The sequence below is a fragment of the Ambystoma mexicanum genome, chromosome 11 (genome assembly GCF_040938575.1).
Source record: "Ambystoma mexicanum isolate Mex_15411 chromosome 11, UKY_AmexF1_1, whole genome shotgun sequence".
Classification (NCBI taxonomy): Eukaryota; Metazoa; Chordata; class Amphibia; order Caudata; family Ambystomatidae; genus Ambystoma; species Ambystoma mexicanum.
In genome coordinates this window covers 1,196,361,483-1,196,633,320 of record NC_090934.1, presented here as the reverse complement: position 1 = coordinate 1,196,633,320, position 271,838 = coordinate 1,196,361,483, and the positions used below count along the sequence as shown (strand labels likewise).

The 271,838-nt window shown below is 46.0% G+C and overlaps 1 protein-coding gene across 1 annotated transcript; it reads right to left on the bottom strand.

Annotated features, from left to right (window-relative positions):
• Window positions 1-47,593: 47,593 nt before the first annotated feature.
• NEIL1 (nei like DNA glycosylase 1) lies at window positions 47,594-200,165 on the bottom strand. Its single transcript, XM_069624548.1, has 11 exons — window positions 199,926-200,165; window positions 197,879-197,934; window positions 173,283-173,763; window positions 135,039-135,158; window positions 134,202-134,265; window positions 131,050-131,146; window positions 130,700-130,824; window positions 87,550-87,577; window positions 87,314-87,378; window positions 81,628-82,456; window positions 47,594-48,125 (listed from the first exon to the last, which is right to left on the bottom strand). The coding sequence occupies exons 1-11, from the start codon at window positions 200,030-200,032 to the stop codon at window positions 48,070-48,072; spliced, it is 2,028 nt and encodes a 675-aa protein (XP_069480649.1). The 5' UTR covers window positions 200,033-200,165; the 3' UTR covers window positions 47,594-48,069.
• Window positions 200,166-271,838: the final 71,673 nt, after the last annotated feature.

The following is a 271,838-nucleotide window of genomic DNA, read 5'->3' as shown; positions in this document are numbered from 1 at the left end:
CTTGCTTGCTCACCTGGCCCACTGTGTAGCCCACACTGGTAAAACAGGTACACATGCACTTTTAATCACAATTTGTTCATGCTTTATTTTACCGCTGTAGCTCCTCATTCTTGCAATACCTGTTCTATTAGTTTAACACACAACATGGGTCAATCTTTTAAAACTTGCAAATCCAGCTCTAGAAGGGCCTTTTCTAAATATACAGGCCAATCTTGTTCAGCTTCTAAAGAGTCTGTCAAATAAATATCTTGTTCTAGTTTATGTGGCTTGAAGCTATCCCTGTAGGAAGGCAGAAGCCGTTACAGTAGCAAAGTTGTCAACAGCTTTTTCTCCCTGCTTTGGCCTCCCTGCTACCATGACTACCGAGGCACACACTTCACTAGTCAAGTGATTAGCGATATCTGCAATGTTTTGAATATTAACCAGCACCTACAGTGTGGCGTTAAGCCCCGGTTCCAAAGGCTGGAACAGGGGTAATGGCCTGAGCAAAGTGAGGGCCATTAATGAGGGCTCTGGCCCGTTACCCACGTTTCAGCCCTTGGAACAGGGGCTTAATGCCATTAGCACCCCAGATTACCAAAATGGTAATCTGGTGTGCAAAAAAAAATTTGCATTTTCAGTCATTGAACAGGATGCCTTGCACAATGACTGAAAACACTGTGCTAAAATGGCCGCCATATGGAGCCCCGCTTTCCTTTCCATGCGCCGGAGAAGCTGAAAGGCTGCTGCGGTGGCTTGCACCTCTGCGACACACAGGTTAAGTGGGGTTGGGGCGGTGGCCGATGGAAGTGATAAAAAAATAAAAAGGGGACAGACATTGATATAGATACTCTTTCCAATCCTTTAAACATTAAGAAGAAACTAGAGTCTATGGATTGGATAAAAACAATTGAAAAAGTGAGAATGCGCCCTACTAATAACCCCTATTTACGGGGAGAGAAAAAACTAGGTTGCCTTTCAAGCTACCTTATGAAATTTCCAGATAGCTTGCTACGCAACAACCTTTTAAGGATAAGGCTAAACCTGATACATTGTGGCGAGGTACTGGAAAGGCGTAAGCAGAGAGATAGAGTGAAACAGCTATGCAAAGTTTGTATTAACCCAGCAAAACAAACGCTCAGACACCTGCTTATGGATTGTGAAGGGACATGGAACCTACGCCTAGTACATTTTAGGAGTTTTGTGCGACAGGAAGAAAATCTTATCTCGGAGTTCTTTTGGGATAGAATAATCTCGGGCCGTAGTGCCACATTAACATCTGCGGTGATACGTGTGTTAAAAGTCTGTGAAATTATTACTTTGAAGTTAATGTAGCCGCAAAAACAGCAAGGGTGGAGAACCAAAAAGACAGGCTTTGGCAAGTGCAATACTGGTAATTCTTATTGGTAATTCTTAGTGAAATAAAATATCCACTATGCTAATGCTATTTTTGTTTGTTTTAATAAATTTGTAGACTTGCGAGTCCTAAACAAATATATATTTTTAAAAAAACTGCACCAGAAGAAGTTGGTCCTCCTGGTTGGATTTAACTAACCCTTACAGATTTTGCTGAGTACTAACAGTGAGATCAATGATATTAGTCTTGTGTCCATGCTTCTGCATGTAAGAAAGTGTTGCCTCCACCTGAGGTTCAGTGCCCACGATGTCATTTCCAGACTCACAGCTTCTGGTACCTGCTGCAATGGCTACACCTCACCAGCTGCCTGAACCCGGAACAGTTGTACTACCGACGCCTGCTACAGAAACCATATCTAATCAGCGGGTTGCTGTACAGCTCTGAGCATCAACTCCAACACCGACTTCAGCTATAGTTTCAACGTCATCGCCACTAACTTTATGTTCAGCTGAAGAGTTTGAATACCAGAACACCCATGCTCGAGACGCAGACAACAGCCTTGCACAGGTCCACCTTGTCTCAAGAGGTAATTGATTGCAGTGCTGCTGTGAATTTAAACAATTTGCCTATTGTTCCAGACAGACCACAGCACCTGCTTGCATCATGCTCCTGTGGCTATAGATGGGAATGCTGCAGAAAGTTGAATGAGCTGCAAAGAACTACTGTGCTCATGTTATTTCTACATACATCTCTACGACATAATTGGAACATTGTTTCTTCCGACTATTGGAATTCTCCTTCTGGCGTGTATGTACAATATTCTATAATGCAATACTGACACCAATTCTCCTGCATTGTGCCGATGCACAATGACCACTAGCTCAGTATGTGGGTAGCTTTGTTATTCTTCATATTGTTGAGAGTATATTATGGCTGCATGATCTTTGTGGAGCTGCTACTAATACAACCAAACATTGACAATGTGGAACTGACTGCACAACATGACTTTTCTTCCATCTCATTGTTATGTTTTAAGTAATGACTGTTGTTCCTTTTGAGACTACTTGTCCTAAACCCACAGACAATGATGTTCATCCATGGTGTGATGGTACAAATAGTTATCTGCTTTCAATCTGGCTGTACACTTGCATATAGAACATATCGGATATTTGGGTCTGTGCACATCTGCCCCACAATGTGAACTCTAGATTTCTGATGACACTGTCCCCTTTGATGGGGGTGGGAAGACGTCTGTGAGGACTTCAGACTTTTCTCATTGAGTCTCAAGGACCTGGGCCTGTGATGGACATGGTTCTCAATCCGTTTCTGGGCCACAAAATCTGTCCCTACCCTCTAAATTGGCTAATAAAATCTTGCTCCTATTTGTTTGGCTTCTTCTGTCAAAGGTCTCATTTGTTACAATAACAATGGCAGCCTCTTGCTAGGCATTAGCAAATGGAATTCTATCTTATCAACCTCAACAAACATTACTGTCAATTATGTCCCTTCCTTCTTTGATCCTGGGTTCTCTTTTGCAGAATATGGTTTTATGATTTATGGTGCATATCTGTGAAACATATACCTATAGTTAGCCTCCAGTCCATTGGTCAGGTTCCGGTTATATTGGTTAGATAATTCAACATTATACCACACTACCTACACCCCCAACAGAAAAGTATCTTGTTCACACAGGTTTGCCGAAAGCATGGGTCATTGTAACCCTGGTTAGGTATTAAACTCAGACAAAATTTGTGGGCCGTAACAACTGTTACATAAAGTTACTTGTGATGGTCCGGCACCTGACCCTGTTGAGGGGGGATGGGGACTGCTTTCAATCTGGGGCAGGAAGCTTAGTAGGGTGTTTGCCACAGCTAGTCCTGCCCCAGTGACATAGTGAGGTAATTGGGAGGGCCCTAGTCTGTTCCCTCTGCAAGTGCCAGGCTACAATTGGCGAGTACCAATTATCGCCCTATACCTGCTGCGCCCTGTTCTGGCCAGTGTTTGCCTTCCTCCATTTCCGGGCTGTAGAGCAAACAAGTTCTTGTGACAAAGCAGGGAGCTCACAACACACTCTTGAGAGAGGCAGCAATGAACCGCAAGTCAAGGGAGCGAAATGAACTGCATACTGGAGAACAGAACACTCAAGACCACTGAAATAAGAACTCGCCATTACAAAACTCCAGGGAGCCCTTGCTTGAGTAGGGGGCAGGGCTTAAGAGGCGGTTCAAAGCATTGCGCCTGCATGACCTGACGCCAGGGAAAGAGCAATTCTGAGATTGGCTGGGGAACGAGGTAGGTTCCAGGACCAATGGGAGGGTAAAGAGAATAAAAGGGGACCCAGTGAACACAGAAGTGTGGGTTGTGCAGGCAAGATCAAAGGATGAGAAAGTGGACTGAGAGACCAGGCGGAGGAAGGATGCTACAGCGTAGCATGACAAATTACATACTTGGGTGTGAGAGAGTGTATGGTTAGTGACTAAGGTTAAGTACAAGAGAAGGGTTCTTAAGTTGACAGTGAAAGCACCAGGTGAATGAGAGTGAAAGAAGCATGTCATTGAGAGAGGGGTGGAGAGAAGTAGAGTGTAAAGTGAGGGGAGCGTAGTAGAGGGGGAAGAAGAGTGAAGAGAACATTAGAGAATAGTGGGAGAGGAGAGTAGTGGAGAGTAGATCTGAGAATAAAAGGTAGTAGAGAATATTTGAGGGACATGTGACGGAAAATGGGAGAGTGGGGAGGACAAGAAGGGAGGAGAGGAAAGGAAAGGAAGGAAAAATCATGGCACAGATCTTAAGAGCATAAGAGGTACAGATAGAGTGAGAGCTGGGTGACTGGAAGGCACCACTTCTTTAGAGTATTTTTCTTGTGGCATCCCAAGTTAGGATCCACCTAGAAGATCTTGGAGGCACCAAGAGAGATAAAGCGGTTGCCTTTAGGCCCTTACCACTAGCCAGCCAGATCTTAGACAGTAGGGGTTACGTATCTCTAGTGACCAATTTGGGATTTAGGGATGTCTGGCCAGGGTGGATGTAGATCAGGGGAAGTCACGACCGGGACGGCACTTAGTGAGACCCTACCCAAGTATCTAATAAACACCCTTGAACCGTCTCAGACCGTTGGTGTGTTCTCAAGCCATCTGTGGCACACGCCCAATACCTTAGCTCTGAAGAACGGGTAGCTAGTGTTCTATGATTCTACAGAATTGTATGACTTTGGATATCATTCCATCACTCCAGGGAGATGTATCCACCCTAATTAGATGCAAGTGTTGCACATTCATTCCTGATCAATCTAGCACCATTTCTGATACTATATCTCACATGCATAATTCAGCTCCTGCTCTGTCCAGAGAAAACACAAACGCAGTTTGGTCTTTTTAGAATTGGCTTAATGGATCATTAGGGTCCTTGGAATCCTCCATATCACATTGATCTAGCAACTCTGGTTGGAATTTGTGAGATTCTTCTAATAAACTGTGTTCTCAACTGCACATGCAAACTTTCTCCAAATGCTATGAAGGTATACAAAACGTTGTTGGTAATGAGAAGGACTGTCAAGAGGAACTGAGGATGGTTATCTATAAATATCAATGGTTTCTGTTTAAAGGATTGAGAGGACTTTTTATAAATGCCTCAGGGGAGGGAAACTGTCAAGTAAAAACAGAATTTGAGTGTCATACAATATATGCATAGGCTCCTCATAAAAGCACAATACCTGCCCGTTAGGCAGAAAAGCATGGGGTGCGTTCCTGTCAATCCACCAACTGTACCTTAAGTGTACAGGTACCCATGATTGTTCACACAGACTCCCTCAGATTGTTTTTCTGACATTTCAATTATGTGCACATACTGTATATGAGTATAGCTGCATTTTGTACTAAGCCTTTGCTACCTTGTGGGGAGGTTCAGCAGGCGCAAGTGATTCTAAGCAGGTACAAATCGCAGAAAGACTACTATTGGATGAGTACAATTTGTCTTCTGAGGCACATGCTTTGCATAGATTAGCAAGCAGTAGCTTGATGGGAGAGCTGAAAGAACAGTTGAAAACACATGCTTTAAACCTAGCTGTTTCACTTGAGAATCTGAGTGTTCAAACATTAATGTTGAGTAAATGTATGTACAGAGCTCCAGGTTGTTGCCTTACAAATGGCATCAAATGGTACGTTTTCAATGTAGTCCAGCAAACCATGTGTGGAGCTCCTTTTCTCCCCTATTTTGTGGTTTGATGATGCAGCTGTCAACCACATTGATTGGTTTACATGACATTTGCAAATGCATTTTGATGAAAAATGGGAATGTATTCTTAAAACCACTATATGTTTCTGCATGGCAACGAAGGGTACAGAGAATGATAATGCCTGCAGCTTGCTTAACATTTTGGTTGAGGTAACTACAATGTGGAAAGCAACTGTTAAGGCAAGTTATTTTAAAGGGGCTTTATGTATTGGCTTACCTGGCAGTCCCATTCATTTTTCAGTGACAGTGTTTAGTCCGACCCAGGTGAGGGGTCCGACTGGCGAGTTAATGCATTTCATGCCTTCTATGAATGCCTTGACTACAAGTATTCTCCAACAAATTACACCTTGTGTTGGGAGGTAGTGTATGCTGCCACTGCTGCAAAGTGCACTTAGAGGAAGTTGTAAACTAAGCCTGAGTAAGAAAAAGCAGGTAGGCAACAATATCTGCTGGTTAGCAACTTATGGAATTCAACTACTTTTTTTGTACACCAAATGACAAAAGGTTTCCATTGTTGAAGTACCAGTGTCTAGTATTGGGTTTTCATGGCTCCCGTAAGATGTCCATGTATTGTGGGGGCCAATTGTAAATGACCGAAATCTATGACTTTAGGGTCCAGGCAGCACAAGTTAGTTGTTTGCGGGCAGGTTATTGGCTGTCTCTGCTGATTAAGGTCACGCACCTGGCGGAGTTTGATCAGTGGCAGTACTGACCTCTTGGGGCCACGCTGCTTTGACCACATTGGCGCAATGAGGATCATGGTCCAGTGTTCCTGAATTAGTTTGTGAAGTAAGGGAGTCTGGGGTAGCTTGCAGCTTATGTATATATCCCAGACCAGTTCATCCACAGTGCATTGCTCGTTTAGGGACACCTGTTGCAGATACCTGGATGGAAAGTGTGTGCATTTGGCATTCCCTACTGTTGCAAAGAGAACTGTCAGCTTGACACCATACTGCAAAATCGGTTTGCTTGTGCTGTGTGCTTCCACAAGTTCTCTGCAAGACAGTTGTGTTCCCCTGCTACATGTTGAGCATGGATGAATGTTTTTATTGACACACCAGAATCATACATTTAGTCCAAGATGTAACAGTGTCTTTGAATGTGTGCCGCTTTATTTGTTGATGTAAAACATGGCTATGGTATCGATAAGCACTTTTGTTTGGAAGACGTAATTTCAAAGAGTGTGGACCATTTTGACCCCCAGGCACTCCAGCACTTTTATGCAACCTATTGCTCTGTCCACTTACCCTGTGTGGTGAGCTCTCAACAGCGCATTCCCCTGCCCTAATAGGTCAGTGAGGTATCTGTATTAATGGTGTCTAGATGTGGCTGGGGCTCTCTAGCAGTCACCCCACTTATCAGCAGGGAACACTTGGGACATCAAAGACTCCCTGCCACAAGAATGGAAGACTCAGCCATGGGTTAAAGTTACTGTCTTTTATTAGCAAACAAAATGACAAGGGTCGCACCAGAAAAACAAGTATCCTCTGGAGCTCTCTGATTCTAAGAATGTGTTACCTGGTTTTATCCCGGTGGGACATCATAAATCCAGGTTCCATCCCGGAAACCTAGCAGACATTCACATTGGTCAGTTTGGGTGAGCACATATAGGAGCTATACGGATTAGTTCCACAACTGGATGCCCATATCTGGTGGCTCCTCCTGGGACCACCTCTACTTGCTACAATGTTGCAGGGTTGCAGAGAGACCACCGGCCCTTGAAATAAATTATATCCCCCACGTGAAAGGTGACTCTGGATTGGGCAGAATGTGTCCTCCCAGCCCTGGGACCCTGGATGGTTACCAGACTGTGTGTACCTTTTCAAGGCGATGAGAATGAACATGGATGTGCGATGTGTTCTCTAATGTTGCCATCCCTGATCACCTAAGCCCGGGAGAGTGCATTCAGTTGGCAGTTTGTGGGCAACACTTGTACGTTTTCCTGTCTGGTTCGATGGACACAGTCCTCTTAGTATACCTCAGTTTGTCAAACTATATTTGCATAATACCGTCTGATTATGAACATTGGCCTCTTTGCATTTGTACTGGAAACCGTGCTTAAACGGACCTGAATAGAGTTGACTTTGCTGCCATCTTAGAACCATCTGCCATTTCGATTATAACTCCTGCTTTCTGTCCTAAAATGTTAAACTATGTTTTTGGCTGCAGCAGAGCAAAATGAACTTTGAACTATGTCAACATTGAGGCTGCTGAGAGCAGAATGTTTGTCTTGTGCTAAGAAATCTTGGAGCCAAAGTGAACCTCAATTCAAGTGTTGTCTGTACCAATAGCTTCATCCTTATACAAACACTGGAACTGAATGTTGGACAACTAAAACTATGTGCCTTTGCAGAAACCCATTGAATTCATTTCTTGAAACTGGACTTACTTTAAGCTGGAGAACCAACAAGACAAGACAGAAAAAAGTTGTAACCATTATATTTTGTAGACTGGAAAACATCTGAAGTATTTAAAGACAACATTGTTGTATTTGTCATGTGAACTGGGCACGAACCCTTGTAAGATATTAACTTGGAGAAGGGATGGATGATGTGGCCGGGACTGTGTATAAATAATGCAAGCTTCGTGATGTCCAACACGCTCTTCCCTCACAGTGTCTGCTGGTACACACTGCGAGGTGCTTGAGAGCCAGATAGCTATCTGTACTTTGATTAAAAAGTATACTTATAACGCTGAACTTGTGATTGGCGTATTTCATTTTGGTGGTACTAAGCCTCGATATTTCCTTTGGTCTTTCAGGTTGAATGGGCATTATCCTGTTCGGCTGGGTCACATGTGTTCAGACCACAAAATAAAGCTGTCTTGCTTGCAATTATGAGGATTTTAGCCTGATTTTCTGCAGATGGCTCATTGTCTTGGTAACAGGAACTTTCCAGTCTCCACTTGTCCTTGGCTGGGTGCCTTATTCCTGCTTGCCTTTAGCTGCAGCGATCATGTTAGCCCTTCCATGTACCCAAAGCCTCCTTCTTTGTTTGCTTCATAGGTTTATACCTTCCATATTGTACCCTATGGCTTCTCCATGTTAGTGGCAGTCAAGCATGTGCAAGCAAAATATATCAATACTTTGCATCTTGCGGTTTCAGCTTTGGCAAAAGACATGAATATATAGAAATATGTATTTGTGTTCATCCTCTACCTCCATGGGTCAGAAGCATGTGCTTCATGCCTATATGCAATAAACTAGTGCATGTTCGTGTAACTTGATGAATATGTACTTCATGTATAAGTGCGGTTATGTTGTAATGTCAGTGATGATGTCATTGATTTCTGGATTTGCAGTTAGTCGACTTGCTCGATCAATGTAATTTCCTTATCATCCAAATCATCGATTGGGTATGGTCTGAATGGCTGTCTGAGAGAGTAACGTTTCTCACACTGTCGATACATAGAGGATTGTGGTGATGGGCCTAAGAGTGTGGCACATCTGTCGTTTCTCTGCCTTCGCGTGGGGGTCATGAGAGTCATATTTGGTCCACTGTCTACAATCCCTGCTCTGGTCGACCACACTACCTACACCTCTGTTTATCTGCAATTTCGGGAGCCAAACCTTTATCCCTCTGAGATGTCCATAGTATTTTGCATGATCATCCAGGCTCCATGTTACATAACTTAAGTCTCCATCAAGGTTGCACCAAACCCATTTTCCCCAATAGTTATCCTGATGACACAAAATGCTAACAACCATAGTATCCGGGCTGCTGCCAGTACTTTCAGTCTGTTGCCTATCCATGTTGGTGTCCATGAGAAGATATAAGACAAACAGTCAGCCTTTGTCCTTTACTACAGTGTTAGTTTCTGCCTCCTACTTCGCATGCAGTTCAGAAAGCCAGGTGATGGCTTCTGTCAGAGTCCTAATGTCTTCATCATAGGCAGGAATGAATATACAGCAAGAAGACCTGATCTTGGCGCAAACCCCTCCCTCCATGGCTGTAAGGAGATCTAGAAGTATATATTCTGTAGGGCCATCAGCCTAACTGCTTTCAGCTCTCACTTGGTGTTGAGCCCGTTGAAGGTTGAGTCTATCTTCTGCATCAGCTCCCAGCGCGTGATCTGGAGCAATTTAGCATTTGTGCAGGCTTGGATTGCTGGAACGATAGATGAAAAGAACATCTACGTTCTGCTGAACAGCTTGTGCTCTTGCGGTATCGCATCCAATGCCTTTTCCATATATGATGAGGCATATTTCCCTCTTTTCACGTTGGTCAATCCTACAGATCTCTTCTTTCTTTGGCAAACATCCATTTTAGGGAACCCTTCTATTTGTATGTCTTTCCTAAGCACTAACAAGGCTTGCGTGTTCTACTGCACCAGCAAGCATATCCCTCCCAGGTTGGGTGGCAGCTGCAGGTATGCCTTCGACCCGCAGGCCCAATAGTGGTCCATGAGTACTGCTGTTCCGACCTTCATGCCTAGTATCTTCGAAATCTGCTTACACCCTTTGTTTTCTTCAACTTTTACTGTGCCATCATTCTGGAAACATAAAACAGCTCCCTTGAGCGGTATGATGGGCCTGGGCCCTGCTTTATTTTCTACCATTGTGAGCAGTTTGGCACTTGCGTCCCATTCCTTGAGGATTATGTCATTTTCTTGCTGTACTACTACCACTGGAACCATTGGGAGAGCATGTGCTTTACTCCCAACCACTCATTCCTTCCATCTGTCTGTTGTGTATACTTGTCCATACACCAGCATCTGCGGTCTTTGCCAGCATCCTGGCATTCCTCCCATTTCTCTGGGTCCTGTCTTGGGACACTAACTCCTTCTGTGTTACTGTCTGTACTTCCCCCTTACGCAGCCCCTCTATGATATATTCTATACTTTTATCTTTATTGCAGTAATCGTCAACATTTCCTGAGTCTTTATGTAGTTATCTTCATACAGGAATGTTTTCTTGGATATCCACCTTAGTCTTGCTCGTCTCCCTTGAAATCATCCTCTTGTGTTGCAGAGTGATAATTGAATGAGGGATTGTGTGCTTGCCGCTGGAATTTCACTTGCCACAAACGTTCTGGATGCACTCATGGCATAGGGGATGAGAGAGCAGACATAACAGCTCTTTTGTCATTTCTTTCCCCACTTTGGCCATGTGGCTATATCAAATGTTATTTGATATACAGCCGAATCAGGTATATAGGAATTTACCTGGCTAAAATCTACTTCTTTACTACGCATAATTCTCTTTACTTCTTTAGTATTGCTTATGGCCTGCCCAGATATGGCTACCCTAACAGCATGGATCAGGGTTATGTCATTAAGGGTCAAAGCCTGTGCTTGGGAAAACAATCTTCGTAGAACAAGGAGTGTAAAGATGTAGAGACAACAGAAAGCACAGAACATTATCACGATATTACGAATTACATTTCCCATGTTGTTATTCTTGAGTGTTTCCTTGCGTCGCTTGAAAGGTCTGTAAAGCTAACCTGAAAAGCATTGAAAATGCGTTATCGGTTTAGTGTGTGTTAGCTTAAGCTCTATTCCTATAGTATTGGGTGAGTGCTGTGAAACAATCACTCTTACACTATACAGATTTCACCAAGCAGGGTGATAATAAATAGGTTTCCACAGGTCAATTGTGGGTATGTCTGGGCTACATAAAGCAGATAAGCATGAAAAAAAGTAATGGAGGAATAATTCGTACAGTTTCTGTCTGTATCACGAATCTAATAAAACATTCTTGAAAGGAATTGCATCTATTGAAAATCATATGGCTCGGGCAGTCCTATTGTAAGGAAAATATAATGTGCCTAATCTATATGTTCATATTGTTTTCCCCTAACTCTCTGGTTCTGGTTTGTTAGCCGCAATTGTTGGTGTTTTTTCTTTTTCTTCTTCTTACATCAAATCGCCTTCTTTTGGGCGGAAGAGGTCTCACATTGGCAGGGCTTAACGTCTCTAATGTAATTCCACACTTTTTTTCCCCACTCAATTTCACGGCACAATCAGTGGTTTGTTCTACAACATAGGGTCCCTCGAACCTGGGTTTGCACCAGGGCCTCTCAAAATTCTGAAGTAACACAGTGTCCCCAGGATACAATAACGGTTGTTTCAGATGTCCTTCACTCATGTCTGGGATGTTATCTTCCTAACTGTTCTGCAACCTCTCCCCCCGTGCCTGCAGTTGGGGATAAATAAAAGACACACTGGCCATCAAATAAACCACATACTGGTACATTTAATTTCCAAGAACATCAGAGGTTGCATTTGAGTCTGTCAATGCACTAGTGGGAGGAGCCAGGGGAAGTTGCATGCACTGACCAGTTACCACCACATTGGGCTTTAAGTGATGGTCAGATCCGGGCTGATTGCGCATTGCAAACAGTGCTAAGGGCAAACTGTGCAGCCATCCCTTTTTAAAGTGGCTTTTATTTTTGCAATCTTCTCTTTGAGCAGGTCGTTTAGGTGCTCACAAATCCTGTTCGCTTGCGGATGATAGGCACAGGAGAATGTGTGCTGTATCCCCCATAGGGATGTGATATACTCAAAAGTCTAATTTATGATATGAGGTCCATTGTCAGATCGCAGGACCTCACACACACCCCATCGTGGGAACGAGGAATTTTGCTGCTATGAAGGTATCAGGGTATGAACAGGGACCAGCTTCGATCCATCGGGAAAATAGGCACACAACCTCTATCATGGAGCGGTAGCCCTGGCACACCTGGATCATGTTGACATTGAGATGTTGGAAAGGCCCAATTGGGCAGGGTATGGCTCCTCTCTTTACACGCAAGGTATGTCCTGCTATGAACTTTTTACAGGTAGCACAGTTTTCTATAAATGCGGCTATATACTCCACCATATTTGGACAGAACCTATCTTCTCCAATGCTCACCGCAAGTACATCTTTACCCATGTGGGTAGGATAGTGCAGTTACGTGAGGGCAATCTGCAGTAATGCTGTTGAATTACTAGCTCACCTGTGCTCTCCTGTCACCACAAAGCATCTGTGGGGGATATAGAACATCCCCTTCTCACCCATAATTCTTTCTCCTTTGCCGGAGCCCTTCCCTGAAACTGCATTATCTGCATGGCTGGTAATGTATTGTAGCCTTCCTTTAGAATCATATTGTGCACATGGATACGTGAGTTTGATGGGGTATCAAAGTCTGTTATTCCAGAAAAATATGCTGTGTGCTTTGCTTCCGCTGCTTTGTTGCCCTGGGAGACTGCATCCTCCGACCCTCCCCCTCGTTTGGGCCTGGCACTTTACAACCACTATTGCTGCTGGGAGTTGAAGCGCGTCTATGAGCCTACTGTTACGCTCACCTGGTTCCCACAGGAGCGTCGATCAGACCCAGACAGCTGCGGTCTCCACCAACGTGATGCGTAGTGAAGAGATGACAGTCTGGACTGGCCCGCCTAATCTTGTCTGCTGGACTCGTAGAAGTATTCTCCTTATGTTTTTAAATGATGAGCTCTCCATCCTGCATGGCATGCAGGGGCGCATAGATACCAGTTACTTCACTGGGTTGAAGGTACTGGAGGAGTTCCGGAGGAATATTGACTCCAGTGTCTATAAAGTTCGAAGAGTTCAATATGTCCTATGTTCACTCTTGTTCCATTCCCTCGTTAGGTTGCAGCTGGATCCAAAAGAATTTTGCCAGGAGGCAGCTGATGGCGTTCAGGTAAAAGTCTGTATTACCAACACTGTCCGGTAAAAGTTGCATGAGTTTAACTTGCTGTTTTCTCTCCCTTTATAGGTGCGGCATAGGAAGATGTGGCGAATTAAAGAATAGTACCTCCGGTGGTAAAGCAGGTAAGCCTATGGTGGCAAAGAGATTGTCCTTGTTGGTTTTCTCGGCTCACCTTGTTATTCCTTTTGTTTTCCCCCCAGGTGCTGGGTTTCGACGAAGAAAATGATGGAGGCAGCGCCGAGTCAAAAGATGCGGTGGACTGGTGAGTATACCGTGGCGCTGCTGCTGGCGAAGCGACGCGTGCTGAAATAATGTCCTTTCCAGGCTCGGAGATGTGCTGGGTCCGGAATCAGGTAAGGAATCAAATAATGTCTGTGATCTAACCTCTTCTCCTTTCTTTGCCCTTTGTCTAGGAGCTCTGGATTTGAGGCGGGCGTGGCAGAAGACTGGATGCTGACTTGCAGACACGGTGAGCGTCACGCTGCTGGATGCAGAATAACGCAAAGCATGGGCTGCTGTTCAGGCGTGGTTTAAATAGCCTGCAAAGTAGTCCCAGGTAAGAAGTTCCCCAGAACCACACCCGAGTGAAAAATAGTCCCTGTAATAAAATAGTTCCATCCAGGCCTCACGTTGGCTTGGACTCATTTGCAGCATAGTCTGCATAAGGTAAGTAAACTCTATGAGCCTGGTGCCTATGGCGCCAGGACTGATTTCTATGATGAGCCTGGCGCCTAAGGCCCCAGGACTGAATCCAAACAGCCCCCAGCCGGGGCTGTTGGGGTTTTAAGGAGTATCTGGATGCCTGCTCCCGGGGCTGATGGACTCGATCCGGATGCCCGGGGGTAGGCATCATGACAGCACTCCCCCCCCCCCCCCAAGGCCCCTCGTAAAGTTGTTCTTCCCCTTGGCCCTGGCTTGTCTGGGAAGTCCCGATGGAATTTTTTCACCAATCGAGGAGCATGAACGTGGTCACTAGGTTCCCATGACCTTTCTTATGGTCCGTAACCCTTCCATTCGATTAAATAAAAAAGTCTTGATTTAACCATTTTAGAGTCCAGGATGTTTTTTTACCTCGAATTCAGGTTCTCCATCTATTAGGATGGGGTCAGGTGATTTGGTTAATCTTGTCCCGGGTTGAACTGGTTTTAGAAGTGAAACATGAAAGACAGGATGAATCCGCATATTAGAGGGTAATTCTAATTTGACGGCCACCGGGTTGATAATGGCCTTAATGGTGTAAGGTCCCAAATATCTAGGATTAAAAGTCCGAGTTCCTTTCAGAGGAATATGTCTTGTAGCCAGCCAAACTTGGTCTCCGATTCGATATGGTGGGGTCTCACTTCTATGTTGATCAGCATTTTTCTTGTATTTCTCTTTTGCTTGTTTCAAATGTTTTGTTGCCTCTTTAAAGGCTTGTGTAATAGTAGAATGCAGATGAGTTACTGCCGACATTTCTAAATGCTGGGGCGAATCGAGTTCTGAGGTTCGAGAATGATGTCCATATATGGTATAAAAGGGGCTTTGTCCGGTTCCTGAATGTACAGAGTTATTGTATGCGTATTCAGAAATCCATAAAATGTCCTTCCAATCACCTTCGGTTTGGTGGAGCATACAACGTAGGTATTGTTCAAGAGTCTGGTTGGTTCTCTCCGTCTGACCATCGGTTTGGGGATGGTGACTGGTTGATAACCTTACGTCGATTTGTGCCAATTGACAACACTTCTGCCAAAATTGTGAAATGAACTGACTACCTCGGTCAGAGATCAATACGGAAGGAAATCCATGTATTCGAACAATATTTTTCGAGAAATTCCTTGGCCAAGATTGAAGCAGAAGGTAATCCTTTTAAAGGAATAAAGTGGGCCATCTTGGAAAAAAGATCCACAATAACTAGAATGGTGTTGAATCCATTACATGGCGGTAGATCTGTAATAAAGTCTAAAGACAAAGTGTGCCATGGTGTGGGTGGAATATCTAAAGGTTGTAAAAGACCAGCTGGTTTCTTCTTTTGGCTTTTGTTCTGGGCGCAGATGCCACAAGACAGTACAAATGACTTTACCTCTTTTCGCCAGGTGGGCCACCAGAATTGTCTTTTAATTTTAGCTTCAGTTTTTGCAATACCTGGGTGCCCTTCCATCAGAGCTTCATGGTAATTGGAGATGACTTGTTCTTGTAGTTCCTTGTGTGGTAGAAATAGACGCCCTTGATAGTAAGGTAGGTCATTGACAACTGAATAATCTTGGCCCTTTTTAACCCAGTCCTGCAGGGCTGCTGAATCGAAAAGTTGTTGGATCTTTAAATGAATATCTTCTAAGGTCTGTAGAGTAGTTATCCCAAAAATTCTTTGTTCAGGAATTATAGGCACCGGTTCTGGGTTTGAATATGCTTCTCCCATCCCGATTCGGGATAAAGCGTCTGCCTTACCATTCTTACAAACTTGTCGGTAAGTGATCACGAAATTGAATTCGGCAAGGAATAAGGCCCATCGAAGTTGACGCGATGATTGGGCCTTGACTGTTTTTAAATACTGCAAGTTCCTGTGATCGGTGATTACAGTAATGGTATGCCTGGCACCGAGAAGATAATGCCGCCAAGCCTTGAAGGCAGATTTGATGGCTAACAACTCTTTATCGGTAACCGCATAGTTTAATTCGGGGGCCGAGAATTTTCTGGACCAAAATGCTACTGGATGAATTTGACCGGTTTCTGGATCCTTCTGGGACAGGACAGCCCCCATGGCTAAACTGGATGCATCGGTTTCAACTATGTATGGGAGCTCGGGCGTGTATGCTTTAAGACAGGTGCCGACGTGAATTTCAATTTCAGTTCTTGGAAGGCTTTTTCAGCCTCTTCGGTCCACAAGAAGCATTTGTTTTTTCGCAAAAGTGCTGTGATGGGGTGTACAACATATTTATTTTATTATTTTATTTTTATTTATTTAACATTTATAAAGCGCTCACACAGCCCGCAGGCATCGAGGCGCTGTTTCAGGAATTGTTTTTTTTTTTAGTTGCGTAATTGTGTTTTTTTGTTGTCTTAGTTATGTATTTATGACGCGCTTAAACACCCAGAGGTTCTAAGCGCGGACCCGGGGATCGAACCTGTTGTTGCTTCATGTCGTCTTGCTTCCAAGACGCGCATGCTGCCACTGAGCTATCCTCCCGGGACATATGAGAAGTCAGGAATAAATCTGCGGTAGAAATTAGCAAATCCAAGCATGCTTTGCACCCCTTTAACTGAACTGGGTGATGGCCACTTGAGAATTGCATCCACCTTTCGAGAGTCCATTCGGACTCCTTTTGGAGTCAGGATATTTCCAAGGAATTCAACTTCTGTAGCATGAAAAACACATTTTTCCAATTTTGTATATAACTTGTACTGGCGTAGTTTCTCAAGGACTGTACGAACGTGCTTAACATGGTCTGATTCTGAGGAGGAGTACACTAGAATATCATCTATGTATACGACAACACAGACGTCATGAGTTCACGAAGGACATTGTTCATAAAATACTGGAAGGCTGCTGGTGCATTGCACAACCCGAAGGGCATCACCTGATATTCGAATAATCCATACTTGGTGCGAAAATCGGTCTTCCATTCGTCGCCCTTCTTTACACGTACCAGATGATATGCCCCTCGGAGATCTAATTTAGTGTAGATGAAAGCATCCTTTACTTGGTCTAGTAGTTCGGGGATCAGAGGCAATGGATATCGGTTCTTCACTGTGATCTGGTTTAATGTGCGGTAGTCTATGCACGTTCTGAGGTCACCTTCCTTTTTGGGCACGAAGAATAAAGCTGAAGATGCAGGGGACTTAGATGGACGAATGAAGCCATTAGAAAGGTATTGGTCCAAGCATTGTCGTAGGTGACGGTTTTCGGGTTCCGTAAGGGCGTAGATTCTACTGCATGGAGGTTGTGCACGGGGTATGAGGTCGATTTGACAATCGTATGATCTATGAGGTGGTAAGGTGTTTGCCTGTTCTTTTTGGAAAACATCCTGGAATTCTTGATATTCCTGAGGTAACTGCATGACTGGATTAGCGACTGTGGCCAGGCTTTTGGTCAAGGTTTTTTCTGGGTAACAGGTGTGTGCACACTCCGGGAAGGTTACTCTCTTCTCTCGCCAATCAATACAAGGATTATGTGTTTCCAACCAAGGTATCCCCAGTATTATTTGGAACTGCGGGGCTTTGATTAAGTCAACACAATAGTCTCTCGATGCCCATCTTGACCCAACAGTGTCATCTCTGTGGTGGAATGAGTTACAGGCCCAGAGGCAATTTCAGTTCCATCGACTGTGGTGATAACATCCAAAGTGGTCTTTTTGCAGAGAGGTAGATTCATCTTAGAAGCCAATTCGTGGTCCACACAGTTTCCTACGGCCCCGCTATCAATGTATGCCCTAACTGCGTGCATACGTGATGGCTGCCTTGGATCAATAAGGACCATTGGCATGATTAGATGCGAGGTCTGAGTGTCCTTCTTTAAGCTTGGCAAGCAGACCTCTACGCTTGTTGGGCGTGGTCGTTTCCCGAATCAGGCTCTGTTTGATTTCTATCAGCAAATCCCACTAATTTCTTGGATGGTTTTATAGGGCAATCCCGTAGAAAATGTCCTGAGGCCCCACAGTACAGACACAACTGCATTTGTCATCTCCTTTCTCTTTCTTTTTGAGTTAAGGGTCCCTTAACCACCCCCCCCCGATCTGCATTCGTTCTGATGCATCTGTTCCTTTGGGAGTAACATTGGGTTTAACCAATACCCGATTCTCGAACTTAGCTCGATCAGCTTTTCTATTCTGAAGTCGGTGGTCTAGCTGGACCACTAAGTCTATATATTCTGCGCAATCCTGAGGTGGGTTCACAACTTGGGCCAGAACATCTTTGAGTTCACCCTGAAGTCCACGATCAAATAATGTAATTCGCTTTACCTCTGGCCATCCGGTTTCAACCACCAACCTATTGAAGGTTGCGATATAAGTTAGCAGGTCCTGGTTTCCTTGTCCTAGGGATAGAAGTTCGTTATCCAGGGCCTGTCCCTGTGAATGTCTGGCGAATAATCTTTCCATGCTCAATTGAAAACCCTGAAAATCCCGAAGAAGAGGGTCATCCTGGTTGACTAAAGGAATTGACCAATCGGCTGCGCTGCCACTAAGGTATGACAGTACAAAGGCTACTTTGGCTTGGTCGTTTGGAAAAGCTCCTGGTCTGCATAAAAAGTGCAAGCGGCATTGGTTCATGAACACGGGAACCTTTTCGGGTCCCCAGCAAAGCGTTCGGGTGGAGCTAAAGGAATGCTCCCTGGTAGAACCACTTGCACAGGGCTGCTCGATGAAACAGGGGTTGAATTCCCCCCCAAGTCCAGGTAGTGGTGTTTGCCTGGCTTGGTTTTGCAGCAGTTGTCTGGCAAGATCATCAGTGTGCTCCTTTGACACAATCAGTTCTCTTCTGAGGGCATTAGTTTCTTGGCACGCGGCGTGCACTTCTGCCTTAAATTCTCCTAACAATTGGGCTAGTTGGTCGGTTTCTGAGGTCTCCATTACGCCCGGGTGGGGGTTTGTAGATAGGCTTTGCATTCTGATACGCTCACCTGGTTCCCACAGGGGCGTCGATCGGACCCGGACAGCTGCGGTCTCCACCAACGTGATGCGTAGTGAAGAGATGACAGTCTGGACTGGCTCGCCTAATCTTGTCTGCTGGACTCGTAGAAGTATTCTCCTTATGTTTTTAAATGAGGAGCTCTACATCCTGCATGGCATGCAGGGGTGTGTAGATACCAGTTACTTCACTGGGTTGAAGGTACTGGAGGAGTTCCGGAGGAATATTGACTCCAGTGTCTATAAAGTTCAAAGAGTTCAATATGTCCGATGTTCACTCTTGTTCCATTCCATCGTTAGGTTGCAGCTGGGTCCAAAAGAATTTTGCCAGGAGGCAACTGATGGCGTTCAGGTAAGAGTCTGTATTACCAACACTGTCCGGTAAAAGTTGCATGAGTTTAACTTGCTGTTTTCTCTCCCTTTATAAGTGCGACATAGGAAGATGCGGCGAATTAAAGAATAATACCTCCGGTGGTAAAGCAGGTAAGCCTATGATGGCAAAGAGATTGTCCTTGTTGGTTTTCTCGGCTCACCTTGTTATTCCTTTTGTTTTCCCCCCAGGTGCTGGGTTTCGACGAAGAAAATGATGGAGGCAGCGCCGAGTCGAAAGATGCGGTGGACTGGTAAGTATAACGCGGCGGGGGCGTGGCTTGGACGGCCATGTAAGAGGTCGCACTCTGGAGGAGCTCCGCTGATCCTGTTTTGATCCTGACGGAGGGGTACGTCCACGGGGGCCGGCCGACTTTGGAAATCGATGTCCAGGTGTGTGAATGCCACCACTACATCCTGTGAAAGTTTGGGACGCCCAGAAAGCTTAGAAACCGAAATAATTGTGATTGACTGGGACGAGCCCTGAGCAGGCGGACAAGACAAAATGGCGGCGACACGCTGCGAACACCGAGGATCATGAAGTCAGTGTCGCGATCACGAGTGCTGGACCTTTGCGTCCCTTTGCTCGGAGACTAAAACACATGAGCGCCGCCTAGGACGCACGGTGGCCCAGCGAGCGGGGGTGCCGAACGGAAGTGGCCGTAACGACAGGACCGTGGGCCTGGTGGTCGGAGTGCTCTGGGTGTGGTGGGTCAGGCTTCGGACATTGGGTGGCGTGACTCCCCCTTGGTGACTGGCGGGACGGGCCCTCGCCCTACAACATTATGACCACGAGAGGTGTGAAACCCAAGGCCAAACAGCCCACGATGGAGGCTTACGCCAAGTCCCCCCCAGGGGCGGAAGGAGGCAAGATCAAAGAGACCCCCGTGACGACCGCGGAGTCACCTGGCACGATACAGGAGGTGCTGGCGGCGATTGCGGACTTAAAAGTGTCATGGGAGACCAAGCTGGGCCTCGCCATGAAAGAGCTACAGGAAGGCTTAAACCTCAAGATTGGTGCCGTCCAGGAGGAGGTGAATCTGCTTAGGCTGGATGTGAGGGCGGTCTCGGAGCGCGCGGGGGCCATCGAGAAGGAGACGGCCACGAACACGGCAGATTGCGCTGCTCATAAAAAGGAGCTACACGCCCTTGTGCAACGGGTGGGCAACCTGGAGGACAGAGCGGAGCAGGCGGAGGGACGTGCCAGACGCAACAATATCCGAATCGTGGGCCTACCTGAAGGAACTGAAGGGCCAGACCCTACGGAATTTGTGGAATCCATGCTTTTGCAGGAGATTACCGGCGGGGTACTGACCCAGGGGTTTGCAGTTGAGAGAGCTCATAGGGCCCTAACCAGGAGGCCGCCTCCCGGGGCCCCCCCGCGGCCGGTGATCGCGAAAATTCTAAACTACCGTGACCGCGAAAAGATTCTTGAGTTCTTTCGAAAAGGGGGAACGATTGACAGAGGATCGGCTAAGATTACGGCCTACCCTGACTACACGCTACAAGTACAGCGGAGTCGGATGCACTTTGGAGCAGTGAAAAGGAGACTTCGTGAAGCTGGCCATCGCTATATGCTACTCTACCCGGCCAAATTGAAAGTCTTCTACAGAAGCAGATCCTTGTTTTTCGAAACACCAACTGAGGCGATGGACTGGCTAGACGCGCTGGGCAATCCTCAAGAATCAGGCATCCAGGCAGAGACTACGGAAGATAAGTAGCTTGTGGCTGGGCCGCCTGGGGCAACGGGGCCGAGACATTGGGACTTGAATATAGTCATTTGAACGATATGTGATGCGTATGATGTGGTACTGACTGGCTGGCCCGTGGGGCGTGCCTACCCGTGGTCACTTGATTGGGAGCTCCAAGAGGCTTCCTTTGTCCCCAATAGTAATATATCTAGTTAGTTAGGTCGCTGTTAGATCGGCGACGCCCCGCGGGGTCCTATTCCTTGTAAACGGGATAAGACCAGACGCGGGTGGGCCTGAGATCCAGGGATGGAGCTGGGCTTTTGTTGGGATGGGAGGGGTTGTTTGCTGTGGTGTGTAGTTGGGAAACAGGGAGGGGGGAGGGGGATCAAGGGCGGAAGAGCCGGCGGAGTGTTAGACCAAGGGGATATTGTGGGGAGGGCGGGGCTGAATACAGACCAAACAGATGGCATCGGGTAGTCTTCGCATAGTTACCTGGAATGTCCGAGGCCTTAATAGTTACCTCAAGCGGAACAAAGTCATGCTATACCTGAAGAGGATGCGTATAGACATAGCCCTGCTACAAGAGACCCACCTCACCAGGGAGAAATTGGAGGTGGTTACGAGGAAGTGGAAGGGCAAGGTAGTGGGTGCCACGTACTCGGCGTATGCTAGAGGGGTCATCACCTGGGTGGCGCCGCACGTGCCGTTCCGGGTGCTCGACTCGATAGTGGACCCGGAGGGTAGAATGGTGGCGATAACAGGACTCCTGGAGAACAGGGAAGTACACATCCTCAACCTGTATGCCCCCAATCATGATACTGCAGCCTACTTTAGATCCCTCTATGGCAAACCTAGCCCCTTGGTAGGGGGCGCAATGGTGTGGGGTGGGGACTTCAATTGTGTCTTAGACCCCAAAACTGACCGGTCCGCAGACACCAAAGGGAAAATGTCGCCGGCGGCCAAGGCGCTCGGGACATTGCTAGGAGACTTGAGACTGGTAGATGTGTGGAGGAGACTCCACCCCACGGAGAGGCAGTATTCGCATTATGCAGCACCATACGACTCATATACGAGATTAGATTATGTGTTTGGAACTGCCGAGATAGCGGGCGAAATAGTGGAGGCGGAATACAAAGCTCGAGTACTGTCGGACCATTCGCCCCTGGTGGTAGAGTGGCGGCACCAACCCCCTAGGCCTCGGGTCCCCACATGGAGACTCCGGGCGGAAGCACTGCAGGATGAAGGTTTCCGGGAAGACCTGAGGGTTGCCATCGGGGAATATTTCGAGATAAACACGGGTAGTGTGCGTTCCACGGGAACTCTGTGGGAGGCCTTTAAGGTAGTGGTGCGTGGAGTGGCGATCTCTGAATCCAAGGGACTTCAAGGGGGTATCGAGAGGGAGCTTCAGGACACCGAAAGGGAACTGGAGAGCCTGGCTCGTCTTGAGAATGCCACTCAGGTAGACAAGACTAGGATGAGAGACCTTCAGGTGGCGTGCAGCGCTCTTTGGGACCGACTATGTAGACTGAACCACAGGAAATACACTGAGAGGCTGCACGCGGGGGGCGACAAGCCAGGCAGACTGTTGGCCTGGCTGTACAAGAGTGAGTCCCCCCGAGTGGTTATCCATGAGATCCGTGATGAGGACGGTGGCCTTCGCAACACTCAGGATGGGGTGAACGAGGAATTCCTCAGGTTCTACAAACGTTTGTATGAGAACACTGGGGAGGACAGGAGCCAGGACATCCTGAACACACTGGAAGACATTGGTCTGCCCACCCTAGACGACCTGGAGCGGGAGGAACTGGACGCCCCTATCACTTCTGATGAGCTGGAGGTGGTGATCCGGGGCCTCCCCACGTGCAAGGCACCTGGGGCGGATGGCCTGCCTGGTGAGTTTTACAAGGTGTACGTGCAGGAGCTGCTGCAGCCTCTGCTGGCCTTGTTTAACGAGGGATACGAACAGGGAGAACTCCCGTTGTCCCTCCGTGAGGCCATGATTGTTCCATTACTGAAACCAGGCAAGCCGGCTGTTGAGTGTGGATCTTATAGACCTCTGTACTTGCTAAACCAGGACAGCAAAATACTCACGGCGGTGCTGGCCAACAGGTTGAAGAAAGTGATTGGCAAGCTGATCCACTCGGATCAAACGGGATATGTCCCAGGCAGGAATATCAGTGATAACCATAGGAGGCTGCACCATGTTATCGACCATACTAAGGATGACACGGGCGAGATGGCGATAGTGTCGCTGGATGCGGTCAAGGCCTTTGATTCAGTGAGATGGCCTTGGCTGAAAGCGGCCCTGCAGGGATACGGCGTGGGCGCTGGTTATATCAGATGGGTCCAGTTGTTATATAGCAGCCCGGTGGCTAGGGTCAAGACTGGGGCCACAGTCTCGGATGCCTGGCAGCTTAGCAGGGGGACCAGGCAGGGATGCCCTTGGTCACCCATGTTATACATACTTGCGCTGGAACCGCTGGCGATATGCCTGCGGCAACAATACGGTGAGGTGGGCATTAACACTGCCAGCGGCAGTCACTTAATATCTCTCTATGCGGACGATATGCTGTTGTACCTCCGCTCCCCGGAGGAGAACCTGCAGTACGTTCTGGAGGTACTGGATCATTACGCTGTCCTCTCGGGCATATCAGTGAACCCCGGGAAGTCTAGCCTGTTCCCTTTGGGCGGGTACAGGGACGTCCCGTTGGAGAGGCTGCCTGTGTTGCCAATACCATGGCGGACCGACACGTTTAGGTACCTGGGGGTAAATATTTACCACCGGACTGAGGCGGTGCACAAGCATAACACAGAGAAAGCCATAGAGGGGGTCAAGAACAGCATGACATTCTGGTCCAGATTGCCCCTGTCCATGATGGGGAGGGCGGCTTTGGGAAGGACCACCATTTTCAGCAGACTCCTGCACTTCTTCGTGAACGTCCCGTATTTGATCCCTAAAAACCTATTTGTACGACTTCATAGTATGTGTAGGGGCTTCGTGTGGGGTAACTCCAGGAATAGGGTGGCCCTGTGGAAGCTTCAGAACCCGTACGAGAAGGGGGGTATAGGCTTGCCTAACTTCGAACTATATTATCTGGCGTGACAACTGTTGTATGTGGCCAGGTGGTTGTCTGATGAGGATTCGGCGGAATCTAGGTTGCTGCGTGAGGATGCGGCCCCATATTTCCTGAGAGAGGTGGTGTGGCTACAAAGGAATAAACTGACGGGTAGAGGGTGGCTATTGAGGTTGGGATGGGAGGTCTGGCACAGAACATGGAAATTGATGGGGGAGTCAGAACCACTATCTTGGCAGGTCCCGCTGGTGGCCCTGTGCGAAAATGACACCCAACTGTTTCACTCTGTCCGCAGGCATTGGGAGCCGGTGGGCCTGGCCACGCTTGGGGACATATGGAGAGAGGGGGAGGCGCTGGACTTTCAAAAGTTGCAAGATGAGACGGGGGTTCACAGAGGCCAGTACATCACCCATGCTAGGCTAGTAAAACGTGTAAGAAAGAGATGGCCGGAGACGGCACTGGCAGATGATCCTGATGCCACCCTTGAAACTATGTTTGACGTCTCAGAAGGTGGGCACGAAATATCACGAATATACGAACTCCTCAGAACGAAGGCTGGGAAAGAGTTGCCCCAACTGAGGCATGAATGGGAAGAGGAGATGGGTGAACCCATGACGGAGGGTCAGTGGAAGGGGGTCCTGGGATATCATAAAAAGATGTCCAGAAATGCACGGCTCCAACAACTCCAGTTCTACATTACTCATAGGGCCTACCTGACTCCCCAGAGGATCGCACGGTTCGGAGGCTCGACTACCCAAAAATGCCCCAGGTGTGAGGAGGTGGAAGCTGGGTTGCTACATATGTTTTGGGCCTGCCCGGAAGTGTATAGATTTTGGGAGGAGGTCAAGATGAAGCTCGCAAGTGGGGGAGTGGTGTTAGACGTGGGATCTGCCTGGTCATGTATGCTTGGGATCTTCCCCAGGCCCAGACACTTTAGGCACCTGAGCAAGATGAGGGACCTGGCATATGTTCTGGCCAAACGCAGGATTGCCATGAACTGGAAATCGGCTAGCAGGCCGAGAGTGGAACTGTGGTGGGCGGACATTATGAGGTGGGCGGAGGCTGAATCCGTGGTCTGGTTTGAAGCGGTCACTAGAGGGGGCGAGGAGGAGATAGGGCCCTTGCTGGCCTGGCGACAATTGGTGGCCTCTATGACCAACCCACAACAGGGCTTGGACGACTCTGAGAATTCTGAAGATGTGCCTACGGAAAATGTCTCTCCTGACGGTGCCCCGACTGAGGACACAAGGGAGCCGGCTCTGGCTTGATGGGGGGTGGGGGGAGTTTCCTCTTTTTTTTTTTTTTTTTTCGTTTTCCTTTCTCGTATGTTCTTTTGTGGTTTCTGTAAATAATTAACAGTTGTATTGTGTTGTGTGTTTTTTGTTTTTCTAAAATATAAAATATTTAAAAAAAAAAAAAAAAAAAAGTATAACGCGGCGCTGCTGCTGGCAAAGCGACTCGTGCTGAAATAATGTCTTTTCCAGGCTCGGAGATGTGATGGGTCCGGAATCAGGTAAAGAATCAAATAATGTCTGTGATCTAACCTCTTCTCCTTTCTTTGCCCTTTGTCTAGGAGCTCTGGATTCGAGGCAGGCGTGGCAGAAGACTGGATGCTGACTTGCAGACACGGTGAGCGTCACGCTGCTGGATGCAGAATAACGCAAAGCATGGGCTGCTCTTCAGGCGTGGTTTAAATAGCCTGCAAAGTAGTCCCAGGTAAGAAGTTCCCCAGAACCACACCCGAGTGAAAAATAGTCCCTGTAATAAAATAGTTCCATCCAGGTCTCACGTTGGCTTGGACTCATTTGCAGCATGGTCTGCATAAGGTAAGTAAAGTCTATGAGCCTGGCGCCTATGGTCCCAGGACTGATTTCTATGATGAGCCTGGCGCCTAAGGCGCCAGGACTGAATCCAAACAGCCCCCAGCCGGGACTGTTGGGGTTTTAATGAGTATCTGGATGCCTGCTCCCGGGGCTGATGTACTCGATCCGGATGCCCGGGGGTAGGCATCATGACACCTACCCAATAGGGGGGCGTGCTGCAATGGTGTGCCATCTGCACGTCAGAAGCCCCTCCTCTGCCATCGTGACAGCCCAGAGTGTACTGTTGATGTCACGTAGGCTGAATCTGAATAAACTGTAATTTCCTGGTCCCTGCATGCTTCTAATGCCATTTTGAGAACCACTAATTCTGCTGCTTGCACTGAAAAATGTGAAGGCAATTTCACACTTGCTATTACTTCCGCTGTACCATCTGCTTTTAGTCTTTCCCCTGTTGTCTGGTCTATTGTCGATGACCCATCAATATAAAGCACTTCTCCCCCACTTTGGGAAGATCGTCCTACTGTTCCATGCATGTAGTACAGTTGTGTACATAGTCTTCCTCCTCTACTGGTTCAGCTAGAAACGTCGCCGGGTTGATAGTCCTGCAGCTCACTACCTTGATTGCTGGATTCAAGATAATTACCTCGTATCCTGAAGCTCTCTGTGTAGTCAACGTACTCTTGGGTCTTTCAAGAATTGCAAAGAGGGCGTGCGCCACGTAAAGTGCAGTACTACACCTCATAGTAATACTCGTTGACTTCTCTACCGTGAATGCAGCAGCCGGCAGAGCTTGTTCGCAAGGGTAATGTCCTCTTATTACTGGGACTAAACGTCCACTATAATAAGCCAATGGCTTGTGCCCTAAGGTAGTCTTCTGTGGGAGTACCGCAGTCATCACTACTCCATTGGAGTGTGAGAACAAATAGAATTTCTCATTATAGTCTGGGATCCCCAACACTGGGGCCGTTCATATTGCTTTCTTCAGCTCCTCGAATATTTCAGTCATTCCATGTGTCCATGGCAACTTGCCCTTCCCTCTATGTGCTTTCCTTGGCCCCTCAACAAGGGTCTTGTAAATGTGCAATATTGTCTAACACCAAGGCTCTGCAATTATTGCAAAGGCCCAAGAACTGCAACCTTTCTCTCACTGTCTTTGGCATTGATGTTCTGCGGATCATCTCCACCCTTTCTGGGGTCACCTGTTACCCTTCTTGTGATATCAGCTGCCCTATATATATATATATCTATTCCTTTTGGCAATATTGTAATTTTGCCTTGTCCATCTTGTAACCTTTTTCTGCCAAGGCTGTCAGCAAGTATACTGAGTCATTTCAGCACTGTTCCTCTGACTTTCTACAAATCAAAATGTCATCCACATACTGTATGGCGGTCCTCTCCCTCTGTATGTTGCCAAGATCCATCTGGAGGACCCCATTAAAGATAGAACGTGACTCACAGTATCATTGTGGTAATCATTGGTGTTTCCACTTCTGGTTTCTATATAGAAAGGAGGTTAAGTCATGTGACTCTTCATGGAGTGGTATAGAAAAGAATGCGTTCTTCAAGTCTATTACCTTACTTCCGTCGGGGTGCTGCACAGAATTGTTGCTGGATTCAAAACAAATGAAAATTCTGCTTCTACTATTTGGTTCAAAAGATGCAAATCCTGAATAAAATGCCACAATCCCCCAGTCACCTTTTTCACAGGATACTCTGCAGTGTTACACTGCGATTCTGAAGGTACCAAAACACCTTGCTTCACTAATGCAGTGATAGTTTCATAAATGCCCTGGTCTACTACCCTCGATAGGGGATACCGTCTTGCCCTTGGTACAATAGCTCTTAGTTTAACCTTCATCTTAACCGCCCCCATCCCTTTCAGCAGACCCACATCATAGGGAATGTTGGTCGATAAGGCGCTGGGTTCTCACCTCAAATCTTGCTCGAGAAATGGTGGAGGTGCCTTTTGCAACACAGCCATTCTCTTCGGCACTTCCCTGAAATGTATTTCCACCCAGTATGCAATGCTTCTGTCAAACACAACCTCGCTATCTGATCGATCGCCTTGGAATAACTGCTCATCTATCAAGTCAGTCAACCTGTATCCTTGCCCCACTGCAATAACAGTCCGCCATGATCGTCCTGTGTCGTCAGTCCCATGCAATACTATTTTCTCATCTCTCACTATAACTGCCTTGAGTTCTGTTTGGATCACCTTTACTTTCTTTTCATCTAAGGCAATCTCTTGTCTAAATAGGAACTCATTGGGCATGCGTAACAGCCTACCCTGTATCCCTGGGAGCCATGCTATCAATACCTCCACCCCATATGAAAAAAGTTCAATGTCTACTGGCACCACCACTCTGTAGCGTTTGGCCATGATAAGCTTGGATGAGTTCTCTCACATTCATGTAATGAATCCCTGATGTTGAGCACACTATCTCTTTGTCTGTGAATGAAATGGTCATGTTAAGTCGACTCATCATGTCTCTACTCATTATATTCACTGGTGTCTGTCGGGAATATAAGAGTGGTATGGCCAAGTCATGTTCTCCCACAGAAATTGGTAATTCATCAGTAAAAGAAACCAAATCCGTGGCCCCAGAGAATCCTGACGCATTTATGGCAATGCCTGACATTGGATATCTCCCCTCCCTAATACAGGACCTAGTCGCCCTCGAATCCACGAGAAAGGAAAATGACTTGTCAACTATAGTCCCCCCTATGCGTGGTTCCTCAGCTGGATTGGGTGTAACGAACACATCAGGTCTGTCTGTGGGCTTTCCTATTGCGGATATAATGACATTACCGTCCCAGTGAATGGATTGCCCCCTACATCAGTGCCCCCCACCCTAGTCTTCGCACGGGAGCCGGCATTGTGGAGTCTGCATGCGTCATGGTTATGATGTTGTGTTGGACCAATGCATGCTGTGCTGGCTGCATGTATCCCTGCATCTGTAATGTATGTGTCATGGGTTGATATTGCTGCATTTGCATGTCTTGGGTTTGTGTCTGTTGTGGCGCGTACATCTGCGCTTGCGTGCAATCTTGAGCATAATAGCCAGACTGCTCCATCTGGTATGTGGGCTGTTGCTGCATTCCCCCATTTTGATGCATCCTGCCTCTGTCTCTGCACACTCAAGCTATGTGTCCTAGTCTCCCGAACACCCAACATACTATGGGAATTGCCCATCTGTGTCTGCTGTCCCCCATGAAACCCTCCTGCATTATGCTGCATTGGGTGTCCGAACCCTCTTCCCAAAAGGAATCCCTCCTCATCCCCTTGGCCACTGATTCATGTCCCTTCATCCTGCAAAACCTCCCTCTGCTATCTATGGTCTGTTCTGCGCATGCTGAGTAACTACTCCTTCTCTTCTCGTTAACATTGCCCCTTCTATTGTATACTTAGATAATTTCTCCTGCACTAACTTTGCTTCTTGTTTCCTCTCCTCATGCTTTTTTCTCACATTCTCTTGCATTAGCCTGCAATAGTGCACTATGGTTAGCTGAATTTTTGACCACGGCTTTGGCTCCATCTCCACTAACTTCTTAAGTTGCTTTTGCACTTGCTTGGGCAACCCTTGACATAATCGGTTCTCTCGTCTCAAGGCACCATATTTCTTGAATTTGTTGAAGTGGGTCTTCATCCTCGTGATGATCATGCTTATGTCTGAAGTGTCTGGGTATTGCACCCTTAGAGCTTGCCATACGGCCGCAGGGCAGTTATTGAACGGCACGCCAGGATAACCTGCTCTCTTCCATACATCATCTTCTAACCCCCAAGAATAGCTGAAAGTAAACTTTTCATGTCACCCACCGCTAATGTCGTCCCTGCTGTCAGCCTTTTGATCTCATAAATCCACTTCCCAGCCCCAGCAGTCAATGAATGTTGCTTGCATCTTAAATTGTCTTTGTCCATTTGTTGCCATGGAATGTACTGAGGTCGCCCACCACCCTTTTCCAATAATGGGAACTGTCAGCCTCGTTCCTCCGCTCTGTCTCGCCATGTCTTTAGTGGTGGTGAATGCCCTTGCCATCTCTGTCCTTTTCTGTCCTAGCAGGGCCTTGAGCCTCTGCGCATACGGAGTCATATCATCCGTGGTCTGTGATCCACCCATAAGGCACAGCAGTCGCCCTTTGATGTCCTCATCTTCACTGCCCATGCCTTCCTCGCCTCCCCATATTGTGTCTCTATCTGGGCTTGCTTCCCTGGATTGGTGAGACTGTCTTCCATCCTCACTCCCCTGTGAATCCTCATCTGACCCCATGGTCCCGATACTACTGTCATATTCCCCTTCTCTGTCGTCAGCTAAGCTAAGTCTCCTTAATGTTGTGTCTTCCCGCTACTTTCCCTTTGTTTGGTCTGTATCTATGCACAACCCCTCCCCCATCTCACTGAGGGTTCTCCAGCACTCCTGTCTGTCTGTGGGGCAGCCGTGCTGCTTCTCCTATACAGTTCCCCTATCCTTCTTCATATACTTCTTCATATACTCATATATACTCATATATTCATATGGAGACATCATCATTATCATCATCTATATGTGGCAAGTCCATCTTAATTCCTACCACTTTTGAAGAGCACCTTTTGTCTGCTCTTGTTCGCATCTGTGCTCCGCTTTTCCCCTGCATCAGCGTTCTTTAACCTCCTTTTCTCTTTCCTTATTTGCAGTTGTTTTTCCTGCTCTTTTTCTGCATTTCTCCTTGCTGTATTCTAGCTCCCTTTGTTTTCTTCTCTTGTGCTTCCGCTAGCACCGTTTATTTTCGTAATCTTTCACTTTCCTCCTTTTCCTCCCTTTCCCTTCTATGCACTTCCTCCATTATCCCTGCCTGTTCGTTCTCCTGCACATCTTTACTGCTCAATAATTCCTTCCCCACGTGCCCTGTCTCACTGGCTGTTTTTCTGTCCAGTTTAAGCAATATATGTCTGCTTATCCTTTCCTTGGGTACTATTGATTATTGGCCTTCAACAAGCCCCGTCTTCCCCAAGTCATTCTATTGTAGCTTCACTTGCATCTTGCTGCACTCCCCACGTTTGCTGCTAATGTCTTGCATTGCTTTACTCACTTGCTTTGCACCATCAAGTGTATCTCTGTCACTATATGCTGGAGGTGCGAAAGTGGGATTGATGTATCCCGCCGCTGCTTTTAACTCCTTTATGGGGTAAAATTGCTTGCTTTTTGTTGCTGTATCTGCGTCCGCTGTTTTTGGGGAGGAGTGGGAGCGGAGGACTGTTCATTCTCCATGTCCCATTGGTTCAGCATCCAATGCCGCCGAACAGAGTCACCTTCCTTGTCCTGAAACATTTTACATAACTCTAATATGGCCAATTGTTTGCTTAGCTTAGTCCTGTTATAAGCTGCCTGTAAATAAGTGGTCATTTGTTGCTGCATACATTTGTAAAAGCTTCCATCTTTGGGCCATGGCTTCGCCAATTTGCCCTCTGTATTGCAAGTCCATTCTGCGCTATACTTGTGGATTTTATCTTGATTCGGCGAGAGGGACATACGTAGGTGTTGAAGAGGTGTATCGCACATTAGGTCACCTTATAGAACACTTTATTGTTACTTATTTGACCTCAAATTGGGATTTCGACACATCCAATTTTAATCACACAATTTAACAAATCGCTTCCTTAGTCTCTCTGGCTCACCACCATAAACGCAGGCGTGGTCCACACACTGCCCCTCTGTGGCTCTCCGCCCTGAAGGCTCAAATCACAACTCCACTCGCATGCTTATCAAGCTCTGCCCAAATGGCACAACAGTGGTTCTTAAACACAATCGGCAAACTCACCACTAAGTTCCACTGCATTCTGTACACTTCAAGTCCTGTTAAACAACTTCACAGGTGATGGCATCAATACTGTAGAAGAATTGTCGATACTCAGCCCTGCAACAGATGAACAAGTTACTTACCCCTGGAAATGTTCTTTCGGTTGGATGTTCCTCCCACATATTCCTCATCTTTTGATATCTCCAATATCCAGCGGAAAACATTTTCGGCAGAGGGTGCTGTGCATCGATGCAGTCGACTTGATGTCCATCGAGGGCCTACGTCTCGAGGATGTCATCAAAGGCATATATAGCTGGCGCAGCGCACGTTGGCTTGAATTATGTTTTTTTCGTTTTTCAATTTTAAGTAGAACTACCTGCATTAGGGCGGGTTTGACCATACTAGACTCTGAAGGAGCGCAAGCTGCAATAACATGGAAATTCTACTGCAGGGTAGGCTTGGAGGAGCGAAGAGGAATACGTGGGAGGAACAGCCAGTCAAAAGAACGTTACCAAAGGAGGGGGGGGGGGGGTAAGTAAGTTCTTCAAATGGATTGTGTCCTCCCCGTATTCCTCATCTTTTGACAGACTCCCAAAGCAGTGTTTGTTTTGGAGGCAGGAGTACGGATTTTGCAATCATGGATTGTCCTGAACGGAATAAAGGACTGCTTTCCCAAAGCTCCATCCTGACTTGAGGTGGAATCAAGGCAGTAATGCTTAGTAAAAGTGTGAATTGTAGACCAAGTGGCTGCCTCGCAAATGTTTTTGTATAGGAACACCTCTTTGCAGTGCAGAAGTAGTAGCCATGCCCCTAGTGGAATGGGTTCTCAAGCCTTCTAGGGGATCTTTCCTGGCCAGTCTATAGCATTGAGAAATGGCTAAAATAATTAATCTGGATAAGGTCCTTTTGATTACAGCACATACCATCTTATAACCTGTGTATCCTATAAACAGTTGGTCATCCAGATGCAATTTTGACATCCTTGAAATGTAGAAACTCGGAGCCCTTTGTGGGTCGAGTCTGTGTAGTCATGGATGAGGTGGAGGGTAGAAACTAGGTAACACTATCTTTTGTCCCAAATGAAAATCTGATATGACCTTAGGTAGGAATGAAGGTTTGACCCGAAGGACGAACTTGTCCTCATGAAACACTGTAAAGGGTGTTTTAGAAGATATTGCCTGCAACTCATTCACTCTATGGGCTGATGTTAGCGCTACCAAGAAGATGGTTGTACATTTTAGTAGTCTGAATGGACATTAATGGAGCGGTTCAAATGGAGCACACATGAGAAACTTTAAAACAAGATCCAGGTCCCAAACGGGAACCTGAAAAGGAGATGGAGGGGAAAACATTAGTGAGTCCCTTTAGGAATTCTATCACCAAAGGTATTTTAAAATATGTTGTTTCCTCAGACTTCTGCTTGAAGATGTAAAGTGCCACCAAATAACCTTGAATGGTGCCAACCTGAAGCCCCAGATTGGCCAAGTACAGCAGAAAGGATAACACCTCTGGTGTTTTGCATAGCAAAGGGCCTGCATTGTTGTCTCTGCACCAGCTGCAGAATTTGTTCCAATGGCAGCGACACAAAGACTCTACATTACATCATCTGGGAAGTCCCAATCCTTATACCACAGCCTCTCAGAAACCATGCATGAAGGCTGAGTGTCTTGACCTCTGGATGGAGAACCCGACCTTCCTCTCGCGAGAGAAGGTCCTGTCTTTGTGGAAGACGTATTTGAGGGCAGATGGACATGTCCAGAAGGTCCTGGTATCACGTCCTCCTGGCCCAATCTGGGGCAATTAGGATAACTTTCTCAAACTCCTAAATCACATGAGGAAGGACAGGGACTGGAGGAAACACATACAAATGGAAACTCCCAGTCCACTACGAACTCGTCCCCTAGAGCTCCTCTTGGGGTAAATTCCCTGGAGTAGTACAGTTCACAATTCGGTTGACACTGGTTGCAAATAGATCAACTTGAAGGCTTCCCTGAAGGGCAAAGATCTCTTGAAGGACTTCCTCAGCTAGTTCCCACTCATGGGAGACTGGCTCTGCCTGCTCAGAGCGTCCGCCGCCATGTTCTCCTCTCCGGCTATGAACTGCTGATCGAGCGATTCCTTCTTGTATTTCCCAGAACAAGAGCTGCATTGCCCCTATACCTCCTCTCTTGTTGAGATAGTACATGGCATCTGTGTTGTCCGTCATTATCAGGGCATTCTTTCCCCGTACAGAGGGCAGAAAAGCCTTCAGCGCAAGTCTGATTTCTCTAAGCTACAAAATATTGATGTGTAGTTTGGACTCAGGAGACCAAAGGCTGCTGATTGTCAGATCATTGGCGTGGGCTCCCCTCCCCGTGAGTGAGGTGTCCATCACTATTGTTATCTCTGTCCATGGTTGCCAAAAAGGTTCTTCCTTCAGTATAATTGTCCTTGCAGGCCCACCACAGTAGTTCCTGTGCGACACTGCTTGGAACCTGAAGTAGGTCCGACATGTTGCTCGAGATTTGAGACCATTTGTGCGACAGCCGGCCCACCAGCCAAAGGCCCTCACCTAAGGCCCCGTCTGTGCCCTCTATGCCTTCTCTGTCTACATCACAAGCATCACAGGTTGTGCTCCTCGTCTGCTGGCCTGCTTAGAGCCTCCACAACAACATGAGGCTCCGGTGAATCACCCGTGACCCCCATCATCTTTATTGCATCAGGTAGGCCTCACAAGTGCAGCGATCTCCGTAAGGCGTTTTACTTCTTCAATTGAATGCTCCTGCACACCATCAAGATGAGATTTGTTTGTATCCCACCATCTATGTGAGCACACTGTTGTGTGCCTTATTTCTTAAATTTTGGCCTTTGTCCGCTATGTGGGGCTTCTTCAACATGGCCGCCACGTTTTGCCATTTCACTCTGCCCTACCTTGTTGCAGCCTGAGGCTGCAGTGATTGGCCTGCCCTGCCTGTTACTCCAGCCAACCACAAAGCCGGCAGGCGAATGCTGGCTCACCAGCCAAAGGCCCTCACCTAAGGCCCTGTCAGGGCTATGCTAGGCATTGTGGCACCACTCTTTGTTACTGCTGGCAAAGTAATGGTTCATGTTATGCATTGCACCCTAGCGCCCCTGGACTGTGGCATCCCTCCTGCCATCACGTGAGTACTGACTGTTACTCAGTGGTCTGCTGCATCTCTTTCTTGGCTTTTTACCCTCTCCTTCCAGGCATTTTTAAGGCCCTCTCTCTGTTGACTTATTTACCCTTATACAGATGATCTACCTCTTAAATTGACTCATTCCTTTCTGGAGCTTCCACTACACTGCCCGCACTCTGTACTGCTACGCTGTAATACCTATATCACATTTGTTTTAGGTGTGCTTTTCTCATGCCATGCATCGATTGCGACCGCTGGTTTAAAACCAAATTTTGCTTTGATTGTGCCACCTGCATGGACTGACTGCTTGTTTAAAATCAAATGTATTTGTGTTTGCGCCCTGTATGGATTGCAATTGTTAGTTTGAAAAAACAAAATTATATGTGCTTTCTTCATGCATTGATTGAGACTGCTAGCTTAAAGATTGCATTTAGGTATGCTCCCAACCAGCATTCGTTTTGTTCTGCTAGTTAAAATCCTACTTACTCCCTTGCTCTCGGTTTTGTCCCTTGCACCCCGCCCCCCACCTTTTAGCTGCCCACTGTTTCCTCCCATTCCTATTGTGCCTCCTTGTGAGCGTGCACCCTCCTGTCAACTCCCTTTAGTATACCTCAGCTACTCAGCCTGGTTAAGTGCAGTACGCTCCGTGCCCCCTCAGAATGGCGCTCTCTAGCCCTCCAACTGTTGCTCTATCTCCTACCCTTCACCACTCACCAAGTCTGGCAGGAAGAAACTTAAGAAGGACACGCTTGGCTCCAACCCTGGTCTTCCTATCGCCGACACCTACGTTAGTGCTTCCGCCAGAGAGACTCTCACTGATATCCTCTTAGTCGATCCTTCCCCTGACCTATGGACTCTTCATATAGTTGCTCTGCTCTCTCCCTACTCTTCCTCACACATCAATGGTGCCACCCGCTGGAAGGTCTGTCTTACCTCCTCCTCCTCCAGGTCATCATAAATGTATTGAAATGGTGACCATCTTGGCACAAGTGTCTCAACCCAACCTCCTTCTGTTTAATAGGCTCCTCCCTCTCCTTATCAACTTTCCACCTTCCTCCTCACTGGCTCCCTTGCCAACTGCATCTTGGGCCTACCTGGTTCCCTTGCCTGCTAGTCACACCGCCTGTCCTACTATGGCTCCTTTGACATCCTCCACTATCCTGGCTCCCTTGCCAACATGCACAGCACTGACATGCTTGTCAGCCTCTCCTACGCTGGTGGCCATTGCCACCCACTGTTAACCCATCTGGGGCCCCCTGGTCCTCTGCAGTCCCTCCTTCAATGGCGCCCTTGCCATTTACTACTGTCATGGCTCCCTTGCCTGCACTCCCTTCGCCTCCTTTTCCTTCTCCTGCCCCCATTTATTTGGCACCCTCACTGCTTACGAGTGGGGACTCCTGTAACCACCCGTAAGTCCTTCATAAATGGCAATCGTTGCCACCCTTATCTCTCGCTCCGCAGTCAAGCACTCCTCTGACATCTGCCACCTCCTTGAACACCTGGATGTTCTTGCTCTCACTGAGACCTAGTTTAAGGACAGCTCTGTCACAAGTTTTGACACACTTCTCCCGGAAGACTACAAGATCCTCTCTGAGCGCAGGCCCAACAGGCCAGGAGGGGGAGCTTCCCTGATCTTTCCAGAGTGGATCCCTGTCTCTACCATTCCCATTCAGGTCTATTCCTCTTTCGAATGCCTGTCTGCAGTCAGTTTCTCTCTCTCTCTCTCTCACACACTCCCTTCTATCGACCGCCTGGCCAATCCACCCTTTTCCTTTTTGAATGGGCTGACCTGGCATCTTCTCTCCTGTCTCTCAACTGCTCCTGCTGGGGGATATCAACATCCATCTGGACTCTCCTGACTATTCAGGAGCTTCCTGCAACCTATGCGACTCGTGCTCTCTTTCCATTCTACCCTCTGGTCTGACATACACTGCTAGCATCACCACAGACATCCCTCTCATGGACTGATCACTTTCTTCTCACTTGAAGCTTTCGTCTCCTTTAGCATTGGCACATCCTGCACTGCTTCCCACCTATGTGGTCTCCGACCCATGTAAAAAGTGTCAGTGGCTGCCTTTGCCGCTACCTACTCCCTGCCACCTTTTCTTGTGGCTGACTCCCAGCCTGACACAGCCCTCTCTAACTTTCACCTTCCCATCTCCAATACTCTCGACCCCCTTGCCCTGTCATGAGGGTCCGACTGGAGCCTCACAAAAAGTGCAACTCTTGGAACGACTCTGATTTGACTGACCTTAAACACAAGTGCGGGGCAGTGGAACAGAAATGGGGATCTTCATGTGCACCCTCTGACAAGCTGGACTGCCGCCTTCTGCAAAGGCAATACATAGTCTGCATCTGGTCCAAGAAAAGAATCCATATTCAAGCCTGCCTCTCCGCAGCATCCAACAAAACGGCCAAACTTTTCAAAGTCTGTAAGGAGCTGGCCTACCCTACTGCAGCCTCATCCTCTACTGCACCAGCACACTTCACTGCCATCCTGTCCTCTCCTGCCGCAGCCAGCCACCCACCCACTCACTCATGCACCATCATCTCCTTGGCCGCCCCCTCTCCTCTCTCTCACAACTGAGGAGGTTTCTAGACAAGTCCGGTTTATGAAAGCCTCTTCCAAACAGGTGGACCCTTGCTCCTCCAAAACCATCAAGGACAATATTGATTCTCTAGCCTTGGCAGACCTCTGCACCCTCTCCTTCGCCAGTGCAGTTTTCCCCACGTATCTCATGCACCTTTGTGCACACTCTTCTCAAAAAACCATCAGCCAACCCCTCTATTCCGGCAAACTATTGCCTGATCTCCATCACTCCTTTCCTGAGCAAACTCCTGGAGAAGTTGGCCATCTCTCAGCTTACCCTCCACACTGAATCTGTTAGTTGTCTCCATGACCATCTGTCTGGCTTTAGAGCATCTAGAGGCAGAAACTGCTCTTCTGAACAACCATGAAGACATGCTCTCAAACCTTAACTCTAACTCTCCCTCTGTCCTCATTCTCCTTGACTTATCCTCTGCTTTTTTTTTAAATTTGGTTTTATTAGTTTTGACAAAAGAAAATTTCACATTACATATCACACCATTGTTCGCATATGGTTGTATAACAAAAAGCAGAACACGTTATATAATTTTGCTTTCACAGCTGTACATACATTCCATATTTCTGGGTGTATCTTATTAACAAAAGAACGGTACCCACATCCACCCTATCCCCTCCCTGGTTTAGCATACATCATATGAAAATTGTGTCAACGTGGGAACTGCAACGACATAGTGAACATAATATTGTCACTGCTTAATATGAGTTTTTCCCCCATGATATTCTATTGAGTCTCGCATCTAGCTTCGGGTCCGTGTGGGCTCTCCAGATTGGGAATCAGAGGTTGTTGCAAGATACTTATTTTTGAAGTCCATCCATAAGGTTTCGAATTGTGCAGCTTTATCGTGTAGAGAGGCGGTCATTGTTTCCATTGAGTAAATGTTTGTGGCTAAGTTGATCCATTCATTCTTTCTCGGAACAGTTGTGGATTTCCATTTGATCACCAATAGGGCTCGGGCCGCCAATAATAGTTGGGGGAATCAGTCCTTTCACTCTGATCCAATCATCTTTGTCCCTTTCAAGGCTAAATAGTATTAGATAGGGGTCGGCGTCTCTGTGAATTCCGTCTATTTCTTTAATCCACCCCAGGACCTCATCCCAAAACAATTTGATGCGGAGGCAAGTGCACCACATATGCCAGTAGTCGGCTATTTCTCCACATTTTCTCCAGCATCTTGGGCTCATTGTTTGGGACATTTTGGAGAGTCTGAGGGGGTCGTATTGCCACCTATGTAACAGTTTAATGGCATGAAGTTTGTATTGGCTTGATATGGATGTTTTAGATGCTGCTGTACACATTAATTCCCACTGGTCGGGGTGTATCTCTTCTCCAATGTCTTTTTCCCACCTTTCTCTCAGGGGTTCTGTGGATCCATCTCCTGCCGCTATTAGCTCTTTGTACATTGCAGATATGAGGCCTTTCATTTCGGATTTAGAGTCTAGAAGTTTCTCAAATGGGGTGAGGTCTCTTTTGAGTTTGTCTTTCCATTCAGGTTTCGTTTGCACACCTTTTAGTTGGATATAATGGAATGTGGATAGAGTACCTATACCTAATGCTTCGGCCAGATCTGGTAGGGTGATAAACAAGTCTTTCTTCTGCAACTGACCCACCCTTTCCAGGCCCGCCTCGTACCACGATTGGAACCTTTCCACGTTGGGAATATGATTGTTTATGCCAGGGGACCATAAGTGGCTGAGCGGGGACGGCCAGGTAGTGACTCTACGCATTTCTTTGCCCGATCGCCATATACCCCATATGGTGCTCAATATGGGGTGGCCTTTGATTCTCCGTTGTACCCTTTTATGTGATGTCCATACCCATTCTGATACTGTGGCTGGGGACAGATAGTGGTTGTCCATTTGTATCCATTGGAGGTTTTTATGATCTCTGAGGTGTGGGATTAGAATGCGTAGCTGGGCGGCTTTGTAGTAAGTTTTCAGATCGGGGAGCCCCACTCCTCCCTTGTCCTTGGGAAGTGTTAGCGTGTTATATGGGATTCTCGCTTTCTTCCCCTGCCAGATGAATCTAACCAAGATCTTTTTAGCCTCAATAAAGAACCCTTTTGGTATCTCGACGGTAACATTTGGAAGGGGTACAGGAATCGGGGGAGGCATACTATTTTGACAGCATTAATTCGCCCTAGCCAGGAAATCGTGAGTTTATTCAATTTTTTAAGATCGGCTGCGAATCGCTGGAGGAGTGGGGGGAAGTTGGCTTCATTTAGGTCATTCAAGGTTTTGGTGATCTGTATGCCCAGGTATTGCAATGTGGTGTGTTCTAGCTTAAGGCCTAGTGGGAGGAACTTGGCGTCATTTCCTTCTGCGGATCCCTGGAGGGGGGAACAGTATGGACTTGGTCTTATTCACTTTGAACCCGGAGAATTGACCATATTCGTCTATTAGCTTAAAGGCGTGGGGGACGGATTCTGATGGGTTAGTTATGTGTAGGAGAATGTCATCTGCATATAGTGCTAACTTATATTCCGTTGTCCCTAATCGCATCCCCTCTATTTTAGGGTCAGATCTCATTTTTTGTGCTAGTGGTTCTAAGGAGAGAGCAAATAGAATTGCAGAGAGGGGGCATCCCTGCCTAGTCCCGTGTGTTAGTTCGAACCATCTGGAAGATTCTCTGTTTACAAATATCGACGCCTTGAAGGATGTATATATCGCCTGTATTCTATTTCTAATTCTCTGGCCTATTCCGACCTTCTGCAAGACTGCTCATAGAAATTCCCACTCTACCCTATCAAAGGCTTTCTCTGCGTATATTGATAAAAGGGCGGGATCCCTGGGAAGGCCATGGGCTGCATGGATGAGGTGTAGAGTTTTACGCCTGGTATCAGCCCCTTGTCTCCCCAGTATAAACCAGACTTGGTCAGGGTGAATTAGGCGGGGCATTAGTGTTTCCAATCTTGCAGCTAACACCCTAGCGTAGATTTTGGCGTCAAGATTAAGAAGGGAAATAGGACGTTATGATCCACAGTGTTTAGGGTCTCTCCCATCCTTCGGGATCACCGTTATCAGTGCTCTCTTGAAGGAATGTCGGGCCGCCCCTGTCTCTAGTCTCTATTATCTCATGAATAGTTCCGTTAGGAAACGGGTCAGTTGCTTATTAAATGTTTTATAGAAGCCAGCTGTGTAGCCGTCTTCCCCCGGAGATTTGACCAGGGTTAACCTTCTGATTGCATCTTGGATTTCTTGTTCAACGATTGGGGAATCAAGGAGCTCGGCTTCTGCGTACGTTATTGTGGGCATGAAAATTGGGGATAGATGGGAGTTTGTATCTAATTGGCCAGGAATTATTTCAGAGGTTTATAGATTCTCATAGAATTTAGCAAAGCACTCTGGGATGGTGCGGGGAGCATGAGTTCAGGGGCGCAGTCATCCTTTACCTTGCGCTCTGCTCTTTGCTCTCTGAGTCTTCCGCCCAATAGTTCGTCAGCCTGGTCTCCTTTTTCATAAAATTTCTGTTCGAGAAATCGTAGTTTGCGTACTACTTGGTCATGTTCCAACAACCATAGTTCCTCCCTTTTTCATTGGGCTGCTTTCTTTCCATCAGGGTCTACCTCAGGGTCTTTCTTAGCTCACCCTCTAATTGGTGTATTTCAATTCGTAGTCTATGTTCTATGATCCTTCGCTCCCTTTTCTTAGAGGACCCTTCTCATATTAAAATGCCTCTCCATGTGGCCTTCCCGGCCTCCCAGATCATTTGTTTGGAAAATTCCCCATTATTATTCATTTTAAAATATTCAGCAATTTCAGTCTCCATTTCAGTTTTGAAAATTGCATTCTTCCAGAGGCTCTCATTACATTGCCATTTTCCTCCCGCAACAGGTAAGTCTGCCCAGTTAATGTCTACTAATACCATGTCATGGTCTGACCATGTTATAGGGATAATGTCTAAGTATTGTGCATGCTCGTGATTTCGCTTGTGAGAAATATGTAGTCAATGCGTGTGAATGTATTGGTGGGGTTTGAATAGAAGGTGTATCCGCTTTCGCTGGGGTGCAAAACTCTCCACACATCTCTCATTTCATACAGTTCCATTATTTCAGACAGTACAGAGCGATCTCCCTTATATTGGCTTCTCGTTTCGGGTTTCCTTGATCGGGTCTGTCTATTGGTTAAAGTCACCTCCCAGGATGTGACCTGTGGCCTCCAACATTATTTTAGGGATCGTTTTCTGGAGGAATGCGGGCTATCCCTTATTGGGCGAGTATACAGTAGCAACTGTTAGCTTTACTTTCGCTATTTCCCCCGTTATCAGGAGAACCCGGCCTCCCACATCGGACCATGTCTTAACCACTTCAAATTTAATTCCTTTCTTGAGTAAGATGACGACACCTCCCTTCCTGAGTGGACCTGAACCCCAGAACTCAGCCCTCCCCGCTTTCCCAGAATGGTTCGCTCCTCACCCGTGGCAAACTTTGTCTCTTGTAGGAGAAGGATATCTAGATTGGATATACGAAATTCTCTGGACACCAGTGACCTCTTAGTTGGCGAGTTCAAACCTTTCACATTTAAGGTCCCTACTCTGAGCGCGTCCCTCACTTTGAGTTCGTCAGATGATGCCATCGTAGGTTATTCTTGGGAAATTGCTCACTTTCAGCGGCCAAACACTTATTTGATCACCCAGACCCATGTTCTCTTTGGTAATTCGGATTAGTTCAGATGATGCTGTAACCTTTTCCACGCTTCTATTCCCCCTTCCCTCCCCCTCCCATCCCTTCCCGAGTTGATGGCGTTCGAGTGAACCTGGGTGGTAATATTGGTCCAACATCGAACCACCTATGGGGACCGTTAGATCATGTCCCCATGCGTAATATATCATCAAAACTTGAATTGAGCCCCCTGCGCTTCCCCCCCCCCCCCAATGTTCATATCCTGGGTATGTTAGCAGGCAATAAGTGAGTTGTCTTTAGTCTTTTCCCTTTCTTCCTTTGTTTTCCCCCTCCCCTCCTTTTCGCCCCTTCCTCCTTATTTTTGTCTACTTCATGTCTCTATCAACAACATGGAAACAGAAGTCATCTTACCAAGGTTTCGTGGGTGGTTAGGAGGGTGCCTCCGGGGAGGCGTTACCTCTTTGGAATTTCCTCGATCCCTTCTCATGTTTTGTCCTGGGGCCTTGGAGACGCCATCCTCGCTCCTCCCGCTGCGGGCCTTCTTTGTTATCGTCTTCTATGCGGGGCCTGAGCAGCTCAGATATGCACATCTTGATTTCCCTTTCCGAGTTCACCTTTATTTTGTTTCCGTCATATTCGAAGGAGAGGGAAAAGGGGTACCCCCATCTGTACCTGATATTCCTTTCTTTCAAGTGCTTCATTAGGGGGCCGCACATTCTCCGGAGTGTGAGGGTCAATGATGATAGATCCTGATATATTGAAATCCGAACACCACTGAGCGTAATTTCGTCACCGTTTCTCGCTCTCTCAAGGACTCTAGCCTTATCTTGGAAGCGGTGGAATCGTGCTAGCACTGATCTCGGTCCGCCTGGGGGGCCACCAGCCCTGTGAATTCTTTCAGTTTTGGGTTCGTCAATGGCGTCATCAGCGACCAGGAGTTTGATGATATCGTGCAGAGTGTTTCTCAGGTCGCCTTCCGTCTCTCCTTCACATTATGGGATCCCAAAAATGCGTAAATTGTTTCGTCTTTCACGATTTTCCAAATCGTCGAGTTTTAGTTTAAAGTCCTCTTCCCGCCTTTCCAGTTCCGTCATTCTCTGGTCAAGTTGTGCCTCAAGTGCATCTATCGACGCTTGGTTGTTTTCAACCCCTTCTAGCCTTTCTTCCATGCTGTCCAGGCGGTTTGTGATTTAGTCTATTTTACATCCGATGTTGGCCCCCAGGCTCTTTATTTCTCCCAGCAAGGCCGCGATGTACCCCTTGGTAGCAGCTAGTTCCATATTGGGTTTGATGGTTTCAAGGGGTGAGGATGCGTAGGCAAATGAGGCCAATTTCTCTTTCGCGCTCATGTATTCCAGGAGGCCTCGGCGGTAGTAACAGTTCAAAGCCGGGGCGATAGCGGTTCTGGTATGAGAGGCGTTTTGCCGGGGGGCTTTCGGAAGGTAGTCCTATGTGGTCTGCGGAACCGGATTGAAGGGAGCACAGTTAGTTACTTGGGTTCGTTTTTCACCTTTCGTCGTTCCCGATTGAGAGAGTCCGGGGACTGTGCTTCTGGTGAGCTGGATTGTGGCACCGGGGGGATTTGTCTCCTTTCTTTTGGGACTGCAGCTCCAGGGGGTACTTTATCGTGTACCACACACTTCGTGGCCTCTAGCTGGGGTGCGTGTTCAGAGCTTCGGGAGTCCGTGGTCTGCCACTCAGCCCTCTTGTGTCTGCACCTCTTCTCTGATGTTGCCTTTTATAGTTTAGTGTTAGCGGGCGCGCACCCGGATCCGCTCGGGATATTTAGGAGTTAGTCCTCCCTCTTATTTGTGGGTAAACGTTCCCGGTCTTTCAAGGTTTCTCCTGTTTGGTGGATGTTGGGTGACCAGAAGGTCAGAGCTTTGTCACCGCCGAGGCGTGCTTGGCAACCCGTTTATATGTTGCAGGCGCTAGGCAACCCTTTTCAGGGATTCCGTGTGGGCGCTCTGTGCCGCGGGATGGAGGGGGGGCAATGCCCATAGGAGTTCATCAGGAGGATGGAGCCTCCTCTCTGTGTCCCTTCCGAGGAGGGGCCGATCGACCGTTGCAGCTGTGGGGGGCCTGGGATAACGTTGCGGGTAGTATGTCCGCTGATTTGCAGAGGCCCTTTTTTTATTTTTATGTGTGGGGGTGAGAGCCTGCAGTCCGGTCCCTGTATCGATCGGAGATCCGGCGCAAGCCTCCTGCGAGTGAAGGAGTACGCCACAAGTGCCCGAAGCGGCGGGCAGCGGGAGGGTATGCGGCCACCTACACCCACCTCTTTTGGCTGCCAGGCGGTCGGTCGCAAATTGCTCTCTGCGGACGTGGGCCGCAATTCGCTGCTCCCGAGGAGCGCGTATGAAAGGTTCCTCGGTGGGGCTGGATGGCACACCGCAGCAGGTGTGTGTCACGGCGGTTTCGCTTTCCGTTTCGGCAAGGCCGTTCAGCTCCTCTTCGTGTATTTCAGGATCCCTCAGCCGATTGCGAACGGGATTTCACCCAGTGGAGGGGGGATGTTCCGCCAGCTAGCGTTCCTTTTTCACCCGTGGGGGGTCCCAGTAAGTGGGGGCTCAAGTCACTTTTCGGGGCTCGAGGCACAGAGCTTACGCAAGGAGCATGTATGACTCTGCGCCCCCTCGTGGCCGATTCCTATCCTCTGCTTTTGATACAGTAAACCACAACATCCCGATCGCCCATCTCCGTGATACCATGGGCATCACAGATCAGGCCCTGGCGTGGCTTGCATCCTTTCTCTCTGACCGTCCTTCCCAGGTTGAGCTTGGGTCCTTTCTCTCTGCTATCACTCTCTCTACTTGTGGTGTCCCCCAGGGATCTAATCTATCTCCCTGTTTTTCAATGTCTACATGGCCCCTTTGATCTCTGCCTTCACCAATCAGTGTTATGCGGATGACACACAGCTCTCTTTCAGGATACCCTCGGCCTCTTCTTCCTCTTTGCTCATTCCTGACTGCCTGTCTGCAATTCAGTCCTGGTAACAATCTCTGCCTTAATGCCAGCAAGACAGATTGTCCTCATTGGGACCCCTGCTCCCACTTTCCCACTCTCTCTGGCCTGCCTCCCTTGGTCCTGCACCTCCACCCACCTGTGAGGCAAAAAATCTGGGGGTCATCTTCAACTCTACTCTCTCCTTCTCCTCTCACATCTCACGCATGTCCAAAAAGTCTCACTACCAGCTTCACTCCCTCAGAGGTATTTTACCTTTTCTCAGCTTCCCCCAGAAGCTCACTGTCTCTAGAGCCCTGGTTCTCTCCAGACTGGACTAATGCAACATTCTCTTTCTCATCTTCCTACTTCTCTCTGACCTCTTCAACTTATCCAGAACAGAACCGTAAGACTTATCCTTGGCTTCAAGCCGAGGAACTGTATCTCTCTGGTGCTGAAATCACTCCAATGGCTCCCTGTGGCTGCAAGGATCAAGTTCTAGTCCCTCTGCATAGTCCACAAGGCTTTTTGGGGCCAGGGACCCTATTATCTACAACGCTCTATTCCCAAATACTCTCCTTCTAGAGCCCTCCTCCAACTCTCTGCAGGTGAGTAGTACTTCCAAACAGAGATATGGGGGTAGATCCTTATCCTCTTCAGGTGCCTCCCTCTGGAACAGCTTCCCTGCCTCTCTCTGTCTTGAGCCGGACCGCCTTAAGTTCCGGAAACTCCTCAAGATCTTCCTCTTCATCTTTATCTATCCCCTGCTAACTTCCTGTCTCTTCGTTTCTTTCCCTTCCCCCAACCTGCTCAGTTCGCTGACTGGTTGCCTGGTGCACCCAGAGCCTTACGAGTCGCAAACTACCCTGCCAGTCCTGCACTTGCCTCCGGGCCTCTACACACTGCTTGGCACTACTGCAATATGCTCCATGAGAGGGCAAACCACTCTGCACTTAACTCATGCCCCTGCTGGACTGGGCGCTCTTTGGCCCCCTGCCTCACACTTCCTGTTCTGCGCACTTACATGAACTTGAATGCACTGGGCCTATCAAGTCTGTCTCTGTATGGTCCTCCCTCTGTCTCCCCTCCCTTGCTTGGTCGTGCCTGAAATACTCATGCGTAGGCGCATTGGATAACCAATCTGAAATGTCAACAGGCCTAGTACTGTAGTTTATTTTTCTGTATGTTCCTCTCCCCCTCTCCACCCCTCCCTCCCCACTCTTTGTCATGCACTTACACTAGCAGATATGCCTCTGGCCTAGTAAGCAATTGACTGTTTTGATCATTCACGATCAAATATGCTTATTCCATATCTCTGATCTGCCGCCAACTGCCACAAGTACATTTGTACGGTTATGCCTCCTCTTGGCCAAACAGATCTTGCTGCGCTGGACAAGCGCACAAGTTCCCAACAAAGATTGGTTAAAAGATGCGGCTTGGGCCCAAGATATGGAAGATCAGTGGGCACATATGCAACCACCTCAGTCTTGCCCGAGAGATATATGGTCCCCCTTCAAATGTTACCACCTTCAAACAATGTCAGATGGATCCACGCAATCCAAGTGAACTATACCGCCTCAATGCTGAATCCTCTTGACTTGTATTGGACAATCCACCCAGCTTCTTATGCATATCTCTGTACTTATTATATGAACCTGTCCATGTAATTGTCTGACTGCCTTGCCCTTTCTAACACCATCACCATTTTCTTTTTCTGTAGTAATGTGACATGTCTTACCAAGTGTGCCAATAAAGAAGTTTTAAAAAAAAAAGAAATATGTATGTGTGTTAGTCCTCTACCTCCACAGGTCATACGCATGTGCTTCATGCCTGTATGCAATAAACTAGTGCATGTTCGTGCAACTTAATGAATGGATGAATATGTACTTCATGTATAAGTGCGGCTACTCTGTGATGTCAGCGATGACGTCATTGATTTCTGGTTTTGCAGTTCACTTGATCGATGTAATTTCCATATCGTCCAAATCATAGATTGGGCACAGTCTGAATGGCTGTCTGACAGAGTAAGGTTCCTCACACCTGCGATACATGGAGGGATTACGGTGATAGGCCGAAGAGTTTGGCACACCGGTCGTTTCTCTGCCTTCATGTTAAGTCGTGTGGGGGCATGAGGGTCATATTTGGCCCCCTGTCTACAATGGTTATATGCACTAGCCAATTGATGAAAGGTCTGCCTTTTAGCATATTTGTCTCTGTCCACCATTGAAGCGAGTTTACCTCTAGAGACACAACCACTAGATCGTCCTACTGGCCTGACACTTGTGACCAATTTCCTGCGAGCCATTGTTGTATGGGCACATGTTGAGACATGCAGAGGGAATGATGAAACTGCAGAACCTCATTATGCATAGTTTAACAACATTTCTGACCTATCTGCTGTCTGGCTTAGTAACAAGGCAGCTGGGTTAGCAATGTGGGAGCCCTTTATTGAGAGGGTTAGGCTACTGCCTGGTTCATATTTAATGAAGCCAGAGAAACTGTTTTCTTTGACTGAGTACGAGGGTCGATTTCTGTAAGATGGAAAAGTTTAATCAGTGCACATCTATGGTTCCCTCGGGTATTTGTGGCTAATTTCAGCACTCTCTCCTGTTATTAGCCAGTTAACAAGATATGGGAATACTAGTGTGTTCTAGATGTGCCACAACTAATGCTTTGGTGAAGGGCAGTCATTGTTCCATTAAGCCCCAGTAGTTTAGACACATGGAAACAAGGTAGTTTTAAATGACATGTATTTATTTAATAAACAAACATATTTTAGTCTTAAAACAATATCAAATATATAATGCTAAAAATCTTTATGGTTTCAGTACAATAAAAGTATATGCCCACATCTTATTTTGCTCCAGTGTGGTGAGAGTTCCAGTAGTCATAATATCCACATTCTGGGAAGGAATCCTGCAAGAGAGATCCCAACAGGGTTGAATGGCTGCTATCAGAGCTTTATTTTCTTTTACATGGCTTTCTACCAAAGCATCATCCTAAAGAAATGGCAATTTGTTCTTCACCTTATGGATGGCTGAATTTCATTTAATGAACATAATTGAAACTCCTCCCTTTTCAAAGCAGGAGTTTAGGAAACAAAAGATGCCAGCAGTCCGGGCACCCCTTGAAAGAAACACTGGTCCCAAGGACGGCAAATGGTCAGATGATACGAAGATACCTCCGGGCAGTAGGAGGGTAACCGTTTGCTAATTAGCTTTCACTTGCCTCGGTAGCCTACGGGTTCCATTGGTGGATCGGGAACCTACATTAAAAAAAAAGAAATGAGAAATTAAGCATAGAATACGATAGGCATAGATCGCTGAAAAGCTCATACTATTTAAACACAAGTGGTACCACCTGGGGTTGTACGGGTCTGTAGCTGACACGCATGAGGGGGTCTGCTATAGCCTTATGTATGGTTTATTGTGTCATAATTTCCTATTTCTGTAAAATTGCAAAATCGTCAATCTCCCGAAAATCGCCTATACTGATAGCACAGGCCCGGACCCCGCTCCACCCCTGTGCAGGGCAAATAGGTGTTGGTTGGTCAAATTTCACTATCGCCAGTACACCGCAGACTGGTATGCCGACCATGACCTAATATTTAATCCCAACAACTGTTATGGGGCTAGAGCCAACCCCGAACATATAAACCCACTTTCACAAATATAGATATAGAATACGTCTCCTCCACTACTTCATGTATTCACCAACTTTAAAAAGGGCCTTCTGGTGCCAAGCATGATCTTCCCATGAGTGTTCATTACATCCTTGCAATTGTTGCATCTACTAAGTTTACTGCAGAGAGGCCTATTTGATGAGATTCCGAGTTCGACAGAACTGTACCCCACCTTTGATAGAAGAATGGTTGTACCACCCTAAGGCCGTCTTTGAGGCAAACACACACCCCAAAAATGATTATACTTCAGGTAAAAGGAGCAAGAAATTGCAGTTTTTTTTTTAAAAGGAAGTTTGAAGTTCGCCTTAGGAGAGGACTGCTAAAAAAACAATCACCATAAGTAGTTCCAGATTATTCGTCAATCAATATTTTTAGCCCACAGTACATCTCTGTCAGATAAAACCAACCTAATACAATGAGCACAGGCCTCCAGAATGGGAGTGAAGGGACAGCTGTGAGGGAACGTGTACTGCCCTCGCCCTATTGTTTGCAACTCCTTTCAATCCTGCATCTTCCCTCCCTCTTCATGCCCCCTTTATTTTTGCTCTCCCCAACCCCTATTTTGCTTCATGTAACTCTGAAGCAGCATTAGAGGAGCTATATAATACATACGTTCATATCTAAAAAAAATATAAATTAGACAACCCCCAGTTGTGACAAAACAGGAGCAAGATCATTGAAACTATTTCATATTGCCCAACAATGATAAGTTAAGGTGCAAAAGTAGAGGGCAAGACCAGCAGAAAAAAATTGTTCTTCTCTTCTAGAGCACTGTCTCCAGCGTTGGACTGACGTGAGAGGAAAGATGGAGCGATGCTGAACAAAACACCAAAAATGACAAGTGGGTGCAATTAGGAATCAAAATTTGCACTGGCCATTAGCTAGTTGTATTTGACTCCCGGCAAGTAAGTGAAGTGCATGTGAAGCATGGAGGAGGCAAGTGACGTGTTATGCCTTGCCACTCACATGGGTGCAATATTGATCCTATGGTTGAAGCTGCAAAATCTCCAGTAGAGGAGTTTTTGGTTGGAGTGCAGGAACTCTGCCTCCCATTCCAGTTTAGTGTTTTTAATATCCGATCCTGGAGTCCGATAATGATTTGGTGCATCTATCCTGCCTGAGGTGGTCTCACGTTTACATCCATAACTCTACAAACGGTCCAATCTTTTTCCTAAAGGCCCATGCATCATCATCATCATCATCATCATCATCATCATCATCATCATGCAATAAATAAAGGAGGAGCACGTAGTTAACTGAAATTATCCGGTCAGCATGTGACATTTTAGCTTGGTGCTAATCTAAGAAGTGTTCAGCATTTGCATTTCAGATGAAAGAAAATCAAGTATGTGCCATGTTTTGCGTCTAAATACTTGGTAGAATATTGCATAGAGATTGCAGCAATCAAACATATTGGTCTCTTTTTTGGAAAGTGTAGATCACCTTACCCAATACACTCTCGAGCTCCTACACTCTCCTCTAGTGAGACAGAAAAACGACTGTTGTACAACATTCTTGAATGATTTGCACTAATGCGTATTGAACCGAAATAGCAATTTTAATAATCTAGTGCAACAACTTAAATAGGCATTAAAAAATGCCATCTAAGGTTAACGTCAAGTGAGAAACAGTTCTATACACACACAAGGCAAGAATGGAAATAAAGACATTATCGGTACCATTGTTTGAAATGAAATCAGGAAGAATTGGTAGGGAAAGTAAACTTTTCCGAATGGAATACAGAGATTGCATGCATCTCAGAAAGATTAGCAAATCCCACGACATTTGGGACTACGGCCCAGTTTTACAACCTGGAGGACAACTGGCTCACATGGTGGACATCAAGAATAGGAGTTGGGGAACAGAGTGAGATATGTGCATGAGGGCTTCATAAAGAGACAGCAGCTGAGGATGTGTTAATGTTCATAAATTGTTAATGTTGCAATGGAGCATTTACATTTAAAAGCATTACAAAGAATGTCTAGGAGGCATCTTCTTTGGAACCATAGCTATGATCTTAGATTTCCGTTTGTTTATGGATAGTGTGGTGGCATGGAATGAGGAGCCGGACCAAACGGTAGCAGAGTGATCGCTATAGACTTACTTATGTGAAAATCAAACCTACCTATCCCTAACTGGAGGTGGCTTCCCTACCTCCTCTTCAGTAAGGAAGTCTGTGTAGTTCAAATCAAAAGTTCACTAGTCCAAACTCCTTTTCTATCCCTGCCACTTAAACACAAATCCTAATCTAAGAAAAAGAGCTCTTTCTGCAACCCAGGAGAATGACTTCCTTCTCCTGGGTATGAATCTCTCTAAAGTTCAGCGTTCTCAAAACTTCAGGAAATGTTCCAAGGTTTCCAAACAAAGGAGATGTTCCAAGGTTCACAGCCAAAAAAAACAAAGTTCCTCCCTTCTAGCTTGCTCCCCGGTTTTCTGTAAGCCTCTTCCCACGCTATCTTATCTTCAACTTCTTTAACAAATCTTATAGTTCCCTCCAAGGGCTTCTTCACACTTTTGGAACTGGCCAGGGAATTGACTCACAACGCGTTACACTACATACTCCTCCTTTACTTCTTCTGCTTCTCGATTTACAGTCAATATTTCCTGGCCCCCTCCTGGACTTACTCTTATTCCAGTTACCTTCTCTCAGGGAATGTTTCACAGGTTTCGCCAGGGACCGCAGGTTTGTTCTTCTGTCTTCTACCCATTTCTCTTCGAAGGTCCGCTTGTCTTCACAGCCAGGACTCTGGCAGTCTCAGCACAAGTTCCAGGCCGGACAGCCCACTCGTTACAGGTCATGCAACCACCACCGTTTCTCGTGCTCCCCATACATTTGCCTATGTATCTCTGTGGTAGGCCAGAGTAGGCAGTCTCGTTACAGTTCTCGGACTGCACTGTTCAATGCCAACAGGTCATGCCACCACCGCTCAGTTTCTCCACTTCAAGTGTGCCAGCCCCCAGCCGACTCACAAGATGCTCCCTGGGCGTCCCTCTACTCATCTATGCTTTCCTGGAGCTACCTCACTGCAATCTCCCGAAGCAGAGCTTCAACCTCGCTGGCTTCTCGACTGTCCTCGCACGGCAGGTCCTCCTTTTGGATTTAAAACAGAAATAAATCCTTCTTTGCTGTTTGGATTAAACAGCAGGGAATGCCCCAGCGTAACGTCAGTTCGATTGACAACAGCTGGTCGAGCACTCTTCCTGATTGTAACATGCTTGGGATCTTCTTAGTCCGTGTACTCATCAGTGCGAGATGGTCTGACAGTTCACATTAACACATAGTTTCAGACCTCATCATAGGTAAAGCAGGTGTGGGTGCCATTACCCTGTGGGATCGGGTGTTAAAGTGGCAGTGTCCATGTCTTTGTCCCTAGGAGTGTAGTGCCTCCCCATGATGTCCTGCCGCGCGTTTCCACCCCTTGGTTAGCAGCTGCACCTACCTAGCATCATGGAAAGGGGCTCCTCTCAGGTGAGAAGTGACGCCATCTGCAGAATTGTCACAATAGGAACCTGTTAGGCAAGTTTGTATGTATTAATCCTGTGGGAGACTACACCAACCTTGTCCTCGTGGCAATAGGTAACCCCAACCTTTGGTATAGGCCTGTAGTACGCAAGTTGGCAGAGCGACTGAGCAGCCAGGCGTTTCTCAAGAGGGGTCAATGTAAACTGTAGAGATGTAACAGAGATTCACAGTGACAGGTATTCAAATACCACTTTTAATCAAGGTTTCTTGATTAAATAATTATTTATTAATTTAACAGTCAGTTTTAAAATAAGCCTTCTTTAGAAAGGGGCAATTGGCAACAATAAAATATACTTCAAAAATACACTCCTTCAGTTAAGTTAAGTCGATACCCTTTTGGGATGTCACACACACACTTCCTACACCCTCAGGTGACTTCAATTGCTAGTTCATCTCGGAAAGAAAATCCAGAGGAAATAATTCTCAAAAAAGGGGGGCGTATTAAGGATATTATACCCAATACATTTTTTCTTTGTGAATTTAGTCACGAATTAATCTGCATTGTAGCAATCTTTATTTTACATAGCAGGAATATTTAAAAACATCACAGTTCGATAAAATTCATCCTATTAAATCATACAAACATTTACCCGCATTCATACTACATACATCCAAAAACCTCATACACCTCATCAACAATTACAAGGTAAAAACATATAGCAAATATAACAATTCATACACAATTTCATAATTATACAATCAATTTTTGTGCAAAACAACGCATAGTGCAAGGCCACAATACATTTTTAAGTGGTCAGCAGCAATAACACTTAATGCAAGTGTAATTTTTGTGCGGAACAGAAACACTGTCATACAAGTATGGTGTAAACTTCTTTAAAGAGCAAATGATGGCAAAACACTCACGTTCAATAGTTGGCCACCTTGTCTAATAGTCCTTCGGTTTCCTACTGATGAAACAGATCGGGTGTTACCTGCCTTTCTCATCCAGTCGACTCAAAACGGCACCTATTCCTGTATTAGAAGCATCAGTTTGTAAAATAAAGGATTGGTTGTAGTCAGGAGCTCTCAAGACAGGAGCTTGACAAAGGGCTTTCTTAAGTCCTTCAAAGGCTTGAGTGCACTCCTCATTCCACCTGACCTTCTTGGGGAATTTGGGTGAGATCACCACATTCAAGGGAGAGGCTATGGTCCCATAGTTCTCAATGAAGTTCCTATAGTAACTAGTGAGACCTAGGAAGGCTCTCACCTGGGTTTGAGTAGTAGGGGTGGCTGTCACACTCACCTGGGTCTCTGCGGGAGCAATGGATTCCTCCGGTCCCTTCTTCTCGTTACCCCTGGGCTGGGAAACTGACCTGCCAAGAGAAGAACCAAATGTAACGTTCTTTCGATTGGATGTTCCTCCCACGTATTCCTCATTTTATGATAATCGTATCCCAGCTTCAGCTGCTTTGGAAAATAATTTTACCAGGGGGCACTGAGTTCGAGACCGCGAGTCGAAGGCCCTCGTGGGTCAACGTCATCTGCTGTATAAATGGTTTGAGCAGCGCCCGTTACCTCAGTTCTGTTTTTACTGTGTTCATGGTCGCATCAGTTGATCAGGCTTTAAGTCTTCAGGCTCTTAAGGAAGTCAGAGTGCAACTGGCGTAAACTGTACAGAGGGGTAGGATGGGCGGGTCGATGAATAATACGTGGGAGGAACATCCAATCGAAAGAACGTTACAGTTGGTAAGTAACTTGTTCTTCGAATGGATTGTGTCCTCCCACGTATTCCTCATCTTATGACGGACTCCCATAACAGTTGTAATTTTGGAGGTGGGAGTACTAGTAATTTCTAATTATGGACTGAATGAAGGACAGCTTTTGCAAATAGTCCTCCTTGGTATGAAGTAGAGTCCAAGCAGTAATGTTTTACAAAAGGTGTGCATTGACGACCAGGTGGCCGCAGCACAAATATCCTGCACCGGGACACCCCTCTGAAGGGCCGTGGAAGTTGCCATGCCTCTGGTTGAATGAGCTCTTAATCCATCTGGAGGCTCTTTTCCAGCTAGTTTATAGCATTCAGAGATTGCTAGAATTATCCATCTGGATAGAGTTTTAGATACTGCAAAGCCCAATTTGTGCCCAGTATACCAAACAAATAGTTGGTCACATTGTCAGAGATTTGCCAATCTGGAAATTTAGTAACAGAGCCCTTTTTGGGTCCAGTCTATGCAACCTTTCCTCTTCCTTACTAGTGTGAGGTGGAGGGTAAAAGGAAGGTAAGAATCTTTTGTGACAGATAGACACTATTTTAGGCAAGAAGGATGGTTTGACTTTTAAAATAACCTTGTCCCTATGGAAAATGGTGTGAGGAGGCTTACAAGACAGTGCCTGCAACTCACTTACCCTGCGGGCTGATGTTATAGCCACTAACAGAATTGTCTTAAGAGTGAGCATTCTTAAGGACAAGAAAGTAAAAGTTCGAAAGGAGCACACATAAGAAATGTTAAGGCTAGATTTAAATCCCAGATGAGCACCTGAAAAGGTGTCGGAGGGTATACATTTGTCAACCCTTTCAAGAATTGAATGACTAAAAGGCATTTTAAAAAATAAGACACCTCTTCCGAAGAGCGCTTAAAGACAGATAGCGTGCCAAGTAACCTTTTATCGTTCCAACTTGGAGCCCCAAATTGGCTAAGTGTAAGAGAAAAGAAAGTACTGTTGGAGTATTACAAAGAAATGGATCCACATTCTTATCCCTGCACCATTTATTGAACTTGTTCCAACGACACCGATACAGGGATTTTGTTGCTGGCCTTCTGTCCGAAAGCAAAATCTCCATTACATCATCCGGGAGGTCCCAATCCTTATATCTGAGCCTCTCAGAAACCATGCGTGAAGGCTGAGTGTCTTGACCTCTGGATGGAGAACCCGACATTCCTCTTGCGAGAGAAGATCCTCTCTTTCTGGAAGACGTATTGGAGGGCAGATGGACATGTCCAGAAGATCTGGGTACCACGTCCTCCTGGCCCAATCTGGGGCAATTAGGATCATGGTTTTCCTGAACTTTCTCAACCTCTTGATTACGTGAGGAATCACGGGGACTGGAGGTAACGCGTAAAGGAGTGGAAATATCCAGTCCACTACGAACGCGTCCCCTAGAGCTCCTCTTGGGGGAAATTCCTGTGAGCAATACAGTTCGCACTTCCAGTTGGCCCCGGTTGCGAACAGATCCACTTGAGGGGTTCCCCAAAGGGCGAATATCTCTTGAAGGACTTCCTGAGCTAGCTCCCATTTGTCGGATACTGTGCTCTACCTGCTCAGAGCATCTGCCGCCATGTTTAGCTCTCCGGCAAGGTGAACTGCCGATAGAGATTCCTTCTTGCATTGCCCAGAACCAGAGCTGTATCGCTTCTCTGCACAGTGGAAGTGATCCTACACCTCCTCTTTTGTTGAGGTAGTACATGGCCACTTTGTTGTCCGTCATTATCAGGACATTCTTTCCCTGTAAAGAGGGCAGAAAAGCCTTCAGCGCTAGTCTGATTGCTCTCAGCTCCAAAAGGTTTATGTGTAGTTTGGACTCCGATGGAGACCAATGGCCGCTGATTGTCAGATCGTTGGTGTGGGCTCCCCACCCCGTGAGTGAGGCGTCCGTCACTACCGTTATCTCCGGCCATGGTTGCCAAAAAGGTTCCCCATTGAGGATATTCTCCTTGCAAGCCCACCATATGAGATCTTGAGCCACTTTGGTCGGGACTTGTAGAAGATCTGACATCTTCCCTGAAAACTGGAACCATTGAGTCCTGAGAGCCCACTGAAGGGATCTCATCCTCAATCTGGCCTCTGGCACCAGAAAAATGCAGGATGCCATGAGGCCTAGCAACCTTAGAAAGTCGAATGCCGTGATGTTGGTCATTTTGAAACTTCATTACCATCTGCAGAATGTGGTGAGCTCTCTCCTCGGGAGGAGAGGCTTTCCCTGAGGAAGTGTCCAGGATCGCTCCGATGAATCTGAGTCTTTGGCTTGGAATCATTTGTGACTTCTTGTAATTGAGGGAGAAGTCCAGACTGTGTAAGTGGCAGGTCAAGGCCAGATGTTCCTGGGCTCGTTCGGATGAACTCGCCCTGATTAGCCAACGTCCAGCTAGGGTAGACGTGAATCTCCCTTCTTCTGATACTGGCTGCCACCACTGCCATCAGTTTGGTGAAAACCCTCGGCGGAGGTTAGCCCAAATGGTAGAACTCTAAACTGATAATGAGAACCACCAATTGCGAACCTCAGGTACTTTCTGTGTTTGAGATGGATTGGCACATGAAAGTAAGCATCCTGAAGGTCCAATGAAACCAGCCAGTCTTGAAGTTGAAGAGCCTGAAGGATCTGAGAAAGGGTCACCATCTTGAAGTTGTCCTTCCTGAGGAACTTGTTCAAGCTTCTTGAGTCCAAGATGGGTCTCAATCCTCGGTCCTTTTTGGGGATGAGAAAATTGGGGAAGTACCAGCCCTTGTTCCTCTCCGCTACAGGTACATGTTCTATTGCACCTTTCTCTAGCAGGGTCAAAATCTCCTGCACAAGAAGCCGGTCTGGAGTCTTTACAGAGTTGGCTCTCAGTGGATGATATTGAGGTCTTTGATGAAAAGGAAGACAGTAATCATGGGTCACTATCTCTAGCGCCCAGGCATCTGACGTAATGCCCCACCATTCGTCCAGATACCGAGTGATTCTGCCTCCCACCAGGGTTTTGTGGGTTAAGACCTCAAAGTGGCTTTGCAGCGGCTGCAGCAGTGGCTGAAGAGGTAGTAGCCGCTGCTGTGACTGTTCTAGCACCTCTCCCTTTTCCACCACAAAAGGGTTTCTCGGTTGGCCTCTCTGACTGGCCTGCCCTCTCCCTTTTCCAAAAGAGGAATAGAAGCAAAAAGGGTGACTCTTCCAGAAAGATGAGCCTGCGTAAGAGTGTTGCTGAGGTTGTCTTATAGCGGCGCTGAGTGATTTCGCTGCCGCATTCAAGGTCTGCAGCTTCTCCAAGCTCTCGTCCGCCTTGCTGCCTCAAGCCGTCAAAAGGCATATTAAGTAATCTAGATTGCACATCTGCAAAGCCACATTTTCTTAGTCATGCGAATCTACGCAAGACTGTGCTAGATGCCATGGACCTGCTTATACTATCTGCAGTGTCCAATCCTGACTGAAGGCATTCCTCCATAGCCTCCTTACCATCCTTCACTATAGCCGTAAACCATCCCGTTCCTCACCTTCCGTGATGCGTTCAGCCGCTGATGACATGCAGTCCCACAGGGTATAGGTAAATCTTGCTAATATGCAAGTGACAGTCGATTTTAGGGCCATGCTGCCCGAAGTAAAGCATCAACTTTTTGATCGTCCCTGTCTGGTGGTATTGATGGGTAAGCAGATTGCCTACTGGAGGTTGCAGTTTGCACCACTAGACTTTCAGGAGATGGATGTTTGGATAAATATTCTGGATCTGACAAGGCTGGTCTATATTTTGGTACCAGTTTCTTATTTACTGCTGCAATCGAATCTGGAGTATTCCAATTTGCCATTACTCTTTTTTGTAGTGCTTTGTGGAATGGGAGAACAGGATCTTTTAAAGGACCCTCACTAGGGATGTCAGTCATGTCATCCTGGTCAAAATCCGGGGAAGCTGCTTTCCAACCCATAAAATCAATGACCCTTCCCATAAGATTTCTATAACTGGGATCAGCATGATCTGTAGGATCTGGTCTTTCAAAATCCACTTCAGGTGAATCCACTTGCATTTTGGAGACAGTCATAAAGGTCTGTTATTTTAGACTGTGCGTCCACTAGTTCTTCAGGAACTTCCCTGGCTCCAAATCTAACTCTAGCTGGAGTGACATCTTCAGAGGCAGAGGAATGTTCTTCATATATAGAAGACATGGATCTAAAAAATTCCTGTCTTGGTTGTGGGTGGAAAGTTTTTTCAGGCAAAGGAGGTGGAATTTGCCTAGGTATGGATAATGGCATCGACTTGGTATCAAAGAAGGCGTCAAAGGCGTTGATAGGGTAGACGCTGGGTACGACGGTGTCGAAGGAGACTTCGATACAGCTAAAAGGCGTCAACGTCATTTTTGCCATCGGTCTCAACGCTATGGTCGTTGACGGTGTGGAGTCGAGTTTTGGTTTCGACTTCGACATCGATTCTGTTAGCCCCGATTTATGCACCGGAGGCTTAGACTTAGTGCGAGGCATCAGGGAACTTTCCCTTGAAGACACGCTATTCTTTTAACCCTTGCGTGTTTGGATCTTGATTTTCCTCCGTCACTTTTAGAGTGAGTAGAGGCATGATCACCACGCGGCAACTTCATGGGGGTCTGGCCCGCTTTCTCGAATATTTTCAGCATCGAAGCCCTGAAGGCCTCCCATTTTTCTGGGGAATCGTTCTTTGAAGGGTAAGTTACTTTCCTCTCAGAAGAGGACGAGGAGGAAGAAGACCTACGACATCGCTTTCTTGACTTTTTCGTCGAATACAAGGATTTCTCCCCCTTACCTCTGTGTTCCCTAAGAGCCTTATTTGACATGGCCTGACAGGACCCACACTCATCAACCCGATGGTCTGGGCTGAGGCACCACAGGCAATTCCGATGGGGGTCAGTTATAGACATATTCCTGCCACACTTCAGACATTTTTTTTTTTTTAATACTGTCTTGGGTGTGGAGGGAGTTGAAGACAAAGACATTGTCAAAGAAATTCTTGATGCGCCCTTTCGTAACTTAAAGCAGTTGCGTCGGAAAAACAGAACTGAGGTAACGGGCGCTGCTTGAGCCGTTTATACAGCGGATGACGTTGACGGTCTCGAACACAGTGCCCCCTGTTGAAAAGAATTTCCGAAGCAGCTGAAGCTGGGATACGATTATCATAAAATGAATACGTGGGAGGACCCAATCCATTCAAATGGGTCTTTAGAGGGTTTTTTGTGAAGAAGGTACTCTAACCCTCCATCCACCCACCCTCCCTGTGTCCCAAGTGCAGTGTATACCCTTGCTTTGGGCGTGGCTCACCTTTTGGTTTAGTGTGGCGCGCTCTCCATCCTGCATCTGCATGGGCGCAGTAGTCTGTGGGTCTGGGGCTAGTTGCTTCACTAGGTTCTGGTAGAAGGGTGTCCTGGTGAAACACGCTCTTTGCAGCATTTGCCCAGTTACAGCACTGGGAATTGTTTGCAAGTTCTGTTCACAGACTTGATTCCTGGAGATCACGTAGCAGCAGCTGCAGGTAAGTTCAACTGTGAGCGGAAGGTAAGTTCAATGATGGCCAGTTACTTCACTGGCTATGCGTGCTGTGGAGCGAAAGGTGCGTTGCCGATTGTGAATACACTGAGCATTAATTAAAGTTCTTGGTCTTTGCAGGTATCGGAAACGGAGCAGCTAACTGGATGCGGCCGTGTTGAGTATTCCGCTCAGTTCGCACATGCAGGTTAAGTTAGAAGGGATGCACCTTTGGTCGCACGGGAGACAGAAGCATTAGTTGCATGCGCGCGCCTACTGATTCAAACTTGTTCCTTTTCTTTTGCAGGTTGGGTCCGGAGCGCTGGCGTGATGAGCAGATGAGAAGCTTGCTTCGATCGCAAAGAACAAACAGGAGTCTGGGCTGCGGTGAAGCGGAAAACAGGTAAGGATCCAATGGAAGTCCGGGCTGCGGTGAACGTGTGCTCAAGGCTACAGAATGCACACAAAGCACAGGCTAGTCCTTTCGTGTGGCTTATATAGGCAACCACGCCCAGACACTAGAGTGTGCTACACAGTTCCACACAGTTCCTGGTTGTTACACAGGCATCCATGTTGGAGGTACAGGAAATCGCTGGAAAATAAAAGCTATGTCAGAACAATGCTATGTGAATGAGGTGCACTCTATGGCTCCCTCAATTAATGTTTTGATTGCCAGGCCTTTATCCATTTAGCCCCTATTTGTGCTTTCCATCTTCCCCCATGTGTTTGTGCTAGTGAGGAGTGGGCCCCTATGTTATTTCCCATGACAGTGGCCCAGTCTTTTACAGCGTGTACTTTGCTAGGCAATGGCCTTATTTCACCTCCTCCTACCTCATGTCCAAGGTAGACCACTTTGCTCTGACCAATCTGACATTTACTAGCCTTTGTGGTCAGATGGGCCTGTTCAAGAGCCTGCTAAACATATCCAAGGTGGTCAAGATGTTCTTCCCAAGTGGGGCCAAACACTGCAATGTCATCCAAGTATGCCATGTAAAAGTCCTCCATCCCATTCAGAACTGGATTCACCATCCTCTGGAATGTAGCAGGTGCATCTTTTAGCACAAAAAGGCATAACCTTAAACTGGTAGAGGCCTCTTGGGGTAGAAAACGCGTTCTCCTTGGCATGGTCTGTCAGAGCTATTTTCCAATAGACTGATGTTAGGTTAAATGTACTGAGGAACTTGGCTGAACCAAGTTTGTCCACCAGCTCATCTGTCCTAGGTAAAGGATGGGCATCAGTCATGGTGACTGCATTAAAAGCTCTACAATCCACACAATCTCAACTCCTTGGATCCTGCCTTTGGTACTAGTACAACTGGACTAGCCCATGGACTTGTAGATGGCTCTATTACCCCAAGATCAAGCATCTTCTTGACCTCTTCCTTTATGTGGGATCCAAATGGTCTCACATTCTGTAACCCCTGCTTTTGACAGGGAGAAAGTCACCAGTGAGAATATCAGGCTGGCCCCCAGGGGTCAAGCCTGGTGCCAGTGAAAACAGGGAGGCATACTGATTTAACAGAGCTTTGCACTTCTCCTATTGTTGCAGGGCCAGATCTGAAGAGAGATTTACTCCTTCAATCTTTCCATCTAAAGGTTGTCCCCTGAGGCGGTCAGGTAGAGGTTCACTCTCCTCCTCCTTTTGATCAGAGGCTAAAAGCAAAGCTCCTAGTTCTGGTCTGGAAACATAAGCTTTTAGTCGGTTAGTGTGATAGACTATAGGGGGCCTCATTGGGATCGCCCAAGTCCACTAGATAATTGACGTCTCCAGGTTTGCCCACAACATTGAAGGGTCCAATCCATTTGTCCTGTAAGGCCCTCTGCCTTGTAGGTACCATAACTAGAACAAGCTCGTCTGGAGTGAACTCCACCACGTTGGCCTTCTGGTCATTCCAATTCTTAACCAGAGCCTGACCTACTTTCAAGTTATCAGAAGCTTCTGTCATCATTTGTGCCATTCTCCTTTGGAGATCTAGCATATAGTCAGTGACTCTCACTGGCTAGAGGGAAGAACAACTCTCCAGCCCTTTCTTGATTAGGGCCAAAGCCTCTAACCGGATGACCATAGAGCAGCTCAAAGGGGCTGAAACCAAACCCCCTTCCTGAGGGACTTCTCTATAAGCAAAGAGAAGGCATGGCAGTAGAACGTCCCACTTTCTTCTAAGGGGTTCTTTTAAAGCACCCATCATGGTCTTCATAGTTCTTTTAAACCTCTCCACCAATCCATTGGTTTGGAAATGGTAGGCTGTTGGGAACTTGTAGGTCACACCACAGTTTTTCCACATGGTTTACATGTAGTGGGACATACAATCTGACCTCATGTCAGAGATGAGATGACCTCCTTAGGAAAACCAACCCTGATAAAGATACCAAGGATGGCCTTAGCGACTGCCTGAGCAGGAACATTCCTCATAGTTATGGCTTCAGGATAACTGGTAGCATGGTCTACCACAACCAATATAAATTGGTTACCTGAAGAATTGGGAGGGTCTAAGGGACCAACAATGGCAATCCCCACCCACATTCTTGGCTCCACTCTTGCCAGAAGTCTGACAAGTGTGACAGCTTCTACAGAATGTATCTACATCATACCCCATCTTGGGCCAGTAGTAATACAGAGATATCCTCTCTTTGGTCTTCTTAAAACTTAAGTGACCAGCCAGAGGAATCTCATGGACTAACTGTAGAAACTGGGGCCTCACCACCTGGGGCACTACAAGTCTTCTGCAGTCCCCTGGGGTAGACTCAATAGGCTCACTGTAGAGGAGCCTATCCTCCCAGTACAGCCTATGCTTCCCTGGCCCTTGCCCTTTGTTAGGGAGAATTCTCAGAAATGTCATCTTAGAGACCCCCAGAAACTTTGCTGGATTTTGAGGACTTAATTTATTTACCTGGGGAGAGCGAGACCCTTTTTCCCACTCTCTCATGTATTTTAATGGGATTTTGTACACTGTTTCTTTTGGTTATGGAGTCTGACAAACTCCATGGGCATCATCGTTTATATTGTGTCACACAGCACCATCAATGCAGTGGCACAGGGAAGTCTTTCAGATTTCCCAAAGGTTTGAATACCTTCTCGGGGATAAACTACTGATTACCAGAGCAGTAAAGTGAAATTGACTTTACTTACATTTGTAACTTTCTAGACCCAGCACACACTATCCTACAATATGGTGCTGCAGGGGTTACCTAGTATCCCCTTTGTCTAGCTTGTCATGTAACATTTTATGTTATCCTTTCCTCACCGACTGGCTGCTGGCAGTGGTTTCGTTTTAACTACCATGGTGTGCATTTACCGCAGGCTGTGTTCGGAACCTGCAGTAAAGCACCCAAGGGTGCCATTTTTGTCAAAATGGCCCCAGTCTTCTTTTTTCCCCCCCATTTCTTTGTGGAAAGGTCCTTCTTGAGATTTACTCTGTGCGCCAAACCAGGTTTGGCCCCATTGTTCGCTTTGCCTTTGGTGGGATTCACAAGTGAAGCCCGCCTCTGGCTCCAGGGTGTCTGGGGTAGGCAGGAAATGAGGGAGGTGCCTGAACCTCCCTGTGCTTAGTCTCCTAGGAGACCCAAATGCACTTTGTGGTGATTGGCCGACTGACTGTCCGGCAAGGACAGCCACCCTGCTAGGTGACTGACAGCTAGGCTGGAATGAATGGGAGAGAACTGAATAAAAGGCAAGGCTTTTGGCTTGGAAGGCAGAGTCGACCACTGGACGAAGGAGCCAAAGAAGAACTTTAAGAGGACGCCTGCTGCAACTCCTGGACCATTGGTTTGACCGGTGAAGCCCTGCTGCAGTGCCAAAACGCCAATCAACAGAGAAGCCCGTGCAAGGACCACTGCTCCCCTTGAGTTGGTGGGACCAATCAACTCCAAAGTAAGCCCCCTGGACATCCATCTTGGAGCTGGTTGAATTTCCACAGAGTTGCTGCTGGAAACCGTATAGCCAGGGAGAGGAACACCAGATTGTGTGAGTTGCTTTTAAGCTGGCTTAGAGCTCCAGGAAGATCCTCCGGACTCCCAGAAAGCAGGACTGACCGAGCCGGAGCCCCCTCAACAGAGCGCGGGACCCCAGAAGCAAGGAAAGTCCATCTCGATAGCCAGGAACCACGGTGTTGCTATTTACGGTAGATGCGAGGAGCTGAAACGCTGAACAGCCACTGAAAGTGAAGTTTGCTGGTTGCGAGTTTTGACCGTCCCAATGCAGTGCAGGAGTCCCCCCGACGTCATCCCTCTTGTCCCCACAACTGAGGCCCAGGAACAGAAGTCATCTGCTGCCTCTTGTCTTCATTTTAAAGGTACTGTTACAAAGTCTAAGAGAATTTACCTCTTGCTGTAGAGTTGTTTGCATCTTCTACAACTCACATATCTAATCAGCTTGCAGGCCTACAGTTGATTCTTCTTTTCTTCAAAGACTTCGAAAACTTTGTGCAAAGACTTTTCCATTACCTACCAGAAGTGCTTCATCCTATATAAGACTTTTGCCCATTGACTTTGGCCTAGCCTATTGTACTGAAGGACTCTTCTTGGGGGGGATCCAAACTTATTTGCCTGCTTAAGAATATTTGTGTTCTCTTGTTTGTTCTAAATAATCTTTTCCTTTGACTTATTACTATATGATCCTAAATGCAACAGGGATATATTAATGTTCCCAGCATCCTAGCAATTGAAGTCACCCGAGGGTGTAGGTAGTGTATGTGGGCCATCCCAAAAGGGTAGCTACTGATTTAGAGATATTAAGAGTGAGTATTTCACGAAGTGTATTTGAATGTTACTATTATATTGCTACCTTCTGAAGAAGGCTTAGTCTAACTGACTGATAAATTAATAATTGTTTATTCAAGAAACCTTGAGTGTAAGAGTTTATTTGAATACTTGTAACTGTGAATCTCTGTGTAACCCCACTACAGCTCACATTGACCCCTCTTGAGATAGGCCTGGCTGCTCAACACACTACCAAAACTGTGTTGTACAGGTTTGTACCAAAGGTTGGGTTTCCTATACCTGTGGTCAGAGTTGTTTGCAGTGTTCACAGAGGGTACAGCATACAAGCTTTGCCTAACACCCTTCCAGCTGGGAAGCTGCCCGTTGGCGAAGCCCTTCAAGAGTAAGACACTCTTTGACCTCTGCTGAAGTCTGCCCTAGAGAATCCACCTTCTGCAAGTAAATTTTGCAGTTCAGGATGCAGTTCAGGATGGTCTTTAGGATCCAGATCTCCAACATATGGAAGGTCTTCTTCCAGCTCTGTTTCATCAGTAGCTGTTTCACCACTTTCTGGTTGGTCCTCCCACTCAGCCTCAGACGATGGAGGGGTCACTGGGGTGACCTTGGACTGTCCTCTCGGGGGATGTCCTTGTCCTTTGAACAGGTTTAGGTGTAACACCTTTCTTTCTTCCTGAGACCTTGGGGTGCCCCTTTGTCGCCTTCTTTGACCTGAATCAGAAGGGTGTCCTTCCTGTAGACTGGGGGTTATAGGTACTTCTGTAACCTCCCACTGAGAGTCATTCAAAGTTGCCTCTCTGGCCAATCTTGTTTGCTCCTGCTTCCTTTTACTGGGAGGCCTCGGGTGCTTGATACAACTCCAAGAGTTTTTAAGTCATTCCCCAATAGTACTCTCCCAGGCACCTCATTTTGTACACATACAGGTATTCTTACAGTCATATTATTGCACTGGATGAGACCTGGCAGTATTGGAACCATTTGGATTGGGCCTCCTGCAAGTTTAGTGGGACCTTTGGGTGCCTTAGCAACATCCTCAGGTTTGAATAAACTGGCAACAACTAGAATGCTAGTCACAGTGTCTCTAATGGCAGGAGTCTCCTGACCATTTACAAGTACACTGTCCTTGTAATATTAGTTTGTGTTATCTGGAATGGAGCTGTACACATCCACATTCTGCTGTTCCCACAGACCCAGTGACACTAAAGAAACACTGGCTGAGACTCCAATGGGGTCTTCAGCCAATAGTTGAAAGTTACCACTTGCCATATGAACTTCTCCTTCAGGGATGAAGGCTGAGGAGGCAGTGTGGCCCCGAAGGTTTACCCTTACCTCTGGGATCCCCTTTCACATTGTCAGTTGACCCACAAGCATAACTTTTACCAAATGTTCTTTGGAATGGGGGCTTCTGCTGACCTCCCTCTGGTTTAGCACCACAGGTGTCACTAGACTGACCAGGTTTTCCATGTGGTTTACCCTTCTTTTGCGTGTGGCCCTCTTTTGGATGGTTGGAATTAGAATTCTCTTTTCCCTCTTTCTTGTGCTGCTTCCTCTTCAACCTTTTTGTGAGTGGCCCCAGAATCCTTGTGAGTGGCCCTGTTGGCTACCCACAAGTCAGCAGCCTTTGCTAACTTTTTGGGATCAATCTCTTTGAGTCAGCTCAAGATAGCAGGCATCAAAAATAGATTCTAACAAAAACAGATTACTCATTCCTTCAAAGGCGTTTAACTCTGTAAGCCTTAACCCAATCATCTAAGTGTTTCAAACATTCACATACCCAGGTAGCCAAAGGGGTACCCATCAGTTCTTTTGAGGGTCCTAAACCTCTTAAGGTACTGGGAAGGAGTTTTCCCGAAATCTGGCTATTAAAGTCAGCTACACATTTTCATACTCTCGTCTTTCAAGTTCACCCAACTCCATTACAGCATCAGTTCCATTCTGGGGGAGCCTAGACAAAAGCCAGGGAATTAAATAATTCCATTCGAGACCCTAAATCCCATGATTATATTAAAAAAACACTCAACCAATCAAAAATATCAGGATTCACGTCATATATACTCACTGCTTCTTTGGGCAGGCAAGGCCTCTTGGGACTGGAGGGAAGCAGATTCAAGAGAATCTTTTCATATCAAGTGCATGCTGCATTCCCATTTCTCTGAGTTTGATGTCCTGATGTTTGGCTTCAGTTTGAGTTTTCAATCTTTTGAACTCCAATTCTAATCTCATTGTTTCAAGAGACACATTCTGGGCTCAATTTTGGAACTTGTGGGGTCCCTGAGGCAACATGGCAGGCTGTGGGAAAGAGGGGCTCCCATCCTGGGACTCCTCTACCTCCTCTTGTACATGAGTTAGATTCTGAACTATCATCCTCATCAACACTTTCCACATTTCTTGGTTTAGTAGGTGTTGCAGGCCTACTACCCACACTTGGTGATTCAACAACCTTGTAATCAACACATTTGTCTTTGATTTTACAGTAATATTCCTGACTTTACATTTCTTTCAGCTGATCCACTGTAAGAATGATCAGGGCTTCCTGACTGAAGTTATCCATATTTGGCATGTTGCAATTGCTTTTTCTGAGCCTTGTCGGGGTTTAGTTGAACACAAGCAAAATACTCAATGTAACAACTCTACACAAATCCTCACTGCCTGCCACCAGTGTTGGGCAACATTGTATGCAGTAACCCTGTGGGAGACTACACCAGCCTTGTACTCTTGGCACTAGGTAACCCAACCTTTGGTATAGGCCTGTACTACACAAGTTGGTAGAGTGACTGAGCAGCCAAGCTTCTCTCAAGAAGTGGTCAATGTGAGCTGTAGAGACGTAACAGAGATTCACAGTGACTGGTATTCAAATAATACTTATACTCAAGGTTTCTTGATTAAATAATGATTTATTAATTTAACAGTCAGTTTTAAAATAAGCCTTCTTTAGAAGGGGCAATTGGCAACAATAAAATAGACTTCATAAATACACTCCTTCAGTCCAGTTAAGTAAGTCGATATCCTTTTGGGATGTCACACACACACTTCTTACACCCTCAGGTGACTTCAATTGCCAGGACACTGTGGACGTTGATATAGCACTTTTTACACTTAAATGTAATACTGAAGATATGGAAAAAGGACAAGGTCAGGGAAGGAAACAACGGTTAACAAGTTTCTCCAAACTGGTAAGTACTTTACAATCCCTCAATGAAATATAGGTTAACCCTTTCCCAGCTGTACAAGGACATTATGTATGACTTTTTGTTTTTCTCTTGACTTGGTTCAACTGTATTTTTCAACAATATTTACAAGAAATGTTTTCATCTTAATTGTTGCCTTTGTTTTGATTGTTACTTTTATGTATCCTAAAATTGAGTTGCGTTTTTGGGTTGCTGAGGCATCAAACATCAATCTACCTCTGACTTGCGTGATTTGCTGAGTTTCGTCCTATGTCCCAGTCAATATTTTGAAGGAATTGTCCCACTGCGATTGCCGATTTGATGCTTTGACCGCTCATCAGGCGATTCCACCAGTATTCTTCCTCTATGCACTGTGATTTTGTGTTTACCTGTCTCTCAAAAAGTCCAGGGACTCAGAGGGTAAGAAGAGTCTGCAGGGAGCCAGGCCAGCCAATGGCAATTGAGCAAAGTCTAGGCGAGCGGAGGCACTTTTTGAAGATAGGGCAAAAGTCTTGCACAATGTTAAAGAGAGTTTTGTTGTAAAAGAAATCACTGTAGGGCCACAAGCTGAGAGGCTTGTGAAGGGCAAAGCTGCAAGCAACTCTACAAAGGGCAGCAAATGCAAGTCTCCAGTGAGAGTAAGCAAGCTACACACAACAAGAGTTCAGTACCCCTAGTTACACAGCACCTTGAGTCTGAACAAAAGGGTCCAGCTGGCTTCTGTTTCTGTTGTAGTCCTGCATATCCTGTTCCTGGGCCTCAGTCGTGGGGCCAGGAGGGAGGATGTCTGGGGACTCCTGCACTACGGTGTGAAGGTCGGTGGCAGCAATGGACTTACTCCAGATCAGCGGCACTTTGCGGTTTCAGCTACTGGCAAATAGCACCACTGCGGTTCTTGGACACCTTGTAGGCTCCCCTTGCTTCTGGGGTCCAGCACTCTGTTGAGGTGCCTCAGGCTTGGGTCGTCCTGCTTTGAGGAAGTCCAGATAATCTTCCTGGAGCTCGGGTTCTGCTTAAAAACGATACACTTGATTCTAGTGTTACTGTCCCCTGGCACCCGGTTCCAGCAGCAGAAAATAAGTACAGCCAGTGGGGAGAGGGGATCCAGTCAAATTAGTCTTGGGGTCAGTTAGTCCCACCAACCCAAGGGAAGAAGTCGTCCTTTCCGGGCTTCTCTAGTCGATTAGAAATTTTGAGCTTTATCACTGCAGCAGTGCTTCACCTGGCAAACCAACGGTTCAGGAGGGTGCAGCAACCTTCTCTTCCAGTTTCTTCTTCGGTTCCTTCGTCCAGTGCTCGACTGCCTTCTTTGCAAAAGACCTCGCCTTTTATGCAAGTTTCTCCCATTCATTCGCAGCCTAGCTGTCACTCACACAGCAGGGTGGCTCTCCTCCAAGGACAGCCAGCCAATCACCTTTGGGTGCATTCCTGTAACCAAGGAGACTAAGCACAGGGAGTTTTGGGTACCTCCCTTGCTTCCTGCCCTGCCAGACACGCTGGAGCCAGAGGAGGGCTTCACCACTGAATCCCTCCAAAGACTAAATGAACAAAGGGACCAAACCTGGTTTGGCGCGCAGAGTAAAACTCGAGGACATCACAAGAAATGGAGAAAAAAGAAGACCGGGCCATTTTGACAAAATTGCACCCAATATTGCAGCTGCGAATACAGCCTGTGGTAAAAACGCACAATGGTAGGAAGAATAAACCACTGCCACCAGCCATTAATTGTAGTGAGGGTAACAAACATGTTACGTGAGACGGTAGACAAAAGGGGATTCTAAATATCCACCCAGCACTCCACAGATGATGGTGTGTGCCTGGTCTACAAAGAGAAAAAGGTAAGTAAAGTCAATTTCACTTTACTACTCTTGGAAACAGTAGTTGATCCAAGAGAAAGAATTTACACCTTAAGAGAAATCCAAAGGACTTCTCTGTGACAGTGCACTCAGGGTGCTGTATGTGACAATACAAAAAGATGATACCTATGGAGTTTGTCAGACTCCAAAACCAAAAGAAACAGTGTTCAAATCAAAGAAAATACATGAGAGTGAGAAAAAGGTCTCACTCAAGGATAAAAATTAAAAGTCCTAAAGTCCAGCAAAAGAGCTGGGAGTCTCTAAGGTAGAAGTGAATTAACACAGAAATTAGAATTATAAGATTTTCAAAGTCTCATTATTTTGCAATCACTCTGTTCCTGCAATAATAGCATAGACATGTCGGCCATAGTGGCCTTTAACCTGGGCCATATAATCCTGGACGTCATGGCACAACCATCTAGAATTTTTCCCAATATTAGAAACCATGTAATTTGCATGACTGAGGGCCTTGCTTGGAGTTTGTCTTGCTCCTTTAAAAATGCAACTTAACACAAGAGGTTTATGGTCATTTTCATTTTGTGTCACCACCTCCATAACGATTGCACTTGCCCAAAAATAGTTGGGTACTATAGTGTAGTTTACCAAGCTACTCTTTCTTTCTAGGCTCTTGTATGTCACTATACCTGGACAATCCGATGTTGTTCTACTATTTAGTGATCTCAGCCCCAGGTCATGCAAAAGGGAAAGAAACCAGAACCTGTTAGCGCCTCTCCTATTGTGGCGAACAGTTAGGTTGATGTTCTATTATACATTAAGTCTTCCATAATGACAAAAGGATTATCTTCACGAGTGCCCATTTTCATAGTAGTACTAATATGTGCCAATCTAGATTGTTCTTAAATAACTTTCCTCTGGCTGACAGAAATGTTTCTAGCTGGGCTGAAGTAAGTAATGCAGCTTTACTCTGTTCACTACCTGATGTGCACAAGCCTGCTGTAGAGTGTGAAAGTTCAGCAGCTGCCACAGTGAGCTATATTCATGTAGGTTTCATGCAAACCACAAATGGTAGAATAGCCTGCCAGTACAGGAAGTGAGAGAACTACTGTAATTTCTCTGTTACTTTGGCTGGCCACTTTCTCTGCAAGTGTCCCAAGGTGCCATATAAAGGCCTCTTGGACTCAGATGTGGAAGCTGGGCCCTTCTCTAGTGTATGGTTAAGTAATACTTCTCTCATGTGAAGATATGTTACATATAGTGACATATTACACTCCATGTCAGCAGGAGGACATTGCATATATTGGATGATGGGTTACGTTACGATTTCAGTCCACATAACTTCTATCCATAGCAGCCAAGTTTAACACATTAAGCTGTGGGGATGCAAACATCACTTAACACTTGTTAAGCTAGCCCAAATGTGGCAATCCTCCTTTCAATAAATATAAAGAAATAACCCACACACCACACGAACAAAGCACATAGATTGAATGTCAGACAAAATGGGATATCCTTCTTAAATGGTAGAGGCTACCATTACCCTCAATGTTATGGAGGCTGCTTCCAGATATACTCTACTAATCTTTGCAGTCATTGTAGAGCCTCTAATATTCCCACATAGGCCTGATCCATGTGTTCGACTACAGGATATCCTATACCGGTGACCTATTACTATCCATCTTTATCTGCAGAGGAGCAACATGAAGCACCCACACCACTTCAGAATGCTTAGTGTTGTGCCCTTGAATATCAACCTCAAGTGCTGTAAATGCTGAGAGGCATCCTTACTTAAAAAATGTTGACTTATCTTATTGAGTTTTTTTTAATATTCACATCAGGGTTTTCCTTCAGGTGCATTTTGGGAGCCAAACATCAATTGACAGAACCATCTCCTCATAAAATCTTATAATTGTACAACGCTATTGTAAGCTAGAAACAAAATAGCTTCCACATCCTGGTTATTTTTATGGCTCTCGCAAGCATTCAGCGAAAAGGGTTGAAATTACTAGCACATTAGAGTGAAGCCCTTTCCCTGTCTCCCCAGGGCAGATTAAAGGAATGGTTCGGTCAAAGTTTTTTATGGTCCCTACGGGTCGGCCAGGTGTTTTTAAGCCTAAGTCGCACGATTTTAGAAAAATTTCCTATGGACCTTACACGAGTTTTCGTCCATTAAACGCACGCGAAAACAGGCACCATGGCGCTGCCATTTTGTGATAATCCTATCACTTGCCCCATCCCCCTGGCTGACCTGCTTTTGCAGCACTAAATCATATCCCACGCCCCGGAGCCTGTCATCAGCAGACGCGTACCGCCCATTTCACAATGCCAAAGCACGTCTCGTGTCAACAATCGCTGCGCTTGAGCCAATGACGTGTCGCCATGGAAACGGCAGGAAGCCTCTTTACTCAATAAGCATAAACAGAACGTTTCACAACACACAGCAGCAGATTTTCGATTCCATTCCTCTCTCTGTGTTACTTTGAGTATTCTGTGACTCGTTTCTGTGCTCTGGTCAGCTACCTTTGCCGCTTGTAGCCCGTGTGAACACCTGTACCATCGCTATAAATTATTTTAGTTTGTTTACCACACAATGGCTACAATAATGCCCTACATGTACGAGCCGAGTATACCGAGGAGGAACTACTGGAAAGGGAAACGCGCGAAAACGATGGGGCTTCGGACGGCAGTTGGCAGGACGAATCAACGGATGAAGACACTGGACCTAGTCGCATGGACGGTGTTTCCACCTGGTGCACATGCAATCGGTGCGAGCCAATGCCAACCGAGGAGAACTGCTGCTGCTGTGAAAACTCGGGATGCGTGGCCTACATCTCGGAAGGCGAGCCACGATCGCAATGCATGACAGAGCTGCCAGACTTCAGGGCAGCCTGCCTCACACGGTCCGTGTTGAGGATAATGATGGTGCTTATGCATGAACTTCGCTCAACTGTTCGTCCTCGTAATCCGAGTAACGAGTAAGTATACTCTGCTTGTGATGCCACTCCTATTTCATGGTCTTCTACTATATCCAAAATTACATATACATATCATGTTAACGCATGAAAGTCGTTCAATAGTGTGCAGTCTCTAGATAGCATTTGTCCAAGCAGAATGCCATTAGTTACAAGAATTGTCATTGACAACAAACTTATCTTGTTCATTTAAAAACAGTTTGTATCATTCTTTTTCACAGGTGGTACCGGCTGGTGGCCTATCGTTCCTTTACATGGTGGCTTCACAGGAGGTTTGGACATCGCGTTCGAAGAGTAATACCCGCCTGTGTCGTTCGTGCCATAAGAGAAACTTTCCCGAGTGACAGCAGTCAGTACAGGGGATTTTCCCTCGCTGTGCTGCAACCTGACCTGTACAATGTGTAAAGCCTTGTATTTTTGTGCCATCAAAATAAGATACAAAATAAAACACCACATATATTTAAACAACGGTTGTTTCGATTTTTTAAATGAATGAAGTGCGACTCCATTCAAGGATGGACATCAGACATCTGTGCTCCGAATGGGTGAAGGTCAGGCCGCTATGAAGCGGGGTGGTCACTATCTAAGCCAACATAATATATTCTCAATAATGCATGCACTAAATAACACTTGTTCAAAGTCTTTCAGTAGGTTGTCTCTATAAAAGTCACACACATATCTATACTATCAATCAACACACTTGTTGAAGTGTGGGCCTGTGCTCACAAGAATCTCCGGTATGTGTCATTTGTTATTGATAGGCAACGATATACTGTGGTAGGGGTCTAATGTTAGTTGGGGGATCTGCTAGGTGGGCATCCTGGCGTGGTCTGGCACATGAAGAGAATACCTTGCAGGGACACACGGTCAGAATGGTAGTAAGTTTCCACTGGCAAGGGTGCGTGGGCAAGGACACGTTTGTGGAGATGAACGAGCTATGTGCTTAGTTCAGGCTGGTTCACATGCAGGACAGTGATCACAGAGGAAGAATGTGTTACATTTATTAGCTGTTGTAAATACCTCCAGCGTTTTCCAGTCAGAGTGGGAACGAGGGTGGGGGCCATGTGCTCTGCGCGCTGTGAGGCCTGGTCACCAAGATGGAGTCGGAAGGGGGTACAAAAATGGATGCCCCGTGTCCTGCTCAGTGGTCCCATCTACGCGAATGTCAACCAAAGTTAACATCACATAAGGGCAAGGGGCGAACCCACTACTGGAGGCACTTGGTCCGAGTTTCTACTGAGAAGTAAAGGATGAGAGGGGCCTGATGGCCCCTTGCTCCCACACACTTGCCTGCATGCCCACCGGCCCATCCATCCGCCCCCCCCCCCCTATCAAAGGCATTTCGCACCCGTGGACGAGCGCTGCCATGGTGTGCTGTCAGGGGCGAAAACGGCCAAGGTGCCAAACACCATGTACACTTCAAAAGGTATCCCACGCCAAAGGGGCAATCGCTCACATGGCTTCCTCAGACACCGTGTCTGCAGGCAGGCCTCCCCTGAAGCAGGCCACCCCCCGGCAAACCACATAATACCACGACATACGCACGTCATTCATTCACAAACACACCCCTGTTTCTAATACTTTATAAACCACTTGATATGTCTCATGAGAACATCTTTGTGCTTTGCAAGTCAACTCCTGAACGTTCTACCTGAGAAGCACTGAGATCTATGCTAATATGCTCGTCGTCGTGCCATCTCTGACCACTTCGAGCAAACTCGTCAGTGTACTACCTGTGACAATCTACCTGTTCTCCTGCAACATACTGCTCGGCCTGCTGAATCCAACTGTTTGTTGGTCAAGGTAAGGCCATGTATCCTAGTCATATTTCGGTCATTTTTAAATTTCTATCTATTTGCGATTAGAGTACCCAATAGTGCTATGTTCATTTGGCTCATTGCTATTGACTTGAGTTTCAATTGTTATGCTATCGATAGATCTATTTATTTTCATCTGTGTCAATTGTCATCAAATTGCATCCTTCGGGGGTCCAGTCTATAATATAAGCATGTTTCCTTCTCGTGCAAGACAGAACATCCAAGGGACGAGTCACATGTTCAGAGTTTAGTCACATCATTTACAAATTTCTGCAACTTATGCAAACACTAATCCGCACATGATGAACTGGTATAGATCCGGCAAGTAAAACAAAGTTTGCATTGAATATTGCATGGTTCATTTACTTTTGTATCACATTTTTATTCATCTAGATTGTTTAATAATGTCAATATTTACTTTTCAGAATTTTCAACAATGCCTGCCTGTTCGATTAGCGGTTGCCCTTCGAAGACCCATGCTAAATCTGAAGGCACTACAATGCATGTATTCCTGAAAACTGTTGATCGAATAAGAGAATGGGTCAGACATTGCGCATATCCACTGCATGAGCTTGAAAGTAGAGTCCAACAAGTCTTTGAGGACAAGAGGGGTGATCGATAACGCATCGGCAGCCGGCACTTTCCCTCGAACATGTACGCCACATCTTGGGTAACAAAGAAGAATTAACGGCGAACGACACGAAAATTGCTCGCAAACGCTATTCCCACTCTATTCGTCCACATTCCGCCACTCGTTTTTAGCTTTAGGCCTTGCGGTAGTGTTTAGGTAGCCGAATGGATTCATTGATATTTTAGGTGTTTTTTCCAATTTGTAATACTTTCGACATTGATATGAGTGTATAGCTTTTTGAATAATGACATTTATCAATATAATATTTTTAGATTTCATAACCCACAAATGAAATCTATATATGGGCACAGGGAACTGTGCTATATTGCGCATTTTCAAATGCATTACTCAAGTATTCTGTCTCCTTACATGGCAATTTTAAATATTGGCATTTCATTATCAAACAACAATTTACCTTTACAACTGCTTGACTATACCTTGAATTTGAAGCAAGAACATTCTACTTCCGTGACGTGCTCGCAGTTATCAACCACTTCTAGCGCGAATCAGGTAATCTTATTTGGCTATTCCGCTACAGACTTGTTTTATGCATGTCAAGTAATAGTTTTTATGTATCGTGTGCTTATTTTACCAATTGTTTGGTTAGTGCTTTCCAATTGATATACACCTTAGTTGTCGTCCCCTGGTGTTTGTTTTCAGTTATAATTAGTGTTATCCATACTAATGCAAGTACTGTCTTTCAAGGAGATGCTGAAGCGTCCACCACATTGACAACAGCCCTAGATGTTCTTCAGCAGCATGAGGTATGGATACTGACAGCTCCATCGACCGTGATCATCGGGACTGGAACACTTGTCGTTTGTTGTACACCATGTTTCGTTCGTGGTTAGCCATTGATATGTACCTGTGCGGTCGACCCCAAGTGTGTGTTATGTTTTCAATATTGTAATCCTTACTAATGCAAATACTATGTTTCAGGCAGTTGTTGAAGTGTCAACCCCCACACTTGATGCGGAGCCTGACATTCAAGTAATTCCAGGGGAAGTGGAAGCGGGACCATGCGGATACGAATCGGCGCAACAGCTTTCGGAAGTGCGCACTGTATTTACAACATCCCTAGATATTCTTCAGCAGCACGAGGTATGGACACTGACAGCTCCATCGAGCGTGATCATATAACGTGATTCCATTTGCTATACTTTCTTCCCTATTAACGCAAGTACTGTGTTTCAGGGAGCCGATGGAGCTTCCACTACAATCACAACATCCCATTTAGATGATGCAGATGTAAAGAAATCGGAGAAATAAGTCGATTAAATATGATCATATTTAAATATTCCTTGATTCTTTTAGACAAAGCATCATTTGTGGTTATCTCTTTATATGTACCTGTGCCGTCGACCCCAAGTGTGTGTATGTTTACAATATTGAAAACCATACTAACGCAAGTACTGTGTTTCAGGGAGTTGCTGATGCATCCTCTCCAATACAATCATTCATGGCAGTCCATGCAGAGCCAGAGGCATGGATACTGACAGTTCCATCGAACTAGGTCATCAGAGCTCGAATACTTGTCGTTTGATTGTTCTACACAATGTTTAAATCGGGTTTTGCTATTGAGATGTACCTGTGTGTTCGTCCTCACGTGTGTTTTATGTTAACAATATTGTGATACATAGTAATGAAAGTACTGTGTTTCAGGGAGTCGATGGAGCCTCAATCCGTGCTGTCTATGCGGATACAGAAAATATAGTCGTTGCAGCGCAACAGGAAGGGAAGAGATGCGGAAACGAATCGGAGCTACAGCGTGCAGATGTTGAAGGTCAAGTCAAAAAAGTTGCAAAGAAAAGAAACAAAAATATCAGTTCATAACTTTAGACTTTTTTTGTGCTGGGGACTATTTTATATTTTTTTCCAGTCAATTCTACTATACTTTATCTTGAGTTTAAACTGAACATCCCTTTTTCAATCTGTCCTCTAGTTAACCGTGGGTGTACGAACTATACAAACACAGACAGTGAAGCGAATGAGAGATGTTGCTTGCCAGACAATTTACACTATGGAGGAACTATTAATTCAGACGCCGCGTGTTGAGACTAGAGATGCTCATGTCCAATGGCCAGAACATGAAATGAATGTGTCCGGAGAATCCAGTAAAGTTGTAATGGACCATTGCTACAGTGCGACTGCAACACCACAAGAAGAGGATACTGAATGTATTGAAGATAGCTCTGAAGTAGTCGCAGATCAATTCACACAATCTAAACCTGCCAAAAAAATGACACCCAAAAAGCTGTTGACAATGTTATGTTCTCCCATCAATGTTGAAGTAACAGATGTTGAAATGACAGAGAATGAACCAGCAGCAGCATTCACCGATGCATCACAACCCGATATCAGCGCTATTTCTTTCAATGCTGCTGATATGTCCTCAACGATGCAGTCCAAAACAAGTGTGATGCCAGATGCCAGTCTAATGAAAAAGGGCAAATACATAGTATTCGACAGTTGTTTGATGGATATTATAAGTATGCTGAAATGTGGGCATTCCGTCAGAGGGAAAGTATGTCGGAAGCCATTGATTCATGTGATTCGTCAAAAACAAGGCAGTAACGTCACAATACATGCCGCCTGTAGATTAAATCATACTTTCTCATGGTCTGCACAACCGATGCTGGGGAAACTGCCAGCAGGCAATCTATGTGTGCAGCTGCATCACTTTTTAGTGGCTCCAGTTTTAGAAAGTTAAAGTCTTTCTTTCAGTTTGTGGGACTCCATTTCATTTCGAAAACGCAGTACTACAGATACCAACGTGATTATCCATTTCCGGCCATTAGTGATGCTTGGAAAATTGAACAATTGTCTCTAGCAAGTACATTCGAAGGCAAACCATTCAGGCTAGCCGGCGATGGACAGTGCGACAGCCCTGGATTTTCTGCCAAGTACTGCACCTACCACTTTCAGGACATGGATAGTAAGAAAATTGTGAGTTCGGTGGTCGTGCAGGTGTCCCAATGTAAATCCTCAGTGGTCATGGAGAAACTAGGATTTATAAAATCAGTGGAATATCTACAATCGAGAGGAATGCACATCGACCTCGTAGCCATGGACAGACACGTTTCAATTGCCAAGACAATGAGAGCAGTTCCCACATATTAAACATCAATTTGATGTATGGCATCTTGCTAAATCAATCAATAAGAAAATCTCAGCTGCATGGAAAAAAAAAAAGGTTTGGAAAGTATTTCACAGTGGTCCCAGTCTTATCAGCAACCATATTTGTTGGAGCTCCAAAACTTGTGAAGGTTCAGTGGAAATCCTAATTGAAAAATGGCGGTCACTGATGCACCACTGTACCAACGTTCACCGCTGGACAGAAAACCTACATTTCCACCAATATGAACATGGCCCTTTGTCCCCAGAGGAGGCACGGAAGAATAAGTGGTTGATTCCATCTTCACCCACACACAAAGCCATTGAGAAGATTGTTTTCGATAAAACTCTATGAAGAGATTTGAGTGGGCTGACAGAATTCTGTCACACAGGAGGTTTGGAAGTGTTCCACAATATGTGCCTAAAGAACAGGCCAAAGCGCTTGCATTTCAGCATGCAGGGCATGGAAATATAGGACTCTACTTGCGGTCTTGGCCCATAACGAGAATGTGTGCCGTGAACAATCTAGAACTACAGGTAATGTAGGGATGCTTCTCTACACTACGGCCTTTGCAAAAAGAAGTAAGCAATGGGTGATCAAACCAGTCTATGAGGAAATGGAGTTCGATTTTGTTAAAGGCCTTATTGTTGCTGTACTCGAGAAGCACAGATATGGAATTTTGAGCGTTTCTGTGCAGAGCACTGATGCATTGCCACCAAACATTGCCACTGTGCCATGTCCACCCAAAGAAGAACTCGTTGAGAAGTACAAATCCCAGTTTAAATCATTATAATCTGATTGTCTTTTTGTAAAAAAATGTTATTGTACAGTGTACATACAAAGTATGCAAACCATAACCCCTACCTTCACCATCCTGGGTGGCGAACAACCTGGGTGTCATCCTTGACTTCTCTCTCTAGTCATCTCATATCGCTGACCTTGTCAATATGTGTATGTATATATTTTTGTTGATGTAACTAAGTTTCGCAATCTCATGTAAATGCTGCACACTGTTAACCAAGGGGAGGCTTGCGTATTGCAAATAATAAAACAAACAATAAATCTCACTTTCAACTCAACTACTCGGGTACTTTATACTTTCCCTGACCTTCCCCCAAAAAGTCAATATCCCCATAGTTATGGTTCTCTAGGGCTGCAAAGCTCGCGGACAACGAGGACAAAATTGGGGGCCTTAGAACGCGCCAAGCGAGCCGTTGCAGAAGGGAGAGAAGCCCGTTCGCATTTGCACATCGAGGCCCAGTACATAGATGGATTTGAAAATTCAAGTTCTCACAGATGGCTTTACTACGGGATGTTGCAAAGTAAGAATATATGCTCATTTCGAGTGAAGGTCAGCGGCTTTGATTTTCAGCTCGCGGCCTAAAGAGGCCCACAACTCGCACTGGCAGTATAAGGTTCTATTGTTTTTTGACCTCGAGAGACAGGGGCCATGCCAAAAGGACTTCATTTGAAGGAGGTGGGCAATAACGTAAGAGACGATAAGGCAGAAAATTCGGAAACTAGACTGAGTTTCACGTTAGTTCAGTATACGAAAAATGGTTGCCACGAGCACAGTGGGATTTACGGACTGCATTACGCAGAGACACAATGGAAATTGCAAATATAATGTAAGTAACTCTTTAGACGCTATTATACCGGAATGAAGAATTAATGAATGGATGAATGAATCAACGAAGAGCAAGTAAAACGTTTGTGGGATCGTCTTTGTACCGGGCACATTGGCATGCAGGTCCACATTCCACACGCATGTAGACAAACAGTCGTTTCTCATTGTGTGTTAACCTCGATTGATTTTGTTAGTTTTCGCATTGATTTTAGAGCCGAACATTCCCCATTGCACTATCCCTGCAAGAAAATAGTTTCTGATCGGCCCTAATAAATAAAATGAATAATAGTAATAAAGATCGGCTGGCAAGACTATTTATAATTTTTATGTTTTCAAAACAGGTATATCCTACCCTACTGCTACTGCCACCAGTTTCAGACCCCGGCAGATGGTTTTTTCAACCGCCAGCTGCAGCTTCTCGTAAACAACTGCACCACTTTGACGATCTTATGGGATGATCGCCAAGGGCCCATATGCCCTTACGCGGTACTAGCGGCTAGAAGCAACATATCAACCTTTACGCTGGCCTAGTGCCTAGTTGATGGAACAGCCTTGCGGTTCACAGTGCGTCCAAAGTGCTTCTTTTAACGAAAACCAACACCCTGTGTACCATAAAGGAACAGCGCGTGACTCACAAACTTTTAAGGATTTGCGGATCGAGAGAAAATAAAACAGATAAATAAATAAATCACATTCCGATTTAATATGCAAATTGATGAATATTCTATAAACATTTAATGTCAAATAAATGTACTTTACCAAATGTACCCTGTTGCTGTTTGATTTTAAAGTACAGTTTCATATTACGAATTGTGGCGCGCTGTATTGTGAGTTGATCTGTGTTGGTTTCCGGGTTCTGTGTGAAGTCGCGTAGAAGACGACTGGGTGCGTTTGCCTACGCAGCACAGTAACGTCACGAAGAGAGGCGGGGAATATGAATGTTTTGATAATGTCACGCTCAGGGGCGGGGGATATGATTTAGTGCCGCAAAAGCAGGTCAGCAAGGGCGATGCGGCAAGTGATAGGATTATCACAAAATGGCAGTGCCCTGGTGCCTGTTTTCGTGTGTGTTTAATGGACGAAAACTTGGGTAAGGTCCATAGGAAATTTTTCTAAAATCGTGCGACTTAGGCTTAAAAACACATGGCCGACCCATAGGGACAATAAAATTTTGTTGACCAAACCATTCCTTTAACACAACGTCTTACCTGCCCCTTTCGATTAAAAAAATGATCACATTTTACCGATCTAAGTGGGAACTGGAGGACAGAGCAAAGTGTGTACCAGCATTTGCAGTCTCTGCAATTCTGTACTGAGATGAAGCCTTGCATCTCCCACTTTAAAGCTTTTCTTTTTCAACCAATAAGAGAAATAGGCCATTTTTGAGATCCCTAGAAGGAGAGGACTAAGCGAGTGTCTTCAAAGTTCTGAGCGTTGCATGATTGGGTAGCTCACAGGTGAAACGCCTGCCTCAAACATACCATGCCAGTTTGAATCCTGTGGCAAGGCAGACTCAATCCTTCATCTTTCTTAGGCCGATAAATTGACTAACGTTAAACTGTGCAGTATTAATACCAGCTATAACAGTGCTTAGAAACGGGAATAATCTGGTAAAACACCCATGATTAATATTAATGGGAGATTTGGGTACTTTCTAGACATGGCTTATTTATCGGGTTTTCAAATCCTGGAATGATTTGAAGCCCTTTAGGAGGTCAACATTAAGCTAATCTCCATAGAGTGTGAGGTTCAGAAGACTGGATATTGGGATTACATTAGGGTGATGCACTCTTCCTGTCAATTGCAATGTTTCTAGAAACAAAGGCAGAGAGACACAGCTATGTTAGACTTCCATTGGTCAATGAAATTCAAGTGCTCCTCTGTAGGACAGAGTGAACCCCATCAGATGACCGAGTGAGTACTCTCAAGACTTCACCATCTGATTAATGCACACCTGAGAGTATCAAAACACCCCCAATGTGCCATCATAGTAGCAATGAGTTCATAATCTCAGGACAGGATCTATTTTAGTGTTTGGCAACGAGAGTCTGCAGTTACATCTTTACAGTTTGAGTGCCAACGCTGCCTCTGCACCTGATTACATTACTCCATCTCCCTGTGTCTGTAGAAACTAGAACTAGATAATAGGCTGGTAAAAGGACAAGAGTTGAACCACTTTTATGTTTTTCCAATTTGTAAATTGAAATGGTAGAGTTGTCTAAATAATCAGAGTGCCTGCTTCTGCTCCCAAGGAGACCAAGAAATGCAGAATAATTGGATAGAGGGAGTTGGCCTCTCAAATTGGTTTACCTGCACCTTCAGTGTCCAGTATTATCAGACAAATTATTTTGTTCCAAGTCACTGCATTTTATTTCATTTCTCAAACATTATTGGAAATTCAGCCGAGAACTGGTTAATATTTGTTGCTCACACAGAGCGTTGCTGAGAGGAAGGAGCTGCTGCACTGACTGTAAAATGTGGTGTGTGAGTCAATGTGTACCCTTAAAGATGGGCAAAGATGCTCACCTGCGCTCTTCTGTGCACCAGCTTTGGGCTTAGTCTCTTTTGGCAAAGGGGACTTCTTTGGAACGTCTTGATCAGGCTCATCTTCCTCCTTCAGCTGCTGCATCCTCCTGTTCAATGGCAGAGATTCCTTTAAAGAGAGCTCAGTAAGTAGAGATTTTGCCTCTGCCGGCTCGCAATCCGTTTTAGTCTCTTCAGAGAATGGATGCGTCTCTTTTTCCTTCTTCAGCCGTTGTGTTCTCTTGGTCAGAGGCTGGAAATCCCCTGAACAGTCTTTAGTGAGCAGAGCAGGCTCAGTTTCCTTTTTCAGTTGGCGTGTGTTTCCTTTCGCTAACTGCACATTCTCAGAATCATCGTCAGTGTGCAGAACAGGCTCTACTGCGATCTTCCGCTGACGTGCTCTCCCCTTTTGCGGTAAGGATTTCTTTGGCATGTCTTTGGCGAGTGGCAGAAGCTCTTCCTCCTTCAGTGATCTGGATTTCCCATTATCTGGCTGGGAGTTCCTTGCAGCATCTTCAGTGGATACAGAGAGATGGTCTTCCTTGCTCGTCTTTTGCCTCCTCCCTTCTCTCACAGGTGGTGTATTTCTTGGTGAATCTTTGACTGCAGTAGCCTTCATTGACCTCCTAGGCCGCTGTACCCTTCCTCTAGGTTGGGGGGTGCTTGTGTCTTTTAAGGAGTCCTTTCTCTTCCTGGTTGTGGAGCTGGATGATTTCTTTGCGCTTTCCTTTGTTTTGCGAACCAACTTCTTTGGAGGCCCAGCGTTCGCTCCTATACTAGTGTCCTGTATCACATTGCTCTGCGATTTACGTTTCCTCTTTGGTGTGGTCACCTGGAAAGCAACAACAAATTTGTGAATTACTGGACTAAAACATCTTCCTTTAATAGTCCAAAGATGAACATTTCTTAAAAATCATTAGTTACCACTGCAAAAATTACTTGGAATAAAGGCAGCTACACTTTTGAGAAATAGGATTCAAAGTACTCTAACTGGTAACTTAGTGTACTGGAAAGGAAAAACTAAAAAGAAAAACTTGATTTGCCTGTGTCAAGGTTATTTAGCATACATACCTCAGAGACTCATCTGTACACACTGAATGGGAACCGTTCTTGCCCAGTTAACTTTAAGCACCTTTACAACTGTCTGCACACAGTACATGAAATGTTAACCAAAAAGTAAGACTTAAAACCGATAGGTGACCTTTTTCAGCCCAGAACCTATACAAAGACATGCAATGACAAATATTACTTAAGCAGTAATTGTCTTTCTGTGGCTCTGACACCATAAATACCAGACATAGCAACTGGTTTACAGAATGAACCGGTTAACTATAGCTATATACAGAGCAACTCGCCTCTACCAGCCTCTTGAATCCCAATTTTAGAATTGATGCACCACTCAGGATCCAAGTCATCCTTGTAACGGCAACACTTACGAGGAGAGAGGGTCAGTAATGCAGCACTACTGCAACAAACCATACTGAAAGGCAGGGCTGTCCTTGGAACCCTGCACACACAGCCTTGTAGCATTGCAACAAAGAAATAAGTCTCTTGCTAAAGCAGGAACCAAATCCTACTCTCAACAAAGGATATGCAACTCAAAAAGCATGTAATCGGACCATGGAATTTCATTTTCAGAAAGATAACCCCCTCATTCATATTGCTTTCTAGCTTCTCCAGCCTAAATGATGCATCAAATGCAGCACTCGATTAAAGGATTTCACACTTGAAAAGCACAGGGTTTGTGCACTACCACACTACAAAACATGTCAAGATTGTGAGATATGAAATTCCAGCAGTGCATATGTGTACTTTGAAAAACAGAACAGCTTGTATTCAAGAACGGTCAACATGACTTATGAGCACATAGTCCATGCATAAAGAAAGTAGACATGTTAATAGTATTGCTCTCATGTGAAAAAGTGCAAAGAAAGTGCCGAACCTTAAAAGGGCCAAATATCGGGGCATAGTGAGAGCAGTAAACTGAAGCATTTCATAAAAGAACAAATGCGATTTAGAAGTCTTAAGCACTGTCACAACGCAAGTAGGCTCAACCTGCTCTTTAGCTTGCAACCGCACTCTGGTTTTCCTCCCTGGTGTAGATGATCAATTCACAATCAGTCACCTTGGATGAGGGACTCAGGCCATCTACCTGCTACCCTTGATATTGGTGTGCCCTTGCCCCAATACCTCTGGCCCATTTGCAATTCCCCTGCTAGGCCTACACAAGGGTGGTAGATAAAGCCCTGTAGTGGTGTGCAAAGCCCCAGGGATTCCACAAAATGGTGGTAGCCTGCCTTTTTGGGTTGTGCTTGTTTGCTGCTACCTCCCAGTCTTAGGCTACTGGCCTGATTTCCCAATACCGCCTCCTTAATTTCTAACTCAACTGACATGATCTCATACCCTACTGAAACTTCACTTACACCTCCTGTTCCATCTTCGACTGTACCTCCGATTCTTCACTGTGTGGTTCTTCCTCTATCCATCCTATGCTCACACTTATCAGGTATTGATCTTGCCTTCTCCTCCTCTCTCTCCTTCCACTATCCTTCTTGGGTATCCTCCTCTCTTCTCCTGGAGGTCCTTTCTCTTGACTCCCCCCCCCTTTTCTGCCTCCTTCCAACTCACCCTAATGCCTCCTTCCGGCGTTCTTCTTGCGTCTTTCTCTTCTCCCTGTCATCTCTGGTTTCTTTCTGGTTATGTCCTCCAGCCTCACCCTTATAGCTCTCCACTGATGCTCCCTCGGCTTTTCCAGGTTATCACCAGTTATCTTCTCCTTGGATTGTCTGCTCTCCTACTTGATGCTCACCTTCTGCCTCTAGTTTCTGAATGCTCCTTCTCCTTTCGCTCATTATCAATACAAGGTATTCTACCAACATCTCCCACAAGACTCTTTCCCTCTTCCCTGATCTTTCCCCTTTCAGATTATTCCCACCACCCGATTTGATGTTATCCCTCTTTTCCTCTTGGTAATCTCATCAACCATCTCTTTCTCCTCGCCCGTCTGTCTCAGCTTTTCTCCAGCTGCTTTTCATTTGTCCCCCCCCCCTCCCTCTTATAACTCTACTTCCTGTGTTCTGCCCTTTCCATCTGCCACTTCGTCCCACTTTTTCGCCAATTGTCTCCTGATCACAGGCATTCTCTTTCCTCCACCTTTCTACCATTTCCACCAGACTCCTTTCTTCATGTTCTTTATTCCACCTCTCTTCTGCTCCCACAAGTCGTTATCCACACTCCTACATCCCTTTCTCTGTCTCGATTCCCATCAGCCTTTCTCCCGCTGCTCTCTCAATTCCATTTGCCTCTCTCAGCACTACTTCCACAACCTCTCGCCTGCTTCTAGGAGCCTCTTATGCCCACACGTTTCCCTCTTCCTCTCTCAGCACTTAGCTCGCTAATTCCTTGCTTTCATGAAACTATCCATGTACCCACTTCCCTTACAGGGACCTAGCCCCTCAGATTGGACCGCTCTATGCAGAAGTGAGGGTACCTGTGAATATTTGTGTTGCACAGTAAGGGATAGCAGCCCTTCAGGCAAGCAGTAAACCAGACACTTGTATTCTCTAAAGAATAGGCAAATATTTGCTACAGAAAAATAGGGAGTATAAATACACCAGACGAAAAATAGGAAACACATAGGAGCCTGCCCCCCACTTTCACCCACACAGCTAAAAGGATAGGTTAGGTTCAGAGGTATCAAAGAAGTGCCATACAAAGGAGTTACATTATTACTGCCCGATTTGGAGAGGAAATGTTTTTCTTCCCCAAATAAATGGTGCTACTGGGAATTGGAATTACTTTCTTTTTACCTACAAATTAATTTTACTGACAGATTAAAATACAAGCATTTCCAAAGCCACCAGTTCTGGGATTTGTGTAGACATGGAACAGATATTTTCCAGGCACTGCCATAATAAAACTGCTTATCCATAATACGGTAACAGCTGGACAATTGTGTGATTACCTGGGCATAAGAAAGCAGTACCTAATACCTATACTGAAGCCAAAGCTGTTGGCTTTAGGAATGTAGTGCAAGGAAAAGATATAAACTAAGTGGCTAAAGGTACACTTGGTTATGGCATTATTACCCCAGTAGTGCATTAACAACTGCAGTTAATCCAATAACACTTAGCAGACTGCTTAGAAATAAAACTGACAGGCAAATGTTTGATGCTAGTGCTTGACACTATTACATGGTTGAGAGAGTCTCTGGCGTCCTTCGTGAGGAAGTGTGGGAGTTGAGGCTTAGCCTGAATACTAATAAAACTAAGACACCGGTCTGCAAGCAAAAATTAGGGAAGCATCAGAATGGAATGCCCGGGTAGAGGGTGTCACTCTGGAGCAATTTGCAAAATACGATTATCTTGGGTTACGCTTCAATGAGACTGGTTATTGGAATGGCCGGGTAGCAAAGTCTTCAGCTACGCTGGCATCCGTGCATTCTTTAACAAGCATGGCAGAGGGGCAATAAAACCTGCCCTGGACATATGTGTGAACGGAGGATAGCAAAGGGGCAACGCGCTGGTCTTGGAAGCAAGACCATGCCGACCAACAGAGGTTTGAATCCCGGATCCACGTTTAGAAACCAAACGCAGGTACGGTATTAGGCTAGTCACAAAAAACAATTACATAAAAATAAATTAAGCAGGCCACAGCTGTTAAAGAAAAAAAAAAAAAAGAATTAGCTCAAAGAGAACCCAGGAGAATGCATTTTGGGTATGGAGGTGGTGGGAATGGCCATATTGTTTAGAATGGCAATGGGCAGTCAAGAGGTGAGTATATGCACAAACACCCACAAGCCACGTGCCCCTATTCACATGTCCTCACTCTGTTAGCTGTACACCAATGGAATAGTTTTGGCTTATAGGTGATGTTTTTGTGCCACCTACCGCCTAAAACAGGATATAGGACGCAAAATGTTCCCGCTTTCTATCTTATCTAGAAACCTGCCAGATTGTACATGGGAGAGGAAGGAATGTCAAGGGAGCCTACCTCAAGGGCTGTCTACTATAACCAGGAGGACTGGGAAAAATCTGCATCTTAGAAAAAGGAGACCCCCACACACTAACTGCTGATCCCCCCTCTTCACCACTATTTGATCAGCCCAAGTCAGAAAGGATACCCTAGTTTAGTTATTAAAGATCCCTCTTCCCAATAAGCGTGCACTTAACCCTAACTTTGTTTGTTTTGCTAATAAAGATGTAGAACTGGATACCTGCAAGAGTGTGTTCTGTTGGTCACTTTGTCACATCACACGCATTTTAAAATCTGATGATCTGCTCTCAATTCTAGATGTAGCAAGCATAAGTATAACTCAAATTCTTCCAATTCAGAATCCTTCCATTTCACAGTTACCGATCTGGCTCACATCAAGCGGAACAAGCTTTTTTGTTCTGCTTAATTTTTTATATTTAAACCGTATTTTAAGGACAATGCTTATACTACATGACCTCACTCAGTGAAACTCTCATGAACGCTATATGATAGCATCTCTTTGAGCAGAAGATCCACGATCATACAAAGTTTGGTCGCTTGTACCATCAAGCGACAACTCCTCACACAACAGGAGACTCTACAAAGCACATGCAACAGTGTCTCTCTCGATAGACATTCTTCATGGCACATATTAACTCTACAAGGTCATCTATGTGGCCTCCCAATAACTCTGCCCACACCAAACTTGCCTTACCTTTACAAGCGTTGTTTCAAGTTTTGGTTTCGCCATAGACCCCATCTTTTGGTTTTTCTTTTCGCCTGAAACAAAATATTTTTATTCACAAAGAGAGAATACAGAACAAAAACTGATTAAGTGCAAGGGTCTAGACAGAAGTACCAGAATAGCTTCCATATTTCCAGTTGGGGGATTGAGCCTATAACAATTAAAGATACAAACACCTCTGAAAATAACCGAGATATTAAGCTCACCTTTTGGGGCCATGGGTCCAGGGTCCCCCTGCAACCAAAGAGATGCCCATTAGACAAGCAGTGGTACAGTTATCTGCATCACTTCTTTGATAGACAAAATGGAAGTGTGTGCTGGCTAAATTGGAGCTTGCTTCTTAGACTCCATGTCAATATCCTCCTCTGCATGTGGTAGGTTTAGCTCCCCAATGGTTGTTCGCTTTAGGCAAGTTTCTATTTTGTGGTATATATATTTAAATGGCATACATCCATACAACATTGTAGGCGAGGGCTGTGGACCAGAATTGCTGAAATGTGCTTTTGTAGTAAGACAATGGGATTCCTGATAGTACATCATAACATCTGCTAATTTGCAACTTAGTGTCTGATTTGAAGTCTAACATTGTATCACAACGGTGACCTTTCCACATTCACAGAAAATGGCATTCCTGGTGGGGAGGAGAGGGTCAAATAAGACCTCTAGTAATTGTGCACCCTGTTTACTATGTGATATGCCTTACTCCCCCCCCCCTCTACATGCGGTCCCCCGATTCTCCAAAGTGCAAGTGTTGATACAGTCCCCACGGCATCCCCCCCGCCACCCCACCAGAGCCTGGCAACCACAGCCCACTGTCTTATAGCTCTGGGCAGCAGAAGACTTTAAAGCTTGAGCAAACGCCTTATTCAGGGAATCACCCCTTGGCCATGCTGCAACCAAGCAGTACAGAAAATATTTGGAAAAAGTTGTTAATTTCCTCCACCCAGATCGGTGTTGTTAGTTAGACGATCCTTTGCTGGGCCAATAGCCATTGGCACAGCACACTGTGTTCCCACAAATGCAAATATGGACTGGCAGAAGGAACTCTTGTTTAACAGTGCTTATACTACATTGTCTCTGAGCACCATGAACATAGCACAAGTTTTCTCCAAGTTACATGAAGGGTACTAGCTGTGAAAACTTATGTTTCATCTCAAACATGCTAAAACAATAAGAGCCATTCTTAACCAGGACCCTTTCAGTTTCACGTACTTGCCTTCCTCTTCAATAAATCTCAGAGGTGATCAACCGCTAAGATATAAGCTCACAGTCATAGGCTGCACTTACTTTGATCTCCTCAGTACTTAGACCAACAGTCTCCCAGTCCTAGCTAACCAGCAATTCCCCCTTACTAGAGTTACCAAACACACAACAGCCCCTTGATTATTAGTACATACTATCTGCCAATCGAACCCAAGCCGGTCTCTTAAGCACACACTACAAGCTTGTTAGGAAAGATTCTCTTTCTGAAAGTTTCCCTCCATAGTTTCCTATGGAACACCATTCTCTTGAATCCGTTTTGATGCTGTACTAACTTTTTTGAAGGGCAGTTAAGGGAAAACTGATCAATCCTTCAATCAGTGCTCGGAAACATGGTTTCCCTTTTAAAATTCTTATATTTTTAGCACTGCACACAGCTTCTTAAAATGCAGTGCAAGAGGGATATTTTTGTATCACCTGTAAGGGTGCAGAAGCAAGGCTTGGACATAATGTTGGTATATGTTTGGATACGACATGCATTACTCACCAAAATAGCATTTCTGAGGATTGTAACTGCTTAGATTCACATGATGTGAATATAGTCCGACACCTAGTGGTAATCGCAGAGTATTGCTTCTTTCTTTGGAGGTTCGAAAGGGGACGTCGACATGGGCGTGACCAACACTATCCCTAATGTGACGTGCAGTGTACCCAAAATCCCTCACGCGTGGAGGTCCCTACCATTATGTTTTTTCTGCTGTGAGGAAGCGTTATAGCCAGCGTGAGTGAGTACATAAGAGAGAAGGTGCAAAATGTCTATGTTCCTTCTACTCCATGAGGGGCGGAAGGGTAGGCGCATGTGAATCTAAGCTAATACAATCACGGTCGGACTGGGACAAGAAATAAGCCCAGCCACCCAAAAAAAGTGGCCCACCACTAGCCTCAAAAAAGTGGGCCACCCCTCATCTCACGACCCTGCACCTCTGATGACATCACCGGAAGTGATGTCATTTGACCCCCACCCCAAATTGACATCCCAGTTAGTGGCATCAAATAGCATTGTTCCTAAGTACAGTAAATTACTGTGAATCCAAGCAGACGTCCAAGGCCAAATATGTTATTGTATAGCACTTACGCGCAAGCTCTTTTTTATAGAACAAAAATGCATACAATATTGCCCAACCAGTGTTGGTACTCATTTATCGACCTAAAACTTTTTTTTCCACATTTATTTTTCTCCATACCAGCCCAGGCATGGCCAGAAACCGGCCCCCACTCCCCAGGGACGATTTCGGTCCGGCCACGGGCCGAAAGGCCAATCCGACCCTGAATACAATCATCAGAAATGCTATTACGGTGAGTAATGCATGCCTTCTGATGCTTGTTTATCTGCTTAGAATCACATGCTGTGCATAGACTAGCGAGCAGTACCCAGAAATGGTGGTGGGATGTGAGAAGGCACAGAAGCAAAGAGATGTCTTAGCACTGCTTGTCCCACCTGAGAATCAGACCTAGAGTGTGTATCTAGGCAGTATTGTTGTGCGAAAGTGTGTACAGAACTTCAGGTTGCTGCTTTACAAATGGACTCAAGAGGAACATTTGCAATGAATGCTATGGTAGCCCCCGTGCCCTGAGTAGAGTGTGCTCTAGATGTGAAGGGCAGATCTCTCTTGGCAAGAGCGTAGCACAGTGTGATGCAGTTTACGATCCACTTTGAAATAGCTGATTTAGAGACAGTGTCCCCTTCTCTACCAGGTGCTACTGAAACGAAAAACCTTTTGGTCTTTCTTAGTGGTTTTGTCTTTTCCAGATAATAGATTACCGCTCTCCTCACATCTAGTGTGTGGAGGCTTCTTTCTGACACGTTAGTGGGGTTGTGGAAAAAGGTGGGCAGTTCTATGGACTGGTTCACATGGAACTTTGAAATAAATTTAGGAACAAATCGTGGGTGAGTGTGCAGGACCACCTTATCCTTGTGAGATGTAATGAAAGGGTCTTGAACTGAAAAGGGCTTGCATTTCACTTACTCTCCTTATTGACGTGATCGCCACCAAGAAGGCGGTCTTGTAGGTGAGTGCTTTAAGGCTAGCCTTATGCATAGGTACAAAGGGTGGTCCCATTAGTCTAGTAAGTACAACATTCAGGTCCCATCCGGGAGCTGGGTTGCAATGGGGGGTGGGGATGAAGTCTTTACCCCCTCCATAAATGCCTTTATTATTGGAATTTTCCATCACAAAACCTTTTTCTGGTATGTGGTGTATGCTGAAAGTGCAGCTAAGTGGATCTTTAAGGAATTGAAAACCAGGCGTGAATCTAGCAGGTGAGTTTGGTACAGGACAATATTTGTTGGAGTGCATTCAATTGGATTGATGCTTTTGTCATTACACCAGATGACAAAGTGTTTCCATTTACTGGAGTAGCAATGTCTGGTGTTGGGTTTCCGTGCTTCCCTAAGTATGTCCATACATCTTTGAGGGTTGTTGGAGGTGCCCGAACTCTTTGACTTCAGGAGTCAGGCTGCTAAAATGAGAGTTTGAGGGCATGGATGTAGTGCTTTTCCCTTGTCTTGCGACAGCATGTTGTAAGGGCATGGCAGCTTCCTGGGAGGGGAGACTGCCATTGCCATGAGATGTGAGAACCAATGTTGGTGTGCCCACATCAGGGCCACCAGAATCATCCTGACTGGTTCCTGGTGCATCTTGTGCACTATTCTGCTGAGCAGGGAAGTCAGGGGGTGTAGGGGGTAAGTGTAAACAAATTTCCCTGACCACGTTATCCAGAGACCGTTCCCCGTGGAGCGGTTCTGCGGGTACCTGGAGGCGTAATCTGGGCATTGTGCGTTCTCCAGAGTTGCGAACAAGTTGATCTCTGGGAAGCCCCAGTCTGTGAAGACGTTGAAAACAATGTCTACGTGCAATTGCCACTCGCACTCTCTGGGTAGTGGGAAGTCTCTGCGAAGCACGTCTGCCAGAAGATTGAGTTCCCCTGGAACGTGTTGTGACAGGAGGAACATCTTGTGTTTGAGAGCCCATTTCCATATGTTCTGTGACAGTTTGGATAGCCCTGGAGAGCGAGTGCCCCCTTTTTTTGTTTAGGTAATACATGGCCGTAGTACTGTCTGTGAGGACTAGGACTGTTTTCCCCTGGAGCTGTGTTCGGAATGCCTTTAGGGCTTTGGACACTGCTAGCAGTTCTAACAGAATTATGTGGTTGGTTGCTACCGCTGGGGACTAGACACTGTGCAACGTCTGATGAAGGAGGTGGGTCCCCCCCCCCACCCAGTCAGATGCGTCTGGGGTGAGAGTGGCTTCTACTGCGGGGGTGGTGAAGGTTTTCCCCTGCAGAAGGTTTTCCCTTGACCATCACTGAAGAGACTGAACGAGGGCTGCCAAGACAACCACTAGATCGTCCCATTGTCCGATGGCCTGACGCCATTGGCTCCACTCTTCCATGGGGAGCATGCACAGACGTGCGTGTGGAACTAGGTAAATGCAGGAGGCCATCATGCCTAACAGTTGCATGGTTTTGAGTATGGTCACCTCCCAACTGGGTACATAGTGAGGGATCTGGAACAGCATGTTTTGAACCCTGTCATCGAAGGGAAAGACAAGGCCGTCTTTGGTCCGAATTAGAGCCCCCAGAAATTGTTTCTGGGGTCTAGGCTGGACTTCTTTTAGTTGATCGAGAATCCTAGACTGAAGAGGAGATCTACTGTCTTCTGGGTATTTGATAGGCATGTTCCGTACAATTCCCCCGTTATCAGCCGTCGTCGAGGTAAGGGTAGACTGTGATGGACTGCCTGCGTAGGTGAGCAGCTACTACCGCCAGTACCTTCATGAACACCCGGGAAGCTGAGGCAATGACAAAAGGAAGAACCTTGAACTGATAGTTCCTCTATCATAAACCTTAGGTACTTTCTGTGTGCTGGTGTCATGATGCCTACCCACGGGGAACCAGACCAGGTCCAGCAACCCCGGAATCAGGTATCACGTTATTTTGAGCAAGCCCAAAAACCCCTGCTAGCGGCTGTTTGGGTGCGGTCCTGGCGCCTATGGCGCCAGGCTCATATGGAGAGTCAGTCCTGGTGCCATAGGTACCAGGCTCAGAGTGGAACTTACCTGATGCAGACCATGCTGCAAGCTTACCTGATGCAGACCATGCTGCAGAGCTCCAAGCCAAATGAGGCTTGGAAGGGACTATTTTACCTAGGGACTATTTTTTACTCGGGTGGGGCTGGGGAGGAATACTTACCTGGGACTACTTTGGAGGCTATTTAAACCACACCCGAAGAGCAGCACACGCTTCGCGTTATTCTGCATCCAGCAGCGTAACGCTCACCGTGTCTGCAAGCCTGCATCCAGTCTTCTGCCACGCCCGCCTCGAGTTTGCAGCTCCTAGAAAAAGGAAGGAACAGAAGGAGAAAAGGTTAGAATAAGAGCAAAATCTTCGATCCTTACCTGAATTCCGGATCCACCGCGCCTTCGAGCTGGAAGAAAGAAGCATTTTACGCGTGCTGCCTCGCCTGCTGCAGCGCTGCGCTGAACTCACCGGCCTTCGCAGCATCCTCACGATCCACTGCATCCTTCTGCACGTTCCCGCCGCACTCTGGCACCTAAGGGGAACACAAGAACAGCAAAGGTGAGCCAAGGGAATAAACAGAGGCAATAGTAACTACCCCCATAGACTTACCCGATTACCGCCGGGGGTACTATTCCTCTTCACCGGTCGGCGCAGTCTCCATTGCATCCTCGCTGTACCCCGGCCCCTAAGGGAAACAAAAGGACAACAAGGTGAGACAAAGGGACAAACAAGGGGAACTCTTCTCACCGCAATAGACTTATCCAATTCTACCGCCAGAGGCATTTTTCCCGAACTTCATATTTTCTCTCCACACCTGAATAAGGGAGCAAGCGACAGGTTACATTCTGGCCTTATTTTATTGAACTGTGTAGGATATGCCAAATCCTTACCTGAACTTCCGTCAGCTACCACGAGGAACTCTTCGCTGGGGTCAAGCTGCAAGCTGCAAACTGCAAACAATCGGACAAGAGTGAAAGTCAGACATGTGAACTCTTACGAACTCCATACTTTTCAGAGTCAATATTGTTCTGGAACTCACCAATTCCTTCGAGCCAGTGAAGCAACTGGTTATCAACGCGCCCCTGTGCTCAATGCAGGATGGAGAGCTCATCTTTTCAAACCATCAGGTTAGACTGTAAGAGGGGACATCAAAGGTGATCTGTGGGGAGAACAGCAGGGGTGGGGGGATTTACGCTCAACTCCACGGGTGGTTAATTCCCTTTCTCCATTTACAGAAGAATATTCCTAAGGGCCAAGCAAACGAAGCTAGGTGGGCCAGTCCAGTCCGTCATCTCGGCCCTACGCATCACATTGGTGGAGACCGCAGCTGTCCAATCCAGATCGACGCCTCTGTGGGAGCAGGTGAGCGTAACAGCTGGTAACATTGAAATATGAAGGTATGCATCTTTCATATCCAATGTTGCCATCTAACCAATCCCCCTATTCCAGCAGTGGGATTACTACCTGCAATGCTGCCATTGTGAACTTTAGTGGTTCGACATACTTGTTTGCTGGGTGCAAGTCTAATACAGGCCGCATGGCGAGATCCTGTTTGGGTACAAGGAAGTACACTGAATAAATACCCTTGTTTACCTGATGAATGAGGACGATTTCTATGGCGCCCTTTTCCTGAAGGATCTGCACCTCTTCCAGCAGCATTTGCTGGTGATAGGCGTCTGCTCCTTGGTGGATGGTATTGAGGCGGCTGGTGGAAACCGATACAATAACCGTGGGTGACAGTCTTGAGCACCCACTGGTTTGATCCGATCCCCTCCCATGCGTGAATGGACAGCCGACCCGGGAGGAATGGGAGGGGACCCGTACTGGCAAGTCATTTTGATGCAGAGGCTAGGGAACCTTTGGGGCAGAGTTTCTGCCTCTACCCTTGGCCCCGCGCTGTCCCCTTTGCGGACATTGGCGGTTGCCAGCTGAATCTTGTCCAAGGACCATGGGGTACCTCCTGCGCCATATTGCCAGTGTGGAGATCGGTAGAAGGACTGACCTCAAAAGGACCGATGAAAGTTTGCACCTCCCTGTTGTTGGTAAGGCCTGGCTATAATCGGATTGAGGGATTTAAGCATCTCATGTTCTTTTTTAGCTGTTTCCAGGGCTTCATCCAAAGCCTTACCAAACAAATAAGACTCTACTGTGGGCTTGTTTATCAAGGAGGCCTGAGGATCCAGCTTGAAACATGAATTCTATAGCCAGTGTCTCTTGAGGAGAGTTCCCTGAGCCAGAGTGTGTCCCGTCGTCTCAGCAGCGACAAGTGTGTTCTTGAGGATGTTTAATTGGTCTACCCTCTGAGACAACAGCCAGCAGGCATGATCGTGTGGTTTCAAAGACCTCTTGGAGGCCTTCTTGGAGCAGGCCCCATTGCACATCGATGTAACTAGCGAGAAGGATGGTATTATTCACAATCCTGGTAGAAAAGGCTGCAGACGTGGTAATACGCCTGCCAAGGGCATAGAGTTTTTTGCAGTCCTTATCGGGGAGCCTCCGCCATAGACAGTGGCACTGCAGCCCTTTTCCTGGTGGCTGTAACAACCAGCGAGTCTGGAGTGGCATGACCTTGAATGTACATCGGGTCAGATGGAGAGGGGCGAAACAGTTCCTCAACCTGAGGGTTGACAGCCCTTGTAAGGGAAGGAGACAATGAGGAAGTAGCAAGGCGTTTCTTTATAGAGTTCAGCAGAGGAATAGCTTGACTTGTGGGATGTTTTCCTTTAAGAATGTCCACAGCAAAATCAGAGTCCTGAACAGCCTCCTGTGTGGCGATACATAAGTGGTCTGCGGCCCTCGTTAGGATGGCATTGAATACCATCTGGTCATCTATTGGTGATGACTGCCTCTGCTGAGGTGAGGAAGGCGGGTCCAGACAAATAATGTCTGGGTCTGGGGTATGAGTGAGTAAGAGCCAAGGCCCTTCATCTGCTCGCTGATCTTGTCCCCAGTCTGGGCATTGGTCAGTTGTGTCTTTACCAAAAGGATTGTCCTCATGAGTAAAAGGATCCTCATATGTTTCTTCTGGCTCAGAAAACTCAAATATGTCCTCCTGTTGAGTTTGTCTCAATGGGGAGCTTCTCCAGCTTTGGTAGAATGGGGCAGGAATCCTCCTCCCTAGGTCTCTTGGGAATAATGTACCTTTCTGAAAAGTCCAGGAATTGGGACATTTTATTCATATCATTTTCAAACCTCTGCCTACTCAATGGTGATGAACCAGAGGGGTCTGGAGGAGGGAGAGGCTCTTCAGAAGGGGGAGAATGACCAGTTAAAGCCCTAGAGAGGGTTTGGGTGCCTTCAGAGTACTCATCTCGACGAGAGGGTGTGCTTCTGGGTCTTTCCTCTGCCAAATCAATAGCCACGAGACTCTGGCATACTTTCGGCGGCTGTATGAGGGATTCCGACGTGCCTGTAAGCACTGTCGCGGTTGTTGACACTGTTGAAATAGGAGCCGACGCGCCTGTCATCACTCGTGTTTTTTTGTGGGAACACACTTATGAGTAGAGTGCCCAGTCACATGCTGAGATGGTGGTTGCGGGGAGGGCGCCGGACCGTGAAGTTTGGCAGGGACTGTGGAAGTTTTCGGCGGGCCTGTTGGCATTCAGTGCTTCTTCAACGTATCCCTCGAGGACGGTTTGGGGGTTGTGTGCTTTTCCTTGGGTGGTGTGTGCCCTGTCAACAGCTGTGTACCGGTGGTCTGTCAGGGCCGGGCACCTGGGAACAGTGGGGTTCAGCCAAAAGGTCTATGGCCTCCACATTGCAGCCATGGCTGCTGCTAGAGTCCTCATCGTCGTCCGAAGCAACAGCGCCCATGGGGAAACAACTCTCGGCCTGCATTGTGTAGGCCACCCACTGCTTTGTTCGCCCATCTTTAACGTCTTAGGACGAAAGAGTTGAGGATTTAAAGGAACGCTTGTTGTGGTCACGAGGTAAGCACCTATTGCATTTGCGATGGGTGTCTTTCCAGTAGTATTTTCCATTACACGACGGACAAAATTTAAATGGAGTCCTCTCCATAGCAGAGGTAAAAGGCGGCAGCCAGACCGGTAAGAGAGGGGAAAAGGAAATGCATTCTCAGAAAGAATCAACCCAGGGCCCCAATATCTCTACTGTAAGGGCCTGAAACGTCGATCGATTCACCAGTCACCGAACAGCAGTGGATGTCTTCGGCGTAGGGGTCCACGAAGCAGTTGTTGAAGAGAAGTAGTCGAGACTAGACGACCATCAGTCGTGGGACAACGAAATAACTATTTTGCAATATCAACTCTTGCAAGCTCCGCATAAGGCGACCAACTAGTTGGGTGGAAATAAACAATCTGAGGGACCTCGACGTGTGAGGGATTTTGGGTACACTACACGTCATGTTAGGAGGGATAGTGTTACAGTCACGCCCATGCCGACAGCCCCTTTTGATCCTCGAAAGAAAGAAGCGATACTCTGCGATTACCACTAGATATCGAACTATATGCATGGCAGGTGATTCTAAGCAGATTTAGGCATCAGAAACACTTTTATTAAAAACAATGAGGTTGGAAAAATGCTTTCCTATCCCTAAAGCTAAGAGGAATTTCCCTACCTCAAAAGAAACAAATTATTTTGTTGTGAAATTATAACAGTTGTCATTGTTGTGCCCCCAAAACCCTTCTTCTGTCCCCAACAATAATAACCTAAAATAACTTTGTAAGGATGGTCTCTTCTCAAAGTAATGTGTTCACTGGATCTCCAAAACAACAAAAAAGTTCCCAATTTCACTGGTAATAAAAAGTGATGCAAAATAATGCAAGTTGCCAACTGCTAGGGTTGTGCTCCTTTCCCCGAGTTCCTCTTATCTTTAGTCGCAATATAGTTCAGGAGGGACAGTTAACTTCACAGTTCCCGTGTCCTACTGGCTTGGTACATCCGCTTACAAATGTAGAACTCCCCCCCCCCCCCCTCTTTTCTCACAGGCTTTTAATCTTATTTTAGTCTCTTAATGGAGTGCGGGTCTCCGACTCACACCTTTGTCCAGACTGATTTACTCTCTTGTCCACTAAATAACCGTCATTGAATGGTCTTTGTTTCTCTCAGCGTTCCAAACCCTTTTTACATACTTGGGTGTGAGCCCCCCAGACTTGTGATTTTGCGTGGTGTTCCATCCATTTGGATCACTCTTTTCAAGTGCACCACTGTTCCGCTCATTTGACTCAGGGTTCCACACCCTCTCTTTCCCCAGGGTCTCAGTCCCTCTGGACTTTGGGTGCAGGTCCCAGACTCACAGGTGCATGGTATCTGGTTCACTCTCCTGCCAAGTATGACAACTATCTTTTATTCAGTTCAGGATCCCAGACTCTCTTTAGCTAAGGTCCCAGACTCTCTGGCTTTTGGGTGCGGGTCCCGGACTCACAGTTATGCTGCATTTGGTTAGTTTCTCATTGGTCTCCTTCTGACTTCCAAAGGGTGAGGGGGGTCCCAGACACTCTTATTCTCGGTTGCTTGTTGATTTCCCTCCGAATTTCAAAGGGTAGGGTCCCAGACTCTCTTGTTCTCGGTTTCTTGAGTTCACCCCGTTGTTTCCCTCTCAAAGCTCCTAGGAAACCTGCATACCCGACATATCTGCCTTCTCCTTGGCGGTACTGGTGGTTCCCAGGCAGCTGTGGTCTTCCACAAGGCTTCGGTTGGATCTGGGCATCTAGCATGGTCTTCAGCATCTTTGCAGACCGAGGCCACCCTTCTGCTGAACGCTCCGTCTCTACCACGGTTCAGTTTGTGTCCGGCTATGGTTCTCGCTTGTCCTCGTTGGGGATATGTCTTGCTCTCGCCAGTCTCCTCGGCGTCTGAGCTTGAACTGCCATGATCTCCTGCATCAGCTGGTTGTATTCCGTGTAGCCAATCCCTGGTCGCTGGGAACTGGACCCCTCACAAGTGATCCGTCTCCTCCTGATCACCTTCTTCATCGCAGTACCAGTCTTACAGTTATAGGCACAATAATTTGTATTATCTGGGTTTGTATCGCTGTTATGTAACTTGGGTTGGCAACAATATATATTGGGTATCTTGTCTGTCACAGTATCAGCTTTCAAGCCACATGGGCAATACTCAGTATTATCTGACTTTTCAATGTTAGTATCCAAGTTAGGGTGACTAGCTTGATAACATGATAAAGGAGCTTGGCCGCTTTGGCAAGAGTATATATTAGCGCCATTTAAGAAGGGAGCGGGAGGATTTTCCATAGGGGCTGAATATGGCAAAGCCTGTTGGCTAGCTTGGCAGCAATATATATTAGCAGGAACACTTATCAGATTCTCCCCCTGCATACCACACCTGGGGGTCTCGGGGGAGGGGGGGGGAATTATGGTACTGGGGAGGTACCATCCCAGGTTCATCAAGGTGGTCCCCCGCTTCAAAAGAAGTGACGACATTCTCAGATTTGTCACATGCCCTAGCTTTTAAAACCAAGGCTTTTTGGTTACTTTAGATGTGCCTAAAGACAAGCAGTTGCATTTTCATCTTTTGGCACTGTTTTTGGTGAGCACATTTGCATTTACCATGTTGGGCTACTAAACGTGGTGTGGCGGGTCAGAAGAAGGACGCATACTTTGATAATTCACTATCCGGTGTATTAACGAAAAGGAAAAGGCCCATCTTTCCATGCACTATAAGGCATCCCTACCTAACAAAACTAGCTACGGTGCTCGTCAGTCGATAGTGAATGTCTTAAAGGGATGGTCTAGTAAAAAATTTTATTTAAAAAATAGATAGGCCACATAAGAATACTAGCATCCTCCGTTTTAAAACTTCCTATGTAAAATTTGGAGCTATTCAAGCTCAAAATTCGAAAAAGCAAGCACAGGGGCGCAGCCATTTTGTGAAATGGAGGCCCTCCTGTGCTGGCTTTTGCGACACTAATGAAGGAAAAGCCAGCCAGCTGTAGTAAACAGTCTACCGCTGGGTGGCTTTCCCTTCATTAGTGCCGGGACTCGGAGGAAGCGGACCGGAGACCAGAGCAGGAAAGCTGCAGCTGAATCTCGGTAAGTGCTATTTATTTTTTTTACAAAAAATAAGCACTAGCTGCGTTTTTTTTTCTAAGTTTTCCGGGCTGGAGGAGCCCGGAAAACTTAGAAATAAAACCGCAGCTTTAAAAACATTGTATTTATGTTTGCGGTCGCTTTTGAAGCGACCGCAAACATAAATACAACGTTATTGTGTTGGAAAACGCTGCGGTTTTTCTTTCCAAGTTTCTCAGGCTCCTCCGAGAGGAGGAGCCTGAAAACTAAAAAAATAAATAGCACTTACCGAGATTCAGCTGCAGCTTTCCTGCTCTGGTCTCCGGTCCGCATCCTCCGAGTCCCGGCACTAATGAAGGGAAAGCCACCCAGCGGTAGACTTTGTTTACTACAGCTGGCTGGCTTTTCCTTCATTAGTGCCGCAAAAGCAAAAGCCAGCACAGGAGGGCCTCCATTTCACAAAATGGCTACGCCCCTGTGCTTGCTTTTTCGAATTTTGAGCTTGAATAGCTCAAAATTTTACATAGGAAATTTTAAAACGGAGGATGCTAGTATTTTTTTTTTATATGGCCTATCTATTTTTTAAATAAAATGTTTTACTAGACCATCCCTTTAACAGAATCTGTCCTCCGTCCAAACTAAGTCTCACTGACCCTACCACTTTAACAACTAAAGACAAGAGAATGACTCCCTTCTGCTGGAGCTTTTGCTTCTTGCAAACTTCTGTTTCAATTGCTGATTTTCAGATAGTCTCTGGTGACTGTTTTGATCAGTTCATACAATTCGTTTAACACTTTACTGTACTTTTGTTTCTTTGCTCCTTGATTGTTACTCTTTAGGGTTTGATTATTCTCCTCTTGATTCGCTCTACAGAGAGTTGTTCTCTCTTCCCATGGTAAAGTTATCCAATGTTTATAACTCTTTATATTCTCTTACTTTTTATGTGGTTCATAACATTTAATCCCTTTCTGATGTCTGTCCCTGGACATATATGCCGACTCAGCATTCTCTTCAGCATTTTCTCTTGTTTATTTCCTCTCTCCTTTTAGTCTACCATCTTGTCCTTTACCGAGAAGAGTATGAATATTCCAACAGTAATTCTCATTTACCGCTTGAGTTTTCACTGTTCCAATTTCTTTATCTTGGCTGAGACGAGCATAATTGGTCTCATAACGGTTCTCTTTCATCCTCTGTGTCTAAGTATCACAGTCCCTTAACTTTGACTGGGACGAGTAGGATTGGTCCCCTAACAGTTCTTTGTTCCCCTCCGAGGTCTCCTTTTCTCCCTGTTACCTGGTTATCCTTAGGAGCACGTCACTGGGGCTTCTGCTTGCTCATGGTCGGTTCTCTTTTCCGCCAGCACAGCCTCTCTTGTTCCTGGAATGTCTCTTCTTTCTTGCCGTCATCTAGGATGGTCGTACAGTATTTCCAATATCTCTAGGTTCTGCATCTCTGCAGAGCGGTTTCGGCATTCTTTATGATACTCCTGGTCCACCATGAGAATTTGTGGGTTGAAATAGACTGTTTATTATGTAATGTGAAGAGAAAGAAAAAAAACATGATAATGAACACGTGTATTGGCAGTATTCTGAGATGGTGCCTTCATAATAAGAACCGAAAAAAATTATTATACATATATGAAAACACAAAACGCTTTCGGTAACTGGCGCTCAGCCTCTTTGTGGGTGCATTCTGGGTGGTCCTGAAAGCTATATATAACCTGGATGTATTTGTGTGTGGTTGTGGTTCCTTTATGTGATGCAGGCCATCTGTGTATTATTTGTGCATCAGTGTGTTTTGTTTGTGCTTCCAAGTATGGGATTTTAGCACCTATTTTCCCATTTTGAAATATTTGGGTCCCGTATGGGGCTCAATTGTTGACCCAGATCTTAAGATGGAGGACCTTGGATTGGTCCGCCAGCACGGGGAACCAATGTGTTTTTAATCGTATTTCACCTCAGGTGGGATTTGGTCTCCCCTGCAGGGAGACTGTGGGTGGAATGTCCGAGGAGTTTTAGAAGGACGCTGGGCGAGGTGCGCAAAAAAAAGAAAATAAAAAGGGAAGAGAGAGGATCCCCAAAGGGCTCAGTTTTGTTTTTCAGTGTGTGGCATCCCGCACGTGGCAGGCCTTTCCGGCCTCTTTTATGGTGTGCAGAATCGGACAGAAAGGGTAGACCTTGGCTTTATTTCTCGCTAAATGGGAAATGTTTTAGTGGGGGTGTGGGGGAGGGGGTTTCTGCGCCTACGGTATGACGTGCCCTGGCAAAGATTTAACCGCTACAGTTAAGTCCAGTGGGCACTTCTTTGTCTGTTTTTTTGTTTGTTGTGTTTGGGCCTTAGCCAGCCTGGGTTTTGGACTGTTTGATGCAGGGTGGTTTGTCCTTGTTTTGTGGAAATTTCATTTGTGTGCGACTTCATTTATAATTGGTAGACTGCAGCTATCCAGGTTTTCTCACGATATTGACATTCTAAATCTCCATTTTACATCCAGTTACAAACATTGGGGACTGTTGAAGGTACCCGTGTCAGCATAAACTAACAGTATATGTACGCCTTACTGATTGGATGCTAATGTGTTTTTATGGTAACATTTACTGAGTTAATCGCTGTTAGACGCCCAGTGGAGTAGAAGCTGCCACCACAGGTTTTATGCAGTCCCCCGGTTAAATTGTGTTACCTATAGCCCATACGTCATTCAGCTAATCCCTGCAGAGCATTAATATGTATTTGTTCAGATCAAAGGTTTCTGATGGCAGGGTTTTTCCGCCTATGTACATAAAGCCCTAATATTCATTTATTTCCCAAGGCATCCGTTACCAGGGTCTTTTACAGCTATGCAGGTAAAGCACTATAGTTATTTAATGTGTCTAGCAAGTACCATGAAATTTGGTAAGGCAGCAATGTATGAAGTTGCTGTTATCAGTGTGTGAATACCATAGTGCATTGGCTAGCCCTCTGCTTTGCAACATATTGCCATGTAGTGCTGCTATATTATATAAACAACACCCTGACACAGGCTTGGGGTAAATTAAATGTACTTTGCACTTTAGCCCAAAGTGCATCAGATGTGTACTGTATTTTACAAATGACATTATTATATTTATATGTAGTTATGCTAATTCTTGCTTGCATGTCAAGCAGATGAGACACTTTATTCAGTGATATGAACTGTAAAGTATGATTTTGAATGGATGATGTCCTCCCACGTATCCCTTATCTTTGATATTTCCAATATCCAGCATGCTGCCTCTGGGGAAAAAAAACTTCAGCAGGGGGCACTGTGCATCGATGCCTGGTCGAGTTGGTGTCCCTCAGAGGCCTCCGTCTCGACGTCACCGCCGGTACATATAGCACACGCAGAGCCCGTTGGCCTTAGTTCTGTTTTTCTGCGCTTCACAGCTTCGTATGCATAACGCCTAGTTCCTTATGGAAATTTTTGATTATTCTTCAAAAATGCACCAATTTCAACACAAAATGGCTTTGTCTTCGGCGTCGTCCACTCCTCGGTCCGATCAAGTGCTGCGACTGCGGTGCAGAAATGTCTGTGACGGACCCCCACAGGATCTGCCTGTGGTGTTTAGGGTCAAATCATGCATGTTTGGAGGGCGAGGACTGCCTGTAGATGACGGCCAAAGCCTTGAGAGAGTGTAGAGGGAAGCTGCCGAGAGAGAAAACTTAAAAATCCCCCTCTACTCAGTTTAAACATAAGACATCAGATGAGTCGAGAACAACTTCTCGTCGAAAGAGGTCTAAACATTCCTGTTCGAGAAGTGGTTGGCACCACTCCTCGACTTTGAGGCATGGAAAAAAGAAGCGCCACAGGTCACCATTCACCTCGTCGTCCTGTTCACCTGAACGGGTCGTTTGTCCTTCAAAATTCAGTACACCGGCACAGTGGGAGGAGTTTAGACTATGCTAAAGGTGTTCGAGAATGCAGTAATGCCCCCCTCGACAAAACCTAGACGCGATGCTCCAGTCGAAAGAAAGAAGCATAAGAGCTGTGCGTCTTCAGACCTGGCTGCAAAATCTCCTCGAGAGCGATCTCATCCCTCGAATCTAGAAAAAGTCTCCTCAAAGACTAAAGGGCCAAAAAGTGCGTCATCGGTGCCGATACTGATAGAGAAGCCATCAACGCCTCGAGTGTCGACCTCCTCGGTGCCACCTGTGTCAATCCCTTTGACACAATCGTTGAGGTCATCAACGTTATCGTTGAAGCCTTCAATGCCATCATCGAAACCATCAAAGCTATCGACGCATTTGTCGAGGCCATCAACATCAACAATTTTGATGGTTTCAGCTCCTGCGATGACTGCCATAATGCCTATTTTGTTTGAAAGGACTTACACACCTCAACCACAAGCAGAATAGTTTAAGTCTCCCTCTTCAATTTATGAAGAGGCAGAGGAATCCTCTGAGGAAGAAAGACCCCTTGGGTTGCAATATGGGACACCTTCAGTGCCTGAGGAACTTATATCGGAGTATTCTCGCATTAAAAGAATGTCTTCATGAAGCTAGTGGCATTGATATTTCTCCCAAGATTGATTTTGGAAAGGCAGACCCTGGATACCATGCTGAAGTAACATACAGGCAGCTAATGACAAGGGTCATGAAATATATGGGATGGTCAAGACCCACACCTATTTTTGAACAGGACGATCTCACAGATATATTATACAAAGGGCCACAGGAGGACCCAATTGTCCCTTTACACCAGGCTCTACAAAGGAGAGTGGCTTCAAAGTGTGAAACACCAGAGGTTATACCAGATGTTAATAAAAAACTAACAGCCAAATACAGAGCCTCTAGTTCGGACCCTTTTTACCTCTCCAAACACCCTTCATCAGAAAGTCTGGTAGTACAAGCAGCCACTTCTTCAAGTAGACAAAATGCCTATCTTTTTTCTCGGCTCGCAGAATGGCTTTAAAATCTGCCAATGCTACGTGCACGCTAGCGAGATTTACACATACCCTTTGGGAGTGCATTTTAGTGGCGGCTGACCATATCCCAGAGGGGGAGGAGCGAGACGGTTTCCTTAGCATTGTCAAGGATGGGAAGGACGCCATGTACGAATCCCTCCAGACTGGTCTCGACTCTGTTGACCGCATCATCAGAGCCATGGCGGCTAGTACAGTGATTCGCAGATTTGCTTGGATGCGAAAGTCAGGATTTGACCCAGACGTACAATCCAGACTTCTCAACATGCCCTTTGACGGCACGCATTTATCTGGTAATAAAGTTGATGAGAGTTTGGAGAAATTGCAAACTTCCAAGGCAGCAGCAAAATCTCTCGAGCCCAAATAAGACAAATGCAAAACCGGCTCACAGGTAAGCCCTGGAGGGTAGGTCCTTTCGCCATTATTCCGCATTCGGAAGGGGCAGAGGACAGCCATCTCAAAGAGGACAAACGATTCCCCCGTGGTGGACAGGGGAGAGGTATTAAGACCGCAACAGCAGCAGCTGCCTTACCTTCAGCCACTGCTCCAAAACCTCTCTGAGGTCTTCGTACACAAGACTGCAGTAGGAGGCAGGTTGTCACAGCATCTGACAAATTGGCAGGCTATTATTTCAGATGCTTGGGCATTGGATACAGTTGCCCAAGGTTACTGCCAACCTTTCCTGCAAAAACCTCAGTCATCCACCGGGGAACAACTCTTTGAAGATTCCAGATCCACTCCTTATGCAGGAGATTTAAACCCTGCTATAGGTAGGTGTTATAGAACCAGTACCTGCAGCACAGAGGAACAAGGGTTGGTACTCCCCATATTTTCTAATTCCAAAGAAGGACAGAGGAATGAGACCCAGACTTGAACAAGTTCCTCAGGAAGGACAAGTTCCAGATGGTAACCCTTTCTCAGATCCTTCAGGCCCACCAGCATCAGGATTAGACAGTATCATTGGATCTACAGGATGCTTACTTTCATGTGGCGATCCATCACAAGTACAGACAGTACCCGAGGTTCACTATTGGCGGTTCTCACTATCAGTTTCGGGTTCTGCCTTTTAGGCTGGCCTCCGCCCGAGGGCTTTCAGCAAGCTAATGGCGGTTATGGCAACGAGTCTCAGGACAGGGGGGGGAATTCATGTCTTCCCCTACCTAGACGATCGGCTGATCAGGGCCAGTTCCCCAGAACAGGCCCTGGATCATCTCAGCTGCACCTATCACTCCCTCCACAGGCTGGGCTTCTCCCTCAATTTCAAGAAGTCCCACATGATACCATCACAAATACTCCAATTCATCAGAGCAGTCCTGGATGCATCCCTGGGCAAAGCCTCGCCACCAGGGGCAAGGGCTCAAGACATTCTGCAGATGGTGAACAAATTCCAGAATGCCCAACATCTACCGGCCTTTCATTTTCTGAGGTTGCTCGGCCTCATGGCATCCTGCATTTATCTTGTGCCAGAGGCTGGCCTGAGAATTAGATCTCTCCAATGGGCTCTCAGGACCCAGTGGTCACAATTCTCAGGAAAGATGTCAGATCTCCTTCAAATCCCAGACAGTCTCTCACTGGATCTTCAGTGCTGGGCCTGTCGGGAGAACATCTTGAAAGGAGAACCATTTTGGAAACCATGGCTGGTGATAACAGTAGTGACGGATGCCTCACTCACGGGGTGGGGAGCCCATACCAATGATTGGACCATCAGCGGTCGTTGATTTCCATCGGGATCCAAACTACATATCAACCTTTTAGAGCGGAGGGCAATCAGACTAGCGTTGAAAGCCTTTCTGCCCTCTGTACGGGGAAGGAATATCCTGATAATAACTGACAACACAGTGGTCATGTACTACCTCAATAAGAGGAGGAGGTGTATGGTCACTACCACTGTGCAGAGAGGCAATGCAACTCTAGTTTTGGGCAATACACAAAGGAATCCCTCTATCAGCAGTTCACCTAGCCGGAGAGAAGAACACAACGGAAGACGCTCTGAGCAGGCAGAGCACAATCTCCCACGAGTGGGAAACTAGCTCAGGAAGTCCTTCAGGAGATCTGGAACCTTTGGGGAACCCCTCAATTGGATCTGTTCGCGATCAGTGCCAACAGGAAGTGCAAACTATACTGCTCAAGGGAATTTCCCCCGAGAATAGCTCTAGGAGATGCGGTCGTGGTGGACTTGGAGTTTCCACTTCTGTACTCGTTTCCTCCAATCCCCGTCATTCCTCACGTAATTAGGAGGTTGAGAGGGTTCAGGAAATCCATGATCCTAGTTGCCCCAGACTGGGACTGGCGGACATGGCAACCAGATCTTTTGGACATGTTCATCTGCCCTCCAATTCGTCTTCCACAAAGAGAGAATCTTCTCTTGCGAGAGGAGGGTCGGGTTCTCCATCCAAATATCAGGACTCTCAGCCTTCACGCATGGTTTCTGAGATACAAGGATTGGGACCTCCCAGACGACGCAATGGAGATTTTGCTTTCGGCCAGAAGGCCAGCAACCTAATCTTTATAGTTCTGCAGCTGGTGTGGAGATAAGAATGTTGACCCTTTCTCATGCAATACACCTATGGTGTTATCCTTTCTATTACATATGGCAAATCTGGGGCTCCAAATTGATACCATCAAAGGATATCTGGCAGCTCTTTCTATTTTTAAGCACACTTCAGAGGAAGTCTCCTACTTTAAGATTCCTCTGGTAGTACAGTTTTTAAAAAGGGACGAACTAATCTTTACTCTCCAATCCCGCTTAAAGTCCCACTATGGGATCTCAACCTGGTGTTAAACTACTTGATGGGATCTCCTTTCGAGCCTCTACATTCTTGTCCATTGAGACTTCCAACTCTGAAAACTGTCTTTTAGTGGCAATTACATCAGCCCAAAGAGTGAGTGAACTACAGGCTTTATCCTGCAAGCCTCCTCATACTGTATTTCATAAAGACAGAGTGAAGCCTACTTTTTTCCCCAAAATTGTTTCCGAGTTTCATATTACTCAGAAGATGGCAGTACCTTCCTTTTATCCTCCACCACATCCGGCGAAGGAGGAAGAAAGACTTGACCCTAGACGTGCATTGAGCTTTGGTATATCCAGATTAGCAAAATTGCAGCAGAATGACCAATTATTTGTGGGCTAGTCAGGTCACAAATTGGGACTGGTGGCCATCACCAAGCAAACCATCTCCAGATGGATCATACTAACCATATTAGAATGTTACAAACTGGCAGGTTAAGACCCTCCAGAATATTCTATGAGCTCATTCAACCAGGGGTGTTGCAAATTCATCTGCGTTGCAGAGGGGAGTTCCGATAAAGGATATATCTGCAGCTGCCACATGGTCCCTGTGCATACCTTTACTAAATACTACAGTTTAAACTCTTCCACGAGACAAGATTCTGCTTTTGGAAAAGCAGTGTTGCACTCTGTGCATACATAACCACACTAATTTCTACTCCCTCCTTCAAATTATGTAAACTACTTTGGGAGTGTATCAAAGATAAGGAATACGTGGGAGGACACAATCCATTCGAAGAACAAGTTACTTACCGACAGTAACGTTCTTTCGACTCGATGTTCCTCTCATGTATTCCTCATCGCCCCTCCCAACCTACCCCGCAGTAGAACTTCCCTTGCGGTTGCAGTCTCTCAGGGGGGGAGCAACCGTCGAACACAAGGTAAAGCTACATTCGTCAAAACAGAACTAAGGCCAACAGGCACTGCACCGACTGTATTAAGGTTAGTGTCTATGTTCTGTTACATAGGCAAAAGAAGGGAATCCGTGGCTAGCCTTACACTTCAATCCAAGGGAGGTACTGAGGTTCTTGGAACGTGGCCTTGATTGATGTTCTGGTCCTATTATAACATCCCAGATTCACAACTCGCACATGGGCGCGGTAAGGTGTGTTAGGCAAAGTTTGTATGTAGTACCCTCTGGGAACACTACAAACGACTAGGACTACAGGTATAGGCAACTCAACCTTTGGTATAAGCTTTTACTAGACAGTTTTGGTAGCATGTTGAGCAGCCAGGCTTATCTCAGAGGGGAAATGTGAGCTGTAGTGGAGTTACACAAAGATTCACAGTTACAGGTATTCAAATAAACTCTTACACTCAAGGTTTCTTGCATAAACAATTAATAATTTATCATTCAGTTATAAAGCCTTCTTCACAAGGAAGCAATGTAAACAGTAACACACTGTACACTCTGAATTTCTGAATCAGACAAGACCCTTTTGGGATGGCCCACAGACACAATCTACACCCAACCGTGGATTCAGTAACAAGGGTGCTGGGGGACATTAATATCTTACTGTTGGCATTCAGAATATTCTTAAAAAGTAGGTAAAAGGCAAAAGTTATTAGAACACAAGAAATGTACAAATGTTCCCAAGCAGGGCAAATACTTTCAGATAGCACTTAGAAGAGTCATTCAATTCAATTGGCTAAGCCAACGTCAAAGTCTTTGTATAGGATGCAGGTAAGATTAAAAGTCTTTGTACAAGTACTTAGGAGTCTTTGAGAACAAGAAGAATCAAATGTAGGTGCACAAGCTGATTAGACTTGTGAGTTGCAGAAGTTACACGCACTTCCACAGTAAGAGGTAAATTCTCTTAGGCTAATTTTACAGTAGCTTAGTAAAGAAGAAAAAGATGCAGCTGAATACTTGTTCCTGTACAGCTCTGCAGATCTCAGTTCCTGGGCCTCAGTCGTGGGGAAAAAGAGGGAGGACGTCGGGGGACTCCTGTACTGTACCGGCACGGTCAAAGCTGGCAACAGGCAAACTTTACTTTCAGTGGATGTTTCGCATTTCAGCTCCTTGCGGTACAGCAATAAGCGCAGTTCCTGGCTGTCAAGGTGGACTTTCCTCACATCTGAGGTCCAGCACTCAACTGAGGGGGGTCAGGCTTGGTCAGTCCTGCTTCGTGGGAGTCCGGAGGATCTTCCAAAAGCTTTAGGCCAGCTTACAAGCAACGCACATGTTAGGGAGAATTCTCAAAAATGTGCTAATTCCCTTCACCTTAGAGACCCCCAGCAACTTTGCTGGATTTTTGAGGACTTATTTTTTTTTACCTGGAGAGATTGTGACCCTTTTTCCCACTCTCTCATGTGTTTTGAAATGTGTTTTACTCTTGTGTTTTCTTTGGTTATGGAGTTTTAGATAACTCCATTAGGCATCGTCTTTTCATGTGTGTCACACAGCACCCTCAGTGCAGTGGCACATGGAAACCTTTTCAGGCTTTCCCAAGGTTTAAACACCTTCTCTGGGATAAACTAGGGACTAAGTTGGTTCCACCAACTCGGGGAGAAGACGTCCTTGCAGGGCTTCTCTGTCAAGATGAACTTAGCGGTTCGAACCTGCAGCAGGGCTTCACCGGGCAAACCAACGATCCAGGAGTTGCAGCAGCTGTCCTCTTCAAGCTCGTTTTCTGTTCTTTCATTCCAGTGGTCGACTCTGCCTTCCAAGCCAAGAGACTTGCCTTTTATCCAGTTTCCTCCCATTCATTCCAGCCTAGCTGCCACTCACCCAGCAGGGTGGCTGTCCTTGCCGGACAGTCAGCCAGCCAAACACGCCAGAGTGCATTTGGGTCTCCTAGGAGACTAAGCACAGGGAGTTTTGGGTACCTCCCTCACACCCGAGACACTCGGCGCCAGAGGCAGTCTTCAGTCCTGAAGCCCGCCAAAGGCGAATTAACAAAGGAACCAAACCTGGTTTGGCGCGCAGAGTAAAACTCTAGAAGGACCTTTCCACAAAGAAACGGTGAAAAAAAGAGGACCGGGACCTGTTTTTACAGATGGCTCAGACGCCATCTTAAAAAACATGGCTCCAGCGATTTAACGCTACCGGTGTTTACGGTCAGGAAAAATCATGGTAGTTTGTTGTAAAACTACTGCCACCAGCCATTTCGAGGGGAAAGGGTAGCATTTGACTGCTACATGAGTATCTAGACACGGGATACTAAGTAACCCCTCCAGCACTCTATTGTAAAATAGGGTGTGCTGGGTCTAGCAAGTACAATGCTAAGTAGAGCCAATTTCACTCTACTGCTCTGGGAAACAGTAGTTTATCCCAGAGAAGGTATTTACACCTCGGGAAATCTAAAAGACTTCCCTGTGCTACTGCACTGAAGGTGCTGTGTGACACAATTGTAAAAGATGATGCCTATGGAGTTGGTTAGACTCCATAATCAAAGAGAAACAAACATAGAAAACAAATAGAAAAGTACAAAGTCCCAGAGTTCAGCAAAAGAGCTGGGGGGTCTCTAGGGTAGAGAGGAATTAGCACATTTATGAGAATTCTCCCTAACAAGGTGCATGTGCCCATTCTTCGGTTTACCTACAGGTTGCTGTTCAATCACACATTACCACAGGTACTCCCCCACCGCACTATTCAGTGCAACTACACCTTACACAATACTGAAAATATAAAAACATATATACTGTCAGTTAGCTGAGGCAAAGTATACAGTTCACACCTCAGTATCTGAAAGGGAAGGTAAGTAAGCAATTGCACCAACAGTCCACAGGAATAGGAACCCCAATGTGCAAAGTCCTACCCCAAGTTGAATGGAGACTTGTGCCCAAAAGTTCACAAGTAATTTTGTAAACTGGGAAAATGTTAGTGAAATGTTCCTGTGGATGTGAAGATTAGTCCAGAAAACTTTGAAAGTTTAGTGGCGAGTAAATATCTTTTGGAGGTCTTTTGCAACAAGTACTGCCAGAGGAAAGCATTGTAAAACAAAATCAAAGTTTTTCATAAACTTCATTATGGAAGAGATAGGGGCACCAGTAAGTATGGTGACTACTTATCACCCTACTCTGATTTTTTCCAAGACTTAGCAGGCCGAAAGAGGGTCGCTTGAGGTAGGTTTTCCCACCGTCTGTTCCTGTGGCAGAGTCCATGGAGTTGCAGGTGCAAGCGGGTCCAGGAGCTGAGTGCAAACCTTTCCAGTGGAGATATGCAGCAGGCACCGGTGAAGGACTCTTCAAGGCACCGATGGGGGATGGCTGATTCAAGCAATTCTCACCGCGCACTGCGATAGTAGGGGTCTAGTTGCGGTCAAAGAAAGTATTCCAGTCCAGGACCTTTTTGATGCTGAAACTTCGCAGGAAGGCAACTTATGGTACTAGCTGGAGACCACCAAAGTGCCATGCGAAAACTCAGACGTGTGCCGCTTCTGGCACGGTAGCACAAAACACAGTTGGTCAGGCAACCAGGTGTTCCAGGGACTCTTCTAAAGACTCCAGGTCACATGACCGTGAGATGACGTAGAGACCGGTTGGTTCCACCAGTCCAAAGGGCCAAAGCAACAGCGAGGGTCTTTTGAGAGCAGTAGCCAGACAGTGCTCCACCGGGGCAGCAGCAAGAAATGGTTGCTAGGCCTCTTCAGGATTTGTCCACGCGTCTTCCGTCGTCTGCCCAGCTACACAGGATACTTGACTCCTCTTTCGAGCTGCTGGAAGGGCTGCAGGACTCTTCTTCTCATCCTAAATTCAGGCGAGTGCAGAAACTCAGCCCTCCAGTAGAAAGACCGGCCCCCATACCCATGCATCAGCTGTGGTCCAATCAGGGACCACTGTGGATTAAACTCATGCATACACTCTAGACCCACCAAAACCAGTTTGTGAATTGGGACCAGACAGTCCCAACCGCCCTCCTGGGTTCCAACACACATAGATGCACTAGCCTGTTAAAAGCTCTGGTTTCCCGGTCAAGTGCATGACCAGAAAAGGAATTTCCTGACTGGGGAAGGCAGAAAGAAGGGAAAAAAAGAACAAAACAGTCAAAGAACAAGCGTAAAACCTTGTGGCACAGTCATGTTAGGTCGCTAGCCACAGTTACTAGCCAAACGCTGTAAAGCCAACTAAGAATATAGCAAAGAAGGGTAGAAATAGAACTGCTATCACCAGCAGTTAGGTAGGGAACCCTGAGATTTGATGAACTGCAAATACTGTCTTGAGGACAGAGCCCCAAGACCCACTTTTTTGTGTGAACTGTGTTGCACTGAACTTGGGGAAGGGAACCACGAGAATTGTGTGGAACTATATTGCCTTTAACTTGGGAAAGGTAATCATGAGACTTTTTTGTGGAACTTTCTTAAACTTGGGGAAGGGGAGCTGAAGATAAAGCCAAGAGCAGGAAGAGGCCCAGAACTACGTTTTTGATCACCATTTCTTTGATTACTGACTTCCCTGCACATTATTTAGCTTTAGTTGTGAGGCCAAGGATAGGTTTACGACTCAGACAGACTTAAGTTGAACTTTCTGACTCAGACTTTCCCTAGTTTCCTTCCTGGGAAATCCCACCTTAGCATAGGGCAAGTTAGGCCTTCTACCATCCTGGCATTTGATTTAATAAACCAATTTGCACTTTGAATCTATTGTCTGTGACTTGCTTCATGATACCTTCACAAAGCAAGCTCTTGGTGGGGCATTTAGGTTCATGAACATGTCCAAATCAAAGCCCCTTGATCGGATCAAGGTCATTTGTGTGACTAAGGCAGGAGCAGTAGATACATATGGCTCATCACTATGGGGATATGTAAACGATCCAGACCTCCAGGTTGCTGAAAACAATGTTCTGAAACAACATCTTAGGTTTGCCTCATTCTGCATCAAACCATGTGGAGCTGGGACTTACTAACCTGGAAGACGAGTTATCAATTCAACCCACTTTACATTGGATTCACATCTGGAGTAACCAGAGACCTTCACTTACTCGACTGATTATAAAGGTTGTATTAACTAAAAGAAAAAGCACTTGAAATTCCCTGGCTGAACCAGGTGTATTCACAACTAACAACTATCAATGCACAGTCTTATTTGAAAGAGCTTTTAACCATGGAACAAAAGAGTGCTTCACATCTAGATAAAGGATCAGGTTCAGGAGTGTACAGAATCTCGATATTTACTAAATCCCTTCAATCAAAGGCATGCAATAATTTCGACAGGGTCCATACAGAAATACCTGACCTGGGCAACATGCCCAAATCAAAGGTTGGTAGTAACGAGGGCTCGATTTAATTGCATCCTTTTGGGATCAAAGACCATTCTTTGGTCGGGAAACACAGATGATATACTCGGTCAACTCTGTCTTGGTGCTTAAGAAGATTTAAATTCACTTTCTATTATTCTTTCCAGCTTATACACTTATTAGGAAAAGTACCTTAAAACTATTGCTAAGAGAGGCTGGTTTTGTTCAAGGTCGTCCTGCTCGAGTTTATCTATTGTGGGCTGGACTCTGACTTGTCCAAGGCAAGCATGGCATAGACGTAACCAATTCTAGCACTTTTGGCATCTGCATACTTATTTTTTTCATTATTCTTATTTTAAATTTGAGGGAAGTATAGCGCTGGTCAAACCTACTATTGGCATGTCAGATAATTTTGTAATTGTATATTCTTTCATTTGCTTTTTTATTTACATTGATTAGCATTTTATTTAACTGTGTACTTGTATTTTAAACTCACTCTGATTTAATACTGATGAGCTGTAATCCGGTTATTAAACTATTTGGTATGCCTGTATTTTGCACTATTTTAACCTCATTATTTTATGCACATGTATATTAATATCATATGAATTTGTATGAAGTTATATGGAAAACACTTTTTTTTCCTGAATGAACTTGATGTTATTTGATGTTTATTAAGTGAACTTATGGTGACTGTATATTTGTATGATTGTGATGAATGTAACAGGTAATATTATTTTCCAGTCTGTTCATAAGGCCTAAAATAAATGGCTATTTTTACAACCGTCTAAATTAAATTATGTGCCATACAGTGTGGACTAACACTCTTCTGAGGCTAAGCCTTGACTGCTTATCAACCTACCTTGATTAGGTTTTTGGATAACCTCTCAGAGCTCCCTGTTCAACATAACTAGGGTTGTATCCTAAAATCTGGCCAGATTCTAGAAATCCATATCGACAAAGCTCATTCCAGACTTGTCCAGAACCCCATTTGTTGCAATATCACCAATATGTAGGTCTGTTGTCCCTGCTCTCATGTCCAGAGTCTGCTTGCAGTGCCTCAATGCTCCCTGGAAACGCAGCCTCCTTCTTAGCGGGGTCCGAATGGCGTCCAAAGCCATGCATGTATATGAAGATAGCCCACCAATCACTGCAAACACAGGGTCCTTGATTACATGATTTGCAAATGAAGCCTGTGGAATCATATTTGCTCTTGGCCACAACTGTACTGGCTTGGTCCAGTCTACAGGAGACTGCTGCAGGTTTACTTCCCACCATGGGGTGCCCCTGATTAACTCGAGATACATTCCACAAACACACTGCATTGTCTTCGGAGCCTCCCTTTTAGAGAGGATGGCATCACTATTTACTAGTAACGTGCACCCAGTGGGAACTAGTCCTCCGACCACTGAAAACAAACATTCTTTTGTAGTGGTGGAAAGCCCCTTTTTAACAGATGTGGTAGCCTGACTTTACTGTTGGGCTTTGTTTTTTTCCCCAGCCAGGCCTAATCCAAAGCCTGACCAAGTATCTCTGCCACAAATGTCCTAATGCCCTCTGTCTCAGGAACTTGATCAACATACCTCCAGCATGCCTTGGTAAGCACCTAGTTCACCGACTGTGGGCTTTGACTCTGCCACCCGACCCTCCCTCCTCGGACTGCTCTCTCTCTCTCCTACTTAGTACTTTGACTATCGTACATGGATTTTCTATTTTCACCTAGACGCGCCCTACCATCCTGCATTCCTCCAATTGTACGGAGTGTGTGTAATCCTGGCAAATTCGAATCTAGGTGCGTTTTCTCTATCCAGCATTCCTCCAATTGTACTGAATGTGTGCAATCCTTGCCCAGGTGTGTCTTACAGCATTGCACCTAGGCATTGCACCTAGGCATTGCATGTCCTGGTGACCCTGACCTGTAGACTGCTCATCTGTACCCTTGCCTTCTTTGCCCGTCCCTCCTCTCCCGTCACATTTTACGTTCCCATCACCCGCCTCTCCTCGTTCACCTCTACTATCCCCATCTAACTCCATCCTGTCCTCTCCTACCCATCTCCTCACCCCTCGCCTGCTCTCCTCCCTCTATGTCACAGCACTTGCACTATCTGAAATGTCATCAGGCCTAGTACGGTAGTTCTGTTCTATATTCCATCTGTCTGTATGTTATGTATCACTGTCTGTTCTGTTAAGTGTCTGTACCTTTATAACACTTTAGCACTTGCCCATTCTGAATGACCCAAGACCAAGTAAGAATGTCGTCTGATTTCATTTTACCCTTGTTCCCTCCCCTCCCTTGAAGCACTGTTCCTTGTGTATAGGCGCTATACAAATGACCAATAAATAAAAGGCAAGGGTGCTCCAAAAGGTGCCCTATAGCATCCCGAGAAGGTATCCCTTCTCTATTATGCAAGTGGCGAGGCTCGTAGTGTTTTATTTGCATATCAAAAATGGTTCACTGGGTGGAATGCATTTTACCTGGCTGGGTCTTTTTTTGACCCACTTCTCCATTCACCAAATTGGAGGTTGGGGGGGCGGAGGGGGGGGGGGCGGGTTGTGGAGGGTTGAGAAAGCGCGTGCGTGCCCCCACTGGGTGCTGGTATTATAGAACTAGAGGCTACAGTCAGCCTGAAACCAGTTCCTTTGTACGAGAGACCCTTCCAGAATGCATGGGTGTGCTTGGAGGGATGGTCTGCCATTGGCTGAGCACCCTTCTGCTTGAATAATCCTTGGTGTGCGATTGGGTGCTTTGTTCACTCTGCCCCTCGAGGGATATAAAAGCAGACCCCTTATCCACTCATTTAGTCTACTGTTGGAACTCTGCACCTGCATTCACGTATGGCCTGCTGCTCAAGGAGGGACTGAAACTGCATCAGCATCCTTTAAAGCAACAAAGAATCAGATGGTGAAGTCTCTCCAGACAACGAGAGAGAACCCTCAGTGGCCCTCCTTTCCCCTGATCCAGTGGATACAAATGGACCAGAGGTCCTGTTCGAAGGCTTTGTCCCCCTGAAGCTCCTGAACATGCCTATATTGCCAGATCCAGAAGCGGGTCCCCCTTCACTGCCAAACCAACCCGAGACTCTTCATCCCAGGACATAAGGCAAGCAAATGGTTCCAACTCCCCTGAATGAGAAACTCCTTGGGGCCTTTGCTGCATTTGTTCCTACAACTGTACCTTCAAACCCATCTCCTGTTCCTTCAATTCTCGGGCTAGCTCCTCTATGGTATAACAAACTTTTCTTCAATAGTCCTTTTGGGGGGTGGAGGGGTCTCTCCAAGCCAACACCATCCTCAAAAGCCAAATCCTGTGCCAGAGTACGACGTGATAACCCTGAATCAATGACTACTGCAAACCGCAGCCGAACAGTCTTTGCACTCCTCGGGCTCTGATGCTAGACATGGGAATTAAAAAAAAATGAATAGCGACCTTCTCTAGAAACCACAGTTATAAAAATGGCATTTAATTCCCAGGGTATTATATATCACATTACTCTATGTAATCGTATTTCCGATGCTTGTATCTGCTTAGATTCACATGCTATGCATAGGCCAACATTTAGTGGTAGCCGCTTAGTATTACTCGGAAAAAGGGACGTCGACAGGGAGTGCCAGTAATACTATCCCTAGTGTGGCGTCTACTGTACCCATGGTTCTTCACGTGTCGAGGTCCCTCAGATTGTTTTGTTTCTGATATGAGGTAGCATAAAGTGTGTGTGAGTACAGATGTGATAAAGCAGATAAAGCCAGAGAAACATCTATGCATCTTCTACTCCACAGGGGAGGAAGGGTGGGCGCATGCAAATCTAAGCAGATACAAGCATCAGAAATATGATTAATTACAGTGAGTAATGTATCCCTTCTGAGGCTTGTGTATCTGCTTAGATCACATGCTATGCATAGATTAGCGAGCAGTGTCTGGAGAAAGTGGTGGGTTGTGAGAAGGCACAGCGGCAAATCGATGTTTTAGCACCGCTTGTCCCACCTGTGCATCTGCTTTAGAGTGTGTGTCAATGCAGTAATGCTGAGTAAAAGTATGCATGGAGCTCCATGTAGATGCTTTGCAAATGACATCCAGCAGGATGTTTGCAATGAATGCCAGAGTAGCTCCTGTACCCCTGGTAGAGTGAACTCTTGGTGTGAAAGGCAAAGTCTTGTGTGATAGAGAGTAGCAGAGTTGTATGCATTTCACTATCCATCTGGGGATGGTGTTCTTTGAGACGTGATCACCTTCCCTGCCAGGTGCCATGGAGACAAACAGTTGGTCTGTTTTTCGTAGCAGTCTTGTCTTGTTTGCATAGTACCAACTTGTCTTTGTGGATAACAAAGATAGGGTCTTGCACCGACAAAGCTTGTAGTTCACCAACTCTTCTTATGGAGGTGATGGCCATCAGAAAAGCCGTTTTATATGAAAGGTGTTTAAGGCTGGATTTGTGCATAGGCTCAAAGCGGGGTCCTATGAGCTTTGCAATTACCACATTTAGGTCCCACTCTGGAGGTGGGTTTGAAATGGGAGGGTGAAGTCTTTCTACTCCCTCCATGAATGCCTTAATGACAGGGACTCTTCACCAGGACGCATTGCTTTGAGAACCGGGGTACGCGGATATAGCCGCTAGGTGAACCTTGACGGAGTTAAATACTAGCCCGGAGTCTAGTAAGTGGAGCATGTAATGAAGAATGTATGATAGGAGTACATTCTATAGGGTTTAAATTCTTTGACTGGCACCATATTACAAATCTTTTCCATTTGTTAAAATAACAGTGTCTGGTGTTTGGTTTGCGTGCCTCATTGAGGATTTCCATACACCTTTGAGGCCGTTTTAAATGGCTAAATTCTATGACTTCAGGAGCCAAGCTGCCAAGTTCATAGACGGAGGGTGTGGGTGGAACGTGGTACCATCGTGCTGTGTGAGAATGTTGTAGGGGCATGGGAGTTTGATTGGATCAGTTAGCGCAGATGTAGAAACCAAGGTTGTCCCGCCCACATAGGAGCCACTAGGATTAGTGTCACTTGTTCCCGGTGCATCTTGTTCACCAACCATGCCAGTAGCACTGTTGGGGTGATAAGCGTAAGCAAATTTCCCTCATCAGTTCATCGACAGAGCGCTCCCCTTGGACCCTGTCGGGGAAACCTGGATGCAAAGTCTGTGCATTGCGTGTTTTGGCTTGTGGCGAACAAGTCTAAACGGGTTGGGGGGGGGGGGTAGGGAATAACCCATAGGAAGAATATATCATTTAGGATATTTCTGTCGAGCTACCACTCGTGCTCCTTGGATAGAGGATCTCGCTTAATGAGTCTGCCAGAGAATTGAGTTTTCCTGGAACATGTTGCGATGTTAGGCACATGCCCCGCTTGAGAGATCACTTCCAATTTTTTGTCCTAGAATGGACAGACATGGAGTGTCTGTGCCCCCCTGCTTGTCTATGTAAAACATGGCAATGTTGCAGTCTGCGAGGACTTGTAATGTCTGACCCGACAGGTGCACTTGGAAAGCTTGCAAGGCTTGGAGCACTGCTAGCATCTCCTACAGGTTGATGTGATTTTGGGCTGTGATCGGAATCCACAGTCAGTCCATGCGCTGTGTAGTGAAGGTAATGGGCTCCCCACCCTTTTAGAGCTGCGTCTGTTGTGACAACCGATTGTACCATAGGTTGCGAAAAGGTTTTCCCCTTCAACAGATTTTCCTTTGTCCACCAGCGTAGCGCTTGAACTAGGGTTAGCATAGCAACCACTAGATCATCCCACTGACCGCTTGCCTGAGACAACTCTTTCCCTAACCACTCTTGCATTGGACACATGCGCAGCCGTGCGTGTGGAACCAGGTAAATGCATGATGCCATCATCCCGAGCAAACGCATTGCTTTGCATACCGTTATCTGGTGACCAGATAGATACAGAGTTATTTGCAGCAGTATGTTTTGCACTCTTTCGTTTGATGGAAAGACAAGACCCTCTTCTGTCTTCATGACAGCTCCTGAGAACCGTTTTGTCTTGCTTGGAACAAGATTATTTTTTCTCGTTGATTGAGAATCCCAATTGGAACAGGAGATAGATTGTTCTCTGTGCATTTTGCTTGCAAATTTGGGGGGAGGATTGCCTGGTTATCAGCCAGTCGTCCAGATAAGGGTACACTGGGATTGATTCTCTGTGTAGATGCGCTGCCACTACTGCTAGTCCCTTGGTGAATACCCTTGGAGCGGAGGCTGCGCCAAAGAGTAGCACCTTGAATTGGTAGCGTTGGTTCGCTATTTTGAAGCGCAAGAATCTTCTTTGCGCTGGGAACATTGAAATACGAAAGTATGCATCTTTCATATCCAAGGTTGCCATGTAGCCCCCCTGTTTCAGCAGAGGCATTACTTCCTGTAGCGTTGTCATGCAGAATTTTTGTGGCTCGACATATGTGTTTGCAGGGCGCAGGTCTAGGACAGGGCGCATTGGTAGATCTTTTTTTTGGCACAAGCAAGTACATGGAATAAATACCCTTGTTTACCTGGTTCGCCGGGACAGTTTCTATGGCGTCCTTTAGTATTTTTTCTATTTTCTATGTATTTATTGAGCGCCAAAGCCCTCAGGCATCCAGGCGCTACACAGAGGGACAAAAGACACACACACAGCCAAAAACAGAGGCTCAAAGATCACAAATCTATTCCAACCAAATAATCTAGTCTACAGATGTTTCCTGAAGTAGCAGGGCTTTGACCTCGTCCAACAGGAGGCATTGTTCTTCCTGTGAAGTGTGTCTTTGTCTTGGCGGGTGGTTGGCTGGTCTTTGAATTAGCTCTATGCAATACCCCCCCCCCCCCTGCCAGGGTGGAAAGTACCCTCGAAGAGGATCTGCCCCTACTCCTAGACTTTCTTTGGCCTCTTTGAAAACTCTGTTGGAAGGACTGCCCTTGTGAAGAATCCCAGGATGAACTTTGCCCACCCTGGTTGTAATTAAAGGACCGCTGGGAGTTCTTTCCTCTAAACTGGCGAGAGTTGGAGCCCCCTATCTGCCCAAAGGGGTTGTTGGTGAGCTGTCCCAGGGATTTGAGGGTATCATATTCCTCTTTTGTGCTTTTAAGTGCATCCACCACTGCTATGCCAAATAAAGCGTTGGGTTCAATGGGCATGTTTAGCCTGGGTTTCTATTTTGAAGCCGGATTGACCGAGCCAGGTGTGGCGTTTGATCAGTCAGTGTGTGCCTTCTGCCACGATTCTTCCCGCGTTGTCTGCTGCGTCCAGGTTATTTTTAAGGATAACCTGGCTACCTGTTTGCCCTCAGCAATGGTGAGCGAGAGCTGTGCTTTTAGGGGCTCTGGGACGGAGTCCATTTGTGGTGCGATCTCATCCCACTTGTGCCAATTTTAGCTGGCTAATAGCTTGGTGTTATTAGCTATCCTTGTTTGATAGGCTGCAGAGGGTGTAGATCTTTTTACTCTCCTTGCCAGGAGGGGCTTCGGCAGAGGCCAAAGGAGTTCCCACTCTCTCTCTCTTGCAGTGTTGACTACTAGAGAGTCAGGCTTTAGCTGCCCCCTAATGTACAAGGCACCTGAGGGGGCTGGTCTAAACATCTTTTCGAAGCGCGGGTTGACGGCCAGTGTCAAATTGGGTGTAAGCAGAGAGGGCTGAATACGTCTCTGGACCGATTGCACCAGGGGGATAAATTGAGTTGCTGATGTTTCACTCCCAAGGATGTCCTCTGCAAATTCCTTGGGCTTCTTGGGTGTCCATTTAGAAGTGTTCTGCAGCCTTTAGGAGCAGGTCGTTATATTGCAGTTGGTCGTCTACCGGGCAGTCAGCCACTGGTGGGTCGTTGTGGTCTGTGTCCTGGATGATGTATACGTCCTCATTGTCATCATAATATTGGTCCAAGTCTCCCGTGTCCCCTTGGTCCTCTGGGTCTGTGTACGAGCCAGGGTCCTGGGAGCCTTGAGTGCTATAATAATAAGTGTCCTGACCCAGGACCTGGTGTGACGAGGTGGTAGCATGCGTGGTGTCCAGGCAGGCTTTTTTGGCAGCAGGCTGAGTGACTGCTGCCCCGCTCTGTGGGGTCCCCTGAAGGTTGAGGAGGACTTGGGGGTGGTTGTCAAAGTTGTTTATATAACTGGACATTCTCCTCATGACCCTATCAAATTGTTCTGTGGTCCATTGGGAGGAGCTTTGCAACAGGAGTAGGTGGAGCAGGTGGAGTTACTGGGACAGGTGTCTTCTTATGATGCATAGCCCCTGAAAGGGTGTCTTCAGGGGTAGTGTAATCCCTGCTTTTAGTAGCCTGTAACTTTCTAGCTGGTGCAAAGGTTTTTCAATGTTCTAGCCTTTAGTAGGGTCCTGGGAACGTGTTTTTTGATTAACTCGTTCAACTGTGAGCTTTTTGAGCCCCCCCTCTAGACACCCAACTGAGGCGTCTTTCGATGCACGGTCGTCGGCACCAGAGGACTTCCCAGATTTAGATGTGGTGTCAGAAAATGACTTTAACATCTGTTTCGGGTGTCTGTCGTGTGGTGATCGCGACAGCGATGGCCCAGAGGACAAGGAATGTTTGGACCATCCCCCTGACATCGCGTGTGGCTTAGTGGGGACTTGGTAGTGCTTGAGCTGCCGGGTGTCATCCCCGTAGCAGAACCGCCGGCCTGCCTGTTGGGGTCAGAAGCTTCCACGTGGGAATCTGATGGATCCTGATCGCCCTTGGCGTCGCTTAGGAAGTTGATGCTGCCATCGCGGGAGGTTCCCTTGATGTCCATGGCGGCCTTGGCCTGCATGGTATGGTGGGACCAGCATTTAGTCTTGCGGTCCATTAAAGTGTTTGGCCTGAACAGTTTGCAAGGCTTGCACTGTTCTTCGGCATGGTCTCTATGGAGACAAAGGTTGCACACTTGGTGCAAATCTTTCCAGGGAAACTTCCTGTTAGAGGAAGGACAAAATTTAAAAGGAGTGTTTTCCATGATGTAGAAGGATGGCCGCCTGGCGGAATAAATGGGAGTAAAGGGGAATATATATTCTCTTAGTGAGACTGGAATATGAACCTCCCACCGCCCTCCCTACTGTGCAGGGCAGAGGCCAGATGGGGCCTTGAAAGGCTGTAGACAAAGGATCCTCGAGATGGTTTTCGCTGTCATTAGCAAATTGACTTGTCCTCAAAGTTGTTGCTGGCTCAAAGTTGTTGCTGGAGATATTGCGGTAAACAGTTGGCGAAAGCACAGAAAGAAATACTAAGATTACACTTTTTCTAAGTAATGGCGTTAGCCAAGAAGAAACTCTGCGATATGCGTCAGACTACCGTGGTGGAAAAAAAAACATCTGAGGGAACTCAACGCGTAAAGGACCATGGTTACAGTAGACGTCACACTAAGGATAGTATTACTGGCACGCCCGGTCGACGTCCCTTTTTGAAAACAAAATGTAGTACTCCGCAGCTACCACTAGATGTCGGCCTATGCATAGCATGTGATCTAAGCAGATCCACAAGCTTCAGCTATATATGACAATGCATTACTTACCGTAAAAGCATTTCTGATGGTTGTATCTGCTTAGATTCACATGCTGTGCATAGGTCCGACATCCAGTGGTCACTGCGGAGTATTGCATTTTGTTTTTCGTAGTCGAAAAGGGGATGTCGACAAGGCGTGTCTGAAACACTATCCCTATAGTGACGTGCGTTGTACCCACAATCCCTCACGCGTCGAGGTCCCTCTGTTTGTATTTTTCTGCCCTGAGGGAGCCTTCTAGACGTGAGTGAGTACAGAAAAGAGAGATGTAAAAGGAAGTCTATGTTCCTTCCATCCGAGCGGGGAGGAAGGGTGGGCGCATGTGAATCTAAGCAGATACAACCATCAGAAATGCTTTTACGGTAAGTAATGCATTGTCTTCTGATGTTTGTTAATCTGCTTAGAATCACATGCTGTGCATAGACTAGCGAGCAGTACCCGGAGTTGGCGGTGGGTTATGAGAAGGAACAGTAGAGAAAAGATGTCTTAATACTGCCTGTCCCACCTGGGAGTCAGATCTCGAGTGTGCATCTAGACAGTAGTGTTTTGTAAAGGTGTGCACAGAACTCCAGGTAGCCGCTTTGCAGATGGACTCAAGGGGAACATTTGCAATGAATGCTATGGACGCCCCCGTGCCTCGAGTAGAGTGTGTTCTTGGATTAAAGGGCAGTTCTCTATTAGCAAGAGTATAGCAGAGAGTGATGCATTGAACAATCCATCTAGAAATAGTGGACTTTGAAACTGCATCCCCTTCTCTTCCTGCTGCCACCGAGACGAAGAACTGATTAGTCTTCCTCAGTGGTCTGGTTCTTTCCATGTAGAACATGACCGCTCTGCGCACATCTAGTGTGTGCAGACTTTTTTCTCCCAAGTTGGAAGGATTTTGAAAGAACGTTGGTAGTTCTATAGACTGGTTTACGTGGAATTTCGAGATGAATTTCGGTGCAAACCTTGGGTGCGTGCGTAGAACCACCTTATCTCTGTGAACTGTAACGAAGGGGTCTAGAACAGAAAGAGCCTGTAGTTCACTTACTCTCCTGATGGAGGTGATAGCTATTAGAAAAGCAGTCTTAAGAGTGAGGTCTTTAAGAGATGCTTTGTGCATGGGTTCAAATGGTGAGCCCATGAGTCTGGTAAGTACCACGTTAAGGTCCCATCCGGGAACTGGGTCAGCTATCGGGGGGTGTATTCTCTTTACTCCCTCCATGAAGGCCTTTATAACAGGGATCTTCCACCACAACACTTTGAGTGGGGAAGTGGTGTATGCAGAAAGTGCCGCTAGGTGGACTTTAATGGAATTGAACACTAGACCTGAATCCAATAAATGGGTCAGGTATAGAACAATATGTGTGGGAGAGCAGTCAATCGGGTTGATGCTCTTTCCTCTGCACCAGATGACAAATCTCTTCCACTTGCTAGAATAGCAGTGGCGAGTGTTAGGTTTTCTGGCTTCCCTGAGGATGTCCATGCATCTCTGCGGGAGCTGTAGATGTCCAAATTCTATGATCTCAGGAGCCAGGCTGCTAAGTTCATGTTCTGGGGGCATGGATGCAGAGTCCTGCCCTTGTCTTGTGACAGCATGTTGTACGGGCAGGGGAGTTTCACTGGGGGAGATAGAGACATCTCCATCAAGTGAGCGAACCATGGCTGTCGGGCCCACATAGGGGCCACCAGTATCATGGTCACTTGTTCCTGGTGCATCTTGTGCACCACCTTGTTGAGAAGGGGAGTCGGGGGAAAAGCGTAAACAAATTTCCCTGACCATTGAATCGACAGACCGTTCCCCTTGGATTGGTTCCGGGGGTACCTGGAGGCGTAACTTTGGCATTGTGAGTTCTCCAGGGTTGCGAACAGGTCTATTTCTGGGAATCCCCATTGCGTGAAGACGTCGAAGACGATGTCTTCGTGCAGTCGCCATTCGTACTCTTCGGGCAGGGGGAAATCTCTGCTGAGTTTGTCTGCCAGCAGATTGAGTTCCCCTGGTACATGTTGTGACAGTAGGAACATTTTTTATTTGAGAGCCCACTTCCATATATTTTGGGCCAGTTTGGACAGTCCTGGAGAGTGGGTGCCCCCCTGCTTGTTGATGTAGTACATGGCTGTGGTGCTGTCTGTAAGGACCATCATTGTTTTGCCTTGTAGGTGTTCCTGGAAGGCTTTTAGCGCCTTGAACACAGCTAGTAGCTCCAGTAGATTTATGTGTTTGGATGCTACGTTGGGAGTCCACACTCCGTGAGCAGTCTGATGGGATAGGTGAGCCCGCCATCCTGTGAGGTATGCGTCTGTGGTTAGAGTGGCTTCCGCCGCGGGTGTGGCAAAGGGTTTCCCTCTTACCAGGTTTTCCTTTGTCCACCACCGTAGCGAGAGAACCAAGGCCTGCGAGACCACCACTAGATCATCCCATAGTCCGCTGGCCTGACACCACTGGCTGTTGAGCCACTCTTGCATTGGGCGCATGCGCAGGCGCGCGTGAGGTACCAAATAAATACACAACGCCATCATTCCTAGCAAGCGCATTGCTTTGCGTACCGTCACCTCTCGACCGGCCACATATTGAGGGATCTGAAACAGCATGTTTTGGACCCTCTCGTTGGAGGGGAAGACGAGGCCGTCCTTTGTTTGAATTAGAGCCCCTAGGAATTGTTTGATCTGGCTGGGGTCTAGGCTGGACTTCTTTTTCGTTGATGGAGAAGCCCAGCTGGAACAAAAGGTCTACAGTCTTTTGGGTATTGGAGAAGCATGTTTCGTAAGAATCCCCTGTTATGAGCCAGTCGTCGAGGTAAGGGTAAACTGGGATGGACAACCTGCGCAGGTGGGCCGCTGCCACTACCTTCGTGAATACCCTTGGTGCAGATGCTATGGCGAAGGGTAGCACTCTGAACTGGTAGTGTTTGCCCTCTATCATGAACCTGAGGTATTTTCTGTGCGCTGGCAACATTAAAATATGAAAGTATGCATCTTTCATGTCTAGTGTTGTCATGTAATCTCCTTGTGATAGCAGGTTGATCACTTCCTGTAAGGTCACCATACGATACTTCTGGGGTTTGACAAACTTGTTCGCTGGGCGCAGATCTAATACAGGGCGCATGGTTAGATCCTTTTTGGGTACAAGGAAGTACACTGAATAAATACCTTCCGTTACCTGAGATATAGGCACGACTTCTATGGCTCCTTTTTCCAGCAGTTGGTCTACTTCTTGGAGAAGGATGGCAAGGTGTTCTGGTGTCATGCGTCGTCCCCTCAGGGGTCTGTATGTTGGGGAACCGTTGAATTCGATGCAGTATCCGTGGGCTATGGTGAAAAGTACCCAGCGGTCTGACGTTATTCCCTCCCATGCTGGAAGAAAGGATGTTAGCCGGCCCCCGACCAGTGTTGCATGGGAGGGGACGCGAATCTTCGCGTCACTTGGTGTTGTTGGGGGCTTTGGAGCCTCTGGGGGTGGACCCCCGACCTCTCCCTTTGCCACGGCGCTGGCCTCTTTGGCTGTACTGCCCACTATTGGTCTGGTAATTGGTGGCAGGGTACTGTTGCTGCTGATTCTGTTGTTGGCGTTGGCCACGAAAAAAGCATTTGTTGCCATAGCCGCGTCTGGTAGTGGGCTTAGAGATCTGGTCAAGAGTTTTGATAGTATCGAACTCTTTTTTTAGCCATCTCCAGAGCCTCATCCACCGATTTCCCGAAGAGGTTTGAGTCTTCAATAGGTTTATTTATTAAAGACGCCAGGCCGCCAACCTCAGCGACGGAGTGGATGGTTAGCACGGAAGGTGGAGAGGGAAGGAGGACAAGAGAAAGGTCTTGATTTGTTTGCAGAACTTGAGATTGTCTGGTTCAAGAAGGAAAGAGAGGGAGACTGTTCCAAAAGGAGGGATCCAGCTGAGGAGAGAGAGATCTGCCCCCAGCTCTCTGCTTAGAGAAGCGCTTCATCAGCAGAGAGTTGTAACCAGATGATCGAAGGGATATGGAAGGAAAGTATTTAGTAAGAGAGAGTTGCAGGTAGCATGGCCCCAGGCAGCCTTGTGAATGATGCAAAGGGTCTTGAATTTGATCCTTGAAGCAAGTGGGAGCCAGTGGAGAGATTTTAGAGCTGGAGAGATACAGTCCCAGGGCTTGAGGCCAAGGATAAGTCTTGCAGCCCTATTCTGGATTTGTTGAAAAGTACGGAGCGAAGAAAGAGGCAGGGGGAGGAAGAGTCTGTTACAATAATCTAGCCTGGAGAGGACCAGAACTCTAGAGACATTGAGGTTCTGGGGGAAGGGGAGGAAAGGGAGAATGCCTCTACGGAGGTGAAGTTGAAAGTGGGCCTTCTTGGCAAGGTCCAAGATGTGAGGAGTAAAGGAGAGAGTGGAGTTGAAGATGACTCCAAGGTTTCTGGCCTCAGTGCAAGAAGAGGGAAGTGAACCTATAGAGGGCGACCAGAGTGCAGGAGGGAAACCGGGAACAGGTGTTCTGATAGGAAGGATCTCGGTTTTACTGGCATTAAGAGAGATCATTGGAGGTGCACCAAGACTCATAGCAGCCAGGCAGTCAGGGATGATAGAGGAGGAAGAAGAGTTGTGTCTCATCTGCTGGAAATGAGGAGAGAGGGCAGAGATCAGGTAAGCAAGAGGTGCAACATAGATGTTGAAAAGCCAAGGCGAGAAGATAGAGCCCTGGGGAACACCACATGTAGAGAGAGTGGTTCGAGGAGAAGGAGTCCAGAAGCATCTGGGCACGGCGGTCAGTGAGGAAGGAGGTCAACCAATCCAGTGCCCAATCTGAGATACCAAGAGTATCCCGGAGCCACTTTATGAGGATAGAATAAGAGGTCAGGGAGAATGAGAATAGCAGGAGAGTTAGAGTAAATATTTGCAAGTAGTTCTTCACAGGTGTTCAGGAGAGCAGTTTCCGTGCCTCTCGATGACGAAATCCAGATTGATGGTCATGTAAATAACCAGTGAGCTCAATGTTTTGGGTCAGTTGGCGAAGACCAACTTCTCCAGGAGTTTCCCAAGGAAGGGTGTAGTAGAGATAGGGCGGTAGTTGGCAGGACACAAGGGGTCGGCAAAAGGCAAAAGGCTTTTTATGAGGGGGTGCACAAGGGAGTGCTTGAGAGAAGAAGGGAAAGAGCCAGATGCTACAGAGTGGTTGCAGAAGTCAGCAAGAGCCGGAGCGAGGGAAGACATTTTGTCCTTAAGGGTTCTGGAAGAACAGGGAGACACCGGTTTGGATGAGACCTTCATAGAGTGGACTACTCTAGAAATCTCATCAGTTGTAATAGGTGAGAAGGAGGTGGGAGTGGGTGGGGGAGAGGCCGTGGGAGGCAGGAGGAGGGATGCAGGAAGGGGAGGAAGAGAGAGGTCAGACTGTCCTGAGATTTAGAGGTGAAATGGGTGGCCAGTGCAGTACAGAGGGCCTGAGAAGTAAAAGGCGAGGTGGAGACTGCAGATGGATTGGCTAGTTCCTTGCAGATTTTGAAAAATAGTTTAGCCGTGTTGTTGGAGGATGCACAGGTAACGGCCTGGAATTAAGCAATAGAACCCGAGCGTCGGGGGCATTACCGTCTCAGGTAATGCCCCGGGGTCCATAGGTAAGGACCCGAGCGAAGCGAGGGCCTTACCGAAGGCCCCGGGGCATTACCTGAGACGGTAATGCCCCCGACGCTCGGGTTCTATTGCTATTAGTACCCCGGCCCGCAAAAATTGCGTGACCGGGGCACTAAAAGCTTTTTTTTTTGTCCTGAAACGCTGCAGCGTTTCGGCGCTGCGGCGTTTCAGGAGAAAAAAAAACGACCAAGAAAATGGCCACCGCCATGGAAAGGGAAAACAGTCCGTTTTCCCTTTCCATGGCGGGCATCGGGAGCGGACGCGCTGGGAACACAAGTGTTCCCAGCGCGTCCGCTCCCGAAAAAGGATCAAAAATAAGGTAAGTGGGGTTTGGAGGGCGGGAGTGGGATGGGGGAGAAAAAAATAAAAAAATAAAACGTACCTGCGTCCCCGGCGGGGGAAGAGGGAAGCCTCCAGCCGTGTGGAGGCGCGGAGCGGGGATGGCCCCGCTCCGAGTCTCCACACTGTTGTAGGCTTTCCTCGTCCACCGCCAGGGACGCAGGAACAAGAAGGTAAGTGGGGTGGGAGAGGGGAGGGGATTTAGAAAAAAAAATTCCTTACCCGAGTCCCCGGCGGGGGGCGAAGGCAGCCTCTCACCCGCGGGGAGGCTCGGAGCGGGGATGGCCCCGCTTCGAGCCTCCTCATTGGCTGAGGGGCTGCCACCCCGAATGAAGGGATTCCCGGCCGGGTAGGGACCTGGGGAGAGCCAATCAGACTGGCTCTTGCCTTCTGATTGTCTCTCGCCGGGTTACTAATAAAATATAAGGCACCACTTGGACTGGGGAGCCAAAAGTAGTTCCTGGTAGCTGTTGGTTTCAAGTTAACCCATTTCTTCTAGGGTAGAGGTAGGAGGTAAATCGCTCCCAGCAATTATGAACATTGGATAGTATAAGAGGAAGCGGAGAGTAGAAGTATCAACAGTTGAGGGAAAGAAGGACGGCAACCTCTTAGTTAAAGAGCAGAAACGTACAAGGAGTCAAAGAGTTGACAAAGCAGGTTAGGGAAGAAGGAAGTGGTAAGAAGAACCGCCCCTGTGAAAAAAAGATTTTTTAATTTACTGCTCACAGCTTTCAAAAAGACTATACAAAATGATGACCTTGTTACCACTTAACTGATTCCCATATGAAAGAATGCAATACCCCCAATTCTCTGACCCCAAAGATATTCATGCAATGTTCAAAATGTTCATTTGCATAGAATGCTGAATTGGAAGGCTCTCAGACATTCTGACTTGGATGGGTTTCCTTCCTCTGACTCTCAAATACTCCAAGCACCAGATCTTTTCAAATGGAAATAACCTATGGTACAGTTTCAATTAATAACAGTGGGCAGTGGTAATGGGAGGGGGCACACAACGAATGCACACACAGACATGTTCACTGTGCTTGCTGAAGTGGATTATGAAGGAAGTTTCTTTTTTTTTTTCTTTTGAAAAAGAGCAAAACCTCCAGGTGGTGAAAATGGATTCCAGAATCAGGATTTCGGCAGTGATCCAAGAAGGTAATGGAGGTTTGGGGTAAGGTGTCAAGGGAGTGGAAGGGAGGGGGTGGAAATTAATGTACCGAAACCCTGGTAAAGTGAAAATAAGTTAAACTCAAATAGTGAATAACAAAAATTATACTTCCCACTCAAGAGCAAGGTTTTTGGCCTTAGTTATCCTTTGCCTATGCCATCTGTCTCCGACATGAGGCACTACGCAAGTTGGAAACCCATGGTAGGTCCAACTTATGTTATCCTTCGGAAGTCGCTAAAACAAATACTGTTTAAAATGGATAATAAAAGCAAATGCTTTTTGAAGCAATTAGAAGCTAGAGAAATCTAGCATGAAGCAGGATAAAGCACAATTGTTATTAATATAGTTCAGGTACAGTTCAATAGGAGGTCGTCTTTCCATAGGCTGAAAAAAGCTGATACTGAATATAAGTGCTACCTTCACGTTGATGGCAGAAAGAGCTCGCATCCAAAATGTATTGTCTTTTGGTGCTGACGAAAATATAGATTTTCATCCCACATGCCTTCAGAAGTTTTTTTTTGCTCCCAGTTGAATCCCCCCCCTCTCCCCGAGACAAGAAAGGAGCCGTAGGGAGGATGAGCTGCTCTAATTTACCGTCTGGAAAATAGCTGTGAACTCTAACCACAGCCTTACCTGAAACCATATGGTTCTCTTATTGCTGTCACGCAAAACCTTCATTCCAGGAACATAGTAGCACTGCAACCATTGCTCGAAGGCAGAGAAATTATAAGATCTATTTGGGTCGTAGCCTTTTCCTCCTGTAGAAAGAAAAGGAGGAAGGTATTGAAAGAAGGATACAAATTAAGAATGGCACTAGGAAAGTATACAGTCCACCCAATGACCTAAAACTCCAGGATACGCATACACAGCAGTGGACACACATTTTGCTTACATCCAGTGTCACACAGATTACCACAAAGACTGCTCGAATGCACATGCTCCATAGTAGGCCTGAAAAATTTGAAACAATAGAAGGACCATACCCAAGTTGATGACCTCATTGGGCACTAAATGGCAGAGCTCTAGCAGATCCGGGTTCTCTTTCTTGATCTTCAGCTTCTTGCTCAGTGAGAGCTCAGACTTCCACATGAAAGCGAAAACAGAGGATAGGTGGTCAACACAGAGCCCAGCCAGCCATATACACATTCACCACCTCACCAACCCCTAGAAGCCACCTCTTCCGACCAAGTCAACCAATGGGTGCGCTACCAGGTGGTTCTTCTAACCGCTCAGTCCAGCTCAAGTTGCCAGTTACTGCAGAGTAAGTCGCAAACAGGGTACCACTCTCACAGCTTCAAAAGACCTCTTGTTACAACAAGGTCTAGCCAAGGTTTTCTCCCCTGACTTTCCAAATACCAAAATATTGCCCCATCACACACCCTCCTTTGATAATCCAACCAGCCACAGGCCAACTCTCTACAGACAACGCAACCACAATCTGTTTCTTCACGCCGGTCATCCAAATACAGCTGATCTCTCTCTAGATTTGAAAATTCAACAACTTTCCACATGCCATCCACCGCAAGTCGGCCTCTCTATTACACTGAAGCCAAACTCAGTTTACTCTCCTGAACCACCTTGCAAACAATAAGCTGCCTAGCTCAATAACCCAGGCAATCATACGCTGCCTTTTCGAAGAGCCCAGATGAATATTATTTGTCCAAGCCCATAAACCAAGCAGCCAGAAGATGTCCCTCACCTTGTTGAGGCAAACAAGTTGCATTTTCCTGCATTGCAGCCAACCACAGGCTGGCTAACCCCATAATCTAGTCAATCATATCCAATCTCTACTCTCTGTGCTAATACCAAACAAAGCAATTTCAAACATAGCTATTTCAGACCTTTCACCTACCGCAATTGGCTTTACCTTCCGACACAGACAGGTGGCATTGTTTTGAAGGCCATTCCATTGGCCCAGATTTACCAGATTGGTTTAGGGTAAAGCTTCCTTCCCAAACAAGTCTCCACATTCTTGTCTCCTAAATTCTGTGGAATCTTCAGGGAATCTCTCCTTGGAGAATAGGGCTCCCAGGTCAACTTTTCTATTTGTCTAATGTAACAGAGGTTGCTTGTGGCTACGAAAGTCTCTAAAGCTTTGTCTTCCCCTTGCTCCCCAAAGGAATGATAACAAAATACATTTTCTTGATAAAAACATCTTTGGTGCAGGTTCTCTCTGTGCCACCCTCACAGTTTGTAAATAACTAAACATTATTCCCACAAATCCTCTCCCCTGGGTCGCTCAATCTCGGCACACATTGGCTCAGGTGGTTAGTATTGTGTATTCTGGCCTCTTCTCAGCTCACATCCCCTGTGGCCACAGGAAGGTTAGTGACTAAGCACTGCTGCTGCAGGGTCAGACTACTGCAACAGCACCCAGAAAATCTTCCAGGAGTGAGGTGTGCTGGGAGGACCTCATTGTACCAGGTCAGGTTTATGGAACTGGGACTTGATCCGGTTTCCCAACCCCCACCTGACATTAAACCAATGCCCACACTTGTCCCGTCTCAAGGCCTGCCCACTAACCCTTAGGCAGTCTACTAAACATCTCACCATTCTGTCAGAAGGCGGTTCCTGCTCCCACTTCCTCTACACAATGGTTTGGTGGCTGTAGCATCTCTGCCCGTGGCTGGCCCTATACCTCCAGTGACCTCCCGACTTTGCCTGCTGTCCGCTTCTCCTTCCCTCTTCCAACAACCTCCTCTTTCTAGGGCAGTACTCACTTCAGCCTCACTCTGCTCATTCCTCCATATCCCTCTTCTTTTCCAACCACAGTTTCTTCTTTTCCTTTTGAATGCTCTCCTCCCACCACTTTCCTGTCCCATCTTGTCTAGTGTTCTCCTCCAGCCTCTGTCCTTTCCCTTGCAGTTTGTTCTCCTTCAACCCTTTGTCTTTCCACAATCTGTCTCTCTCCAGATATTTAACTCTTTTCACCTCCTCCTTCATGTGCAACACCCTCTTCATCTTCTCCATCCTCTTTCTCCACGTTCAGCACCCCCTCTCCTGAACCACCACCTCCTCCCCCCTCTGTACCTTGGACTCTCTGTGCCTGATAAATCTGCTGCTCCAAACACCCACTCTCTAATACCAGTTCCTGTTATTTACAGCCCCCCCATCCCAGATTCCTCTGTGGACTGGGCTAGGTTTTATGCCCTACACATGTGTGCAAAAGGGACTCTGATCTGTGAGCTGGCTATGCAGTAAGGAACCAGGTGAATTCACTGCCTCTTTCTGATTGGCGAATCAAGCATATAATAGCCTATCCCATCTTGAAATTTTTTTTAACTTGTGCACATGCACGGTAGAGCACACTGTTTGTATCTGTGCGGGGCCAGCAAGGACTCCTGCTCCTGCGGTGCAGCACCCATGAGAGCAACAATTCTGTGATGCCCTGGGTTTGTAATTCTCACATTTCTCTCTCGCAGGTCCACATTACCACAGACCATGGCGGTGACTTCTCACTCAAATAGGACCTCATTCAAAGGGCAGTAGTTCAATTTTTCCTCATCTCACAGGTCTACAAATGAGAGGCGTGCCTGCCCCATGGGCTGACTGAGTGGACTTGCAGCAGTAGAGGACCTCATGTGGCAGACCCACAGTATTGGGTCCTCCCCATACCACCCTTAGGGCACACAGCATGTAGAAGGTGGTGGTGTCAGCCCCATGGTTATCCCCAAACATCATGACCAAATAGAAGACACCATCACACCTCCTAAGTAACTCACAATGTATTCCTACTACTTCCCATACAACATTACCATTTAAGCAAAATATGACCCATAATTAAAATAAATACTGGATGGATTAATTTAGCCAGGCCAACCACAAGCAAGCTCTCCCATCCCACAACTACTAACTGGCCAATCCATGAGAAAAATATAGGACAGCACTCCCCTAGCTTATTTCTCAATAGAGCCTTCCATACCTGCAACTTACACGATAGCCATCTTCTACATCCAGCCCATGCCATTTCCAAGAAGAAGCAATATCTAACATCCAGTTTAACAAGATTGCTCTGTTCGAACCCCCAGGGAGATGTTGCTCCCAACCAACCAGCCCTATTGTAGCAACAAACGTGGATGCCCCAGGCTCATTTCGCCATTAGCCATATTTGATTTGTGCCCCCTGTGATCTCCACCTGCTCTGGGTTTCCCAGGGATTCCATGACTGTACGTGCCTTTACAAAGGGAGGGATCTTCAACCTGCAAATAAAGAAAAGATTTTACTGCACAGTGGTTGCATAAATCACAGTCCTTCAATAAAATGATCACCACACCTTTTCAGGGATCAACATTAAGATTGGATAATCAGGAGCTAAAAGCAGCTCTTGAGTATCCAGCGTTAACCAGTGACCAGGAGCCAGTACATAATGTTCTACAAACATGTACAATTATCCTTTGTCTATTATTGATGACCCCTTGTGCCTTAAATGCTGTATAGATGTGTCATAATGTTTATTTATACATTGTCCCAAATGCAGAGTTAAATTCACATAGGGGCGTTTGTTTTGCTTCAGCGTTCATGGGGAGCCAAAAGTTGCTCCCATCTGTGCTATCAAGCTAACCATGCTCTTCTAGGCTACAAGCAAGTGCTGAATAGCTCCCAGCTCCCGTCAATTTCAAACCCTGCATTTTCTAGTCCTCCTTAACCCATGCAACATTTTCTTTCAGCCTTCAAGATGCTCTTAAGCCATTCACAGCCTATTACTGTGAATGCCTACTTTCAGAGAAAACAGGTTACGCTTCAAACCTGAAGTCTGAAACCTTTGATGCAAGTCACCATTTGTAGGCATTCCACAGCCCTCTGGCCTCGGACAGGGTCACCTGTTCCATACACTGGTGTTTGCCCATGGTGAAACTGAATTGTTTTGTCACATAAATGTACAGCTCTGACTTTCTCCAGTATTTGAAAATGGCAGAGAACATAATTAGCAAATCAACAAACAAGCAATGGCTATACTCAGCTAGGCACAAACCTGTAGAGAATCTCTGCACGTAGGTAGTTCCCAATACCATTGAAGTACTTCTGGTTCAGTAGGGCTTCACATATGGGCTTATTGAATGCCTTATCGTGCAGATTTCGCATCACATTCTCTCTGAAATACAGCATGGATGGAATAAGGAGAGAGAAGACCTTTTCCCCGAAGTAATGGCAATTACCGAAGCACACATCCACAACAGAACTGTGTATTGATACATATTTTGGACTTCAAATTCTGTTGAAGGTTCTAGGAAGATTTTGTATAGAAATGCTTGGCAAGGGGAGAAGCACTTATGGGAATTTATTATTGAAAGGCTGATAAAGTATCTTACATTGAGTTTTAGTCATCTTTAGAATGTCCTCCTCAGAAATGCATGGAAGTAGTAATACAAAATAGAAATCATAATTTCCAAACTATTTTGCATCCTCTTTCTTGTACGGTGTCATGAGGATGTACAGTGTCATGAGGAGAGAGGAACACACTTGTACAACAATGGCTGAGGTATAAGACATTCTATTTGGAGCATAATGCAAAGTAACTAAGGGCGCAGTGTTTGCATTCGCTGGGTGCTGGTTGCCGAGAGCTGCTGGAGAGGAAGGAGTCGTCGTGCCCTGTCCCCTGTTTCACACATAAACTGGCGTGTCTTACGCAAGGGCGAAGCCCGCAGGTGTAAGGGCACGGGTGTTTGCATCCGTTGGTTGCTGAGAGCTGCTGGAGAGGAAGGAGACACTGTGCCCGCCCCCTGCTACCTGTTCGGGCTGGTACCCTGTCCACCCACAATGGAAAAATCTAGCAGTGGGGGTGGAATCGCCACTACTCAAGCACAGGTACAGCCAGCCTGACCTCTGGTGGGGACAGACCCGAGTTGTCAGCCCCGGACATAGCAAGTGTATAACACAGGTGGCCATCTCACCCGATATCCCAATATGAAATTGTTTAGAAATCTTGAGTAGGTCTGGTGAAGGGGGCGTTTTTGGTGTGGGGGGCAGGGAGGATGGTATGCCTATGGATCACTTGGGTGGTTTGGACGTGGTGCTAGCCAATAAAACAACTGGCTGATGGCCCTCCCCACGGTACATCTGGTATCCAACCTCTATCACCCCTAACCCTCATAGGTGCGGATGCGTGTGTGGCCATGTCAATCTGGGAGAGATTAGGTCTGCATTGTGCAGTGTGAAGGAGGTGGTGCTTCGATTGGCTGGTGATGTGGCTAAGCTAGCCAGTATTGCTACCCACCCAGTGAGAATCACCCGGAACACATTGGTACCCCCTGCCTCAGTCCAGTCCAGTCCAGTCGTTTCCATTATGAGAAGGTTAGAGAGGGGTGTTACCGAGCCTGGCCAGAATGATGCTAGGAAGTGTCCCATTGTACAGGGGCAGCAGCTTGCTCCTAGAACAGGTAGTGGACTTAAGATTCCATATAATCGTACATCAACTGTAGGGCCCAGTAGGGAAGCCCCAAGGCCTCTATAAGGGACCATTGATGAATACTTCTTGCAAATCCTCCCAAAAGGCTGCATGCTATAGGTGTGCATGCTGGGCCAGGGGGGGTTTGTCCCTCTGGGCCTCCTCGCCGCCGACACACATATGGCCTTGGGGAGAAGTTGAAACCTAGAAACGCTAACTTTGTGTATATGTTCAATGTTCCAAGTATTCCAGTGGGGTGTTTTGAAAGCCAGGTATCTCTGGTAAAAAAAAATCTATCCATTGGCTGTGACACACCAGGGGGTGTAGATCTAATTTTAGAGAGGATATTCTTAGCTGTGAGAGATAAAATGCCCTCAGGTGATGACTTTATGCGGCTGACTCTGGCTAACAACTACTTGGTGAAAGGCCTTCTGTCTAAACTATGTACGTACCCTCCAGTTGGTTCGAAAATCACCCTATGCCCTTGTGCGAGATCTGGCGAGTAGCGATGGCCTCAAGGGTTTTGGATGACCATTATTGCCCGCCCTGGATGGTCACCACTTGCAGACTGATGGCCTGACCAGGCCAGCTGCCAATAATTTGCACCCCAAACTTGTCCTGGAACGTGGCCCACACAGAGTGGGTGAGGTTTGTCCTGGAATGTGGCCAAAACAGAGTGGGTGAGGTTTGTCCATGAGTTTGATCTTGTGTACTTGCAGTAGACGTGGGTAATTGATGGTACTGATCTCCAGGGCTTTAGCACTTTTAGAACCCCTGCTAGTAAAGGACCATGAGGTAGACCTAAAGGTGGGCTGATAACCCTGGTGAGCCCTCAACTCAATGAAAAGTTTAGCATGAGATCAACAGGTTAAGATGATCTTCGATGTCTTGAAGGTGTAGCAACTGAAGTTAGGCCAGTTGTTGCTTTTAACATCTATAACAGGCCATATGGTCCAGCTCCTCTGGAATGTATCCGTAAAATGCTTGACATAATCCTGGTCTATGATGGTATGAAAAACAACACCCCACTTATCCTGGCAATGGGTGATATAAACCTACAGTTTGAACCCCTTGATGATCTTTTGGGCCTTTGAGACAACCTGGACCTAGAATGGGGGATATTGCCCTTGGAGTCTGTTACACCACTGAGGACCCACCAATATGCAGTAAAGGTAGCACGTTTACTTTAAGATGCAGGCTTGGGAGCTTGCAATGGTAGAATTGAACCTGATCAACCAGCTAATGTTACCTACGTGGGCTATATTGGAAGCTCATGAATTGACTATGTTCTTATTTATTTTTTTTAGAACAATTTTTATTATTTCAAAATAAACAAAACAAAAACACCAACCGAACACACAATACAAAAGCACTCTATATTAACCACTACTCCCCTCATCCCACCCACCCCCCCAACGAGCCTATTGTTCTTCTCGCTCTGCGTCCGCACCACTTGGAGGGCGTCACCTTTCCTGTGGATTCTGTCAACTCTTGTGTTGTTCCAAACAATTCCGCTACCATCAGTTTCCATGCCATCAGGGTTCCCACTTCTTCCTCTCCCCCTATATTACTTGCATCCTGCCATACCATGGTCTCTGCCTACTTGCAGCCTTCCATCCCATGGCAATTCGCCTTTTTGCGAGCACATATGCTAAATCTTTCAATTTGTTAACATGCTTAAGTTTCTGCGAACAGGGGAACACTCCCAGTAAAAAGCCCAGGCTGAGTCTATGGCAATAATAACCCCAATAATAACCCCCTTTGCCGCCAGTTTCCCCGCTACCTCCCACCAGAAGTGCTCAATCACCGGGCTGGACCAGAACATATGTACCATATCAGCCTTTTCTTCATCACATTTGGGGCATGCCTGTCTGCTAGCGTTCTCGAAGCTCGATATTCTTAGGGGTGTCATGTATGCCCTATGCATGATATATAGTATCTGTTTTAATCTAGCGTTCCTCAACACCTTTTTGTGGTATCCCAGGGCACGCTCCCACATCCCATCCTCCATCGGGGCTCCCACCTCCGCTTCCCAGTCTAATCTTAATTGCGTTGGTTCCTTTCCAACCCTGGTCATCAGCATTTCATACAATCTGGAAATCTCATGCCCTCCTTCCGTAATATCATATTGTATCTATGGTTGCATCAGGCTCTCCTACCAGTATTGTCTCAGGCCAAGATTTTTTAAATTCCTGCACCATTTTGTAATATGTAATATATTGACCCACATGTAGCCCCACTTCCTCCACTAACTCTTCAAAATTTATGATAGCCCCTTCCCGCCAGACATCTCCCACAGTCACCAACCCCACCGACTCCCAGTGGCCCCTAATTGTCCTTCGTAGCTGCTGGTCTCCCTTGGTCAACACCACTAGCGGTACCTGTGGGGAGCATGGGGCTGAGTTTTCCCATCATCTGGCACACTCGGCGCCAGATCTTCCACCCGAGCATCATCAACATAGGGCGCGCTTTCATTTCTATTTTGGGCAGCCAGATCATTTCTTTTAAATAGTATGGGGCACAATCTGTTTTAAACAACCTAGCCTCAGGTGTCACTTCGTCCGAGAGCCATTTGGCAACGTATTGCAGCTGACTAGCTACATAATAAACCTCATAGTTAGGTAATTTTATTCCCCCTTTTTCATAGAAGTTCTGCAACTTCCATAGCGCCACCCTGTTCCTGGTACCCTGCCACAGGAAGTCTCTGCATAGGCCATTCAATCTAATAAAAAACTTCTTGGGTATAAGATACGGAATATTTCCAAAATAATGTAGGAGCCTGGGCAAAACTACCATTTTGAGCATTGCACTTCGCCCCATCATTGCTAGAGGGAGCTTTGCCCAAAATGTCATGTTTTTTTCAATTTTTCTTATGGTTATCTCGGTATTATGTCTATGCTCTTCTTCTACTGTATGATACACATCTATCCCAAGGTACTGAAAAGTATCAACAACCCAAGGAGCCTGCAGCACCGGCAATCGCTCAGTAGTGAGCCCTTTGTAGTTACCCAATGGGAAAATAATAGATTTCTGTGGGTTCACCGCTATGCCAGACAGCCTCGCGTACCTATCCATGACCTCCAAGACATACTGGAGATTCTCTTCTGGGTATCTCAGGTACAGCAGCAGGTCATCGGCATATAAGGAGATCAAATGTCGCTCCCCACCCACTTCACTACCTATCATATCGTACTGTTGTCTAAGGTATATCGCCAAAGGCTATAAAGCTAATATATACAGCATAGGGGACCATGGGCACCCCGTCTGGTGCCCCTGCCTAGTTGCCATCTTTCAGAAATCACTGCAACGGCTCGCTATATAACATCTTTGCCCACCTTATGTATCCAGGCCCCATACCATAACCCGCCAAGGCTGCCAGTAACCATGGCCACTTGACAGAATCAAAAGCCTTCACAGCGTCTAAAGCTGTCAATATTTTGCTGTCTTGGTTCAGCATTGAGAGCGGCCTATATGATCCACAGCTGTGTCCAGGCTTATTAGGCTTGGGAAGCGGTATTATTATCGCTTCTCTAAGTGACTCTGGCAGCCGTCCCATCTCAAATGCTTCATTTAGCATATCCAGCATCTGGGGAGCACTTCTGCCTTATAAACTTTATAAAACTTGCTTGGAAAGCCATCTGCCCCCGGGGTCTTGCTAGTATGTAGCTGCCTCACTACTTCTTCCAGCTCCTCCATGGTAATCGGTGCATCTAGTTCCTCTCTTTCTTCAATGCTTATTGTTGGTAGACCTATATCATCTAGTGTCTCTCTTATTTCTCCACAACTGCTTCCCTCCACATCCCCGTATAGGTCCCTGTAATAATTAGCAAACTCCAAATTAACTTCCTCCTGAGTATCAGTATCAGCTACACTGCCATCTTCTCTTGTAATTGTCCTGATGGTGGGCCTGGGGACCTCGCTTTTGTATAACCGTGCCAAGAGCCTTCCCGTTTTATTTATGCTGTCTTTCAACATATTTCTTATAATTAAGGTTAGACAGTCTATCCCACAGCTCCGCACATGTCTGTTGCCATTTGAGTATCAACTCCATGTCTATCCCCGTATCATCTTTTCCCTTCAGTGCCTCTTCCAATTCCCTTTCTGCATTATTTAGATCAGCCAGAATTCCCCCTTGCAGGCCTTTAGATTTTGCTATGGCTATGCCCCGCAGCACCACCTTAAAAGCTTCCCATAGCGTGCTCGCTGAGTCCACACTGCCCGTATTCACCTCAAAGTAATTTATAATCTCCTCCCTTATATCTTTTCTAAAAAAGGGGTCTTTGAGTGCCACGTCGGTATCCTCGCTCTTGGGGGGAGGTATTGCCAGCTAACTACCAGGGGCGAGTGGTCCGACAGTACCCGCGCCTTATATTCTACTTGCACTACCTCTGCCACAGTTTCAGACGTGACAAAGACGTAGTCCAGCCTCGTATGCAGCTGCTGTGGGGCAGAGTAATGCGAGTACTGCCTTTCATGGGGATGTTTCACTCTCCATATGTCCACAAGGCCAAAGTCGTCTAGCAGTGTCCAACGCTTTTGCTGCTGGAGCAGGTCTAACAAACCTCTGGTCTGATCTGTCTATCATAGGGCTAAATACACAGTTGAAATCACCCCCCCAAATCAATGCGCTTCCCATGCACATACTAAGATTAGTACTCAGGGCTCTGAAATATGTCGCCGTGTTCTGATTGGGGGCATAAGTGTTCACAATGCATACATCCTTATTCTCCACCAGTCCCCTCAACATAACCATCCTCCCGTCTACTTCCGCAGTTTCTTGCAGCTTGTAAAATGGGACATGCGGTGCCACCCAGATAAGCACGCCTCTGGCATATGCAGAGTGTGTCGAGCCCACTACGACCCCTTTCCATTTCTTCACAACTGTTTCCAGCTTTTCCCGCGTCAAGTACGTCTCCTGTAGCAATGCAATGTCTATCTTTTGTCTACGCAAGTATAACATCACTTTGTTCCTTTTTAAATAACTATTGAGGCCTCTGACGTTCCATGTAATTATTTTAAGGTCCCCCATGGCATGTTAGTAGTCCCGTTCCCCCTCCACCAATGCAGGCCAGATCCTTTTTCCATTTCTGACTATATAGGCTCGCTCCCCAAAACCAACTACCCATAACTATAACCACCCCACACAACCCTCCCTCCCCCCTCCCGCCACCTTACCCTCCCCAACTTCCCATAATCCCTTCTCACAACCCCTCCCACCCCCAACAACACCCCACTCAACTGTTGCCCAGCTCCATCCCTGGATCTCAGGCTCCCCCGCATCTAGCTCTTTCTGCCTCGCGCCTATACTCGAAGCTCTGCAGGGTGAGGTCGTCCTAGTGACCAACCTCCTACAACTACAATTATTACTCGGGGGGAGTAGGGTGCTTGTGTCTTGCCGCTTCTATATGCAACAGTTTAATTACACATTACTACCCAATCTGCGCATGTATGCGCATTACTATATTCCAGTCTCTTAAATGAACAATGTCAAGGGTATCCCAGCAGAGTATGAGCTTACTCAGTCACCTCCCTTACTCTAAAACACTATCAGTGTCTCCGCTGGGATACTCGCTCTGCATCCCCTCAATATATTGCAATGCCCCATCACTTATGGTGTTCCCCTCGTGCTGGTTCCGCATCTTGTTCCGGGCAGCCTTGAAGGTCCAGCCATGTCGTTACTTCTTCCGGGATGTCAAGAAAGTGCATCTTGCCCTTGTGCTGCACTTTCAATTTTGCAGGTTACAGAAGCATGTATTTTATTCCCGCTGTGCGCAGTCTCCTCTTGACTGCGACGTAGCTGTACCGCTGCCTCTGGACTAGCATTGTATAGTCAGGGTACGCTGTGATAGCGCATGAAGCCCTTTCAATCGTTCCTCCTTTGCGGAAGTACTCTAGTATCTTCTCACGATCTTTATAATTCAATATTTTTGCAATTATCGCCCGGGGGGGGGGGGGGGGGGGGTGCCCCAGGCTTCGGCCTCCTCATAAGGGCTCTGTGCACGCGCTCCACTGTGAATCCTTGTGAAAGTTTTTCAGCCCCTATTTCTTGCAGCAGTAGTTTCTCAACATAGTCTGTAGGGTCTTGGCCTTCCTCCCCCTCCGGCAGGCCGACCACGCGTATGTTGTTCCTCCTTGCTCTCCCTTCCGCCTCCTCTGCCCGATTCTCCAGGTTAGCTACCCGTTGCTTCAGCACGTGAACCTCCTTTGCATTGCTGCTACTAGTGTCCGTGTTGATTTTCACCGCACTTTCCAAGCTACTTGTTCTCTCTGCCAACGCCCTAACATCCTGTCTCAGCAAGGCGACATCGATGCCCACTGCATCTATCTTGGCCTCCAAAGAAGTGCGCAAGTCTGCCATCGCTAACCCCCATGAATTTTTTAGTTCCGTGATAGCCGCCAGAATCTGGTGGTTTTCGTTCGTTGTGGTGCTCTCCATCGGTGCTGACGCGCCCTTGAGTGCTGTGGTCGCAGGAGACAACTGCGTCTTGGCAAATGCTTCCATAGTGGACTGTTTACTCTTACTCTTGGTTGTGGTCCCTCTTCCCGCCATCTTGTAGCCACAGCTATATGTCTGAGGTTGCTTGGTCTCAGACATGTCGGCTCTGCACTTCTGCTTCGATGCAAACCCAGGTCCAAGAAAGTTGACCAGGAGAGCTTCCGTATAGGCTTGCGTTCGCCGGGCTATTCCTGGAGTGGGTTGTGCTCTCCCACGTATTGGTTCATTTTATTGATCGCAGGGATAAGTTTTCATTTTGCCGTAGGCACCTGACTTTTTGGCTCTCTGCACAATATGCACCGTTGGGTATGTCTTCAGCAATCTTCCTCGCATACTACCATATGCCGTGCTTCTCTGTGATGCCGGTTGCTCTTAGGCTCTGTCTCATCTCACTTCAGGGTACCATTGGGCAGTGCCTACCAGCACAACAGTTCCATGCACAATGCCCCCATGGCCTCTCATATGTATACTCGCTGGCTCACCTTCCCAGTTGGGTTATGGCTGGGTTCATCGTATCAGCCACACAGTGAGCCACTATCCCAAAATCCCTTTGACATATCACTGCACCTTCACACTTCCATGCGGGCCTGCTAATTATGGCCATTTTAGCGCTCAGTTGGGGGCCAAATGCTCCAGGTCAATGAGTCCCACATGCTGTAGTACGGCGCACATTCGTTCTGTGCAGCCGAATCGTGTCTATACTATAACCGAGTTCCGGTTATGGACTGCGGCGGAGCCCCTCGCTTCAATAACAAAGGGAAATGTTTCCCGTCCCGCTGTGTGCCAGTCCTTCACGGGCCACCTACATGAGCTGCCGCTCGCTGGTCTCCCCTTGTTGTGCCGGCTTCCACTCTAAAACTTTCTCGTGCTGGTTGCAGAGCCTTCAGTCCCCCACTGAGCCCGTCACATCTACTGCTTGCTTCGTATCACACCAGCTGTTCTATTTGTTCAGCCGAGCAGCGGAGCCTCACCGTAAATTCGGCTTTGTGTAATCACAACATAACACGCTTGATAATGGCCTGGATTCTGCTTATCCACTCTTCGGGTCTCCTCACGTCTCCTACTGCTATATAGTATCTCTTTATTCCGCCTCGCCAGTCATTTCGTTCGATTTCCCATCCGAGGCCCCTCGATGCTTTTATTTCATTTCCCGCAGGCAGCGGGAGCCACGCATCAAGTCAGTTGGTTTGGCCGAGGGGGGGCTACCTCGTCTCCATGCTTCGTCAACCGGCTCCGCTCACGGTTGTTATCCGCTTCACGTGTTTTGCCTCACTCGATCCGCCTCTGTAATTTCTGCCCCACAGGTCGTTAGAGGAGCAGGGGATCAGCACGTCTTCTTAGTGGCAGGGCTTCGATGTACGCGGTACGCTTGTATCCGCTTGGCCGCTCTGCAGCTACGGCCGTTTATCCTTTGTTCGCCGCCATTTTAGATACAATGTATCATTTCAGCCAGGCACCTCGGAGTCCTCTATCTCGCTGATGTTTGCACAGCGGGCTTCAATCTTCTTAGATCTGGTAGCACATACGTTTCCACGCACGCGTTTCTCTTTTGGTAGCAATTTGGCAGGTATTAAGTGCATTTCTTTAAGGATCAGCGTCGGATCATAGGAGCAGCTCTCGCCCGCACGTCCTAATCCATGGCTGGTAAGCCACGCCCCCCCGACTATGTTCTTATTAATGCCAAAGATTGAGATAAACTAGTTAGTCTGGAAGTTCTTAAGCGCAGCGATAGCGATCATTATCCCATAAGCTGTGGTATTCGTTGTCTGGGGAGCTGCGAGAATTACTGTCCATATACTGTCCATGTGCGTGAGGTGCTACCTCTGTAACCCTTGCAGGGCATGCAAGGTGTAGCGTGAAGTGGTCCTCCATTGAATTACCAACTTTTTAACTTAATATTTACACCTATACAGTCTCTCACATTGTAGCCATCTGTACGGATAATACTTCTGCTCTTTGTATTGTGGGCTCCTATTACGAGTTGGTGCAGGCAATGTTTCCCTTTTTCACCAAACCTGTGAGAAAGATCAAAGAGGCTGTCTTAGGGAACAGAGGCTAGTTTGATGAGGATTATAAATCTGCTAAAGACAATCTATTATTTTACTTCAAAAGGGCTATGCCAATTGATAAAACACTTGATTCCTGAGGGCTGAGTATCAAACTGTTATCTGGGAAAAGAAAGAGCTGTACGCCAGATGTTTTGGTAACTACTTATCAAGCGGGTGATCACATTGGGCTCTGGAAACTTTTTTGGGAAAATATCTGAACACTCTAGAACCTTTGAAATGTCACTTGGCACCTCCATTTTAGTAATCTGTATAAGAAGCAACAGGAAGGCTTTACAGAGGTTTGTCCGGGACGTAGTATTGCATCAAAGGGGGATGATTTCTCACCTTTCTTGGTTAAGGAAGTGGAAGAGGCAATTGACTGGCTCGGGCGAGGGAAGGCACCCGGCCCAACAAAATTCTTTTTTTTAAAGATGAGAAAGCTATATGGGTGCCTTTGTTGGCTCGTGTATTTAACTTTGTTTCCATTTCTGGAAGAGTCCCACAATCATGGCGAGAGGCAGTCATTTAGCCAATTTTCCAAAAAGGGGATAAGACAATTCCAGGGAATTACAGACCACCTTGCTGGATGCTTCTGGCAAGGTGTTTGCCAAAGTTCTGCTTGGCCGCCTGCAGTTGTGGGTGTGAGGGTGGCATTAACCTTTTACAGGCAGGCTTTCAATGTTGTATAAGCACGGTGGACCAGATTTTCAGACTGGGAATTATCCTGGCTAAGTATGTTTCTATCAGCCACGTAAGATATAGGCTATTTTTGTCGATCTGCGTACAGCATTTGACTGTCCCATACCCTATTCTGGGAAATTTTGGAAAGGTATTCGGGGTATTTATTGGCTAGTATCCAATCCCTATACACAGACAACAAGGCATTGGTTAGGTGGGATCTGGGTAGGGAAAGAACTAAAATCTTTGAAGTCGACAGGAGGGTGGGGCAGGGTGTGGGGTGGGTAAATAAAACAAGGTCATGTGTTGGCACCCTGTTTTTGTGTATATTTAAACAAGATTCTAGAACAGTGTCTTGATCCTCCCAAGTTGGGATCGGACAGGTTTCCCACACTGTTCTTCACGGACAAAACGGTAATCCCGTCTACTTCACCAATGGGATTAAAGCATAGTCTGGCTATCTTTATTAATAAATGCAAGGACCTACAACTAGTCCTTAACACTGATAAAACACAAGCTATGTTGTTTGGGCACAGGGCAATGAAAATACAATCTTAACTTCTCAATTGATGGCAATGTCCTTGAGCACGTCAGTACATATGATTATTTAGGCATATCAATATCTGATGACCTCCTTTGGTCATGGCAGCAACTCAAAGCTATAGTGACTTTAGATATGTATAGCAGGGGAAATTTTACGCTTCTTCCATAGTCATGGTAGAGGAGCTGTCACTCCGGTATTGCACCTACATAAAATGCAGGCCTTGTCTGCTGCACTTTACGGAGCAGAGCTGTGGGGTGTTGCAAACCTGAAGGTGTCTCCCTGGCTAATCCCCAGGGATCTGTCATCCAGGTGGACAGGTCACAGCCATCGCTATTGGATCCAGTTCCTGGGGGTGGACCAGTGAGGGAGGACACCTAGACGGGGGAGGGTGGGGGCAGCAGGGAGGGGGGTATCCCCCTTCTTTCAACACCTTTTTCCCATTCTACCACGTAGGACATTCCAAACCACTGCTCCCACCTCCCCTTTTCTGACACGAACACTTTCGCACGACACACCAGAGAACGGACTAACAACAGAGCCGTTTACCTGACATGCCCCAATACAAGGGTCAGGCAAATGATCAGAATTACACACTCCCAATAGCCTTTTCCCTTCCCCATAGGGATAAAAGGTGGAGCAAGGAGTTGGAGCAAGGAGGAGGAGAAAGGCGGAAAATATTGGGAAGGAGACACACAACCTTGCTCTTTTTGACAAAACCCTGCAAACCCTCCGCTGAAGGAATCGTAAGACCAAGGACAATAGCCCAAGTGTGCTGCAACAGATGTCAACATTACACGGAATGTGTCGACGCGGATAAGCGGGAGCAAGGGATGTTCCTGCTACTGTGGTACCAGACTTGACTCCAGCAGTTACGAGGAAAGCCAAGTGGTTCATCAGAGCCAGTGAGTCGAGGGGAGAGCCAATAAGAGCCGGGCTGTGGTCAATGAAAGACACAAAGTGGCAAGTTGAACCAAGTTCAAAAGAACTGTAAAAGTGTTGAGGGAATACCAGCTGCAGAGGGAACCGGGACCACGTGGGTGCTAACACGATAGACTCTGGTTGATCCCTGTTTGACTGAAACTACAGATACCAGAAGGCCATAGGAGAGCCGCCAAGATAGGTCAAAGTGGTCATACAGTGGGTCAGGCAAAATCTGCATACAGTCGAAAGTCTTTGACCCAAGAACTGAGAAAGTTAGGGAAGTGAACGCCGCAAACATTTGTGAATGTGAAGTTGACAAAAGTGAACCCGGCCGAGGGATGTCCACTGGAACCGTTTAAAAAACATTACGATTTGTGAAGGAATGAAAAGCCATAGTGAACCCGGTGGAGGGAGGCTAAGACCAAAGAGGGGTCAGTGCCCAGAAGAGGTGGATCCAGGGGTGAAGAATTCTCACCTTAAGTGAAAGCAGGAAACAAACTTTCATTTGTTGAAGAAACTTTTGTTTTTGTGGTTTGAACACGTCAGGCCCTCGAAGGCAAGAGACTTTCAAGAGAAACGCGACTTGGCCATCGAGGCTCCTGATAAACTGGAACAGAGCTGTCGACTCCTGCTGGGGAAGCTCTGTGTGGTGTGCTCCAAGATCCCACCTTACCCCATGCTCAAAACATGGGGGAGGGAGAACCAAGCTACCACATCCTGACACATTATTTATGAACACTTTTCTTTTCTTGAAAACCATTCCACGTCCTTTTTGTATTAGTTGTAAGGTTGGCAATGATTTCTTAGTTTAGGCCCTTTTCTATTTGACACAAGGCCACTAGGACTGCCTTACTTTCATTTGATGATCGACGCTTGCTCCCATCTTAGATTTAAGTTTAGTTCACGCGTGTTTCCACCCTGCAAACATTGTTCAATAAACACCCTTAAACTGTGATCACTTGTGTCTGTCTTTACTATTGACACCAGAGTTCCTTACAAGGGTTATTGCAGGGCACCATCTCTGTGTAACAGCGAATAATTTTCTGAGAGCACTGCTAATCTAATACAGACCTGGCTAGTCTCAGATGGAATGTAATCTTCTCACAATTTCTGAGGTTCTAGCCACTAAACAATTAATGTACTGGGCACGGATCTGGACTACTCCTAAAATGAGGAAATATAGAGCCTCTCTTGAAATCCTGCTTAGTACGTCTGGATCTGGCTCACTACCCTGGTTCAAGTTTGTCCGTCTAGAGCTCATAAAGATGGGCTTGACAGCTGTGGTTCTAAACTGTTGGTTAAAAGGGCCTGGGCAGATGCTTTTACCCATTCTATGAAGCAGGCCTGTTTGAATTTGAGTACTGGGCGACTGTATCTTGAAAGTAAACTAGTATTGGGTTTTGAGCAATATCTAGATAACATAACAATGGGCTATTCTCACACTCTTTTTATCCAAATTTCGTACAAATACATTGAAACTGGGCCTATTGGTGGTCAAATTGAAGACTTCCAATGACCCCCGGTGCCCGTTTGTTGGGCTGCACAGGAGTCGATCACTCACTTTTTATTATTCTGTGTGGGCTACAAGGATTTGAGAGCCCGATATTTAATACTGCTACTTAAACTGAAAAACATCGAGACCACTGGCCATGCAATAGATTTTTGTAAAAGCACTGATTATCTGAATGCAGTCTTTTTTGTTTCTAAATGTGTGTACCGGGCATGGCTGAGAAGAATCAAGTGACCTAGAACATGATTAATTTGATAGTTATCCGATTTTGTTTTTTTGTATTAATTCAATTTTATTTTAGAGTTGTATCTTTAAATTGATGATTGGAGCTATGATTTTATTATGCACTTGTAAACATGTTCTTATTCACTGCCTTGATAGTATTTGTATTTTACACACATTAGTTAATGTGTGTATAGAATAGAATATGTAATAATTTCACATTCTGTTGTATATTTCTTTTTTGGCTCGATTGCTGAATAAAGTTTTGTACAAATACAACAAAATGCAAAGGAAACAAACCAAACAAATACAACATAGCATGATAACCTACAGTCCTACCCAGATCAGCAATAAGATCGTTTCTTAACCCCAATGTGGTCTACACTACTTCAATATAGTGGCAACGAGTGCATGTGGATAACACTCAATCTCAGCTGGACAGGTCTCCTCCCTCTTGCTCAAGCCTACTGTAACAAAGAGGGAGAAACAGGGCACAGGTGAACAGTGTTTAGAATTCTCACTATTTACACACAGAAAGTGGTTGCACCTCTCGGGTTGCAGGACCTAGGGTCTTCCTTACACAACAAAAAGGATCAGAACAAATTGATAGGTTGAGCCAAAATAATACAGTGTACAACCTGCTCTAGAAGGACTGCTTGTCCAAAGTTGAGGTCCTATTCTAGAAAGCAAGGTTCCTATATAGTGCCCAAAGTGCGCAACAAAACAACTCAAAGTCTCTTTACCACTCACTCATTCCTTTTGCTCTGATCTGGAAACCCTATTTTACTGCTACTGTAATTCTTTTTACTTCTAAAGGTAATCATGCTTTCCTCCATGTATTTCCCTAAAGGCATATGTAATGGATTGTTGCAGCACACAGCAGCCCATTTGCAGTGTTGCTGGCCAGTCCCTTAGGTTTCCCTTTTTATTTCATATTACTTTTCCCTGAGAACTACTGTTCTCAATGATAGTAGGATATTTTGATCTTACTTACCTTTCTTTTTGTGGGATCAGCACACCCACCTTACGTGGAGTGCTGAGGGGCTACACTGTAACTCCTTTCCCTCTGCTCCTGTAACTTTTATAGTTACAGTAGCATACAAACCCAAATGGCTGGTGGCAGTGGATATATTCTTCTACAATGTTTGGGTTAGTTACTCGCAGGCTGTTTTCACAGCTGCAGTACAGCACCCATGGGGGACCATTTTCCCCAAAATGGCCCCAGTCTTCACCATTTATATTTTGTGTGTTCCTTCTTGGTGCTTCTTCTACCATTCCAGGTGGGGGTGGGTCTGCTCAGATTTGCCTTTGGCAGGATCCCTTTGTGAAGCCTGGCTGGAACTTTTAAAGTGGGCAACTGACTGTCCTGCAAGGAAAGCCACCCCCAGGTGATTTACATGTCCATAGGACCGAATGAATGGGTTCTTGCATAAAAGGCAAGGATTTTGGGACAGGAGGCTAAATCAACCATTGGAACTGAAACGCTGAAGACAACGACCAGAGACAACTACAGTAACTGCCTAAAGTACCGCTGCTGTCCTGGCTCCGTATTTGAATCGACAGGGAAGTTCCGCCAAGTTCAACTTCCTCCTCTGGGCTGGTGGGCATAACCAGCCTCAAGGCACTCTTCAATGTGAGCCGTCCCCGGACACATACAACCTTCCCAGGCTGCAGAATTCCAATACCTGGGGTACCTCAATCACCTTAAGTGCACTGTCTTGCCATTGACGAATCTCACTGGAGCTTTGGCGGCACCAGTGTGGACCTCAAGAAGCACAAATCCTCTCCTTAAAGTCTCCTCACCAGGATACAGGACCGGGGAAAGAAGAAGATTCCAACCAGCAGTTATCGTTCGCTCCTGGTGCTGAGAGAAGGCACCAAAACCACGAACCGACTCAGGGATAAGAATTATTTGCTGGCGAGTCCCTCTCTCGACTACTGCTGCAGGAGCCCATCCACAGTCCCCCTTTTCATCACTACGACCAAGGACTACGAGACCAGGTTTGCAGCCGTGCATCCAGAAGGCATCCAACTACATCTTCACTCTCAAGGTACTGTGGGGCTCTTGGTAAATTTACCTTAAAGCCATTTGTATCACTCCTTTGCTTTTGGAGCACTAATCGCTCAGGCCTAATAGCTTGTTCCCAAAAGGACGGCTTCTTCTAAGCTCCTGAACTCCAACTAACTTGCCACATACCTTTGCTAAGAAGATTTTCATCAGAACTGTTGCTTTCCTTTTGACATTGCTGGTTCCCTTACAGTACATCCTCCAATACTCTTGGCTTTGGCATTGCAGGTTTCCCTTCAAATCCTGAGCTGAAGAACTCCTTTCTAGTTAGGGATAAAGAATGTCTACGCCTTATAAGAGTTGCTACAGTATTGCTTAACTAGGATTGTTGCTCTTTACATTCTTGAACTGACTTATAACTGAATAATGCAGAGATAATTCAAATAAGTGCTTTTACTTACCTGACTGAAGTCACCCTGTGAGTGGATAGGAAATGTACATAACAATGTACTTGCCTGCTTTATTTCTCATCCATATCCTAATGTACGTTTGATGTTGCTAGTTGAAACAATATTCCTTTAGCTTATAATTGCCTTGTGTATATATAAAATAAATCGCTATTTTTGATTTAACTACAAGTGTGTAAGTGTTTCCTTGGGTATATGTATGTTCGAATTTCTATCTGCTAATCTACAGCTCACATTCCTCCTAAAATAAGCATGGCTGCTCTGCCACAGAAGCAACCTTGGGTAGTACATGCCTATATTAGAAGTTGGGCCCCTAAAACCAAGGGATAAGTCTTTTAGAGTCCAATCACAAATTGGACTTGGAAAACGTACTCAGCACTCCTGCACTTCTTCCTTTTACAACAGCATCTCCAAACTCCTACATCTCTTCTTGCACTCTCTCCAGAATGGAACACCATCATCATCATCATCATCATCATCATCATCATCATCTCCACAAAGCCAGCGAGCATAGATGCCTTTTAGAATATGAAAGGGAACAATGGCTCTGACTGGTTGTCCCATCCACACTTGGGTGTCTTCACATCTAATTGGCTGTGGGCCTTGGCATTCACATCCTCCACTTGTGGGTAGTGCCTTTACCTCATAATCTTCATGTGAGGCACTTTGTAAACATGTGCAGTATTGCATCTGTATGGGTCTGCTATGAGGTTATGGCGGCATCAGAATACCACTGCCTGGTTCATGCGGAATTGCCTTTGCTTTCTTCGACTTTTGGTAGATGTAATGGAGGCATAGTATCACAAGTATGACACTGACACAAAAAGGTACAATTTGTAAAGCCTTTATTCTATTGTCGGGGTTTGCAAAAACTCCTACTTTGCCCTATAGTTAAGATGGGAGTAGTTTCTACCATCAAATAATAAAGAAAACACAGTCCTAGTCAGTCTCTGTCAAATCAAAACGGCCTATACTAACTACCTAATGCCTGCCATATCTCTTGTACAAAAAGTGTGCAAGGGGCAATATGTATGAAAAGGAAAATCAGCGTTGCATAAAAAGAATTAAAGTAGCTGAGCCAGCTCTCCTCCCCACGTTGGACAGTACAGAGTAAGGCGGTCCCCATAGACAGGATGACGCACTCTGGCTCAGGTTCTCAAAACAAAGCAGTTTAAAACATGGAGCGAGGCCTGTGATGCTGGAAATGCATCGGAGGGACAGGGCCTCCGTATCCTTGTCCTTTACTGCTTTTTATCGTGTTTTCTGTTGCGTTTTCCGCGCAGGAGTTCATGGGGGACTCCTGGCGGTGCAGTTCTCTCTTTTGGTTTGGTGTACAGACCCATGGGATACCTTATGGCACCCATGGGCGGGGGTACAACCCTGTGCCCCTAGTGTATGTTTTGGGCACCTGTGTGTGGCCCACAGAGCAGGGTACGGGCTGGTGGCAGCTCCGTGCTGAATTGACAGGTGTCCTGTAAACACAATCTGAGATCAAGGATGATATATGTGCCAGGCAACGAGTAAGAACTGTGTGATGAACTTTGATTATTAAGGAGAAATTGACTCTTTTGTTGATCAGAGCATTGTACAGCCTTACTGAAGACATTGGGCGTTTGGCCTGAAGGGCCTTCAGCGTCCCTCCTGGACAAGGCACAACGAGACGTGGGACAGATCGGTGAAAGGGCCGCTGGTGCGCCCTGTACATTTAGGGTACAAAGACACTGGAGCTTTAAATAGGGTTGGGAACGTTAGCTGTAAGAGTGAGAGGCTGCTTACTAGGGTAGAACGCTAGGCGCTAGGACCCAGCCAAACCACGGAACTTAACCTGCAGTTATCAGCGTAAAGGTAAGGTAAGGTGGCAGAAGCAATGGCAATTGAAATGGAAATGCAGGATTGTGTTTTTGTGTGCAGTGTTTACCGATGTTTGTAGGGTGTTGTGTATATTGCTGCAGTAGAACAGTGAATAAAATAATCCACACAAGGCCAGCCCATGTGGCTGCAAACGAAGAATATAAGCGGCTAATGTGGCTGAAAGAAATTGAAGACTTAAATAAGATTGATATATATTGATCTTGCTCAAACATGAGCAAAAGGTCAGCTTTGTGGATTCTGATTATGAGGGCTGGGCATGTCGCTTCAGTTGGCGCTCATGTTTTCAGCAAACTAAACCTGTCTCAGAAACCTTTGACACTTTTGTAGGAAGGGCTGATAGCTTGTGACTAAGACCTTTGGTATTCCAGGAAGAAGAGCAGAGCAGGGGTGGGATGTATGTCTGTCGCAGAAGATATGCATTAGTTATGCAACCACACAAGCAATTTCCCCAAACTGTGTGATAACTGGTAAGCTACAGGAATTAATTTGCAAGAAATCCTTTGCAAGAGCGAAGACACATGAGACAGGGCGTGCAACCAGCTGCCAATTACTATGCAGATTTTTGTCTTGACTATGTGCCAGCTATTGAATGCAATGTTAACCAAAAGGTATATAAGCTTTATGAACTTTGAATGCTTAGCTCACTCCTATGCAGTCCTTCTGAATGTGCAGGAAGTCATGCCCTTTTGCGAATGCTTAAATTGAATACTGAAACACTTGTGTATAGGCGCGTTACAAATACCATATCATATCAATAAATGGATGACTTGACTTATTTGGCCTGAGTCTTATTTGTGGGGTCCCTTATACCAGGTTGGGGTGAGCAAAAGGTGTATCCTCAAATGGGGCAGAATCTGGACTCAAATGCATTACAAACAGGGAAGGGGCCATCAAAGAGTGCTATAGGTGGTATCGGATACCGGAAATCATGAATAAAAGCAACCCAACACTCACCACAATGCTGGAGGTGCTGCGCGGCCAAAGGTACTCTGTGCCACCTCCTCTGGACATGCCCCAAAGCGACATTACTGGAAAACAGTATTAGAACAAATCCGTCTGATCACAGGCCTGACGATCCCATGGGATCCGGGGATCGTCCTGCTAAGAGGTACGGGGGAGGGGCAATTCCCAATGACTGGCGGTTTGGCAGACCTATGCTGGCATCTGCTCACTGCGGCATAAATCTCTCTAGCCGGAATGAGGAAGCACCCTGAAGGCCCAGCGATTACCAATGGTGGCCCAAATGTTGGGTCATTGCAGTGGCAGAGAAAATCACAGCTCTCCACAATGGAAACGGGAGCAAATTCTTCAAAATCTGGGCGCTCTTCCTGGATTATACCAAGCAATTTTCAGGGGTTGCCTGGCAGCCTCCGTCCCTCTGCTGGTTAGGGAAACTCGACTAAGGGACATTTAAGTACCTGGCTCTACTGGGCACTTCTGGAAACCCAGAAGTAATGGGTCAACAGGATGGTCTTCCATTATTATACCTCTAAGTTAACCGCCACCCCCGGTACCAGTGGCCACTCAGCAGTTTCTATCAACTTTCACTCCCCCGTCGCTACGGGCACCCACTCTGCCACGTGCTCATGACGGTTGCCTCCCCCGAGCCCTCCCTCATCCCCTTATTATTGCTTATTCCCTATCATGGTTATGTTTTGTTTGTACGCTGTTGAAAATGCTAATAAAAAGAACTGTTGAAAAAAAAAAGAAATAGGAGAATTCCATTTGGTGAGGAGGTGGTGGGAAGGGAGATCGACAGGGGAGCTACACCATGCATGAATAAGCTCACCAGGCTGCCTAGCAGCCAGGCAGGCACAGATGGAGGGGGGTTATAAACAAGAAATGCAAGTTTTATTCGTTTACAGTTTTGCCTGAAATGTTGAGGCAAAACGGACCCAAAAAACAAATTTCATGCAGGAACACTGTAGAGATTGACAATTTTGCTGTGGGGAAAAATTGGCAAAGCAGGCAGTTTTCATCCTGAATTCACTAATTTCCACACATAGCACATTTTGCCCAATTTGCCCACCCTGAATACAGGCCAGAGAATTATTCTAGGTCAGAGAAGATGAGAAACTCATTTTGCTAGGGGATTTTTACTTCATCTTAATGGCACAGAAAATCGGATCAAAAGAGATGTTGATGAAACATACTACAGCTGAGCGGGGGAAGCAATTACAGTCTGACCAAGTTCACATAGCGGACACCTGGGACCAAGTAGGACGAAATACCATGTAATATAGTTCTAACACATTATTAAGGGAGAGTATAAACGAGGGGCCCACTAAATGTTAGAACAGTCGGATCTTCCCAAATAAACAAAGAAGATTCCCTGCTCCAAAAAGTGCCTTTGATCATTACTCACACACTCAAAGTGAGTCATTAGGGCCTTTTGACCTTTATGGCAACTGTTCTGATTAATAGCGTTTAGTTCAAATGTTCCAGAGGGGGTTTCCTTACACCTCTCAGCTACTCCGGCTCAAGTGGGAACATTGCCCTTATTTAGCTCTATAGAGCCCATTTACAGATTTTGCAGAGTCCCGTAGATTTTGACTAACGCAGTCCCTGAGATTCTTTAACATACTATAGGTTTCCTCCAAGATGGCATTGGCGTCATCAAAGAGGGAGGTGGCAGGATCTGTCCCTACAGGCTTTTCTTCTTCCCTAGGTCTTCCGTGTTGCCCAAGCCATCACTAGGCCCCTCTCCCCACTCCGCTTAACACTCCAACCCCTAGACCTTCCTAGAGGCCGACCTGGCCTTCTAGAATCTTCCTCGTCTAGCTGACTGATCCTACTCCAACCCGCTGTCTCATGGAACAGTACCTTAATAGAATCCCACTCGTTTTGGTCTATTGCCTGCTCTTTCCTCCTCCAGTTCTCATCAGCATAAGACACTTCTTCCTCCTTGCCCTCATCTAGGCATCTCCTTTGCCAACACATTTCTGTAACCAATCTCCTTTCCATAGTTGTTACCTCCTCCTCTATACCACCACAGACTGTTCTTGCCACTACCACCTTGCCCTGTCCTCATGGCCGCCTCCCACTCTCTCCTACCTCGGACTGTTTATTTTATTTAAAATGATATAGTTTCATTCCAAAACTTTTCATTTATACTTTATCAACATGATTTACAGTCAGTATAAAAAAGAAAAAAACAAACAAAAACAGGAAAAAAAAACACAGGTTCAAACTCAAGGAATCGCCTTTCAAGTACTTCCTCGGGTTAAATTTAAGAGGCTAAAGCAGCAGAAATTAACGTTAATTCAATGTGACTGAGTCTGTTGGTTTCCAATTATATTGTTCCAAAAATGAATAGTGGTATTTATCAAGTTTTTATTGGTGCCTGCCAATATCTGGGCCCAACGCTCGTGTAGTGTTCTAAAGAACGCATGATCGAGAGCCTTTCTCTAAATAGGTTTCTTTTTTCCGTAAATTTGGGACACTCCATAATGATGTGGAATAAGGTTAGAACAGTGTCCTCTTGTTCGCAACTGTTATGCTCTCAGTCCTTCCCCACCATGCAAGTTCTCCTCCAACTCTTCCACTACCACCTCCTTCTGAGCGATTATCAGCTCTGCTACTCCTGTTCATAGTTACTTACCTTCTTGTCTTACCACCTCCTCATCTATACATGTCGCCCTTCCTCTCTTCTGCTGCCACATCTCCAGGTCTCCATCTCTGGTGATCTCTAGTCTTCACCACCCACTCATCTCTGTAGTCTTCTTTGAACACGAGCCTCCTACTCCTATGCCTCATACTCCACAACCAGCGCTGGTTGCAGTTACCAGCTCTGTGGAGTGTTCTTTTTATTGGTGGTCTGTACCTGTGAGGGGTAACTAGGCTAGCTTCCCTAGCGCACCTGGGCCTGCTTCGGAACAAGTCTACAACTAGCCTGACCTCCATCTTGGAAACTCTTACTACCCCCCCCCCACCGCCCACCCCCTGCTACTCCTGCCCTGTTTTGGTTGTGCTGGCCTCAAGCGTCTGGTTTCACAGCACGTGAATTCAACATTAAAAACGGACGCAAACTTTTCTCCCTCTCTTTGGTTTACTGTAGTGTCAGTGTTTAGGCAATCTGATGTATTGTATGTTCGGCAGAGAAACTGCTGAGGGATGAAGCGTTTGTCCCTTTGGTTACACTGATGAAATGGCTGGTCGGAAAGCTGTTGGCTTGCAATATTTGAAAATTAACAAGGGGGGTCCTGGGAGTCCCTCTGCCAGACATTAGTCCTGGTTGCGAGAGACTTACCCAGAGTCTTTAGCTCACTATCTTTCACAGAGAAGAAATATCCCAAACATATCAGTCTTTGTCCTGCCCTGGGGCAGTCCAGCACCGAAATGCTAGGCAATTCTCCACTGAACAAGAGTACCAACAGCATCCCCAGACACGTGTTTCGGTTGGACCTCATCAGTAGGGAGGAGCTGTGCCTCTCTAAGAATAGTGAGCAAGGGGTCCACGTCTGGATTCCCCTAGTAACTTAGGGTGAGACCCAAAGTTACTCAAATATGCAAATTAACAAGGGGAGTCTGTTGGTACTCTTGTTCAGAGGAGAATTGCCTCGCATTTCGGTGCTGGACTGCCCCAGGGCAGGACAAAGACTGATATGTTTGGGATATTTCTTCTCTGTGAAAGATAGTGAGCTAAAGACTCTGGGTAAGTCCCTCGTAACCAGGACTAATGTCTGGCAGAGGGACTCCCAGGACCCCCCTTGTTAAATCTGCATATTTAAGTAACTTTGGGTCTCACCCTAAGTTACTAGGGGAATCCAGACGTGGACCCCTTGCTCACTATTCTTAGAGAGGCACAGATCCACCCTACTGATGAGGTCCAACCAGACCGAAACACGTGTCTGGGGTTTCTGTTGGTACTCTTGTTCAGAGGAGAATTGCCTCGCATTTCGGTGCTGGACTGCCCCAGGGCAGGACAAAGACTGATATGTTTGGGATATTTCTTCTCTGTGAAAGATAGTGAGCTAAAGACTCTGGGTAAGTCCCTCGTAACCAGGACTAATGTCTGGCAGAGGGACTCCCAGGACCCCCCTTGTTAAATCTGCATATTTAAGTAACTTTGGGTCTCACCCTAAATTACTAGGGGAATCCAGACGTGGACCCCTTGCTCACTATTCTTAGAGAGGCACAGATCCACCCTACTGATGAGGTCCAACCAGACCGAAACACGTGTCTGGGGTTTCTGTTGGTACTCTTGTTCAGAGGAGAATTGCCTCGCATTTCGGTGCTGGACTGCCCCAGGGCAGGACAAAGACTGATATGTTTGGGATATTTCTTCTCTGTGAAAGATAGTGAGCTAAAGACTCTGGGTAAGTCCCTCGTAACCAGGACTAATGTCTGGCAGAGGGACTCCCAGGACCCCCCTTGTTAAATTTGCAATATTTGAATGCAGAACACTGATTCATTGCATATTGATTTTAAGTAACTAACTTCCATGATGTTCCAGATGATGTTTTAACAATGTTACAGTATACACTCGCAGTGTCTAGTGAAGGGAAATAATACCCTATATGGGACAGCCCCATTTTCTCTTCACTGAAGCTGGGGGTTTGTTCCAAAAAAGCTGCAGGCTCTCGCATTAAAAGAGGGGCTGCCTTATGAACCTGATAGGACTTCCATTATTAAAAGGCTCAAGCAGACTGCTGTATTGGGGAGGGTTCAGACTCCCAGGACTGGCCTGAAGAACTCTGTATGGTCTATGCCAAGGAAGGGGGGTGGGTGGACCACAGGAGTGTGACTCAGGGATACTCCCCTTTCCATCCCTGTGCCAATTATCAACTGACTCAGTGTGGTACCCCAACGCCCTATACCACTCTCTGAGCAGTTCCGTGAGCCTGGCAGGATACTTCATCTCACCACTCACACATATGGCGGCCCAGGGGAGGACCCACTCACATAAAAAAGGACATCCTAGGAAGGGAAGACATGAGTGTTCGAGACCCAGGAAGAACATGAATCAGAAGGTGGTTAGAGGGAGACCACAGACGGTGACAGGAAGGAGACGGTGACAGGTGTAACAAACAAACCAAACAGTGGTAAGAGCAAGCCAATAAGAGGTGGTTTGGAGAGGCAGAAAATAAAAGTGCTTGAAAGAAGACATCTAGGGAGGTAGCAGAAGTCAAACACCAGAGGTGATAAAGCGGAAGATATCAGGAGGGGGGTGGGATCCAGGCGATAACCTAAAGGGCTGAGGCAATGGTAGCTAACGAGAGAGCACAGAGCCCAAGAAAGAGAACAGGGCTGCGATTCTGATCTGAAGGGGTAAAGCCCACGATGGGAGGAGGAACGATCGTGTGACGTGGCATGGCATCAAGGAGGGACGGGGCCAGCACAGTAGAAGAGAGGGGCCACAGAGGGTAGAAATCAGGATCAAAGCAGGGAAAGGGCAGAGGTACGGGGAGAGGAAGAGAAAATAAAAAGAGACAAAACATAACCCCATTCACTGGAGGTAACGCATTTGTTCTGCGTTGGTTTAGAGCAATTACAAAATTGAGATGCCTTGTAAAATATTGCTCTGGGGGTATCGTTAAATGAATTTGGTCCAGAAAAATGGGGCAGACCATTCCACTGCATGTTTCCAGACAGTCCAAACTGCAGTTGGGCCAAGTGATTTAGTTCAAGGAGTTGGTAAAAAGAAAAGAAAAACACTAGACAGAAAACTAACACCAAAGAGGTTATTTATTCACACGCAGACTAAAATATATTTCAGTGTCGCTTAATTATCTTTTTAGTTTGGGCTATTGCGAGGTGTTTAAGCACCAACTATAAGACAAAACTATTGCATTGGAGTACAGCTAGGAGGGCAGTGAAATGTAAGGAGGGTTATTTGCCCAACAATTGACTGTGCAGGACTACGCTAATCCCCCATGACCATTACCACACAATAGCTGCCCCTCCCCGCCCAAAACACATCCACTTTACAAATGGTGGAAACCCCTCAAATCCCCCCAAGCACCGCGTTATCCCTCCTCTGCTCCCTGTACCTGCTTGGAACCATACTGATCCCAGCCAGGAGTGTTTTCCTTTTGTTCTGTTGTATTTAAGTTAAATATTGAAGTTGGGACATAGTTGATAACTAAGTTTTACCTTAGATTCAGTAAAAATAGTTTTTACTTCTTCATTTTCAGTATTCTTTTTTCCAATGTTTTTGTTAGGAAAGATTTCATATTTGAATGTAATTTTTCCTCCATGTGGCAACCCCCAAACGTTTTGCTGCCGTTTTACACCCTGATCTAAACTTTGCCAGAGAAGCACAGCCCTCAGATGCACTCCTCTGGGCTTTCGCTCAATTCTTATGGGGAAACTGACATGCCCTTAAGACAGTCAGTACTGGGAGACTCCATTTCCCTTAGTCCTTTCCTCATGTTGCAGCTTTTGTGCAACATGGAACAAGAGTGCAATGTAACTTACTTTACCGCACTCTTGGCTTTCTAGTCATTCCAAAGGCCCTAGAAACTCTCGCTGGACTTATCATGAACTGTGCAGTTGTGTCACGGACAGGACTGGTGGCAGCTATCGTTTATCTTATGTTTTGTACCCTTTTTTGTCATGTTATCCGCGCTTACCGTGTTTGGCACAAATAGGTGGCCTGGTTCCAAAATGGCCAGGCCACACGGTTCTTTGTCCTGTCCTTTGGCCATCTTGCCCCTACACCTTCCCCAGGTCGAGCCGACCCGGGTTAGTCCTCATTTGGTCATGCACTTTCCCGCGAAACCCAACGCTTTCGCGGGCTTCTGCATGCCTTGTGTTTGCGCCTCCAGGATGTGGGCTGGGTTGTCTGTTACCAATACACATCCTGGGTGCCAGAGAGTCTGGAGTGTCCTGAATGCCTGGGACCACCGTGGTCCGTGATTGGTCCACGTATGGAGTGAGTGTTTGTGAGCAGATCTCCCATTGGGTCCTCTCCGTTTTGGCGCAAAGGAAACTTTGGCTAAGAGGAGGCTGAAAACACCACTACCATGTCAATCTCCTGAGCTCACACCGAACAAGGGATAAGGAGTCAAGTATCCTGCAACAAGAAGCCGAGTCGAGGACCCGCTGGTGACCCGCTGATAGGTTTGGCACCCTAAACCCGCTGTCGTCCTGCGAGACCTCTCTGCATCTGATCGTCCTAGAAGGTCTGCGAAGGCGCTTCGACCCATTGGAATAGTGGGACCAACTATTCTCGGCACCTTCATCAAACCCTGCAAGTAAGCCTCTTCGGAAGTGTCCCTGGGCCAACCAGTGGGCGGACCAGCTTACGCAGGACGATTTTCTCTGTCACCGCGCCGTTTCGGGGAAGCCCTCGAAACTTGGCATACTGCTAACTCTGTGTCCACGGCACCCTCACACCGAATTTCGTACACTTGCTATTCCCAGGTCTGAAGTGAGACGAGTGCGCCCGGACCAGAGTAATCCTGCAACCACGGAATCTACAGTGTCGAGACGTCCTGATATTCGCATCCGAACCTGCCAGCAACGTGAACTGAACTGGCGAAGTCTGGGTCTGCCTGCATCAGGGACCGGTGAGAAGTCGATATCCCAACCGGTGGCCCTTCGTGCAGGTGCCCATTTCTTTTCTACCGCTGTTGCGAAATAGCGACTCTATCCCGCACTCTCAACCTGCCTCCGCCCGCAAGTGGAGGTCCTGCTTGACTAGTGGGGACTTGTTCTTCATACGCTTCATTCACCTTCCTGAACTGTCAGAGACCCTTGAAGAGACCCCCTTTTTGTCCATTGGCACAAGCGCGTGCAGGTACTATTGAGCATAAGTCTCCTCTCTTCGTAGGGCTTGGACTACCTCATAGTTGGGTGTATTTCTGATGTCGAGCTGGGTCTAACTATTACTTGCACTGCCCGTTTTCCTCCCCATCTAGGTGGTCTACATATTCCGTGCTCCTAACTCCTTAGACCCCTCGGACTTGTATATATATTGTATTGATTGTGAGGTGTTGGTTTACTTTAGTATTATTGTGATTCTTTGCTATGGTCGATGTTACAAAGGCCTTATATTAAAAATATAGACACATTTATTACAACACCTGTCTGGAGTAATTTGTAAGTGTCCTTGCTTTGTGTGCTCATTGAGGTCTTTCAGTCACCCTCACCCTTCTTGAGACTTAGTCCTGACCGCCACCATCGCTACCCTGATTGGTCTGGCTTGTCCAGAGGTTACCCTGTTGCAAGAAACTAGGCTGGCCTTCTGAACCTCTGCCCCTCCAGGTCAGAGTTCAGAAATCCATTTTAACAGTTATTTTTACAGTGTACACACACATTGCACTGGTATAGGATTAACATCCTAACAAACATTAAATAACCCATGGCATAGTGTAGCAAAACAGACAACATAGCATGTCACCATATAGCATAAATAATGTATATCAAAGCAACATAGTATATAGCAGTAGTAAAGGACCACAGCATAGGATGAACATGTAACCGGTCTTAACAGTGAAGACATGCATTGGACATAGGTATATTTAGGTCAATCTGCACAGGGCGGTATGTCGGGCAATAAAATGTCCACTTGCCAATAGCCGATGGCTAGTAATAATTGACTCTTGGTGAGTAAGCAAAGATGTACCGGTTGTATGTGAAGAACTGAGGGGAGGAGTACTTCTCATGCCCTGCTAGTAGATTGCAACTTGAAAGGTTTACTCCTCAAAGTATGCGTTATAGAAATAGAACTATAGAGGGGCCCTTTTGTGTTACACAAGAGTTGCCATATAGGGCTGTGTCTGCAACTGCATATTAATGAGTTGAAAGAGTAATTCGTAGTGTAAGAACATTAGCTTGATTGCACACTTATACACTCAAATATCTTATATCCTAAATGTGAATGTCCCCCCAAACATTGTTCTTGAAGAGCGGTTATGTTCGTTTTATCCTACTTCTCTTCAGACCATGCTCCTTATTGTTTTGCACCAAATGCAATCTCCTTCAGAGATGATATTTATTACCCATTCTGAGAAGGGAAGGCTGCTGGCAATGCCGGCCAGCTTTAATTTTCTCATGTGGGCGAATTTAGTACCAATCACCAGGGCTTGGTGAAAGGGTCCTTAAGGTGCAGTAGTAAAACTTAGGAAAAAACGTCTAAATCAACGAGGAAACGCTGTCTGTATGCGAGAAAATGCCTCAATATATGTGTATAGGGTAAATGTGGTAAGCTACTAGCCACGCTTAAGTCACTCGCCTCCTCAATTCTCTGCATACACACAGCACATCATTTCTTACTCGTCAAGTGTCAATTATCACTAACCAACGGCTAGTGTTGGGTGCACATTTTGAGCCATTAGTATACTACATTTACTGTTTTTCTCAATGTCCTAAATTGTAAACCACACTGTTAATAATAGTAGTGCCACAGAAATAGGACATTTGGTTAATGAGTTCTTATATTGAATGAATGTCTGATTATGTATATTTGAAGGGATCAACCAATGTTTTTGTAATTGCTTTTAAAATGGTTTTATTTGTGTAAAATAATTTTACATTTTGAATTTCTGTCCTGCACATTATATTAACTTTTATGGGATTCATTTCCCAAAATAAAGGTGATTTGATTCAACTAATTTTCGACTTCAGGTTTGTCAATTTGGTTAGCCAAGTCTCCTGTATATGGAGGACTGAGACTTTGAAAGTTTGATCCGCCATCTTAGATTCAGTGCAATATCGTGCATGCACGAGCAAGACAAGTGAAGCTGGAATGTTTGATAGTAACTGCGTTATCGAGTGTTCTCAATCGGACTCCATTGAGCGTTGTCATCGTTCTGTTTGCAGTTTAACATCCCCAACCGGGCCCATTACGTACCTAACTTCACTAATACAACATGCAATGTTTTATGTGTTTATTATAGAGACAGACATCACAATGGTACCAGTGCGATGGCATCTCATGAATGAGAGACTGTATGGAAGGACCAGGGTCTCCTACCACTTCACTAAACCACCACTAGGTTTTTATTTATTTTTTTATTTTGATACAGCTGAAATCAATCAACTTTTCAAAATTACATACATATAAACATAAAATTAAAAGATCCATTTCAATTACAATTTTTGACACAAATTCACTTACAATTTCACATAAAAAACTTAAGGAGCAAAAGGAAGGAAAAAAAGTAAAATAAAAGAAGATAGTCACTAAAATACAGGAGCTCAGCCAAAGGATAAAAAGATTGATATGAACCAAATAAAAACATCTTAATTCTAAACTCATATTGTCATTTGATAACAACACATTTTGTAAATTGGCTCAGTTCTACTTTACTATAACATAATTTTAGTTGGTAAAATCTTTTCAAGAAATTGTACCAGGGCTTTAATTACCGCAAACCTCGGACTGTTAAATAAAATGCTCGAAGTCTCAATTTCATTCCTTTCCATATGAAGGTCTAACGAGTTTGAAAAATATTTGTTTTTGATATCTTTTAATTTAGGGCACGATACTATCACATGTTGTAATGTTTCCCTTACAGAGAGTATTTCACAAAATCGACAAAAATTTAAGTCAGCGGAAACAATTTGGCGCCTCACTAGCTGCTCTCTCGTAGGCCATAAGTTCAACCTTATACGTAAATATTGATTTCAGATTTTTGCAGAGGGGCATTTTATGAGATAACTTGCCGCTTGACCCATTCGCTTATTACCAAAAATTCTGCAATCAAAGTCTCTGTAATTAATGCAGAGCTCATAGTTCTTAATCCAAGCCCATTGATAAAAGAGTTTCTTAGCACTGGTTGGGCTATCAATTAAGAACTGTAAGGAGATATTTGCCTCCACAAGAATTTTTAGAACAAAAGTTCGCCATTTTGCAGGGAAGTATAGAACAGAGATGGTCAAATAGCGGGCAACTGTGCTCAAAATGTTATTGTTTGTCACACCCATCAAGCATTTTCGGAAAAAGGCACACATTCTCCATTTAACTCTACTCGCTAGAGCGTTGATACCCAATTCAAAGCGTAGTATAGGCAAAGGCACACAATTGGGTAAGTGTAGCACCTTTTTCCAGAAAGCAGCTTCGAGTTTATTCCATAATTGATCATTTACGTAAAGTTTTGACTCAGTGCCATATAGGAGACTAGCAATCACTTTTTGTTCGTAGAACATAAATAAGTGCTTTAGAGTGAATTTGCCGTATCTATAGACAAGTATTTTAGCTTGTGACACCAAAGATAGAAGTTTGGATTGCAGCATTATCAAATATTTGGGATCTTCAATAGTATTTTGGATAAACAAGCCCAAATATTTGTATTCAGAAACTATTTGCAAAGGTTCAAGTTGGAGATTCCAAACTACATTTTGATTCTTACATCTACTCTTAGGTCTGCATATCATGGTTTGTGATTTTTCCAAATTTATTATTAATTGGTTCTTCAGGGCATAATCAGACAGCGCAGATAACATATTCTGGAGGCCCTTAGGCGTCTGCGAAACCAAAACCAGGTCATCAGCGTAAAGAAGCCATGGTATTCTCTGTCCACCCAATTCAGGCGCATCCGATGAAATGCGATGAAAAGCAAAGCCTAAGTCAAGAATGAACAAATTAAATAAAAATGAAGCCAGAATACAACTCTGTTTGAGTCCTAAAAATGTGGCAAAAGATGCAGATAATAAACCTTCTGTGGAAAGTCTGACACGCATAGAAGTTTCTGAATGTAATTGAATGATTAAGGATAACAGAGAGGACGGACAACCAAGTGAATATAACTTATGAAATAACAAATTCCGATTGATAGAATCAAACGCAGAACGAAAATCAATAAAAGCAAGATATAAGGATTGGTTGCGTGCTGCATATTGAGACTTGAGCATGTTCAGTGAGATCATGTTAGGTAAGGTGCCAAGACCAGCGACAAAGCCCGATTGTAAAGGATCCATTTTTGAGCATTCCTTTGACCACTTTCTTAATTCTCTAAGAATTATACGTGAGTATATCTTGCCAGGTACATCAAGAAGGGAGATGGGCCGATAGCTGGCAGGGTTGGCTCGATCTCCCTTCTTGTAAATAGGGATGACGATTGATTGTTTCCACGACATTGGAATCGTTTGTGAAACATTGATAGATTCAAACAGGAGGCACAAAATATCTGCCCAAATGTCCGGAAATTATTTAAGATGTATATTGGCTAAACCATCCGGACCAGGGGCTCTAGAATTGCTTGCCTGTTTTATAAAGTACAATATATCATCTCTATCGAAGGCCAAATGCAATGGTGGTAAAACTACTGGAACTGCTAAATCTACATGTGACGGGGGATCTGCAAATAAGGTCGAATAATGCTGAATCCACATAGATTCAGTCACATCATTAGCTTGGACAGCCACCTGATGTCCCGCTGTAACCTGATTAATAATATTCCACGATTGTGCAAAGTTCTTCGCTGCTAAGGCCTTTTACATAGTATTCCCATCAGTTTGATAAAGTTTAGGCCTCATACCCCTCACCCAGTTTCTATACTTTGTTCTAATTTGGGACAAGAGGTGTGACCACATATCTGGTGGCAATTTGAGGGCGGCTCTCCTATCTGCCCTCATGCTGGCTTTTTTGGCTCTAAATTCCTGGTCATGTAGATGTAAATGAGGTGTCTGTTTCTGTTTGTGCAGAGAAGTGCTTGCTTGGAACAATTGCATCAAGTCATGATAAATGACATCACCAGGTGAAAAAAAACCTTTTTGACTAATCAATTTTGCGTGATAGGAGTCCCTAAAAGCCGTAAGTGACGTTTCCGACCATAACAGTCTGTTCCTCGCAGGATTTACTTTGATGGGACCCACAGTGTAAATAGGGTCCAAATTAGATGTGTGAAAGTTTAAGGACCACGTCATATTTAGGATATTGTGATCACTGGCTTCTGTATCTATTATTTCAAATGCTGAAATGTGTTTAGCAAACTTGCATTTACATACATGAAATCAATGATACCTCGACTTCGACCACGGTGCCATGTAGCTCTGGGTGGTATATCCTGCGGAAACGCTCCATTTAGCATAAACAGATTTCGGGAATGAACAAGACTCACCCACTTCTGCATGCAAGCTTTTTCAGCATTACCTGGGGAACTCAAACAATGCAAGTTTAAATCGCCAGCTAATAGGATGAAATTAGTAAGGCCCTCGAACATAACTATGTCCAAAGCCTTAGTAACAGATTTAAGAAAACAGTTATCATTAATTCCGGTGGGATTCCAATAAACATTTATCGCTGCACAAGAAAAATTCTTACTCATGATTTTTGACATTTGTAAAAAAGGGTTAGGGGAAAACCATGGTTCAATTTTTAACAAAGAAGATTGTTTCACTGCAGTCAAAAGACCCGATGTAGGACGCCCCCGGGAACCTTTCTCAGCTGGATTCAAAAGGACATCATAGTTGTTCCAAGATGGAACGTTCGAGAGCCAAGATTCTTGCAACATTATAACATCACGACCCAATAGCTGTGCATTGTTATTATTAAGCAAATGACCATGTCCTCGTGAATTCCAGCTAATGAAAGACCAAGAGCAAATTACAAGTTTGCCAAGCTAGTGTTGGCTACTTTTGAGATCACATGAGCAAGTGCATGTAGTTACTGCTTGAGTTTTGTTTGAAGATTGAGTGAGAGGAAAAGCCTGTGGACATTTTGGTGACGAAACCGAAGGCTCTGACATTATTTGAAGCGAGAAACCCAAATTAGAGAGTTGATGTTTAACCGCCCAAATAGAGTTTACCACAATTCTTGAGTTTATCCAGAGATGTACAGTTGAACAATTTGGTTTGTTAAAAAAATTCCACAAGCTCGATGTCAATAGATCCGATGTCGTCTAATTCAGGAATTTCACTGAAAATTGCAAGAATGGAAGCACGATTAAGTTTATATTGTTTGGCTGGAGGAGGCAAGCAAGTAAGAGTTACATGTATCGCTGGTCGTTTATTGCCTCCAGTCGTACGTTTATGTTTTAATGACAAAGGGAGAGCTTTAGCCATTTGCAGAGGTGCACTAGCTACATTGGGTTTTACATGGGTAGAGTTTTCAAGGAACTTGTTCACAGACAAATGAATCAGTCTTTCTATGTCTCTAGTAGAGATAGTCTCAGCCACAGATCCAGTCGCCGTGGACTGTACAGCCTCCTGAGAACTAATTTGAGATGGAAAAGCCTTAAATCCATCTGGGAGCGCTGTTTGTGTAGGCTGGGTAGAAACAGTCTGTGGAACAGCTTGAGTGGACACAGCGTTTGCCAATTGTTGTGAGGATTTTTGTACATATTGCGATGACAAGACAAAAGATTCTTTTGTGGGCAGAGAATTAGATAGGGGAAAGGTCAATTTTTTTGTGGCAGATTTAGATGACATGTAATCATCAATTGCTTTCCTTAATTCTTTAAGTCGTGTATCTTTATCTGCAGGGCCGTTCAAAAAATCTGCTTTATGGGGAGAATCATCAGTTATGTGATTACTGTGTGTGTTTTTGGACATATTAGTCGCCACTCGTATTAGATCATTTAGAGGGCTGTGGTCCACTGATACTGTCGGAACCCTCTCTTTCCGATTGAGTGACTGCAAAGAATATTTTTTTGCAACTACTTTGGCCGCAGCAATAGTAGTGGCAGCAGGTACAGAGATGTTTTTAACAAAAGCTTTAATTTGACTGCCGCGTTTAACGACAGATTTAATATTTTTGGATTTTTTACTAGAAGCAGTCTGTTTTAGATCTATTTTTGCACAAACCGCAGAAATTGATTTTCCATCAAATAATGGGTACGTTGGTTTGGATGATTTTGTTTGCTGATCTAAATGAGAGTTTTGTACAGCACTCATGGGATCTGTAATGGGATTAGGAAAGCAAGGGATAGACTGATATTCTTTTGAGGAGGTTACGAGCAAAGAGGAAGTCTGAGAAGCTATGGATCTCCTAATTATTAGGGGACTAAGAGGGGGTCTCAGACTTTCTAACTTATTGGAAAGCGTAAGATGCTCTGCCAGAACTTGATTTAATTGATTGGAATGTAAATCAGCCTTCGTAGCTAGGACCTCAAAAAGTTTGGCTAAGACCAAAATAGCAGTATTCATTGAGGTGAGAGCTATTGCAGTTTGAACACTATGTGATTCCACCAGTCCCAGATCTGCATTACCATGAGCATTTGATTTGTGCGGAGTAGGAGCAGCAAATGACAAATTAACTACGGAATCTGCAGCACTGATGTTTGTAAATAAAATGGGAGATTTAGATAAATTTTCAGGAAGTGTATGAGTAGAAATGAGCGTGTCATTTATGTCAATATCTATTACCGGCATGTCACCAAAGATTGAAATTTTTGAATTTGAAGAATTACTAATGGAGATTGCATGCTGGTCTGGCGTTACGATGGATGGAATAACAGCGCCAGTTAATACATTTTTTAACAAAATACTGTCAGACAAAGAAACATTTTCATTTGCAAAAGAAAGAGTTGTTGGGCCACCAGGGCCAGATTTTACCATATCTTCATTTTTGTCTTCCACCATGGTGTTCTTGGCTGCAAGTCCATTTTGTGAGACCTTTTGTGGAACAGGGGCACTTTGGTCATCCTGACCACATGGTGTTAATTTGTTATAACCAGTTCTATTTTCCACGGAAAATACCGTACTTTGGCCACTGCAAAAGGGACAAATGTCCATGCCTAGACGGTTTATAGTTCTTGTGTCCATTATTAATTTTGAATTTTCTACTCGGGGTGTGGAACTCGAGCGATGTTTTCTTTTAACAGCAGGTGAGTTTTCACCATTTACAAAATGAGCAGCTGAAATGTGAGGCATTCCTGTTTTTAGGGTGGAAATACTTCGTTTCATTTTCACCAAATCCCAGAAAGGAAAGAATAAAAGAATGGGGTGCAAGGAAAAAATGAGTGTGATAAATATAGAAAGAAAACAAAATATAAAGGAGCACGAAAGTAAAAGAACGCCACAGGCGACGAGCGCGGCGAAGCGGCAAAGCGGGACTTCTACGGGGCTTCCTTGTATTTATAGGCCGCCTCCCAGCAGAAGTAGAGGCTCCTGGTAGATGAAGTCGTATTAGGTAACGAAAAGTTCGTAGTTGACAAAAAGTCCAGCAGCAACAAAGGAGAGTCTCCGGGCAAAGCGGGACTTCTACGGGGCTTCCTCGGGTGCGCCACTAAACCACCACTAGACCCTACAGCACAGAGCAGGCGGTAGCATTCAACCTGCAGTTTCGCCCCACCACCACACCACCACCACTAAGGGACGGACATGGGGCACGTACGACTCACCCAAAATGTATGCACAATTCTGCTTAACATTTACTTTTCTATATCTTCAACTGCTTACATCTTTGTGGAAGTCAAAATGATGAAACACAATGTGGGCCTCGTAGCTAATTAATGCTAAAATGTAACGCTACATCTATTGTACAGTGGACTAATGCTTAAACACGGTTTTGATCGCTCTAACAAAATTTAGCAATAAGTAAATAAATATCCACCCAATGCATATTTGGTCATGGTACAAAAAGGGGAGTGTGCAGCCAGAGGGAAGGGAACCCTTAACATTTGTAGCAATACTTGTAGAATAAAAAGGTTTTGAATACGACCAATGTGGCAACTGTCAGTTTGCATCTCTTTCCTTAACCTGAAAAAGGCCAATATATATTTATTTTTCACTGAAAAAAACCTAAGTTTAGTTAACCAAATTTATCGCAACAAAACCCCTGAACTTCATAGCATTTGGAAAGTAATGACCAGCTTAACTTAGCGTTTTCCCGTTGATATCCCCCATAATGCTGTCCGCCATGATGCCATTTTGTATATTATTGTGAAGCCCGTCCCTAATAATATACATTCACTCTTGGACTTTGCAATGGGAACACGCAGAGTTAAGCCGGTCACGACTTTCCAAACGGGCTGAATTTCAGGGGGTTTGTTGCGATAAATCTGGTCAACTTAGTCAGTCTTGTAAATAACGTTTTTCTTTTCAGTGAATTTTAAGGGTTTTGTTATACAATTGTTTTTCTCCACGCAACTGGCCATGGCCTTTGGCTACTGTATATTTTACAACAGTACCAGGACACTAGCCATGGCCTTCAGCCATGGCCAGTGGCCACGGCCTTTGGCCGAGTTCACTGTATATGTTCCCCCAATAGGTTTCTTTTGGCCATGGCCTTGTCCACTGCACATGTTCTCCCTCTCTTTTGGACCCACTAGCCATGGCCTTCGGCTGCAACCTCTATGCATGTCTTTTGAGCCCTGTGTATATTTGAAAACACTAACAGGCCAGTAGCCATGGCCTTGTATACCATAGTTTTTTTACGGGCCACTAGCCATGGCCTTCAAGTGATGGCCAGGGCCTCTGGTCGAGTCCACTGTACATGTTCCCCAATATGTTTCATTTGGACCCACTAGGTAGCCACGGCCTCTATACATGTCTTTAAGGCCCAATATACACTCATTACCCTCACCTCACTGTAGCTGCAAAATTCATTTTTTTTTAATTCATGCAATTTTGTTAAACATTTTTTTTTTAACATTTCCCATAACCACAGTTATATAGTAGAATTTTGTTTTACGAATAACTGTCGTTATCAGTGGGTGCCCACAGATAACCGTGGTTATCCGTAAAAAGCATGCAAAGTCCCAAACTCTTCCCTGCACTCCAAGGCCCTCAAGTGCCCCCCTCCTATTAGCATGCTCCCTCCACTCCCCTCAGAAGCTCTTTCCCTCCGTAGCCCTCTCCCATTCCTCCAGCCCCAAAACACTGGTCGTTTCGTGTGATGCACTTTCATTCCTGAGCACGTTCTCTTTCAGAACAGTGGTTATCCCGCTGAATAGCTGCGGTTATGAGAAAATGTTCGAGCTGTGAACTTGGTCCCAAGTGCCCACCAACTCCCCAATTTCACATGGTGTCCTCTTTCCCCCCTCCCCACCTCAAGCCCGATACCACTGCATCCTTTCCCCCATCCAAATGGCATTTCTTTCACTGTGGTTATATCTTGTATCAAATTATTTTTTTACAAAACATGTCGCTTTTAAATTTCTGAAAGGTTTTTCTCCTGCAAAGCACTATGGGTGACATAGCTACCATTCTGAGAGAAGGCGGCACCCCCTTCCCCGTCAAATATCTTAAAAACTACTGGACGCAATAACCCCACACCCCTACCGGAAAGCGAGTCAACGCTTTGTAATAACTTTTTCATTTTTGAACAGATCTTTCCCAAAATGTTCTGTAAAAGGGGGGTGGGGAGGTGGTGACATACTGTTTGCAAAACTTCAGCCAAATCCGCAAGTTATTAGCAATTTATTTTTTGGATTTCCTATGTATCTGGATACTCAACTATAGCGTGCTGATGCCGCACGATTATAGATAGTAAAAAAAAAAAACAATAAAAAGGGGCACATCCCCCTCGTGCCCCCCCAACATGCACTCCTAGAGCTAGAGCACTTGAGTTGGGACAAGTTGGCAGTGGCGGTATGGTTAACAGGATTAATATCAAGAAATATCTCTTCATGGAAGCATTAGTGAATTCACATAACTGTTGCATGCCGTGACTGAAAGACCGCTGCTATTCTGAATACAATTGGGATGAATCCGTTCCTTACACCAATTAACAATATTATCAATGGGTGTATTTACCTCCAAGAACGGACTGCTTTAAATTGAAATGTTTCAATCCTCTTGTCCGATGACAGTGGCCTTCTCTATAGATAAAATATGCACATACCATCATTAAATAACTAGTAATAGAATTATCATTCTTGGGACACCACGTTACATACAATTCTGGTCACCTTTGTGCCACCCACTATCCAATGTGTGCAAGCCAGAACCTCCCAGCAAAAATGGTGCCACATACGAAGTGAAAAAAATACAAAAAGGGGAGAAATAGTACTGAGAGAGCAGGGGTGAGCTAGAGACGGGTAACGGTCCGTGTCTTCCGAGTAGGTATGTAAATGGGCATAACAGATGGGTCTTCTAGTCCCAATCAGTCAAATTTGGAATATGGTTAAAAGCCTTGCTATCATGGAGTTGCAGCTCACAAGCCTCAATCATTTGATCTCATTTTAACCACTTTCAACTTTCTTTCTTCAAGAGAGAGGAGAACCAAAAGTACCTGAATTGTTCATACTCCTGCAGAACGCATGGTCCCCGTTCTGGCTGCCACGAACCATTGACTTCCCAGCTCCCAAAACGCCGGACGTCCACAAAGCATAGTGCGCGGCGTGGTGGCTCTGCCGTGTAGAAGCGCAGATGGGCATGTTTTGGCACCTCGTCCTCGGAGGTAAACTTGAAGCAACCGGACATGCCAAAGCGGAAAACAAGGTCCATGGGCTCCTCCTGGGCCACTCTCTCACACAGCTGTGCTTGTTCTTTTTTGGCACACTTCTCTCCCTTGATGGGGATCAGGCTTAGTTTCACTTCCTTGCCCCGAGACACAGCATAGACTCGGTAGCAAGGACTGGTGAAAGGCACTTCCGGGTTCTTACTCACTTCAGATTTCTCCACTTTCCCAGAGAAGACAAGTCCATCACAAACAGTGTTAATGAAGCGTGCAGCCAAGTGAAGCTCTGGACCTTCAGGCATCTTAAAATAACCTATAGCGGAGAGACAGGAATGGACAAGTCAATGTCAGGGCACAATCTTAACTTCTACTGAGGAGACTATAATCTCATCAGGACCCCATCCCTTTCTAAGAACTTCTGCATCAGCATCTTCCACAAAGAATCTAGCCAACCTCCACACTCAGATTTCACTCCCACTCAGACATTGCACCAACTATAGCTCAGAAACTCCTCTGAATCTTTGTTAGAACATACTTCCTGTCCTTTGCTCTGTATTTGACATCCGAGTCAAAGACATCACATTTTTCTCTGACTCAGAAATTGTTCTTTCAGTCCTCAATAGCCTGCCCGCAAACCCCTACTTTTGGATAACCTGAAATTGAAACATGTTAACCATTAAATAAAATTTTAAAAAAAAGATAGTGTTCTTTCACAATAAACCCATCTCTGGCCAGGCACCATGGTTCTGGTGCCCTATAGATGTTTTTCTCAACACTTTCCGCCCCATATTACCACCATCACCAGTACCGGTTTCCTCCTAATGACCACTTCTAAAGTCTTCTCAATGTATTTTTGACATTACTGCATTTTTCACCTCCAGACTAGGATTGGAAAATCTTCTGGCCAAGGCACCCAAGCCCTGTGACGTGCAGCTGCAAAGTTCTAGGGAGTTATTTTCAACCCTCAAATGAGGCGTGAGGATACCCATCTCGAATGAAAGAACAAGCACCTAAGATGTTAAACCACAACCCTCTTAATGGGTAATCTAGCAGCACCGTCAGCTTCAGTCTCAAATGGGCTTGTACCAAAGTAAAATTAATTCCATACACAAGAAAATATAAAATACACCATATATATTATACGTACTGTGGTAGGTCAGATATAGAAGACGTACAAGAGGACATGTTTGACCACAACTTTTAATCAAATCAAAACACCCAAAAGGTTCGTGGGTTTCAAAAGGATTGAGAAAACCCCCTTTCACCTGAAGTAGGAAAGTAGGATAGTTCATTTGAGCCACGTCACACATTCCACAATGCTACCTAGCAGCCATGGCTGGAAGTTAGTTCATCTCCAGTTCTCAGGCACATCAGCAAGGCATTGTGGGTATGAAAATTAGCCCAAATGCGAGCCTTTTTCTCAAGGAAAGTGTCCATCTTAGAGAGCAGTGCTAATTTGTTCAGAGCATAATCACCCCAAGACTGACAGGACAACTACATGCCTGGTTTCACCCTTATTAGGGATCATCAGTGCAAAAGAGAGGGGTTGGTTTGTCCTGTTAACTTACAGTGTAAAAAGAGGGTCAAGTCAGCATAGTGGACCACCTTTTAAGATCCAACTTTAAAGCTATGTCCGTGATCCCATTAAGCCCAGCCACTTTACAGTACTTTTAAAAAGCTCTGAATCGGAACTGGAACACAATCCTTTGGAGATTTCTTGGGAGGTATTAAGTTAGGATTATACACCACATTTGATGTGCAAAAATTAATGCTTAGGAACATTTCCCCATCTCTTTCTGGAAACTAGGTTCCTTTCTCAAATATTCTGTGGTTTCCAGTGCCATTTCACAATCAACCAACAATGTCTACTGTCATTTATGTTAATCAGGTGTGCAAAATATGACCCAACCAGGGAACCAGGTTTGTTGGAAGTTTCACACATCGTGAGGAAACATTTCATGCTGTTCAACCTTTGGATTGCAGGCTTCAACGGATAAGGAATTAGCAAAATCACACATCGGTTCTATGTCCGTTTGCCGACTTTTTTTTCCCAGTGAAATTACATCAGAAAACATTTTATTTTTGGGGTTGGGGGGGGGGGGGTCCCCACTCCCCTCCCTATATTTTAAACCCTACCCCAAGCTCCTTAACAATTTGAAGGACTAGGCTGGCACTGCATGAACCTGCCTCTGCTGCTAGGCAGTGACCGAAAAGAAAGAGGCTATTTATACCCAATCATTTTAAAAATTGAGAGTTAATTTTTTCATTAACGTGCCCTGAAAAAAACGTGATTTTGCATGGAGAACATAGAAAAAGGGAACTGAAAGCGAGCAAAGAACCAATTTGTAAACTGAAATACATTTAAAGTCAGAGCGGTAAGGAAACCCCCTTACACTGCAGAGACTATGGGGGCGCTGCAGTGCTCTGGTGTGCCCACGTTAGGTTTCTTTCTGTGTTCTGTTGTTGATAACGGCTGCCCACAAGAAATTATTGGGGAAAATTCTGAATCTTCATTGGTACGTTTATGTGCCAAATACAGATCTTTGTGGAGACTGCTAATTGTCACTGTGTGATGGGCCATCTGCATTTAAAAAAAAGATTCTTATCCAACCCTTCTGTTGATTAATTTGCAGAAAAAAAGGGAAACTGCAAAGCTTCACATAAAGAGTAGTGGTATGACAGTAGTATCCAAGTCTGTATTTTGCTTTTTAGCTACTAGCACTGCATTTAGAAATGTGTGTGTACAAACGTATGGGGAAAGCAAAAATACAACTCGCAGAATGCTGTTAACTGAAGAGCCAGCACTGTATGCTGATGCTGTAGTCCCCTGCACCATAAGACGAGGCTCACTGTACCGTGTATTTACCCAAGTGCTACCTATTATGTCCATTTGCCGACTTGCACACTGTTGTAGACCCCCGTACCATGAGGTGAGGCTCACTGTACAGTGCATTTACAGAAATGCTACCCATTATGCTCATTTGAGAGCTTATTGCTGTATTGCCTTTACTGCAACATATACTAGCGCTGCAATACCTCCGGGTCTGGGCACTATCAACAAATGTGATAAATAAATGGAATTTACATTGGACAATTTAGCAATACTTAAAAGCATTTCTGGAAGGTGATATGGCCCTCGGTGGTGGGCCGACCTTGTAGGTAACGGCCCACCGCCTAATTTTAGGCCCCAAGCGCAACAAGGGTGGTGAGCAGTTAACTACAGGGACGGCCCACCACTGAGGGGCATATCGCCATTAGCACCTGTGTAGCTCTCTAAAAAAAAGGCACATTAGCACCCATGTAAACCCAAACCGGGTCGCGCAGTGCTGCTGAAAGCATCAGTGCCTTTTCATGTTGATGACTTTGAGGTCATCAGTATGGAAAACTGACTGAGGGGACAGCAACACTGTCAGCGCCAGGCATGAAAGGTACGTTTCTCCCCCCTTTTTTCCTTTTTTAAACTATTAGCACCCGTGTAGGAAACTACACAGGTGCTATGGTGAAGGGGGAGTGGGCGCAGCTTGGAATGCGGACTTGTACCATACAGTATAGCCCACAGTCCGAGCCTCCTGATTGGCTGGCGCACCCCTGCAGCGTGCTAATGGAATAGAGTCCCTTCTTATGATAGGATATGGCATTTATAACGCGCCTATACACAAGTGTTTCAAGGCGCGAAACACTTGGTACATCTTATGGTTGTTCCATGTCAGTTTAGATACTCTGCCAGTCCCATACCCACAACCATTTCACTCTGCAAATCAGCCGATTTGTCTTGAGGTGCTGTGCTTTTATGGGAAAATTCAATTTAACTATTGTATAACAAAGCAAAATGGCATGAGTCAACACCAACAGAACATCTAAGATCCTACATGCGACAACACAGGAGCTCTGTGGTTCGGCATGATTTTGAAATATGGGTTTAATGACTGAGATTTGTCAGATGGCAAACGTGGACAGTTTTTCGACATTATTAGCTTCACTAGCTGTCAAGAAAATGGGCAACCAAAAACATGGCTCTAATTCTGGATTATTCTCTTGACCATATTGTGTAATAATGGAACAATTACTTTACATTGCTCTGGCTTATTTCTATTAGCTGACAAAATTGGGGTCCCCTAGAAATTACTTTCTTAAATGTGCATTATAGAAAAGGACTCGCTAACGCACAGTTTAATCGACTACAGTGATATTCCATATTTAAATAATATTGATGGCTCACTCATGGAACGTCACTAGCCATTGCTCTTGCTCTGCATAGGTAAGTAAGTTAAATGAACCTACAATGTTAAGTGGCTGGGAAGGGGCTTGGAGCCGTTTTGAATTCTGTGTAGGAGCTCTGGAAGGATGCGATTATGGCTGGGGGTGTTAGAACTGCCCCACAAATAACCTGTGATTATTCACAGTTCATACATTAAAAAATCCAGTAGTGCATGAATACGAAAGCCACTCGGACGGCGAGAACCATGACAAAATCCCCACTTACATTTTGCGGATCACAAATAGGAAAATGGTACTATTAGCACCGTGGACACCACTGCTCAAAATTGATAAGTAATATTTAAAAATGTCTATCCCTGACTTTTTTGAAGTTCTTGCGCGATGAGTCTTGGAAAAATAATAGCACCAGCGACCAGTCTTTGCAGCAAATTCTTCCACCAAGGGATCCTTGCAGTGGAAATAGAAAAACATTGTATTTTATTCTTTTTTTCAGTGCAAGAAGGTCTGCTCTCGCTATAGAAGAAAAAAAACCTAAGAATTCTTCTATTTCCAGCTTAAGCCTGGACTCGAGTATGAAATGCAGCAAAAACAAACTCCTGCTTTCATCTGCAGGGCCATTGAATGCTTGGAAACCTTCACGTTTTTCGGCCATAAACTGGTCAACAAGTTTGAAAGTTCTTGTTAGGGAGAATTCTCATTTCTGTGCCAATTCCCTTCACCCTTAGAGAAACCCAAACCTTTTGCTGGACTTTATTTTACCCTGGAGCGAGTGAGACCTTTTCTCACTCTCTCATGTGTTTTGACCCGATTTGGATTATGTGTTTGCACCGTTTTTGGAGTCTGACAAACTCCATAGGCAACGACTTGTTGTATGGGGGGACACAGCACCATCAGTGCAGTGTCAGAGAAATCCTTTAGATTTCTCATAAGGTTTAAATACCTTTCCTTGTGTGAACTACTGTTCTCAAGAATAGTGAAAGTGAAATTGACTTTACTTACCTTTTCTCTTTGTGGGTCCAGCACACACCATTTTATGTGGAATGCTAGGGGGTTACCTAGTAGCCCCTTATCCTACATTCTCGTGTAACAATTTTATGTTACCCTCACTACTTTAAGGTGGTGGCAGTGGTTTAATTTTCCTACCATTGTGCTTTTCTACCGCAGACTGAATCCTCAGCTATAGTACAGCACCCATGGGTGACCCTTCTGTCAAAATAGCCCTGGTTGTTCTTTTTTCGCCATTTTCTATGTTTTTCTTGGGTTTTACTCTGTGCGCCAAGCCAGGTTTGAGCCCCTTGTTCGTTTTGCCTTTGGTGGGCTTTAGTCCTGAAACCCGCCTCTGGCTCCAGGGTGTCTGGAAAGGCAGGATGTGAGGGAGGTTCCTGAAACTCCCCAGTCCTTTGTCTCTCGGAGTGCATGAATGCAACCAGTCCCGATTGGCTGGCCGGCTGTCCTTTCTGGACAGCCACCCTGCTGAGTGACAGCCTAGGCTGTGCGTGAATGGGAGAAACCTGCTTAAAAGGCGAGGGTTTTGGGACTAGAGTCAGAGTCGACCACTGGGAGAAACACCAGACGAAGAAACCGTGAACAAAGATTGCTGCAACCTCCTAAACCTTTGAATTGCCCGGTGAAGCACAGCTGCTGTGCTGAAACTCCTTTTTCCGATCGACAAGAGAAGCTCTGGAAGGGACGACTTCTTCCCTTGGGTTAGTGGGACCAACCAACTCCACTGGACCATCTTCCCCGATTGGCTGTACTTCTTCGCTGCTGCAAGAACAGAGTGTCAGGGTTCGAGAAATCCATAGTCGAGTGCAAGGTCTGCAATCTGGCTAGAAGCTCCAGGAGACTAAGGACCCTCCAGAAGCAGGACGACCAAAGCTTGAGTCCCCTCACCAGAGTGCAGGAATCAAGGAGTGAAGGAAGCCCAACTGGTATCCGAAATCCCAGTTGGTGCTGTTTACCGCGCACTGACACCACGAAGTGCCGCTGATCCGAAAAGAGCTCATAGCTGCCGACAACCTCCAAATTGCTGCCACAAGAGTCCTCCAGACGTTCTCCCTCTTGTCCCCACGACTGAGGCTCAGGAACCCAGGATCTGCATCGCTGCAACAGGACAGAATCCAGCTGGGCGACTCTTCTTCAAACCAGAAGTACTTTTTAGACTTAGGGTACTTACCTCAGTGTCTTTTTGAGCTGTGCTTTTCTCAGTTTAGACTTGCATTGGCTTACCTTAGAGTTGATTCCAACTCTGCTTTCCACAAGTGTAACAGCTTGTGACCCTACAAGTGATTCTACAAAACTCTCTAACTTTGTGCAAAACTTTTATTAACTAAGAAGTACCTCAGCTCCATAGACTGTGCTCCAATTGACTTCGGCTGTCCTGGCTCTCTGCAGACTCCTCTAGTCCATTGACTTTGTGATATTTCTGTCCCTCATAGGTGGTAACTTGTTGTTTTAGACTGTTATTTCTGGGAAAGGCTTGTCTAGACTTAATTGGAAAATAGCAGTATACTAGCATGCCCTGAGAACCCGTTTAACCTTTTTCCTTCCTTTATCCTTTCCTTTTTGCAAGCTCAGAATCTGTTAAGTATAACTAGTGATATATGAATGCCATTACTGTCCTTGTGAATGAAGTCACCTCCGAGTGTAGGACTGGTGTAAAAAGCATCTTTAAAGAGCATCTACTAACTTGTGCTGATTCTGGAAAAGTATATTTGATTGTTACATATCTTGCCCTTTTTAAAGAACGCGTATTTAAAGATTGATGTTAAATAAATATTTATAACTGAAACCTTGAGTGAAAGTGTTACTTGGCTACATTTATTTGCAAATTTCATTGCTAAAGCTCTACAACTCACACTTACCTCTCTTGAGATAGGGCTGACTGCTCAGTCACACTACCAACTTGTGTAGTACAGACCTATGCCAAAAGGTGGGTTACCTAATACCAAGCAGATAAGTGTTGTGTAGTCTCACCCAGTGCTACTACATCAATTCTTACCAAACAGTTCTATGAACCTTAAATCGAGTAGTTTGATTATTTTCCTTCAAAATGGTTCAAGCATTAATAATATATTAAAGACAAGGAGGCGAGCATTATGCTTTAACTTCTTTATTACCACTCTTCAGCAGTTTCAACAAAGTAACAGAAAAAAAAAAACTGTAAAAAGGCCTCCAACTACTAATTTTCTTTTTAGAACTACATTTCCCTCTGCCACTTCCAGTCACTGGCAGTGCTTGCCCAGTCCATATGTCACTACCTGTATCCCAACTCCTCCTCTTCTTTGGATGCTCTAAACTGGTCAATCACTGTAACTTAACTCAAACGAAAGTCTCAACAGGTTTCTGGCTTTCAACTGCCTTAGATCCGATGCGCTTTATTGCTCCCTCTAGCTTGCTTCGGCCTCTCTTCCCTGACGCTCAGTTAACTTTGATCATCTCCTGTAGGACATACAAGGTAAACTGTTGTGATGGTGTCCATGTACTATGTGTCACATCTTAAAAAACAATCATATCTTATAATCCATATCGTACATGAGCTGGGCGGGAAATCAATGATCGCCTTCTTCTCTTTTAAAGAACCAAGACTCCATGCGCAGTACTCAGGGGTAATCTACATTCTATGTCAAGACAGGAGGCAAGCATTAAGCTTGTTCAAAGCTTCCCATTACTGTCGTCGCCATTTTTTAATTCGGCTTAAAGTAGAAGGTTTTAAATGCGCCATCGCTAGCCCGGACTGCTGTTTGCATAATATCGTGCAGTGCAACCCCTGCTACGAACACTTTTGAGTCCACAGCTCCTCTCACTGAGTGTCCGCCAAACTTATTCAGATCAATACTCGCTAGCTGCATTACTTCTCGCACCCACCTGGCAATGGTGGTGTTAAGATGGATTTCTGAACTCTGACCTGGTGGGCAGAGGTTTAGAAGGCCAGCCTAGTTTCTTGGAACAGGGTAACCTTCTGGACAAGCCAGACCAATCAAGGTAGCATTGGCGGCGGTCAAGACTACGTCTGAGGAGGGGTGAGGGTGACTCAAAGACTTCAATGAGCACACAGAGTAAAGGACACTTACAAGTCACTCCCAGTCAGGTGTATATATATTAAAAATACAAATACATTCATGCAAGGCCTTTGAGTTTCAACACTAATAACTAATTAAACAGTAACACTTTTAAACCAACACAATCCTACTAAAATACATATATACAAAACCAGGGGCCTAAAGGGTTAATGCACGAAATGGGTCCACAACCTAGACAAGGGAAGGAAGCAGGTAGTGCAAAGAGTCTTTAGGCAGTTCTGCAGTAATCACAATCCTAACTGAAAGGCAGTCCAGTCCCTAAGAAGAGGGGTGCCTATTGCTCAAATGTGCTTGCAATGCTGGCGCACGCGGTAGCGCAGATGGGTGAAAACGGGGTCTCTTGTAGGTCTGTAGCCGCTCAGGAAGGTGGGTGAGGTGATGCAGAATAAGTTCCCACTATTTGTGGAGGGCCTCCACTAGAGGGCAGAACAGGTTCCAGGAGTTGGGAATAGTTCACTAATTCAGGCTAGCTGTGGAAAGAAGAGGGGCCCTCAGGGGCCACTCATGCGTACAAATGGATGGATGCGCTAGGGGCCACCGGTAAGGGTTGCATTTACTTACAGACCCCATGCGCACTCCGGACCAAACTTCGGCAGTCGAGTCCAATTCGGTTGCAGGTTCAAATGCGGCAATCTCGTGGCTCTGCGGCTTTCAGCGGTGAAGTGACAGCGTTGATGGCGATTTCTCCGCTCCTGGTGGCTCAGGCCAGTTTCACTGTAGCAGGCTTCAGGGCACAGATGGTCACAGCTGCAATGCACTTGCAAAGTTCGTCACCATGGCTGGGTGACACGGTAACCGCGTGTACTCCAGTTCGGGCGCTCTCTTTACTCCAGACCTGGGAACGCCAAGTGTAAAAAATTCAGTGTGAGAGTGCCATGAACACAGAGCTTGCGATGTACCAAGTTTCGAGGGCCTCCTCGAAATGGCAGTGGTGACAGAGCAAAGATCCTGCGCAAGCTGGTCAGCCCACTGGTTAGCCCAGGGACACTTCCGAGAAGGCTTACTTGCAGGGTTTGATGAAGGTGCCGAGAATAGTTAGTCCCACTATTCCAATGAGTTGAAGCGTCTTCGCAGACCTTCTTGTTCGATCAGATGCAGAGGGGTCGTGCGGGACAACAGCAGTCTCAGGGTGCCAAACCTTCCAGCGGGTCGCCAGCGGTTCCTCGACTCAGCATCTTAGTTTCAGGATACTTGGATCCTATCCTTCGTTCAGAGAGAATTCCAGAGATCGACATGGTATAGGTGTTGGAGCCTTCTCTTATCCAAAATCTCCTTCGTGCCAAAACGAAGAGGACCCAATGGGAGATCTTCTCATATACAGGCATGCCATAAGTGGACCAATCATGCACCACAGTGGTCCCAGGCATTCACAAAACACCCGACTCTCTGGCACCCAGGATTTGTATTGAAACCAGACAGGCCAGCCCACATCCTGGAAGCACACAGACAAGGCATGCAAAGCCAGCAAAAGCTTAGGGTTTTGAGGGAGAATGCATGCCCAAATAAGGACTGATCCGGGTTGGCTCGACCTGACGAAGATGAAGGGGCAAGATGGCCAAAGGACAGGACAAAGAACCTCGTGGCATGGCCATTTTGGAGCCAGGCCACCCATTTGTGGTAAACGCGGTTTACTTGGCAGGAAAAATACATGAAAAGATAAGCTGCCAGCAGCCCTGTCCAAGGCACACCTGCACTTCGCCTAAAACAATCCTTCGAGAGTATCTAGAGCCTTTAGAAATGACAGGAAGACCCAAGTGCACTATACTGGAAGGTACATTGTGCACTTGCAACATGCTGCAGAAAAGTTGCAACATCGACAAGGACTAAGGGAAACAAAGTCTCCCAGTATTGACTGACTGTAAGGGCATGTCAGTTTCACCATGATAAAGTGAGTGAAAAGCCCAGGGGAGTGCAGCAGAAGGCAGTGCTCCTCTGGTAAAGTCAGACTATAGTGTAACATCAGCAAAGAGTTGTGGGGTACACAACTGGAGGGAAAATTACACATGGAATGGAAATCTTTCCTAACAGGTGGCTGTCGCTATAGCTTGATAGGGCTTCCTACGCGCAATTAATAGCTGTGCAACTCCTGTCGGTCTATACTTGGCTGTCCTGCCTTCGTACTCTCTGATGCATGCCGCTATGCACCATTTTGGGTGCTCTGGTAGGTACGGATATGATATTGATGTGGAGTTCATCTTTGTTCTTTTAGCTGGGGTAAAAGTAACTCCCTCTGTCCTGAATCCGTTCACTTCTAGTGATCCGATATCATTACTCTCCTGCATGACACTAGGCATAGTAACATGGCTAGTTTATCTGATAACTGTTTCAAGGATAGGTACTTATTTGTTGGCCAGCTCGCTAAGAGGCGCAACACTATCGTCACGTCCCACAGCTGCGCATATCTCGGTTCCAGGAGGGGCTTTTAAACAGGCCTCTTATGAGCCTCACTACTGCGGGGTGTTACCCTACCGGAGTCCCATCTATTGGTAGGTGCTGTGATCGCTGATCTATAGGCTACAATAGTCCTGAATGCCTTACCATCTTGCAATATATGAGCCCAAACATTTAGGGTTGCTACCATAGGGGCAGAAAAGGAATGACTATGTCTTCCTCTGCACCAGGTCGACCATTTGTTCCAAGCCGATTTGCAGCTCCTCCGAGTGGATGAAGCCCACAACTCTGCAATGAGCTTTGCTGCCACCTTCAAAATTCCTGGCAAAGCCCAGCATCTCCTGATATCCTGCACACTATCAGAGGATGACATGACCCAGCAGGATCCGTGAGCAGGCATTCTGCGTCTGGTAGAATACGCGGAAAGTCTGACTTTCTCCATCAAAGTGGGAAACCACACTTGGGCCTGCCACATAGGAGCAATGAGCACCAGTTCTGCTCCCTCCCGTCGCACTTACGCTAATACTTTGCTCATCATTACTAAGGGGGGAGGGGAGGAACGCGTAGAGTAGTCTTTCCTCTCCAATCTTGCAGAAATGCATTGACTCCTGGAGCCGATGGTCTAATATCCAGCTGCAGTAGTTTTCTTTCTGTGCGTTCAGTCGCAGTACAAATAGGTTTATGCATATTGGCCCCCATAATTGCTCAAGCCGCTGGAATACCTCTAGGTCTAATTTCCAGTCGTTGGAATCTGTCAGGTATCGGGAGTTCCAGTCTGCCACTACGTTGAGCTTGCCTGGTAGGTATTCCGCTGTGGGCAAAAATGCCAAAGGCCCTTCGCTAGTCCTGCTAGGAGCATGGATCTGGTTCCTCCTAGGTGATTAATAGATTTCACAGCTGAGATGTTGTCCATCTTCAGCAGAATGCACAAGTTGGCTTTCCCTTTCGTAAAAGCTTTGATCAAGAAGGATCCTGCCAGTGACCTAAATTTGTGTGAAGCTGCAGTTCTTCTGAGCTCCATTTTCCTCCGGTCTCTAGCGTGCCGCAACACGCTCCCCATCATATTCTGCTGGCGTCCAATTCTATAATTAGATCTGGCTGGAAGATGGCTTGCCCGTTCCAGGCGTCCATGTTCTTCAACCACCATTTCAGTTCCGTGACGGACACAGAGTCTAGTGGGACGGTTTGGTGATATCTCAGACCCTGCTGAAGATTCTTTATCTTCAGTCTCCGTAGAGCTCAATAGCGCAGGAGACCTGGGAAGATGGCTTGGATGGATGATGCTAGTAATCCTACTATTCTCGCTAGCGTTCTGAGCGATATTACTTGTTTGGCTAGACATAGCCTGATCTCTCTCTTGATGTCGCAAATCTTTCTGGCTGGGAGCTCAAGGGTCGCAGGTTTGGTGTCTAGCATGAAGCCTAGGAATTCCAATTTCTTTGCTGGGGTCGTCTACGATTTCTCCTTATTCACGAAGAACCCCAGAGAGCCGAAGCTCCATTACCCATATTGTCTGATACTTCAGGGTTCAGGGTCCCTGTTGTCCACCAGTAGCAACATACATCCAGATAGATGATCATACGGATTCCCTGCTCTCTGATCGCTGCCGTTTCTGGCTTCAAGAGCTTGTTGAATGGCCATGGCGCTGACACTAGGCCGAAAGGCATGGTCTTGAATTGCCAAAACCGCCCCGTCACAGCTGTAACGCTAGAAAGGGTTGGAAATCCTCCTGTACGGGGACGGTGAGGTATGTGCCTTTAAGTCTATCCTGGTTAACCCGTCTCCTTCTCTTAAAGTGTCTCACAGCTGGTGAATACCCTCCATCTTGAAATGTCAGCATAACACCCAGCTATTGAGTTCTGTCAGATTAATGACTGGTCTCACTTTCTCTTTCCTGTGGACCAAGAACATGTTGCTTATAAAACCACTGTGTCGTCGGGCATGGCTCTATGGTCCTTTTTCGTTTGAGCTGCTCAAGCTCGTGTTGCAGGCGACTCTCTCTGCTTGCTCTATGTGGATCGCTTGCAGGGTAATCGTCTGCACTGGCTTCGGAACAAACTAACTGTAATCCTCTGGCTGTTTGCAGCACCCATGCATCGCTGGAAAGCGTGTGCCAATGTTGCCAAAATGTCCGCGTTCTCCCCCTGCCCCCCACGGGTGGGCCTGCACGCTCTCTCACCTGTGCTGAGGCTTTGTCCTCTTCATGGTCCTCTACCTTTAAGGCCTCTGGGGAAACGGCCTCTGCTGGGGAAGAACGAGTCCGGTTGCTTGTTTTCCCAGTAATGGGCTCTGTTGTTTTGAGGCCTCCTTGCACCTTGAAAATCGACTGGCTGCTTGACCTCTATAGCAGCCAGTCCTGGCAAAAACCCACGAACCTCCCCATTTCTTTGCCAAAAGTCTCCCCGAATAAGAGCCCTCAGGCCATTTCTCCTGCCTCGTGGGTGGCTAAGTCACCTATGTTTGTGTCAATCTTCAAAACGAGGCCTCTTCTCCTTTCTGAGAATATTGGGCAATTTGCATTACCCAGCAGGCAGACTGCTCTCTGGGCCTAGTTTGCTAGAGTGTCCAGGTCGCTTCCTGTGTCTCTAGCGCGTTCCGCTAGGTGCATTATTTTTGCCAAAGGACCTGCTTGGTCCAGAACCTTTTCTTGGCAGCTTCTCCATGACCTGTCTATCCCCTTGCGTAGGTCTCGATTTGTCTTGGTGACGAAATCCAGCATCTTTGGACCGAGCTCCGGTGCTTCTGCCACCTTGCCTGGTAAGTCTGGACGGGGGCATTCCGCTCTCATGCGTTGCCTTGTCTCGTCTAGTGCTTTCCTGAGTCTGTGAGCCATGTATCTAGATACTCTGAACGAAGGTTGCCAGTCTGTTGACCTGGGGATCCTGATATTCTCAGGCTCGAGCATGTCTTATTTCCTCTTCTTCTCCTTCTATGTGCTTTTCTTTTTGCATACGCTTGCCTCCGGACGGTTTGGGCCAGTCTTCTTCTGGCTTCCCGTTCCTCTTGCGAGGATAGGACAGCTTCTGGCGACTCCTCTTCATCTGAGTCTCCAATTGCGTTTCCCATATTATCTTCCCCTGGGGAGGGGGTCCTGAGGCTTGGCACCGGTGATCTCTGAAGGAAAGCATCTCTTTCGCTCGGTCTCTGTGGGCATGCTTCGTATTACTTCGGTGCTTTTCCTTGGCTGGCTGAGCAATGATTCCAATGTCACCAACCTATCTTAGGAGTTTGACCCCTTGAGCCACTGCATCCACCAACAAGCTCCTTAGCACCTCTTTGAAGCTGTCAGCTAGGTCTTGTGCCTGCTCCTCCTTGCTCCACTCTAATTCAGACATGTTTTCAAGGATCTTTGTGCCGGTGCCTGGACTTCGCAGGTTGAGTGGCACACCCACCGCTACGTTGGGATGGTTGTAACTACTTGAAAGTCCGGAAATAATTCCTGTTTATAGGTTTGTATTATTTTTTCTTTTTGTGGCTAGCACCTGGAATTCTTCTGTCTGTAAAGGTCTTAGTTGCCCTGATGGGGCGCTCTGTTTTTTCCCTCGTTTGTCCCTTCTGCTAGCTCTGCTTAGTAGGGTACACCTATGGCTCTGCGCAAGCTTCTTTCATCCTCTTGAGGAGCTGCTAACAGTTAGCGAGTCGCTCGCTACTATCCGCAAATATATTCGGCTAATCACTGCCGCGGGCAGGTTGGTAGTTTGTTATTTCAACTGTAAATGCTGTTCACCGCGCAGCCAGGTTTATTGCGATATCCATTCTTTTCTCTGGGCGGCGAGTTGGCTCCTCCCTCGCGGGGGTGGCCTGCTCGCTCTTGCTTCGATAATGCAGTGCTGCCCGCACCTCGCAAAGGTGAGGCTTGACTGCCTCTTTCTGGAAGGGAGATGGGCCCCCAAATGTGTCGATAATGCGACTCTGGTCCCAAACCCCTTTCTCTATTGTTGCGTTTCGCTTCGCTCTCTGGGGCTAGTCTACAGGCTTCTGGTCTCATTATTAAAGCACTGGTATCCTTATGCCGGCATAAATGTTACAACGCTTGTTACATTTACATAGGTATAACTGCCATTGATCTATCACAAGACATACTATACCAGTTATTCTCTGAACTAAATTAACGTTCTATTTAAGGAAACCTTAGATTACATGCACTTTGTATGTGAGGTAAAAAAAGTGTACTTATCTGCTGAAGAGCAGTAAAAGAAGGAGGAGTTAAGATACAGGAAGTGACATATGGACTGGGCAAGCACTGTTGAAACTGCTGAAGAGTAGTATTAAGTTGAAGCATAATGCTCGCCTCTGGTCTTGACATGGAATTATGAGGGAGATATATCCTGCAAAAGTAGCGCAATATAATGGAAAACATGATGGCAAGACAATTGCAGGCGGCTCTAGTTATTATTTAATTTAAATGTATATACAAATGTTCCGGTTCCAGGATCATTTATTATCTAATAGTTGGATACACCCCATTGCTTGCTGGGAAATCTCACAATCAGCCTCCCAGCCCCCATTATACTGTTGCATAGCTGAATTTGAGAATACTGCTGGAAACTTCCACACATTATAACATGTCGCAACCTTCTCACCACAGCAAAATCAACCAGAAACAGAGTTTTCAGAGACCCAGAAGGAAGAAGAAATTAGTAAAGAGACTTAAAGACTGTTATACTAAACGTTGTATGTTTACCTTTACTATTATTTTACTTTGTGCGTTTAAATAAAAATTATATTTTTATTTGGTTTACTAGAAACTTTTACAAAACTCTCATCAACTATCAAATATAATAAATCTCAAAATATTATACAATAAATTATTTGACATAGGAATCAACATAAATCAAAAACAATCAAATTTTAGGATACACATTCAAATTCGTTAGTTACACAATACAATCGCTACAGACACTTACCCTAAAACGGGTCAACACTTAAATTCCATAATATCATCAAACATAATCTTATTCATATATAAAACATCTCATTTAAGTACATTTTAGCATTCAGTTAAACATTACAAGTAAAAAAAAAACAGCTTTTCTCAACAGCAGAGTAAAACAGCAAATGTTTGCATTTGCACATGAAGTTGATGCAACTTTTCAAGTTGTGAATACGTGCCACCCGAATGGAAATTATGCGAAATATATCATCCTAAATTGCTGAAAACTTTGCGGACAGATCCAACACACATTATATTCCCATCATCACTTTACCAGATTGACAATGTATGCCCAGGGGCACAACTAAACAAAACGTTGTACTATTTGCTTAGAACTTCAAACAATACTCATTGAAACAAACGTTAGAGAGGAACCTAATTTTTGTCCAACAAAACTTCAATTTTAAACAAAAGTCTAGTTAATGCCACTAGAAAGCAAGTATTATCCTCACACATACTTCTTTCCCAAAATGACTGACGCGCAACAAACGTAGCCTGTGGATAAAAAGAACCCAACAAGTTTTAACGGTCTTGTTCGAAATACGGGCAATAAACCACTAAATGTTTGATTGTTTCTTCTTGTATTCTCTTATTGCAAAATGTACCAACAAATGTGTACTGAGCTCGCTCCAAAGTTGGAAATTGGTTTAATTTAAACCGAATATATATTTACCTGGCTTTTGCTCAAAGAAATGTACGTAACTTGATCGTACAAGCCTTTTTCTTACGAATGATGCATACTCCGTGTATGTCTTATAAGTGTGATTGGCATCGATGGTCCTGATCCAATCCATTTCGTATAGTTTTAATTTTACATTAGGAAGCCCTGCCGCTAGATCCTGAACGGTAGCATTAATTTGTGTGAGAGTAGCCTCCATTAGTGCCTCAAAAAGAGACCATTGAGGACACATTAGCATCAGCCAATATAGCGTTCAAATCCTGAAAGTTCCTTTTAGGAACCAGCATTTTAACATAGGATGCTAACTTCCGCCATGTGGTTCTTGATGAGAGCGACAGGAGCCCTAATTCATGCCAAATTATGGAGTTCGGGATGGCCATCGCCAAACCCAACGTACCTTTCCATAGTTGACCTTGTAACATGTTCAAACCAGCATCTAAATTCACAAGACAAATGTCTAGGACGAACAGTAAGGTGGGCTCCACTTTCAACACATAGAAATCAACAAGAGGTAACAATGAAATTGTACAATATTTGTTAAATATTTTATTCTCATTTGAGAGAGTAATGGACGTGCTTTGGCCTTTAAGCCAGCTGTCCATGCTTTCAGAGTCTGAGATGGTAGAACCCAAGTAACGTAAGGAATTGACACGTTGAATATTTAAACCTGCTATATTCGATTGATAAGATTTAATGCGTTTTCTATTCGTGAATATGATTTTTGACTTTAGGGAATCTGCTTGAAGATTGTGGGTTTTGGCATAATTTGCGTATTTATTGAGCTTCACTGTAAACCAAACGGTGTCCTATCTAGCAGCAAAATATCATCCGTAAAACATACCCAGTGCAGTTGTAATTTACCCAATCTCGCTGGATACATTGCCCGATCATTCCACAGTGTATTGATATCACACATGGAGAGGTTAAACAATGTTGCAGCAAGATTGCAACCTTGCTTTACCCCCGTTGCAGTTGGAAAACGAGGAGTAAGCGCTCTCTCTTGGTTTATCCACACTTGAAAAGAAAAGGAGGTATTAGTGTGGAGCAATGCGACCAATTGAACAAGCCTTGGGGGCGGGGGGAAGCCCAACATCAACATCTTGAACCACAATAATTCCCTAACCACAGAGTCAAACGCTGATGACAAATCTAATGCTGACATAAAAAAGGGCCAGCGTTTGAAGATTTGGACACTGCAAACAAGTTAGCAACCGCAATAGCATTAAGAGACGTGCTCATCTGCTTTCGAAATCCAACTTGGAATTTAGAGTAGATATCGTTTTCAACAATATATTTCTCAAGATGCTTCAGAAGAAGAATGGCAAAACACCTTTGCGGCCGAATCCATGAAAGAGATAGGTCTGCCAAGACGATGGAATATGACTGGTAGGTACGCAGAATATAATCGAATTTGGCGAAGAGAATAGCAGCCCAAAATTGGGGATCAGATTTGATTAGACAGGGAGGGATACCATCTGGTCCGGCCGCCTTAGAAGATGCCAACTGCCCAATGGCCCACAGGATGTCCTCAATAGAAAAGGACCAATTTGCATGGAATGCAAGGGATACATGGAATGCAATATCCCAGAATCACCGTGTTTGAATAGCAGTGGTAACTGAAACTTTGCTTCAATGTATGTTTGCCAGACATTAGCCGCGATGGAAAAGGCAAGGTTGCAAGTATGATTATTTTCTGGATCTCTTAAAATGGCCCATATATTACGAACATCTCTCTTACATAAGAGCCAACAATCTTTGATTTTCCTCACGATGGTTCTGATGTTTCATTATTTTTAGCCGATTTCTATACTTCTGACCAATTCAGTGTTTAGAAACAATATAATTGGAATAGGTCAGATTCAGCTTAAGGAGGGATCCAAAAGCATTGTTTCGGTTACGTTTGTATTCAGCGATGTTAGGAAAGATTCCCATTTATGTGTAATTTTCCCTCCAGTTGTGTACCCCCCAACTTTTTGCTGATGTCTGAACACCATAGTCTGACTTTACCAGAGGAACACAACCTTCTGCTGCACTCCCCTGGGCTTTTTCACTCCCATGTTATGGGGAAACTGACATGTTCTTAAAGACAGTCAATTCTGGGAGACTTTGTTTCTCTTAGTCCTTTCCACTGTTGCAACATAACAAGTGTACAATGCACCGTCGAGTACACTACACTTGGGTCTATTAGTCATTTTCAAAAGGCCCTAGATACTCTCGAAGGATTTTTTAGAAATGCCTTGGACAGGGCTGGTGGCAGCTTCTCATTCGTATATTTTTAACCCTTTCCTCCAAGGTAAACCGCGATAACCGCGTTTGACACAAATAGATGGCCTGGCTCCAAAATGGCCACGCCACAAGGTTTTTTGTCCTGTCCTTTGGCCATCTTGCCCATTCCCCTTTCCCAGGTCGAGCCAACCCGGGTCAGTCCTTATTTGGGCATTCTGCCACAAAACGCCAAACTTTCGTGTGCTTCTGCATGCCTTGTGGGTGTGCCTACAGGAAGTGGGCTGGAACGTCTGGTGCCAATACACATCCTGGGTACCAGAGAGTCTGGAGTGCTGTGAATGCCTGGGACCACTGTGGTCCGTGATTGGTTCACGTATGGTATGCCTGTATGTGAGCAGATCTCCCATTGGGTCCTCTTTGTTGTGGCGCGAAGGAGATTCTGGATAAGAGAAGGCCCCAAACACCCATACCATGTCGACCTCTGGAGTTCTCACTGAACGAAGGATAGGAACCAAGTATCCTGAAACTAAGATGCCGAGTCGAGGAACCACTAGTGAAACGCTGGAAGGTTTGGCACCCTGAGCCCGATGTCGTCCGTGGGACCCCTCTGCATCTGGTCTGCGAAGACGCTTTGACCCATTGGAATAGTGGGACCAACTATTCTCAGCACCTTCATCAAAACGGGCAAGTAAGCCTTCTCGGAAGTGTCCCTGGGCCAACCAGTGGGCTGACGAGCTCACGCAAGCTCTCTGCCCCGATACCGCCACCGTTTCGAGGAGTTGGTTTTTATGTCGGATACATTTTTGGATTTTTTTCCCTGAATATTAGTTTTCTTTCTTGCATTATTCGTGCAATTGAGAGCTATCGTGTGAGCCCTTTTGAGCTTACCAGAATAAAGTCTGCCGTTGGAATCAAGGGTATTATTATAGTTAATAGAATCATTTTCAATCGGTTCATCAGATTTATCTTTATTGTAACTGGTCACTAACCTCAACAAGTGGCGACGGGCTATTTAGAGCGTCACCTTGCCCCTGAAATGTAATTGGTTGATTCACAGTGAACAAACCCATCCTTTTCCTCCTCATAGTGCTGTAACCTCTCAGTTGTTAAGAATCTAAATGCATCATCTAATTTGAGAGCGTTTAATTTTTTACTGTATCAAGCAAAAGGGCATTGGAGGGCTTCATTTCAACATCAACCTCCGCGTCGTCACCACAAACTGCTTGGGCGTAGGTTCTTAATGCCAGATTCCCAGAGTTGACACAGGGGAGAGTTTGCATAGATTCAGTGACAGTATTGTGAGCATTTGGGAACTGCAGTTTTTCAATCAATGAATCCAAGGTGCATATTTTTTTTACCTGGAAATTTGCATGGGCAATAAAAGCCCTCCAATTTGCTCATTTTCCTGTTGAGATCACCAATTGAGAGTTTAATAATGTCATGGTCCACATGGGTTTTATCGGGGCCTTTATCTAGAAGATTAAGAATTTGACTGATCACCAGGAAAGAGGAACAATAAGAGTCATTAGTCTGGCCAGGACCAGGCCCATTACTGGAGTCTGCAACGCTATTAAGATCTGTTTTGATAGACAGATGCCCAGAGTCAATGCCTCTTGGCATTGACTCTGGGCAACCTCAGCTCCTTTCCTGCATCATCCTTTCTAGGTTTTGGGCTATGTACAGGGGAGGTAGGAGATCTTGTAGAAGGGCGATACAGAGTATAAGGAAAGTGCTCCTCTGCAATTCCCCCGTGAAAGCTATGCAAGCAAATCTCTTCAACTTCAGATGGTAGCACCGATAAAGGGGAAGAATGTCCCAGTGACACACTGAACCGCTTACTCCATTCCCGCCTGGAGCGTAGGGGCCAATATTGATACATCAGAAATGCAATTGGTAAAATGTTCATTTTAGGTAAATAAGGAATTCACATAACCAGCAGGACTGAATCCCGTTTTACCATTTGGTCGTACCCCTGGGGTTTCAAACATAGGGTGCCCAAACCCCATCAGAACATTTACATGAACCTGTGCCACCAGTGCCCCAGATAAGATTTTGAGGTGGCAGTATTTTACGCATGATTTTTCTAATTAGAGACTAAATGTAATTTCAAGAGAGTAAAAATTAGTTTTCTCCTCTGCAAGAGAGTAAAATTTATCCAACACATATACCCAATGCATACGTAAAATCAGACCCGTAGACCAAAAGTGTTTTAGATCAAGTTTTCTGGCTTGTGCTTAGCCCTTAACTCCACATGCAAACGGCACATCCTTTCTGAGCACATAGTAACAGCACATCACTTCATTTGATAATGGCCTATATCCTCCCTGAACATGCTGGCTACCCATCTCCTCTTGACACATACTAACGAGTAAGACACGTACTCTGTGCACATGGTAAAGGCACATCTCCTTTCAGCATGTTCAGAGATGTGCTGTTAGCATTTGAAGAGCAAATTTGTGTAATTTGCATGTTTAAATTGCACCTTTACACGGTGCGCATGCTAACAGCACATCTCTATGCATATGCTAATGGCAGACATTGTTTTCACATATTGATAGAACAATTTCTGTTTAGCAAGCCTGATATTTGCACACGTTGACAGGACATATGTCTACCCATAGTGACCTAAAATATCTTCTCTGCACATGCTATTGGAACATCTCTTCTCGTCTGCTAATGGTGCATCTTCTCTGTGCACATACTAGTCGGACAGCTCTCTCTACATGCGTGCTAACTGTGTGCATGCTAATGACACGCCTTCTCTACGCACATGCTAAAGGTACATACTCTCTCTGCACATGCTAACTGCACATCCCATCCCTGCACATACTAACTGCACATCCTGTGCAGCGACGGGATGTGCAGTTAGCATGTGCAAACTCCACCTCCTATCTCTGCACATGCTAACGGCACATCTCGGCTCTGCATGCCAATTGCACTTCTGTTCCATGGAATCTGCAAAATACACACTTTTACTAAGTACTTACTACGGGGACATTTCTTCTCTGCAAGTGCTAACGTAGCATCTCCTCTGCCCATGCTATAACAGCACACCTCCTCTCTACCAGTCTTAACGGCAGGGCTCCCTTCTGCACAGGCTGATGTTGGCAAAGCACATGCTAACATTGCATCCAAAGAAAGGGTGGAAAACTACCGGGCAGGAGGGTGGGCTGCACTTTCCAAGTTCCAATTACGTGACGCAGCCTTGATGGGTGTGCCGCAGAGGGAAGACTGCAGAGAAGTCGCTTCTTTCTTACAAGAAATGCAATAATGACGAATGACCTTTCACACAAGTTACTATCAGTGCTGGAAATGGCCAAAAGGCACTGGGGCCAAATGTACCCGATCCCCCCTCCCTTTCCTTATTCAGCTTGACTCGAACATGTCCTCGCCAGCCCCCACCACAATGTACAACAGGGCTCCCCTGGCATTCTTCTCAGTTTTGCTGTAATAAATCAAGTACCATTCGAAATGGGATAATGACACCACAGTGCTTCAAAGCTGGAATTTGGCTAAAAGTGCTATGTAAGAACACATACTCCCTTTCCACATGTTGTTGGCATAGCCTGCGTACACATGCAGCAGCACGTCTACTCTCTGCACATGCTAATTGAGCATCTCTTTTCTGCATGTGCCAGTAGCACACGGCCTCCGTGCATGTGCTACTGGCAAATATATTCAGTTCAGGCTAATGGAACCGTTCATCCCTGCATGGGGTAATGACCCATCCCTCGTGGTATAGCCCAACAGCAAGCGCACGTCTTACTACAGCCAGCATAACTTTATGAATTATACATTACAGAGCAGGTTTGCAACGGGCCATGGTGCAGAAAGTAAAGAAATAATTGCAGATGTGTTGGCTCCCGCCCCTTTATTTCAGCACTTTGAGGGGAGAGGTAGGGGCAGCGGTGACTTGTGAGAGTAAGCCGACCTACACGACATCCCTCCCATGCAGGGGTGCAACAAAATCTACATTTACGGGGGCAAGAAGGGGGGGGGATTAAGTCGTGATGGGAGGAGCAACTACAGAAAATAGGCAGGGCAAACTTGGGAGGCTCTGCCCCCCCTGTTCTACCCAGCTCCCCCCCCATGGTCTGGTGTGGGGACCAACTATCAAATAGTAGATTTTAAAACGCTTGAAAGTAACAGCTTTAAAGTTTTACTGCGTTTGTGCAAGAATTTTTTTCTGAACAAACACAGAAAAACTTTTAACACCGCCAGTTTCGAAAGAAAATGTAATGTTGGTTTTACCACAGCACGCTATACTAGAATCTCTAGTGCACTGACTAACCCAGTGTTACAAGAATGGGGGAGGGCCAGTGCAGCAATAATGCAATTCTATGCAGCAGTATTGGTGCCACTAGCAGAGGGGCACCAGGATACACCCATGTGTCCCTACACTTGTTAAAACTGTCCTATTGTAAGGGTGTATACTTAATCATTTATAAGCACTCCAATTTTTGCAATTGAAGTCAGGGTGAGATTACATTATTTGCCCAGCATCACACACCAACGCTAAACAGAGAAGCTGGGATTTTAACCCGCTCTTTTCAATTTGGGCACAGCCACCTTCTTCCACGTTTTACTTGGAACAAAAATTTAAGTTTTGGGTGTCAAGACCTACAATAATACTGTGCTACAGAGTTTACTTCCAAAATAAACAAATTGCATAGTAAAGCATCATGACAACATGTAAATCCTTATAGCAGCATTTTGTGCTGAAATAATATCACTGTACCTTTATTTTCCACATCCTGAATGGAAATCTATAAGATGCAAAAGGCAAAACATCCTGATTTACCCACTTTATTTTCAGCGCTTTAAAAACATACCAAAAAATAAGTTGTGCCATAAATTCACTTAGGTTTGAAGATTTGTCACAAAACCTCCAGCGTGTTGTTATGCATGGTTAAATAACATTTAACTAAGGACATCAAAGCAAATTTTACTTTTTAGCATATCAAGTAAATTAGACGTGTTGGGTATGAACACATTTTAAAAGGGTGCCTGCTTTATTATGTTGCTCGCTTGCTATGCTGCGGATGACAAAAGAAACACTACAGTGCCATCTAGTGGTGGAAAGTATTTTTTTTAATGAATAAATAAAAACGTACATGGTACGCAGTAGAAAATGAAATCATCTGTATTGGCCATAATTACATGCGTAAAAAGGCATCACACGCACCTCATCTGGAGGGCTGTGTGCCACTATAGGCGCACTATGTCCACACAAGGAATCATTAGGTTCTACCGCTAATGACTGAAGACTGCAAGGTGCCGTATCAGAATCCATAACACGATCACCACCCATAGAGTGCTTTAACATTAGTTGGTGGGTAAAGTGGGCCCCTTCCTCATCGGTTGATGTGTGAAATTGAATTGGCACAGTAGTAGTAAGGCTAGGGTTTAGTCTTCCCATATTGACACACTTCCCACTCCGCAGGCTACCGACCATATTGGACAGACAGTCTTAACGGGGTTCAGAAAAACACCACAAGTGCCGCTCAATGTAACAAAATTATGTTTCTCAGAACACAATAAGTTATCACTCTGTTAATCCCCTTTACAGTAGAATTCCAGAGCACAACCGAGAAACGTGTTCTATAACAATGAGCACGCCAGATAGAGGCTTCTTGCTACATACTATGTACTGACAGGTTATACCACCATGGATGGAATGAACAGAAAGTATTGCCTCAACTTAATACAAATCGAACCAGCACTTTGATATATAACATCAATCAGTTCAACAATCAGTCCAAAGCAATAGTCTCAGCAGTTCAGAAAACAGCTCAGGCTAGATGGAAAGGCCATGAAAAAATGCCATGCAAGTAGCAGCAGAAAATGCTAAGCTGTTTTACAACACCCCACACAATACACAACACACAGCCACACTTACGGCACACTTCTGATGGGCGAGCTCGGAGTTGATATGGAATGCTGGGAGGAGGCGGGCTGAAAAAAAGAAAATAGGAGAATTTAGTGGGAGCGTACAGCAACAAACGTAGGTCCAATAAGGAGTCCAGTAAACTTCAGTAAGTGCAGAAGCATGAAAAAAGGAGTTGTTTACTTTCAAGGAGAGTAAAGTCAAATACGGCAGTGTTTCCACAGGAGCTCTCCTTCTCCTTACAGACGGGCAGGGCAGCAGTACTCGCCCAGAGTTCATCAGCCCAACAGCCACACTTACGGCACACTTCCTTTGTGCGGTTTACAAAAGGGGAGATATGCAGTGCTGGTCATTGGGCCGGCTCTCAGCGGATCCGAGATCCGGCACCAGATATGGAGCCGGATCTCGGGATCCAGCCAGAGTCAGCCTTCCAAGACCATGAACCGTGCTGGAATACTTAAAAAAAAAAAAAAAGCGCCTGCGACAGCAGTGCCAACACCGGCAATAAAAGTCAATGCTGCCGTCGCTGGCGTTTTTCTAAATTATTATTTTTTTACGTATTCCAGCATTGCTGGATGTCCACTGCGAGCCCTGCCCCCTCTAGACCACACACCCTCAGGTACCGCCCCCAACCCTTCCCCCTCCCTGGCCCTTGTGTTGTGGGATCCTCCACCACATTTTTTCCATTTCCACCACTGGAGATATGCACATCTTTCCCATAACCTCTCACTTCCCGGTAGATGAGTCACCACAGAAGCAGGCATGATGAAGAAAAGGCGTGTATATTTGTGGGCGAGGACAATCGTATGGAGATCCACTCACAGAGCAAACGCTATCAACTGATTTGGTCTTTTTTCGAACATTCTAAGCATTTCCACCCTGCGTACCTGCAGCCTTGTTCGTTACTTATGTATTATATACTTTCTTACTTTGACATATTAGCTCCCTCTGTGAGAGCCTTTGCATTAGATATGCAATGTCTACTGTTATCTCTGTTGAAAATACAATAAAAGGTTTTGAACTAACGCATATGAATGGAAAAATTCATAACTGTGCACACTGTGCAAATGATCTGCAAATAAAGGCCAGCTTGCTTCATCACATAATTTTCAGGGTGACGTGACCTTCATGAAACGATGAAATCCGGATGACCCTCACTGCAATGTACAGGCATTTCCTAGCCATACTACTGGAACGATCTCCATTGTTCTGCAGTCCGCACTACCATTAGTTATTCTTCTACAGTTCCGCCATTGGGCCGGATTTGACAGGGTAAATCTATTTGGGCACTCATGAAAATTATCTGGTTTTGCTTCTGAAGCTGGGACTCGAGCATCAGGAACAGAGTCGAAAGAGTTACCAACTAGACCACTGGAACGACTATTTGACAATTCGGTGAACAAGCATGTTAAGATTGTATTCTGCAGACAATACAGTTTTGTAGGTTTATAAGATGTGCACATTTTATAATTTGCAAAATGATAGACAAAGATTTTCTTGGGTTAGTTTCCAGTTGTTAATTCAATTAATGGCCCGAAATGTAAATGTATAAGGGGGGAATAATGGCAAAGCGGGGTCTAAACAAATTCTCCCGACTCACCAACTACCACGGGCTAAATCCACCTTCCCTCCCCTCCCCCCAACCCCAACCCCCTCCGTCGCTCTGGTGGGAAACCACAGTTCAGAATTTCCATTTGCAGCAATAACTGTGCCCAATGCCCACCATGCAAAAAACGCTCCACGCACTATCAGCATGCCCTCAGAAAGAGTTACGCTTGACTTCCACCTGTCCAGCGAGAACCACCCTCGAAAGGTTTTATTTCCACTATGTGACTATCCGCTAACAAGCCTCGGAAAGTCACTCGCACTACGCTCCTCGTACTCCTTTTTCTATATAGCCCGGACATCCAGAATTTCAGCCCGTTCCACCTTCAAAACGCTCCTGCCCGTACCAAATTATGTAATCCCCAATTGCGCATGAAAGTGCTCCTCAGAGCTGACACGAAACACACACCCGTTACTACACCCCTTGCTACCCCAGTGTGTCTCCATGCGGTACCTTAAGCTTGGAGACTGCACTGCAGCGCTACTGCGATACAGCCCACGAGTCACGACCTCACTTCTACCAAAACAAATTCGAAGAGGGCGGAGCTCCGCCCTAGGCATGACGGGACATGTCTACCGCTGACTGAAGTGAAAGTGGGAGAGGCGGGATGTGAAGAGGAAGATTACTAGGAGGCAAGGTGACGGAGAGACAGGAGGGGAGCGGTGGTGCTCGCGTGAGACGACAGGGGAGTGTGGAGCGAATAAATGAGGGCCCTGATATATGACCCACTTTGCTGCTGATCCTGAGCATACTTCACCGTGTTCGAGCTTCAGGTTATCAATGAACGCCTAGCTGGGCTGAGTTATTTGATGGCCAATATAAAAGAAAATATGCATATATTTTTGTTTTCTAAAAATTTTTATACAACAATACAGAAATAGTACAGATAGATAAAACGCAGATTTAACAATTCATTACACTTACGATTCATAAAATAAAAAACTCACATGGCTTCCTTATCACTTTACCAATCCTACACATAATCCATAGCTCTCAACCTTTCGCAACTCCTTGGAGGGTGAGAGCCTGGGTTGGACATCAGAGGTGGCATCACAGGCAGCTGTGTGCAAAAAAATCCCAATGAATATTAACTAACTAGGGTCCTGGAACACTAGGCCCTTTTGCATGCAGCCATTGTACCAAGTAAATGCAATTTAAAAAAAAAAATACAAACATGTTCATACTGTACAGTTTTTTTTCCCCCCAGAACTGCACCTGCCTAAAAATAAATATATGTCATAAGAAACCAACAGCTCACATGATGTCTAAACTTAAAACAGTGGAACAGAGGCAGTTAGGAGACTGAGCCTCAATTTGAAAAATGATTCCTTGCAGTCAGATTGCAAGTCAACTACCTTAGTTCTTATGCTTCAGGTTGTATGCTTGTGTAGCTTTTTTGGCTCGCTCAATTAAATCATTGGCTTCAATCTGTGGCAAGGTTGTGAGGCTTCATTGGTGTGTAATTTTATTTGTATAATGGACAATAGTGTTCTGGGCTGATCGTTTTGTTCTCTCGTATCATGGAGAACACCCTTTCTTCCTAGGCATTTGAAAGAGGCAAGCAGGGACATCAAATCACCAAAATGCCAGGGGTATCAAAAGTCACATCACACGACCCTTGACCTCTGATGACATCACAGGAAGTGGTGTAATTTGACCCCACCCCAAAGTGACATCATGGGAAGCGATGGAACACGACCTTTCACCCCTTGACAAAACAGGAAGTGGTTACGATATCACTGTAATGTGATACACATTTCATACAAGAATGGATCACTATATGTATCATTAATATAAGGGAATGCAAGCTGATGTCCAAGGCTAAATGATAATAATGTGTTATTATTTAGTACTTATGCTTGTTAAGTGACTTCAATTCAGTACTCCAACTAAGTCAGTGCCTAGTCTGGGATGCCCAATGAAAGCCCTTATTTATATATTTTTATGACTAGTTCATAAATCTGGATGATAAACCCTTATATAACACCCCTCTCTTTGAATCCCCCTGACCTCACTGAGCCAAGAAGTAGGTTTGTTTTGCAAATTAAAAGATTTATTTTACAAATTAAACAATATATATATCACACTTTTATAAATAAATTAATATTTGATAGCACACTTATGAATATAACAGTGATCAACAATGGATAATATTACACTAGCACACTTTTTAATTACTTAGGAGTTGGTATAGCGAGGATAAGGTAGCTGAGAATGCTTTTATGGTTTCAAGGAAATGCAAGGATGGAAAAGAATGCAGCACAGAAATAAACTGATATGGTTTCAAAAAGAGATAATACGATCACTTTTTCTTTTGACAATCCACTCCCCCCCTATGCAATATAAAGAGATGGAAAAGAGCACACAATTTTCAGGAATATAATCAAATGCAATACAAATTATAGTCCGCCCCCACCCCCCTAGCAAGCTTAGAGCAAACGGTATGCTTTTAAAACATGCAGAAATACTTTAATGTGATTTGCAAGGAAGTGAAAATATGCTAAAAGTGATTTTAATTCCCAATAGGAGATACAGGGTAGGTGACAGCTACTTTGAATGAGTTCAGGTCAACACTAGCAATTATACAGGAATGATTATCAGATTGAAAACAAATTTCAGCAGTTGCAAGCAAAAGACAGCGATTTTTAACGTGTGGTAAAACTGAGCCAAATTGCAATTCGCTGCACTTTTTCCGAGTGCGTCGAGCGCGATTACGGAAAAACTATAAGGAGTAGAAAGTCGGTTTTAGGCTTGTAGGTTAAATCTCGTTCCTAGCACACGCGGTTCAAAAGATACAGACGATTTTGTGGAGGTAGATTTTCAGAAATAAAGTAAGATTCAAATGGCAAACAACACTTTCACAGGTTTGAAATCACAGAATGGACACACAATTTCTATGCAGTTCTAAATAGGTTGAAATGGTTTGAATTAGATTATTTTAAACTAAGAGATTGGTTTTGCACAGCTCTGACTGGATACTCACTCCTAATTTTGGAAGAAATGGGCCTCGTCACGGATCTGGTCAACAGGTTTAGCTGCAGTTCTCTCTGCTCTGCTGGTCTGGTTCTCTGGTTCTGGCAAAAGTTATGGCACTGCACAGCGGTCTGGTCTGGGTCTGGTCTTCTATCGGCACTGCACGGCGGTCTGGATACAGCTCTGCTTTCTGGGTTCTGGCACAGGGTTCTAGCCAGAATCAAACAGCTCGCCCGGTTGTTGAATATCAGGTTGCAAAAGATTTTGAGGCCTGCTGAAAAGGATTCAGCTTGTGGACTAGGCCTTTCTGCTACAAAGTTCTGGAATCTGGAGTCTGGTTTTCTAAGTTCTGGTCTCTGAATATTGTCTGGATTTGAAGTCGTCCGGCAAAGTGCTTCGCAAGAAAGTGGAAAGAGCAGTCCGTACCTGGGTTTCTGTGGGTCTTTTTATGTCTTTTGAAAGTGGGTGGGAAGGCTGACTTTCTATGCCCAACCCTCTGAGGATCCTGATAGGCTAGAAAATTCTTTGTTGCCTGACTGGGGAACTGAATTGTGAGTCATCCGGCATCCTTTTTATGGCAAACAGAAAGAACACTCCCCTTGTCACTTTGCACACAAATCTATTTTTGACTTAAATGCATATTTATCTATGTACAATTTTTCTAATATTATATGTCCAGGTAACATTTTCTGTAGCACCAAACCATCCGATCCCTGTCTTTGTAAGATGTTGTGTCCACTTCTGACAGAATTCTGCCCTTTTCATCCAGAACACAACCTCTAAACTTTTCCAGAATTTACACAAATGTGCGCAAGGAATATGGGCATCAGATGATGAAGTGTCAGATTTTTAACATACATACATTTGGAGTATTACCCTATTTTCCGCTACTACCCCCCAGAACATACCACAAAGTCCTAACACCTCTTAAAATGTGCACAGAAAAATCACAGGAATCATGATATTATTGATATCATTTTGACAATTATGTACTATGAATTATCCATCTTTCTAAAATTATGCTCTGGCCCAGAGGGGTGTGGTTTCCCAAAGCACATGGGGGAATTTCTGGTTTGTCCACTTCCTCCAAGCTCAGCTGGCTCAAAGAGGCAGTGCCCCTCCCATTTCCTTCCAAGAGGAAGTCATTTACAACCCCCTGATTTAGAAATTGCTTGGAGCAAAGGGAGTTAATTGTTCTGTTTTCCTGCAGTTCCAGCTGCCCCTCCCCTGATTCAATCAGAGAGGTGTGATCTCCTTTTGGTGGGGCAGCAGAAGGGAGGCCAGGCCCGTGAATACAGTTGCTGGGCAAGTTTCAACTCCTGTTGGGGGTAGTTGCCGGGCAGAATTCAATCTCCTTAAGCCAGGCTTCAGCCAAAGGTCACTTTTGTTCCCATTTTTCTTCATTCAAATCAAACTTAAAATTTTGACACATGCGGCTAGAACGCTGATTCTAAGTTCAAAACTATGACATTTAAACAGTTGCAACCTATGTGACACTCAAAAGTAGGTCACTCATTTATTTTAAACATTTCGATTTTAGTGGCTTTAAATCCCATTTCACTTAAGCTGCTGACATCCACAGCTCAGCCAGTTTTGTTCTGAACATTATTTTAGGCTCTTCATCTTTCCAGATTTGGTATGCACACAAGACTTCATTCTACCAGACGTCTGCTGGTGTTCAGTAAGATTTTTGAATATCTTGCAATGTTTGAAATAGGCATTTTGAGCTTGCATTCAGAGAAACAAAGGTGATTTCAAAGCACTTTTTGAGCTAACAGACACTGCTGTTTTTCCTTTGGCACCACGTTTCACTCATGGCGCTTCTGGCCCATCACGCTCGCACTGGTGGGTGGCAGGGTTGGCGACCATTTTGGTGTGCGCAAAAACTGCGCGGTTTCCCTGGATTCTGGCGCAAATGTGGGCTTTTCAGCCATCTTGGATTTTCTAAGCCCACAGCACCAAATGTTGTAGCATAATAGTTCAAACGTGGGTCAAGACACCTGACAAGCCCCCCCGACCGACTGCACTTTGATTTCAAGTCGAGGGGGAGTCGGGTGCAAAGGACGTTTTGACCCACACGCTGGGATGTCCGCATCATCTTTTTCTGATTCCGCAGACGGCAAAGTTTAGCATCTTTTTCTCCATCAGGGTGGATCGATCGGTTCTCCTCTCCGGTCCCGATGGGAGTTTCGGGCGGTACCTCGGGCCCCTCAGATCTTTGCTCCCGGTCCCTGGGTCGTCCTTCTTGGGCAGTCTCCATGGTTTATCTCTCTCTCTTCTCACCTAGGATGACAAAGCAAAAGCGGCAGAAACATATTCGTAGACATTTCCCCACCACTATTAATGGTGGGACGAACATATACATTTTATACACCAGGAGGCATTTGCATTCAAGAATCAAAGAATTTTATAGGCTATATGTGGAATATTTTACGGTTGGACTTGTATTACTCTGGAGCGGCCCCCTCTGGCATTCCAGAGGACTCCTCCAGTTGCTGTAGGGTGTGCCTGGGATGGCAACACTTTAGCTGATTTATATGGACCCACTTGTCTTCCCCTTCCGCCAAACTACCCTTGGGGATGCGGATCTTGTAGGCGACTGGGGAGATCTTGTCTACAATTTCAAAAGGTCCCTTCCATGTAGGCAGAAATTTCCGCTGTTTGGCCTGGTTCCTTTGAAAATTGTATAGATAAACCCGGTCCCCTACATTGTATTCTTTCCTAGTAGTCTTCAAATCATAGTGAGTCTTCATGCTGATCTTTCGAGGTTTCGCTGAGCATAGGCAAAAGCATGTTGGAGGTGTTCCCTTAAATTTTCAACACACTCATGCGTTGTGGAGGCATTGATCAAGGTTTGCTCTTGGGTCCTGTAGAGCAAATGCTGGGGAAGCACCATCCTGTGTCCAGTCATCAGCTCAAACGGTGACATTTTAGTTGCAGATGAAGGGGATCGATCTGATGGCCATTAGGACCAGAGGTAATCGGATATCCCAACTTGGCCCAGAATCTGCCACAAACGTTTTTAATATGCTCATAATGGTTCGTTGTACCGTTCTACTGCACCAGAAGAGGCTGGTGTTACGCTCACCTGGCTCCCACAGAGGCGTCGATCTGAACTGGACAGCTGCGGTCTCCACCAATGTGACGAGTAGGGCCGAGATGACGGACTGGACTGGCCCACCTAGCTTCGTTTGCTTGGCCCGTAGGAATATTCTTCTGTAAATGGAGAAAGGGAATTAACCACCCGTGGAGTTGAGTGTAAATCCTCCCACCCCCGCTGTTCTCCCACGGATCACCTTTGATATCACCTTTGATATCCCCTCTTATAGTCTCACCTGATGGTTTGAAAAGATGAGATCTCCATCCTGCATTGAGCGCAGGGGCGCGTTGATAACCAGTTGCTTCACTGGCTCGAAGGAATTGGTGAGTTCCAGAACAATATTGACTCAGAAAAGTATGTAGTTCGTAAGAGTTCAAATGCCTGACTTTCACTCTTGTCTGATTCCTTGCAGATTGCAGCTTGACCCTAGTGAAGAGTTCCTCGTGGCAACCGGTAATATTCTGGTAAGGATTGTATTTCCAACACAGTTCGATAAATAATGTCAATATGTAACCTGTTGCTTTCACCCTTATTCAGGTGCTGAGAGAAAGTATGAAGTCTCGGGGAATAATACCTCCGGTGGTAAAATCAGGTAAATCTATTGTGGTGAGGAGGGTTCCCCTTGATAGTCCCTTTGTTTCACCTTGCTGTCCTTTTGTTTCCCCTTAGGGGCCGGGGTTCTGCGAAGATACAGTGGAAGCTGCGCTGACCCGTGAAGAGGAATAGTACACCCGGTGGTAAAATCAGGTAAATCTATGGGGGGTAACTAATATTCCTCTGTGTATTCTCTTGGCTCACCTTGCTGTTCTTGTCTACTCCTTAGGTGCCGGAATGCAGCGGGAACATGCAGGAGGATGCGGTGGAATGTGAAGATGCTGCGAAGGCAGGTGAGTTCAGCGCGGCGCTGCAGCAGGCGAGGTGACGCGCATCAAATAACTTCTTTCTTCCAGCTCGAAGGCGCGATGGATCGGGAATTCAGGTAAGGATCAAAGGTATTGCTCTTGTTCTAACCTTTTCCCCTTCTTTCTCCCTTTTTCTAGGAGCTCCAAACTCGAGGCGGGCGTGGCAGAAGACTCTTCCCCCCCTTCCTACATTTAGTTGATCAAAGGCCCTTCTGCACAGAAGAGTAGCTTGGGATCCAGTGTCCACCAGTGCCAAAATTGTACCCTGCCCCTGCACTTGTACCGGGGCATAGTATCTTCCTTCCTTCTCCTCAAGGAGGCACAGATAATGCACATTTTTGGACGACTGGTGGGCTAATTTTTTAGTTTTGGACATTGCGAGAGAAAAGATTTGGGCAGAATTCTGTGGAGAGTCATGGGAATCTGCAAGAAAAAGTTGGCAACTGGAAATCAGAGCCATTGTGGGTTCCCCTGGTTCCGGTTCTGGGCCGCCCCCCACTTTGTGGAGGAAAAATTCAACGATTGTGAGAAGGCACTCCTGGCAACGGTGTGGGCATTGAAGAATTACCGCCCGTTTATCCAGGGGGAACACATCATAGTGGAGACTCCACACCAGCCTCTGCAATATCTCCAAAGTGACAGAATCCGGGCCGGAAATGTGAGCGAGGGACCCCATTTGTGGGACTACCTCCTTGACTCCCTGTCTGTGACTGGCCCGAGGGCCTTCTGGGCTGAGAATTATTCGGTGCAGGCAGGTTTTTAGGCCCCCCCCATCTCCAAATCTAAAATGGGGGCAACCTTTACCTCTGCCACCTTGGCAGCAGCAGGGGTGCTGGTTGATCTGGGGCTTTTCTGGGTGTTATTTTTATTTTCTATGGACTTCTGCACCTCATAGATCCGGGTAGCCTGTTCAATGACCCAGTCTAGTGACCTTTTCTCGTGAAAATCTCTCACTAGCTGGGTCATTATGTATTTTGGTAAGCCATGGAAAAACGTATTTACAAATTCTTTGCTGTCTGTGCGCACTCTTCTGGGCACGCTTCAATTCCTGCACACATTCTTGTGGGGCCTGATCCTCCCCACATTGTAAATTGTAGGCTGCCTTGCAAGCCTCTTGGGGATTCCGGTGAACAGAAAAATGTATCAAGATGGCCGCCCTATATGTGGACCATCTTGAATGGTTTTGGTCCTCCAGCCCTGCAAAGAAACTGGAGTATTCTGGGGAGAATGTCCATTTTACATACTGGATGCAGCTACTGCTGGCCTTCAAATGGAAAGTCTCCATCATTTGCTCGTAAAGCTCCAAGTGTTCCCAAACAGAATACTTGGCGTTCTTGTGATAAGGGGTGATGACACTCCTTATTGCCTTAATCTGTTTTAAGGGGTCCTTAAGCAAGGCCCTTTTTGCCTTATTGGCCTTTTTGGTTCGGGCAACCCTGGTCCATTCATCCTCTGACTCAGAAGCACTGCTCCCAGAGGTGCCCGTCTGATCTTCCAGGTTTTCCCGGGTTCTGCGAGCCTGGGAATGGCTGGCAGAATGTGGGGACCTGGTCTCCTGTGTCCTGTGACGCTCAGAGGAGTCTTCAGATCCCTCCTTGCTGCCAGGATTTGAGGGGTAACCCCCCACTGACCTAACTGGGCAGAGGTTTTCAGTATGCCCTTGGACCTACTCTCCCGGGGTTCCCCAATAAATTGCACTGTACTTAGGTGCCCATACCCGGATGCCCGCCCATCCATTCCTGGGTGGTACTGGCCTATGAGCCCCATACTTTTGGTTGGATAGTAATCTGCCATCCCTGTGGCCCTGTGCTCATGTGCGCCAGGGGACATGGGGGTGGCAGAGTTCAGGGACTGGGAGAGATGAAGGCCTCTGGTACTAGGGCTCCTGAGGTTATGCTCAGGTGTTTCCCTTTCCCAGCGAATCTCATCTTTATCAGCCCCTGCTCCCTGTTGCCATGCAAGAGCCTGTGCTTTCAGTTCCTCAGTCAAGGCCTTACTAGACTCTATCAGTCTCACCTACATGGCTACCTGTTGCTGGAGCCTATCATTGTGCTGACTGAGAGCCTAATTTTCTCTCTGTGCCTGCCTCCTGGTTGGTCCTGGAATACTGGGCCAATCTTTGCTGCAGGAGGGTTACCTCCTGAGTCTCATCCCTACTGGCCTGTTCCTTTCTTGCCAGAGCATCGTCCACCCCCCTGGTGTGCTCTAACAAGTTCTGATGCTCTTTTTGGAGGTCACCCAGTCTCTGCAGGGCCAAGTGATTTTCTTAAATTTTTCCTTTTAATTGGCTGACCTCCTGGCCTAAGGTGTCCCTTTCCTGACTAAGAGCATGCATCTGTGCTGCCAGGTCGTCCCTCTGCCTTTGAAAGGCACCAGCTTTCTGGCGTTCTTCCTCAAATTCTGTCTGGGTATCCAGGTCTTTCAGAATCAGTTTGCTGCTCTGCGCATGCCCTATTGAAGTCCAGTTGTTGCTCCAGCTTTTTCTGGCTCTGCAGTAGGGCGTCCAAACCTTCTTGGTACTCCTTCTGCAAGGCCAGAAATCTGGTATCCTGGTCAGACTTTTCCTGTTGCAGGATACCCATATCCTCTTCTATTTTAATGATATACTGCCTACTATCATTTTCTGACTCCTGGCTCCTCTGCAGCCTCTGCTTGGAAGAGACCAGGTCAGATTGGGCCTTCTCTAATGCCATCTGTTGCCTATTTGCCAGATCTTGGCCTTCGGCACATTTGTCCTGTATGGCTCCCATATATAAATACAAATATGCCGCTATCCTAACAATCTTGTTGTGCTCCTCTTTGGCCTTAGGGGCCATGTATAGTTCACTCAGGGCCACGTGTAAGGGACCCTGATCTTTCCAGCTGTCTAACCCAGTCGCATTGACCTGTTGTGTGATCGCCTGCAGCCACACATTCTGGTCCTGTTCAGACCATTCACCTCTCACAAACAGTTTATGTAAGAGGTGCTCTCTAGCTATCTTCATATCTACCAATGTCGTCATTCTGGAAATTGATTTCCTTCCTGACATACAGAAGTTAGTATTTTTATTTTGCAAAACAGACCGTCTCCCTAGAGCGTCCTTCTTTTGAGGGGCGCTTTTACAGTGTAACACGGCGTGGTGATCCAACAAGATTTAAGTATCCTGTCAGTTAGCACACTGTATTAAGCTGCACAAGTGGTAGATCTAATCCAGACGTCCCGGCTCGAGCCCCCACTCTGTTAAGTGACTTCAATTCAGTACTCCAACTAAGTCAGTGCCTAGTCTGGGATGCCCAATGAAAGCCCTTATTTATATATTTTTATGACTAGTTCATAAATCTGGATGATAAACCCTTATATAACGCCCCTCTCTTTGAATCCCCCTGACCTCACTGAGCCAAGAAGTAGGTTTGTTTTGCAAATTAAAAGATTTATTTTACAAATTAAACAATATATATATATATATCACACTTTTATAAATAAATTAATATTTGATAGCACATATAAGGTAGCTAAGAATGCTTTTATGGTTTCAAGGAAATGCAAGGATGGAAAAGAATGCAGCACAGAAATGAACTGATATGGTTTCAACAAGAGATAATATGATCACTTTTTCTTTTGACAATCCACTCCCCCCTATGCAATAAAAAGAGATGGAAAAGAGCACATTTTCAGGAATATAATCAAATGCAATACAAATTCCAGTCCCCCCCCCCTAGCAAGCTTAGAGCAACCGGTATGCTTTTAAAACATGCAGAAATACTTTTAATGTGATTTGCAAAGAAGTGAAAATATGATAAAAATGATTTTAATTCCCTATAGGAGATTCAGGGTAGGTGACAGCTACTTTGAATGAGTTCAGTCAACACTAGCAATTAATCAGGAATGATTATCAGATTGAAAATGAATTTCAGCAGTTGCAAGCAAAAGACAGTGATTTTTAACGTGTGGTAAAACTGAGCCAAATTGCAATTCGCTGCACTTTTTCCGAGTGCGTCGAGCGCGATTACGGAAAAACTATAAGGAGTAGAAAGTCGGTTTTAGGCTTGTTGTTAAATCTCGTTCCTAGCACACGCGGTTCAAAAGATACGGATGATTTTGTGGAGGTAGATTTTCAGAAATAAAGTAAGATTCAAATGGCAAACAACACTTTCACAGGTTTGAAATCACAGAATGGACACACAATTTCTATGCAGTTCTAAATAGGTTGAAATGGTTTGAATTAGATTATTTTAAACTAAGAAATTGGTTTTGCACAGCTCTGGCTGGATACTCACTCCTAATTTTGGAAGGAATGGGCCTCGTCACGGATCTGGTCAACAGGTTTAGCTGTGGTTCTCTCTGCTCTGCTGGTCTGGATCTCTGGTTCTGGCAAAAGTTCTGGCACTGCACAGCGGTCTGGTCTGGGTCTGGTCTTCTATCGGCACTGCACGGCGGTCTGGATACAGCTCTGCTTTCTGGGTTCTGGCACAGGGTTCTAGCCAGAATCAAACAGCTCGCCCGGCTGTTAAATATCAGGTTGCAAAAGATTTTGAGGCCTGCTGAAAAGGATTCAGCTTGTGGACTAGGCCTTTCTGCTACAAAGTTCTGGAATCTGGAGTCTGGTTTTCTAAGTTCTGGTCTCTGAATATTGTCTGGATTTGAAGTCGTCCGGCAAGGTGCTTCGCAAGAAAGTGGGAAGAGCAGTCCCTACCTGGGTTTCTGTGGGTCTTGTTATGTCTTTTGAAAGTGGGTGGGAAGGCTGACTTTCTATGCCCAACCCTCTGAGGATCCTGGTAGGCTAGAAAATTCTTTGTCGCCTGACTGGGGAACTGAATTGTGAGTCATCCGGCATCCTTTTTATGGCATACAGAAAGAACACCCCCCTTGTCACTTTGCACACAAATCTATTTTTGACTTAAATGCATATTTATCTATGTACAATTTTTCTAATATTATATGTCCAGTTAACATATTTTCTGTAGCGCCAAACCATCCGATCCCTGTCTTTGTAAGATGGTGTGTCCACTTCTGTCAGAATTCTGCCCTTTTCAACCAGAACACAACCTCTAAACTTTTCCAGAATGTACACAAATGTGCGCAAGGAATATGGGCATCAGATGATGAAGTGTCAGATTTTTAACATACATACATTTGGAGTAATACCCTATTTTCTGCTACTACCCCCCAGAACATACCACAGAGTCATAACACCTCTTAAAAAGTGCACAGAAAAATCACAGGAATCATGATATTATTGATATAATTTTGACAATTATGTACTATGAATTATCCATCTTTCTAAAATTATGCTCTCGCACAGAGGGGTGTGGTTTCCCAAAGCACATGGGGGAATTTCTGGTTTGTCCACTTCCTCCAAGCTCACCTGGCTCACAGATGCAGTGCCCCTCCCATTTCCTTCCAAGAGGAAGCCATTTACGACCCCCTGATTTAGAAATTGCTTGGAGCAAAGGGAGTTCATTGTTCTGTTTTCCTGCAGTCCCAGGTGCCCCTCCCCTGATTCAATCAGAGAGGTGTGATCTCCTTTTGGTGGAGCAGCAGAAGGGAGGCCAGGCCTGTGAATACAGTTGCTGGGCAAGTTTCAACTCCTGTCGGGGGTAGTTGCCAGGCAGAATTCAATCTCCTTAAGCCAGGCTTCAGCCAAACGTCACTTTTGTTCCCATTTTTCTTCATTCAAATCAAACTTACAATTTTGACACATGCAGCTAGAACGCTGATTCTAAGTTCAAAACTACGACATTTGAACAGCTGCAACCTATGTGACACTAAGTAGGTCACTCATTTATTTTAAACATTTCGATTTTAGTGGCTTTTAATCCCATTTCACTTAAGCTGCTGACATCCACAGCTCAGCCAGTTTTGTTCTAAACATTATTTTAGGCTCTTCATCTTTCCAGATCTGGTATGCACACAAGACTTCATTCTACCAGACGTCTGCTGGTGTTCAGTAAGATTTTTGAATATCTTGCAATGTTTGAAATAGGCATTTTGAGCTTGCATTCAGAGAAACAAAGGTGATTTCAAAGCACTTTTTGAGCTAACAGACACTGCTGTTTTTCCTTTTGGCACCACCTTTCACTCATGACGCTTCTGGCCCATCACGCTCGCACTGGTGGGTGGCGGGTCAGGCGACCATTTTGGTGTGTGCAAAAACTGCGCAGTTTCCCTGGATTCTGGCGCAAATGTGGGCTTTTCAGCCATCTTGGATTTTCTAAGCCCACAGCACCAAATGTTGTAACATAATAGTTCAAACGCGGGTCAAGACACCTGACATGCTTAAGCGCTTTATATAGAACAAACATACATACAACTTGTGTTGGCACTCATTTATCAACCTCAGAAGGATGAATGGCTGAGTTGGCCTTGCCGGGATTCGAACCTGCAGATCACACACACATCGCAGCAGCAAGCGCTCAACCCACAGAGATATCTTATCGGCTATAGCTATCTTACCAGCCATAGTAAAATGAGCAATTACATGTCTGAAAGTTCTCAAAGTCCAAAAGCAAATTACACTCTGTAGTGGATACCATTAAACTGGTAACTGAGATTTACCAGCAGGCCAGTTCATTTGCAGGTCTGGTGCAAAGTTGACCACACGTCAAGCCTGCGTGGATCTACATTTCAAGCTTCAGGGGTTAGCAAAATACATACCATTGGGAGGGTTCATAACTGTATTAAAGAATTTGGAGTAGCACAGGGAAAGTAGCGCACTCACACGACATCCCGTACTCTGGGCACTTGTTTCCTCATAAATGCAAATAACATCCTGAACAGAATGCCAGGGAGATAGGAAAGATAGACACATTACAACAAAGCATTACTTAGGGACGTCATTTAGAGGTCACCAGAGGTCGCAACTGCGACCTCTGAGGTCTCCCTTGCACCTCTGTAGTGTCCCTTGCAACCTCTGTGGTGACCCTTGCGATCTCTAAAAAAAAAAAGTTTTCTTTTTTTTTTTTTTTTTTTGGTAATGCAAGGTCCTGGGCTGTGGCCAGCACCATGTGGCTCTTTACGTCTGGAGTGGCTGGCTTTCTTGTTCAGGCCCCTTAAAAAAAGAAGAAAATAAGAACAGGAATGCCACAGCACTGACCCTAAATAAGAAAGAATAGGAATACCAAATAATGTGTCTTTCTGGAATTCTATACAATAATTGCTAGACTCATTAAAGGTTTATTTCAGGCACACTTCAGGGGTTGAGTCACTGATTTAGTCTGCTCTTAAACGTCTCAACTCAGCCTTTCATCCTTCTGAGGTCGATAAATTAGTATCAACACATGTTGGGTGATATTGGGTGTATATTTTTTCTATATAAAGCGATTAAGCATAAGTGCTTTATAATAACACATCATTACCATTTGGTCATGGACATCTGCCTGCATTCACAGTAATTTGGTAATAGGGGCCTATACACCCTGATCATAACGATACATATGGCGATCCATTCTTGTATGAAATGTACATGATATGATATGATATGGCATTTATAACGCGCCTATACACAAGTGTGTTATAAATGGCTGTGTGTCCACATTATAGTGATATCGTAACCATATTTGTTGTAGTGTACAATGCTATGTGATGCCACTTCCTGTTTTGTCAACGAGTGAAAGGTCGTGTTCCATTGCTTCCCGCAATAGCACTTCCGGGTCGGGTCAAATGATATCACTTCCTGTGATGTTATCAGGGGGTCAAGGGTCATGTGATGTCACTTCCTCTACCCCAGGAATTTTGATGAAATGACGTCCCTGGCATTACTTGTGGCACAATGAAATCAAGGGCCATCATTTTGCTGTTTTTTCGGGTCCTGATATTCAAAGCTTACTGGGCACTCGGCTGCCTTAATTACAGAAATTAAAACAAAACAAGAAAAAGATCTCGTTGACAAAAGAACACATAGTGCTATAAAGTAGATGAACCATAGGCTTTTCTCACTGTAGAAATGTATTGGTCTGCTTAGAAATTGGCAGTACTTGTGAAAAAAAAAGCAGGAATATTTCAGTCATTGGATCAATGAATCGTTCTTTCAAACGCTGAAACTTCCCATTGGCAAGATCCTTTGACATAAAATAGCTTTTTAGAGCTGGATACTGCTGGTAAATACGTGACGCTGCTTCACCTAAAGTAAGCTACCTGATGCCAACATGCTTCACCAAGTTTCTATATGTAATGTCTGTAAAATCCCAAAACTCATAATATTCCCCTTTACGCTCTGTGCTTTTATCGAAGTAGTAAAAAAACATCAACGACGAAGTCTTCAACATGAAATTTGGTTTCTTTGCAGAAAGCAATTGCTGTATTATGTACAGTGGGGCAACCACACCCGTGGAAAAAAGATCAGGAGCCTAAGCCTTTGCCATGGGCATTATCCCATTAAACCTCCCCTATCTGTAACAAATCCCAAACAATTTTCAACCCTGTGCCCTTAGTGTATGTTTTTGGGCACCTCTCTGTGGCCCACAGAGCAGGGTATGGGCTGGTGGCAGCTCCATGCTGAATTTGAGAGGTGCTCTGAGTATCCTCCATTTTGGGATACCCAGGCCCTGCCATTGGAATCAGTTGATTTCTGATAGGAAACAAGATGGCCCCTGTGGCCTCTTGCTTTCTATTTCCTGTTACCTTGTTTTCCCAAAGTCCTGGGAAGCCCTGACTCTGTCCCTTCCACCGGACTGGCTGTTGGGTGGAAGTTCCATAGATGGTGTTGTTGTGAAGTCCAGGCCAGACTGGCTGGAGCCTTCCCAGTGACTGTATGTTGTGGGTACACCCTGTGGGTGGGACCTGGGTGAATGGAGAGTGTGACCAATATGCACTTCTTGTTGTGGATGTCTGGTTTCTGGTGTTTTACACAATGACTGAGACAGCCCTGCCCGAAACTGATATGAATGCAGTGTGTAGTGTTGAATAGCTGTACTTGTCCCAATACACATTCCTTGTTGTGAGTGTCTGAGAGGGAGTAGTATGGCCTGAATGCACTGTAGTCCTGATTGGCTGACTGACTGCATGAATGCCCTTCTGTATGATTGGCTGCTGAGTGTGACCCAGCAGTGTGGATGAAAGACAGAATAGTATATCTGGGGACCTCTCACCACTGGAAATTGTTCAGAAGCTGAAGTCCTCTACGAAGAGTAACTGGAGTAAACCTGAAGCTTAACCTTGTAGCCCTGCTGGAAGAGAAGTCGTGCTGCTGCTCTACTTCGTCGATCTGAAAGCTGCTGTGTCACCAAGGACTGACCCACAGAGGACCTGGTTAGGCGCCCTCTTCCCGAGCTACGAGGGACTATCGTGCACCAGCTGATCTTTGCCAAAGCTCCCTGGTAGACAGATCTACGACAGGCTGCCGACCGGAGACGGGGACCGCCGCGGAATCCCAAAGAAAAACGCCCGGACACTGTTGTCCATCACCTTCGACGACCGCCGTCGGCGACCGGAGCCCGCCGTGCTCCCTTTGCCTAAGTAACATTTGATCCAAGGACGCTCTCGCCTGCACCGTCGACTGCTTTGTCTCGCCGGAGAAAGTCGAGGCCGCCGACGCGCCGAGGAGCATCTGCTGGTGGGTTTCCCGCCACCTAAAGATCACATAGACGCCAACGACTCGACGCCCTTGCTGGGCCACAGTTCTTCAAACTCTTTGCGGTCCTGAACTATCGTCACCGAGGTGCTCCACGCGCCTCTTCCTTGCAGGACGTCAACGCTCTGTTGGCGTTGAGCACCACTAGGAACGAAGCTGCTACCTCCCTGTCGTCGTTCAACTCTTTTCCTCGTGGGATCTTGATGATCCGTGGCTCCTGCTTTAAATGGAGCCACTCAAGAAGGATCCGTCGACGACCCGACGCCGAACTCTGCTATTCCAGGTACATTGGGGTGGTAGAAACATTATAGAAGGAAATAAGACTTATAGAACACTATATGGGCTGGGCTTGTGATACATCTTTGCTTAACAGGTTGCCCAGGTGGGGGGGATCTCCACACAGAACTGTGTCTAGTGGTAGGGGCCAGTATTCTGCCAGTTGTTCTAACCAACTGCTTTCCTCCTATGTCTATTGTTGGTTTCCTTTATTAAGTGATCTGTGTGACATTTGACCAGAGTACAGTTGATATACTTTAATGAGATCTGATAATAATTGTGGTACCACTTTAGAACTGTATATATTTACCATTGTTGATTTTTTGAGCACCAAGTGAGTTATTGTGATAGTGTACATAACCTTGAATATTAATTATATAAAGACTGTGTTTTAACTAATACAGTGTGTGGACATACCTTTGTGGAGGCTTGGGGACTACACTGTACTTAAGAACCAGCCTGCATCACCTCCTGAGAAGCTAGGCCTTGATTGCTCAACTACGTTACCAATAATAGAGAATCTTGGCTGGGGTCTTCTGTGCCTCTCCTCTGCCATATAGAGAGCAGAAGTACAGGCCCCCCTCCAGTCTTTACAGCGCCACAACTGAAGTTCTCAACGTTTTGGGAATCTGGAAATATAGCCCTCATTATGTGTGTGTGATGTGGTCTGCTGCAGCTAGTGGAAGGTTTTGGTGAACCAGAAAATTGATCACCTCTGCAACAGTAATTAATTTGTCCCCAGTGGTTTTACACTGAGACGATAAGGAGGGCTGTTGTTTACTTTAAAAAGTTCAATGTGTGAAGTACTGTTCTTGTGCCTCACAAGATCCCTTCTGCCCATATGACAGATGTACGCGTCTTTGTTGCAAATTGTACAGTAGGAATTATACGGTGATTTAGAGGGCTTAACAAAATCAAAGATTCTACACCAGTCATGTTTGAACCTGCAGTTGTACTTATGCAACTCCTCTAAATTTCTAGTGGCAGCTTCCCTTGCCTTTTCTTGCGGAGTGCAGTCATCCAAGTCTGCAGTGCCTGGTTCCTCTACCGGCTGATTCCATACAGCTAGGCCACATGATCGCTTTGCTTTTTCAAAGATAGTGCCATCAGAAACTCTCTTAATGCTGTACATTTATGTACATGAGCCTTCAGTGATTGTTTCTGTTGTTTGTTTGTTTGTTTGTTTGTTTGTTTATTTGATTCGTATGGCGCACCAAACCCAAAGGTAACTGGGCACGACAAATACAAGATTACTTTAGGCTTAGGTTACAGCGTGCATAGTATTAAACAAATCAGGAAAACAACGTAACATAGTGAATGATACATATAGACGAAATGGTGATAGATACATGCTTACATACAATAGTGGTGAATACAGGTAGGTATACGAGAATGGTTATCAGCAAAGGTTAGTTCTATGGCATAGTATTATATGCGAAGTAGAATGCATAAAGTCAGATATCATTGGTTCTCAGTCAGTTCAAAGTATTGCATCTGAAGCTGAAGTAGGCTTGATCCACTCTAAGCGAGAGTGGCAGTGTGTTCCAGGTCTGTGCAACTTTGACAGGGAAGCCGCTACCTCCTGATTTTCTTAGCTTAAATCTAGGTATGTTAAAGCAAAAGGATTTGGCAGTTCTAAATGGGCGATTGGAGGATTTCCTGGCTATTCTCTCTGTTAGGTAGGGAGGTGCAACTTTGTTGAGGCACTTGAAGGTGAGAAAAACTGTTTTAAGCAAAATTCTGTCGTTGATCTTCAACCAGCGATTTTCTTAGCTCAGATATATGCTCTCTATTTGGAATATTTAGAGCAGTTCTAAGAGTATTATTCTGTACAATTTTAATTTTGTGAAGAATGTACTTGCTAGCACCCAGGTAGAGGGCATTGCAGTAATCCAATTTCGAGAGTATAAGGGCGTTAGCTAGGATGATACAGCTTGATTTGGAGAGGAATGGCCTGCAGGCCCTAATTAGCTTGCACGTATAGGCTGTAGATGACGCCATGGTGTTTATTTGTTTGCTCAAGGTTAGTGTATAGTCAAGGTAGAAACCTAGTGTTTTTACTTCCTATACAACATTAATTGTATTTCCATCAATGTTGAAGGCAGAGTAGTTGGAGTTCAGTTTTTTCAAGTTAGTAGCGGTTCCAAGAATCAAAAGCTCAGTTTTGTCATCATTCAGGCAGAGGCCATGGGCTGCCATCCATGGCTGAATGAGGAAGTACATTTTGTTCACAAGAGCCGTGTCCTTAAGGTAATCGCCCGAGAGGGGTATGAGGATCTGGGTGTCATCTGCATAATTAGTGTAGGTGACACCCAGACTGTCCAGTTTGTCGAACAAAGGCTTTGTAAATATGTTGTACATAGTTGGTGATACACATGAGCCTTGTGGTACGCCACAGGTTGTCTGAATAGGGTCATCTGATGGTAACGCGGAGAAGACTCTCATGGTCCTATTATTTAAAAAGGATTGGACCCATGCTATTGCGTCCTTAGAAAAGTGAGCCGCCGAGGCAAGATGTTTGCACAAAACCTCGTGTCCACCAATTCAAAGGCAGCTGACAGGCCAAGGAGGAGTTGCAAGGCCATTTCCCCTTTATCCTTAAGCTTGTCAATTTGAGTTTTTAAGTCAATTAGTGCCGTTTCGGTGCCATGTTGTGGCCTGAAGCCTGATTGGTGGACACCTAAGAGATGGTTGTGCTTGCAGTGTCCAACTCAGTCACCATCTACTGTGGCAATAAATCTGTACAGGCCCTTAACTGCTTTTGCTGAGTACATTTCTCCTATGTCCCCAGTCTCAAAATCTGTCATGATCACCTGGGTCAATATATCTGCCCTGGGATTTCCAATCTTTCCTTAGTATACTCCTTTATGACTGCCCCCTGTGATCCTTTCTCCTAAGTGTGGGTTCTCTGAATCACTCATCACGACTTGGGGCAATATATCTGCAACACCAAAAAGGTTAAAAAAAAACGCCAAAAAAGCGATGTCAGTGTGTCCAGTATCAGCAGACTGATGTCGGCTATTGACTAGAAAACACACGCCATGAAAACTCTTGCAAATTATTTTTTTTTACAAAGTATTAGTAAAATCATAAAATTGTTATTTAAAAAAAAAAAAAGAGGACAGCAGGCAAGTTTGAATCACAATAGGCATGGCTGTTTGTTTCTGCCCGTAGAAAAGTAGTTAGTATTTCTGAAAAACTCATGGTGACACAAGTAAGACAGTCACAAGTGATCACAGTTCAAGGGTGTTTATTTGAACAATGCCAGTAGTATGCGGGTTGGAAAAACGCCTAATCTAAACCTAAATCGAAGATGGGGACAGGTGTCGACCAGCAAATGAAAAATGAGGCAGTCCTAGTGGCGTTGTGTCAAAATAAAAGGGCCTATACCTAAGAAACCTATTGCCAAACCTTACAACTACTATAAAAGGGGGTGTGGTAGAAGTGTTCTCAAATGATAAGTCATGAGGCGGTAGCCTGGGTCTCCCTTCCCCACGTTTTGAGTACAGGGTAAGGTTGGAGCTTATAGCACAATATGGCCCAGGCTTCTACAGCACGAGACAACAGTTCCAATGGCAGTTCTCAGGACTGTCGATGGCCAAGTCTTGTTTCCCCTGAAAGTCTCTTGCCCTCGGGGCCTGATGTGTTTAAACAACAAAAGTTCCTTTAACAAATGAAAGTTTGCCTGCAAAGTTCAACAAAGTTCAATATGGGTGATGGTTTCACCCCTGGGTCCCCCTCTTCTGTGCCGACCCTTTTTGTATCGTATTTCACAATTTCCGATTGGGTGATGGCTTCACCCCTGGTTTCCCCCTTTTCTGGGCTGACCTTTCTCAATTGTATTCCACAGTACAGATAGGGTGATGGCTTCACTCCTGGGGTCTGCCTCTTCTGGGCTGACCCTTCTGAAAATGTATTCCACAGTACAGATAGGGTGATGGCTTCACCCCTGGGTCCCCCTCTTCTGGGCTGACCCGTCTCAATTCTTCTGGTCACAGTTCCTTTATCAAACAACTTTTGAGATTCACTTCCCCTCTTCTCTTATTCTCTTCTTATTAACTTTGGGTGATAGCCTAACTTCTTGGATCTCCCTCGATCGGGCACAGACCTCTCTCGACTGCCAGCCCTTGGGTGACGGCTTCACCCCTGCCCTGTTCAGGCTCAGACCTTTTATCCACTGTCAGTCCTTGGGTTTAGCTTCACCCCGGATCTCCTTCGTCCGGGCTCCGATCCTTTTACCATACGGGATTCACTTCCCTTGCTTTCATGCCAGTTCACGAATCAAAGTCTTTCGAATGTATGGGACTTTTGCTCAACCCTCACGTATCACCACTTTGAGTTCCTTTGGGGGCCTTCCTATGGCCGTCTGGTTTCTGTAGTTTCACAATATGGGTCCCTACCAGAGTCTCTCGAATTAGCACCCACGTGGTACTGTTTTCCCTCTGCAGCTGGTCTCCGCCTCACATTTTAACAGTTCCTTTAAAGTTCATTAATTTGGTTCAAAACCTGCCACTCTGCGATTCTCACTCATCACAGCCTGGTTGTTATCGGCTTTCCCTTCGACTCACCGGTTGTCACTGGAGTCAAGGCCGGTACCACGGACGCAGGAGCTTCCCTTGCTCCTGTTTATCGCCATAAGCTTACCCGTATACCACTGATATCTGCTGGGCACTTGTGCTATTGTTCACGGTCTTAGCTGTTCCTCTATGAATGTTCCGCAGGCCTGGGATGAAAAGGGCAAGGTCACTTCTCTCCTCGCTGCCTTCTCGTTTCCTGACGCCTTTCTCCTTCGCTTGAACTGCTGCTTTGGATTAGCTGTCTCGTCGTGCAGTCTTTTGTGCTGGTTTCCCTCGCCTTTCTCGTCTTGTGCTTTCTTGCTCCGCCTTTTATTCCTGTGGGGAAAAAGGAAGGGTCATCAGGTGTGTGTGATTAGAATTAATTGCCTGACCTTGCCTGACCCTCAGGTTGGGACATGTCGGGTACACATATTTAACATCAGTCTGCTGTCTTGGGTGTAAAACAGTATGCATGAAACAAAAAGAGGGGTTTGGACTATTCGAGTATCCTACAGGACAGAATAGGGAAGGTTGGTGAAATGAGCGAGAGTAACCGGGATGTAAAACAAAACAAAAGGGATCATGAAACAAATAAGGGGAATTATGGCAATTGTAGTATGGTACCTGAGCAGGTTGGGAATACGGGAAATAATAATCAGAGGGACAGAAAGAAGAATGATTGGGAGTATTCTGATAGACAACAGAAAAACGAGGATTGGAAGAAGGATGGTTTCTGAAGGCAGCGGGGTAAGCAATGGATTTATCAGAGGCAGAGGGGATGATACATTCTTTAAAAGGAAGTTTATCGAATGGAAGGGAGGTCAAGGTGAAACAGCCCATTTCAAAAACATTAACACCACAATGTCAGAGTAAAACACTAAGTTTCCAACTCACTTGTTGATACTGCAGTTCTTCACAACTCCGCCCAGCCCATAGCCCTGCCCAGGGCTTAGCTCAGCCCCACCTGGATCCCAACACACCTAAAGGCCAGCCGTGCATGGGCATGTAATGGCAATAGCTGTCTAATGTTGGATTTTTTATACAAAAGGCTAAGGAAATGCCATGGCTATTGGCTTTGACCACTAATAGTCAATTGCTTTAGAAGACTTATTCAGCAGTTTCACAATCATTCTTTACACACCGGGCAGACATTTCTATTTTTGGATGTCAAGTGTGTTATGAAATGTGCATAAGCCGTAAACTGTCAATTCATAGAATCATTTATAAACAGTATGGTGCCCTCCCTCTGATGCCACTCAACAGGTGTGTGGTTGTTCCGTTTAGAAGCTGAAGCAGCTCTGCGACTAGTTGGTTATCTGCTCTGGTGCTCACTCCCTCCGCGCGCTCACTGGCCTCAGCCCTGCTTCCTCTGCTGGGTGGGGACTAGAATCTGGTCTGTACAGTGCTATTCGCAGTCCCCAAAAAATTGAAATTCTTGTTAACGTATGGCACTGAAACACATATTGAGACTTGCTTTGTTACTTACTAGTGGAGAATTTTGCTAGACTGACCTTGTTCGTCAATTCTAAAGTATCTCAAGTTCTTAGGATCACACACACACTTTAGTTAAGCAGTGGAGCTGTGATTTTAACCACTCTTCAATTTAGCCACTTAACCACATACTTTGTGAGATTTATGTTGTACACATATTTACGTTTTGGCTATCTGGGCCTTCAATAATACTATCTTACAGTGATTACTTGTAAAATACTCAAATCACATACCAAAGCAACCTGGTAACATGTAAATCCTTATAGAAACATGTGAAGCTAAAACAATGTTATTGCTTTATTTCCACAACCTGAATGGACAACTACGAGCTGGGAATGCAAAACAATGCAAGTGTTTAATAAACCCTAAAATAAATTGTAATAAGGTACCTTCGGCATAGAGTTTGTTTCTAACAACTTTTAAAGGTGCCTTTTAAAGGTGCTTTGTGACTTCTCCAAAGAAAGGAATTCACTGTGTCAGAGGGTGCTGAAGCCGTGGAGATGGGGTATTCTTGTCACTAATAGCCATGAGGATGGAAATTTTATTGTTATGCAAGCAGCACTTGGGATCTACGGAATAGTCAGGTTCTGTATGGCCAACAAGGAACAGGAGGCCTGTGGCAGGTGTTGCATAGTGCGTTGTCACATGGTAAGCTTAAAGGAGAAATACATTCCTTAACACGTATAGAAAAGAATATCAGTTACACTGCCTTTAAGGATGTGAAATGGTATCCCAAGGCTAGCATGAGGAAAACTATGGAAATGTCCCAAAATAAGCCCAATAGAAAACATTTGCAGCAAAGTTCCTGCCAGAACCCTTACGAAGAGAAAGGCTTAACTGCTCACTACCAAGCCACATGCTAGCTGACCTGGCCTTTATGATGTGTTAAAAATAAAAAGAATATATAAATATCTCATAAATCTATTTTAAATCTGAAAAAGTGGCCAGTCACTCTCTCTGGCCACTTTTTCAAATTTAAAATACATCTGAGTAATATATATATATATATATATATATATATATATATAATTTATTTTGTGATACGCGAAGCCGCAGGAGAGAAAAATACACACTTACCAGTGGTGAGTCCTTGGCCGTTAACTGAACACATCCAACTTTCAAAGCGAGGTCAAAGAATCACTTTGGTAGGGGACCAGGGCACAATGACCGTAGAGCTCTTCCAAGGCAACCGCTAGAGCCAGCAGGTGTTCTAAGAAGCCATCAGGGCTGTGGCAGGATCCTTCTGAGTTGTTCCGGCAAGCCATGGCCGCAGAGAGTTACAGACATCAGCAGTGGCTAGTGTACAACGAGCCCAGAAGGAGAGCTCTTCAGAGGCAGTACCAGCCAGCAGGTGTAATTGTCTGTTATAGATACCTGCCAAGACATCTCACAGTTAGGCTAGCAGCCATTGCCACACGGTTACAGGGGGCTGGCTAATAATTACAAAGCCCTCCACAATAAAGAAAGTTTATTGATTATTGACATAGGCCTGCTAGTTGATGTAATCACGAATCAGCCTAGACAAGTAGCGATCCATATCTGGAATCGCTGGATGCCTAGTCTGAAGAAACAGACAGAAAATGTCACATGAGTCGCACTCACTGTTTACCAATATAAAACCTAAGCTAAAATATGTGTTAGACTCTATGTATATCACACATTATTGCTTTGTTGTACATAATCCTAAATGTGCTTGTTTTCTTTTATGTTATTACTTTGTTTTATGTTTCGCAATTGACCATTGAATTAGCTTTAGAACCAAAACAACACAATAATAAATAGATGTTTTATTTTTTACTGCTTCACTATGTGGTTTAATTTACAAGGATAAGTGTTGATTCTGACAAACAACTTTGCACTAAGGAGAGTACTGCATCGCAGGCCCTCCAATTCCCACCGGTTCTTGTTGTTGTTTTTGTTGCCTATGCTGTTTTCCTCATATTTAGTTGTGTTGTTGTCTGTCCAGAAGTAAGATGATCTTCTAAACAGGACAACAGATGTTGGAAGCCCACCAATGTATTCCTGTTCTTGACTGGAAGGCAGCAGGGCTGGGGTAGGGTCCTTCAGTGTTTGAGCAGGCTGCGGTCACTTCAGCAGGGCCTCTGGCATGATGAGCCCAGAAGCAGAACTCTTCCAAGGCAGCCCCATGCAGCAGAAATGATCTTGTCTAGAAGGCTGGGGTAGAGTCCTCCACAGCGTTCAGGCAGCAGCAATGCAGTGTGAAACAGGAGGTCGGATCCACGAAGCACTAAGACAGCACAATGGTCACAGAGGCAAATGCTTGCGGGATGCAGCATGCTTGCATGGAACGGCCCCCTTTAAAGACGAAAGACGTTCCTGCGGCAATGGGTCATTTATTGTGCCTGCGCAGAAATGCACCAGTCCCGAAGCTCAGGGTGAAATAGGAGTTTGTCTCGTGAAGTGGGCGAGGTGGGTGAAACAATAGAGCTGGCAGGTGGGCGGGTGAGTAATGCTTTCGGTGGGTGACACCCGCCAAAAGCAGGTGAGTTGAGAGCTATGCATAATCCAATCTGTACGGCAGAAGGGGATCAAATCTTAACTTCCTATTTGTAATGTCTCATTTCATTATTAACTGCTCCATGCCAGGGGCCGAGTCCTCTTTCTATTGTGTTTAGTTGTGGGCTGCGACCCACGTGGTTGAGGGACGGGGTTACTGCTCGTTAGTTTGTGCTTGATTAAAGAAGATGCAGACGTACTTCACTGTCTCCGCTCCTCATTGAGTTGCCGTATTTATTTCTGCCTGACATCATTGCATGAGCGATATATTGCCTGAATGCGCGACACCAGCGCACATTCAACAATGGCGAAGAGAAATATCTGAAGCAGCATCAAAGTCACGACAGGGTGGGAGCCGCAACCTGCATGCCACCAGTGTGTATGTCTCTGCAGCGTCTGGAATCTGATGGCGGTGTCACCCGACCACACGCGAGCACTCCGACACCCAGCAAGTAAGAAACCCTGCAAATTATTAGTACCGGCCGGTCCCTCTACCGAGCACGGTTCAGCGGGTGCAGCACTACGCACATTGCGTATCACACGTGCACAGCAGCAAAAGAAATACAAGCCTGTGTCAGGCCTGCAAGCGCCACCATCCTGAACTCGTGGCTTCACTTCCCTAAGCAAAGAGGCACCACAAGCTGCCAAACAGCGTGTCCACAGGACAATCAGCCACCCCTAGGCCCACATCACAACAGCACAGGCCGTAGCACCTGGAAAGCAACCAGGCCCATCATCTTATTACCAGGATACAGCCACATTTACAGACCCGCTAAATTATGCCTGAAGTCAACGCTGACAGCGGAATATTGAGCCCACCATCTAGCTCCACGCCACGCCACCCAACATCCAGGGAAGATGGTGCTCTGAATCACTTCAGCTGCAAGCCATGCAGCATTCTGACATTGCAGACACGAGCAGTCTGGCGCACAGATGGTTCAGGTGGCTCAAATAATTACACATCTACGCTTCAGGTTTGCAGGAAAAACGCCGACTACGAGGTATCTTACTACATTCATTGGGCCCTGTGGTACGAGATATTGTATTAGAAATGCCAGAAACGAATACAGACACATTCCAAGGCATAATTGACTCATTAAATGCCTACTTTGCGCCATTAAGACATGTAGACTACGAAAGACACATTTTCCATACTACCACTCAAGAAAGTGGTGAAAACATGGACAATTTTGTAATGAGACTTAGGAAAAGGGCGAAATATTGTGACTTTGATCGGTATTCAACGGAAGAAGCATTAAAGTCACAGGCCATCGCTGGCTGCAAATCTCCTGAGTTTCGGAAGAAGCTCCTCCAAAAGAGCAGAACATTAGAAGAAATGCTACAGTTAGCATGAGCTGACTCCGCTCTAGCATTACAAACAGAATCTCTAGGAAATATTAAGATCACTCAGTCAGCCTCAACGGCAACGGTATGCCCCATTCGAACGTCAAGGGACTCAACCGAGCAAAACATTTTTTACAGATGCAGATTAAAATTTCCAAATGTTGGCCCATGCCCGGCTACTGGACATAACTGTGACAAGTGCGGGGGCGAAAACCAGTTTCAGTCCATCTGCCGAAATATTAATTTCTTTCAACCAACCGAATCAAGCAGGGACTCCTGGAGACAAGATGGCTGCAGCTCAAGGTGGGAAAGCCCAAGACCCAGCATGCGACATTCACCCACCGCCAACAGGCGTCACTCTCACAGCACATCGCGTGAACCGCCTCGAGAAGACAGGCGGCGCCGCGGCGGGAAGAAAGGAGAGACAACCCCAGTCATCACAGGATCAGACACAAGTCCCAAAGACACCATTAAAGACAAAAGATTTGATACCTGGACGACTCACCTCACCAGAGACGTGAATCACACTCATCTTCTTCCAGCGGAGATCGCAAAAGAGGATACGTGCATGCCATCGGCAACAGCATGGCAGCAGAAACAGTCCCACTTTATTTCTTCAATTAAATGGTCAAAACCAAGAATTTCTAATTGATACGGGCGCAACCGTGAATGTAATTAATGACGATACCTACAAGGCGCTTACTAACAAGAAATCGCTGAAAGAAGCAGACAAGCTGATTTATCCCTACGGATCGAATAAGCCCCTCGACTGCCGTTGAATGTTCACGGCAACCTGCCAATATAAAGACAAGCACCAAAGAGTCAAAATCTATGTCATAAAAGGTGAAGTGCCAGGGGGCAGCATACTAAGCTTCAAGTCAGCAATCCAAATGGGGCTCCTTCAAATAATGTATCAAATAATGTCAGCATACACAACCAGCCCGAAGGACATGATGCAGAACATTTTTTCAGCCCTATTCAAAGGCCTGGGTAAGCTAAAGGATAAACAGATCAAACTACATATAAACCTGCATACCCCTCTGACAGCTCAACACTACAGAGGCATTCCCCTCAACATCCAGAGACACGTTGAGGATGAAATTCAGTCATTACTGCGGCAGCTTATCATCAAACCAGCCTCGGGCCCAACATCATGGGTATCCCCGATCGTACCGTACCCAAGAAGGACAACAAGGACAGTATTTGCATCTGCGTTGACATGAGGGCTCCAAACGTAGCCATAGAACGGGAACGTCACCTCGACCCCAGGATGACGGATATGATGCACCTACTACATGGGGCCAAAGTGTTCTCAAAACTAGATTTAAAGAAGGGCTACCACCAGCTCGAATTGCACCCTGCTTCAAGGAACATCACCACATTCTCAACGCATTTAGGATTATTCAGGTATAAAAGACTCAGTTTCGGCGTGGCATCAGCAACTGAAATCTTTCAAATGAGATCCACCAGGTAATAAAGCACATTCCAAATTACTTAAATTACAGTGAGACATTTTAATCTTTGTCACCTCTCAAGAAATTCACGATGACACCCTGAGAAGAGTGTGCATGGCCCTTGAAAACGCTCATCTCACACTCAACCCGGACAAATGCGAAATCAGTAAATCCACTCTGAAATTCTTTGACCAATTATTCTTGAGTGATGGTCTGCAATCTGACCCCGAAAAGGTACAAGGTCTAGTAGAGACCCCTACACCCACCTCGGTATCAGCAATACTCTCATTCCTCGGCATGGTAAGCTACTGCACGCGATACATACAAGATTTTGCGTCAATAAGTACGCCTCTCCAGCTACTCACGGGAAAACACCAAGACGTCCAGTGGTGAAGTGCATGTGAAGAAGCTTTTAAGGAAATCAAAAGGTGAATCGCATCAGCATCATGCATGGCATACTATGATCCCAAGTTTAACACTGAATTGACAGTAGACGCGAGTCCAGTGGGAATGGGAGCAATACTAGCGCAATCCAAGCCAGGCGCATCCCCAGATTCCCCGAGACAAATCGTGGCCTACGGAAGCCGCACCCTGTCCACCACGAAATGCGCCTATTCCCAACCTGAAAAAGAAAGTCTGGCAGTCGTATGGGCATGCAAACACTATCATCTGTTTCTCTATGGACGACCGTTCACCATAATCACTGACTACCAGGCTCTCACCACCATCTACGGCAAACCAACAGCCAGAATGCCGCCACGCATTGCCAGGTGGGGATTAAGGCTACAAGAGTACACATTCAAAATCATTCACCATCCAGGAAAGGACAACAACCCGGAAGATTTTCTATCCAGACACCGACTTCCAGCCCAGGATGAGCGACAGTTAAACAAGGCAAACCAATACCTAAACTACTTGGTAAGCAGCCCACTCCCCAAATCCATCACAATAGCTCAACTGCTAGAAGCTACACAAAAGGACCACCTACTGCAGACAATACAAGAGTGCCTGAGATTAGATCAGTGGCACAACAGGCGGAAAGAAGGTCAAACTTTATCACCAGGTGACGAACAACACTTCTGCACTTTCAAACTCATCCGACACACATTGTCGACATCATCAGAGGGCCGATTACTAAAGGAAAACAGGATTGTCATCACGTCCAGTCTGCAGGACCAAGTACTAGACATCGCACACACAGGTGACTGGGGCATAGTGTCGACCAAGCGACAGCTTAGGACCAAAGTGTGGTTCCCATCAATGGACGAAAGAGTAGAGCAACTACTAGGAAAGTGCCGCGCCTGTCAAGCAGTGGCTCCACGCACATTCCCTGAGCCCATCAAAACCTCCCCAATGCCTCTGCAAGTGTGGGACGAAGCAGCCCTTGATGTGTTTGGACCTCTAGCGAATGGCAAATACTCTCTGGTTATTGTTGACGAAATGTCGCGTTTCCCTAGAGTGCACCTCATCCACTCCACCAGTGCACAAGCAGTCATACCAGCCCTGGACAAGACTTTTGCAGACTGTGGCATCCCATCTGTGGTTAAGTCGGACAATGGACCACCTTTCAGTGGGCATGACTTCGCCATGTTTTCAGAACACTTAGGCTTCCAGCACCGCAAGATCACACCGTTGTGGCCACAAGCGAATGGAATGGCAGAGAGATTCATGGGAAATCGAAAGCGCACCCTCCAGGTATGCTCCATCACCAATGGTTCATTCATGCAAGCCATTTGTACACTACTACGCGATTATAGAAACACACCCCGCAGCTCTACAGGAGAATGTCCGTCTGCCCTGATGTTCGGACGCATCATAAGAACCACGTTACCACACAACCCGCATGCCGTGTTGACCCCCACCTATGTCGACAATGTGAGAACCAAAGACAAGGAAAGCAAGGCAAGAATGAAAGAATACGGAGACACCAGAAGACAAGCATGACCAAGCCCCATTCAGATAGGAGACTAAGTCCTGGTGCTACAGAATCAAAATGCCAAAGACATCCCAGCCTTCAAGGCAGAACCAATGACTGTAACGCACGTTCACAGCTCAATGATAACAGCCGCAAGCCCACAAGGCACAATCACCCGAAACTCCTCATTTTTCCGGACCTTCAGAGGTGACAGCAATCAAACAAGCACCCCACTAACCACTGCAGGTGACTCCTCGGACATAGACTCTGAATACCAAGAAGAGGGACAGAGATGCCGACGACAGTGACAGCGACAGTGCACACATGAGTGTTCTCCCACCAGCTCGCAGTCCATCCCGGAGGACCATACGGAGGCCATCGAGATGGATAGAAGAAATGAACTAACTAGCCTAGTTGCAAGCTAAGCAAGGTGGAGATGTAATGGCCCATTTCATTGTTAACTGTTCCATGCCAGGGGCCGAGTCCCCTTTCTATTGTGTTTAGTTGTGGGCTGCGACCCACGTGGTTGAGGGGCGAAGTTACCGCCAGTTAGTTTGCGCTTGAATAAAGAAGATGCAGACGTACTTCGCTGTCTCTGCGCCTCATTGAGTTGCCGTATTTATTTCTGCCTGACATTGCATGAGCGATATATTGCCTGAACACGCGACACCAGCGCACATTCAACACTATTTCATATCTGGTTTTCCAAGGGAGTCCCGGGGGGCACATGGTGTGTGTGTGTTGCCCCCCGGGTGCACTTGAGCTGCACAGGCAGCCAGCGAGCCGTGCTGAGGGGCAGAGTTCCCACCCAGGCTATATAAAGGGCACAGGTGAAGGTTTGAGAACAGTCGGCCGTTATGCCGAACATGTAATGTACACTTGAAACACTTGTGTATAGGCACGTTATAAATGCCATATCATATCAAATCATGTTGCCTTGACCTTCGCCAGCGTTGCTTCTGCTGGTGCCCTCATGTTGGGCCACAGCGGCACACAGAGCGGGCCTGCAGGGCCCCAGAGGAGGGAGGGACAGTTTGGGCCTCATTACGAGAAGTGCGCTAAAAACGGGGTCATTACCGGCATGGAGGAACTAGCGGGTCCGTGCTCGTTTAACTCCGCTAATAGCGGCTGATTACGAGTGCGCTAGCACGAGCGAACCCCCATGCCGGTAATGGCCATGCTGCTAAAGTCCCTCCAACCCCACAATAGCGCCATCACGGGACCTGCCTATACCGCCTCCGCCTAGGAGGCACCTCTTAATACCGACCCGGTAATAACATCATGCTAATACCGGGCTCGTAATACCGGACCCAGAAGTAACGTCATCGCGTCGGAATGGGAAATGTGCCATTGGCCATCTTTAAAAACACAATCCATTGCAATCCTCCCAAACCACCAGTGTTGCACAGGAGAGACCAGGGCCTTCCAAATCAACATGTCCAAGGCAAGCAGAAATTCTATCACCCGCCTGCGCAAGAAGCGTTTTTCCGATGAAGAATTTAACATGTTGGCGGACACCCTTGCTGCCCATGCTGAGGAGATAAACACCCACAACCTCAAAAGGGAGGTGCAGCAGAGGAAGAAGGAGATATGCGAGGAGGTAGCCCGCAAAGTATCTGCAGTTGGCACCACCCCACGGACAGTCAAAGACTGCAAAAAAAGGTGGGATGACCTCCGCCTAAGGGTACGCAACATCCTGGCCAGCAATCGGAGGGAGGCCATGGCCACAGGTGGGGGTGCCCACTCCCCGACAAAACTAATGCACTGGGAGGAGACATGTAGTACCTTCATCCAGATTGAGTCTATCAAGGGCTTTGGGGAGATGGAGACGGGTGCCGCAACATCTGGAGATGGAGGTGAGTGACCCTGCAGACCCCAGTAGGGCAAACCATGACGTAGCAGAAGTGATCTGGAATAGAGCCTAGGCAAGGCAATGCATGTCCCAACACACACACATGAACATGTCCATCTCCAGATGGAGGCCCAAACCCTGGCACACTGGAATGCATGCTGAGTGCCAATCCCATTACAGTCAACACACAGGGACCATTCCCATGTCATACATCACACAAACCCCAATACAAAGGCATGCCGACTGCCATGCAGCATTCCTGAATTGAGACGTCACGGCAAATGCCAAAATGCCCCCCTTCAAACTACCCTGTGTGACACACCTGTAAGATATGAATGCATGATAAAAGAAAATCTCAACAGAACCATATAATGCATATTGCATGTAACACCATCACTGATGCCCTGCATCTCTTCTACCCACCCCAGGCACTGATGGAGAAGATGGAAGTGAAGATCCTGCCACAAGGGCATCCACTTCCCGGGCCAGAAAAACTGCCACTGCCAAAACCACCTACCGGCCAGCCTCGCAGCCCAAACCACAAGCCAGGGCCAGTGCACAGGCCATGCCGGCACATGAGGGCCCACAGCCACGGAAGAGACCAGAACCACAGAGCTGGCAACACCAGCGGAAGGGGAGGCCAGTGGCACACATTCTGCAGAAATAAGTTCTGTGGGCGAGGCAGCAGCCACAGCCCCACTGAGCGACATCGACTTTGGAGCGGACGAGGAAGGCCTAATCCATGTGGCATGTCCACACACCCCAAGCACCCTGTCCACCCCCCAACCCCACACTCGGGTCACACCCTCCAGCACCATTGCCGATCCTGCACTCCACAGTTCAGACCTCAGCACCACCCCCAAGGCCAGCCCTGCAATTGGACGCCCGGCCACAGCACCCTCAACCTCTGCTGCTTCCAATGACTTTGGGGCATGGCTATCAAGGGTGGAGGAAAGACAGGACTCCATGCTGGAACTTGTTAGGCAATATGTGGCTGAGGGAGAGGACATTAGGCGGGAGATTGCGCAGGCCATAGCAGGGAACACTGCCGCCATCAATGCATCAGCGGTCATGATGTGCGACACTCTGGGGGCCATCACGCAGGTCCTGACCGCAATACTGCAACAAATGCAGCAGCAACAACCAGCGCCAGCTGTGCCAATCACTATGGCATCCACCACATCCACCACACCCGCATCCTCTGCACCCTCCAGCCCTGTGTGACAGACAAGGCCTAGTGCGAGGCAGTCGGAAATGCTGCCCACGGACACTAAGAAAGCATAAAAATAGTGTGGGACAACAATGGGAGTGGGGGAGGTGGTGTGTAGGGGAATAAGGGGGGTGTTCATGGGGGTATGGGTAGTTAATTGGGGGTATGGGGAGTTCATTGGGGGTATGGGGAGTTTTGGTGTGTTGGGGGGAGGGGGCCAGGGGGAGGAGATGTGAGTGGTGGAGGGGTGAGACACTTTTCTGTTGTTTACATTAATACACCTGTTGTGTACAAAATCATTCAATGCCTGGACATTGTTCATTTTGTGTGTATTCATTTCATTCATGACAGTGCACAGTGCCCAACTCCCCACATTCTCTGTGTGCATGTCCACATGGACCCAGTGTTCAGTGTAGTACTGACACATATCCCTCAACGTCCCTGTGGGTCAGATATATTTGTCAATCAGTGATTGGCGTACAGCACGGCCATCTTGTGCATCACGTACTGGCAGGGGTGCTGCTTCTCCTCCACTTTCATCCTCATCATCCTCACCCAGTGCATGCATGTCAATGTCAGGTGGCAGTGGTACATTTCTCCGGACGCACATGTTGTGCAGCATGACACAGGCCCTGGTGATCCTTGCCACCTTCTCAGGCCTATAAAGGAGTGATCCACCAGATCTGCTTAGGCAGCGGAATCGCGCCTTCAACAGGCCAAAGGTCTGCTCAATCACAACACGGGTACGGATATGTACCCGATTGTACTCCTCTTCATGGCTGTTACGCGGGTTCCGCACGGGGGTAGGTAGCCACGGCATCAAGGGATATCCTCCATCACCTGCATGGGAGTACAGAGAGGTCTGTGTGAGTCATTCTGAGCCGCCACCTTAAGGATTCACACCTCTGGCCGCAGCTATTTGCTGTTGACATGCACGTGTCCCTGTACATATGCACTAAGATTATTTGGATGCAGTGTGTACTGCAATATGGTCTACTAGTCTGGATGGCGTTATACAGATGATGCAGGGTGTTAACTTGCATGCTGATACGGATGTACTGTGGATGCGGAACAATGTCTTGCCTCCCATGATTGCAGTGTATGCTAGACTGTGCCTATTCACACTGGCCACATTGGCACAGTTGTAATCATGTTCAGTCATGCATCGCTTGACAGACCCACGGTGGCCTGGTTGTGCATCTTACATGTTGTCATTGATGTACGGCATTGGTCCAATGTGTGGCAGTGATGTGTCATGTTCGGGTTGGGAGGTTCAGGTCAGAAGTGTTTAGCTCTGAGTGCATTGTCCACTCGCCGCCCATTCCCACCCAGGTGGAGTATGCATCCCCCATTCCCACCCAGGTGGAGTATGCACCCCTCCCCATTCCCACCCAGGTGGAGTATGCACCCCCCCATTCCCACCCAGGTGGAGTATGCATGCACCCACATCATGACCCTGATGCACTGCCATGGGCCAGTCAGGCAACTCACCAAGCAGCCAGGCACGTCGTCCAGCATGTCTCTCCATGTGACGGGGTAGCGTGGAGGTACGCAGCACCATGGAATCATGTGTCGATCCGGGATATTGGGCACAACAATGTGTGATGATCTTGCTGGAGTCACATACCATCTGCACATTGATGGAGTGGTATTGCTTGCGATTGCGGTACACCGCCTCTATGGCATGAGGGACTACCAATTCAACATGGGTGCAGTTGAGGGCACCGACGCAATTGGGCATGCCTGCCAGTGCATGGAAGCCTACTTTGGTGTCAGCAATTACCTGGGCAGTCCGTGGTAGGGATATGTGGGTGCTAGCGTGCTTCAGGAGGGCATCCAGCACTTGGGTCAGCATGCGTGGAAAGAGAGGTTGTGATATACCATGCAGCTGGCCCACTATGTGCTGGTAGGTGTCTCTGGCCAGGAAGTGGAGCACAGACACCACCTTTAGTTGCGGGGGGATGGCAGTGCTTATTTCAATGAGGCTGACGATGTCGTCATGTCCACAATGGTGTCCCCGGTCCAACCGGTACAGGGTGTGGATCTGCTCAGGGGTTAGATTGAATGGACTGGGTCCGATGCGAGGGATTGGTGGCTGCCTACGAGGTACTACTGGCTGCACTGGTGGTAATTGCTGGGCGTGTCTCACCCTCCTTCTCCTCCTGCGTCTCCTCTGTGCTGCCTGTTGTTGCTGCTGTAGTTGTTGTTGTAGTTGCTGTTGTTGCTGTAGTTGTAGCAGTACAGGCATGTCCTCCAGCCCCATGATTGCAACAGATAGTGGTATCATTTTGGTGTGGAAAGGGGTGTGGTGTGTGGATGTACTCCTTTTATGCTGGGACAGGCTCCATTGACTCCACCTGTGGTGATTGTGTGCACCTGTGGCAGTTGCCTCCACTGCAGGTTGCAATTTACGGGTGGTCCGCGATGTCTGTATTAACGCCGTCGTGCAGGCCCTATTTACCGCCTTCAGGATGCCGGTAAGTGCATGACCGCATTACTTGTGATGTTCTCCTATTACCGGCATCCCGGTATTTCCTCCATGGAGGGGCGCGTGTACGCGCACAGGCCGGTATGAAGGGGCACGGTATGGGCAGTGGCGGGTTGTCAGGTCGTAATGGCCCAGACCCGTTAACGATGCCGGTAAAGCCATTCTGCCTTCCTATTTTCATTACCTCCATTCTCGTAATGAAGCCCTTGCTGTGGTGGCAGCTCTGTGTGGGTAGGGAGCTGGAGCCTCGATGGTGGGGGTCAGGCTCTAGGAGGAGGAGCGGCTGGGTGGGAGCGCTCTGTCTTTCTCCTGCTCGAAGTGAGGGGCAGGGAGTGCTCTGGGCCAGCGTAGGAGCCTCTCATATGTCTTAGTGTAGTGTTCTAGCGCTATGTGGGCTCTAGTCCCCTTTCTCGGCCCTGGAACGCGGGGCTACAGGAAATGCGATGATCACTTTACGGCAGTTCCCACGCAGAGCATAAATTTGCAGCTCCGTGTCCGCGTCTGCATCTTTTGTAGTAAGCATGCTTCCTGGCGGCCGATGACTAACGAGCCGGCCGCCAAGGAATACTTAATTGGCAACAAGGTGGAAACAAGTCTGTGCATGCTAAAGCGCACCCCGATCGCCAGTACTACATGGCTCCTACCACCCGACGTGCAGCTTACTGTGGCTTCCAGTGAGCCTCAGCAGATCCTGTAGTGCACTACGCAGCGCCGGTGCCTCCCAGATCCATGAGAGTATTGTTCTGCGGGAGCCCTGCACAATGTGCAGCTACAGAAGACACCTCCAATCCGCTCCATGAGAGTGTGTTGCATGCCATTGGGCACTGAAGCTGAGTGTAGGCCTAGTCTGCAGCTGATACCACCCAAGTGCTGCTAGTGGCATCGAGCATCATGAGTCCAGGAGGGGCCTCTCCTGTATGCACAGAAGCTGAGCAACAGCAAAAGACTCCCACAGACCCTCATACGGCATCAGTAGCTACTGAGGAGCAGTTTCAAGCACTGCTTAAGGTGAGAAACAACTCTGGGCCATGTCATCCAAGGACCCCACTACATCCACGCCTGCACCCCCCTCCCTTTTCGCCCGTCACACTGGTAACCCACAAACCGCAGCAAGAGAATGTGCAGCTGGACGGGGTGCCACCATTTGACATTACAGACACCAGTAGCCTGGGGCCTAGGTGGGCTCGATGTTTTATGGATTTCTAGATCTACATAGACGCCATAGTGGTGCGAGAGCCAAGATGCCTGCGGGAATACTAATGCACATGTTGGGACCCACAATACGTCACATGGTTTGAGATTCCGGCCCAGACCACTGCTTCTTACACTGACTTTTATGACATTTTGAATGCAAAAGGCATTTTTTTCATACTACCACTCAAGTTTAAGTAGAAACCTTGGATCTGTTTGTTATGGGACTGAGGGAGAGGGAAAAATATTGCGATTTTGATAATTATTCCACTGATGACGCCCTCAGGTCCCAGATGATTGATGGCTGCAAATCTGTGAAAAGCTGTTCCAAAAGAGGAGGTCCCTGGAGGAAATTCTCATGCTGACGATGACCGGCATGGCTATCGACAGGGAAGTTGGGTCCATGGGGAAGATTACCTTCTCTCATGACACTCTGGCCACTATGTACCTTTTACACAAACGGGGTTCAATAATTTAAATTTTCTTCCAGCATAACAGTTATTATGGATATGCATACATGACATAGGAAAAAGTATGCTAGAAGAAAATTTAAGTTATTGAATCCCGTTTGTGTAAAAGGTACATGTTGGATGAATGGTATGATTGATGATCATTAGAGGAAAATGTCTGTAATGTTTTTTTAAATATGTTTTTATGAAAAACCATTAAAGAGATTTATGTTTTGCAAAATTGCACTCAGCCTAAATAATTGTCCCCATTAAGGTGTTAACCCTGCCAACTATATAAGGAGGGGCCCTCCACCACACCCTGTGTTTCATACAGGACCTCTAGAGAGGGGTAGTCAATCTGTAATGCATTCTCCTTCCCTCTATGCAAATACAGGCCTTGGAAAAAGCACACAAGAAAGAACAAATTAAATGTTACAGGTGCAGCTACGATGTGATGGCTGCATAGGTGAAAATCACTGCCGGTCCATGTGTAAAACATCCAAATATGGATCACACAAATCGGAGAGAAGATCCTCAGGGTGAGCATCAGAGGTACAAAGGTCTACTCCCCACGGAGGTCCTCACCACCTCGCAGCAGAAAAAGTTCCCAGAACATCGGCATACGTCACCTCAAAGCCCCAAACGTGACACTGGGTGGCACTATGGCCGTCGCAAATCTAGTGTGCCGGATGACCACAAGCGGAGGTTTACAAAACAAAGCTTCCACTACATTGAAACGTCAACCAGACGCCAGTCAGAGTCGGACTCTTCATCCAGTGGCGAGAGGAGAAGAGGCAACAGGGAACAAAACAGCAACAGAATTCAGTCAGACGCTGCTTCTCCAGATCAAGGGCAGCACCCAACAGTTCCTCAATGACACAGATCCTCTGTGAACGTCATGAGTGAGAAAACCTATGCCAGCCTGAAAAGCCCTGCCAAATTGTGAGCCTCGGACATTGATATTTATGCCTATGGGTCACACACACCGCTTCCCTGCAAAGGCATGTTTGAGTCCATCTCCTCCTACAAGGACAAGGCTGTGAGGCTGCTGATTTACGTGATAAAAGGAGACGTGCTGGGAGAAAGCATACTAAGCTTTATATCGACCATCAAGATGGGTCTCGTACACATCATGTATCAAATAATGTCAGCATACACTTCCAGCCCTAAGGACATGGTGGTTCAAATGTTCCCGTCACTTTTTCAAGGACTGGGCAAACTGATGAACACACTAATACATTTCACATCAACAAACAAGTGAAGCCAACAGCCCAACACTACAGAGGAATCCCACTGAACATCCAGACCCAAGTGGAACGAGAACTGAAATCCCGACTTGCAGAGGACATCATAGAACATGCAAAAGGTCAGACGCTCTGGGTCTGCACCATAGTGCCGGTACCCAAGAGTGAGAACAGTGAGAAAATATGTTTGTGCATAGATATGTGAATGCCTAATCAAGCGATTGAACGGGAAAGACATCTCTCTCCCCGCATGACTGATATGATGCACCTGCTGCACGTAGCCAATGTGTTCTCAAAATTGGACCATAACAAAGGCTATCGCCAGGTAGAGCTGCATCCGGACAGCCGGTACATCATCACGTTCACGACGCACGTAGGGCTGTTCTGGTACACGTGTTTAAGCTTCAGCGTGTCCTCCATCGCAGACCTTTTTCAAAATGAGATTCATCAGGTTATCAAGCACATACCCCAGTGTTTGAACAATAGCGCCAACATTCTAATATTTGGGGCCAACCAAGACGATCACGACACACTACACAGGGTCTGCATGGCGTTGCACCAGGCCAACTTGGCTCTCAACCTGAACAAATGTGAATTCAGTAAGTCCACTCTAAAATTCTTTGGACACATTTTCTTGTGTGACGGGCTGTGGCCGAATCCAGCGAAAGTGCAAGCGCTGGTTGGCACACCCACTCCATCTTCTATCGAGGCTGTGCGATCATTTTTAGGAATGGCCAGTTGTTGCACAAGGTATATCAACGACTTTGCTTCTGTCAGCACGCCTCTGCGGCTCCTTACATGGAAGGAGCAGGTGTTTGCCTGGTCACTGGGGTGCAAGGATGCGTTCCAGGAGATAAAGACCTGCACCTCCTCAGCTGCATGCATGGCCTACTATGACACTGAGCTGGAGACAGAAGTTACAGTTGACGTGAGTCTCGTAGGGCTAGGAGGCATTCTGGTGCAGTTCAAAAGAGGGTCCAACTTGCCAAAGCGCATTGTTTCCTACGCCAGCAGAAGCCTCTCCAACACCCAACGTGCCTACTCACAGCCAGAGTAGGAAAGTTTGGCTATGGTGTGGGCCTGCGAACATTATCATCTGTCCTTGTACAAAAAGAATTTCACCATTGTGACGGATCACCAAGCACTCACCACAATTTACGGCAAGCCCAACGCCAACATGCCTCCTCAAATACCTAGGTGGGGCCTTCGCCTGCAAGAATATTCTTTGGACATAGCACACAGACCCGGAAGGAGAACAACCCAGCCGATTTTCTCTCCAGGTTCCCACTTCCAGCAGAGGTGGCGGTGCAGAACTCTAAGGCGGACCAATATGTCAACCATCTTGTTAACAAGGCTCTGCCTGCAGCACTGTCCATTCAGGAAATAGTGCAAGAAATGGAGAAGGATGTATTGTTGTCGTTGGTCAAGGAGAAGATCCTTGCAGGGCGATGGCGCACCACAGTGAGCAGGGAATCTGCATTGGACGACGATCAGCAGAAGATGTTGCAAACTTTCACCCCTATGAAGGATGTGTTGTGAACGTCATCGCAAGGACTGATCCTGAAAAAAAACAGAATTGTGATTCCGCTCTCATTACAGGACCGCATCATTGCCCTTGCACATGCGGATCACCGAGGAATCGTGCCCACCGAGAGGCAAAGAAGAACCAAAGTGTGGTTTCCTAAAATGGACACCAAGTTTCAGATGGCGCTGGAAGACTGGCTAGTGTGTAAGGCTGTGGCACCCCACACTTTCCCCAGCCCCTACAAATGACTCCAATGCCACTCAACGTATGGGACGAGGTGGCCGTTGATCTGTTTGGCCCCTTTGCAAATGGCAGGTACATATTAGTGGCAGTAGATGAGATGTCTTGATACCCGAAGTTCACATGGTATCCTCTACAAGTGCACACACCATTATCCCTGCACCCAACATTTGCAGACTATGGCGTTCCTACCATGGTAAAGACTGGTAATGGTCCTCCCTTTAGCAGTCAGGAGTTCACCATGTTGGCCAAAGATCTTGGTTTTCAACTCGGGAAAATCGCACCGTTGTTGCCCCAGGCCAATGGCACCATGTAATGTTTCATGGCTAACGTTAAACAGACTTTGCAAGTATGTACCATCACTAACGGCTCGTTTATGCAATCCATATGTGGATTACTGAGGGATTATAGGAACACCACCATGGGGCGGGGGTGTCCCTGAGAACTCATGATTAATCGCCAGATCTGCACGTGTTTACCTCATGTGACTGGCCTGGATCCTGAAGACGCCATGCCACAATGTGCCTGTGACACGGACAAAGCTAACAAGCAAAGACTGAAGAAATAGGTGGATACCAGACAGAGAGCGAGGGAGCATGAGATTCATGTAGGTGATATAGCTCTAGTGCAACAAAAGCAGTCCCAGAAGGACATGCCTGCCTTTCATCCAAGCCTCTATGAGTGATGGATGTCAAGGGATCAATGGTGTCTGCAGAGAATGATGTTCACTCGATCACCCAAAACTCCTAATTCTTTCGGAAGTTTGGAAAGACTATCACAGGACCGATCTCTTCTGGAAAACATTTATACAACAGTGACCTGTTCAATAGCTGTTCTGAGGACATGGACGCAGATGTGGACACTGCAGATAGAAGTGACAGTGAGGTAACTGAGCAACTACCTCGCCAAAGCGCCTCCAAGTGGGCTGTGCGTCGAGCCACAAGGTGGATTGAAGAAATTGAATAATGTCATGCATGTTTTCGGTTTATGTGGGGGAGATGTAGCGTTCTAGTGTTATGTGGACTCCAGTCCACTTTCTCTGCCCAGGAACACTACATGAATGCTTTTTGGCAGTTCGCAGGTAGGGCATGAATAAAGTAGATATTGCAGAACCCTATCTTCGTCTTTTGTAATAAGCTTGCTTCCTCACAGCCAATGACTAATGAGCCGGCCGCCAGGGAATACGTTATTAGGCTTTGTCCACCTTTTCATAAGCCCTGAGGAGTGAAGGGCTGTGGACTTTCTGCCTGTTAGGCTGTGGCGAGTGCCTGTTGGAGCAGACCCGCTTACCATTGGAAGACTATTAATTTGATATTCATTTCCATCCGAGGTGCGTGTGCCATTAACGTTTTCAGCAGTTGGGATCAGCTGACTACTTAAGGACGCCTTGCGGCATTAAGCCCTGAGGAGTGAAGGGCTGTGGACTTTCTGGCTGTCAGGCTGTGGCGAGTGGTGAGCTTGAGTCGCCCCAACTTCTGCAGACGACTATGCTGGACTCTATATCTCCAGCCCTAAGGACATGTGCTCAAAAATGGCGAGAAGGAGCCAGCGGCGCTGTCATCGGCTTACCCATCCAGCGTGGCCACACAAACAAAGTAAGCCGATATTTTTCATGTATGTCGACCACAGATGAACATGTGCCCCCCTCCCCCACGCAGCCTTGATTCTAGCAAATCCAGCAAGTGGGAGAACAGTATCATAACGATTACTGTAGAATCGCCTGAATCGGTCAAAGTGGCAGGCTCACTGCCCAACAACGGTATACCTGCTAAAAGGTACCGGGAATGCTGCAGCCTTCCCGCACATACTGCAAAGTGAAGCGTCGGCAGCAAAACATAATGCCTTACATGAAAATGCCGCTGAAGCAACAAAACTAGCTGCTGTCCTGTCTGTTGACGTACCGTGTAGCAGCCTCAGTGCTGCCGTTGCCATTGCCCCTGCCTCTGCGGGGTGTCCGGTCTCAGGCGCCGACGGCGGGGCTTGCAGGGCTTCTGCTTCGGCGGGGTGGGCTGTGGGTGACGAGGGGGCGGAGTGGCTCGAGGGAGTCACTCAGAGGGAGGCAGAGGAGGGGCGGGCCTTGGCACCTGTGGGTGCGCAAACATTCCCTGAGGACGGCGACTCTGATGTTGCGGGAGGCGCAGATGCTCTGGAGAGAGCGGGAATTGGTGCTGGCGCCCCTCTGTCGCGGCCAATGAGAGCAGGCGAGTCTGGCGATCCTGGTGTCTTTCTCTATGAGACGCCAATAAACGCCAGCTCTCCGGTCCATATGAACAATAGCCCCCAGTGTGAGGTGCTGTCGGACAACGTGTTTGCACTCTCATCCCCTTAAACTGACCAAGAGTTTGCAAGGTGTCATCTCGGTAATGAGACACTCAGAGTTGGGGCTATCCCGCAAGCGGACACCGGTGACGCGCTAAACGAGAACAGAAGAGACTCTCTCGGTATTGCCAACAAGGTACTAGCAAACCTTATATTAATGAACAAAACATGTAATGAGCGTGCCCACAGAGGGCGCCCGCAACCACCAACTAAAATAGATAAATACCCAGTCAAAAGATTTAATTCTCAATTAACTGGGGCAAGTGAGTACATCTGGCATAAAGTGTGTTACAAACAAACAAAAACGATTGATCACACTTCCAACAACTTCCAACCACATGATGTATCCAATCACCTGCAATCATCTCAAAAGAGGTCGACAACTCACCCACAGAAAGCTATGGACAACAACAATTTGTCTATGGTTATCCCACAGTCACCCGGCAGGAACGCCCTCTTCCTGAGGATTCTCAGGACTCTTCATTGATGGAACGTCCATTCCCAAAAATTCGACAGGTCAGGGAGGATTACACAACAAACACAAGGCCCTATCATGCTCACGAGACCCCCCCTGAAAAAAAAAATACTCCTGTTTTACCTCATGAGCTACAAGCCATTTTGATTTCATCAACCGCAATTTCCTTGGCACCGTTCATGAAATTGTATGAAAGCATACATTTCAAAAAAGGTAGCAGGCGCTCCTCTACAGAAAGAACATAGCATGATGACCTATTCTGAGATGAGAGTTTGCTGCACACACTTTTTTGCGCACTGTACCTTTCATCATGCAAATATTTCAAAAAAGGTAGCAGGCACTCCTCTCCAGAAAGAACATGGCATGATGACCTATTCTGAGAAGAGAGTTTGCTGCACACGCTTTGCTGCACACGCTTTTTGGCTCACTGTACCTTGAAAGTATACATGAAGCAACCAAGGATTTATCAACAACGGTGGCTCTATTGCACTCTAAGCTGATTCGCCTGGAACAAGTGTGCTCATATCATGAACAACACGAAGGAATCAAGAGGCTCGACGCATCCTTTATCCTTTTAAACGATCAAAGCAAAAACGACACCATCGATAAAAAACTCCTGGCTGAAGTCGGGAAAGAGGCCCTCGCGTTATTCAAACCCAACGGATGCTCCACATGTAGACTGGGCCATTCTGAAACCCTCGTGCCTGACAGCACTACATCTAACCGAAGTAATGAATGACGAGGCACACAGGTGCCCCACACAACCTTCCTGGAATGGGTTGCCCCCAAGGTTGTGGACGAGAGAATGTTGTTGAGGCCGAGCGACACACCCTCGACAAAGCCTGTGACGCCATCCACCTCAAGTGGAGTAAGTACTCCTGCTCTGACATTAGTAAATGAGCACACGCCACCTTCAGGAACTGATGGTTTGCCATTCTCCGCGAGATGTCCTATTGCCACCATTGCAGACATCTCGTTTAACACTGCATTCGAACAAGCCCGGAGTAGCTCAAATCAAGCGCAGCTCGACTTCCAGGTGGCCTCCTCCTCGCAGGCAGAGCTGTGTGTTGATGTAGCAAATAATACTCTTCCAAATGGTCCAGTGGCGGTGCAACCAACTGTCTACCCATTCTTTAATAGGGGCCCCCAAATCTCGACGACTCCGCCGCTACCAAAACCTGCTACTGTTCAATCTTCAAATCAAATGAAAAAAAACAAAAATCAGAGGAGTCGAAAAAACAAATCTTTGCAAGGGGCCTGGAAGTTCTTGCGGAACATAAATGTAGTACAGAACGTTGCCAGTAGCATCAACAAATGCACAATGGCGTCGTCTCAAACAAGTGACCAATTTCAGCAAGTCCCTGCCTTAAAGGCCACACCCGTAATTGAACACAATGAGGCCTCAGTCGGTAAAGCTCACGACATACCATTGAGCTCTTAAACGTGTCAACCTACGAAGACGTTGACTATATAGATCTGGAAAATGATCTTGCAACGTCAGAGAAAGTTGAGCCTAGTGTCATTATGACCCCTATGAACTCCAACGCACAGGGTTCCTCTAATGAGTCCCAGGTACCTAACATGCCTACAAGAGAGCTCAACCTTTCTAAAAAGCCAAAGGAGACTCTGCAAACACCTCGACAGGAACCCACCTCTTCTGGCAGAATCTGTCGCATCATCATCATCGAAGGCGACAGCCGGACCTTACAACCAACCCTCCCAGTCAGTCCGGTTTTTTTAACCTTACAGGAAAAAAGGATGCGTAACACTGCAGCCCTACATCTCGCCTGCACTGAAGACCCAGGGCTCAGCTCCCGTGCCTCCGTCTGAGAAACAAGGCGAGCTAAAAAGTATGTTCAGCCACCGTGAAACACGGGGACGCATAGGCCTACCCCATCACCCAAAACCCCACAAAATCGCTCTCACCCCATCAAGGCATTGCTGTCTGGTCGCACCAATTTGTGAACCCCGGTTCATAAACTGATAATCGAGAGGTTGGAACCCTCCGACAAACTAATCCTGAATCGAGGTAACGCGATTAGATAACTTCACTTGGTGCCATCTCTACGAGCTATAAGCTCCAACGATTTGAAGATTGTGGAATTTTTTGACAAGAACCAAAATGACAAAGTAGTCCTTCACGTTTCGTCATCCTTGATCGCATCAACTATATTGTATGCTAACGTAGCCTTGTTTTCTCTAGGCTTTGATGTTTTTAAGCTCAACGAAACTCATCACTCACTGGCACTCAGAGTGGACGATATTGCTCGTTGTACGCCCCCTGAGGGGGACCTGTTTGTTAAAACAAAGACAGTTCAAAAACCAACAGAACCTGAATCAAAATCAAGTTCTCGCTCTCACACACATATGGATCAAACGGTGGACAAAAATCACCAACTCTCAAAGCATCCCGCTAAGGATTCGCCTATGCAAGCTACGGAAAGGGCCCTTCAAAAAGACAAGATAACAATAACAATCAATGGAAACATAAGCTCGCTCCAACAAAGGGGTCGAACACCAAAAACCAACAATAACGGCACAAGGACACTGCTCGACGTGTGTAGTCTTGCCTCCTGGAACACACATGGTTTCCTACACTTGTTTAAGTCGAACTGGCTCGATCGACTGCAGATCGTTTGTTTGCAGGAAATGTGGTTAACCGAAGTTCCGGTCACAACTGACTTCGAGGTGGCCTTAAATCCAGCAATCAAACCTCTAAAAGGTCGCCCGATGGCAGGTTTAGTCACCATGATTAGGAGATCTTCAGGCTGGAGGATTGCATATTCAATCAACTACTCTCCGTTTATTCAAATAACCTCCATGGAATTTCTTGGCCCTTCAGGAACGTGTACTGACTTAATAACGTTAGTAAACACGTATTGGAATCATAAAAGGGCCGGGAAACAAGTCTTTATTGACAAAATAATGGAAATATTGGACCAATTGATGGAGGAATCTGCATGGCCCAACACAATCCTTTGTGGCAACTTAAACATTGATTTGTTTAAATCATCGGACGCGGAAAAAAAATCTGTTAACACAATCATGGTCTGAGGAAATGTCCGCCCGTAACTTTCAACTGCTAAATGGGAACAACCACAACGATATGCCACCAGCCCATACCTGGCATCGGGCAAGTCTGGCCTCAACCATCGACTATATGTTTTTATCAGAACCTTTACATCTGTGAATAAGTTCAATGAAAGTCATTAGGAAAACTGACAGTGATCACGACATGTTGGTAACAGAATTCTCAACTAAACTGAAGGCCCCAGTCATTATGTGGCAGCATAAAATCCAGGCTGAGTCAAATAGAGTCCATCTGAGACTGGACACACATGATCTAGAACAACTAACAACTCAGTACTGCAATGTCATTCGATCTCTCGAATACGACCAACTGCTGATGCAATTTAAACTTAAGAAGGCGGGCCTTAAAAACAAGTTCTTTGTACGTGTTCACTGCTTTGACTTGGCTCTCTTGAAACACAAGCGTCTGCTGGGCAGCGAATTAAGATGATCTAAGACGCTAGACAAACATGCCCGTTTGCAAGTAGCAAAGGCTGCAAAGCAAAGATAAAAAAACTGGGTAAAATCACATAAGCACGTCATGATGCAAAACGACGCAGAACAAATGCTGAGGACCTTGCAAAACAAAAACACAAAGGACTTTTAGTGTCTCATCAACAATTTGCATGCCCCTCAAAGCGCTATACAAGCATGCATGGTGTCAGAAGCTGATTGGATAACCCATATTGCAGCCTTACATCACACAACTGAGCTATCGGAAAGCCCAGCTAAGGAAGTCTGCAAACCCTGGGCCTTAGCTTTTCCAAAAGCTGACATAGTGGCTATAATTAAAAAAGCAAAGAATTTGCAAGCACCAGGCCCTGACAGGCTCACAAACTTTACCATCAAACTGCACCCAGAGTTATGGGCAGAGTTTTGTGAGATGCTCTTCAAAAGGATAAATACAATTCGTCAGACTCCAAAATCTTGGAAGTGTGCGATCATTGTACCTATATTCAAAAAAGGCGGCAGATCTAACCCGAAAAATTACCACCCAGTCACATTGTTGGACGTATTAGGTAAAATCTACGCCACAATGCTACAGCAAAAACTGGTAGCCTGGTCGTTAACATCAACTCATGTGGACAAACGTCAATCTGGTTTTGTAAAACACGTGGGCTGCTCGCTAAACTTATCACTGCTTAACATCATCAAAATGGAGGCAATAAAATCAAATACGAAGGTGTACCTAGCTTTCATAGACTTTTCGTATGCATTCAACACCATTGACAGAACGTTTTTGTGGGCAAAATTGAAGAGTTGGGGGTGCCTGTCGGATTTAACAGCTGCAATCGGAGAACTCCACACGAAGACCACGTCCGCCTGGATCAATCCTTTAGCCGCTGCAATATTTAGCCTCTTTATATCTGATATAGGCGATTCAATTGACGAGGTAAAGTCCTTTCCGCCAAAAGTCGCCAACACACATCTAAACTGGCTTCTCTACGCAGACGACCTGATTGTTATGGATGTAACGCTTATCGGGCTGCAAAGAAAACTAAATGCTGTGCAACGATACACCACATCCAATAACTTATCGGTCAACACCAAAAAATGTGAAATACTGGTCCTGCGGAATTTGAATGGCGGTGGCGTGTGCAACAGGAAAAACATAAAATGGTCTCTAGGACAAGAAACGCTCCAGATTTCTCAGAATGTTAAATATCCTGGGATGACAATAAGCTCAGCTATAAATGATGGGCCCTGGCTTGATGAAACTAAAAGGAAATGCAAACAACTAGCAAGCCAGGCACTGATCATCCAAAAGAAATTTGGAAAATTCTCACTACGACTCGTTTTGTCCTTTTATCAACAGAAGGTCATTCCGGTCATGACATACGGGGCAGAAAATGCCCTCGGTTGTCCTTATGAGACCTGGGCCTCCTTAGAAAACTGGTTTTGCTCTAAAGCACTATCCCTTCCCAGGGGTGTGAAGACGTCTTGTATAAGATATGAGTTAGCACTGATATCGATGCAGGCAAGGATTTGTTGGAGTCTGTTGAATTTGTATCGTAAGACCTGTACAGTGCCACAATTTAACATCTTTTGCGACGTCTCACCCGTCAACTCCAAAATTGTGCCCATGTGGACAAACAAGTGTGAAGCAATCCTAAAAAAATATGACATCAAACTTGATGCTTCACGAAAATCCCGACGCAGCCAAACTTAAAATCTGGCGTGCAGATTGGGAAGATACCTGTGCGGAGAGAGCGGCCGCCAGTCTAATGACCGACGTGCCCCTCGAGACGCGTGCCTTCAACATCCTTCAACGCTACGTGACACTGTTTCCTGAACCGCAGGCCCGAAGATTGTTCATACTGTTTCGGCTGAACATGTTCAAAACTGCCGATCGGCTTCACCTATGGAAGGACAACAGACACCTAGCACCTGAATGTAGGCTGTGTTTAAGAGCAAATGAATCACTCAAACATTTGGTGCTAATATGCACCAAATTAAGATCGGAAAGGACAATCCACCTGGGTCCCTGGAGCCTAAATCACCCATTCTTGTGTGCGGATGACTGGTGGAAGCTGATGTTTCAGGGAACCGATTTAAAACTAATACTTCCTTTAACGCGGCTGTTGGTAATAATTGAAAACTGTCTGATACCAACAGAGTGAATACTTCGGTAAACATTAAGATTGTGTGAAACATTGTATGTCAATGTATGACGATGGAGCCTTGGAAACGGCCGGTCTGTTGGTGTCTGTTTGTTTGTTGTTTGTTTATATGTTTGTTTACATGTTGTCTCTATTTTAAAGGTTTGTAAAAACCAATAAAATTAAAATTAAAAAAAAATACACCGTTTGTATTACTTACCTGGTCTCCACAGGAGCGTAATGATCCAAGAGCCTGTTGATTTGCGAAAACTGGTTCGAAAAGGGTTTTTCCTGTCATGAAAGAGAGATAACAAGGGGGGAGGTACTGTAATTGATAAGAATGATAAATTCTTCCAAGACTCTCTTCTCCCTTCCACCCTGAATAAACTCCCTTTTTAATTGTAAGATCCACACTCTTTCCTCACCTGTGTTTTGTATTTGTGGAGCTCTCCATCCTGCTATCACACAGGGGTGCGTAGTTGTTGCGGTTCTGAAGACTAAGATGCTTTTGAACTCTGGTAAGCCTCTGAAGGTGTCTTTAAAATATAATAATAGTCTCTGACAGAACCAAGGGTATAGGCAAATGTCTCTGAGGTGAAAAGTTCTAAAGTTGGAGCGATCTCTCTTGATGACTATTAATTCTTCTTTCCTTTTGCAGGTTCTCTGAAGAAATAAGCTTTAACTGAAGAATTCAGGGTTATAAGGGAAGAAACATGAAGACCTTTCCTTGAGGTAAGTTGGCGTGCTTGCTAGGGTAGACGCATGCAATAAACAGAGTGTCTTCAGTAACCTGACACGGTTTTTGATTGTGGTAAGTATGCGCGCGTTTCAGGGAAAAGAACGTTGCATAGCGAAAGTTTGTTTTCTAAACTGTAGCCTTCTTCTGTGAAGCGTGGCTTTTAACTGGGAGGCAAACTCATGGGAGCTTCAGGTACGTATGCGCGTAGGAATTATCTTTCGCTTTTAATTCTGTAATGTTCATTCTATAACTATGGTACCTTGTATTGCAGGTCTTCGGAAGCCAGAAAAACCTCGGAATGTTGTTGTGGCTGCAAACGAAGGCTGAAGACTGACTGGAACGATGACTGAAGAAATTCTTCTGTTTGAAGACTGCGGCGGCGGAAACATTAGTCAGGTAATTCTAATCTGTGGTCTATTAAACGTTCTGTGAGCATTTTCAGATAAATAACATTACTTTTCTTTCATTCTGCAAGTCTGCGACCCGAGTGCCGGTAGCGTTACACCGCTTTCAGCGGACCAAAAGCGAGCGTGCGTTACTGTGGAGCTGGGGCTTAAGTAGCCTTCAATGTCCAATGCCTAGTTCTCTGCTATAACTTATCAGTGGCCCACTGGATGGCCATCTTAGGGGTACTGTTATACTGTTCAGTCCCTATGGAAGTCTATGGTTAATTTAATACTGAAAACTGTGAGAATGCAATGTTTGGCAGGCTGACACCCACCTAAAGCCTACAGACCTATAGAAGGAATCCGCCTGGCCTGAACCCCTGAATCTAAACCAGAAACCCTGGATGTAATCATGACACTGTTCTGGTTTTGACCTTTATTTTCACACAATTCAATAGAGCCTTCCCTCTGCCGGGTTCGAGCCTGTCTATTAACCTTTTCACTTTCTCACACAGTTCTGCACAGGCTTCCCTCTGCCGGTCTCGAGCCTGTCTTTCACCTTGTGGGGGTTTCCTTACACATGTTTTGTTTTACGTGTCTTTTCACTGTCGAAGACTTTCGAAACTGCAAGGATTTTACTTAGACCTCTGCATGACAAATTCAACCTGTCTTTAAACAGTTCTACAATCCACAATCTTCCTTATCTTGCAACACCAATGCCTCTTGGTACTTGTAGTCTGCCACGTTCTTTAGTTTGCCTTCTTGGCCTCTTTCAAAGTTCATATTCTTTGGTCTCTTGGACTCTTTTAAAGCGCATATACTTTTCCCTCTTGGCATATCCAGAGTTCACCTACGTTGCTTTTCACTCATTGAACTTCCTTTGTGGATCGCAGTTACTTTCTTGCCTTTGGTTCCCATTGTAATACACTTCAACTCAGAACATTTCACAGAGACTTTCAAATGTGCTATTTCGCCTCGAAGGATAACTCTGTTACTTTGTATCCATTCTTTTTACAATCCAGCAATTGTCCTTTCAATTACGTTCTTTATCGGTACATGCTCAACCGTCAACTTTTAAGTTACTGTTACTTTTGCTTTTAACACAAACCGGGCTTTTGTTGCCTTTGATAACTCACCGGTCGTGTTAGTTAGCCTTCTTTCATCAAAGCTCTTCATGCAGCAGTCAAGGCCATTACCAACTCCTCCTCTGCTCCTCCCCAACTCTGCTGTTCACCTGGGAAGGCCGCGGGCCACTTACATGCACCTTGAAGGTTTCTTTCTTCCACTCATTCGTTTTCAGTGTTGGAACGCTTACAGCTTTCGGCAAGTGAGGAATTCTCGCTTGGCTCTCTCTCGATCCTTGCAAATGCCGGTCATTCCCTTGGCCTTACAACTTCCATAGCCTTGTTTGCATCAGCCTTGAAAGAGCTGTTCCTTCTCGTGCCCAGCCTCACTCAAAGTGTGCCTGTGTGTGCCACCTTTTATCATGACAGGGAGTGTTAACAAGTGGCAGGTGTGTATAGCTAGGATTACGTGCCTCTCTCTACCTGGCCTTATTACAGGGATACCATGTCACATCATCAGGCGCTTCTCCCCCAATCCCTGAGGACCCCCCACCCAGGTGATCCTCCCTCGCTTGTCCACCCCCAGGGTCGGGATCCAAAAGCAACGGCCTTTCCCTGGCTACCTGAGTACGAGATCATCCTTTGGTTTTTAACAACACTGATACAAATACATAGGGAATGTGTGAATCTAAATGTAGTGGGCTTTTTACATATGGATTAAAACACGGCAGTCAGGGCTGTTTGCAAAGTGAACTTTGTCTTTTGAGAAATGGATTCTGCAGGATTTCAGAGGCCAGAGGAATGGTAAATAAGTAACTTCAACCTTCGCGGTCAACTCAGTTGAAGGAGCCGGCCATGGGGTTTATGATATGATAAGTATCCCAGACGGCAGATGTAATCTCCTGAATGCATGGGAGCTTCGCAGAGGGGTTTCACTATTTGGTTTTGGCCAGCAGTAAAACATGAGGTGAGTCAAAGCCCAAGGCTCAAGTAATTGAAACCCAGGAGTTTCAATTGTATTTTCAGAGGTGCTGTGTGCAATGAAATGTCAGTTATTTAGATTAGAATGTTCCAATGGGACCAGTGACCTGGGGTATGAGATAGTTATTGCTAAGTAAAAGAGAACTTGTTTTCCCAGCCTTCTTCATATCGTGTGAGATATTTATGCGAACCATGTGCAATTACAAGTGAAGGTTAAACAGGCTTAGGCCAGTTATTACAGCTGTAATGAATTATGTTTGCATACAAATGTTTAACTGGATGATTATGTCATGACCTACCACGGACAAATCCTAAAAGGAGGTGAGCTGAAGATGGTAGTTAAGGTAACAGCTGTCAATGAGAATGTAGGGATTGGAGAAAGATGGGCTTTCTGTGAAGAGGTCTATGTCAAATCACATGTGGGGGTGGATTGTAATAAAGTATCTGGGATTGTTTTAACTGTTGCAAACATGTATATATGATATGATATGGCATTTATAACGCGCCTGTACACAATTGTTCCTAGGTGCCACACAACTAGGGAGGGAAGACAGAGGAAAACAAGACAAATTATCCTACTAGGCCTTGTGTCATTTGGATCGTGCAAGTGCAACAACGAGAAGTGCAAGGGTAGTGAAGAGGGGGGGAAGTGCGAGGGAGAGGGGGGATGGGAAAATGCAGCCAGGGCAGCACAGCTCTAAGTAAGTGCTAGGAAGCAGGGGGGCTGTACGGGTTACAGCTAACAGCCCCTAAGTGCACGGTATGCCAGGAGGCAGCACAAGGAGAACTGGTCTAGGAGGAGCCTGGTACCCAGTGAGAATCTGAGGGTACCAGGCAACCAGTCGGCACAGCAGAGAGGTAAGTAAGCAGGGAAGTGAGAGAGAAGGCAGAGGCGAAAAGAGGGTTTTGAGCTGCTTCCGGAACTTCAGGTGATCCGGCACAAGTCTGAGAGGACAGGAAGGCCGTTCCAGAGGGAGGCACCTGCAGAGTAGAGAGATCTAACCCCCACACTCTGTCTAGAGAAGTGTTTGACCCTCAGAGAGTTGGAGGTAGCAGAGCGAAGGGCTCTAAAAGAAAGGTATTTCAGCAGAGAGAGTAGGATGTAGTGCGGGACCCAAACCCAGATAGCCTTCTGGATGATGTAGAGGGTCTTGAACTTGATCCTTGCAGCCACCGGGAGCCAGTGGAGAGATTTCAGGGCTGGAGAGAGACGGTCCATGGGCTTGAGGCCACGGATAAGTCTTGCAGTCCTGTTCTGGATTAGTTGCAGAGAGTAGAGGCAGGTAAATTGAGAAAGAGGCTGTTGCAGTAGTCCAGCCTGGAGAGAACCAGGGCTCTGGAGACAGAGAGCTTCTGGGGAAAAGTGAGAAAAGATAGAATACCTCTGGGTAGGTGCAGCTGGAAGTGGGCATTTTGTCAAGGTCTGTGATGTGAGGAGAGAAGGAGAGAGTGGAGTCGAAGATGACCCCCAAGGTTTTTTGCCTCACAGGAAGGTGAGGGTAGAGGGCCCATGGAGGGTAGCCAGAGTGAGAGAGGGAAAGCGGGAGCAGGGGTCCCAATGAGAAGGATCTCTGTCTTACTGGCATTAAGGCAGTGATCGTTGGAGGCACACCAACCCTGGATCACAGATACACAATCAGGAATGTGCGAGGGAGATGAAGTGGCTGAAGGAAGCCTGAAAGAGAGCCGAGTGTCATCCGCATAACACTGAAAGTGAAGGTGGAGATTAAGTTGGCCAAAGGGCCCAGATAGACATTGAAGAGCCAGAGTGAGAGGATAGAGCCCCGGGGGACACCACATGTGGAGAGACAGGTGGTGGAGAGAAAGGACCCAGGTTGGACCATGGAGGGTCGCTCCAGGAGGAAGGAAGTCAGCCACGCCAGGGCCTGATCCACGATGCCCAGTTTCTCACAGAGTCGATTGTCCATATAAGTTGTCAACGGATGTGGTTTGTTGAGACTTGGGTTAGTTTGGTTCTACAGCACCATTCTGCTCCCCAGATGATTGTACAATAAACTTGCTTTACGTACAAAATGTGCTCTAGTTCCTCAGGTGGTGGGCAGCTTGGGTTAAGTTGATTAAGGGGCCTGCCCCCACAAATTTGGTGATCCAGGTAGGAGCCTAGGCTTTCCAAGATGCTGGGGCTCTTCTGTCGCACCACTCAGCTGTGGCACCTCAGTGCTGGGCCAGTCTTCTGTGCACAGTGAAAAAGAGGTCTGCAGACGCCATTTTGGTTGAAGGTCCGTCTGCTCCCTAGAGACATGGTGCCGTGGCCAGCTGTGCAAGAAGACTTGACAGAGTACCACATCGGAGCGCTTCGGGTTCACGCGAGTGGACTTTTGGAGGTAATGCAAGCAAGATAATTGCGGTATAAACGAGTACGGTGAGTAATTTTGGGAAACGACTAAATAATTGGGTAAGGGTGAAAGGGGAGTACTTTGGGAGAAAAATATTTGTGCCGCGGGTTCGGCTCGGGATCGGGTTTTGTGAAATAATTTTTTGATAACTTGGGTTGGAGCATGGAGACTCTGTTGAATAATTTGTGCCAGGTGTTGTGCGGCCATAAGGCGAAAATTCTAAAGTACCATAGGGAATGGTTGCGGAAAACTAAGGGAAAAATGCTCAATTCTTGGCCTGTCAAGGTGATTTATAACACAGGGGTATTGGAGAACCTGCACAATCTCTTGACTACAAGGCACAAGGGCTCAAATCTAGAGAAGAAGTTAAATATCTTAGAGGTATGGAGGATGTATGAAAAAGACGGGAAGGGCCATAATGTTGAAATCGTGGAGAAAGGGCTGAAAAGGCAAGATGCAGGAATTCCTTCTGCACCGCCCCCATATGGATGATATCCTTTATCACCTACAGAGAGGTACACAGACCCTGATTATGAACCTCCATTTTCCCCAGCGGCCACTCCAGTGGTTGCGAGACGGACACAAGTGATGCCTCCATCAGCTACAAGGCCTATGAAGTGTGATCTCGAGGGAAGTGAAAGGGTAACTCCTTCAATGGCTAGGGCTGCAGAGAGGTTGTGAACGGAGAGCGGAAAGGGAACAACTCCCCTGACTGCTAGATTAGCAGACAGAGTAAGGGTGGAGGAGTGTGAGAAAGTAAGATCAGCAGACCAAAGTGTGGGTGAAGGATTGAGAAAGGGAGAAGGAGGAGGTCAGGCTTTTTCCTGCTAGTATAGAGGATAGGTTGCGGGAAGAGGTAGAGACACACGAGTGGGAAAAAATGAAAGCATTGCTAAGGCTAGCGGAGGAAGAAGTAGTGCTGCTACGGCGGCAATGTGATGAAGAGTGGGAGGAAGTGAGAAGACAGTTAAGGGATGTAGAAGCAGGAAGGTGGCGGCATGGGCATGTTCTTGTTTGATTGGACAGCCTCGCCCCTATTCTTCGTACCCAAGAAGGAGGGGACTCGAGAACGTGCATCAACAACCGCGCACTAAACCAGGTAACAGTTAAAAAACGTTATCCTCTACCCCTTATCCCAGAACTGCTGGACCAAGTCAAGAATGCCCAGATTTACACCAAATTGGAACTCTGGGGGGCATACCATCTTGTGCGTGTAAAGAAAGGAGACAAATGGAAGACCGCCTTTCGTACTAAGTATGGGCTGTACGAATATCAGGTGATGCCCTTTGGGATTTGCAACGCTCCCACTGCGTTCCAGTACTTCATGAACGATGTTCTACGGGAATTGATTGACGTATGTGCCCTAGTTTACATCAACGACATCTTGGTGTACTCCTCTTCTAAACAGGACCATGTCAGGCACGTTCCCTCCGTCCTTGCAAAACTCTGACAGCACCAGCTATACCCCAAACTTGAAAAATGCTCCTTCCATGTCACCGAAGTCGAGTTCCTTGGTTTTGTCCTCACTCCCAGAGGCGTCCGGATGGATATGCACAAAGTAGACACCATCCTTAGCTGGCCATCACCATCTTTAGTCAAAGGTGTCCAAAGGTGTTCGCGCCTTGAAAGACTTGTGTATAGGCGCGTTACAAATGCCTTATCATATCATATCATATCAAGTATGCTCGGCTTTAAGAACTTTTATCGCCGATTCATCCCGGGTTTCTCCCAGATTGTGCACCCGATCACTTCTTTATTACGAAAAAACAACAAACTGTTCCAATAGACAGAAGAGGCAGAGAAGGCCTTCCAGGAACTCAAGAAAAGATTCACCTCAACCCCGGTGTTACGATCCCCCCGCCCAGATCTTCCATATGTAGTGGAAACAGATGCCTCCAGCATGGCAATGGGGGCTGTTCTTTCCCAAAGGGATCCCGAAACAGGCCTGTTACATCCCGTGGCCTTTGGTCGTGAAAATTTACTACACCTGAACTTAACTATGCAATAACAGACAAGGAACTCCTAGCGATCAAGGCAGCCTTTAAGGCTTGGCAGCATTACCTCCTAGGCGCCAGACATACCATCACAGTAATCACTGACCATCGCAACCTGTAATACCTCAAGACAGGAAAGGCTCAATCATCCCGTCAACTCCGATGGGCTTTATTCTTCGCAGAATATGATTATATAATCATGTACCCACCTGGAGTCCAGAACGGAAAAGCAGATGCCCTATCCCGGATGAGTATTGATGAGAACGCATATTTAACTCCAGACCCGGTGGCCATTATTCCAGGTGACAAACTACTAGGATTTACAACAACGTTATCTCTGGACGAACTCCAAAAGGAAATTCGGCTCCTAATTAACACAGAGGCTCTACAAGACTGGACCACTCAAGGTGAACATTACACAACAAAGAACCAACTCCCGTATTTCATAGGGCATTTATATCTACCGAATAAGGAACTACAAGAAAAAGTTATTTCTGGTTATCACGACCCCCTGATAGAAGGACATCCAGGAATTGCCAAGACACTAGCCAAGGTGAAAATATATTATTGGTGGCTGACCTGGCGAAAGGACATTACGCAGTTTATTCTGTCATATGGCATTTGTGCACAGAATAAATCCCAGAAACAAAGACCTGCGGGCCTTCTTCAACCCCTGGATATTCCACCTGCACCTTGGCACACACTGCATCACAGATCTGCCTCCCTGTCAAGGGTTCAACACTATCCTAGTGGTTGTTGACCTATTCTCTAAAATGGCCCATTTCATTCCGCTTAAGGGTCTACCAAACGCATCCAGTCTGGCAAAGATGTTTTTAGAGCAAATCGTACGATTACATGGTTTCCCCTCCGTCCTGATTTCTTACTGAGGGAGTCAGTTTGTGTCTAACTTCTGGAGGAAGAGTTGTGCAATTGCCCAAATCGATATTCATCTGTCCACTAGTCACCATCCCCAAACTGATGGCCAAACGGAGCGGACGAATCAGACACTAGAGCAATACCTACGGTGCATGTTACCATCAAGTGGAAGAAAGCTGGAAGGATTTGCTGTGGATAGCCGAATATGCCTACAACAAATCGCTACACACCAGTACCGGACAGAGTCCATTCTATATCGTATATGGAAGGCTCCCACGTACTTCCAAATTAGATACCCCCATGGCCTTGGAAATGCCTGCTGTAAGACTTTACATACGACCATCACTCAAGCCTTCAAAAAGGCAGCAGATCACTTGATCCAAGCCAAATAAAGAGTCTGGTTGGCGTCTCGGCACATGCCCATAAGAGGAACTCAAACATTTCGTCCCAGATATCTTGGGCCCTATACCATCAAGGCTATTATAAATCCAGTGGCAGTAAAACTAGCTTTACCACCAAATCCATCCCCTATTCCACGTGTCACTCTTAAAACCTGTTCAGCCTGGAACTCGGGTCAAAACACCACCAAATCCAGTACTGATTAACAGAGAACCCGAATTTGAAGTCAAGGACATCCTAGATTGTAAGCTCCCAAGGTCCAAGTTATATTACTTAGTGGACTGGAAGGGATACAGCCCTCAGGACAGGACATGGGAGCCTAGCGAGCATGTCCATGCACCACACCTGGTAAGACGATTTCATCGGAACCATCTGACCAAACCATGGCCGGACGGAGGAAATACCTTGAGAGGGTCCTTAGGGGGGAGTGCTGTCACGATCCATGCCCCTGACCCCCTCAGGTATAACAGCCCCCTGGCAGCAGTGGGGCTAAAGCCCTTCACACTGGCCCCAAGGGCCTTAAAACTCCATCAGGAACATACATGGAGTCAGTCCTGGCGCCCTTGGCGCCAGGCTCATTATCAGAAATAAAGCAATACCAGTTTTGGACCTTAATCCTACATGGAGGCCTATTACACAGCTCAGTTCTTTAGAACCAAGCCATGCTGTCTAGTATTTTGGGTGTGGCTGGGCCTGGAACTACTTGGCCTGGAACTACTTTACCTGTGCTATTTAAAACACACCCAAACAACAGAACACTCTTCGCGTTATTCTGCACTCCTGCAGCGTAACGCTCACCGTGTCCAGCTCCTGCACATCTGCTTCTCCGGTGGCCCGATCCTGAAGCCCCTAGATCTGGATTCCATTAATAACCTGGCATTGTTTCTTTATAGGGTGATGGTTTTGTTGAGTTGGGTCCCGGGGATCAGAACTCAGACTTGGTGGGTACCGATTGAGTTTTTATTTCGGCTTTATTTGCCGCAGGAAGTAACACCAGGCACCATTGTTGCAATTCTTGTAGAGGCTGAAGAGATCAAGAAGAACAGGGGGGTTCTCTCAGGCTCAGATGAGGAAGGCAGAGAGTGGCTAAGATACGTGTCTGATAGTTAACTGTTCAAAGACACAGGAGAGGTGGTCTTTGAGATTGGGGAGCCTTACCAGATAGCGATAGAGTAAAGGCAAGTACCACAGACCATGCTTATTATTAAAAATACATCACTATATTGGAAGGTGTATTTGGGAAAGGTGCCGGACCATTTATGCACCAGCAGTCCTCATGATGTGGGGCTGCTAAAGAGTGTTGGAGCAGTGTGAATAACATTGAAACCTGGTGTGATATTACCACAGGCTAAGCAGTACCCCATGTCTAGGGAGGTGTACAAAGAGATTTACAAGATCATCATGGCGTTGTTGAAGCAGGGCAGAATACAACTTTCTGTGTCCCTCCCTTGTGAGAGATCTGAGGGCATCTCACATTTAGCCCTCCTAGGGACCCTCTTCAGGTAATCAAGAGAAAGACAAGGCTGCCAGAACCCGACGACCCTGGGGGTGAACTAATGAGGGAGGATCACCTGATTGGAGGGTCATTGAGGATTGGGGAGGAGGTGTCTGAGAAGGATACATGGTATCCCCCCTTTTTAAACACTGATTTATCCTACTCTCCCTCAGCCTTTATGGGATATTGCCATTCTTATCCTGTCCTAAACTTTGAACTTCCACCAAATACTGAGAAGAGGCAGAAGCAACTAAGAGTACTGCAGAATTCCTATAGAAAACATCAGTATAGTACTGAGATGATTAAGAAGGCTATGGAGGAATACTATCACTCAGAACACACATGTCCCATTAATATGTTCAGGCAAAGTCAGGCAATTGACTGTAGTACCTTACACCTGCAACATATTGGGGACTGGCAGCTGTATAAAAGGTGTCGATACAAACAGAGATGAAATCGAGGTTGTGTTGAGAAAGAAGCAAGGAGGAAGCCAAGCTGAGCCATTGTAGAGCTGAGGAGACAACCGCCAGGACGCCGGAGTGAAGCAGAGGGAAGTTGTCTGCAAGTGCATGGCGGGAGATACGATTCTCCAGGGAGCTGACAGCAGAGAGCGGAGGACGCTGTGTGAAAAGGCAGTCCTTGTTCGGCAGCTTTAGTGTGCTTGTTCCCCATGGTGGAGAAAGTACCCAGGAGTGCCTAGGGGCAGAAGTCGCGGAAGCAAAGAAGCAGCAAGGACATGCAACATGACCGGTGAGTTTCAGCGCTGTGAAGAAACCCAGTGCGCGAGTGAATGAGAAGCCAGATACAGTGTAGCGCAGTGGTCCCGTGAAAATGACTTGTTCGCTAAAGTCTCTGAGGGAACGCGAGAGCCTTAATGAACCGAAAATCTAAAGCCAATATGAACATTGCGTTAAATGCTATAAAGACAGCACGGAGTGAAATGAAGGATAACAGAGTTGTAGCGTATCGCAAAAGAGTCGCTTTTGAAGGTCTCTGAGCAGACTGCAATCCCTTTGCAAATATCCTGCAGAGATATAGAGGCACAGAAAAAGGAAAGCAAATGAAGTGTGAGCATCATAAAGAAAGTATATATGAACTGACCAAGTTAATAACAACCATTTGTGAGTATCGAGGAAAGATACAGAAGCACAGAAAAGGGGGAGCAAAGAAAGTGCGAGCAAATTAAAGGAGAAAAGCTAAATTAGGCTAAACAGAGAAAGGTGAAGCCAAGAAATGATGTTGGTGAACAAACGGAGAAGGAAAGGCTAAGGGCATATGGCTGCACGACCTGTAATTGGTGGACCATGCAGTCTTATCTACTGCGCCACGACCAGAAGACCCCAGCCCGTTTATGAAAGTTAATGAGGAGATGATGCAGAAAGGCTGCCGTTGAACAAAGTAGTGCATTATTAGACTGTAGAATTTTGTGTCAAAGACTTGGAACTTTGGAAAAAAGAGTTCTTGAATATTGTGAATCAGAGTGTTCTAAGCTAGGGGAAGGGAACTCTGAGAAACTCATTGAACTTTCTGAAGTTGAATACCTGGAACTTGGGGAGGGGAGCTAGAGAAAAGCTTCAGCAGAACTCCATTTTGCCTTTTATTTTTTAACACAAACTTATTTGATCAAGAGAAATCCCTACACAATGTTTTGTTAGATGTGAGGGCAAGCATAGGTTTTGAAATTGACATATGTTTGGTTTGGACTAACAGACCTAGACTTTTCTTAGTTACATCAGTTGAGGGAAATCTTGAACCAGATATAGGGCAAGCTAGGCTTTACAACATCCTGGCTTTAATAGTTTACTGTTTAAACCAAAACACTGTTGTCTGTGTCATCTCTTGATACCATGCCTGTCTCACACCCTGCAGCACGGCCATCTACACTGTGAAGAAAGTGAAGGGGTCCAGTTGGAGGATGGTCCAGGATTTACGCCCTTTCAATAATATTGTTGAGGTGGAATTTTCAGTAGTACTGAATCCTGCCACCATTCTACTCCCTACTCGGTCAACCCACTTCACAGTACTTGATTTAAAAAAAATATATTTTTTCTCTGTTCTCTTACCATCCAATTCTCAGTACCTCACAGCGTTTACGTATCATGGTCAGAGATTCGAGCACACGAGGTTGCCCCATGGGTACTGCGAACATCAGAGTGTCTTTACCAGGGTGGTTCGAATGGATCTGGGAAATGTACGTGTCCCCAGTACCGTAATTCAGTATGTGGATGATCACATCAGAGGGGCAGTGTCAAGGAGATTCAATAACACTCCTCACCTTGCTCGCGGAGAAGGGGTACAAAGTGGACAAAGAAAAATTGCATTGCTGCCAGATTGAGGTAGTATATTTGGGGCAAGTAATAACGCCTGTGGGAAGGAAGGGAATTCCAGAGTGAGCCACTGCAGTTCAGAATACGCCTCAGCCACTCACAGTAAAACAGATGCAGCAGTTATTAGGGCTCTGTAACTACTGTAGATCATGGATTTTTCATTACTCTAGTTACGTGAGGCCCTTACTGCAGGGGCTTAAGGAAGCACAGAGGTGAAAGCTCCGATAAAGTGGTCTGAGGGAAAGGACACTTGCTTCCAGGATCTCAAGATTGTGATCAGCAAAGTTCCGGTCTTGGCGACCCCCAAATTACAAGAAGCCATTTTATTTGTTTTCATATTCAAACGGGCAGGTGATGACAGCGGTCCTGACCTAGCAAACATCGCTAGGCCACAAACCTTTAGCGTACTACAGCGGACTCCTAGACCCAGTGATGCAGGCACATTTCCCTTGTGAGCAAGCTCTAGGGGCAGTGTTTTTTTGTGATACAAAAATCTTCAACCATTACTATGGGTTGCCCAGTGACACTGTACGTAGAGCATACAATCTTTATGATTTTGGAGAAATCCAAGTCGACATTGACAACCCAAAGATTTTCAGGATATGAGGTCATTTTATCAAATGCATCGATGCATCCCGTTCGGCGTCACCTAGTCAATCCTTTTGTAGCCGAACCAGTGAAACCTGAGGACACTATTCATGATTGTGTCACTTATGAGGAAGAAGAGAGAATGAATGTTAACGAGGATGCCCTGGACGGGAGTGAGGTACTTTTCGTTAATGCGTCTTCATCTATAAGTCAGGACACTGGTGAAAGGCATATGGGTGCAGCTGTCGTGGGCCTTGTGGACAGTGAATACCCGGTGAGACTGAAGAGCGGATTGCCTTCACATTACTCCACGCAAGCAGCGGAACTAGTGGCACTTATAGAGGTGCTAGAAATTAGTAAGGGGAAGGCAGCCGCCTTTTCATTCTAACTCCGCGTATGTCACCTCCACTGTACATTCTGGGTTATCAAGATGGCAGACAAGAGGGTTTAGTAGGTCTGACAGGTCCGATGTCCAGCATGCTGCATTGCTCTCCTGATGTCACGACTCGCGGGAAACAAAGTCTACGCAAACCACGTACATTTTAATTTTCAGTTTTGCAACGTTGGCGGTTGCGATGGCACCTACACAGATGCCATGAACAAATGCGACATAAGGTTGTGTTTACATGTGCCCCGGGTAATGATCAGGTCGCCCTGGTTACCCGGCGCAAGACGCAACAGAAACAAATCCGCCTCCCATAAAGCACTGCAGCATCCGAACGCCGGCGCTTCTGATCAAATGTCAGCACCACAGGTTTTCCTGCCTTCTTCCTTGCCGTTCCTCTGCAGATTCCTGTTGTGACCCGGAAAGTTCCATTTGACTGCCTCCTGGAATTTGATTTTTGGACCGTTGACTCTGCTCTTCATGGTATTGACCCTTTTGCTATGGCCATGGATTGCCTTGCTTTCTCCTTTTGCTGTGTCGATTGATACACTCCTGCCTTCAGATCATTGTGGAACTTGGGTAATGTAGAGTTCTTTTCTGAGATTTTAACTGTGCACTGTAGTTTGGACCCTATGCAGAATCTGTGCATAGGAAAGAATCGTTAGCTGAGCCCTCGTGCCGCACGGGTTAGTACCCTACTAAACACACTAATTACCCTTTCCTTTCCACTCCCAGTTTTTTCCTTGGATTATTTTTACCTGTTTTGATTTTCCTTTCAATATTTCCAGCGAGATCTCACAGAGTTTTATTTGCCATCAGGCAATTCCTCAGGATTAAAAGCCTAGCGTCCACCTAATCAGGTTATTCTCATATCCTTATGTTTATTAGATATCATCTCCTGCTACTTTGTGTAAGCAAGGCATGGTATCAAGAATAGACAAACACAAGTGATCACAGTTCAAGGGTGTTTATTAAACTGTACATGCGCGTTGGGAAAAAAGCCTAATCTAAACCTAAATCTAAGATTGGAACAAGCTACGAACATCACATAATAATAAGGCAGTCCTAGTGGTGTCTTGTAAAAAAAAAAAAAAAAAAAAAGGACCTACACTAAGAAAAACCTATTGCCAATCCTTGTGCTAAATACAAAAAGAGTGTGGGATAAGGTTCACAATAAAGAAAGAAGTGTTCAGAAATGATACGTCAGGATGTGGTAGCCGGTGGTCTCCCTTCCCCACGTTTTGAGCATAGGACTAGGTGGGACTCTTGAGCACAGCACATGCTTGAGCTTTCCCAGCACGAGACAGCAGTTCTGCTTTCAGATATCAGGGTGTCAGTGGTTAAGTCTCTTTTTTCTATAAAAAGTCTCTTGCCTCTGAGGATCTGATGAATTCAAAACAATGAAAAAAAGTTCCTTTCTGCTTGTACGTTGGGTGATGTCTTTTCACCTCTGGATCCCCCTCTTCTGGGTTCAGACCCTTCTCGACTCTTTGCCTGCCTACGTCTGGTTCATTTTGGCTTTTCAACACAATCTCCTCTGGAACGTTCACAAATCTTAATGTCTTTTTAAACAGTTCACTGTGGACATCCCTCTGCCGGATTCACTCCTGTCAACAAACTATTTACTGGGACTTTAGAATCTGCCCCCTTTTCGTCGGCATCCCTCCGTCGGGTTCAGGCTTGCCCACTTTTGCAATTCACACAGTGCAAGATTCACTACCCTTAGCTTTACCTTCAATTGTCGGTTAAAGACTTTCGACTGTATGGAGAATTTTACTAGACCCCCGTATGACCACTTTGACCCTCTTCTCGCACCGTTCCCAAGGCCTTCTGGTAACGGTACTTTCAACCATAGGGTAATCGACCGGAGATTCTCGAGTGAACACCCACCTGGTGTCTGACTCCTATGTAGCTGGTTTTCCCCTCACGTATCGAAACAGCAGTTCTTTGTACTTTCTTCAATTAGTCTGTTGCTACTTTTGTTCAACACAGTTCGGTTTGTTATCAGCTCTCCCCTCGACTCACCGGCTGTAATTAACCGCTTGGCTTTTCTTGTCTCTGGAGTCAAAGCCGGTACCACAGTAGCAAGCGTCTCCAATCGGCTTGGTTATCAGCGGAGGAGGGCTCCGTGTACCGTTGACATCTGCTGGCTATCTGTCACAATCACACTTGACTGGAAAGGGAGAGAGATCGACACTCTTCCCCGAACCACGGAAGCCGAATGAACTCGACCCTCCCACCGTGGTTGGCACAGGCGCCTGATAAAGAAAACAGGTCACCACGTGGCAGCCAATGGGGGGAAGAGGGGTTAGGGAGAGGTTGTGGCTAGGATGAGGAATTAGGAACACCGGAGAAAGGGTAAGGAACTCCTAATTTGGATGGGACAGGGGAAGCACCAGGGAAAAACCCTAGTCTGTCTAACATATAACCAACATCAATACCATATGCGCTACTGATATTGCCCAATTCCTAAGCAGCACACCTTGATACATGTACTAAACCCTGCTGAGTCCTCAATAGCACACCGTGATACATGTACTACACCCTGTTGGTTCACAGCAAACACATAGGCAAGCAACATGATGGAAACACACAGAAGGAAGAAATTCACATAATGATCAAACAAGACACATGGCCCTTTGGGCAGCAGAAGCAACATACAAACATAAATGATACCCCCCACTAGTTCACTGCACTAGTGAAGATTAACGTAATTCCCATGTTATGTAGAGTTTTTGTCCATGGATATTTCTTTACACTTAGATACAAATACCTGAATGCCCAGCCAGGTACTACATTTGCATGTTCATTCTTATTACGACATGTAACGTAGATTTTAACTTGACACACAGCACTGCATTAAATGAACGTGCTCCGCTACTTATCTTAGGTCTGGGAGCCCCTCGGGACTTCCCAGACGAAATATGGCCCGCTGTAAATCACGCCCGACAACATTCCATAAATGCCATTAAACACGGTGCTTTCCCAAGTACTTATCTTTGGTCTGGGGAGCCCCATGGGACTTCCCAGACGATGAACGTGCCGCCGTGATAGTAATCTGTCACCTCGAGCCTTCCTGCTCATTCCGAACCACGGCCGTGGAAAGTTCAGAGTTCCTGGACTTAAATTGCTCTGCTCCGCACGCGGCCGCCTGCCTCCAATGCTGCATCAAAATAAGCCACACCTGCACTCTGCCGTTGCCTGCTAATAAGCTGTTCTTAATTCAAGATAGCTGGCAGTGCACGCACGTGCAGAACTACAGGAAAGCACTAAGGATGCTGGGAACTGTAGTTTCCAAGTCTCAAATGTCTTAATAGCCATATTTTAGCACTCCATGCCTTTGCCAGCCCTGATTCCTGACACTATCATTCGCTGTCTTACGATTTCTTCTGTGGAGGTTTCACAGGCCTTGGTAAGAAAGGGCAAGGTTGCTTCTCTCCTTGTCACCCGCTCGGTTTGCACCGTCTTTCTCCTCCTCTTGAACTGCCATGCTGAGTTAGCTTTGTCATCATGCGATCTGACTTGCTCGTATTTTGCTCTCATGCTCCACCTTTTATCCCTGTGGGGAAGGGAAAGGGCCATCAGGTGTGTGTGATCTGGTCAATCGCCTGACTTTGCCTGATCCTTGTGTTGGGACATGCCAGGTAAATGGCTTTGGTGTTTGTCCGTCGTCTTTCGTGGTGTGTGAAAGTGTTCGTGTCTGAAAAGGGGGGGGGAAGAGGGCGGGAGGGTGGTAGAGTTTCTGAGCTTCCTATATAGCTGGGTGGGGAAAAGGTATTAGAAGAATGGGGATACCACGTCTCATCCGTCTGTGTGCCACTTCCACTCCCAGAGGACCCCCCATCCAGGTGATCCTCCCTCACTGGTCCACCCCAGGAACTGGATCCAATAGCGATGGTCGGGTCCTGGCCACCTGGATGACAGATCCCCGGGGACTGGTCAGGGAGACACCTTCAGGTTTCTCACATACCTTTCCTCCATGCGATGTAGCCACATTTGTTTCACAGGGGAACCGGGAAAGAAAATCTCCATTTCCCTGGTCTTTTCCTTTTCTATGTTCCACAGTGAAACAATAGGGTTGTAGGTCTAGAGACCATCGCATGACCTGAGGGTTAGAGTCTTTGCATTGGCTAATCCAACTAGGGGTGAGTGACTGGTAATAGGTAGTATCTAAGATGGAGTATGGCCCGTATGATGGCCAGGGCCTCTAGTTCCAACACAGAGTCATTTTTTTCACGTGGGAATAGTTTGCGATAAGTGAAAAATATTGGGTGTTCCAAGCCATCACAAACCTGAGAAAGGGCTGCTCCTAACCCTGTAAGAGCAGCATCCGTCTGCAATATTAATTCTTTAGAAAAGTCAACTACCTTCAGGTTTGGGTTCTGGCACAAAATTTGTTTCAAGGTGTTATAACATACTTCATCCTTGTCATTCCAGTGAAGTTTCTGAGGTTCGGCATTCTTATCTGTTAGCTGGGCTGTTTTGTCCGAAATGTTGGGGATAAACCTACAGTTATATCCTATCAACCTGAGAAATGCTCTAAGATCCCTTTTGGTCTTGGGTGTTGGTGTATCTGAGACAGCTTTTACATCTTCATGTTGGGTTGCACCTTCCCATTTTCTACAAAGAAGCCAAGATATTTTACGGCTGACCGGGCTAGTTTGCACTTAGCTGAATTAGCTTTTAGGCCGGCGTTTCTGAGGACTTTTATGATGCCATAAGGGTGGAAGAGATGGTCCTCCCAAGTTATACTATAAATAACGATATTGTCAATATAAGCTCCACAGAAATCAGAATAAGGTTGTAGGATTTAATCCATGGGGTGTTGGAAAGTGGCAGGTGCCCTGTGTAAGCCGAAAGGAAGGACTTTGAATTGAAACAGTCCTAGAGGCGTTGAAAACACGTTTTCTTCCTTATCTGGCCCATGTATAGGAACTTGCCAATACCCTTTTGTTAGCTCTAGGGTAGATAGATAGGTGGCTTCTCCGAGTTTATCAATTTAGGTCATCAATGCGTGGCATGGGATAGGCATCGAAGTCCAAAATAGCATTAACTTGACGGACGTCCATGCAGAATCTCCAGGAATGTCAGGTTTAATGACCAACAGAATAGGAGAGGACCAAGGACTTGAAGGCTCGATAATATTGGCTTTCAACATTTTCTTTACTTCCTCCATCACTATCTGTTTGTGGGCTTCTGGAAGTCTATAAGGTTTTAAATGTGCCATTTTACTTTTGGGTGTTTTAATGTAGTGGTAGGTGCCTTTTACTCTTCCTGGTTTTTCTGAGAATACATCAGGAAACGAGTCCACTACGTCTTTTAGGTCTTCTAGGTAACTTGGGAGGAATTCAATCTGAGTTATCTATTTCTTTGGGAACCAGACATGCTAGTACTTTGGCATGGGTGGCTGATGAGTTCTCCCTCCACTCTTTCACGGGATTTACGTGATACAAATGGACTTTCTGTTTTCTGTCCAGTTGGGCTACTTTATAAGTACAGGATCCCCGTTCTTTCTACGATCTCATTAGGTCCGTGCCACTTGGAGACCAGTTTGTTTTCTGAGGTGGGTAAGAGGACCAATACTTTTTGTCCTATAGAAAATGATTTTAAGCTAACTTTTTATCATACATGGATTTTTGTTGGCTCTGGGTCTTTTCCATGTGAGTGCGGACTAAGTCACAAACCAATCTCATATGTTCTTGCATTCTGGTGGCAGTCTGCGAGATGGGAATGGGGGCCTCCTCTCGTTCTTCCCATGTTTCTCAGAGCATGTCTAGGACATCTCTGGCCTCTCTCTCATAGAGTAGTTCAAAAGGATATAAACGTGTGGAAGCTTGAGGTATTTTTCTTATGGCAAATAGTGACCATGGGATCATTCGGTCCCAGTCTTTTCCGTCTTTATCTACTAGTTTTTGTAAGATCAACTTCAGGGTTTTACTGAATCTTTCTACCAAACCATCAGTTTGAGGCTGGTACAGAGAAGTTTGCATGGTGGTAATGTGGAGTAGCTGTTTGACTTCATCCATAAGCTTACTCATAAAATTCCAACCCTGGTCGATTAGTATTTCCTTGCGAAAGCCGACCCTGGAGAAATACAGTAGGAGGTGCTTAAGGATCTGCTGTGTGGTGTTGTTTCGCATTGGGAATGCCTTGTGATATCGGGTTGCATAATCTACGATCACCAGGACATATTTATTGCCTAGTCTAGATGTTTCTAGTGGTCCAACTATATCCATACCAATTCTTGAAAAGGGGATTTCTATGATCAGCAACTGGTTTATAGGGGCAGGTTCTGGGATGTGCGTGCTGATCTTTTGACATATTTCGCATATCTGGATGAAGGTCTTTATATCGGAGTGAATATCGGGACAGAAACATTTCCCACCAATATGCCCCTGGGTTTTAGCTTGTCCTAAATGCCCCACAGTAAGATGGGAATGCGCGATCTCCAGTACAACCTTTCTGGTGGCTTTTGGGTATTACCAATTGGGTTTTGATTACACCCTCTGTAGATGTCTCTCTTCGCCTAATCTAAACCTGAATCGAAGATGGGAACAAGCTACGAACATCAAATAATAATAAGGCAGTCCTAGTGGTGTCTTGTAAAACAAAAAAAGGACCTACACTAAGAAAACCTATTGCCAGTCCTTAAGCTAAATACAAAAAGAGTGTGGGATAAGGTTCACAATAAAGAAAGAACTGTTTAGAAATGATACGTCAGGATGTGGTAGCCGGGGGTCTCCCTTCCCCACGTTTTGAGCATGGGACTAGGTCGGACTCTTGAGCACAGCACATGCTTGAGCTTTCACAGCACGAGACAGCAGTTCCGCTTTCAGATATCAGGGCGTCAGTGGTTAAGTCTCTTTTCTTTAAAAAGTCTCTTGTCCGAGGATCTGATGAATTCAAAACCATTAACAAAAGTTTTGTTCTTCTTGTACGTTGGGTGATGTCTTTTCACCCCTGGATCCACCTCTTCCGGACTCAGACCCTTCTTGACTGTTTGCTGCCCTCCATCAGGTTCATTACGGCTTTTCAACACAATCTCCTCTGTAACGTTCACAAATCTTAATGTCTTTTTAAACAGTTCACTGTGGACATCCCTCTGCCGGGTTCACTCCTATCAACACACTATTTACTGGGACTTTAGACTGTGCATCTCTCCGTCGGGTTCACGCTTGCCCACTTTTGCAATTCACACAGTGCGGGATTCACTACCCTTAGCTTTACCTTCATTTTATTTATTTTTTAAAACATTTTTATTTTAACAAACAACACACCAAACATTACAACCTTCTTTTAAGGGGATCATAATCAGTAGCAAAGCATCATATTATACAATCCCTGTCCTTCCCCTTCCCTGCCCACAAACTCGAGCCGTCTCATCCGTGCCATCTGCGTAAACATTTTCCGGAATCTCAGTGCTTGTCAACTCATCTGAGTCTTCTGTTTCGTGAATGACCTGGTGGGGATTTGCCTTGAGGCCACCAGTTGCCTCCAAGCTATCAGTGGGCCCACTTCCTCCTCTCCTCCTCTAGTGACAGCTTCAAACCATACCACAGTTTCTGCTTCTGCCCATCTCAGGAGGTCCGCCCACCTCATCTCCACTCTGGGCCTATGGGCCGCCTTCCAACACATTGATATTCTACTCTTGGCTAAGATGTAGGCCAGGTCTTTCATCTTGCTGACGTGCTTTGAATTACGTGGCCTAGAAAAAACCCCAAGCATGCATGCCCAAGCAGACCTCGCGTCAAGCACCATCCCCCACCCCGCTAGACATCTTCGTCCTTATTTCTTCCCAGAATCTCTGCACCTCGGGGCACGCCCAGAACATATGCAGCAACCCTGCCTCTTCCTCCCCGCACCTGAGGCATTTCTGAGTAGCCGAGCCTCCAAACTTAGCTATTCTTCCGGGGGTCAAATAGGCCCTGTGGGTGACATACAGTTGGATCTGCTGGAGTCTCGCATTCCGGGACACCTTTTTATGATACCTTTGAGCTTTCTGCCACTGTCCCTCTGTCATGGGTTCTCCCAGCTCGTCCTCCCAGTCCTTCCTCAGTTGGAGCAGCTCCTTCTCAGCCTTCGCTCTAAGGAGCTCATATATCCTAGATATTTCGTGCCCACCCTCCGAGACATCATACATCATTTCCAGGGCGGCATCAGGTTCCTCCGCTAGTACCGTCTCCGGCCACCTCTCCCTCACCCATCTCATGAGCCTGGTATAAGTAATGTATTGGCCTCTATGCAACCCGGTCTCCTCCTGCAGCCTCTGAAATTCCAGTGCCTCCTCCTCCTGCCATATGTCTCCGAGGGTGGCCAAGCCCACCGGTTCCCAGTATCTGCAGACCCCTTTGAACAGTTGGGAATCGTTCCCGCTTAACACCACCAGCGGGACCTGCTGAGAGAGCGGGTCTGGGTCGCCCACGGTTCTCCATGCCCTGCGCCAGACTTCCCAGCCCAGCACCAACAAGCTTCCCATCTCCGCCATTTTAGTTTTATGCAGCCACACTGTCTCTCTCAGAAAGTATGGAGCTGTATCACCCCGCAAAAGCCTAGCTTCAGCCGAGTCCTCTGCGGACAACCACCTAGCCACATACAACAGCTGTCCCGCCAAGTAATATAATTCAAAATTCGGCAGGTTTATACCCCCCTTATCACATGTGTTCTGTAGTTTCCACAGGGCCACTCTATTCCTGGAGTTGCCCCATAAGAAGCCCCTGCACATGCCATGAAGTCTCACAAAAAATCGTCTGGGGATCAGGTACGGGACATTCACAAAAAAATGCAAGAGTCTAGGCAGAACCACCATTTTGAGTAGAGCTGCTCTTCCCATCATGGCTAGGGGTAATCGGGACCAGAACACCATGCTATTCTTGATTCCCTCAATTGCTTTCTCTGTATTGTTTTTGTGCTCTGTCTCTATCCTGTGGTAGATGTTTACGCCCATGTTCCTGAATGTCACGGGCTGCCAGGGTATTTGCAGGATGGGTAGTCTCTCCAATGGGGTGTTCTTGTATCTTCCCAAGGGGAACAAACTGGACTTCCTGGGGTTCACCGAAATGCCAGAGAGGGTGGCATAACAATCCATCACCTCCAGCACATATTGCAGGTTCTCCTCTGGGTAGCGCAAGTAGAGGAGCATATCGTCTGCATACAGTGATATCAGGTGTGTGCCTGCTATCGTACGGATCCCCACCTCACCGTATTGTTGCCACAGGCAAATTGCCAGCGGCTCTAATGCCAAGATATATAACATGGGTGACCAGGGGTATCCCTGCCTGGTGCCCCTGCTGAGCTGCCACTTCTCTGAGATTATGGTTCCTGTTTTGACTCTCGCCGTCGGGGAGCTATATAACATGTGGACCCATCTGATATATCCTGGCCCCATCCCACACCCCTTCAGGGTGGCCTTCAACCACGGCCACCGCACTGAATCAAAGGCTTTGACCGCGTCCAATGACACGATGGCCAGCTCGCCCGGGTCCCCATCGACTTGATCAATGATATGGTGCAGCCTCCTGTGGTTGTCTGTGATATTTCTACCAGGGACATAGCCTGTTTGGTCCGGGTGTATCCGCTTGCCAATTACCCTCTTTAGCCTGTTAGCCAGCAATGCTGTAAGTATTTTGCTGTCCTGATTCAACATAGACAAGGGCCTATAAGACCCACACTCCGTATCTGGCTTGCCTGGTTTCAAGAGCGGGATGATCACTGCTTCACAGAGAGACGCCGGCAGCTCCCCCCGCTCATAAGCTTCATTATACATGGCAAGCAGCGGCTGGAGTAGCTCCTGCTTGTATGTTTTATAAAACTCGCTGGGTAACCCATCCGACCCCGGCGCTTTACATGTGGGTAGGTGTTGAATCACCGCCTCCAGTTCATCCGCGGTGATGGGGGCGTCTAGATCTGCACGTTCTAGGTCATCCAAGGTGGGCAGCCCCATATCCCTTATTGTTTCCTGTATTTCATGGCTCATTTCTTCTCCTGTGTCCTCATATAGCCGTCTGTAATACCTGAGGAACTCCCCGTTAACCCCTTCC

What these genes read in the sequence shown, in the direction of transcription:
- NEIL1 (XM_069624548.1), bottom strand. Translation starts at nt 200,032, where the DNA reads ATGCCTAGGGCGGAGCTCCGCCCTCTTCGAATTTGTTTTGGTAGAAGT. An exon ending in CCCTGGGAAACCCAGAGCAG is followed by an intron (nt 131,147 to 134,201) that starts GTGGAGATCACA and finishes TTCATGTGGAAG; the next exon opens with TCTGAGCTCTCACTGAGCAA. An exon ending in TTGAAACAACGCTTGTAAAG is followed by an intron (nt 82,457 to 87,313) that starts GTAAGGCAAGTT and finishes GTTGCTTTCCAG; the next exon opens with GTGACCACACCAAAGAGGAA.